This window comes from Lagopus muta, chromosome 30, assembly GCF_023343835.1.
Source record: "Lagopus muta isolate bLagMut1 chromosome 30, bLagMut1 primary, whole genome shotgun sequence".
NCBI classification, from domain to species: domain Eukaryota; kingdom Metazoa; phylum Chordata; class Aves; order Galliformes; family Phasianidae; genus Lagopus; species Lagopus muta.
In genome coordinates this window covers 52,200-312,976 of record NC_064462.1, presented here as the reverse complement: position 1 = coordinate 312,976, position 260,777 = coordinate 52,200, and the positions used below count along the sequence as shown (strand labels likewise).

Here is a 260,777-nt window from a genome sequence, read left to right as displayed (position 1 = left end):
CAGAAGCAATGGACGCACCAATCCTGGCCCTGCCCACACTGTCTGAGCAGTTAGAGAGCAGCTCCATAGAGCCGTCTGACTTTCTCGGGGCAGCACTGAGCAAAGTGAGCGTGTGCCCCTCAGCCTGCAGGCGTCTCTGCTGGGGGAAGAGAGGCTCCGCTGGCCGCCTGATCCCGGAAGGCAGAGGTGTTCTCCTGACTTCTCTGCAGTGCTGCCTTCCTTCATCGTCCCCCCTTCCTTCAGATATTTTGATGCTGCTTTTCACCCTTTTGGGCAGAGCTTGAGTGACTCTCATCATTGCATAGCTTTGTACTGAGCGGTGTGGAATTTTCTGGCTTTGTTTCTAAAAGCCTAGGCTGAAAACCGCAGCGTGCGTGCTAAATGGGAGTCCTAGCACTCTGGAAGTGGATAACTTTTGGGATGGAGCTGCTTTTGGTTTTCTAATGAGTGTATAACGAGCAAAGTTTGCCAACAGGATCGTGTTTTCTCAACTAATGACTAGGAGCGATATGCAGAGGAAGATGGCAGTTGGCAGATGGTGCCTGGCAAGAGCTGTTGTTTGTGTCCTGCAGCCGGGAATGCTCCACGCCGAGGGGTGCGGGCTGTGAGAGGAACATGTCTGTGGAAGCATGGCCGTTCCTCCCGTCTGATGGGGCAGAAGGCAGGGACAGGAGAGGAAAGCTGAACAGATGTGCATTTTCGTCACGGCTCTTACTGTGTGGGAAATGAGCTGTGCCACTGTGCTTCTTTGTGCTGGCTAGTTCTGGAGCTGTGCCTTCAACTTGATGCTCAGCTGTTCCTGTGTGCAATGCTCCACACTCGGACCCTGCAGAGCCCAGAGGCCTCCTTGGCTGCTGTCACTCACCTGGAGCTTGCAGGGTGCTGTGCGTGCTGTATGGAGCTGCTTCCAGCTGTCATTTGCAAGACCCTGTAAGTGCACTGGGTTCAAACAGCAGTCAGATAACACAGATGAGGAAGAAGCACAAAAACTTTTATTATTTTTTTTACATCACAGGCTTTGATCTCCAACCAAGCCTGTTGTGCTGTGGAGAGCAGTGGAAGCTGTTGAGTTGCATGACCAAGGGGTGCAGCCTGGTTCCCCCCTCCCTAAGGGGGAGGCTCATTGAAGGGCTGGCTGCCTGCAGGGAAGGAGCTCTGCTTTTTTGTGTGCCCTGTTCCTCAGAATGGGGTAAGCAGTTCTGTGGAGATTTACTAGGTTGAGTCCTTTGTGTTTCTCAGGTAACTTCAAGCTGTGTCTGCTCTTGCCTCTGTTTGCAGTTGCCACGCCTCTGGCCTTGGCCCCCACAGAAGCCCCTCCTGGTTGTCAGTGGCAGCTGTTACCTGTGCAGTGCCAGCAGTGTGTAGGAATGGCAGCACTTGGGAGGATGACACAGTTTGCCTGATGTTATGCTTTATGGATGCGGTCAGGTGAGAAAGCGCTGTGCTTCGTGGCACAAATTCCTTGGCCAAAGGACGCTTTGGAGCAGAGGTTTGCTGTCAGGAGGCCTGAAAGCATCGAAGGAAATGCTGCTGTGCACTGGGCCCAGAGACATCAGCTCCCAGCACGTCAGTGAGTGCGGACGCCTGCAGCCTCTGTGTCTGTCGGGGATTGCTCCAAGGGCTCTGTAGGCAGCTGTCCGTGGCTGTTTTGCTTTGTTAGGGCATGGGCACAGATGACAACACACTGATGGTGTCCTGCTCGGAAATGGATGCGCTGGATGGCAGAGGAGGATTCTGAGCCAAGTATGGGATCATCTTTGTTCCTTCGTGAAGGTGAGTTTTGAAAAGTGAAACACTTGAAGCTGGATTTGCAGGGTGCCTGGAAGGAGGTGACTCTCGCTTGGTATCAGTTGGGTATTTCAGAGCAGCTGAGATTAAGGGGACGTCACAAATAACGTTCTGAGAATGTTCCTGACCGTTCTTAGTTGTTAAATTGTCTAAAAGAATGCAAGCAATGCAAAAAAACAAAAGCCGAACAACCACGGCATGTCCTGCAAAGAATCCAGCTTTAATAGAGACTGACAGTTACTAAGGTTCCTTTTTCTTCTTCTGTCAGTGACTGAATTTGCTCTCACCTCTTCTCTCTGCACGTGACTTCCCACTTCTATCTTTAGTTCTTCTTCGGTTGAACTTCTCTCTTGTCTATTTCTCCTCCTTTCTACCTTTGCAATCCCTTCCCTGAAACCCCTTCCCTCCCTTCTCTTTTCTGTCTTTTCTAACTTCTCCTCTCTGCTGCCTTCCTCTCTATTTTTTTTCCTGTACTTTTCTTTCTTTTCTCTGCACCGTTATTTCTCCTCTTCCTCCTTCTGCACTTCCTGCTCCTCTGTTCCCTCCTCTCAGTTCTCCCCTGCCTGTTCCTGCTCTTTTCCTATTCTCCTCCTCACTCCTCTGCCCTGTTTCTGCATTATTTCATCCTCCTGCAGCAGCGGCTCATCTGCTCTGCAGTTCTCTCTTTGTGCTGTCCTCTGCTCTTTGAGTAATTCTTCCCTCTGTCCTTGCTCCTCTTCAGCTGGCTATGAATTCTCCACATCATGGCTCCTATTGGGCTATTTTTTCTTCTCCATATTCTCACTCTTCCTTCATCTGCACTCCTCTTCTGCCGTTCTTTTTTTCGCTCTATCCTCTCTCCTCTTTCTTCTGCATTCTTCCTCTGCTTCTCCAGTTCTTCATTCCCTGCCTCCTCACTCCTCTTTCCTCTGCATCAACACTGCTCTTCTGTTGGACTTTTTTCCTTTTTCCCTACTTCTCGTTCTTCTGTATCTGCACTCCTCTTCAGCTGTTCTTTTTTTCATTCTGTCCTCACTCCATTCTTCTGCATCTCCCCACGTCTTCTGATCTTCTTTACAGTCTCCTCACTTGTTTTTCATCTGCATCTGCACTCTTCTCCCATTCATTTTTCTGTGCTTCCTCCCTGTTCTTTCTTCTGCATCTGAACTCCTCTTCTGCTATTCTTTCTTCCTGCTCATCTTGCTTCCCTGTAGAATCATTCCTTTTTCTTCTGCATCTGTCTCTGCACTCTTCTCCTGTTTTCTTCTCTTTTCTCTCTTTCTCCATTTGCACTCTTCTGCTGCTTTTTTTTCCCCTGCCTTTTCTCTCTGTCATTTGCATCTGCACTACTCTTCTGCTGTACTTTCTTCCCTCTATCCTCACTTGTGCATCTGCACTCTCCTAAGGCTGATTCTTCTGCCTTGTATTCTCACTGCTCTTTCCTCTGCATTCTCACTCTCCTGTTTGTTTTTTTTTCCCTTGCATCCTCCCTCCTCTTCTGCTGTTCTTTCTTCCTTGTTTCCTCACTCCTCTTCTGCATATGCACTCCACATGTGCTGTTCATTCTTCTCTGTATCCTCACTGCTTTGTATTCTGCATCTGCTCTCCTCTTCTGCTGTTCTTTCCTTCCCTGTATCCTCACACATCTTCCTTCTCTGTTTGCTCTCCACTTTGCTGGAGGCTGTTCTTTCCTCCTTTAATCCTCACTCTTTCATTTGCTGCTCTACTCCTGTTCTGTCTTCTATTTATCCTCACTCATTTTGTTCTTCTGCATTCACGCTCCCTTTCTGCAGTTCTTCCTTCCCCGAATCCTCAGTCCTCTTTCTTTTGCTGCTTTGTTTTCCAGTTTCTCACTGCTCTTTACTCTGCATCTGCAGTCATCATTTTCTCATACTTCTTCCCTGTCTTCTCTCCTGTCTTCTCCATCTGCACTCTTTTTCTGCTTTCCTTTCTTCCCCCCTTCCTCTTTCTTCTGCATCTGAACCCCATTTCTGCTCTTCCTTCCTTCTCTCTCTCCACTCTCCTCTTTCTTCTGCGTCTGTTCTCTTCTGCTGTCCTTTCTCCCCTGGAACCTCACTTCTCATTTTTCTGCATCACTCTCATCATCTTTCATCCCTGACTTCTCACTTCTCATTCACCTGCAGCTGCAGTCCTCTTCTGCTCTCCTTTCCTCCTTGTATCCTCACTTGCCTTTTTTTCTGCATCTGCACTCCCCTTCGGCTTTGCTTTCTTTATCCTATCCTCTCTCCCGTTTTGTCTGCATCTGCCCACTACTTCTGATCTTTCTTACTGCTTCTCCTCACTGCTCTTTCACCTGCATCTTCACTCCTCTTCTGCTGTTTATTGTTGTGCCCTCGCTCCTCTTTCTTCTCCACCCGCACTTCTCTTCTACTGTTTTTCCCCTGCATCCTCACTCCTTTGTTGTCTACACCATTTGCTTGTCTCCAAAAGGGAGACGGATACTTGCCCAGGAGCTGGCGGGACTTGTAGAGAGGGCTTTAAACTAGATAGCAAGGGGGAGGGGGATAAAGCCAGGCCTGCTAGAGAGCAGCCTGGCGAAGTGGTAATGGGATTAGGTGAGAGGTGAGGGGCTCAGCTGAGGTGCGTCTACACTAATGCACGCAGCATGGGCAACAAACAAGAAGAGTTGGAAGCCATTGTGCAGCAGGCAAAGTATGACCTAGTTGCCATAACGGAAACGTGGTGGGATTGCTCCCACGATTGGAGTGCTGCAATGGATGGCTATAAACTCTTCAGGAAAGATAGGCAAGGAAGGCGGGGTGGCGGTGTAGCTCTCTACGTTAGGGAATGCTTTTACGCTACTGAGATTATGACTGGGGACGATAACGTTGAATCCCTATGGGTAAAGATCAGAGGAAGGGCTGACAAGACAGGCACCCTGGTGGGCGTCTGTTATAGACCCCCAAATCAATATGAAGAAACAGACGAGGTATTCTATAAGGAGCTGGCACAAGCTGTACAGTCGCCTGCCCTTGTCCTCATGGGGGACTTTAACTTCCCTGACGTATGCTGGGAGTACAGCACAGCACAGAGGAAGCAGTCTAGGAGGTTTCTGGAATGCGTAGAGGACAACTTCCTGATACAGCTGGTCAGAGAGCCCACGAGAGGAACTGCCCCACTAGACCTGCTGTTCACAAACAGGGAAGGTTTGGTGGGAGATGTGGAGGTTGGAGGCTGTCTTGGACAGAGTGATCATGAAATGATAGACTTCGTGATTCATGGTGGAGCCTGGAGGGGGAATAGTAATACTGCTACCTTGGACTTCAGGAGGGCGGACTTTGAATTGTTCAGGGGACTAATAGGGGCAGTCCCCTGGCATTCAGTCTTAGCGAGCAAAGGGGTCCAAGAGAGCTGGTTGCTCTTCAAGAAGGAAGTCTTAAGGGCGCAGGAGCAGGCAGTCCCCCTGAGCTGCAAAATGAGCCGGCGGGGAAGAAGACCGGCGTGGATGAATAGGGAGCTATTCCTGAGGCTCCGGGAGAAAAAGAGAATCTACCGCCTGTGGAAAGAGGGACAGGCCACTCAAAATGAATACAGGGAAGTTGTTAGGATGTGTAGAGGTGAAATCAGAAAGGCAAAAGCCCAGCTTGAATTTAACCTAGCCGCTGGTGTGAAAAGGAATAAGAAACTCTTTTATAAATACATTAACAGTAAGAGGAGGACAAAGGAGAATATCCACTCTTTGCTGGATGAGGCTGGGAATGTGACCACTGAGGATAAGGAAAAGGCAGAGGTTCTGAATGCCTTCTTTACGTCTGTCTTTAAAAGTCAGACCAGTTATCCTCAGGATACCCCTCTCTCTGACCTGGTAATCTCGGCTGGGGAGCACACTAACCCCCCTGTGATTCTGAAAGAAACAGTCAGAGACCTACTGCTCCAACTGGCCTGCCACAAGTCGATGGGGCCAGATGAGATCCACCCGAGAGTGCTGAGGGAACTGGCGGAGGTGACAGCCAAGCCGCTTTCCATCATCTGTCAGCACTCCTTGTGCACTGGTGAGGTCCCAGAAGACTGGAGGCTTGCCAATGTGACTCCATTTACAAGAAAGGTCGTAAGGAGGATCCGGGGAACTACAGGCCTGTTAGCCTGACCTCGGTGCCAGGGAAGGTTATGGAGCAGATCACACGGCATGTGCGGGATGAGCGGGGGATCAGGCCTAGCCAGCATGGGTTCGTGAAGGGCAGGTCCTGTTTGACCAACCTGATCTCCTTCTATGATCTAGTGACCCATCTGGTGGATGAGGGAAAGGCTGTTGATGTGGTCTACCTACACTTCAGCAAAGCCTTTGACACTGTCTCCCACAGCATTCTCCTGCAGAAGCTGGCAGCCCGAGGCTTGGATGGGTGCACTCTCGGCTGGGTGAGGAGCTGGCTGGAGGGCCGAGCTCAGAGAGTGGTGGTGAATGGAGTGAAATCCAGCTGGCGACCGGTCGTGAGTGGTGTTCCCCAGGGGTCGGTGCTGGGGCCTGTCCTCTTCAATATCTTGATTGATGACCTGGATGAGGGCATCGAGTGCACCCGCAGTAAATTTGCAGATGACACCAAATTGGCTGGAAGTGTGGATCTGCCTGGGGGTAGCGAGGCCTTGCAGAGGGATCTGGACAGGCTGGAGAGCTGGGCTGGAGCCAATGGGATGAGTTTCAACAAGGCCAAATGCCGGGTCCTACACTTCGGCTACAACAACCCCAGGCGACGCTGCAGGCTTGGGGCGGTGTGGCTGGAGGACTGCATAGAGGAAATGGACCTGGGGGTATTGATGGATGCTCGGCTGAACAGGAGCCAGCAGTGTGCCCAGGTGGCCAAGAAGGCCAATGGCATCCTGGCTTGCATGAGAAACAGTGTTGCAAGCAGGAGCAGAGAGGTGATTGTGCCCTGTGCTCAGCACTGGTGAGGCCGCACCTCGAGTACTGTGTCCAGTTTTGGGCCCCTCACTGCAAGAAAGACATCGAGGCCCTGGAACGTGTTCAAAGGAGGGCAATGAAGCTGGTGAGGGGTCTGGAACACAGGGCTGCTGAGGAGAGGCTGAAGGAGCAGGGAATGTTCAGCCTGGAGAAGAGGAGCTCAGGGGAGACCTCACTGCTCTCTGTGACTGCCTGAAGGGAGGTTGTAGTGAGCTGGGGGTCGGCCTCTGCTCTCGTGTCATTAGTGATAGGACCAGGGGGAATGGTTTCAAGCTGCGGCAGGGGAGATTCAGGCTGGGACATGAGGAAGTATTACTTTTCAGAAAGGGTGGTCAGGCACTGGAATGGATGCCCAGGGAGGTGGTGGAATCACCGAGCCTGGGGGTGTTCAAGGAAAGGCTGGATGTTGTGTTGAGGGACATGGTTTAGTAGGAGCTGTTGGGAATAGGTGAACGGTTGGACTGGGTGATCTTTTAGGTCTTTTCTAACCTTAGTGATTCTATGATTCTATGATTCTATGATCAGCTTTACACTCCTGCTTTTCTTTCTCCCCTATATCCTCGCTGCTCTTTTACCTGCGTCCCTCCTCTTCTGCTGTTCTTTCTTCCCTGTATCCTCACTCCTCTTTCTGCTTCTGCTGTTCTGTTCCTTGCTTCCTCGCTCTTTGCATGTGCACTCCCCATCTGCTGTTCGTTCTTCTGTATCCACAATGTTCTTCCTTGTACACTTGCACTCCTACCATTTTTCTTCCCCATCTCCTTACTGCTCACTGCTGTGTCAGCTTTACTGTTCTGCTCTTTCTTTCCTCTCTCTTCTTTTCTTTTGCATATGTACTCCAGTTCTTCTATTCTTTCTTCCCCATGTCCTCTCTGCTCTTTCACTTGTATCTGAACACCTATTCAGCTATTCTTTCTTCTCTGTTTAGTCATTCCTTTTTCTGCTGCATCTCTTCTGCTGTTCAGTCTTCTATCTATCCTCATTGCTCTTTTGTTTGTATCCACACTCTTCTTCTGTTCTTTCTTCCTTGTGTCCTTTCTTCCTTTTCCCCTGCATTTTCTCTCCTTTTCTGCTGTTCTTTCTTCCCTGTATCCTCACTCCTCTTCCTTCTGCATAATTAAACTCCTCTCTTGGTCGTCTTTCTTTGTCTCCTCACTGCTTTGTTCTGTATCTGCACTCCTGTTCTGCTCTCATTTCTTCCCTGTCACCTCACTCCTCTTTCTTCTGCACCTGAACTCCTGTTCTGCTGTCCTTTCTTCTCTTTATCCTCACTGTTTTTTTAACCTGCACTCCTGCTGTTCTTTCTTCCCTTTCTCGTACCTCCTCTTTCTTCTGCATCTGCACTCTTCTGCTGTCTTCTTGCGTGTGAATTCACTTTCCCCTTGCATCTGCGTTCCCCTTCTGCAGCTCTTCCTTCCCTGTCTACTCTCTCCTTTTTCTTCCGTAGCTGCACTCCTCCTTTTCTGTCTTCTATCAGTTCTCACTCCACTTTGTTCTGCATCTGCCCTCCACTGTTGTTGGTTTTCCCCTGTCCTTGTTGCACTTTCTTCCATCTGCACTCCCTTCCTGTAGCTTGTCTTTCCTGTCTACTCACTGCCCTTTCTTCTGAGCTGCACTCCTCTACTGCTGTTCTGTCCTCACTACTCTTGCTTCTGCAGCTGCAGTCCTCCTCTTCTCTTCCTCCTCCTGTGTCCTCGCTCCTATTTCTCCATCTGCACTCCTCTTCTGCTGTATTTTCCCTGCATCCTCACTCGTCTTCATCAGCTTTACTCTTCTGCTGTTCCTTCTTTCCTCTGTCCTCACTTCCTTCTGCGTATGCTCTCCACATCTGCTGTTCTTTCTTCTTTGTATGCGTGCTGCTCTTTCTTGTGCACTTGCACGCCTCTTCTTCTGTTCTTACTTTCTTTGATTTTCACTGTTTTTTCTTCATCTGCTCTCCTCCTCTGTTGTTTTTTCTTCCCTATCTCCTTGCTTCTTCCTTCTATATCTGCTTTCCTCTTCTACTTTTTCTTCCCTCTCTCCTCTTGGTTCTGTCTGCATTCCTTTCTTCCCTGTGTTCACACACGTCTTCTTTCTGTGTCCGCTCTCCACTTTGGCTGCTCTTTCTTCCATTTATCCTCACTCTTTCATTTGCATCTGCAGTTCTGCTGTTTTCCTTGCATCCTCACTCCTCTTTTTTCTGCATTACTGCTCCTCTTCTGCTGTTCTTTATTCCTTTTCTCTCCAAACCTGTGCGACCTGGTGTGGGGAACCTGCTTTGGCAGGGGGTTGGTCTCAATGATCTCCAGAGGTCCCTTCCAACGCCTACAGTTCTGTGATTCATTTCTTCTGCATCTAAACTCTTCTCCTGTTTTCTTTGCCGTGAATTCACTTCTTTCATCTGCATCTGCATTCCTGTTACGATGCTGCTTTGTTTCCTCACTGCTCTTTATTCTGCATCTACACTTCTGCTTTTGTGTCTGTTCTCACTACTCTTCCTTCTCTATCTGCACTCCACTTCTGTTCTTCTTTCTTCTGTCTCCTCACTGCTCCTCATTCCTGCATCTAAAGTCCATTTCTGCTCTGCCTTCTTGCCAGTGTCCTCTCTGCACTTTAGTCTGAAGGATGGGAGGAGGGCCCCACAGTAGGAAGTGAAAGGTGAGAAAAGGATTTCACAGGGGCTGAGGATAGGGGTAGTTAGAGAGAGCTTACAGAAGCAAGGATGTGGAGGTTGTTAGCAAAGTAAGGGATGGCAGACACTGGGTCTGGGATAGCGAGAGGGACGAAGGCCATGCCGATAAGGGTTTGAGAACAGCCTGAGGATGTGTGGCAGGGAGGTGAGAGATGTGCACAGGGCCTGGGGGCTGCTCCTCCTGCAGGGTCAGAAGTTTGCAGCCAGGAAAAGCAGGAGCCTTCGTGATGGAAACCACAAATCTTCCCCCCACGGTGCAGGCGCGATGGGGGGAGGGTCTGCATGCTAATGAACTCTCAGGAACGTAATGAATATGGCTGTGAATGCCTGGAAAATGACGGGTCATGAGTTAGTTCAGCCTGTATCTGAGTCACGCTTCTTGCTGATGGCGTGCAGCTCTGGGGGAGCTGTGCCCATGGCACCAGGGCGGTTGTGCATGGCTGGTGGAACACACCTGCTCTGTGCTGTTCCAGCCTGCAGGGTTTCACGTCCACGTGTCTGTCTGCACTGAATCTCCTGGTGGCTCAGAAGCAGTAGTCCAGCAGGCTGCCCAGTCAGTGCTGAGCTGGGAGAAACAGCGAGACGGACACACAGACACAGCCTGGCCTTCTGCCTCGCTTCCTCCTCCTGTCTGCTAGTTCCCAGAATCCTCCCGTTGCCTTTGTTTTTTTCTTCTATGCTTTGCTGTGCTTTGCTGTAGTTTCCTTTGCTATGCCATGGTTTTCTTTCCTATTTGCTTTTTCTTTCCCTGTTGTTTTCTGTGTTTTCTTTCTTTTCTCCTCGTCTTTGCTTTGGTTTGCTTTTTTCTTTATGCTTCTTTGCTTTGCGTTGCTTTTTTTTCTTTGCTTTGCTTTGCTTTGCTTGTCTGTTTTTGTTTTTTTCTCAGCTTTGCTTTTGTCTGCTTTGCTTTGTGATGCTCTCTCACTTCTTCTTTTCTTTCTTTAATTTGTTTTTCTTGTCTTTTATTTGCTTTGAATTCCCTTGATTTGATTTCTGTGTTTTCTTTGCACAGCTTTTAAGAATTACTTTTCCAGCTCTTCCAAGAATTTCCCCCCTTTTCCCACACTTCCCTATTTCTCTTCTTTTCCCTTGCTTTCCCATCATTTCCCATCTTTTTTCTCCACCTCGTCCCATGCTTTCCCAGTTTTTCTGACCCTTTGCACGCCAGCATCACTTCCCCCGTCGCGTCACCACCCACCCCATCCCTGCCCCACAGCTGCTCTGCACCATACAGGCTCGTCTCGTCCTCTCCTTGATCCCCTGAGACGAGCACTGAGTCAGCCTCGGGAGCGCAGGTGAAGGCAACTCAGCTGTGTGAGCAGAAGGGACACAGCGATCAGTAACAGCAGCCTTACCAAAAGGTGCAGGGCCCTAAAATTCCTTTCTTTCCAGCCAGAGATAACATAGCAATTAACAACCAGCATTAGCACAGTGGAGCGCTTGTGTACGCTCTGTGAACTGAGCTCATCAGTGACACCCAGGTGTGCTGTCAGACAGCTGGGCTCCTCACTGCCCTTCACAGCAGCCCTGCAGAGGCAAAGCGTTCTTTCTGTTGGTGATAGAGGCCTCTGTGGACGAAATAGGGATTCCTGTGCTCTGTCACAGCATCACAGGTTTATTGGCTCCTTCCTGTCCAAGGTATGCACGACATCTAATAGAAATGTTATCAATTCATCATCTTTTTTTTTCTTTTTCTTTTTCTCTGGCTATCCAGAGGTTAGCAACAATTACGTGTGAATTAACCACATGAAGGGAGCTTGTGAAATATATTTCACATTTATGGAAAGCCATTTTAGCATCATTCCACCCATATTAACCATATGGGTGAGTCATAACAAGGAAGATTTGTAGAAGCCTCAAAAAGACAAATGGAAGAATGGCAGTTGTTTATCCTGAAGACAAGCAGAAATAAAAGATCGTTGCAAAAAGGAATACCTTGTTTTCCAAGACTGTGGTGATGAGGACAAAATGCAGTGGGCATAAACTGTCCCAAAGTACTTAAATGATGTCTCAGATCTTGAGACATGTAAGGCTTCAGTACGATCACACCATCAGATTCGTGCCAGGCCGTTAGATGCCCACCCCCTCTTCCCTTTCCTTCCCCCCATCATAGCTTTTCCCACTTTTAATACCTTCTTTAAGACAGATGGCAGCCGATGTTCATGCTTTCCTTGAAGGGGTCTCATTATACCCAAGGCTCTGCAATTACATCTTCAAGCAGTTTGAACCACTCTTTCCCTTTTTCTGGCACTGGCAAGAAGTTTCCACATGGATCATTGCTTCTCTATAAATACTTTAGTTTCCTGGACAATACAGCATACAATAGCCTGCAGTAGATACAGTGCTGTTTATTTCTTTAAAGGAAGCTACGTTATGATGCTGGCATCCCATAATGCTAATATGCACTGTCGTCATACACGAGTGGTGTGTGAGTAGCAAATTCTGAGCTCGTCTTCTTTGCCTGGTGCAAACTTCCCTTTCCTTTCCAAATCCACATCTGCCCATGTTGCTCTGCTATTTTCATTTAGAGAAGTCGAGCAGAAAGCCACAGAGAGGAGAATTGAAATGAATAAGCTCCTAATGCAGTCTAGCTACGACATGACTACAACTAGGTTCAGTGTGTTAGTTCTCCACATATTGCACTGGAGGTCACACAACACCCAGTTTATTTCCTTGACTTTCACATTTCATACTGCCATGAATGTAATTCCTTTCAGCTTTCTCTGCTGTCGGTCGTTGGTGTGCCACACATCTCTTCTCCAGCAGGCTCAGCCTGATTATAGCGGTGCTGCATTCTGTGTGTCTACCAACAACTGGGGATCAAACTTTCCCCCAGGCCTGGTTTCCATTTCTCTCTGTCATACGTGTTCATTTGTTAAGGGCAAGAAATGCTCATGTATTCCACATTTTAAAAGGTTGGTACTTCCTTAAGAAGAGGAAGGAAACATCCCATGAACTCGTCGAAGGCCGAGGCCGTCTTTCAGACCCCGTTTTGTATTTAGGTTTTACTTTCCCTTGTGATGTGTCGCAGTGTTTTCAGAAATGTCCCTTTTAACTCTGACAGAGACTTGGTTGGTGCTTGCAAATTCTGTAAATAATAGTGAGAATGAAAGGTGAAGTTCAGATGACTTTGTAAATAACTGTAGGAAAATTGAATGTGGAAGACAAGAGCTCAGTCTTGTTTCCGGGTATCAAAGCTTTTGCCGCATTTGGTATCTTCAGGAATAGTTTCTCAGAGCCCACTTCCACCCGCAGCACCGATTTGATGCCTGTGAAAGCCTGCTGAGTTCCAGTGAGCAGGTATTTCTTACACCTAGCTTAAAGCATAGCAGAGAATCCAATTGTAATTTCTTGCACAGAACGCATACATGTCCTCACTGCAGAGCTCCTATCGTTGTTCCCCAGCTCTGGGTGGCTTAATGTCCAATGAGATATTTCTTTTGTGTATCTCTTACACACTCCCTCATATTAATCGTGTAACAGAAACGACCAGGACCTCTTTGCACTTGACCTCTCTCTGTCAATTTAACTACTTTGCAGTGTCTCTTCCATTTCTAGAAGTTGTATTTTGTTGCTCATTCGGCATCTGAGTGAAGTAATTATCATCTTGTTTTCACATTGACAACTACGAGCTACGTGAAAAAGGCCTGCAAGTCAGTACGTGGATAGGTTATAATGAGGAGAAGGGACTCCATGGGGACATCTTTTCCAGCATCCCTTCTCTCGACAAAGCCTCCCTTACCCATCCCTGCTACTTGGTGGGAGCAATTTTCTTTGAACCTCATTTTGTGGACTTCTGAAGTTCTGAGTTAGTTAATGACTTAATTTCCAGCCTATGAGCAATATGCAATCTGTCACGTCACATCAGGCCTACAGAAATTAGTCCAGCACGAATGTTCTGATACCGTGATCTCTATAAGAGGAATATTTTTAAAGGATAACAGACATTCGGTAATACAAAACCTTACAGTTCTTTGTGCATCAGCCTGAGGAGAATTTAGCACTGCTGGGAAATGCATCAAACACCTTCTCAGTTCAGAGCTATTTGTAGCATTTTTTGATTCAACGATACTTCAGTTTCTCCACTGAATGTTTTCCTGCTGAAACATGAGAAGAGTGATTTGCTGTTGTTTTTCCATCTGCACAGATCCCAAAAATCCACCTCTGCTTTCCCTCCCCTCCCCATCTCCTCCCTCCCCTTCTTCTCTCAATAATTATTTCATTTCTTTCTGAATCGGCCTTCAGGCATCATTCTGTGATAACACAAACTCCATTTCTAAAGAAATAGACACACCTGAGTTTCCGGTGGCTTTGCAATATGATCAGATGCTTCATCTCAGCATCTCCTTCAGTCACAGAGATCTCTGGAATGGCATAACAGATAAGGAAGCAGATGTAAGTATAAGAACAGTTGCTAATTACTCACAAGTAACTCCTGTTGTAAACGTGGAACTGTTGAAAATGGAATAAAAACATGTGAATAAATTCTGAAATGCGACAACTGCATTTTTCCTTCTCTCTCCCTTCTCCATAACTCCAAACAGGGAGTTGTACGTTCAGAAGAAGTCCTAACCGGGCTGCGAAAAAAGCCCCTTCCCTCGAAGGAAAGCAGGAGGGTGATGTCTCACGTTCCCAGCTACGGAAAAGCACTGTGCACTCACGGGTCGAAAGCGGCACTCGCGGTGAACCGCTCCGGAGCTCTGAGATCAGCAGCTGAGTGCAGAGTTCTCACTCAGTACAGACAGACACGGACCTGCTGGAGTGCGTCCATAAAAGGGCCACAGAAATACGCCCAGAGATGGAACACTGCTCTTACTAGGAGCTGGGGAATGGAGAAGAGAAGGCTCTGGGGACACCTGAGAGCATCTCAGGGGGGCTATAAGAAAGGAGGGGACAGACTCTTTAGTAGGTTCTGCTGTGACAGGATTGGTCACAGGGAAATGGTTTCAAACCCAAGGAGGAGAGATTAAATTGGAAATGAGGAAGAAGTTGTTCACAATAAGGGTGGTGAGGCACTGGCACAGACCGCCCAGAGGTGCTGGATGCCCCATCCCTGGAGACATTCTAGATCAGGCTGGACAGGGCTCTGAGCACCTGGTGGAGCTGCAGGCGCCCCTGTTCACTGCAGAGGAGTTGGACCAGATGACCTTTGAGGGTCCCTTCCGTCTCAAACCATTCTGTGGTTCCATAGAGCCATGCAGGGTGTTTCAGCTGCTCACTGTGCACGATGCTCCCACGTGTGCTGCTCTCTGAGCAGCCCTTCTGCTGCAGGAGGCTGACACCGAGTGCTGCTGTCCCCACAGCTGGCCCACGCCTGCAGTGCTGGATGACACAGGGTGCAGCCATGAAAGGCATGAGTCCTGTCCCATGCTCTCAGCCAAACCGTTTGCTGCTGTACTTTGTGGGTCCTCCCACAGCCCAGCACTGAGCAGGAGCCCTCCTTCTCCTCTGGGGCTGCCAGCACGACCATCTCTGCCTGTTTGACAGTGCATGGAGTGGTGAGCAATGCCCTGGCCTAACAGCTGCTACGTCTGTTCCAAATGTACTCTGAAAACACCGTGGGAGATGCTTCGTACTCACACACGCAGAGCCCACTGCAGCACTTCCCCTCTGCTGCCTTGGTCCCACAGAGCTGGGTGCCTGTAGAGCCAGGGTTTGGACAGCAGGCTGTTTGTGCAAGGCAGTGCTCTCCCTCTCCACAGGCAGCATCCTGCCTGAGTGCTCACCAGCAAAACACTGGGGCAGGAGGGAGGGAAAGCCGTGTTTTGTCCCCCAACAGCTGCCTGACACAGAGGCAATTAGCCGGGCACTAATCGGGTTAGGGCTTAAGGGTGTTCTGTGGGCAGCAGGGAGCGAGGTGCCCGCCTGCCCCCGAGCTGAGAACAGCGTGGGCAGCAGGGAGCTCTGCCTCCCGCCACTCCTCTGTGCGAGTGCTGAAGTTTCCCCATCCCTTCTTTGCCCCCACCTGCTGCTCCTCTGGGGAATAGAGAACCTGGCTGCCTTAGGCGGACCTCAGGGACGTGTATTGAAATGCGTTGCCCCATTAGCGCTTCGTTTTTATTAATTCGTCCTGGAAAGCGTTTACGGCCTCTTCCTAATTCTTCCTCTCAGGGAAAATACGGAAAAAATAGAACTCCACGAACAATTTGTAAAAGCGACAGCAGTGCCGTTAGGGGGATGTATTTGGGGGCGGGGGGGAGAGATGTTCCAGGCAGGAACGTGCGAGGCTGGGGACGGCAAAGTCCCTCAAAGCGCAGGAGCGGTGCTCGACACGCACCCACAGAAGCGGCGCGGAGGCGGGGATCCGCCCGGCACCGCTGCCCTCCCGGCCCCGCAGCGCTCCGCTCCCAGCGGGACGCGCCGCGCGGGCCCTCCCTCCGCGCCGGGCTCTCAATGCGCCGCAGCCCCGCGGCGCTCCGCCGCTTTCCGCCCTGACTTCGGGGCCTCGCACCGCGCGAAGCGACGGCGGGGCCTTTGCGCTGCCCCCACCCACCACCTCCGCCCTCTGCTGCGTTCGGGAGGCGCCCCTCCAGCACTCGGAGGCGTCCGTGCGGGGACATTTGACTCTCAGCGCGCGGCCATGCTCACCCCACACGCCCGCCCCCGACAGCCGCTTTCCGCGAGCACGGCGGACGCACGGCAGTCCCACGCGCGCACCTCCCCGCGGACTTCCCAAAGCCGGGGCGGCCCTCTCTGCTGTGCTTTTTCCCTCCCCCTCTCAGCAGATGTGGACCGGCACGGGCCGGGACGGTGGGCCCGCCTCCCGCCGCGCCTCCGGCGGTGCCGACGCCGCTGGAGCTCGGCGCTCCGGTCCGCTCCCTGCGGCCGCCCCGAGGGCTGCCGTGGCGCGGGCAGGTGGGTGCGCGGCCGGGCGGGCGGGGAAGTTGGAGCGGGAGCCCCGGTGGCGCCAGGGGAGGCCGGCTCCGGAGCCGCGAGGAAGTTGCGGGGTGCCGCGGTGCGGAGATCTGGAGGCTCCGCCGGGCGCCTCTCGGGGCTTTACGTAACGGCGGCGGGGCCGGGAGCGGCGGAGCGGCTCAGCCCGTCCCGCGCTGCGCGCCGCACTTCGCCGCCCATCAGCGCTTCCCATCCCCGGCAGCGGCGGGCGAAGAGCCGCTCCGCTCCGCGCTCCCCCCGGGTTCCCTTCCGGTTCCCCCCGGTTGCTCGGCGCACTGCGGGGATGAGGGGCTGCAGCTCCGCGGAGCCGGGCGGTGTCGCTGCACACCGGGCACACGCCGAGCTCCCGAAGCCTCGGAGCAGCCGCTGCTCTGCACAAACCCGGCTTTGAATTGGCCGGCCGGGAAAACTTGTCCTGCTGCAGGAACGGGGTGCAGAGCTGGGGCAGCTGTGTGCTCGTGGGCGCGTAGGGATGGAATGCTGCTTCTGCGTTAGATGTGAGAAAGGGGGAATTGATCTGAAGAAGCAGAGCACAATGCTTTTGTATTTTGTAACTTGTCCTTAGAAATAGTTGCTGTGAAAAGGTAGAAATAATGTATTGTTAGTAACGTGCTTTAGAAATATAGCTGCTGAATTGTGTGATTAATTAAGCTTGCAAAACTGCAATAGTTTTTAAATGATGCAAATAGTATAGGTATGGTATTATGGGCTAGAAAGCATACTGAGGGCTGTTCTGTTTGGATAAGAGACCCTCAGCAAAAGAGAAACAGACTTAACAAACATCAAAGGAGCCAGGGCCTCTACACAAGGCTGGCTTGCCTGGCTCTGTGGGTAGGCTGGGATGCAACAGGCAGGCATCAAGGCATCCCCCTTGTCCTCCTTCCAAGCTCATCTCTACGCAGGGACGAGCAGAAGTCCAGAAACTACGACCGAGTGTTGAGTGAGCAAGTGTGAGAAGTCACTAATAAGCGATGTGTGCTCAGCTGCAACAGCTGATGTTCATCCAGTATCCGTAGGTTCAGTTGAGTGTCGGGAAGATTGTGAACCTGAAGCACTCAGCCAATGAGGAACCAGGGGAGAAAGAGATCTGCGTGGAATAATAGGGCATAAAGGATGTAAGGCTGTTTTCAGGGCGCTCTCCTGCCTGCAGGAGGCCCGGCCTTGCAATTGCAAATAAAATCTGCTTTATCAGAAATACCGTCCTGATAAATTATTTGGGTATTTCCAACAAGGGCAAAGACAGGGATAGCCTTGGGGTGGTTGGAGGCAGAAGGATGTGCAAAGGGTCGAGTTAACTGAAAAGCTGGCTCGATAGGGTTGTCCTGATGTGACAACAGAGGTGTCACAGAGGTGAGCATGTTTAATCCTGGAGTCTCTTCTCGTGGGTGCTGGAGCACACAGAGGTGGAGGTCAGCATGCAAGGCATTCTGAGGGCTGCAGACTGAGGGGCGGCTGAAGATGCGTTCTGGTGCCACAGATGGTGGTGACTGTACAGCTCTGGGGTTAGGAGAGGAAGAGTGGCTGCAATGCAGTATTCTGGGAGGCTGCACTGTCAGGACAGTCAGTTCTCAGCTCCAGTGACCCCAGGAAGCTGAAAGCATTGATGTAGGTGACAACTGCTGAGCTGCAGTCTGAGCTCAGTCTGTCAGCAACTAAAGAGCCAAATCAGTGACTGAAGGCATACCGTAGATATCCCAGAAGAAAGTTCTCCCCTTTGTCAGCCCTCAAGTCCATGGAAAGGGAACAAAATGCCTGCTCCAGGTAATTCACTGAAAGAGAGTAGAAAACAAGCAATACAGTTTCCACAATCACAGTTCAGTTCAGAAATATGTGAATATTTATCCTCAGAAGTACTTAAATACATACTAATTAAAAAAAAAAAAAAGCCAAATGGCTGAAGTGATGATTTCTAACCTTACAGACATTATCTGCCTCATTTTCTTCCTTAAAAAACAATTGGGAGGGGACAAAAAGGCCAGCTACAACTTATACACCAAAGAAAACACAAAACGTTTCCAGTATCTTCCTTAAGAAAGAAGTTGGAAACTGGATGTAGGCTTCAACATCTGGGAAGCCTCTATTGAAGGAGCAAAGGGCTCGTTCATCTAATAAGAGCCATGATTTCAGGACGGCAGCTACTGCCATTCCTTTCCATCCAAAGCTGTCGTTTCACTTTCACTGCACCTGTTTCATGCAGCCACCCATTCGTTCTGCAGTGCACTGAACGATGCAAAGAATTCAGATCAAGGGAAACAATCCAATCTTCTTAATTTCCTGATGTGAAACCTTTCCCAGTATCTTGGAATAGCACTGATCACCGATTGTGCACCAATTTTCTGGAGTTCAGAAAGTTAAAGTACAAAGGCAAAAATTTCTCTGGTGGCAGAAGTTTAATTGCAGGGCCATCTGCTGAGACTGACATCTCGAGGGAAGCAGCATCAATGCTTTCTCAGATGTACCCATGAACACCACACAGCTATGTGATCTACCTGTCCACGGATCTCTAACGGCAGAAGTAGAACATTTATAGCTAACTACACCAGAAAAGAAATGCTTGGCACTGCAGCTGAGCAGCCTTTCAAGGGACAGCTGAAAAGTCTACCAGCTTTAGAGGACAGTGATGCTCTAGAACCAGTTGAAACGTGCCACTTATTTCACTTGACAGAAGAGGAAATGCTGTATCCTTATGTGCAATAAAGATCTTAGCTACAGCTGTAGCACCAGATTGAAACAATTACTGTCACCTCTGTTCTCCTTTATCACACTGGCCATCTCTCTGATTAAAATACATTGTATTAAAATGGCCACTTAAATGGCCACATGAAATGAACAACAGCAAGGTTCCTATTTGTTTCAGTGCATTTGGCTGTACAAGGAGGTATCATCCAGGTGAAACTCCCTTCACTAGGAAAGCATCACGGACACAATGGTATCATGGAACTGCTGGGCTTTGTCCAGGTACACGCCTGGAAAAAATAACAATGAAAGAAAACTAGAAGGAAAACGAAAAGGCCAAAAGTAATCGTAGAATCATAATAGAAAGATTCAGTAAAACCCAGAGCTTACCTCATGTCTCTATTGTAAGCACACCCACCGTTGACAGAATCCTCACAGGCATGAAGGGACTTGTAAAGAAGAGCGCTGGTTTGGATTCGCTCTGCACAGCGGCTGGAAGAACTGTGCACATCTCCATTACTTCTCATGCCTGTGAAAGTCATTGTCTCGACATCGTTGCTGCCACTGCTGGTTCTGTATTGAACATGAGAACACGTGAAACTCCCATTTACTCGGTTCCCCTAAGGATTAAATGTGAAATGGCAAATGGTTCAATCGTGTATCACAATACAATCTGTAGAGAGGATACTACACCCTAGCCCACAACCCTAATTTTAACCCAAACCCTAACCCAAACCCTGCCCTAAACATAACCCTAACCCTAACTCTAAACCTTACTCTAAGCCTAGCCACAACATTAATCTTAAACCTAATTCCAAACCCTAACCCTAAGCTTAACCCTAAATCTTACCATAAGTTTAACCCTCAACCAAACCCAATCCCTAACCCTAACACTACCCAAAATTAACCCCAAACTCTAACCCTAACCCTAACTCTAACGCAAACCTGAAACCTTGCTCTAAACCTTTTTGCAAATACTAACCCTCACACTAATATTAACCCAACCTGAACATCAACCCTAACCCTGACCCAGTCCCTAACCCAAAACAAACACTAACCCTAATCCTAACCTTAATCCTAACCCCAGCTGTATCCTAACCCTAAATGTAAACCTAGCACTGAACCTAACCCTAACCCTTACCCTCAAACTTAACCGAACCCTAACCCTACCCTAGCCCAAACCCTAACCCCAAGCATAACTCTAAAACTCAACACTAACACCAAACTCTAACACTAACCCTAACCTAAGCTTTCCCTACCCCAAACCAAAAACTAACTCTAACCAAGTCAAGCAAGCCCCCTTTCTTCTAGTTCACATCCGAGCATCAGACACAGCACAGCATAGCACAGTGTACACTATCAAGAACTTGAACAAACGGCACGAAACATGATGTGTGAAGGGCCCAGGACTGCCACAGAGCCCAGGGAGGCTGATGGTTGCACCCTGCCAGCGAGGGGTGGACGGAACCTCGCGAGGCAGAGCTGTGCAGCCTCAAGTTAGGGATTGTTCCCAGCTCTCTGAGCAGCAAGGCTGGGCCTGTGGGCAGCGGCACGTGGAAAAGCAAAACTAATCAAGACAAAACAAACACACTTGAACTGAATTACAGTTTCAAGGAATCGCTGTTGACTACGAGCAACTGAACCCATGGCACAGCCCAAAATCCCAACAGTGTTACAAAAGAAGGCAGGCTGCCTGGGTGCTTTTCCACCCCGCTCAAGCCTTCACATAACGGAGGGGATACAGGTTTTAAGAACGGAGCCTTTATTCATGACACTGGAAAGATGTTTGAAAGCATCTGGTTTTCCATAAGGAGGAAAGGAAATCTGGCTTGCTACGATGCATTGATATAAAAATTGTGCCTCTAATACAAAAAAAAGGTTTGCATACTTGAGAGCACAGTACCATCAAGAATTCCTAACTAACAGTATTTTTGACAGAATAGGGAGAACAAGCTCTCATGGACAGAACTTAATAGTACAAAACAATCACAAGCATCCTACAGTGAATTCTGACCATTTGTGAGCGCAGTTCTTGAAGACAGCTGAAGAAACAGATCCCAGTAGGATCAAACCACATATATTTACACTCACACTGTAGAAGTAACATTGCCCGTTAACTGGAATACGCATCTTCACTGCTGTTCCAGAAGTCAGGGAAGCCTAGAAGCTAAACTTCAAGCTCAGGCGTTCACACTTGAAACAAAATTCCTCTTGCATCCTGCATAATTAAGGCAAATTTTGTTATCTTTTGAAAATACCTCGTACATAGTTTCTGCACAAAAATAAGAAAAATAAAACCACATATATTGTATATATAATGGAACACTTACATATGGTCAGTCCAGCAGAATAAGGCACAAACAGTAAATAAAATGCAAATGCTTATATGAAGTTAATGGGTTATTCTGAATGGAATACAGCAAAATTCAACTGGATCTGAGTCTATTTGTTTCTTCCAGTGGGAATTCGACTCCACACAGATATTCCATGCTGTGTGATTTACAAAGATGCAGCGTGTAAGAACAAACTATCAGAAGTAGGCCATTTGTACAGTGACTGTATTTACAAGTGTGGTCCTTGTCAAACCACCTCTAACGAGGCTCCTCAATGGGGCTCTCCAACCTGAAGTCTAAGTGTTATTTTTTCCAGGAAATGAGGTACGTTTGGCTTCTTGCCCAGGCCACGGGAAATTTTGTATGCGTGCTGAATTTGCATATTGATATTGTCACTAATAACAATGACGCTACCTGCCCATATCGTTGGGGCACTTTGCAAAGAGTGCTCTGGCAGGTGCTCACAAGCATACTTTCTCAGTCTGCAATTCCTCAGAGATCACCGTGCGCAATGGCCCGCCTGCATCGGTGCGTTGTCAGGGTCAGAAACCTTTCAGGTGAGTTGACAGCAGTTGTCTGTTATCGACAAATCTGCACACGTGTGCTCAGAGAGAGAAGGGAGCGTTTCAAGATGAAAGGCACGCATCGTCATCTGCTGTCTGATTACAGCCTCAGAGTCCCTCCCACATAACAGACAGGTGCCTGTGACAGACAGGCGAATATCTCCAGCACCCAAACTGAAACAGTGGAAGCGAGGCACTTGAAAAAAATAATCCCTCACAAAGCCCACCTGAACTGCTCGGTTTCTAAACATTTTGACAGTCGTGATCACTAAGTCCATTCGGGGAGATGCCCATGTGCTCATCCTCTCAGCTGTACGTGTCCCTTTTTAAAGCCGCTGGGGGCAGGAAGCCTCCTCTGCATCCCAGCATCCCTGGCCTTTGGTTATTGCTAAAAGGTTTCCAGCTGACCACAGTTCTCTTTAGCTCCTGTTTGATCTTCCATCATCACAAAACAGCTGCTGTAAGGTCTTCTTCCCATTTGGCCTCTGACTAATCACATCTATCCTGATTTCTGATAGAGAGAATGCCTCTTTGTGGTCTAATGGGAGCAGTGAGGGATTCAACAAAGGAGCTTCCTTCCACTTTCAGAAAGAACTTTCATCAAAACGTAACTGAGCTAAGAAAACAGCTAGAGAACTGCTTACCATCTCCATCAATCACACGACTGCAGTGGAAACATACATCACCACACAGCTGAAGAGGAAGGAGAAACAACTAACTTTTAATTGATTTTATTGACAGTAATTTCTCAAATGTATCTCAATAGCTTTCCTGTTTTCTGTCAGTTTAAACAAAGGAGAATGATGGCAAATCTGATTTGGGTTCCCAATTCAATCTTGCGTCATCTAATCACAAAATGTCTTTATAGTATTAAAGATGAAAGCATTTCTTTACATCTACTCTACAAATACAGTTTTGTTTTGCTGCTTCCCTAATCCTGAGCATTTGAAATCCAGCAATGAAGAGTCACATACACATGTTTAGTAAGCATCCAGCTGAACATCTGTACATCCAATCAACACACAACTCTTGCCTGCTGCATGTTCTTGCTCTATCACGACTGCAATACTATTGCTAATCATGTATTAGTACTACTGATAAACATGGCATTTATTGTCTGCAGGGATGCCAGCAATATTTCAATCACCTGCCCCTCATCGCTGACAAAATTAGGATCCACCTGTGATTTGCAGATGCCTTACAACTCCCACATGTAATCCTCCTTTATTTATCCAAGCAAAGATGCGTACGTGACCCTTGCACCTGGCTTCCAAAGCAGAAAGCTCTATCCTTATGGTCCTGGACCGCACAGTCAAGGGAGGCTGGAGGGAAACGGTGCAACTACGTACAGCTCTTCTTTCAATGCTAGGTGCTGTCCTCTGCCAAGTTCAGTCTTTGTTGGTCTTCAGCAACCGGATGGAAGAGCTGCTTGATGCAGCGCATCTTAACGCACGGTCGTCTGAGAACTGCAGCTGTAAGGAAGTCCACGCCACCCAAAGGCTTTGTGTGAAACCACAGCTCCTGAGCGGCAGATCGTCCTGATGTGCTTGGGGAAAACTGGGTGTCACAAGCTGCTCCCATCTTAGACATCCGTAAAAGCTTGAAACAGCTCAAGATAAGCAACACTAAGCTTGAAGAGCAATTAGATTCTGATTAGCCCAGCTATCCTTTGTGAATTACCTGCAGTTTTCTTTCTGCAATGCAAAACTTACCTACAGAGAAACCCGCACAAACCGACTGCAGCAGAACACCTACTGATTAGGCTTTACACTCACAGGTGATCCTAAGAAAACAGACTCTCCCTGATTTTCCTGCTCCCATTAATAACATCTGTTTGTGAGTTTAAAAATCACAATTTTCAAAAACATGCAGCCTTACCTGATGGCTGCAGTGGGTTTCACAATACGCCAAGCCTTTTCTCTCTTGATGACCACGACCCAGGAATGGCTTTTCACATTTTGCACAAACAAAATGCTACGAAGAAAAGTACAGATTTTAAACAAGCTTGATTGATCCCGAGAAAAGCCTGCTAAGTAGGATGCATCAAATCTCTCTGAAAATAGCTACTGAACTCGTCACAAACAGGTCAGAAAGCTGTACTCATTGCCTGGCTTACATCCTGGCTCTCTTAGCACCGGTTTCATTAGATTTACATAAACGTAACCCAAAGCAAAATGCATGCCTCTGCATTTTCCCCATGATGTCAAACATCAGAGAAAGAAAAATGTAAGCTGACAATAGCACTGACACAGTACTACAGGTTGTTTTTCAAACCAGCCTCTGCCATGACACCGAAATGAGAGCTTCCCCTGTACTAAGAACCAAACAACTAACAACGTGTGCTACATCCTGCACTGCCCCTGATCCATGCATCGCTGGGGGACGCAGAAACACGCAGCTCCGTATTCTGCAGCTGCAGAAGCCGGCAAGACGAGGTGAGGGGAAGCTGACAAGAAAAGCATGCTCAGGCAACTCAACTGAAAACAAAGAATGTAGGCAAGACAACGACTGAGGCAGCTGAAGAAGACCAATGTTCTGCCCTCTGTATCAGAAAAATAATGTCAATCATTTTGCTGCCATAAGCAAGTTGGCACCCAGATTTCCTATTTCCTAAGGAAGCACCCTGTGCTGCAAACTGCAGTCTTCCATCCCGCCCCACTCCCATGCTTTACCCTCAGACTCTTCAGAGATTTAGATCGGAAGCTGGATGGCAAAACAGGCCCTAATTCTCTACATAACTGTGTGTATCACATTAGAGATATGAAAGCAACAGCTACACGTCTATTCAAAAAAAATCCCTGAAGGATCCCACTGAAATGAGAGCATTTAGTAGTGAAAACGGTGATAAACTGGACTCATACTGGGAACCCACGTCAGGAAAATAAAAATCTGTTTAAAAATTACAAAACTTCTGCATCTGATTCTTTTCTAAGGGTCTGTGGCACTGTATCATCCTACTGATCCTGAAATATCACCAGCACAAAACACACACTTGACAGGAAATCTGGTGTCAAAGTGGATAAGTAGTTAATATTTCACGTGCACATTCTAAGATACCACTCTCAGTTTTGTGATGCATTCTAAGACCTTTTCCTCATAAAAGACACTTCGCTTACTCCATCTCAGCAGGAAAGCTTTAGGAACCAAACCCTGCACATCCCTCCCAACTTTCATTCCATTTTCATCATTACCAGTGACAGAAGGAAGGGTGAAGACCCACCTGCCAGCATTCTTGACAAATCCAATACCTGCCAATACCTGTTGGCAGATATCACAGCAGAAGCACTCTGGATACCAGCGGTTGTTTATAGCAGTCACACAACCAAGAATGAACTCACCTGTAGGAAACACAGTAACAGGATGTAAAATGCCCTGCTACACAAAGTTAAAAGAAGCCTGCAACTGAATCGCTAGAATTACGTCCTCGCTTTTGCCTTGCTCTTCTTCTAGAAAAGGACACTCTTGAATTGTCGTTCACACAGCGTTGGCTTCTACTCTGCTAGGTCTATAATCAAGCCTTGAAAGGGCTCCATACTCAAAGCACAACAGAACTGAGTTTGGGTGGCCTTGACCCTACTGTGAGAAAACTCCTGCAGTCAAAGTACAGTAGGATACGGAGATGCACAGAGATGCAGCAGGAGAATGCACCTGCTAAACAGCAAATCCAACACGCACACCAATTTCTGATCTACCACAGAGTCCTGTCCTGGGAGGCAGTGAAAAATGAGAAAACTACCATTTCCATTCTCTGCTGCACAGCCATGCCAAACACACACGCTGTTCTCTGCACGCACGCTGCAGCCAAGGCCCCTGAGCAGAGCAAACGCTGCCTACAACACGTCGGGAGCTCCGCTTCCTGCTGCTGCCAAAGGCTGAAAGCTGGCTCTCAAGAGCCCACAAATCAAACAGCTGTCAAAGAGGAGCCATCAGGCAGATAACAGCATGAACAAAATGAAGTCTCACATGCAGGCTGTGGCGTTCCCATGAAGTCACAGCTGTCCAAGAATAAAACGTGATCGTCTCTAGAAGTGTCGGGAAAGCTTGAGGCATCGCTGCTGACAGCAGCCCTGCTGATTTTGGCTACTCTCACTACAGTCAAAAACCGGAAAAGCCCACTTTCAGGCAGGATCCATGCGCTGCTGCAGCCCAGGTGGGTTTTTTCTCTCTGTGAAAAGCCTTCACATTAAGCTTACCTGACATAGGAAGTCACTAACTATCCTGTGAAACGTGGTACTCTTGAATCCACGAGCCTTTCTCCCCGGTGCACAGGGCCCTGAACTTTTCAGCCGTTCGAGGGACAATGTGTGAAAGCAGCTCCGTGGCTGTGTGTCCTGAAGGTTCATCGCTGGCAGAAACGTCAAAATACACAACAACAGGGCTGGTGTCCTTTGACAGCTCCGCTGCCAGAGAGAGCTGGCCCTTCTGCAGCTCTGACAAGCTTTGCTGGCATTCTTCAATCTCCTCTCGAAAGAATCAGCCAGTTCTTGAACTTCTCATCTGACCGCAACTCGCTCTACTTCCACTTCACCGTCTGAAAACAAACCCAAGAAGAGATTTCCTTAGCTCTACTCACTGCAGCCAGAGATCAGCAGCTTTTGTTCTGTAGGATCTCCAGGGTAAAACAAAGCCAAACAAACTGCAGGAGAGACCGAAAAGAACTGTAAAAACCACCCAACCGACTCACCAGCATCACCTGTAGCTGTCCAAATTCAAACAGTTTGATGTTTCAGAGGGCAAGGAGTTCATTTCTGTGGCGATGACATGCTTTGCACGCACCTCAACAACTTGGTCCCTTCTCATGAGGGTCCTGGAATACTTCTGCTGTGTCCGGAAGAGGACCTTCAGCTCTCCAAGAGCGCGCTCCTTCCGCTGAGCAGCACCTCTGGCCCAGCTGTAAAGTTCTGCCCTCTCTTTGAAGACAATTCCTTCACATTCTTCTCCACACTTTACCTCCACCTAAAACACAGCACAGTAATGCGTGATTTCCCCAGAAGCTGTTGTCACCTACAGCACTGTTACAATTCTGACATCAGATAATGCAAAATTATTCAGTGTTTTCCTCTCTTCAGTGGCTTTGTACCCTCAGCTCGACACTCATCATGCACTGAAGTGAATGAAAAGCCCTGCCTTCTCAAAATGGAAGAGCCCAACAAGTTCCAGTGTTTGAAATTCATTTTAGCAATGCAACACGGCCTGCACCACGTTGCATAGGAAGTTGTTTGATTTTTAAGCTATCCAGTGTGCTGGCCACAATTTCCCTGTCTGCAGCAGCTGTACTACCGATGAGCTCTGAGCATGTGAAATTCCAGAAGATATGACACAGCGACTGAACAGAACTTATTTCACATCTCTTCTGGGAAGTACAAGAAAAGCCAGGACAATGCAAGGCTGAAGCTAAAGATGTAAAGCTACCGGAAAGGAATGGAGGCAGAGCAGCAGGATGTCTCCGAGTTGAAGGGATGACTCGAGTTGAAGCTGAAGCACACGTGCTGCTCTCGTAGCTGGCCAGTCAGAGCGAGGCCTGCGCACATCCACTGCCAGTTCAGCTCAAAAAAGGCACTCAGCACTTCACCCTGACATCTTAAACAGCGCCTCGCACAGATGCCAAAATCCTACCCGCAACTCCCTGTCTCACTGCAGAGTAACGCTGCATCCTGCATAAGGCACGTTTCTGTTCTCACGTGCAAATAGCTACAACTCAGTACCACTCAAGTTGAAAGTCTAGGACTTGAAGATCACAGACCTGCACTGGAACTGAAAGAATCGACATACTATTAAGACAGAAGAACTCAGACAGTGACTAGCACTAATGAACGACTGACTAATGAGCAGCACAGTTGAATAAATTACTAGTTCAATTAACGCTCACCTTCTTCCAGAATTTTGAACGAGAAGTTGGAGGGCCCATCTTGTGCTGGAGGAGCCAGCTTGGATGCCTCGCTCTCCCAAGGTTTCTGAGCTGCACTGCAGCTTTTGGGTGCTTCAGCCACTCCCGGTTTTTCCTGCCCTGCTTTCTGAGATGTTGAAGTTCCATCAGCGCTCTTTCCTGGAGGATTAAAGCCGAATCCAAAGGGGGAACCGATGGCCGAGGTATTGCCAGATGGGAATGTCTTTTCGTTACTGAAAACGCTCTTGACAGACTCAGACCTAAATACAAACTTTGGAGCAGAAACCACGGTTTTTCTTGGTGTTTCAGAGGTGCTTAAAGCCTCTGAGGCCTCTACAGCGGCCTCAGAACCATCACCACCATGGCTGAGGTCACTTTGTTCCCTGGTAGCTTCCTCCAGCACAGCTACAGAGTTCGCACCACAAGGAGATGCTTTGGCTGCGTTCGTACCAGAAACATGAGGTGTTATCCACGTGCCTTTCTCACAGGTGTGCTCACTCTTGTCCCTGTTTGCTGTTTCTTGAGATTGGAGTGTAACTCCACCACCTGAGGGCAGTTCATTTTTGTCTTTTCCATCCATGTTTGTCAAGTCTGCTGTACGCTCCTTGGGTGGATCATCTTTCTTAGCGCAATTTGTATTGCACTCCTCTATGCCAAATTTAAATCCGCCTGGAGGCATCCACACTGAGAAGTTACATCTTCCCTCTGCAGGCTTCGCTTCAGCATCTGCCAGATTCTGAGAGGTACACGCTGGGGTTTTCCCATCGAGTTTAAAGGAAACTTCTTGAAGAGATACTGCTGAACGAGTTTTGTTTGCGTTCTGCAGGGCAACACATTTTGGGGCAGTGGGTTCATTTCTCACTGAAGAGATGTTACAGTCCCACTGCCCTTCCTTTTTCGCAAAGGCGGATCCTAATTTGTCCTGTGCGGCACCGACACAGGACTCTGCAGGTTTTAAAGCTGTGGGTGCAAACGCAGGTTTTGTAAAACAGCCTGGTTCAGGCAGAGGTGGATTTGCGCTCGCCTGGGGCAGGCCGTAGTTGTAGCGATCATCACCTCCACGAGGAGAAAGGATTCCAGCAGACGGAGCATCAAAACACACAGGTGCACCACAGGTGCCTTGAGGAAACACACCAGCACAAGTGCTGTGCAGGGGCGGCGCGTGGATCGCTTGTTGCTGAGCACGTCTACGTGCTGAGGTGCAGCTCCGTTCATGCCACAGACAGGTGCCTAAAGAAAAACACACCGTTACTTCCTCGTGCAAAAGGAGAAAAAGGGATCAGGGGGCTGAAGCCCATGCAACGTGCACTCTTCATAGCAAGGTGCACCTTAAAATTAGATCTCAACTCTCACCAGTTTAAACTGAAATCATACGTTCAAAACTTGGATGGTATCTGAACACACAGACTGGAGAGAAGCGTAAGTGAACTGACTCATTTCCTTCAGTATCAAAAAAGTCAAAACCAGCAAGTCCCCATACTACTGTGGGGAAAAGAACATCGCAGACAACGAGCAGAGGACATGTGCCAGCACGTTAAAAACATCTCTTGCTGGCTGTTTCTCCCAAATCCCACATCCCAAAGATCAGCTGATAATGGAACTTTCTGCCTGTCTCCAGCAGACCTCAAGTGCAGTAAATGCTCTCTAGGGAACCGCAGTTATACCCAGCTGCACACAGAATCACAACCAGCTGTTTTCAACAAAGCAGTAGAAATGGCTTGAGCAGATTCGTTTGTCCTCACCTCTGTTGGTGGTACATTGGTTGCAGCAGTTCTTCAAAGACACTGCGAGTCACAGCAGGTGACTGGCTACTGCAAACAGACGGGCCACAGGTAGCAACTGAAAAGGAACACCAAGAAAAGGGTTTACATCCAGTTCTCATTTCTGACTTGAATGAACTTTCCCCAGGGACCAGTTTTACTCATTCATCTCAGAACACTGCAGAAAGGTTTTAAGAAGTCTCACTCTGTTTAGCTACGTGGTCAATTAAAAATTCAGCATCAACTTACCCTTCCAAGGAGCTTCACAAACATGTTGTGCTCTCCCATAACCATCTGACACAGGATCTGCTCCACAGCTTTCAGCAGGCCAGCGATGAGATGGCACGCTTACACTGCAACTGTTACGTTTCATTTCCCGTGTTTCATTCTGTTAAAGACAGGGTTTCAATTAAGAGAATGGAAACGTATGAAACACAGGTATGTGGGGAAAACCCAAGGAATGATCCCTACGCTCCTTTGCTATTTAAAAGCACGTTCAAGATCTGAGACAAAAAAAAAGAAGAGTTAACTGCTGCAATAATCCACGATCTGCCCATGCTTTACAAAACCGAGACTGTTCCTTGAAGCTAGAAATAAACCCAGAGCCAAGATGACAACAGCTAAGCTGAAGAAAGCACAACTTTCTGCACACACAATCCTCAGGATTACTTCCTATATCTGAGTACCAAATTACAGTTTGTAGGCAACAAAGTTTCACTCTTGCCCTGAATTTAAGCGGATGTTTATAGCAGTTCTCTTCACTGAGTTAAGAGGCAGCCTGGCAAGTGAAGCTTAGTTCAGTGCTTGGGTCACAAAGTACTCACCAGAACAAAAAGATCAACTGTTCTGCATCCAATATAGTGACAAAAGCTGTTTACATTTAAAGCTTCCACTTGCTGACACAGCTTTTGAAGTAAGGACTTGTGATCTTCTGCCCACTGAAGGAGAGTCTGAGCAAAGGCTTACTGAACTTGGATTTTCTTACACAAAAGGAACACTTCCCTAAAAGAGTAACCGGCTAATATACCTGGTAGGTGTTAGTTGGTGAGAAGAGAACTTCTTGGGTGATGGAATTGCATCTTTCACTTCCATGTGCGCAGCTTGTGAGATGTTTCTGGAGGCAAGACTTCCCTCCTCACCGTTCTCCCCAAGCTCCCGGATCACTGCGCTCAGCATTTCCGTCACAGCTCTAACAGATAGCGGCAGCTAGAAATTGATTGGAAACGCAAGTCGTGAGGGCAATTCTTCCTCAGAGCAAGAGACTGCGTCCTGATCTACGGCTGAACAGTGCACACGGCTTTCTGCAGAAACTCTGGGTGTTTTTGTTGTTGTTTTCCCCCAGGAAAGCCCTCCATCTGTTAACATTAACTAAGAGGACCATTCACACAAGCATTAATTCCTTTACTTACTTGGGCAGCTACTGACGGGTCAGAGGAGCTTTCCTCAATCACCTTCATCAGGCAGTGCTGCCTTTCAACAAGACAGGCTTTGCGTTCTTCTTGTTCCTCTGGTAGCACACCATCACTCTCAACCTCCTCTGCCTTTCTTTGACACAGCTAAGTAACAGCATATCCATCAGGAAGAATTGGTCAGAACGCAAGTGACAGAAAAGCATTCTGAGGGAATGCAATTCACAAACTTACAGTGCATAGGTTCCAGTACGAAACCGCATTGTTAACAGCTTCAAAGGCTAATAAAGCATCATCAGTTTTGCCTTCAGCTGCACCCAGCATTGCAAAAGCCACACGTGCCTCTTCTTCACAGGCTGCAACCTGGAGGACCTACAACCAAAGCCACAGACAAGTCACACACAACACAGTGTGGACACCTGGAACAGTCGGTGTAAGACTGTAAGCATCTAGTAAGTAGGCAGATAGGAGGAGGTTAAGACTATGCCTGGTTTCCCTGTATGACAGGAAAGCAGCTTTTCAGAAAGCTGGTACTAAGGCAGTTCAGTGTCCTCCAATCACAGAGTTTTAAAACTCCGAGGAGTTCAACAGAAAGATACTACCAAATCTCAGCATTAGCAGTACAGTGACAAAAAAATAAGACAACCACCACCCATCAACACACAAAGCCAACCAAAACAAAACACCAACCAAACAACCATTCACATGCAAGCCCGCGACGTACAACCCCTCTTACTCTCCTCTTTGAATATCCATCAGTACCTGGATGTCCACACCATGGAAATGCTTGAAGAGAGGATCAGCAGGTTCAGGAATACTTCTGTGCTTTTTGATAGTTTTCAAGCTAAGCAGAATTTCCTTCCAGTAGCAGACGCTTCTTCCAATAGATTCCTTCTGGTCGCACGAGTTCAGGCTAACGCCCTGTTGAGGAAGAGAAATTCAAACTGTCACAGAAAATCCCAATAAAATGTCATTCTTACTTTTTCTTCTCTGATGCAGTTGTTTTCTCGAGAAGTTTCAAGAACTTTTCTCTGACACTTGGGACGTATTTCAGAAGGTCTCTCTATAGTCACAGAAAGCAACACGGGGAGAAAACAACGTTGCTTTTACCTGTGCTGTTCAGAGTCGTGAGGTAGAGAGTACTTGTCAGGCAAGGTGGTTGCTCCAGTCATGCCACCAAAATCAGCAGCACTTCTCAATACTACATTCTCATCTGATTTTATTTAGCCTGTTACCTTTGCACATCAGAGAAAAACAGACGGTACTTATTTACAGACAATCTTAACTTACTGTTGCTTGCAGGCTTCTTGCCCAGTGTATAATTAAGGCAGGTGAAGGCCGTGTCTCTCCAGGGCTCACACAGTACTCAATCCACGCTGTACAAGAAGCTTCACCGTGGCTGCCGAGCCTGGCCTGAATGTCAACAGAAACATTCCTCAGTTAGCATTCCCTCTTTTCCATCTGCTCACACGTCATTTGTTTGATGAACACAACAAGCAGCTTTAGTCCTAAGCCAGTACTTCTTTACAAATGCAGTATCAGAAACCATAAAGCCCGTTTTTACAAAGCTCTTCACCATCTCACACCCCTGCAGCAAAAAGCCTTGAACGTTCAAACAAAAGGAACTGGTTTTATGCAGCCCATGGCAATCTATTCAGAAGCCCTCTAGAAGGTTGCTTCCCATATTTCCAAACTGAAGAATTCCTACGTTGTTTTTTTCTGCATGAGAGTACACACAGCATCCCACCAGGACCTTTGCTTCTCAGTACAGTTCTGTTTGCACAGCAGCAACGGTAAGCAAGGAGGTCGATGTGTGCCACGCTGAGTGCTGAACTTCTCTTGCAGTTCTAAGTTGCTAGTGAACACCATCCCGAGGAAAAAATCCTGCTTTGGTAAAAACAAACAAACAGAAGGAATTAGGGACCAAAAACCCGGCATTTAAATGCATTTAAGAACTTGGGAAGCTTGCTTACTTCAGGGACCAACAGGCAAACGCATTCAGGAGCACCTGTTTCCAGTCTCGATGTCTCGTGGGCGAGTGAAAAAGTTGTTGTAATGATCTGCGCAGTGGGAATAACACTGACACAGAATTCCACTGCAAGCCAAGCCACGCGAGGTGCTGGAGACTACAGCTGTGCATCCGAACAGCACCTGTGCAACAACAAGGGTTGTGAGAAGCTAGGGTCTGCGTCCGAGTTAGGAAGACCTGCATCTGATCAGAGCTGGGTTTCACTGCTAGAGGAGCGAGCTCTGAACGTTTCTCCCATCAAAGCACTTCCCCACCAACCTCCTCCCACCTGCTCGCCTCTGTCTAACAAGCTGCAACTAAGAAGTTCCAAGTAAGATGCTGCTTTCTTCAAGTAACTTCTGCACCTGTTCACATTACACAAATAACTCCTGCAGAAGCAACAGCTACTTCACAGAAGGGCGCAACCAAAGTACATTGGCACTTGTCAGTGGTTTTGACAAAGCACAGAATGGAGATAACATCACACTTCTCTAACAAGGAAAATCTTTGGCCTACGAGCAAGAAGCACAAACCGTTTTTTAAATGGTGCGTTATGTATTTCAAAACATGATGAACAAACTTCTTCAGAGAGGCCGCAGTAGCAGAAACTTCTATTTTATATATAAAACAGATGCACAAATATAACACACATACAAAGAGAAAGGGCCATAAGCCTCACTGCTTTGCACCCTGAATAGTCTACATGTTTCCGACCACTAACAGCCAAGTAGGAGGCAACCAGCATTCTACTCTTGTTACGCTCAAATTCAAAGCCAGACTTCATCATCAGGTTAAGCTTAAAAAATGGGAAGACCTCATTAGTTCACAACTCATGCTGGAATTATTTCACTTTCATGCCTCTAACCTGTGTTCATAGATGACACATAAATAAGTACGGGCCTTCCTGTCAGCGCTTACCAGCGTACAAGCACACAAAGCTCAACAGGCAGCTTCAACTGGAAATGAATCAGAACAGACCAGAAGACAACAGTGTGGAAGCAGGAAGTATGTGAGAAATTCTTCAGAACCTGGCATGATGACGCTGCCTCTCCGCTGCAGCTGAAGGTGAAACTTCTTGCAAAGCACCCTCTCATTAGGGGAACGATGAACAGCTATGACAGACACTGGTCTGTTGCTGCAAATGAAGCACTTGGAGAAGAACCTCTGATACAGAGTCACGTGTATGCGGAGTTTAAGCAGCACCTCTCACCAATATCGTGTTCAGTAACTTCTCCTTGCTCTGGTGCCTGGGGACTGACATCTCCCACATCATCTGTGCCGAGAAAAGATCTCTCTTTAGAAGCTCCACTCCCAACAAGGCTTTCAAACAATGTAAATAAACCACTTTTGTTTGCAAAAGATTCCACAATCTCTTTCAAGAAGTCTTCCTTGCCGTGGCTTCAGTTCAGCAGCACATGACCTAGAAAAACATGGTGTCACATAAGAACACTCAAACAAGGACAACAATGTTTGATGCAGTGGGTTGTTCCTGCTGCTTCAGGCTGGGAAGCAAGATTTCCCCTTATGATATTTGCAAATTTCTAACTTACACTCTCCCTGTAATTAAGTCACTCTTTTAGCATATGGGCTGACAGCAGTCCCAAGGCATTTTCAAATCCAGTTCTCCAGAGTTACTGTGAATTTTTATTATAAGGGCACTGCAATTGTCTTCAAAATAAGTAGCTGTCAGTCTCATCTATTCAGGAACAATTCAGCCCGATGCCCATCGTTTTCTTTGTTTTCATCTACAGCCCATAGGATAGTGAAGACTGAAAATGTCTGCCTCAGCTTTACCATAAAAAAAAAAAAAAAGAAAGAAAAAAAGAAAGAAAAAAAAGCAGCAAACCTGTTGGAACAAAGAAGGGAACAGAAGTGACAGGAAAAGAGCAGTATTTTCTTTTACACTTGGGACTAGCAGTGCGTACAAATAGTGTATTAGTAGGCAGAAACCAGCAGACTAGGAGACACTGAAAGTCAAATTCTATCTTAACGCCCTGGAGACAAAAAGAAAAAGCACAAAAAGAGCACTCAACTGCAACCACTGCAGGCACAAACTGAACAGGGACTTACATGGAAACTGTTCAGGTAACACCAGGCTGCGAGTTCACACGCATCTCTCCATCGTGCCGCGCTGCTCTGGGCTGTTTCCAGCAGGAAAGTTCCAGCACGCACGTAGAAGTGTCCCGCTCCGCACAGCGCCGGCCTCGGGCCGGCATCGCGACCGCCGCCTGGAGCGCGACGTCAAGGCGCCCGCGGAGCCGCTCGTCTCCAGCGAGTTCCCCAGCGCCATCGCCGGGCCGCGCCGCCCGCCGGACGCCCCGCTCCCCCACCTGCCGGCGGCCGCCAGCCCGTGCTCGCCGCTCTCCAGGAAGTCCCGCACGGAGCGGAGCGGAGCGGGGCCGGGGCGGCGCGGGCTCGGCTTCGCTGAGGTCCCCCACGTCCCCGCAGCCGCAGCCGGGGCCCCGGAAGCGGAGCGATGGGGCCGGCGGGATGGCGGAGCCGCGAGGCTCCGCGCGGAGAAAGCGGCGCTCCGCCGCCCCGTGCCTCGGGGACGCCGGGCGGTCAGGGGAAGGCACCGCCGCCGGCCCCGTCCGTCCCCCGTCGGAATCCAGCTGTCCTCGGTAGGCGGAACCGAGCCGTCCTCCGTCGTTGCGGCGAGGCGCCGTCCCCGCTGAGTGACGTCATCAGCCCCGCGACCCGAGCAGGAGGCGGCCGTGCGGAGCAGCCGGGCCTCCGAGAGCCGCCTCGGCTTCTGCAGGTGGCTGTTCGGGGGGCATCGGGGCGGGGGCCGGGGTTCAGGTGCTGCAGGGGCCGCGTGCCGCTCTGCGTTGGCCTCGTGCCGTCACTGTGGTGCTCGGGGTTCCGCTCGGCGGGGGCGGCTGCCCTGCGTCTCCCCGCCTCCCCCACCCCGTGCGTTTCACTGCCCTCCTCCCCTCCCCCTGCCACGGATCGCCCACAACCCCCCCCGTCCCTCTGTGTGACCCCCGGGGTTGCGCCTCCCTCCCCCTTTTTCCCCCTTCCGTTTCCCCCGTTCTGATCCCTGTAGTCCTCTTCCAGCCCTCCCCTCTGCGCCTCCCCCATTCTGACCCCCAGGGTCCACCTATCTGTCCCCCCGCCCTCCCGATCCCTCCCCTGTCCCCCGTTCTGATCTCTAATGTCCCTCCACCCCGTCACGAGTCTCCCCATTCTGTGCTCTAGAGTCCCCCCACTTTCCCAGTCCCCTCTATCTGACCCCCAGAATCCCCTCTCCTCCTCCCGGGTACCCCCACTCCATTTCCCCCATTCTGATCCTTAGAGTCTCCCATCACCCCCCATTACCTTCTCTTTGACCCCCAGGGTCCCGTGTCCTCCTTGCTCCCCCCACCTTCTGACCCCTTTTTCTGACCTCTGGAGTCCCCTGTACCCCCCGTGTGCTCCTCCCTGACCCCTGGAGTCAGTTCCCCCATTTTGACCTCCATTCCCCCCCAGCCAGACTCCTTTTCTGCCCAATAGAAGCCCCCCGCAACCCCTGGCTCTCTCCTCCCACCCCTTCCTCCCTCCAGCCCCAGATGCGCTTTCTGCCTTGCAGAGGCTCTGTTCACCCCTTTCCCTTCCACAACCCACTAAATTCCCCTCCAACTCTTTTTCAACCCCATAGGCACCCCACTCCTCTCTTCTCCCCCCCAATACTCCCCTGAGGTCTACCCCAGACTCCCACCCCATAGAAGCCCCCCACAACCTCCTCACCACTCCTGGACCCCCTTTCGTCCCTGTAGAGACCCCACTCCTTTTTTTTTTCTCCTCACAATCCTCCATCCACTCCCAGACCTGCCCTTTCTGCCCTACAAAAACCCCTTTTCCCCCTTTCAACTCCTCAAGTTGCCCTCCACAATATTCCCCTCCACAATGTACCCCTCCACCCCCAGACCCTCCTTTCCACTCACAGAAGCCTCTTTCTCCTCTTTTCCCCCTCACAATCCCCTCTCCACCCCCAGGTCCCCTTTCCACATCACAGGGCTTCTAGCCCACCACAATCCCCCAGTTTCCCTCTTCCACCCTTTCTCCACCTCCAGACCCTCTTTCCACCTCACAGAAGCCCCACTCACACCTTTCCCCCCGTAGATTCCCCACAACCCCCTATCCACCCCCAGACTTTCTTTCCACCTCTAGAAGCCTTGCTAGCCCCTTTTCTCCCTCCCGCAACCTCCCCTATCCACCCCTGGAGTCATGCAGAAGAATCTGCAGATGTCCTCGAGGGGTTTGGGGCATGTGGGGGTGTTCCCAGGTGGGTCCAGGGGGATCCTTGGGTTCATCCTGAAGGGTCTGGAGATGTCCCAGTGGGGTCTTGATGTCCAGGGGGTCTCCAGGATGCTCCCAGGGATCCCTTGAAGGATCTGGAAACTCCGAGGATGGGCCCAGGAGCTCTGAGGAGTCTCTAGGATGATCTGGAGATGTCCCACCAGTAGCCCCTATGGCCCCATAACCACTACAGCCTCATCTCATAGCCATCCCATATCCTTATCCCACACCTTTATCCCATCCCATATCCATCGCATCCACCCCATAGCCATCTCAAACCCATCTCGTATCCCTCCCTCCACACCTCGTCCCCATCCCCCACCCCATTCCCATCCCCAATCCACGTCCCCACAGATCCTCATTGCAAACAGGGCTCCCCAGTGGCTGCGGGTCTGGCTGATGGCAAAGTGCTGGGGCAGGTGGTGATGCACCTTTCTCCATTGCTGAGCTCACATGGCCATGAGTAGGCCCACTGCCTCGCTTATTGCCTTGTCTGTTAAGCTTCTCTCCTGGCTACAGAGGCTGCCAGTAAATACTATTGCTCGTGTTACGTTGTCATAGGCAATAAAATAAGCCTGTCCCAAAGACATTGGTGTCTTTGTTCTCCCTGTTGAGCCCATGGATTGGCACAACAGCGTCAGCACGCGATGGGCACAAAACTTGGACATCAGCAACGGGACTTGAAAGGCCAGCATCAGGAACGTCTCTTTTGGAGAGAGACTGAGAGACTGGGGCTCGTTGAGCCTGGAGAGCAGAAGGCTCTGGGGAGACCACGTGGCTGCCTTTCAGCACACGGGGCCTCACAGATCACCCAGTTCCAACCCCCTGCTGCGGCCAACAGCGAGATCAGGCTCCAGGTCAGGTTGTGCAGGGTGCCATCCAGCCTGGACCTGAACACCCCTCAGGATGGGGTGCGCACAGCGTCTCTGGGCAGCTGTGCCAGCAGCTCACCAGCCTCAGCCTGTGTGACACATGGCAGGTTCTCGTGCCGTTTGCCGAGTAAAGCACAGCGATGGTCGATATTTCAACCTCACCTGGTGTGCGTGTGCCTGTGAACACACAGGTTTCTGTTTATTAGGCAGACAGCTGCTCTTACCGAGCCATTAAAGTTAGGCTTGCGTTCCTGCGTACCGTAATTCAGTAAGCTGAGCGGAACTGCTCCTGGAAGAGGAGCTGCCCTCTCCGTGCCGGTGACCTAACAGAGCTCCAGGTGACACGGGCTGATGTCACAATGCCTAACAGAGCTCCAGGTGACACGGGCTGATGTCACAATGCCTAACAGAGCTCCAGGTGACACGGGCTGATGTCACAATGCCTAACAGAGCTCCAGGTGACACAGGCTGATGTCACAATGCCTAACAGAGCTCCAGGTGACACGGGCTGATGTCACAATGCCATGCGCTGCATCACAAGCAGATCTTCCCCGGGGCAGCGGCAGGGCCGGCACTTCCCTGCAGGGCCTGGGCGCTGCTGCAGCACTGCTCAGGGGCTCTGTCCTTCTGCGACCAGGAGTCGATTCCGGGGCAGCCAGGCTGCTCTGGGTGACCCTCACTGACGTGTGGAGGAGCAGGGGCGCTTTGCAGAGAATTGTTGGTTGGTTGAGGAGCCTTGTTGGCGGAGGGCATCCTTAGTTCTGAACTGAGGCTGTCGGCAAGCCGCATGGAAGGCTGCTGGACTGTGAGCGTCAGCTCAGAGCTGGCCTACGCGTTCCCAACGCTGCTGGAACTCTCTGCTGAAGGTAAGGCTGTCCGGACCCCTTCCCAAGGCATCGCGCGGGGCTGCTGGCTGTCCAAAGCCGCAGCTCCTGCTCTCTGCGCTTGGCTGGATGTGGCTGGGGGCTGCTGCGAGAGCCCTGCCCAAGGGTCCCTCTGGGCTCTGGGGACCACGTGGCAGCCAGGTCCCGAGAGCAGAGCTGCCCAGAGCCCCCGCTTCCTTTAGGCATGCTCGGTCCCCTGTGATAGGGCAGTCCGAGGCCAGGTTTCCCTGGCAGACGGTGTTTCCGTAGGTTGCAGATCTGGGAGGAAAGGCATCCCATGTCCCAGAGGCTTCCTATGTCCCTGTTTCCCCCTGGGGCTCCGAATAAGGCTGAAATCGGAGCAAAGCCCAGCTCTGGTAGCCATGGTGGTGCTTTTTTGGGGTGTGTGCGCGTGCCTGCACCGATCGCTGTCTGTGTGAGGAGCTTGCCAAGCAGCTGTGAAGAGGCTGGCCTGGAGCCTGACTTGTCTTTTCTTTCCTTTGCAGAGATTGTGGCAGTCTGGGACGCTGTGTCTGATTACATCCTGGAACAGATGAAGCTGGACAAGGTGGGCTGGTGTGCTGGTGACCCTCGCCCTGGAGAGGGGTTCAGTCCTGCCCAGAGTGTGGGCCCCGCAGAGCAATCCCTCCCTGAGCACCACACTGAGCAGCACGCTGAGCCCAAGCCGGGTGCCCAGAGCGGCTTGTTGGCCAACTGGGAGGGAAAGCCAAGGCCAGAGCTGCTCTGAGCAAACGTTTGGCACACGCAGGGGCTTCGCTCTGCCCTGGTCAGAACGGGGAGAGCAAAGGGAGAAATGGGTGGGGGGTTTTCTGGCCCTGTGCCGAGGATAATCCTTGGGATCGGTCCCAGGCTTCAGCCCTGTGCTGTCCATGCCCGGGCTCTTCTCTAGCCGAGGGATGTTGGGAAATACTGTGCGGAGGTGACTGTCTTGCAGGGAGCACAGACTTTTCCAATGCTTTCCAGAGAGCCCCATCTCACTCCGCTGTCCATCAGGAGTGGGGAGGGTGGAGAGCAGTGACCCCACGCTCCTGATGTTCGTGGCTTTTGCCGCCCCTGAAGTAACACGCTCGTCAGCCTTTCTGTCTTTTCCCTGTGCAGGGAGTCCTGATTCCGGGACTTGGGGTCTTTGCTGTGGTCCGAGAGCAATTCCACAGCAAAGAAGAGGCGCTTTCGGTTCTAAGGCCTGTCTTCCAGCTGGACATCGGGGTGCTGTGGCTGCAGGAACTCCAGTCTCCCAACGACATCATCCCTGGTGAGAAGGCAGCAGCCACCTTCCCCTTCCCGCCCCACGTCCGGCCGGCTGTGTTCTCCCTGCTCTTTGGAAACGGCCGGGAGCAGCAGAGAAGTGTCTGCAAAGCTCGGGGTGCAGCGCGAGTTCCTCCAGGAGGAACCGCAGCCCAAGAGCTGTTTCTCCAAAGCACCTTTTCTGTGGGATTTGGTTATGAATGCTGCATGGGCTGGCTGTGGCAGTGAGGATGTGCCTTCTCCTTGCAGACGACGTCAAGATTGAGCCGCTCAACTACCGGCAGCTCTCGCGAGCCTCCGGCGTCCCGCTGCACTTGGTGCCACGCTGCGTGCGGGAGAGCGTGCTCCTGTACTGTCACCTCCTGAGGAGCAGGGAGCCCGTCTCGTTCGTGTTCAAGAACCTCGGCGTTATGACCTGCCAAGACGGCTTCCTCCTCATGAGGTTCTTCTGCAGCTGCGTTGAAACGCTGGAGAGCGATGCCCCCGTCCTCGCACTGATCCACACCGTAAGTTGAGGAGGTTGTGAGGTGCGCCGTCGGATCACCGCTGGCCAGCCTGGACGTGGCAGGCCAGTCCAATGCCTTTCCCCACGCTTGCCCCCACGGCTTTCTCCACTGGCAAAGAGATTTCCCGGATCTCTGCCCATGCAGAAAGCCTGGCAGTGCTCTTGCACGGCCTCGCTATTTTGCCATCCTGCTCCTTCAGAGCAGAACAAAGCTCTGATGTTCACGGAGGAGGCTTTGGTGGAGAGCAGCTTTCTCTTGGCATGGGAGCCAGGCTTGCTTCCTGTCAACAAGAGCCATGAAAAAATGTCCTTGGCAAGCCTCCAGCAGGTCTGTGTCCCTTTGCAGAGATTCTGGACGGACGATTCTGCTGACTTCGGGCCAGAGACCGCTGCCCATGGCATCCACGTGTTCCCGAGGTGAGTGCATTTCCTCTGCAGCACTTAGCTGGCCAGTAGACAGGCTTCCTTCCACCTCCTCCTTTGGGTCGTGCCCTGCTGGGTCTCCGTGCTCAGCCTCCAGTCGGGGAGAAATGCTGGGAAGTCTGGCTCCTGGTTCTCCACTGCTGCCTTTTGGCTTTTTGGGGAATCAGGGTTGTGTTTCTGGTGCCCAAGCTGTCCTGATTCCCCTCAGAGAGAACAGACTGCACGTGCAGAGGAATTTGGGCTACGTGTGCTGGTTTGGCATGGCCAGGAAGGAAAAGGGTGCCACGCTCTGCAGAGCACAGGGATAAATACCACCAACCAGCTGCGTGGGGTAGGAGGTCATCCTTCTTCAAGGGTTGTCACTCTCTGTTTCCAGGTTTCAGCTCACCGTGGAAAAGAGCAGAGCAGAGGCCGCCGCAGAAAAAAAAGCTGCCATACAGCGGAAGATGAGTAAAGGTGAGGAGCGGGTCCCAGCTGTAGGGAGGGGGGTCCTGTCCCGTGCCGGGTGACCGGATCCAGGTTCACGTGCCGTGCCCGTGGGGCTGCTCTGAAGAACTTCTTTCTCTCTTGGTTCCAGGGGTCTCTGCCGGCAGGCTGCTGCAGAGGCGGAAGACACTTCCCCCCTCCATGCTGCTGCAGCGCAAGCCGAGCTCAAGGCAGCAAGATGTGGCGAAGGAGCCTTCTGGCAGGTGAGGGCCTTGGGCAAAAAGAAGGAGATGCGTGCGCTCGTGTAGGAGCGGCCTCCCCTTTGGAGCTGCCAGCTCTCGGCACCCACAAAGGCTCCTGACACACGTGTGTCCTGGGGGGGCCGTTCTTTCCAGGGCGGCAAGCGCGCAGCACGATCGCCTGAGGCAGACACACCAGCTTTGTTCTACTCTGGTCCCCGGTCCCTGGGGGAGCTGAGTGCCGATCCCTACCGATAGCAGAAGCTCTTCTCCCTTCAGGGGTCTCTCTGCTCTGCACCGGAGCCCATCTTGATGGCTGTGGGAGCACGGGGGAAATTGAGGTGCCCCGGGCTCCTGCAGACTCCTCTTATGTCTGTTTGCAGTGCGCTCCCGCCGTGTGCAGGCAGCTCCCGTGGGACAAAGAAAGCGGGACAGAAGGAAACATCTGCTGCCCAGACCAGCGCTGCACTCCCTGCCACCGAGGAGTCTAAGAGAGCACTGCAGGTATCGGCTCTGCCTTGCTGCAGGGACTGTGCTGCTTGAGACTGCACCAATGATAGGATGGTAGAATCCTAGGAAAGTTTGGGTAGGGAGGGGCCATTCAGACCGCCTGGTTCCAATCCCCTGCTGCAGGCAGGGACACCTGTCTCTAGACCGGGTTGCTCTAAGCCCGACCAGCCTGGCCTTGAGTGCTTCTGCAGGGAGGGAAGCAAAAGCCTCTGTGTGTGCAGTGATCTGGAGCACAGCCCTTCGGGTGCCACCGTTTCACATTTCTGTCCGCTCCTTCAGCTCCTCTTTGGTAGATGGAGGGTGCTGCACACTTTCCCCGTCTCTTCTCGCCTCCTGGCCTGCCACCTGCCACAGCACTGATTTTGAGCAGGGGCCGTGAGAGAGGAATACGGCCTCTGAGCCACGTTGGCCATGAGTTGTAGATCCCGGCCTGCCTTTGGGGCCCCTGGTCCTTCAGGGGCAAAGCAGTGCCGACAGGCCGGCAGAGGCGAGGAGCAGGAGTGGGGAGCTGAAGGAAGGCCCCAGGGGCAGAGGCTGATCCTGTATGCTGCTGTGTCTCTGCAGGAGCTCCGCAAAGAGTCTGCCCTGTGGAAAGAAGCAGACCACACGTGGCCCATGCACCAACAGCAAATAGAGCGAGCACAGGCAGAAATGGCGGCATGGGAAGGCTGGAGCGCAGGGGAGGACCAGCATCCGCCCCAGGTACCGTCAAGGATCGACCCTGCTGGCAACAGCCGCTGAGCCAGGGTGCGAGCTCAGCAGGGCGCAGGGGGTGGGAGTGGGACGGGCGCCGTGCAGCATGGCAGGGGCTGGCCCGCTCCTCCCGGGAGGAGAGCTTGGCACGGCCCTGCAGGGAGAAGGGAAGGGCGGCGGGAGCCATGGGCCGGCAGGACCGAGTCTCCTGCTTGCCGGGGCCTGCTGCAGGGCCCTTGGCAGAGGGCCTCTGGGGAACAGCCCCGTGCTCCCAGCCGCTTTGCTGACAGCGTCTCCTCTTTGGCAGCTGCTGGCCAGGGAGAGAGTGCGTGTTCCGCATCCTCCAGCCCAGCCCAGGAGACAGCAAGTGGGAAGGAGATGGAGGAAGGACGAGGGTCTGCTGCCGGGAAGTATAATGGGGACGACGACCAAGCTGACACTGCATGCTGAGTGAGTGTGTGTGGGCTCTGCCGGCTGCCTGAGGCTCTCGGGCAGCTGTGACTGCAGCTCAGGGACAGGCACGGCCCGGGCCAAAAACTGCTGGCGGGGCGCAAGGCTGGGGACACGTGGGGGGCAGCAGGGGGTGCGGGGCCGGGTGAGGGCAGAGGCAGGGGCGGCTCAGCGGAGCCCGAGGGATGACTTTCTCCTCCTGTTGCAGCCTCCTTTCCCCGCGAGCGGCTCAGGTGCTCCGAAGGTTGGAGCCGCACCTCCGTCAGCAAGAGGTTTTTGCCGGCACAGCGGAAAGAAACCGGCAGAAGCTGGAGCAGAAGCGGCACCTCCTCCGGTGAGCTCCGTAGGCAGCAGATCCTGAGAGCCGGGCTGCAGCCCGGCCTGCACCACTTGCCTGCGCTCAGCCCTAACGCTCCGTGCTCTTCTCGCCTCCCTAGGGCTGAATGCTCGCACGGCTCCAGAGGGGAAGGTGCAGCCATCGGTGGTGACCGCGGTGGAGCTCTCGGCACGGGGGCTGGGAAGCCGTCCAGATTTCCACCTGTGAATGGAAGATCGTAGAAAACCAAAGACTCGTAGAACGGCCTGGGTTGAAAAGGGTCTCGAAGATCACCGCCACCGGGCTGCCCAGAGCCACATCCAGCCTGCCCTCGGATGCCCGCAGGGATGGGGCGTCCCCCAGCTCTCGGCAAGCTGTTCCAGCACGTCACCACCCTCCGTGTGAAGAACGCCTGCTGACATCTAACCAAATTCTGCCCCCCTTTCACAGTTTAAAACCCTTCCCCCTTGTCCTGTCACCATCCGGCCTCGTCAACGGCCGGTCCCCCTCTACTCTACAGCCTCCCTTCAAGAACTGGAAGGCCGCAGTGAGGTCTCCCCGGAGCCTTCTCCTCACCAAGCTAAACAAGCCTGGTTCCCTCCACCTTTCTCGACAGGAGAGGTGCTCCAGGCCTCTGATCACCTTAGGGGCCCTCCTCTGCACTTCATCCAAGAGCTCTGCGTCTTTCTTGTACCGGAGACCTCAGTTTTGGATGCAGTATTCCCAATAAAAATGAATTGGCTTTATTTCCACTCAGTCTGCTGATGTCGTGTCTGTCGCCATCAACTGACGTGAGGAAGCTGGAGCCGTTTGGGTGGTTTGAGAGAGCAGTTTGGGTGGCAAGGAGAGCCGCTGCCAAGGCCCGGCAGGACCATGCTCTGCAAGAGCGGGTGCCCAGGACGGCAGCCATCTCTGCCGGCCGTGCACGTTTCCTGTGCACAAGTCATGCATCCCCTCGTATCCCCATCGCTCCCTTCCCGCAACAGAAACAGAAACGCTGTGGCAGAATTCTCTTGTGCCCAGCACCCAGACTCTGCTGAGCTGAATTCAGCCCGTGTGACACGAGAAAGGTTCTCGTGCCAGGGAAGGGAAGGGGACGGGGGGGAGATGGTGTAATGGAAGAGAAGGGAAAGGGGGGAGGACAGCACGAGGGAACGAAAGGGGACCGGGGGGAAACACCGCAAGGGAGGGGAAGGGAAGGAAAGCGGGGGGAGACGCTGCAAGGTAACGGAAGGGGACGGGGAGCTGAAGGGAAGGGGAGCGAGAAGAGACAGAGCCGGCGGCTTCGGCACTGACCAATGAGAGGGAGGCCGGGGGCGGGGCGGCGCCGGCGCTGACCAATGAGAGGCCGGGACGGGCCGCCGCTGTCGCCCCGGGCCGATGGCAGCCGGCACAGCCTGCGCGCCGCCGCTCCCCGCGGCTGAAGCGGCCGGTTCCGAAGCCGGGGCGCCGCGGGAGCCCGGAACGGACTCGGAGGGGCGGGATGCGCACAGCGTCTCTGGGCAGCCCGTGTCAGCAGCTCACCAGCTTCTAAGGGAGAACTTGGAGCTGTGACCGCGCCGGGTGTTTATCGCAGCTCGCACCCGTCCTCCTCCCACCACCCGACTCCCGGGAGCCCGGACCCCATGGCTCGGCCGGACGGTGGCGAGACGTGAGGGTCGGCGGCGCCCCACCGCCCGGATCCGCCCCGCCGATCGGCCTCGGTTCCTTTGTCTTTCCCGCCCTGTTTTTTTTTTCTCGGCTCAACTATTCTCTTTGGACACCTGAACTCTTACCCATCATGAGCAGAGGGTGAGAAATCTTACTCAAAATCCACAACGACAAACGATGCTTCCGTGCTGATTGCATTCCGTGCCACAGAACGGCCACAAACTCCGTCAGCCAAGTACTGGCAGAAAAGAAGAGTACCGGTCTATCTGAGCCAAAGCCTTGCCTGCACCCTCAGAGCCAGCTGACTGATGCAAAGCTATGGGCAGCTCCCTGCTACAGGAACGGTCTGGTGAAATTCAGTAGACAAAGACCATTTGCAGCCCTGGATCACAGCAAGTGCCTGAGCCCCTGGACTACTGCCCCTCTCTGAAACCCACGTCTGGCAGAAGGCTCTAGAAGTGAACTGAAACGTTGCGGTGCAGTAATGCTGTGCTCAAAACTGCTCGTGATTAAAGAGAGGCAGGAAATCCTGGTGTCAGTTTGGTACGTCAGCATTTGAAGTCCTGCTGTCTGTCATCTCAGAGTTCTGGAACAGAGCTCAGAAACGCAGCTCACAGATCTTACTGCCTTTCAGGGTACCTGGGGCATCTGTGGCAAGGTGTGATCTCTGGGAATTCTGTGGAGCATTTCAGATGTGCATGTCTCTTTATTAACAGCAGCCAGTTAATGTAATTTGTGTTACATTTAGCTTCGTCATTTTTGTACTTATTTGATGGACAGAAGACCAATGCTCCTGTTTTTTTTTCTTGCAGTCTATCAGACAGCTCTCAAGCTGCTACTGCAAATTTTAATCCTTCCTGTTCTCCATTCCTTTGCCGTTTCTTTGACCTGTTTTTCCGTTTAGAAAGTTCTCCTTGCCCTGGATGCTGTGCAGTGCTATCAGTTTTCTCAGGAGATGTGCAGAATCATTGCTGCAGGTCCCAGAACAATCCTGCAGTGCATCTGCAGTGCATCTGACGGCTCAGTGGAAATGCCAACCTCACACTGGTGTTCCATGGGATTCCTTCAATTCTGTGTGCCTGACAGCTCCTGTTCCCAGTGCTACATGTGCACATGTAGGAAAGTTAAAAAGCAGAAGCGAAATGAAAAATTGCCATTCAGAAAACACCTCTCACCAAGAGCCAAGCCTCAGCTCAGTGGAATAGCTCCTCGGTTTCCCTGACATCCAGTGATTGAAATGGGTAGGTGTGAACAAAGGCATTTGTGGAAATGTGTTTGGGTTTCTTCTGTTCTTCTGTTCTTTTGTTTTGTATTGACTTTGTTCCTAAAAAGTTGCATCTTAGTCTATTAAGACCTGGCAGGCAAATCTGCACTTGGAGAAGCCTGCAGCTATTTGGGAAAGTTTGCCATAAGGTGAGGAAAGAGTAGGGGGGGGAGGGGAGGAAAAAATGGGAGGTAGGGGTGAGGAGAGGAGAGAGGGGGTGGGGAGGGTTGAAGGGAAAATAATGAAACAAAAAGAGAATAAAAAGTGAAAAGCAATGGATGGTAACATATACAGGAAAGCAAGTAGGAAAGCTACCCATAGCACAGCAAAGTAGGCGTGAAAAAAAGCAACCTTGCAGGAAGGGAGGAATGTGGGAAGAGCTGAGGCCCTGCCTGCCGCAGGAGCTGCACTGAAGAAGAAGCTGGGCCCAAAGGTGAGAGGGGTTTGGTGCTTTGGTCCCTTGTTCTCCATCCCTTCGCTTCTGTCCATCTCTCCTTCCACGTTTTCCACCCATCCTCTTCTCCACCCATCCTCTCCCCTGTTCTCCATCCATCTCTTTCCACGTCCTCCATTCTGCTCTCCTCCCCCACACCCCCCACTCCATCCCTTCCAGCTCCCCATCGCCCACCCCTCACCCCATTCCCTCCCCACCATCTCCCCCTCCTCTGGCTTTAACACAACCTGGGAAAAACAAGGTCGTCCCCCCAGAAGTTACAGAAATCTTACACCACGTGCACTTAGGAGTGTGGCTACCAGGGATGCCTGGCAGAGCCAAAAATGCAGCCCCAATAGCAGTGAAGGTAAAAGCAGGAGCCAGCCCAGTCAGGGTAAAGCAGCGCCCTTTGAGGAAACGAGACTGCAGAAGGAGAGAAGAAATCATAAATAACTGTTTGGAGTTTGGATTGCTAATTGAATGTGAATCCAATGTGCTGAATGCCCAGAACACTTTTCTGCCACACGTAAGTGGAGGTGCATGGAAAAGGTAGCTTTTATTGCGGAGCTGACTGACTGGAGTGTGTGTGCTGACTGAAGACTTGATTCTTCCTTTTCTTTGCTCAGGAGCTGGGTAACTAGGTGGGCCTTCCACAGACAAGGGTTTGGACTCCTGGTTTTCAGACTCTTTTAGCTGCATATCTAGAGCTCATGATAATCCTACAAGAGTAAAAATAAAATGCATTAGTTACTAAATCGGAAAGCATTCTAGGCAGAAATCTGTTCTCACAATTGCTCCCTGTTCCACTGCAGTTACTGGCAGCGCTCTGCAGATGCTGAACTGTTTTGCTGGAGAACAAATGCCTATTCAGCAATGTTGAAACCACGTTGTCAGTTGGCTGCCAAAATCCACGAGCACGCCGTGGTTTCAAGGATTGCAGCAGGCACTTTGTCAGTGTACTGCTGTTACAACGAACCAATGGGCTCCAGGCAATGGCAGGTGGGTTCCATACCCTCAGGGCCACCCCCACAGGTGCCCATGGAGGCACACTGCTCTCTGGGGCAGGAATCCTATTTTCCTGGCCATCCCTCCATCCACTTGTATTTGCATCCATCCTCTCATCCAACAAGCGTTCCATCCATCCCACGGCCCTTCCGTCCCTTTGTCCATCCCTCCCTCCCTCCCTCCAACACTTCTCTCCTCCGTCGATCCCTCTGTCCATCCGTTCCTCTCTCCCAGCAGCCTCCCCCCGTTACCCACCAGAACCTCCTCTGGAGCTCTGGGGGATCTCCCCATCGTGGTGCCTCCAGGCATTTCCTTGCCACCCTGCAGTGCCGATGTTCTGCTCCCTCTCCCTCGCATCACCCCATCCTGTTGCTCAGCAGCCCTCCCCACTCTTCGTTCAAAGCCTCCCTTGTGAAGCTGCCGTCCTCCTGACGAAAACATCCTCGCCTCCCTTAGAGAGATGGGTGCCATCCCTCCCACGCAGACACCGACCCGCAAATCGGTGCTGCAGGCACAGAACCCGAGCCCCTGCCACCAGCACCAGTCCTGCAGCCGAGGACGGGCAGCACCACCAGTGCCCTCCTGTCACGCCTGTCCCGCAGCACCACCTGGGCCCCCGCACCCTGGACCACCGGCCCCACAGCTCTGCACTCACTTCTGATGCAGCCTTACCCGTGCCCACCTTTCTTCCTGCTGGCCTCGCACGGTGAGCCACACGAGCTGTCGGGTGGACCGCATCCATCGCGTGGAGGCACCGCAGCCTCCTTCCAGCACTGAGGGCGCTGGAGCTGCGAGTCCTTCTGTGGGGCAGGAGCGTCCTCCGCTGCCAGGGTTTTCCAGCTGCAGTCCGTCACCAGACGTGAGGCTGCGCTGTGGGGCTGCAGCGCTGGGCCTGCAGCTCAGCAAAGCCCCTGAGCACAGCGGAGACGAGCAGGCGGCCTGCGATGCCTTCACAGCATTATGCACTGTGGGAATGAAATGTTGTTCCTGCGCTGGATGTTGAGATGGACAACTGACCTAAAGAAACAGAACACGACGTGTTTGCATTCCGTAACTTGTCTGTAGGAGTAGCTGATGTGACAAGGAGAGATATCATCTGCATATCAGGAACACACTTTAGACACACAGTTACTGCGCTGTGCGACACATTCTTCCTCACACAGTTGCAATAGACCTTAAATGTTTTAAACAATGTAGGTACAGTATTCTGAACTAGAAAACGTGCTGTAAGACTGGTGAGCCAGTGAACGTGAAATGCGTTTAACAAGCTTTCAAGGAGCCAGGGCTTTTACACAAAGCACAGCTGTCCCGCTCTGTGGCAATGTCAGGATGCTGTAGGCAGATCCAGGATGCTCCCCTCTATCCTCCCTCCAAGCTTATCTCGATCCAAGGACAGACGGATGACCAGAACGGTGACCCAGTGTAAAGGGCGCAAATGCCAAGGGGGTAATTAAACAATGAAGAGGTCAGGTTTACGTTTATGCTGTAAAGCAGGCATCCGAAAGTGATGACCAGATGTTTGTTAAGAAAGCAATGGTCAGAAGGCCATTAACCAACGGAGATGTTTGTGTCTGCATGGCAAGGATCTGTGTGCACTTGCTATTTGTGGGATCAGCGAAGTGTCGCAACAGAGTGCGAACCTGCAGCACTCAGCAGTGAGGAGCCAGGGCAGAAAGGGATCAGCGTCGGGCAGCAGGGCATAGAAGGTGCAGCACTGCTTTCTGTGCGCGCTCCTGCTTGCAGGAGGCCCAACACTGCCATTGCAAATAAAACCTGCTTTATCAGAGACACCGTCCTGGAAAATTATTGGGCATTTCCAACATCACCACCACTTACAAACACCTGCAAAAGCCAACAAGAGCCACGTTCTGTAGTGCTAAGAACCACAGCTTAGCAGGCAGGAGCGTGGGGCTTAGGAGAAAGGTGTAACCCAGAGGTTGGTAGAGAATTGCACATCACAAAGGCACCACGAGCAGGGTTCTAAGGGCAGTGTGTCCAGGAGTCCCAGCAGGAGGTGCTGGCACCTTTGGCACGCAACCCCAGGACAAGGCAGCTCGGTAGGAGGCATCAGGCAGTGCTGATGAGACGCGCTTTACGGACAGTCCTTCTTTAATAGCTACCATTCCAGTGACAGCAATGGGCTGAGAGCAAAGGCTCCACACACAAACCTGGTGGCTTACGCTCCCACCAGTCAAGGCAAACAGAGCAAGACGATGAGGCTGACCTGTAAGCAGGCACAGTGCAGCCCAAGTCCCTTCTGCAGTCACTGGGGCAGCTTCCCCACCTCCAGCCCCACAGGCAACACACACACAGAGCGCAGCATGGCTGGTCCTGCTCCACGCTCAGAGAGCAAGGTGACAAGTTGGAGCTCCACAAGGACGTGGAGATCACTTTGTGATCTCTGCTTTCCATGCTGGAGCTGCAGCCAGTTGTACTGAGGTTTCTGAAGCCCCTTTCAGTCTCAGGAGGGAATGAAACAGCCCGAACGGAATGGATGCACTGGGGCTCTCTCCAGGACACCTGCTGCCTCAGAGGAGTTCACATCCACTGAACAGCTACGGAGCTCCTGCAAGGGCACCACGCACAAACAAGGAAGGGAAGGAAAACCCAGCACACTGTGCAGGGGTGCTGCCTCTCAGCAGGTGATCCCTGTTCCGTGTACAGAGGACGGACATCAGCTGCACCTCCTCTGTTCCCCATTTCTTCTCCCCCGCTTCGTACAGGCACTGACAGACATTGTGGATGACAAAGTAAGGCTGATGGAGAAGGCTGGGCATACAGGAGATCTTTAATTCCTGCAGCTAGAGCACTGCTGGCCTGTGCTTGTCTAGACCATGGATATTTTCCAGCAAGCACCAACCAGGCACGGCAACCCACAGCCAAAATGTCACTGCCCCTGCCAAGCAGCCAGCCAGTCTACAGACTCTCATTAGAGGCTTGCAAACGAGACTAGAACCATTATTCCCATTTCACAGGCTGGCTTCTCTTCACCACGCATCACACGCACAAGAATAGATTGGGAAGCACATTGCTACACACCTGAGCATCTGCTGAGCAAGGCCATCATCCACATGCATTCCTTCACCTCTGTTCCCTGCAAGGACCCAAGGAGAGAAGACTCGGTTCACCAGAGCATCTACTGGAAGCAACTCCTGAGAACTCCCCATTCAGGAACGGGTGCTGGAGATGGATAATGGAGTCCTTCAAAGGGAACACAGCTCACAAAGACAGCGAAACGCAGCTCAGGTGTGCTTTGGGCTCCTTCTGAAACGAGCAGCAACCCACTTTACTGGCATGTTTAAAGAAGAGCCCACAGCACTCACACACACCCAGAGTCAGAGCCCCCTCCCTGCACAAGCTGGGCTTGAGGAGCAGCCATGGGACGCACAGGGTGAGAAAAAGCCAGCCTGGAGCTCCTCACCACCGAGTGCAGAGCTGTGCCCACAGCTCTGAACATTCAGCCCCTTCTCCCTCAGCGTGGCTCAGCGCCGCGAGGGACACGAGGACCCTTGGGAACACGGCAGATGTGTCAGATACGACGCCATCCTCAAGGGAGCAGCCAGCTTCCAGCAGGAACACACACAGCACCCGTGAGGAGCAGGGCCACTGCCTGGGTGCTGCCCATAACATTTGCCAGCCATCACCTGCTGGGTGCAGAGCTGGGCCCAGGGCTCTCAGCATCACTGCAGCGCTCCAGCCATCATCATCAGTGCTGCAGCCTCCAATTAAGAAGCGCAGACAGCAAGAAACTGGCAAGAGAGCCACACGTCCTGCTGACAGACAGAATGCTCCTCCCCATTTCAGTTACACCAGCTCAGCTGCTGCTGAAATTCCAGTCTAGCTTCTCTCTGCACAAACAGCAACACCCAGGTTGGCCAGTTTGTCACACCTGAAAGCTCCCCAGACTCCTTCCTATCACGCCTGCCTGCACACACACACACTGATGGCAGGCAGCAGGACAAGGCCTGGCCTTTTGCTCTGCTTACGAAGCTCGCAGTTCTCATCAATGCGACCAATCTCTTCACTGGTGCGAGAAGCCAGAATTTCAATCAGGCAGCCTTCACCTGTTCCTGCTCCCTAGGGAATCGCCAAGCAAGATTTCAGATACCAGCACCTGCTTGTGACGTGCAGCCAGGTTTCTTTAAGAGTTAATAAATAAGAAGGCATACATAACAAAGCAGCAAGTCCTTGGCCAGAACTTGAGCCATTCGAAAGGAAGACTTCCAAACCTTCACAGCCCTCCTTAGTTCTGCACGTCACACACGGTGCTGGCAGTCATCATCCCAATCATCACCCTCTCAGAATTCCCACTCAGCTTCAAGTCACTTCCAGTCATCGATCAAACCCTAGAAGGCCAAGAGAGGAGAAAGGAGCTGGCAGAAGGTGCGGCCTTCGAGGACAGAAGGAACTGAGCTGCTCACCACTTCTCTTCAGGCTCCAACCCTCCTTGCATCAACAACTGCTCTGAACTGAACAGGAACAAAACAACCTTGGCCAGGTAAAGTCTCTGCTGACCTTTCTCTTATGGAGGCTGGGTCGTTTTTCGCTTTTCACCCAGTGACCCAACCACGTTCACACATCTCTGCAGAGCACCTACCTGCAGGAGTGCTCTTGTAGGTGATCAGAACTCGCTGACGTTGGGAAGCATTGAGTTTGGTCAAGCCGTCAGTGATGGCATCTTCATCTGTGCCTGCAAGCAACAAATGGAAGCTGGTCAGGCTGCTTGCGCAAGAATCACAAGTGCCCTCTGCTCTTGTGCCACCTCCAGGCCCCTACACAGCCAGCTCTCAACAGCCCCAGGACTACAGCTATGCACACAAAGCTCCACAAAGACCCACACCTCCAGAGCAGCTGCATTTCAGGACATGAAGGGCAGCTCCATTTCCACTTTCCAACAATTTTTAGGGCAGTTGTGTTCCAACGAAGATCATCAGCAAAACAATGCTCACCTTCATGGAGCCTGGGCTTTGGAAGACGGGCACAGGAATAACCTCTGCATGGGTGGAACCTTTGGGTTCAACCAGGAGAGAACAGCATGCCCAGAGAGTTTATCTGGAAAAATACTTCCTCTGTTAGCTGGCATTCAGTTGGATTTTCTCAAGCAGGAAAAGCAGACGTGCATTGTCCTCTATAGGAAGAAACAGAAGTTACACATTTACCACTCATAACAAGACAGACAGACAGTGCTCTTCCTGCTTACCTACACTCCCTACGCTGACTTGATTGCAGCAAATGCCTGGCACAGCGTGGCACAGCAAACAAGCACACTCACCATCATTCGAGTTTTGGGTCAATCTCTTCTCATTCAGGTCCACCAGCAGCTGGCAGCTGCAATAAAAACCAGCGAGAGCATTAGTTTTCCAGCAAACAGCTGCTGGTGAAGTGATTGTGACTGTACAGCACGGCGATAAGCAGGAAGCAGGGCTATTAAACAGGCAGATCGCAGCACAAAAGCAAGGTCAGTGCAACAGAGGAGGGAGGCAGAAGTGCTGTGAGTGCACAAGAGCCGGCAGAAAGAAAACCCAACGCAGCGCCATCTGTCTGTGCTGCGGCCGGACTGACTGCGGCCGCCTCACGGCGCCTTTGTGCTGCTCCAGTCCCTGCCCTCAGTCAGCGCCATCCCCTCCATCTCTGGTACAGCAGGAGACACGCACACCTCCACGCAGCCGCAGACACGTGGAGATGTTTCCTGGGACCGCCGGAGGAGCCCACGGCCGCACACTGCCCTCACCACCCCCATCTTCCCAGTCCCCAGTCCTGCCCTGTGCTGCTGCTCTGCAACGAACAGCAATCCAGCACACAGCATCCCGCAGAATCACAGAATCACTCACGTTGGAAAGGACCTTCAAGAGCACCGAGTTCAACCGCAGCCTGACCATACTGCCCTAACTCTAACAACCCTCACAGAATCTCAGAATGGCCAGGGCTGGAAGGGACCTCAGGGATCACGAATCTCCAACCCCCTGCCTCACGCAGGGCCACCAACCTCCACATTCAATACCACACCAGGCCACCCAGGGCCCCATCCAGCCTGGCCTTGAACACCTCCAGGGATGGACGGGGCATCCGCAGCCTCTCTGGGCAGCTGTTGCAGCACCTCACCACTCTCTCTGTAAAGAACTTCCCCCTGACATCCAACCTCAGGCTCCCCTCCCTCAACTTCAAACCATTCCTCTCGTCCTGCAGGTATCTCCCCTTTCAAAGAGTTGATTCCCCTCCTGTTTGTAGGCTCCCTGTAGGTACTGAAAGGCTGCAATGAGGTCACCCCGCAGCCTTCTTCTCCCCCCGCTGAACAAGCCCAGCTCCCTCAGCCTGTCCTCACAGGGGAGGTGCTCCAGTCCCCGGATCATCTTTGTGGCTCTCCTCTGGATCCTCTCCAACAGCTCCCTGTCTTTCTGGTACTGGGGGCTGCAGACCTGGACGCAGTGCTGCAGATGGGGCCTCACAAGAGCGGAGCAGAGGGGGACGATCACCTCCCTGTCCCTGCTGCCACCCCTCTGCTGATGGAGCCCAGGATCCCACTTGCTTTCCCAGCTGCAGGAGCACTGCTGCCTCATGTCCAGCTTTTCATCCCTCAGGACCCCCAGGTCCTTCTCCGCAGGGCTGCTCTCAAGGACCGCTCCTTCCAGGCTGCTCCCTCCGCTAAATCACGGCCCTGAGCACCGCACCCGGACGATTTTTAAACACATCGGGGATGGTGACTCAACCCCCTCCCTGGGCAGCCCACTGCAGTGCTTACCAACCCTTTCCGTACAGCAGTTGGTCCTGATATCCAACCTCAACTCACCCCACGTCTGCGCGTTCCGTGGAACCCCACAGATGTGACAGCGGGCTCCGGCTTCTGGGCGCTTCTCAAAGTGCGCCAGCGCGCGGCGTCAGGAGCGGAGGAGGCAGCAGCCGAGCCCGCCGCTGACGCTGCCATCGCGCGTCCCTCCCCGGGACTCCCACGGCTTCCTCTTCCCGGCCCCGCTCGGCTCCTCGCGGGCTGCACACACCGCTGAGGCACTCGCACCGCACGGCCTCCATCTTCCCGTGCCGCCGGACCGCTCTCTGCAGGCTGCGCTGAGTTCCCGCAACGCAACAACCGCAGGCATCGCCGCGGGCAGCCGGGCCGGGGCCCTGCGGGACGCGCGGTGATGACGCAATGACGGCGCGACAGCGGGCGGAAAGGACCCCGCGCGCAGCGCCCGGCCCCTTCTGCAGTGGCGGCGGAGCCGCAGGGCTCCGTGCGGGGAAAGCGGCGCTGCGCCGCCGCCCGCCCCGTGCCTCGGGGACGCCGGGCGGTCGGAGGAAGGCGGCGCGGGGCCTGTCCATCCCCCGCCGGCACCGAGCCGTCCTCCAGAGTCGCCGTTTGTACGGGAGCCGGTTGGCAACGCGGTCGTTTCTCTGTTTGTCGCTGTGTGCGTTCGTGGATTAAACGTTTCCCGTTCGTTTCTCGGCGCTTCTGCCCGCGGTCGTTTCTGCAGCTCCAATAAGCCGCCCCGTCCCCGTACCCACCGCCGGGTAAGGACGGGGCGGCGCAAACGGCCGTGTCGTAGCACTGCGAGCGCCGGCCCCGTCGCTCCCCCCGCGTCCCCTCCCCTCCTCGGCACCGCGTGGGAAATGGCTGGGGTGGGATTCCGGGAGAGCTGGGGCGGCTCAGCCTGCAGAAGAGGAGGCTCGGGGCGATCCCGGGCGCGGCCATCGGTCCGCGCAGGGAGCTGCGCAGAGGACGGAGCCGGGCTGCGCCCGGCGGTGCCCAGCAGCGGGACCGGAGGCTCACGCTGCAGCACAGCAGGTTTCCCTGTATGTCACCGCTGAGCCCCCAGCTCCGGTCAGCGCCGTTGGATACTTTTGCCACTGATCACAATGCAGGAGATGGGAGCATCCTTGTGAAATCCACCGGGCATCCTAAGGCACGAGGTGCTGCTGGCACTCCTGAGGCTTTGAAGGGGCAGCAGGGAAAACTGGAAAACTGCTCAGGGCAGTACTGGGGGCTCTTGAAGGGGCTTTGAGGTGCTGTGGGTTCAGAATGGCGTTTTTTCCTCGTTTCACACACAAGGTGGCTGAGTAGCTACCAGTTGGTGGCAGCTGAGCCCATCAATATTGTGGCTTAGAGGTATGACACCAGCACCCGGCACAGCAGAACTCTGTAAGCTAAGTGCCAAGGGAAGAAGGGAAACTTTAAATTCATTACCTCCTGTAAACTGGTAGTCATTGGTTTCTTGTCACACCCTACTCCTGTAAAGCAGGATAACAAGGATTTATCGACGTTTGCAAATGTGGTAGAGATTGCTGCATACAACCAAGCGCACACGGCTGAGCTCTCCTGTCTGTGTCCCAATTCTAGAAACACCCAGAAGAGCTCAGCATTCTCCTGCTTTCATTTACTTACATGAACTGTTTTAAAGTGCATGCTGTTATAGGCTGGCACAAGCTTTAGTGCATAAAGCCACAGCTTGAGAGGCCAGCACCAGCGCTGGGCCTAAAAACAGCCAGAGAGACCGGCACCGGCCCCAGGGCCTGAAGGCACAGCCTCAGCCGTGAGGCCAGCACAGGTGGAAAGACACAGCCACAGCCTGAGAGGCTGGAAGGGTCCTGCAGCCTAAAGCCACAGAGAGGCCGGCACCAGCTGTGGGGCCTGAAACCACAGACAGAGAGCCCAGGGCCTGAAGGCACAGCCAGGGATGCTGACAGCGGCCCCGGGGCCCAAAGCCACAGGCAGAGGCCAGCACCGGCCCTGGGCACACAGATGTGCACCATTGCTTCTACTGGTTCCCCTGGGGCTCTGTTGACCACGACGAGGCCATATTGGTTTTCACTGGTTTTTATTGGGCTGCACGCACAAGAGTCATCCCCACTCCTCTGTTATCTCACATCACAGAGCCCCACTGGGTGACCTGGTGTTGGTTTCCTGCCATTTGGATCTGGGAGGCATCCGTCTCCTTCCCTTATGATGAAGGCACAGAAGCCATGCGGGCCGTCGCTGAGGTCACAGTGGTTCCCGGTCTGGGAGCGTTTGTGGCACAGCTGGGAGCAGAGCTGGGGCTGTGGCAAGCGTGCTGCATGCAGACTGAGCTGTGAGCCCTTCTTGAGAGAGATCAGCTGTGAGAGCCCACTGGAAGCAGCGCTGCGGCGTGTGCGTGAGCTGGGCACGGCTCAGGGTGAGCAGTGAGCAGGTGAGCTGGGTTGGTGCTGGGTGGGTGCCGGGAGGTGTCTCAGCAGAAAGCGGGGCTGGGCAGGAGTTCCCAGCTCCAGCGGTGCCCCTCAGCACGGCTGTGTCAAGGGGAGATGGGTTCTGGTTGAGATTCCCTCCCACGATTCGATGAGGACGACGAAATGTCATTACTCCCTTGGAAATCCACTGCTGGGCCCCTGCCTTCATGTCAGACATCAAAAAGGAAGGAGAGTGCAGGCTGCACGGTGCAACTTGTGCCTCGTGCCCCACGGATGGCTGGGTGCAGAGCTACTGAGGAGATGGAGAAGAGCACCTGCTGGCACCAGCCGTGGCAGTCAGGCACGAGCTGGAGCTGGCACTAGGCAGCTCTTGCAGCCAGCTGATTTCCAGACATTGTCCTCCTCAAGGGACTAAATCGCATGGCAGAAGCTGGGAAAATGCTTCTTCCTCATGATGTTTCACTTGATAATTTCTGCAGGGCTCCTGTCCAAACGGAGTTTCAGAGATCGAGGCAGTGTCAGGAAGAGTGGAGCCAGGTCTTTCCAGGAGCGAGGGAAGTTCCTGCGGAGAGAGAAAGCTCTCTCTTCAGCTTCCTCTGAGACAGCAGTCATGTCTCAGCGAGGAGACATGGAGTGTGTGACAAGAAAGGTACGGCCGGGTTTCTTTTGCTTGGCTCTTCTTCCTTTTTCTCATTTTTAAGGGAAGGGGCCGAGCAGGGGGAGCCCTGCAGGTCCTTTGTGACCTCAGTAACCAGTTGGGTTCTGTGCTCCCTGCTGACAGCCTGGGCTGATGGCGTGGACACGGCTCAGGCCCTATTTTCCCTTAGCGATAAATAACGTCCCAGCACTCTGCTATCCCATCTCCGGCACAGCCTGGAACCTCTCTGCAAACCTTGGCTGCCCGTTCCCTCCAACGTTTCTTCCTTTCCCTCCTCAGAAGCAGCGCGGCGCGGTTCCCCGCGTTTGGGAGCAGCAGCCAGCAGGCTGCCAGAGATCCGGCAGCGCCTGGCAGCGCACAGAGGGACGCGATGGGGACGGGCCGTCCTCACTGCCATGCAAAAGTGAGTTTCTGCAGTCCTCTGCCATGACGGATGGAAGAATGCATTTTAAGTCTTACTGCTGAGCGGGTGCAGTGCTGTAGGGATGTCAAGGAACCATGGTGGAAGCGTTAAAGATGCCAACAGTGGCAGTGGATGGCAGCAGTCAGAGAGATGTCTGTGTGTACATGATGGTGCTGGGAACTGAGTGAATTCCTTCTAGGGCCAAAAAATGCCTTCCTCAGCTTTTGCCCCTGACAGCATTTTGTTTGCTGGTGCACCTTTGCTCTGCAGAATGCAGAGCTGTCAGGCAGACCGGGGTTGCTCTGCTGCCATCTGAGCAGGAATGAGAGCAGTAATGCTTTGTGTAAGCATCAGTTTCTGTTTTGGTTTGTCTTTTGGTTTTCGGGGGTGGACGTGGGCTAACGGCACAGTGCTGCTCCTGGTGTCTGTGAAATCACGCTCCATCTGTTGTTGCAGGGACGGAGCCTGCGCGTCCGTGGGATGGTGCTGGGCCTGGGGGGAAACGGAAAGCCTCCGCAGGTAAGGAGCTGCTGTGAGCTGTGGTGTGGGTACTGCCTCTAAGCAGGGCTGCATGCAGGGCTGTGTGTGATGGAGGAGAGAAGAAAGGCACTGCAGTTCTGTGCTGACGGCAGAAGTGGCACTGCGCTGAAGCAGCGGAAAAGCCAATTGAAGAAGCTACGCTTGAGGACCAGAAGTTTGTGTCTGACTGTGCTGAGTTCTTCCTCAAAGGAGATGCTCTTCATGTATTTCTTGTTTTCTGTCAGAAGCCGATGCCAGCGGCCTTCCTCTGAAGCGCAGCCATGCGGAAAGGCAGAGGAGGAGCAGCGAGTGTGACAGGGCACCCAAGAGAGGTACAGCACACAACAGGCATCGGGGTTTGGGGCGCTCCAGATGAGATGTCCCAGCATTGCGGCCCATTCTGCAGACTGAAAGTAGCGTTGGGCTCTTGTTAACTCTTGCTGCTTCTCCTTCCTTAACAGAGATCGGTGCTGAGCCCAATGGCGATATCTATGTGAAAGTGGTGCAGCAGGTGCATTCGGAGAGAGCTTGTCAACAGGCAGCAGCTCAAGCTCCTCTCCAGGCTGGAGGGCTTCCTCACAGAGCAGGTCCCAGCACAGGGGGAAGAGCTTCCCCTGCCGCGTGCCCCCACTCCGTCTCCAAGGCCCAGGCTGGATGCAAACGCAAGGCCTTGGAGGAAGGGACACCAGCAGCAGCGCAGCTGCCTGCCAACAAGAGAGTGAGGGCCGAGAGCGCAGACGGCGTGCCGGCTCCAGCAGCACGGCCTGGGCCTGCCGCAGCACGGAGCTCCAGGTGCAGAGGTGAGCAGGGCTGTGCTACCGCCGCGCTGAGCTGCTGCCCTCTGCAAGCACGCGGAGTCTGCTTGGGGTTTGCTTTGCTTTTTCCTTCTCTGAAGAGGGGAAAGGGGTTGAAGGCTGCCGAGTCCAAAGGCAGCGAGGTGCCGGAACATGCAAGCCCGTCTCTTTACCTGCATGGTGGTCTTCTGCACGTCCCACTGGAAATGTCATTCACTGGGGGGCTTCCTAGTCCAATTTCCTTTGTCTTTTTTCTGCCATTGGTTGCTGCAGTTTTGCTGCTGACAAAACAAATTCATCTTTTTTCTCGCCTTATAGCAAGAAGACAGCGACGAAAGGAGAGGAGAGCAGAGCTGAAGAAGGCTTCTCTGAGAGCAGCTGCTGCACGTGCAGAGGTGAGTCCTGGAGAGCGCAGACACGGCTCTCGTTGCTCTCAGGGCCTCCGTCTGTCAGACATGAAAGATTTCCCGAGGGAAGCACTGTCCTGTTTCTACACTCGCTCTGTTTCTTTCCAGTCCTCCGCAATGAACAGCCTTGTGGAGATGATGCAGAGGCTGCAGCTGCACGACTGAGAGGAGGAGCGACAGAAGGCAGCGCTGCAGCGCGCGGCGTTACAGGGCAGCGCTGCGAGTGCCGCCCAACTCGGCACTCCAACTTTGGGTGCAGTCAATTAAAAACAGCTGCAATTAGAGACTGACAAGGAGCACACGGCCCGCTTTGTCCAGCGGCACTCAGTGCCTGCTGCACCACCTCCTCGCTCTTGGTCAGAACTCCCACAGCTCCATCAGCGAATGCTGCCGTCTGTTGGTGCAGCGGAGGCAGCAGTCCTTTGCACTGCCCACAAACAGACCGCCTGCAGAGCACGTGCAGAGAGCTGCGAGTAACAAGGCCTGGCCACCAGCGTGCTGACTTAGAGAACGCTGCCACAGAGATTGCTGAGTTTCCCAGGGCAGCGCTGAGTGTTTTTTGCTTTATGATGAGTGTACAATGAGCAAAGTTCCCCAAAAGGACGGCGTTTGCTCAAAAAATGACAGGCTGCAGGTCCAGAGCAGCGTCTCTGCAGCTTAGGACCACCAAGCTGCCATCCCGGCACTGCTCTGCCCACAGACAGCGCTGCAGGTCGTGGCACTCAGAAGGTGCCCCTCTGTCGTGCAGCCCTCCACAGCGCCTGCCTGCCTGTCCCTGTGTGGGCTGGGATGGAGCTTTTCCTTTGCAGCGCCTGGTGTGACGCCGTGTCCTGGTTCCATCGGTGCCATCCTGCAGGCTGCTGTGCACAGCGCAGTGCTGCGGAGCTGTGCTTCCCGGCCCTGTGCTCTCCAGCACTCTCGTGTGAGTTCTGCCTCTCCCAGGAATCTCCTGTTCCCAGGAACCTCCGCCGCTCCCTTGCACGCAGATCTGTGTGCACAGCCCTGTGCAGAACCGCACGCCCACGTGCAAGGACTTCCCTGCACACACACCTGTGCAACCACACGCACATGTAAGCACATCCTTGCACAGCCCTGTGTGCACGCTCCATCCACGTGCACGCAAACGTGTGCAAAACCACACAGCCTTGTGCAAAGACCTTGATGCACACAGCCGTGTTCATGCACACACACGTGCAAAACTAACATTCACGTGGAAACACCCTGCTCACACCCACGTGCAATGCACACTGATGTTCAACACCGCCTCTAAGATGATCGGAGGGCTGGAGCAGCTCTGCTGTGAGGAAAGGTTGAGGGAACTGGGCTTGTTTAGCTTGGAGAAGACAAGGCCCTGGGAAGACCTCATTGTGGCCTTCCAGTCTTTGAAGGGAGCGTATAAACAGGAGGGGAACGGCTGTGTGTGAGGGTGGGTGGTAATGGGACAAGAGGCTTTAAACTGAGACAGGGGAGGTTTAGGTTGGATATTAGGAAGAGGTTTTTCCCCCAGAGGGTGGTGAGGCACTGGAACAGGTTGCCCAAGGAGGCTGTGGATGCCCCATCCCTGCAGGCATTCAAGGCCAGGCTGGATGTGGCTCTGGGCAGCCTGGCTGCTGGTTGGCGACCTGCACAGGGATTAGCACTGTGCTCCTTTTCAACCCAGGCCGTTCTATGATTCAATGATGTCTGCACACCCTGCATGCACACACACCTGCACTCACAGCTCTGTGACAAATGCCGCTCCCATGGCACAGCCAATGCAGACGGGGGAAATGTCAGGAGCAAATATGCCCCGCTGCGCTCCTTCATTCTCCTCTCTGTAATGAAGGCACTGGGGCGCAGCTGCAGCCCATCCTGAGATGTGGGTTGCTGCAGGGTGCCTCGTTTGGACGCTGTGGGGTCAACCCGGAGCCGCAGCCTGAGGGACACTGCTCGTGTGCTCTGGAGATGGAAGATGTGCCAGGAGCCAAGGCAAGACTTTCACAGGCAGCGCAGGGTGGCGTTCCTGTGCCGGGTGGTGACACGCAGAGCTGTGCCCACTGCCCTGGGATCTGCGTGTGTCCCGTCCTGCAGCGCTGCAGAAGGGCTCAGGGTGCAGCACTGCGGCACGGCTCACTGAGGACGCCGGGTTGAGCAGCAGAGCCCCAGGTGGGATATGGGGGTCCTGGGACGGTGAGGGGGGTCCTGTCAGGGACTGTGAGATCCCAAGGGTGACCCGAGGGGTAAGGGAGGTCAGAAGGAGGAAACGGGAGTTCTGGGGGAGCCCAGGGAAGGGATAAGGGGTGCTGATGGGGACTGTGGGTTTCTGTGAGGCCCTGGACTGGCTGTAGGGGAGGTGTACAGTGTCTGAGGAGGTTCTTGATCCGGTCGCTCAGAGCCCCGTCCAGCCCGACCTCGAATGTCTCCAGGAATGGGGTTTTGTCAACAGTTTATGGGCTGGTTTGGCCTGGTTCCGTGACTGGCAGGGTGGAGGGACCCCGGAAAGGGATCAGGGATAAAGGATAGAGAGATGGGCCCCAAAACAAAACAGCAGCAACGTTCTGAGGAGAAACAAACTAATTTACTAAACAAGAGATCAGAATGCAAGATAACACACTGTAACACAATATAATACAATATACCAGGGCTCAGCACTGGGGCCGCTTCTATTGAACATCTCTACTACCGATATTGATGAGGGGACTGAGCGTGCCCTCAGTAGGTTAGCAGAGGACACCAAGCTGGGAGGAGTGTTGATCTGCCTGAGGGGAGAAAGGCACTGCAGAGGGACCTGGATAGACTGGATCCGTGGGACAAGGCTGACTGCAGGAGTCTCAGTAGGGCCAAGTGTCTGGTCCTGCATTTCGGTCACAACAACCCCAGGCAACCCTGAAGGCTTAGGGAGGAGTGGCTGGAAAGCTGCCTGGCAGAAAGGGACCTTGTTGTGCTGACGGACAGCCGGCTGAATACGAGCCAGCAGTGTGTCCAGGTGGCCAAGGCGGCCAACGGCACCCAGGCTTGGATCAGGCACGGAGTGGTGAGCAGGACTAGGGAACTCATCCTGCCCTGTACTCGGCACTGCTGAGGCCTCACCTGGAGTTCGGTGCTCAGATTTGGGCACCTCAGCACAGAAAGGACACGGAGGTGCTGGAGCAGCTCCAAAGCAGGGCAGCAAGGCTGGGGAAGGGCTTGGAGGATATGGCCTCCGAGGAGAGGGAACACGAGAGAGCAGGGCTCTCCTGCAGCTGCAGCCTGCAGCCGGGCGCCTCGCTGAGGCCCCCCCGAGCACCTTCACTGCGGGAGGGCGGCACACGGCACGGCAGCCCGGCCGGGCCGGCGGCTCTGACGGCAGCGCTGCGCCTCCGACACACGGCACGCCACCGCAGGGAGCGGGGCCGGGAGATGCGTGACGTCAGCGCCCGTTATTGGCTGCCCGCGCGTGCCCGCCCCCCGTCTCCGCAGAGCCGATTGGCCGCCGCGGCCGTCACTCGACTCCAGGGCGGGCTTCCTCTCCACGCCGTGCGCGTGCGCGTTTCGTCCGGCGGTGCCCGGCCCGCCATGCCGAGTGAGGGCATGCCCGGGCTACGGCCGTGCGGCGGCGTGACGTCATCGTTAGGCGACGCGCGGAGCACGGGCTGCGTGTCACGTGAGCGGGGGGGGGGGCCTGCGGTTTGGGGCCGGGAGCGGCTCAGGGGCTCGGAATGCGGAATGGGGCTCCTTGCGGGGCTGGGCTGTGGATCGTGGGGACTTGCGGGGTCCCGCGGGCATTTGGGGCGTCCCTCTGGAGCCCTGAAGGCCTGGGCGCGTTTTGGGGGCCGCTTGTGGCTGGGGGAAGCGGGGGTCTCGCGGGGCTGAGGGCGGCACGGGGCTGTTTGTTGGGGTGCTCCTGTTGGACTCGGGGCGAGGGTCTGGCAGTGGCACGCGGCCGGGGGTCTGCATGCCTGATGGAGTCCGTTCCCGACCTCGAGTCCTCTTGCAGGACTGTTTCTTTCTCAGAACCCTATCCTGAACCGAAATCCTTGATGTACCCAAGTCTAACGCCAACCCCTGCTCTGGTTAATGTGAAAAGGGCTCAAAAGGGAATCTTGGTGACTAATTGTTGCTGTTAGCAATGCTTTGGTGTTCGTTGTTGTTGTTTTTGCGAAATAAAGCCATATATTGTATGTATATAAACAAAACCCACAAATACCTTATTAACTACGTTAACTGACGTGAAAAAGTATTTTGGTATGATATTAAAGCTTATTAACCAGTATTTATAGAGCTTTTCTTTGATTGCCAAATGTTTTGTTTTGGTTTTCAAAACGAAATTGAATCTGTCATTAAAAAAATCAATTCTTAATCAAGTGCCTTATGTCAAGGCTCATTTGTTACATTCCCATCCCTCTCGCTCACCGATAAAGAAGTAAAATTCTTCTTTTTGATAAATTGGGAAAAAGGGAATCTGAATGGTTTTAGTGTAAATGCAAATGAACTTTTTGGAGTGGGATGAATATGGGAACCTATATGTCATAAATTACAGTGACCGACCGGAAGAAAGGTGTATATTTCACATATTATTTTATCCAGATTATGTTATACTCTGCTCAGCTTGTAAAGAGATACAGCAAGGGGATTGGTGTTACTCGTGTCTGGAGTGTGGACAACAGTGGTGGAACAAGTTTTGGGGATTGTTTTGGGGAAACTTCAGGGTAAAAGGAGTAATTAGTGGAAACGTTAATAAACTAATAAAACAACAAAATAGCGCTATGGGAGGATCGCAAGGGAAAGAAATACCAACAGAACAAACAAACAAACACCTCTCAGGTGTATGTTGGCACATTGGAAGGATGCTGCAGGAGGGCCGGAGGTTCCTTATCAAATAAGGAACTAGGAACATAAATGGAATAACGGGACCAGTTTTATAATGGAGTACCCTAATCATGAGAGACCAAGTGCTGGGTGTTTGTGGAAGCTGAAGAACTGTACGGTTTGATTTGTGGATTGTGAAAGGAATGGGACAAACTGTTTTGATGGCATAAGAAAGGCAATAGTTACTGGTATACAGAAGTAGAATGGAGGGTATGTGGAAGTGTAACTGAGGGTACGACAAAGGAAAAAGGGTTAAAGAGAAAGTGAGTTCATCTGTGCTGGGGTGAGAGCAACCCCCCACACCGTTCCCTGCGAGCAGAACTTGGTGTGAGAGAGTGAGCTGCAGATGGAGACTGCTGCTGTAAACAGCATGACTTGCACAGGGGGAGGTGGAGAGGACAGGGCACTGGAAGTGAGGCTAGCCTCTGCAGAGAGAATCGCAGTGTTGGTACTGGGAGCCTCTGGAGAGGAGGAGGTCAACTGGGAATAAAAGCAGCTGTTAGTGTGGCGGCACTTTTCCTCAGCAATCAGACTGTAGTTATTTCATATGCACTATTAGAATATGATCAGATAAAGAAAACAAAAGGAAGTGTCGTGTATTATGAGAGTTTCTGCTTACATGTCAGTTGAGCTTGAAGCTCAGAGATGCTTTTTAAAACTGCAGCACAGGGAAAATGGAACAAGATGGGATTTATGTTATGGAAAACAGGAATGCATTCTGAAGATGAGTGACTTCTAGTTTTAATTTTTATTTTCTGCTTTCAGTGTTTCCCAGGGAATACAAGAGGTTTTAGGAGAATTTTAACCAAGAGAAAGGAAATACAGCTTGCTGTTGTGAACAATGCTTCCTAGGCTGTTCACTGATTGAGGTAGCACTGCTCTAAACCAAGAACGTATACAGATAACTGCACACTTACCTCCTCTCAGGAAGAACCTCAGCTGCTGTCAGTTCATACGTATTTGCTGGTGTTTTGGGCTTCTTAACTGCGATGACTGTCGTGCACTGGCTCTCTGAAAGAAAGTATCCAAACCAAAGCAGGTATGTTTCTGCAGTAGAGGATTGACTTCTCTTCAGTCAGGATTTCTCACGATTAGCAATTACTTTTTTAAAGCCAGCCTCCTATCTATCTCTAGTCTGCATCTTCAGCGTGATAAAATAGGTTTTAACTAGAACAACAAGACTAAACACAAAACTGAGACTGATCCCCCCTGAGCTCTGTATTCAAGTCTTTGAGGGGCCGGCGCAGTGCAGTACTGCAGGTTTGGAAGGGATGAGGACCAGAACTGGCTTCTTGTTCTGCCACTGGTCTCAGGACAAACACTGAGGAATTTACTATGTCAAAAGGTTGCATTGCACATCAAGCATTTTCCTTTATGTGAAAGGTGCGAGTTGCATCACCACAGTTAATACTACATGTTGAATAACGGCCTAAAAAGTTCTATTGCCCATGTGTTGGAAAAGAGCTCTGTGGAGCAGCTTTGCATTTGTGGAGACAACTCAATACAGCTCGAAGATTCAGCTTTCCATAGCAGCAGTTGGCCCCAGACAGCCATGTTCTCAACACTTCCAAGAGATACTCCCACCATTTATTGTTATATCTCTAAGCACTGCTTTAACTATCCTGAATGCAAGAACTTCCAATAGAACAACAACAGTATTTTAATTGCTTAACTCTCAGGAATATCTAACAGAAATGAGCTGAAATCACACTTCTGCACTTCTCACGTAAGAAATACCTACTTTCACTTTTTAAGCTTGCCATAAGACCAACATCAGAAGTTACCACATGCAGTCTTAAGACAAAAATAAAACCTGTGTGAACAACCAGCCTTCGTAATGCGCTTCGTTGAACACTTAGCAAAGGAAAGTGGTATGTTCAGTGACTCTTAGTAACATATTAGCCTGCAGAGATGGAGCATTTCTCAACAATATTCCCTAGCACTTGGAACAGAAGAATCTTCAACTGTAAGAAGCGCTTAATACTTTAAAGGGCAGAGTGAACACGTGCAGTATCAACACAAAGGATGAGGACAAACATCTCTGTAACCCAGAGGAGCTGATACAGCATGGACACGTTTCTGGTCCATCACGTAAATGCAGCTGATAACATTGCTAGCCTCAGTATTTTCAATGCCACACCAAGCAGATATGTGAAAGTACAGGTTACATTTCATTTAGAAGCAAGATGCAATAAGAGCACAGTTAAATAAAAGCATTTACCCTTTTCTTTCACAGCAGCCCAGAAGAAAACAAAAAACCATAATGAACGTTGAAGAAATTTTCTCCTAGATCTCCACGAGAAGTGGAACCACGTGCCAGTTTTAGGAACAGCAATTGTCTCATTATCTGGATGCATCTAAAGGCACCTCCTTGTGAAACCGTGAGAACCTCTGTAATGAACAGACGAGTAACCTGCCCTGACATATGGCTAAACCTCTTGCTGTGCAGTCAGATGTACAGGCTGGTGAATACATGCGCTGTGACCAAAAAAACCCCAAACCTACATCTTCCAGAAACAGAAGGTTAGGATCTACAAGTATTGTGTTCACGTTTGAATTTAAAAAATCCCTAAGCTGCACATGTTCTAGGTTCTCATCTGTTAGACACAACATACCTGTGGAAGGAGGTGCCTGGAGGGGTTTGCCTTGCACTTGCTTCTGTGTCTCACTCTTTGGAAAGGAGGCCTTTGGAGCAGGAAGTGCAAAGGGCAGCGCATTTCTTCATGCTGACTCTGCATCCACATTTCTTTGCATGCTTCATAGATGCCACTTTTCCTGTCACTGGAGCTGACAGTGTGAATTCCATATCGCCCAGCTGAGTATCACACCTTGAATGCTGCCAGGTACTGCAATCACATCCAGAGAAGTCACTGTCAAGGAAATTCTAACATCTAAGCAGGTCAGACACAATGCTCATAAAAACATCATACACTACTTGTCTATTGAGCAAAATAGTTAAAAACTCTTCAGTATGTATGGGAACTGCTGAGTCATGGCCTGAACCTCTGATTGATCACCTGAGGTGAGCCTTGAGTCAGCCAGAGGAGCACAGGTGAAGGCAATTCACCTGTGCTGCTGGAAGGGGTGGAGCCAGGCTGCACCCCTCCTGGACCTATTTAAGAGCTGGCTACCAGAGGGGAAGGATCTCTTGTGGAGATCCCCTCTTTTGGTGTCTTCTGGTGAGCTCAGCCCAAGGGTAAGCTCTTCCACTTATTCTCTTTTTGTTATCGTTGTCTGCTTTGCCTTACTCTCTTGATTATATTGCGATTATAACATTTTGATATCTATTGATTATACACAATTATATTGTGATTATAACATCTTGGTTATACACAGTACCTCTGATTCTCCCCTAAAATGAGTTTGCTTCTTATAGATTGTCAAGTGCCATTTTTCTATCTGTTCATCTAAATTCTACATTTAGGATTACTCCTCACCAGCTTATCTAAACATAGCTATGAATTATCACTTTTTTAGCTGCGAAATTTGAATTGCTTCACTGTGGGTTTTCTTGTCCAATACAGAGAGATTGAATTTCTGTTGGTACATTTAAAGCTCTGTCCACCTCTTGCCTAACTCCAAAATCTTATTAACTGTGCCTTATCACTTCCCATTTTGTTTTAAAATCCTCACTGACTCCTTCGCTTGTTTCCTTACTCGCTGTTTCAGTGCAAACCGAACACTGAAGTTAAGGTTCTCATCAAATGAACCATGGCTTTCAGGTAGAAGGCATCACAATTTATGCTCAACATACTTCTTTGCTCAATCTGTATCTCCCTTTGGTCAAGGTCCTCTAGATACTTAAATATGTAATAAGCATTGTACACACTGAGAAGCAGATTTCTGGATTAAGAATTGTATTTTTTCTGTCAGAAACTAGCACTGGATCTTCAGACACCTGCTTTGTTCTGTGAGCATTTAGAACAAACTCTTCTAGTGGAGATTCTTCAAACAATGAAGTTCCATCAGCAAATTCCATGGATCCAAATGCATGTGGCACATGGCTGCAACCTGGCACATCTTCAGATGTCACAGCCTTTTCAGACTGAAAAGAAGTGTTCAGTTGAGATTCTTCTGCAGGATTAAAAGGAAGATTTCATCAGAAAAAAATAATACCAGTAAAATCTAAATATGATTGCTTTGCAAGTTCCTAACTATGGCTAACAGCTAATGGAAGTCCACATGCCAACAGCCCCAATTTTATATCATGCTCTTAATATTGTAATTGTGGATTTGATATTCATATCAATAGCAGAAGGGAAATTATTCTTAAAGCTCCAGTCATCTTTTACAACCTGTGTCAACAAGAGCAGCATCTCAGAGCCTTCCATTTGGAGACTTGGACCACAAGCTCTTTTCAACAAAAGTCAAATAACAGCCTGGAAAGAACTGAAGAACAGAATGCCGTGAGGTCTGAAAGTGGCTCATAGAAAGGTAAACAAGTCATATCCAAAACATATGACTGTGCAATCTGCAGCACTGCTTGAAGCAGTGTTTGGAAGCCTATGAGGAAGCCCAGGCAAAAGTTCTTTACTGAATCATGGAATTCAGTATTTCAGTCAAGATTGCTAACCTTCACATCTCACACCACACATGACTGTGGTCTCAAAACATCTTTTGTTTCTAACAGCTCATTATGATTTCAGGAACATCCTTCCCATGGACTTATTTCATACCACTTTGCCAATACTGCATACAGCTACCTTATCAGTCCTGAGATAGAAAGGAGGCATTTTTGGAAGCTCCGTTCTACTGACAGATAAGTGTCTCCTGACCTGTGTTCATAGATGTCACAACGATCACGTGTCTCATTGCTAGTGAAAGCAGAAACAGCAGATCTAGGGAAGCTCTATGATGACTTACTAAAAAGCCCTTTCCAGAGGGCTGCTAGCTATGGGCAATCTCTATTCTGTAACTGAAATCACGTTCCATTACAATATGAATGCCTGAGCAGGATATCGTGACTATTGTGTTTCAGAAGAAATGTAGGCCATAATGATTTTTTTGGAATTTCCTTACACATAAAACTGTTTCCAATAAGGTGGTGTTACGCATACTCTTGTGCCATCAAATTCACAGAATCACACACTGGGTTGGCAGGGACTTCGCAGCTCACCTGGTCCTACGTTCTTGCCCAAGCAGGGTCACCTAAAGCAGGCTGCCCCAAACTATTTCTGTCAGCTTTTGAAAATCTCCAAGGAGGGAAACTCCACAACATTTCTGGCCAACGTGTGACAGTGCTTGGTCACCCACACACAGAATTTTTTCCTGATGTTTAGACAGAATCTCTTGCAGTCCAGTTTCTGCCCATGTCCTGCCACTGGGCACCAATGAAAAGAGCCTGGCTGCACCTTCTTTGCATCCTCAGCCCAGGTATTCACTCACAATAAGATCTTCCTGAGCCATCTCTTCCCCAGGCTGAACAATGCCAGGTTATGTGAAAGGTTACATTCTCTCACTTTCTTGTCTTCACATGAGACCAGTTCTAATTAGAGGCATTTGCTGTTCAGGTATTTTGGCAGGTTGAGCATGTATTCAGATGCCTTATCTTCAGGCAGGCAGGTGAAGTTTGTTCTGACTACTGTGGAAGGACTGGTAGGCTGCTGTGTTACGTGATTTTCATCATCGTATGTGAGGGCATAATGCATTTTTTCAATAGCAGCACTAACCAGACCTACCTGGCACCCATGTCACAAGTGCCAGCTAGATAGATAGAGCAACTTCACTGTTGCTGAACCCAGAAAGACTAATGATCTGGGTGTGAAAGACTAACTCACTGTGATCACAGAAATCACATTATTATTAGCTACGAGATATGGTTTAGTAGCTTGTGGCACTAATAGGAATGGGAGGGTGGTTGCACTAGATGATCTTGCAGGTCGTTTCCAACCTTGCAATTCTGTGATTCTGTGACCAGCAGTTCAAGGGAGGTGATGCTGCCCCTCTGCTCTGCTCTCACTGACACACCATCTGCAGTACTGCGTCCAGTTCTGCAGCCCTCAGCACAAGGACACGGAGTTGTTAAGCAGGTCCAGAGGAGGGCCACAAAGATGATCAGAGGGCTGAAACACCTCACCTGTAGGGAAAGGCTGAGAGAGCTGGAGCTCATCGATGTGGAGAAGAGAAGGCTCCAAGGAGACCTTGTAGTGGCCTCCCAGTACCAGAAGGGCCCTACAGGAAAACTGGGGAGGGACTTTTTATGAGGCCAGGTAGTGACAGGACAAGGGGAAATGGCTTAAACTGGAAAAGGGTAGATTTAGACTACATATTAGGAAGAAACTTTTTACAGTGGGGATGGTGAGACACTGCAACAGGTTGTCCAGCAAGGTTGTGAATGCCTCCTCCTTCCAAGCATTCAAAGCCAGGCTGGATAGGACTTTTGAGCAGCCTGATCTAGGGGGAGGTATTCCCTGCCTATAGATACTAGATAATCTTAAAGGTCCCTTCCAATCCATACCATTCTATGATTCTATATTCATAAGGCTATTCTTGTTCTCTAATTTGTTGTGCTACTTGAATAGAATAATCTTGCACAGAACTTGCTTAGAAGATGCAATTAAATCTGCTGAAGCCTGAGGAAACAGACTGCTGGACTTTCACCCAGCTGCAAGTAAAGAAAGCCACAGAGCTTACTCTAACTGCAAGATAAGGAAGTAAGAAAGACTAAATTGAGACTCTGCAAGCATTGGCAGATCTCACAGTCCTGAAGATTGGAGAAAACAATCCACCAAGAGACAATGAAAGGAACCAATCCAGAGCAGGAAGATCTCCAACCTCAATAGTACTATCGGTCTTCATGGCCGACGGGGAACATGCAGCAAAAGGGCATTTCTCTGTGCAAGGTCCTTCTTCAAGAGCAATCACCTCGAGTTGTTTGCCTAACTTCAACTCTGTATGGCTTTGATTTTTTTTGGTGGGGAATCAACCACCAGCCTAAGAAGCCTGTATCAGCAGCTGACCACACTAACAGTAAATAAATGTTTCCTATTGTCTGGTCTGAACTTCCCCTGATGCAGCTCTGGGCCATTCCTGATCGTCCTGTCATTGGTTCCCAGGTAAACACAGCACCTTCCTCTGTTCTCCCCTCTTCAGGGAGATGCAGAGAGCAAAGAGGTCATCTCCTGGCCTTTTCTTCTCTGGACTAGGCAATGCAAGTGCCCTCAGCCTCTCCCCAGAGCACACACCTTCCAGTCCTGTTAGCAGCTTTGTTCCCCTCCTCCTGGCTGCCAGGGCACACCACTGGCTCATGTTAAACTTGCTGTCCCCACCACCTCTAGACCCTGTCCTAGTACTGCTCTCCAGACACTTGTCTCCTCATCTGTATGTTTGTTCCTATTCCACTGCTGGTACTATGTCTGGCATTTTCCTCTGCTGATTGCCTAACGCTCTGATCTATCTAGATTCTTCTGCAAGGTCTCCCATCCCTCCAGGATGCCTCCAGCACTTCCCAGTTAAATATCATCAGCTGTTTAAGAAAACCTGCAGAGGATGCACGCCTCTCCTGCGTCCAAGTCAATGGGAGCCCCATTCACTGTGACTCTTTGAGCTCTGCCACTGAGCCACTCAGTATAGCCTGTACCTGTCCATCTCACATTTGGATGACTTGTCTGGAATGTTGCCACGAGGGACAGGATCAAAGGCCTCCCTGAAATCTAGAAGGATTACATCCTCTGCCTTCATACACAAAGTGGGGGGCCTTATCATAGAACAAGATCTGACGACCAAGACTGGCTGCACACATCTCTCTTACAGATGTTGAGGCCACCAGGCTGTTTACCCAGGCTGAGCTTTAGCACACAGCAGTGTTTTTACCAGAATGTTGTGCTGAACTCTAACACTTACCCCTGGCTTGCTGGCTGTGTTGTACTGCACGTCGTTTGTGATGGAATCCTTAAGTGGATGCGCTTGCCACGAACCTTCCTGGATTGAAGCAAGAGATAGGCTGTGACATCTGGTCACGATTCCACCTGAAAACAAGAGTATTTAGATCTCTTCAGAGAAGTTGTCAGTACAAAGAAAGCTTAGTGTTCTGAACGTTTCTGCATGTCTGGAATATTTTCCCCTTGACGTGCAACCTTCACGTCTGATCACATCAGGCTAGTTTCAGACCTTAGCTGCTCACACAACAAGTTTAAGATAGAGAAGCAGACTGCTCTTGTTTTTGCTTGAGAGCAGTACAATTGCTGAAAGTGAAAAGTAAAGCTGGTGCCAGAATGGCTCTACTGGAGTGAATGGCAAAGCTCCTATTAATGCACTTTGCACAGTATTTCAGCTGGACTCCCATTTTTGGGGGTCATGTTTCAGCCCAGCTCCAAGGAGCATCAACATTCAACTTGGTTTTCAGCAGCTTTTTGACTGCTACGAGAACCATGGGTAAATTGCTTGATAGACTCACAGTGCAGCACAATCAGCTTGAATTACTTATAAGGCATTAGAAGTCCTCTGATAAAGGACTGTGAAAATATCACAGACTAACATGGAAGAACTTCTTCCCCTTGTAGCTAGATTGTTCTCATTATTTTCTGCACCTGAAAAAAGTAGAAATGTCTCCCCTAGGTAAAACTTACATTTTATATCTATTCCTACTAAAGTTATCTGGAAATCTTAACAATCCTTCCAAGTTCTACCACTTTCTATTTAATAGAAAGACAATTCAATTTCAAGAAACAGTTTTCAGATTCAGGTTAAAGCCAGAGTACACATCGTGTTTTAAATCTCTTCTGCAGCTTGGAATGTCATTAGTAACACTGATACAATATTTCTACAAGCACTCAGTTTAGCTTTTCTCATTCATTTTCAAAAGCTACTGGGATGGATTCATTTCTTTAAGAGTTTGTGAGCTGTAATTCCCAAAACTTGTTTCGTTGTCTGAGCGAGGAGTTGATATTTTCCACTTATTAATGAAACATTTCAGAGCAGTGAGTTCAGCCAGCACCTGACACCTGCTGTGCATCCATAAGTTCCTGTTTTGAGTCTATCTGGACTTCCAGAGATTCATCAGGATTTTAACATGGTACAAAATAACAGAAAGGCTTAGGAAACAAAATTAAAGCAGACAAATAGTGTGAACTTCAGAAATGTAGTTATTAGCTACAGATAGACTATGGAGTTCAGCAGGGGTACCTTAGCTCTGAAAGGTATGAAAGATTTCATGTTTGAGAAGAAGCAAGCATTAGAGTCTGTTAATACAGAAAGGTTATTTACTGCAGTAGTGAGCTTAAATACAATGAGTTACATACATTCATTACCTCTGATATTAATGCCAATATACTCTCTCTGCTCTGGTTGTGAAACACAGCAAGTTCTGTTGCACAGTCTTCATCAAGGTGCCCCAGCTGCAAGAACAAGACCTGTACTGAAGAAACAGCTTCCAAGTCATCTCACAGAGCCACTATCACCACGATAGTCTTCTGATATGCACCAATCAAGCCAATAGTTAGCCACCATTTCAGATTTTCTATTTTAAATAGTTAGCATCAGGGCTAAATACTGCAAGGAGTAAACAGAAAGAGTCACCACGCTTCAGCAACTGGTCCCTCTGTGGCAACAGGTTCTGCATTCAAGTACAAAAGCCTGTCAGCAGATGAGATTTTCACTAGAGCACAAGTTACACCTCTGTCCCCTCTTAATTATTCAGTTGCACGGCATGCACAGCACAGTGGTGTACCATCAGCACAGCTGTTCTTCAGAGAAACAGTGGCACCCAGAGGCCAGCAGCAGCCATTGGCTGCAAATACACAGCAACTTCTCAGTATCTGCAGCAAGAATCTCCCTCGCACCCCCAGTTCCCACCCCAACCCCGCTACCCCAACCTCTCGCACAGGTCAGACAATTGAGAGATAAGGAGCACAAGCACAGTTCCAGAGAATCATAGAACGGCTTGAGTTGGAAGGGACCTTAAAGACCATCAAGCTCCAAGTTGCAGAGCTGCAACTCACCAGATCAAACTGTCCGGGGCCTCATCCAACCCGGCCCTGAATGCCACCAGGATGAGACATCCCTACCTCCTGTTTGATCCACCGCACCTCTCAGCACGGGGCTGCCTGCAAGCTTTCTGAAGGTGCTCTCTAGGTCCATTCTCTCTGTCACTGACAAAGGTGTTGAAGGTGCCAAAATGGACCCTGGAGAGTCACCACTTGTCAGCAGCCTCTGAAGAAATGTGTTATCACTCCCATTCTGAGAGGATGCCAGTGGTCCAGGAAAGACTCCAGAACATACTTAGGCTTCTTCGAGTGCGTGTACTTACTGGGTATTTACTTTGCCACTGAACAGCACCAGAATAACCTTGCATGAGCCAAGGGTGATTTCACAGGAGTTTAACTGTCATCTGCTTCTTTGGGTCTGCCTAGTGGGCAGCAACATTCAAGCTGTTACTTACATCACCGAGAAGAACTGCAGACAGTTATTCTTTTCCTAACAACTTCAAGGTGCCTGGAAGCACAAATAGAGACCAGCAGTATTTATTCCCTTCACCAGAAGGAAGGTCAAACACCTGAGCTGTGAAGAACAGTTACAGCACCTATGGTTACAGTAAATGTTCCACGAGCATTTTGTATGTGAGACTGCATAGATACAGCCCAAAGGCACACTCAGTACGTTCAGCTTCCTTTGAGAAACAGCTTTTGTGTACAGATCACTTTTAATTACACAGCACAATTAAGAACATCCAAATGCAAGCTGCTTGAAGACTGTGTAGTTATTAAAACTGCAATCATTTCTATAACCATTAACTAGTACTACGTGACTATTGGAGAATTTTCAGCACAAGGCAATGCTAACCTTTTCTTCAAGGACATCAGGTGTGGAGCAGTTTAACTTGTTTAAACACCGCATATTTTCTAAGCACTCCATCAATGCTTTGAGCTGATGCAACAACATTTTGTACATCAATCTGAATAGAAGCAGCCCTTTCACCTGCAGCAGTTGGTCAAGTAGCAGCGTGCTGCTAGGGGAAAGCCATTTTGGAACAGTGTCTTTTCCTCTCTGCAATAAAAAAGTTATTTTCTTCACTAAAATAAGAGAGGATTGAGAATGAACCTTCAACAACTAGCTCAAAAGGAACTATTAAATTATTTGGATGATATTGACATCTCTTTCCTTTCAAAGCGTAGGAACAGAGATTACAAACTCTGCTTTAAGAACAGCTTGAATAAATGTAATGGTAAAAATTCACACGTGATTGGCTGAGGGCAATGCTGGAAGGGAAACTGCTCACAAGAGCTACAAAATGCCCAACAGCACACCAGAAATACTTTGTTCTAACAGCAGTTATGGCACATAGTCAATTTCCTTAAGTATTTCCCAAATGAAGTGATGTGGAGCAGGGAAAAGAACACTGAACACAGATGCTGTGATTGGATTCAAGCAGTAGACTTAAACCAGTTCTGAGTTTTAGATTCCAGGATATCTCAGGATCTGTAACGTGTGACAGTCAATGACACAACAATGCCTTGGTGTCTGCATTCCAAGCACTTTTCAGATCACAGCCACATAAAATCAAAACAAATTCAGTGCAGAAATAGCAAGGCAGTATCTTAATGCTTGTGAGAGTATCCATTTTTTACTGCATTCTGACTCAGTTCTGAAACTTGCTCATCCCAGTTCACTTAAACAAGTTCCACCAGTTCAAGCACTGCAGCCCTCAGCTCCTGTGTGCATCAGACAGATAGAACTAAATGGTGCAGAAACAACCTTGGACAGCTTTAAGAGCTCCATTCTGCTTACAGACTCGCAGTCCAAAACTATCCACAATTTTAAGGAAATGTGCACCTGAAGCAGTTGGATCATTTTCCATTTGCCACGTTCTGCAAATTGGGGTAGTGATTAGCACAAAGGATTTTCTGCAGTCCTGCAGACATGGACAACGTCCTAATTACAAAGGGACAAAGGCTCAGTGCACAACACAGTTCACACCAGCCTGAAAAGCCGTGTCACTTGATTCACACGCTCAGGTTGTTGTGCGCTCTGAAAGGAAACAGAACGAACTGCTGAATTCAAAGGCAATCAGTGGGGTCCTACATTTCCTCCTGGTTCTGGAAGAGGAAATTCTGATAGCAGCTGCAGAACTGTGCTCTTCCTAGACAGGAGAAGAGCTGGCATTCCATAACATTCATTTCTGGTAAATCAAACGATGTATTTCTATTTTTACTACAGGTAGTACAGGGAGCAGCCAGTTGAAGAACCAGATACAGAAATTAGCCCATTGGCAAGCAAACACTTCTCCTCAAACTCTGCATGCTACCATGTTATATAATCAGGCTACAGCGCCGCATAGGCCAACCAAGTGCAGAACCAAACCCACAAAATACTGGTAGACAAAGCAGCAAAAAAGGGGACAATATTCAGCAGACAGGCCTTTCCACACACAGCACAGCTCAGCATGTTTGCCATCAGAGAAGCAAGGCCTCTCGTCATGCTCAGCTATTTCCCTTCTCAGTGTATTCTAGCACCATCGATACCTCCTGTTATCCTCCTGTAGAGTGCCATCACACTGCCATCGTCAAAAGGAAGAAACCCACACAGCAGAGCGTACCGCAGTGCACCCATGCTCCAAAAATCTGCCTGAAAAATAAAAGGACAAGTTTACAAACCTGAAGCACCTAAAATGCCTTACTGACAGACTGCATTGTCTGCCCTTGCCAAAGGCCACATGCAGCCTATGAAAAGCTGGCTCTTTCCCCCAGGAAAAAAACCTTATGGCTCCAGACAAAGCATATGACCCTAATTCAATTGCTCTTCCGCTCAACTTAAAGCACCACGAAAACCAGTATCTCCATCTTAGCTCATCACCCTTCTGCAGTACCTTATACCTACAAGGATTTCACTGGCAAAAATGAAATCAAACCCATCACAAAGGATTTGGCACAGTTATGTGCTACTGGCTACAACGAGAGCTGCCAGCAGTCAGCTGTGAGGCTCTGCTGCTGTTCTCTTTATGTACAGGCACAACAAGGCTCTACGCCTCACAGTGCAATTCTCACTTTGACTGTAAAGAAAAAGGAGGCTTGAAAAGCAGTCTGTGGAAAACAAAGAAAGCAAGAATTAGAAGCCATCAACAGCGGTGCAATGGTACCCGAAAGAATTGCTCCATCTTTAACAGCAGAGCAATTCAACAAGCACCAGGGCATTTCAAACCAGACCAGTTGAACAACTGCAAGTAGTGGGTTCCAAAGTTCTAGACATGAAATCAAGGCTGGAAAAACTCTTCACGTTTTCATCTCTCAATTTTTAGTACATTGAGCATCACAGTGGAAGCAAGTCTTCAACACAACTTGGAAGCTAAAGACAAGTCTAACAAAACATGTAAGATCCTGAGACCGCACAAGAGTTTGACCAATGATGGACAATAAGCAGAGCAAATTGCTCTTTCAAAAACTTACTAATAGTAGGAGATCTCTGAAGTTGCTGTTTTACAGAGCCCCAAAGTAGGGAACAATTGGTGGAGACAGATGAGGATCAGCCAGAGACAAACCAGCCAGCTGTGTGAACTGCGGCCCATTGCACTTTTCAGTCTGTGGCCATTGACAGCTTCTGAGAGCTACTGAGCAACGCAACCCAGCAGAATTCAGGAGGGGAACCAAGTGAGCGTATCTGAGCTGCACTGCCTTTAAATGCTCTCTGGGGAGGGAAAGAGGGGAGAGGTGCAAAACAAACTCTGGTCTGCATACCTCTGAGCCAATATAGGCTTTGCCCTGGATTAGCTCTGGTGCTGCACATGCTGGGCTTCCACAGCACGTGTTCAGGCGGTCATCAAGGCCTCCCTGGAATAACACAGAAAACAGAAGAGTTTGCTTTAACAGAGTCCATGCTTTCTGCAGTGACACTTCAGAAGCCTCAGAGGCTTCTTCTCCTGGGCATACTTTCATTCACTACATATTTGGCTTTCATTCAATAGGTGACCTCACTAAGCAAATATTGTCTAAGACCATGAGCACTGTACAAATACACAGATCCCAAGCTGCTCACTTATCTGATGTATCCTTGGCATGATGCATTATTTTTCTCAGCTGATCACCTACTAAGATGAACTGTCTGTGCAAACACCAAACTGAGAAAGAAGTCATGCAAGAGCTGTTGTGTTTGAGGCTCGCTGGTCATTTAGAGCAATTTCATGCAATCACTTTACAAACTTGACAAAGAACAACTGGTAGAATACTTCCTTATTCAGAGTATCCTATTACTCTACTTGGGTTTTGTGCTAAACAGGTCAGAGCAAGATGACATTATACCACTGGGACAACAGCCTGTTGGTCTTGATTACCTGCGAGAGGCTCTAAATTTGGCCAGGAAAAGCGATTTGAGGATAAGTAATTCTCTTTGAATCAGGAAGGCACTCTTCCCATTGAATTCTTTCTCACCAGCACCCATCTGGCATGTTAAGTAAAGGCTCCTAGCAAGCCGTTTTAAGATCAAGAAACAATTCAGTTCAAGCATATGCAACCACAGGATCTGTTTGTCACCTGCAAAACTCTTAGGTTTTATCCATAATCTCAATCTACACACAGTTCCTTTGAAGAGATAATGGCATGCCAGCCCAGTGCTCCTATGGCAGGCCCTTGCATAAGACAGGTGATACACGTACAAGATTATCTACAGTTAGACTGTGAAAATAGGAAGTCTGGGTAGAGAAAAGAATCTGAGTGTGCTTCTGAGCAATCTGTTCACTCTCACACAGCTAAGGCCCTTCCAAGCAAGATGCAACTGCATGTCAACCACAGAGACAGCTTGAATGTAGGGTGTTTGGGCACTCCCTGTTGCATACTGTAGAAAAACATGCATTACTTGGGGGCACATTATATTTGATTTCAGATACTCTTACCTTTGGCTTTGTACAGAGTCCAAAGTCTGTCAGCTTCAAATTATGAGAAACATGTTTCTCATCAATCAGCGGATCTTCCTGGTGAATGAAAAAGCAGTCAGGAATTATTTTCACCTGAATGCTCAAGGAAACATATTTTCTCTTCTGTTATTTCTTCATGTAGTCAGTGGTTAGCTCTCTCTCTCTGTCTCTCTCTCTGTCTCTCAGAGATTTTCACTGACTGCTAACAAGTTCCCATACCCTAGGTGGGTTAGAAAGGGCCCGGGGACTAGGAGGACAAGTGGTGAAAGACCACAAGATGAATGCAAGCCAGCAGTGTGTGTTGACAGGAAAAAAAGCACAACAGGATAATGGGCTGCATTCAAAAGCAGCACAACCAGACCAGGACAAGTCACCCCTGCTGCACACTCATTGGACCACATTTACAATACTGTAGTTAGTTTTTGGCTGGGAAAGATAACAACCTGAAGCAAGCTTTGTGGATGGCCTCCAGTCAGTGCAGGGAGCTGAAGCTCCCACTCAGAGAAGAGAAACTGGGGAGAAAGAGGTTTGTTCAGAGTGCAGAGGAACCTCATGGCAACTTCTAAACGCCCACTAGGGAGGCATGAAGAAAGGAAGACAGATTCCTGAGAATCCGTACAGCAGGTCATGGTGGGACAGTGACCGAAAACAGTCATTCATGGAAACAGCAGACTGGACAGAAGGAAACAAAACTGCTCAAGCATTGAACAGATTGCCCACAGAGAGCATGCAGCCTCATCCTTGGGAGAGGTTGAGCATGAAAACGAAAAAGCTCTGAGAAACTTGGTGTCAGGATTCTCGGAGCAGCAGGTTCAGGCACAAATCTCTAGAAGTCACCTCCATTCCAAGTTACTGTCTGAGCCTGTGAATCCACCAGCTTTTCAGCTGGAAGCCAGTTCCTTGCAAAAAGTATAGGCAATGCTTTATTTTTCAGAGGGGAAAGATTCTTTAGATACGAGGATTTCATAAGATGCCTAGGAAAATGCTTGTGCTGTAATGATTTGCTTTACTCGGCGATATCAGCAACTTAAGAAATGCAAAGTTCTAACCTACTTGTGTAGAAAGACTCAAACCTTCCAGTATCTAACCCGTGCTTAAAGCTTTCAGTGACAGAAAACCCACTGGATGGAGCCAAGGCATGCACCCCATCCCATACTCTGCATAGCCACTGTTTGTTTGAAGGATCACTCTCCCTTGAGGCACAAAACTGGAGCACACTGCACGCTGACACCTGTAGTTACTGCTAGGCAGTGTTGCAAAGAGCCAAAGTCATTCTCAGCTGAGAGCCCAAGGAAGTGAGAGGGAACAGAATTAGGACAGCTGACTTAAACTGGCCAAAGGGATATCCCACACCATATGACATGGTGTGGAAGGAGTTCTGAAGGGCGTAGAAGTTCATGTAAATCTCTTCTACTACGAGGAGCCTAACTGGACATTGATTGGTAGGTGGTGAGCAATTGCTTTTGCATTCATCAGAACTGTTATCCTTTTCCCTTCCTCTACCTCAGTAAATAATTTTATCTCAACCCATGAGTTCTACTTTGTGTGGTTTTCTTCCCCCTTCCATTACCTTCTGCAATTCACTGGAAAGGAGTGGATTGAGTGAAGCACTGCGTGATGCTCAGGCACCTGCCAGGTTAAATAAACCACAACCACAAAGGGACAACTTTCTCTCCCAATGGAAAAATAAAAACACGCTCATTGTTATTTATGAAAGACTGAATACAGTTCAGACTTACTGGTTTGAGGTCTCTGTGGGCATGACCCTGACTGGGAACATAAGCAAGTGCTGAAACAGTCTGTCGAAAAAAGACTCGAGCTTCCTCTTCTGAAAGGTGGTCCTTAGAAACAATATAATCAAACAGCTTCCCTCCAGGACAATGCTTTAATGAGAAAGGTAAAGTTATCTGACAACGTATTTAGAACGCATCCGAGAAAAATAAGCAGCAGTGAGAGCACAGCAAGCACAGGACACCATTCCCCGTGCTCAGTCAGAGCAGTACAGGGTGCTCCAGTTATGCCATGGGCCAGCACTGTGGCACACCACACAAGCTACACAATCTGACCCTTGCCTCCAATCTGGTAACTGAGGCACTGCACTCAATGTCGTGGGTGGCATAAATCACTCAGGAGATGGCAACAACGTGGGGGCTCTGGTGTCCTGCAGACCTTGCAGATGCTACTTTAAAAACTGAAGTGTGAGTTAGGAATTAAAACCAGTTCCCTTACTGTGAATGCTGATTAGTGCCTTTTACAGAAAGACAGAATATAGAACATTGCATTCTTCATTTTAAAACCAATGAATCTTGAACCCATTCACCACTGAGATATTTAAGAATCATTTCATTTCAGCTTCATTTCTATATTATTGTCTGCTGCTAAAGATAAAAACAGTAGCCTTAAGCGTGGCACAAGCACTATTTCTTACCTCCAAGACCATGAATATTTTCTTTGATGTCTCTGTTACATGATACAATTGGCAAACATCTTGCTGACTTCAGTTCTTCATGGCACCAACTCCTGTTCCAACACGAGGCAAGTCATCCTTAAGAGACCATAAAAGCAAGCTATGAAATTGCTAATGAATTTGGCACACCAGGTACCACATCTGACTACTGTGTAACATAAGATGTCAAAGCCTGTATGTGACAGTACACAATTCAGCAACTCAGCAATGGCTGACATTGCTCCCATAGGAATTGTAAAACACAGATCAGAGAAAGCTGAAAGGTAAAATATCCAGTAATTTTACTAGCATTTTGTTAAAGTTGCTGTAGTACTGTTGAACTTCCTCCAGCCAGAGAACATTGCCCTCTGAACAACAAGGAACAAGATTTGTGGTGTTCTGCTGAACTTTTTCCACTCCTACAGCATCCTTCAAAAGTAGGCTACATTTCTATGTACCACCTCTCTGTGTTCTCGAGAACTCCACAACTCCAACAGAAGGTGTCATCATACTTAAATACCTTTTGGCTTACCCCTAAAGCAACTTGGTCCATGATTTTTGCTCCAACTTTTTCCACCAGTAAAAAGATGCCATCTGAGTTTCACCTCTGCAAAACCACCTAAAATTCAAAACAAAAATGCTAAAAGTTGACTGTGAATCACACTGCAAGGCTCAGACTTCCCTTACGCTAACAGTACAGAGCACTGCTCAGAGCTTCGTGCCACAGAGCAGCAGCAGGGCTGGACTACAGCTTTAGAATCATAGAATCACAAGGTTGAAAACCACCTGCAAGATCATCTAGTCCCAACCGCCCTCCCATCACCACTGCTCCCACAAGCACTGAACCAGATCTCGCAGCTCCTCATCCAGACGCCTCTTGGACGCTGCCAGGGACGGCAACCCCGCCACCTCTCTGCGCAGCCAGTAGCCTATCCTAATTCTCTTTCCCTCTCTGAGAGAAAAAGCTCTTCCTTATGTCTAACCTAAACCTCTTCTGGTACAACCTGGGGCCGTTTCCTCCAGTCCTGTTTGTTGCCTGGGAGAAGAGGCCAAACCCCTCCTCATCACAAGGAGCTTCAGGAAGTTGTAGTGTGCAATGAGGTCTCCCCTGAGCCTCCTCTTCTGCACACTGAACAATCCCAGCTCCCTCAGCCGCTGTTCATAAGACTTGTGCTCCAGACCCCTCACCAGTTTCATTGCCCTTCTCTGGACACACTCCAGGCCTCAATGTCTCTCTTGCAGTGAGGGGCCGAAAACCAAACACAATACTCGAGGTGCGGCCTCACCACAGCTGAGTACAGCTCCTGCTGGCCACACTATTTCTAATGCAGGCCAGGAGGCCGCGGGCCCTCTTGGCCACCTAGGCACGCTGCTGGCTCGTGTTCAGACAAGCACCCCCAGGTCCCTTTCCTCTTAACAGTCACCCAGCCACTCAGCCCCAAGCCTGTAACGCTGCATGGGGGTTATTGTGGCCAACGTGCAGGACCCGGCACTCGGCCTTGCTGAACCTCGTTAGGAAGCAGCTAGAGCCACTCCCTATACGCCTAAGCGGCCCAGCAGTGCTCTGTCCCTTAGCAGGACCGCCTCAGCTTCGATCCCACCCCGCGCTCCGCTCCGGCACAGCGCAGCCCGGCCTTTCTGCAGGCCGCTCCGCCCGAGGAGCGCCGCCGCCTCAGCGCAGACACACGGAGCGCTACTCCCAGCCCCCCAACCTCCTTTCCGGGGCGACCCAGGCCTCCGCCGCAGACCGGAACCGCGCTACGACGGGCCGAATGCGAGCGGGGCAGCCGGCAGCTGCACAGAGCGCGGCCCGGCCGGCAGCACGCCGGGTTCGAACGTGGCTGTCGGAACGCTCACTTCCGGCCGGGGGAGAGGATGGACCAATCACCGCAGCGCCGAAACCAAAACGGCTGTTGTGGCGCAGTGCATGACGGGAGGAAGGTAGGAACGGGATGCGGTGCGGTGCCACAGCGGCACCATGTTGAGTGGGTCTCCGGCTCCACTGCCGCGCTGAAGAGAGATGGAACGCGGTGGTGAAACAGAATTCATGCAGGCCAAGGAGGCCTGGATTGCCGGATAACGCACGTTAATGACGAATCGGTCAGAGCCGTTTTATCACTGCCCCCCAAACGCACTTTGAGTGCTTTAGGAGCATCAGTGGAATTTTGAATCAAATCGGCCCCTGGCTGGCTGGAGTCCTTGCTCCTGCCTGCCTGCCTTGGCTGGCTGGCTGGAGTCGGGGTCCCTGCCTGCCTGCCTTGTTTGGCTGACTGGAGTCGTGGCCCCTGCCTGCCTGCCTTGGAGGGCTAGCTGGAGTCGTGGTCCTTCCCTGCCTACCTTGGCTGGCTGGCTGCAGTCGTGGGCCCTGTCTACCTGCCTTGGAGGGCTGGCTGGAGACCTTGCTCTTGTATGCCTGCCTTGGAGGCCTGGCTGGAGTTGCGGCCCCTGCCTGCCTGCCATGGCTGGCTGGATGGAACCGTGGGCCCTGCCTCCCTGCCTTGGCTGGCTGGCTGGAGTCCTGGCCCATGCCTCCCTGCCTTGGCTGGCTGGCTGTAGTTGTGGCCCCTGCCTGCCTGCCTTGGCTGGCTTGCTGGAACCGTGGCCCCTGCCTGCCTACCTTGGCTGGCTGGCTGGAGTCGTGGCCCCTGCCTGCCTACCTTGGTTGGCTGGCTGGAGTCCTGGGCCATGCCTGCCTGCCTTGGCAGGCTGGCTGTTGTCCTGGCCCCTGCCTGCCTGCCTGCCTACCTTGGCAGGCTGGCTGGAGTCCTGGCCCCTGCCTGCCTGCCTTGGCTGCATGGCCGTAATCCTGGACCCTGCCTCCCTGCCTTGGCTGGCTGGCTGGAGTCCTGGTTCCTGCTTGCCTGCCTTGGATGGCTGGCTGGAACAGTGGCCCAGCCGGCCTGCCTTGGCTGGCTGGCTGAAGTCCTGGCCCCTGCCTGCCGGCCTTGGATGGCTGGCTGTAGTCCTGGCTCCTGCCTGCCTGCCTTGACAGGCTGGCTGTAGTTGTGGCCCCTGCCCGCCTGTCCTGGCTGAATGGCTGGAGTCGTGGCCCGTGCCTCCCTGCCTTGGCTGGCTGGCTGGAGTCATGGCCCCTGCCTGCTTACCTTGGCTGTCTGGCAGGAGTCCTGGCTGCTGCCTGCCTGCTTTGGCTAGCTGAGTGGAGTCCTAGACCCTGCCTGCCTGCCTTGGCTGGCTGGCTGGCTGGAGTCGTGGTCCTTGCCTGCCTTGGCTGGCAGGTTGGCTGGAGTCGTGGTCCTTGCTTGCCTGCCTTGGCTATCTGGCTGGAGTCCTGGCCCCTGCCTGCTTACCTTGGCTGGCTGGTTGGAGTCCGGGGCCCTGCCTGCCTGCTTTAGATAGCTGAGTGGAGTCATGTCCCCTGCCCGCTTGCCCTGGCTGGTTGACTACATTCCTGGCCCCGGCCTGACTGCCTTGGTTGGCTGGCTGGAGTCCTGGCCCCTGCCTGCCTCCTTTGGCTAGCTGACTGGTGTCCTGGCCCCTGCCTCCCTGACTTGGCTGGCTGGCTGCCTGGAGTCAAGTCCCCTGCCCGCCTGCCCTGGCTGGCTGGCTGAAGTTGTGGCCCCAGCCTGCGTGCCTTGGCTCGCTGGCTGGAGTTGTGGCTCCTACCAGCCTGCCCTGGATGGCTGGCTGGAGTCCTGGCCCCTGCCTGCCTCCCTTGGCTGGCTGGCTGGAGTCATGGTCCTTGCATGCCTGCCTTGCCTGACTGGATGGAGTCATGGCCTCTGCCTGCCTGCTTTGGCTGACTGAATGGAGTACCGGTTCCTGCTTGCCTGCCTTGGCTGGCTGGCTGGCTGGAACAATGGACCTTGTCTGCCTACATTGGCTGGCTGGCTGGAGTCCTGGCCCCTGCCTGCCTGCCAGCCTTAGCTGGATGGCTGGAGTCGTGGTCCTTGCCTGCCTGTCTTGGTTGGCTGGCTGGAGTCCTGGCCCCTGTCTACCTGCCTTGTCTGGCTTGCCGGAACCGTGGCACTGCCTGCCTGCCATGGCTGGCTGGCTGGAGTCCTGGCCCCATCTTGCCTGCCCTGACTGGCTGGCTGGAATCGTGGCCCCTGCCACCCTGCCTTGGCTGTCTGTCTGTAATCCTAGCCCCAGCCTGCCTGCCTTGGATAACTGCCTGGACTTCTGGCCCCTGCCTGCCTGCCTTGGCTGGCTGGCTTGCAGGAGTCATGGCCCCATCCTGCCTGCCTTGGCTGGCTGGCTTTAGTCCTGGCTCCTGCCTGCCTGCCTTGGCTGGCTGGATGTAGTCGTGGCCCCTGCCACCCTGCCTTGGCTGGCTGGCTGTAGTCCTGGCCCCGGCCTGCCTGCCTTGGCTGGCTGGCTGGAACAATGGAACTTGCCTGCCTGCCTGCCTGCCTTTTGGCTGGCTGGAGTCGTGGTCCATGCCTGCCTGCCTTCTTTGGCTGACTGGAGTTTTGGCACCTGTCTAACTGCCTTGGCTGGCTGGTAGGAGTCCTGGCTCACACCTGCCTACCTTGGCTAGCAGGCTGGATTCCTGGACCCTGCCTGCCTGTCTTGGCTGGCTGGCTACTCTTATGGCCCCTGCCTGCCTGCCATTGCTGGCTGGCTGGAGTCCTGGCTCCTGCCTGCCTGCCTTGGTTGGCTGGTTGGAGTCCGGTACCCTGCCTGCCTGCTTTACTAGCTCACTGGAGTCCTGGCCCCTGCCTGCCTGATTTGGCTAGCTGGCTGGAGTCCTGGCCCATGCCTGCCTAGCTTGGCTGGCTGGCTGGAGTTCTGGCCCCTGCCTGCATGCCTTGGATGGCTGGCTGGATTCCTGGCTCCTGTCTGCTTGCCTACCTTGGCTGGCTGGCTGGAGTCGTCGCCCCTGCCTGCCTGCCTTGGCTGGCTGGCTGGAGTTCTGGCCGCTGACTGCATGCCTTGGCTGGCTGGCTGGAATTGAGGTCCAAGCCTGCCTGCCTTGTTTGGCTGACTGGAGTTTTGGCACCTGTCTAACTGCCTTGGCTGGCTGGTTGGAGTCCTGGCTCCTACCTTCCTACCTTGGCTAGCAGGCTGGAGTCCTGGCCCCTGCCTACCTGCCTTGGCTGGCTGGCTGCTGTTATGGCCCCTGCCTGCCTTCCTTGGCAGGCTGGCTGGCGTTCTGGCCCCTGCCTGCATGCCTTGGATGGCTGGCTGGAGTCCTGGTCTTTGAGTGCCTGCCTTGATTTGCTGGCAGGAGTTCTTGTCCCTGCCTGCCTGCCTTTGCTGGCTGGCTGGAGACCTGGCTCTTCTCTGCCTGTCTTGGCTGGCTGGCTGGAGACCTTGTTCTTGTCTGCCTGCCTTGGGTGGCTGGCTGGAGTCCTGTCCCCTGCCTGCCCTGGCAGGCTGGCTGGAGTTCTGGCCCCTGCCTGCATGCCTTTGATGGATGGCTGGAGACCTGGCTCCTGTCTGCCTGCCTACCTTGGCTGGCTGGCTGGAATTGAGGTCCTGGCCTGCCTGCCTTGGGTGGCTGGCTGGAGTTTTGGCACCTGTCTAACAACCTTGGCTGGCTGGTTGGAGTACTGGCTCCTGTCTACCTGCCTGCCTTGACTGGATGACTGCAGTCCTGGCTCCTGCCTGCCTGCCTTGGCTAGCTGGCTGGAGTCCTGGCTCCTGCCTGCCTGCCTTGGCTAGCTGGCTGGAGTCCTGGCTCCTGTCTACCTGCCTGCCTTGGCTGGCTGGCTGGAGTCCTGGCTCCTGCGTGCCTGCATTGGCTTTCTGACTGGAGTCCTGGCTCCTGCCTGCCTGCCATGGCTGGCTGGCTGGAGTCCTGGCTTCTGCCTACCTGCCTGCCTTGACTGGATGGCTGGAGTCCTGGCTCCTGCCTTCCTGACTTGGCTGGCTTGCTGAAACTGTGGCCCTCATTGCCTGCCATGTCTGGCTGGCTGGAGTCCTGGCCACTGCCTGCCTGCCTTGTCTGCCAGCCTGTAGTCGTGGTCCTTTCTTGCCTGCCTTGGCTGGCTGGCTGGAGTCCTGGTTCCTGCCTGCCTGCCTTGGCTAGCTGGCTGGAGTCCTGGCTCCTGCCTGCCTGCATTGTCTTGCTGACTGGAGTCCTGACTCCTGCCTGCCTGCCTTGGCTGCTCGCTGCAACTGTGGACCCTGCCTGCTTCTTTTGGGTGGCTGGCTGTGGTTGTGGCCCCTGCCTTCCTGCCCTGGCTGGCTTGCTGGAACCGTGGCCCTCCTTGCCTGCCATGTCTTGCTGGCTGGAGTCCTGGCCACTGCCTGCCTGCCTTGTCTGGTTGGCTGTAGTCGTGGTTCCTGCTTGCCTGCCTTGGCTGGCTGGCTGGCTGGAGTCCTGGCTCCTGCCTGTCTGCCTTGACTGGATGGCTGGAGTCCTGGCTCCTACCTGTCTGCCTTGGCTGGCTAGCTGGAACTGTGGACCCTGCCTGCCTCTTTTGGCTGGCTGGCTGTGGTTGTGGCCCCTTCCTGCCTGCCTTGGCTGGCTTGCTGGAACCGTGGCCCTCCTTGCCTGCCATGTCTGGCTGGCTGGAGTCCTGGCCACTGCCTGCCTGCCATGTCTGCTTGGCTGGAGTCCTGGCCACTGCCTGCCTGCCTTGTCTGGCAGCCTGTAGTCATGGTCCATGCCTGCCTGCATTGTCTTGCTGACTGGAGTCCTGGCTCCTGCCTGCCTGCCTTGGCTGGCTGGCCGGAGTCCTGGCCCCTGCCTGCTCATAGTCCCTGCCTGCATGCTTTGGCTGGCTTGCTGGAACCGTGGCCCTGCTTGCCTGCCATGGCTGGATGGCTTGAACCATGGACCTTGCCTACCTGCCTTCGCTGGATAGCTGTATCCTGGCCCCTGCCTGCCTGCCTTGGCTTGCTGGCTGGATTCATGGCCCCTGCCTGCCTTCCTTGTCTGGCTGGCTGGCTGGAGTCATGGCTCCTGTTTGCCTGCCTTGGCTCGCTGGCTGGAGTCCTGGCCCCTGCCTTCCTACCTTGGCTAGCTGGCTGGAGTCATGGCTCTTGCTTACCTGCCCTGTCTGGATGTTTGTAGTCCTGGTCCTGCCTGCCTGCATTGGCTGGCTAGCTGTCGTTGTGGCCCCTGCGTGCCTGCCTTGTTTGGCTGGGCGAAGTCCTGGCCCCTGCCAGCCTGCCTTGGTAGGTTGGCTGGAGTCGTGGTCCTTGCCTGGCTGCCGTGGCTGGGTGGCTGGAGTTGTGGCCGCTGCCTGCCTGCCTTGTCTGGCTGACTGGAGTCCTGGCTCCTGCCTGCCTGCCTTTGCTAGCTGGCTGGAGTCATGGTCCAAGCATGCATGCCTTGGCTGGCTTGCTGGAACCGTGGCCCTGCTTGCCTGCCATGGTTGGATTGCTCGAGCTATGGACCTTGCCTGCCTGCCTTGGCTCGATGGCTGGAGTCCGGGCCACTGCCTGCCCGGTTTGGCTAGGTGGTTGTAGTCCTGGCCCCTGCCTCCCTGCCTTGGCTGGCTTGCTAAATTCCTGGCTCCTGCCTGCATGCCACGGCTGGCTAGTTGGAACCATGTACCCTGCCTGCCTTCCATGTCTGGCTGGCTGGAGTCATGGCCCCTACTTGCCTGCCTTGGCTGGCTGGCTGGAGTCCTGGCTGCTGCCGTCCTGCCTTGGCTGGCTAGCTGTAATTGTGGCCCCTGCCTGCCTGCCTTGGCTGTCTGGCTGGAGTCCTGGCTCCTGCCTGCCTGCCTTGGCAGGCTGACTGGAGTCCTGGCTCCTGCCTGCCTGCCTTGGCTAGCTGACTGGAGTCCTGGCTCCTGCCTGGCTGCCTTGGCTGGCTTGCTAGATTCTGGGCCCCTGCCTGCCTGCCTTGGCTGGCTGACTGGAGTCCTGGCTCCTGCCTGCCTGCCTTGGCTAGCTGACTGGAGTCCTGGCTCCTGCCTGCCTGCCTTGGCTGGCTGGCAGTCTGGAATTGTGGCCCCTGCCTGCCTACCTTCGCTAGCTGGCTGGAGTCATGGCTCCTGCATACCTGCCTGCCTTTGCTGGATTGTTGGAGTGCTGGCTCCTGCCTGCCTGCCTTGGCTCGCTGGCTGGAACTGTGGACCCTGCCTGCCTGCCTTGGCTGGCTGGCTGTGGTTGTGGCCTCATGCTGCCTGCCTTGGCTGGCTTGCTGGTACTGTGGCCCTCCTTGCTTGCCTTGGCTGGCTGGCTGGAGTCCGGGCCCCTGCCTGCCTGCCTTGGCTGGCTGACTGGAGTCCTGGCTCCTGCCTGCCTGCCTTGGTTGGCTGGCTGTAGTCTTGGCCCCTGCCTGCCTTCCATGTCTGGCTGGCTGGAGTCATGGCCCCTGCTTTCCTGCCTTGGCTGGCTGACTGGAGTCCTGGCCCCTGCCTGCCTGCCTTGGCTGGCTGGCTGGCTGGCTGGCTGGCTGGAGTTCTGGCCCCTGCCTGCCTGCCTTGGCTGGCTGGCTGCCTTGCATCACAGCTGGTGTTCTGTTGCCTGGTTTCCCAGATCTAGAGCTTTTGTCAGGGAGGTGGCTCATGGCATCATAAAGCCTTGGCTATGCATGCCTTAGAATGTCCCTTGACAACTAAAACATGGCTGCACTGGAGGATTCGGTGACTTTGTCCTGACAGTTGCCCTGTGTGTCTGATGAACCTGTTGAATTCTGCTGGGCTCCATTTTAAGGCCATTTCTCTATCTTGTTTTTACTGTTGGTTCCACTAAAGATCTGTTGGTTGTATCAATCAGTTTGTGGATGATGCTAAGCTGGGAGGAGTTTAGACCTCCTTGAGGATAAAGAGGCCTTGCCTTGAGATCTGGACAAAATGGGGGTGGTTCCCATGTGCACGAAGAAGGGCAAGCGCTGGGTTCTGCACCTGGGATGGGGTGCCCTGGCTCTGTGTGCAGACATGAGGGGGGAAGTTCTGGAGCGCAGCCTGGCAAAAATGGATCTGGTTTGGTGGCCAATGGAATCTGAGCCGGCAGTGCGCCTGGCAGTCACAAGGGTCAACCGTACCCTGGGCTGCGTCAGGCCCAGCACTGCCAGGCCAGGGAAGCGGCTGTCCGGCTCTGCTCTGTGCTGTGCGGCCTCGTCTCCAGCGCTGGGGGCAGCTTGGGCTGCCACTCCATGAGATGCTAGGAGAGAGTGTCCAAAGGAGGGCTCCAGAGGTGGATAAGTTTACATCACTGATCCTCTGGACGAACCTTCCCAGGCACGCACACTCTGTATAGAGGTGTATAGATGTATATTTTGTCATACACACTGCAAGAATATCCTGAACGAGAGCAAACCAGAGAACAGTGATGGCAGCCCGAGGAAGCGCCTCGAGAGACATCGGAAGGCCTGGCATCATCCCCAGCGCTCTTTGTTCAACGAAGACTTTAAGGAATATCATATCAACAGGACCAGGAGAGCACCAAGATAGCTTGGAAACAACAGGATGGCTGTTGACTGACACCAGGTAACAAATAAATTAACAAGTAAATAGCAAATGTCAACCTTCTGATAAGGTTGTGAACCTGGAGTACCCAGCCAGTGGGGAAACAGGGGAGAGGGGAGGCAAGGGGGAGAAAGCAGGGTCTAAAGGCTGTCATGTCGTGTCCATAGGCGCTGCTGCTTGCGGGACACCGCCATTGCAATCGTGAATAAGATCTGCTTTTATCAGAGATACCGTCCTGACAAACATGACTTGGATATTTCCAACAAGACCATTCCCCTTTGTCCTAGCACTGCGACCCTCATAATCAGCCATTCCCCTCCTCTTTATACGCTCCCCTCAAGGACTGGAAGGACCTGGAGCCTTCTCCAGGCTAAACAAGCCCAGTTCCTTCAACCTTTCTGCATAGGAGAGGTGCTCCAGCCCTCTCATCATCTTATTGGCCCTCATCTGGACCCACTCCAAGAAAGTGACTTGATTTAGACAGTGCCTTAACATATACCAAAACAAAACAAAAACACACAAACAAACAAACAAAAAGAAGACAAAAAACACCCAACTAGTTGTGTCTCTGAAAAGTTGTTATGGGGAGAATCTGCCGTATTGAGAATCGTATTGAGTATTGAGAAACCAGGCATGAACAAGGATTGTTTAATTCTTTTTTTTGTTTGTTTGTTTATTTCATTATTTTGCATTCTGGCTGGCATCACAGCCACTTCCGGACCACATCCTGCCTGCCGTGGCTAGCTGGCTAGAGTCCTGGCTCCTGCATGACTGCCTTGGCTGGATGGCTGGAGTCCCGGCCCCTGCCTGCCTGCCTTGGCTAGCTGACTGGAGTCCTGGCTCCTGCCTGCCTGCCTTGGCTGGCTGGCTGGAGTCCCGGCCCCTGCCTGCCTTCCTTGGCTACCTGGCTGGAGTCCTGGCTCCTGCCTGCCTGCCTTGGCTGGCTGACTGGAGTCATGGTCATTGCCTGCCAGCCTTGGCAGGCTGGCTGGAGTCGTGGCCCCTCTCTGCCTGCCTTGGCTGGCTGACTGGAGTCCTAGCTCCTTCCTGCCTGCCTTGGCTGGCTGGCTGGAACTGTGGACTCTGCCTGCCTGCCTTGGCTGGCTGGCTGGAGTCCTGGCTCCTGCCTGCCTGCCTTGGCTAGCTGCCTGGAGTCCTGGCTCCTGCCTGCCTGCCTTGGCTGGCTAGCTGGAACTGTGGACCCTGCATGACTCTTTTGGCTGGCTGGCTGTGGTTGTGGCCCCTGCCTGCCTGCCTTGGCTGGCTTGCTGGAACCCTTGCCCTCCTTGCCTGCCATGTCTGTCTGGCTGCAGTCCTGGCCAATGCCTGCCTGCCTTGTCTGGCAGCCTATATTCGTGGTCCTTGCTTGCCTGCCTTGGCTGGCAGGCTGGAGTCCTGGCTCCTGCCTGCCTGCCTTGGCTACCTGGCTGGAGTCCTGGCTCCTGCCTGCCTGCCTTGGCTGGTTGACTGCAGTCATGCTACTTGCCTGTCTGCCTTGGCAGGCTGGCTGGAGTACTGGCCCCTGCCTGCCTGCCTTGGCTGGCTGGCTGGAGTCCTGGCTCCTGCCTGCCTGCCTTGGATGCCTGGCTGGAACTGTGGACTCTGCCGGCTTGCGTTGGCTGGCTGGCTGGAGTCCTGGCTGCTGCCTGCCTGCATTGGCTTGCTGACTGGAGTCCTGGCTCCTTCCTGCCTGCATTGGCTGGCTGGCTGGAGTCCTGGATCCTGCCTGCCTGCCTTGGCTGGCTGGCTGGAGTCCTGGCTCATGCCTGCCTGCATTGGCTGGCTGACTGGAGTCCTGGCTCCTTCCTGCCTGCATTGGCTGGCTGACTGGAGTCCTGGATCCTGCCTGCCTGCATTGGCTGGCTGACTGGAGTCCTGGATCCTGCCTGCCTGCATTGGCTGGCTGACTGGAGTCCTGGATCCTGCCTGCCTCCCTTGGCTGGCTGGCTGGAGTCCTGGCTCCTGCCTGCCTGCCTTGGCTGGCTGGCCGGAGTCCTGGCCCCTGCCTGCTCATAGTCCCTGCCTGCATGCTTTGGCTGGCTTGCTGGAACCGTGGCCCTGCTTGCCTGCCATGGCTGGATGGCTTGAACCATGGACCTTGCCTACCTGCCTTCGCTGGATAACTGTATCCTGGTCCCTGCCTGCCTGCCTTGGCTTGCTGGCTGGATTCATGGCCCCTGCCTGCCTTCCTTGTCTGGCTGGCTGGCTGGAGTCCTGGCCCCTGCCTGCCTGCCTAGGCTGGCTGGCAGTCTGGAACCGTGGCCCCTGCCTTCCTACCTTGGCTAGCTGGCTGGAGTCATGGCTCTTGCTTACCTGCCCTGTCTGGATGTTTGTAGTCCTGGTCCTGCCTGCCTGCATTGGCTGGCTGGCTGGAGTCCTGGCTCCTGCCTGCCTGCCTTGGCTGGCTAGCTGTCGTTGTGGCCCCTGCGTGCCTGCCTTGTTTGGCTGGGCGAAGTCCTGGCCCCTGCCAGCCTGCCTTGGTAGGTTGGCTGGAGTCGTGGTCCTTGCCTGGCTGCCGTGGCTGGGTGGCTGGAGTTGTGGCCGCTGCCTGCCTGCCTTGTCTGGCTGACTGGAGTCCTGGCTCCTGCCTGCCTGCCTTTGCTAGCTGGCTGGAGTCATGGTCCAAGCATGCATGCCTTGGCTGGCTTGCTGGAACCGTGGCCCTGCTTGCCTGCCATGGTTGGATTGCTCGAGCTATGGACCTTGCCTGCCTGCCTTGGCTCGATGGCTGGAGTCCGGGCCACTGCCTGCCCGGTTTGGCTAGGTGGTTGTAGTCCTGGCCCCTCCCTCCCTGCCTTGGCTGGCTTGCTAAATTCCTGGCTCCTGCCTGCATGCCACGGCTGGCTAGTTGGAACCATGTACCCTGCCTGCCTTCCATGTCTGGCTGGCTGGAGTCATGGCCCCTACTTGCCTGCCTTGGCTGGCTGGCTGGAGTCCTGGCTGCTGCCGTCCTGCCTTGGCTGGCTAGCTGTAATTGTGGCCCCTGCCTGCCTGCCTTGGCTGTCTGGCTGGAGTCCTGGCTCCTGCCTGCCTGCCTTGGCAGGCTGACTGGAGTCCTGGCTCCTGCCTGCCTGCCTTGGCTAGCTGACTGGAGTCCTGGCCCCTGCCTGCCTGCCTTGGCTGGCTTGCTAGATTCTGGGCCCCTGCCTGCCTGCCTTGGCTGGCTGACTGGAGTCCTGGCTCCTGCCTGCCTGCCTTGGCTAGCTGACTGGAGTCCTGGCTCCTGCCTGCCTGCCTTGGCTGGCTGGCAGTCTGGAATTGTGGCCCCTGCCTGCCTACCTTCGCTAGCTGGCTGGAGTCATGGCTCCTGCATACCTGCCTGCCTTTGCTGGATTGTTGGAGTGCTGGCTCCTGCCTGCCTGCCTTGGCTCGCTGGCTGGAACTGTGGACCCTGCCTGCCTGCCTTGGCTGGCTGGCTGTGGTTGTGGCCTCATGCTGCCTGCCTTGGCTGGCTTGCTGGTACTGTGGCCCTCCTTGCTTGCCTTGGCTGGCTGGCTGGAGTCCGGGCCCCTGCCTGCCTGCCTTGGCTGGCTGACTGGAGTCCTGGCTCCTGCCTGCCTGCCTTGGTTGGCTGGCTGTAGTCTTGGCCCCTGCCTGCCTTCCATGTCTGGCTGGCTGGAGTCATGGCCCCTGCTTTCCTGCCTTGGCTGGCTGACTGGAGTCCTGGCCCCTGCCTGCCTGCCTTGGCTGGCTGGCTGGCTGGCTGGCTGGCTGGAGTTCTGGCCCCTGCCTGCCTGCCTTGGCTGGCTGGCTGCCTTGCATCACAGCTGGTGTTCTGTTGCCTGGTTTCCCAGATCTAGAGCTTTTGTCAGGGAGGTGGCTCATGGCATCATAAAGCCTTGGCTATGCATGCCTTAGAATGTCCCTTGACAACTAAAACATGGCTGCACTGGAGGATTCGGTGACTTTGTCCTGACAGTTGCCCTGTGTGTCTGATGAACCTGTTGAATTCTGCTGGGCTCCATTTTAAGGCCATTTCTCTATCTTGTTTTTACTGTTGGTTCCACTAAAGATCTGTTGGTTGTATCAATCAGTTTGTGGATGATGCTAAGCTGGGAGGAGTTTAGACCTCCTTGAGGATAAAGAGGCCTTGCCTTGAGATCTGGACAAAATGGGGGTGGTTCCCATGTGCACGAAGAAGGGCAAGCGCTGGGTTCTGCACCTGGGACGGGGTGCCCTGGCTCTGTGTGCAGACATGAGGGGGGAAGTTCTGGAGCGCAGCCTGGCAAAAATGGATCTGGTTTGGTGGCCAATGGAATCTGAGCCGGCAGTGCGCCTGGCAGTCACAAGGGTCAACCGTACCCTGGGCTGCGTCAGGCCCAGCACTGCCAGGCCAGGGAAGCGGCTGTCCGGCTCTGCTCTGTGCTGTGCGGCCTCGTCTCCAGCGCTGGGGGCAGCTTGGGCTGCCACTCCATGAGATGCTAGGAGAGAGTGTCCAAAGGAGGGCTCCAGAGGTGGATAAGTTTACATCACTGATCCTCTGGACGAACCTTCCCAGGCACGCACACTCTGTATAGAGGTGTATAGATGTATATTTTGTCATACACACTGCAAGAATATCCTGAACGAGAGCAAACCAGAGAACAGTGATGGCAGCCCGAGGAAGCGCCTCGAGAGACATCGGAAGGCCTGGCATCATCCCCAGCGCTCTTTGTTCAACGAAGACTTTAAGGAATATCATATCAACAGGACCAGGAGAGCACCAAGATAGCTTGGAAACAACAGGATGGCTGTTGACTGACACCAGGTAACAAATAAATTAACAAGTAAATAGCAAATGTCAACCTTCTGATAAGGTTGTGAACCTGGAGTACCCAGCCAGTGGGGAAACAGGGGAGAGGGGAGGCAAGGGGGAGAAAGCAGGGTCTAAAGGCTGTCATGTCGTGTCCATAGGCGCTGCTGCTTGCGGGACACCGCCATTGCAATCGTGAATAAGATCTGCTTTTATCAGAGATACCGTCCTGACAAACATGACTTGGATATTTCCAACAAGACCATTCCCCTTTGTCCTAGCACTGCGACCCTCATAATCAGCCATTCCCCTCCTCTTTATACGCTCCCCTCAAGGACTGGAAGGACCTGGAGCCTTCTCCAGGCTAAACAAGCCCAGTTCCTTCAACCTTTCTGCATAGGAGAGGTGCTCCAGCCCTCTCATCATCTTATTGGCCCTCATCTGGACCCACTCCAAGAAAGTGACTTGATTTAGACAGTGCCTTAACATATACCAAAACAAAACAAAAACACACAAACAAACAAACAAAAAGAAGACAAAAAACACCCAACTAGTTGTGTCTCTGAAAAGTTGTTATGGGGAGAATCTGCCGTATTGAGAATCGTATTGAGTATTGAGAAACCAGGCATGAACAAGGATTGTTTAATTCTTTTTTTTGTTTGTTTGTTTATTTCATTATTTTGCATTCTGGCTGGCATCACAGCCACTTCCGGACCACATCCTGCCTGCCGTGGCTAGCTGGCTAGAGTCCTGGCTCCTGCATGACTGCCTTGGCTGGATGGCTGGAGTCCCGGCCCCTGCCTGCCTGCCTTGGCTAGCTGACTGGAGTCCTGGCTCCTGCCTGCCTGCCTTGGCTGGCTGGCTGGAGTCCCGGCCCCTGCCTGCCTTCCTTGGCTACCTGGCTGGAGTCCTGGCTCCTGCCTGCCTGCCTTGGCTGGCTGACTGGAGTCATGGTCATTGCCTGCCAGCCTTGGCAGGCTGGCTGGAGTCGTGGCCCCTCTCTGCCTGCCTTGGCTGGCTGACTGGAGTCCTAGCTCCTTCCTGCCTGCCTTGGCTGGCTAGCTGGAACTGTGGACCCTGCCTGCCTCTTTTGGCTGGCTGGCTGTGGCTGTGGCCCCTGCCTGCCTGCCTTGGCTGGCTGACTGGAGTCATGGTCCTTGCCTGTCTGCCTTGGCAGGCTGGCTGGAGTCCTGGCCAGTGCCTGCCTGCCTTGGTTGGCTGACTGGAGTCCTAGCTCCTGCCTGCCTGCCTGCCTTGACTGGATGGCTGGAGTCCTGACTCCTGCCTGCCTGCCTTGTCTGGCAGCCTATATTCATGGTCCTTGCCTGCCTGCCTTGGCAGGCTGGCTGGAGTCCTGGCCACTGCCTGCCTGCCTTGTCTGGCAGTCTGTAGTCGTGGTTCTTGCTTGCCTGCGTTGGCTGGCTGACTGTAGTCCTGACTCCTGCCTGCCTGCCTTGGCTAGCTGGCTGGAGTCCTGGCTCCTGCATGCCTGCCTTGGCTGGCTGAGTGGAGTCCTGGCTCCTGCCTGCCTGCCATGGCTGGCTAACTGGAGTCCTGGCTCCTGCCTGCCTGCCTTGACTGGATGGCTGGAGTCTTTGCTCCTGCCTGCCTGCGTTGGCTGGCTAGCTGGAACTGTGGACCCTGCCTGCCTCTTTTGGCTGGCTGGCTGTGGTTGTGGCCCCTGCATGTCTGCCTTGGCTGGCTGACTGGGGTCATGGTCCTTGCCGGTCTGCCATGGCTGGCTGGCTGGAGTCCTGGCCACTGCCTGCCTGCCTTGTCTGGCAGTCTGTAGTCGTGGTTCTTGCTTGCCTGCGTTGGCTGGCTGACTGGAGTCCTGACTCCTGCCTGCCTGCGTTGGCTAGCTGGCTGGAGTCCTGGCTCCTGCCTGCCTGCCTTGGCTGGCTGACTGGAGTCATGGCTATTGCCTGCCTGCCTGCCTTGACTGGATGGCAGGAGTCCTGGCTCCTGCCTTCCTGCCTTGGCTGGGTGGCTGGAGTCCTGGCTCCTGCCTGCTTGCCTTGGCTGGCTAGCTGGAACTGTGGACCCTGCCTGCCTCTTTTGGCTGGCTGGCTGTGGTTGTGGCCCCTTCCTGCCTGCCTTGGCTGGCTTGCTGGAACCTTGGCCCTCCTTGCCTGCCATGTCTGTCTGGCTGGAGTCCTGGCCACTGCCTGCCTGCCTTGTCTGGCAGCCTGTATTCGTGGTCCTTGCTTGCCTGCCTTGGCTAGCTGTATGGAGTCCTGGCTCCTCCCTGCCTGCCTTGGAAGGCTGGCTGGAGTCCCGGGCCCTGCCTGCCTCCATTGCCTTGCTGACTGGAGTCCTGGCTCCTGCCTGCCTGCCTTGGCAGGCTGACTGGAGTCCTGCCTCCTGCCTGCCTGCCTTGGCTGGCTGGCTGGAGTCCTGGCTCCTGCCTGCCTGCCTTGGCTGGGTGCCTGGAGTCCTGGCTCCTGCCTACCTGCCTGCCTTGACTGGATGGCTGGAGTCCTGGCTCCTGCCTGCCTGCCATGTCTGGCAGCCTGTAGTCATGGTCCTTGCTTGCCTGCCTTGGCTGGGTGGCTCGAGTCCTGGCTCCTGCCTGCCTGCCTTGGCTAGCTTGCTGGAGTCCTGGCTCTTGCCTGCCTGCATTGGCTTGCTGACTGGAGTCCTGGCTCCTGCCTGCCTGCATTGGCTTGCTGACTGGAGTCCTGGCTCCTGCCTGCCTGCCTTGGCTAGCTGGCTGGAGTCCTGGCTCCTGCCTTTGGCTGGCTAGTTGGAGCTGTGGACCCTGCCTGCCTCTTTTGGCTGGCTGGCTGTGGTTGTGGCCCCTGCCTGCCTGCCTTGGCTGGCTTGCTGGAACCGTGGCCCTCCTTACCTGCCATGTCTGGCTGGCTGGAGTCCTGGCTCCTGCCTGCCTGCCTTGGCTGGCTGACTGCAGTCATGGTACTTGCCTGTCTGCCTTGGCAGGCTGGCTGGAGTCCTGGCTCCTGCCTGCCTGCCTGCCTTGGCTGGCTAGCTGGAACTGTGGACCCTGCCTGCCTCTTTTGGCTTGCTGGCTGTGGTTGTGGCCCCGGCCTGCCTGCCTTGGCTGGCTGACTGGAGTCATGGTCCTTGCCTGCCTGCCATGGCAGGCTGGCTGGAGTCCTGGCCCCTGCCTGCCTGCCTTGGCTGGCTGACTGGAGTCCTGGCTCCTGCCTGCCTGCCATGGCTGGCTGGCTGGAGTCCTGGCTCCTGCCTTCCTGCCTTGGCTGGCTGGCTGGAGTCCTGGCTCCTGCCTGCCTGCATTGGCTTGCTGACTGGAGTCCTGGCTCCTGCCTGCCTGACTTGGCTTGCTGGCTGGAGTCCTGGCTCCTGTCTGCCTGCCATGGCTGGCTGGCTGGAGTCCTGGCTCCTGCCTGCCTGCCTTGGCTTGCTGACTGGAGTCCTGGCTCCTGTCTGCCTGCCTTGGCAGGCTGGCTGGAGTCCTGGCTCCTGCCTGCCTGCCTTGGCTAGCTGGCTAGAGTCCTGGCTCCAGCCTGCCTGCCTTGGCTGGCTGACTGCAGTCATGGTCCTTGCCTGTCTGCCTTGGCTGGCTGGCTGGAGTACTGGCACCTGCCTGCCTGCCTTGGCTGGATGACTGACTGGAGTCCTGGCTCCTGCCTGCCTGCCTTGGCTGGATGGCTGGAGTCCTGGCTCCTGCCTGCCTGCCTTGGCTGGCTGGCTGGAGTCCTGGCTCCTGCATGCCTGCATTGGCTTGCTGACTGGAGTCCTGGCTCCTGCCTGCCTGACATGGCTTGCTGGCTGGAGTCCTGGCTCCTGCCTGGCTTCCTTGGCTACCTGGCTGGAGTCCTGGCTCCTGCCTGCCTGCCTTGCCTACCTGGCTGGAGTCCTGGCTCCTGCCTGCCTGCCATGGCTGGCTGGCTGGAGTCCTGGCTCCTGCCTGCCTGCCTTGGCTGGCTGGCTGGAGTCCGGGCCCCTGCCTGCCTGCCTTGGCTGGCTGGCTGGAGTCCTGGCTCCTGCCTGCCTGCCATGTCTGGCTGGCTGGAGTCCTGGCTCCTGCCTGCCTGCCTTGACTGGACGGCTGGAGTCCTGGCTCCTGCCTGCCTGCCTTGGCTGGCTAGCTGGAACTGTGGACCCTGCCTGCCTCTTTTGGCTGGCTGTCTGTGGTTGTGGCCCCTGCCTGCGTGCCTTGGGTGGCTTGCTGGAACCGTGGCCCTCCTTGCCTGCCATGTCTGGCTGGCTGGAGTCCTGGCCACTGCCTGCCTGCCTGGTCTGGCAGCCTGTAGTCGTGGTCCTTGCTTGCCTGCCTTGGCTGGCTGGCTGGAGTCCTGGCTCCTGTCTGCCTGCCATGGCTGGCTGGCTGGAGTCCTGGCTCCTGCCTGCCTGCCTTGGCTTGCTGACTGGAGTCCTGGCTCCTGCCTGCCTGCATTGGATTGCTCTCTGGAGTCCTGGCTCCTGCCTGTTTGCCTTGGCTGGCTGACTGGAGTCCTGGCCCCTGCCTGCCTGCCTTGGCTGGCTGACTGGAGTCCTGGCACCTGCCTGCCTACCTTGGCTGGCTGGCTGGAGTCCGGCTCCCTGCCTGCCTGCCTTGGCTGGCTGGCTGGAGTCCTGGCTCCTGCCTGCCTGCCTTGGCTGGCTAGCTGGAACCGTGGACCCTGCCTGCCTCTTTTGGCTGGCTGGCTGTGGTGGTGGCACTTGCCTGCCTGCCTTGCCTGGCTTGCTGGAACCGTGGCCCTCCTTGCCTGCCATGTCTGGCTGGCTGGAGTCCTGGCCACTGCCTGCCTGCCTGGTCTGGCAGCCTGTAGTCGTGGTCCTTGCTTGCCTGCCTTGGCTGGCTGGCTGGAGTCCTGGCTACTGCCTGCCTGCCTTGGCTACCCGGCTGGAGTCCTGGCTCCTGTCTGCCTGCCATGGCTGGCTGGCTGGAGTCCTGGCTCCTGCCTGCCTGCCTTGGCTTGCTGACTGGAGTCCTGGCTCCTGTCTGCCTGCCTTTGCAGGCTGGCTGGAGTCCTGGCTCCAGCCTGCCTGCCTTGGCTGGCTGACTGCAGTCATGGTCCTTGCCTGTCTGCCTTGGCTGGCTGGCTGGAGTACTGGCACCTGCCTGCCTGCCTTGGCTGGCTGACTGACTGGAGTCCTGGCTCCTGCCTGCCTGCCTTGGCTGGATGGCTGGAGTCCTGGCTCCTGCCTGCCTGCCTTGGCTGGCTGGCTGGAGTCCTGGCTCCTGCCTGCCTGCATTGGCTTGCTGACTGGAGTCCTGGCTCCTGCCTGCCTGACTTGGCTTGCTGGCTGGAGTCCTGGCTCCTGCCTGGCTTACTTGGCTACCTGGCTGGAGTCCTGGCTCCTGCCTGCCTGCCTTGCCTACCTGGCTGGAGTCCTGGCTCCTGCCTGCCTGCCATGGCTGGCTGGCTGGAGTCCTGGCTCCTGCCTGCCTGCCTTGGCTGGCTGGCTGGAGTCCTGGCTCCTGCCTGCCTGCCATGTCTGGCTGGCTGGAGTCCTGGCTCCTGCCTGCCTGCCTTGGATACCTGGCTGACTGGAGTCCTGGCTCCTGCCTACCTGCCTTGGTTGGCTAGCTGGAACTGTGGACCCTGCCTGCCACTTTTGGCTGGCTGTCTGTGGTTGTGGCCCCTGCCTGCGTGCCTTGGGTGGCTTGCTGGAACCGTGGCCCTCCTTGCCTGCCATGTCTTGCTGGCTGGAGTCCTGGCCACTGCCTGCCTGCCTTGTCTGGCAGCCTGTATTCGTGGTCCATGCTTGCCTGCCTTGTCTGGCTGGCTGGAGTCCTGCCTCCTGCCTGCCTGCATTGGCTGGCTGGCTGGAGTCCTGGCTCCTGCCTGCCTGCCCTGGCTGGCTGGCTGGAGTCTTGGCTCCTGCCTGCCTGCACTGGCTGGCTGACTGGAGTCCTGGCTCCTGCCTGCCTGCCTTGGCTGGCTGGCTGGAGTCCTGGCTCCTGCATGCCTGCATTGGCTTGCTGACTGGAGTCCTGGCTCCTGCCTGCCTGACATGGCTTGCTGGCTGGAGTCCTGGCTCCTGCCTGGCTTCCTTGGCTACCTGGCTGGAGTCCTGGCTCCTGCCTGCCTGCCTTGCCTACCTGGCTGGAGTCCTGGCTCCTGCCTGCCTGCCATGGCTGGCTGGCTGGAGTCCTGGCTCCTGCCTGCCTGCCTTGGCTGGCTGGCTGGAGTCCGGGCCCCTGCCTGCCTGCCTTGGCTGGCTGGCTGGAGTCCTGGCTCCTGCCTGCCTGCCATGTCTGGCTGGCTGGAGTCCTGGCTCCTGCCTGCCTGCCTTGACTGGACGGCTGGAGTCCTGGCTCCTGCCTGCCTGCCTTGGCTGGCTAGCTGGAACTGTGGACCCTGCCTGCCTCTTTTGGCTGGCTGTCTGTGGTTGTGGCCCCTGCCTGCGTGCCTTGGGTGGCTTGCTGGAACCGTGGCCCTCCTTGCCTGCCATGTCTGGCTGGCTGGAGTCCTGGCCACTGCCTGCCTGCCTGGTCTGGCAGCCTGTAGTCGTGGTCCTTGCTTGCCTGCCTTGGCTGGCTGGCTGGAGTCCTGGCTCCTGTCTGCCTGCCATGGCTGGCTGGCTGGAGTCCTGGCTCCTGCCTGCCTGCCTTGGCTTGCTGACTGGAGTCCTGGCTCCTGCCTGCCTGCATTGGATTGCTCTCTGGAGTCCTGGCTCCTGCCTGTTTGCCTTGGCTGGCTGACTGGAGTCCTGGCCCCTGCCTGCCTGCCTTGGCTGGCTGACTGGAGTCCTGGCACCTGCCTGCCTACCTTGGCTGGCTGGCTGGAGTCCGGCTCCCTGCCTGCCTGCCTTGGCTGGCTGGCTGGAGTCCTGGCTCCTGCCTGCCTGCCTTGGCTGGCTAGCTGGAACCGTGGACCCTGCCTGCCTCTTTTGGCTGGCTGGCTGTGGTGGTGGCACTTGCCTGCCTGCCTTGCCTGGCTTGCTGGAACCGTGGCCCTCCTTGCCTGCCATGTCTGGCTGGCTGGAGTCCTGGCCACTGCCTGCCTGCCTGGTCTGGCAGCCTGTAGTCGTGGTCCTTGCTTGCCTGCCTTGGCTGGCTGGCTGGAGTCCTGGCTACTGCCTGCCTGCCTTGGCTACCCGGCTGGAGTCCTGGCTCCTGTCTGCCTGCCATGGCTGGCTGGCTGGAGTCCTGGCTCCTGCCTGCCTGCCTTGGCTTGCTGACTGGAGTCCTGGCTCCTGTCTGCCTGCCTTTGCAGGCTGGCTGGAGTCCTGGCTCCAGCCTGCCTGCCTTGGCTGGCTGACTGCAGTCATGGTCCTTGCCTGTCTGCCTTGGCTGGCTGGCTGGAGTACTGGCACCTGCCTGCCTGCCTTGGCTGGCTGACTGACTGGAGTCCTGGCTCCTGCCTGCCTGCCTTGGCTGGATGGCTGGAGTCCTGGCTCCTGCCTGCCTGCCTTGGCTGGCTGGCTGGAGTCCTGGCTCCTGCCTGCCTGCATTGGCTTGCTGACTGGAGTCCTGGCTCCTGCCTGCCTGACTTGGCTTGCTGGCTGGAGTCCTGGCTCCTGCCTGGCTTACTTGGCTACCTGGCTGGAGTCCTGGCTCCTGCCTGCCTGCCTTGCCTACCTGGCTGGAGTCCTGGCTCCTGCCTGCCTGCCATGGCTGGCTGGCTGGAGTCCTGGCTCCTGCCTGCCTGCCTTGGCTGGCTGGCTGGAGTCCTGGCTCCTGCCTGCCTGCCATGTCTGGCTGGCTGGAGTCCTGGCTCCTGCCTGCCTGCCTTGGATACCTGGCTGACTGGAGTCCTGGCTCCTGCCTACCTGCCTTGGTTGGCTAGCTGGAACTGTGGACCCTGCCTGCCACTTTTGGCTGGCTGTCTGTGGTTGTGGCCCCTGCCTGCGTGCCTTGGGTGGCTTGCTGGAACCGTGGCCCTCCTTGCCTGCCATGTCTTGCTGGCTGGAGTCCTGGCCACTGCCTGCCTGCCTTGTCTGGCAGCCTGTATTCGTGGTCCATGCTTGCCTGCCTTGTCTGGCTGGCTGGAGTCCTGCCTCCTGCCTGCCTGCATTGGCTGGCTGGCTGGAGTCCTGGCTCCTGCCTGCCTGCCCTGGCTGGCTGGCTGGAGTCTTGGCTCCTGCCTGCCTGCACTGGCTGGCTGACTGGAGTCCTGGCTCCTGCCTGCCTGCCTTGGCTAGCTGGCTGGAGTCCTGGCCCCTGCCTGCCTGCCTTGGCTCGCTGACTGGAGTCCTGGCCCCTGCCTGCCTGCCTTGGCTGGCTGACTGGAGTCCTGGCACCTGCCTGCCTACCTTGGCTGGCTGGCTGGAGTCCGGCCCCCTGCCTGCCTGCCTTGGCTAGCTGGCTGGAGTCCTGGCTCCTGCCTGCCTGCCTTGGCTGGCTAGCTGGAACTGTGGACCCTGCGTGCCCCTTTTGTCTTGCTGGCTGTGGTTGTGGCCCCTGCCTGCCTGCCTTGTCTGGCTTGTTGGAACCGTGGCCCTCATTGCCTGCCATGTCTGGCTGGCTGGAGTCCTGGCCAATGCCTGCCTGCCTTGTCAGGCAGCCTGTAGTCGTGGTCCTTGCTTGCCTGCCTTGGCTGGCTGGCTGGAGTCCTGGCTACTGCCTGCCTGCCTTGGCTACCCGGCTGGAGTCCTGGCTCCTGCCTGCCTGCATTGGTTTGCTCTCTGGAGTCCTGGCTCCTGCCTGCCTGCCTTGGCTGGCTGACTGGAGTCCTGGCCCCTGCCTGCCTGCCTTGGCTGGCTGACTGGAGTCCTGGCACCTGCCTGCCTACCTTGGCTGGCTGGCTGGAGTCCGGCTCCCTGCCTGCCTGCCTTGGCTGGCTGGCTGGAGTCCTGGCTCCTGCCTTCCTGCCTTGGCTGGCTGGCTGGAGTCCGGCTCCCTGCCTGCCTGCCTTGGCTGGCTGGCTGGAGTCCTGGCTCCTGCCTTCCTGCCTTGGCTGGATGGCTAGAGTCCTGGCTCCTGCCTGCCTGCCTTGGCTGGCTGGCTGGAGTCCTGGCTCCTGCCTTCCTGCCTTGGCTGGATGGCTAGAGTCCTGGCTCCTGCCTGCCTGCCTTGGCTGGCTGGCTGGAGTCCTGGCTCTTGCCTGCCTGCCTTGACTGGATGGCTGGAGTGCTGGATCTTGCCTGCCTGCCATGTCCTGCTATCTGGAGTCCTGGCCCCTGCCTGCCTGCCTTGTCTGGCAGCCTGTATTCGTGGTCCATGCTTGCCTGCCTTGGCTGGCTGGCTGGAGTCCTGGCTCCTACCTACCTGCCATGGCTGGCTGGCTGGAGTCCTGGCTCCTGCCTACCTGCCTGCCTTGACTGGATGGCTGGAGTCCTGGCTCCTGCCTGCCTGCCTTGGCTGGCTAGCTGGAACTGTGGACCCTGCCTGCCCCTTTTGTCTTGCTGGCTGTGGTTGTGGCCCCGGCCTGCCTGCCTTGGCTGGCTTGTTGCAACTGTGGCCCTCCTTGCCTGCCATGTCTGGCTGGCTGGAGTCCTGGCCACTGCCTGCCTGCCTTGTCTGGCAGCCTGTAGTCGTGGTCCTTGCTTGCCTGCCTTGGCTTGCTGGCTGGAGTCCTGGCCCCTGCCTGCCTGCCTTGGCTGGCTGGCTGGAGTCCCGGCCCCTGCCTGCCTGCCTTGGCTGGCTGGCTGGAGTCCTGGCTCATGTCTGCCTGCATGGGCATGCTGACTGGAGTCCTGGCTCCTGCCTGCCTGGCTTGGCTAGCTGGCTGGAGTCCTGGCTCTTGCCTGCCTGCCTTGGCTGGCTAGCTGAAACTGTGGACCCTGCCTGCCTCTTTTGGCTGGCTGGCTGTGGTTGTGGCCCCTGCCTGCCTGCCTTGGATGGATGACTGGAGTCATGGCTCCTGCCTGCCTGCCTTAGCTGGCTGGCTGGAGTCCTGGCTCCTGCCTGCCGGCCTTGGTTACCTGGCTGGAGTCCTGGCTCCTGCCTGCCGGCCTTGGTTACCTGGCTGGACTCATGGCTCCTGCCTACCTGCCTGCCTTGACTGGACGGCTGGAGTCCTGGCTCCTGCCTGCCTGCCTTGGCTGGCTAGCTGGAACTGTGGACCCTGCCTGCCTCTTTTGTCTTGCTGGCTGTGCTTGTGGCCCCTGCCTGCCTGCCTTGGCTGGCTTGTTGGAACCGTGGCCCTCCTTGCCTGCCATGTCTGGCCGGCTGGAGTCCTGGCCACTGCCTGCCTGCCTTGTCTGGCAGCCTGTAGTCATGGTCCTTGCTTGCCGGCCTTGGCTGGCTGGCTGGAGTCCTGGCTCCTGCCTGCCTGCCTTGGCTTGCTGACTGGAGTCCTGGCTCCTGCCTGCCTGCCTTGGCTGGCTGGCTGGAGTCCTGGCTCCTGCCTGCCTGCCTTGGCTAGCTGGCTGGAGTCCTGGCCCCTGCCTGCCTGCCTTGGCTGGCTGACAGGAGTCCTGGCCCCTGCCTGCCTACCTTGGCTGTCTGGCTGCAGTCCTGGCTCCTGCCTGGCTGCCTTGGCTGGATGGCTGGAGTCCTGGCTCCTGCCTGGCTGCCTTGGCTGGGTGGCTGGAACTGCGGACCATGCCTGCCTCTTTTGTCTTGCTGGCTGTGCTTGTGGCCCCTGCCTGCCTGCCTTGGCTGGATGACTGGAGTCCTGTCACCTGCCTGCCTGCCTTGACTGGATGGCTGGAGTCCTGGCTCCTGCCTGCCTGCCACGTCTGGCTGGCTGGAGTCCTGGCCACTGCCTGCCTGCCTTGGCTGGCTGACTGGAGTCCTGGCTCCTGCCTGCCTGCCTTGGCTGGCTGACTGGAGTCCTGGCTCCTGCCTGCCTGCCTTGGCTAGCTGGCTGGAGTCCTGGCCCCTGCCTGCCTGCCTTGCCTGGCTGACAGGAGTCCTGGCCCCTGCCGGCCTACCTTGGCTGGCTGGCTGGAGTCCGGGCCCCTGCCTGCCTGCCTTGGCTGGCTGGCTGCAGTCCTGGCTCCTGCCTTCCTGCCTTGGCTGGATGGCTGGAGTCCTGGCTCCTGCCTGCCTGCCTTGGCTGGCTGACTGGAGTCCTGGCCCCTGCCTGCCTACCTTGGCTGGCTGGCTGGAGTCCGGGCCCCTGCCTGCCTGCATTGGATTGCTGTCTGGAGTCCTGGTTCCGGCTTTCCTGCCTTGGCTGGCTGGCTGGAGTCATGGCTCCTGCCTGCCTGCCTTGGCTGGCTGGCTGGAGTCCTGGCTCCTGCCTGCCGGCCTTGGTTACCTGGCTGGAGTCCTGGCTCCTGCCTGCCTGCCTTGGCTGGCTAGCTGGAACTATGGACCCTGCCTGCATCTTTTGTCTTGCTGGCTGTGGTTGTGGCCCCTGCCTGCCTGCCTTGGCTGGCTTGTTGGAACCGTGGCCCTCCTTGCCTGCCATGTCTGGCTGGCTGGAGTCCTGGCCACTGCCTGCCTGCCTTGTCTGGCAGCCTGTAGTCGTGGTCCTTGCTTGCCTGCCTTGGCTGGCTGGCTGGAGTCCTGGCTCCTGCCTTCCTGCCTTTGATACCCGGCTGGAGTCCTGGCTCCTGACTGCCTGCATTGGATTGCTGTCTGGAGTCCTGGCTCCTGCCTGCCTGCCTTGGCTACCCGGCTGGAGTCCTGGCTCCTGCCTGACTGCATTGGATTGCTGTCTGGAGTCCTGGCTCCTGCCTGCCTGCCTTGACTGGCTGACTGGAGTCCTGGCATCTGCCTGCCTACCTTGGCTGGCTGGCTGGAGTCCGGGCCCCTGCCTGCCTACCTTGGCTGGCTGGCTGGAGTCCGGGCCCCTGCCTGCCTACCTTGGCTAGCTGGCTGGAGTCCTGGCTCCTGCCTTCCTGCCTTGGCTGGCTGGCTGGAGTCCTGGCTCCTGCCTGGCTGCCTTGGCTGGCTGGCTGGAGTCCTGGCCCCTGCCTGCCTGCCTTGGCTTGCTGGCTGGATACCGGGCCCCTGCCTGCCTGCCTTGGCTGGTTGGCTGGAGTCCTGGCTCCTGCCTACCTGCCATGTCTGGCAGCCTGTAGTCGTGGTCCTAGCTTGCCTGCCTTGGCTGGATGGCTGGAGTCCTGGCTCCTGCCTGCCTGCCTTGGGTTGCTTACTGGAGTCCTGGCTCCTGCCTGCCTGGCTTGACTGGATGGCTGGAGTCCTGGCTCCTGCCTGCCTGCCTCGGCTGGCTAGCTGGAACTGTGGACCCTGCCTGCCTCTTTTGTCTTGCTGGCTGTGGTTGTGGCCCCTGCCTGCCTGCCTTGGCTGGCTTGTTGGAACCGTGGCCCTCCTTGCCAGCCATGTCTGGCTGGCTGGAGTCCTGGCCACTGCCTGCTTGCCTTGTCTGGCAGCCTGTAGTCGTGGTCGTTGCTTGCCTGCCTTGGCTGGCTGGCTGGAGTCCTGGCTCCTGCCTGCCTGCCTTGGCTACCTGGCTAGAGTCCTAGCTCCTGCCTGCCTGCATGGGCATGCTGACTGGAGTCCTGGCTCCTGCCTGCCTGGCTTGGCTAGCTGGCTGGAGTGCTGGTTCCTGCCTGCGTGCCTTGACTGGATGGCTGGAGTCCTGGCTCTTGCCTACCTGCCTTGTCTGGCAGCCTGTAGTCGTGGTCCTTGATTGCCTGCCTTGGCTTGCTGGCTGGAGTCCTGGCTCCTGCCTGCCTGCCTTGGCTTGCTGACTGGAGTCCTGGCTCCTGCCTGCCTGCCTTGCCTAGCTGGCTGGAGTCCTGGCTCCTGCCTGCCTGCCATGTCTGGCTGGCTGGAATCCTGGCCAGTGCCTGCCTGCCTTGTCTGGCAGCCTGTAATCGTGGTCCTTGCTTGCCTGCCTTGGCTGGCTGGCTGGAGTCCGGGCCCCTTCCTGCCTGCCTTGGCTGGCTGGCTGGATTCCTGGCCCCTGCTTGCCTGCCTTGGCTGGCTGGCTGGAGTCCTGGCTCGTGCCTGCCTGCATTGGCTTGCTGACTGGAGTCCTGGCTCCTGCCTGACTGCCTTGCCTAGCTGGCTGGAGTCCTGGCTCCTGCCTGCCTGCCATGTCTGGCTGGCTGGAGTCCTGGCCACTGCCTGCCTGCCTTGTCTGGCAGCCTGTAGTCGTGGTCCTTGCTTGCCTGCCTTGGCTGGCTGGCTGGAGTCCTGGCTCCTGCCTGCCTGCCTTGGCTGGCTGACAGGAGTCCTGGCGCGTGCCTGCCTACCTTGGCTGGCTGGCTGGAGTCCGGGCCCCTGCCTACCTGCCATGTCTGGCAGCCTGTAGTCGTGGTCCTAGCTTGCCTGCCTTGGCTGGATGGCTGGAGTCCTGGCTCCTGCCTGCCTGCCTTGGGTTGCTTACTGGAGTCCTGGCTCCTGCCTGCCTGCCTTGACTGGATGGCTGGAGTCCTGGCTCCTGCCTGCCTGACTCGGCTGGCTAGCTGGAACTGTGGACCCTGCCTGCTTCTTTTGTCTTGCTGGCTGTGGTTGTGGCCCCTGCCTGCCTGCCTTGGCTGGCTTGTTGGAACCGTGGCCCTCCTTGCCTGCCATGTCTGGCTGGCTGGAGTCCTGGCCACTGCCTGCTTGCCTTGTCTGGCAGCCTGTAGTCGTGGTCCTTGATTGCCTGCCTTGGCTGGCTGGCTGGAGTCCTGGCTCGTGCCTGCCTGCATTGGCTTGCTGACTGGAGTCCTGGCTCCTGCCTGACTGCCTTGCCTAGCTGGCTGGAGTCCTGGCTCCTGCCTGCCTGCCATGTCTGGCTGGCTGGAGTCCTGGCCACTGCCTGCCTGCCTTGTCTGGCAGCCTGTAGTCGTGGTCCTTGCTTGCCTGCCTTGGCTGGCTGGCTGGAGTCCTGGCTCCTGCCTGCTTGCCTTGGCTGGCTGACAGGAGTCCTGGCCCGTGCCTGCCTACCTTGGCTGGCTGGCTGGAGTCCGGGCCCCTGCCTGCCTGCCTTGGCTGGCTGGCTGCAGTCCTGGCTCCTGCCTTCCTGCCTTGGCTGGATGGCTGGAGTCCTGGCTCCTGCCTGGCTGCCTTGGCTGGCTAGCTGGAACTGTGGACCCTGCCTGCCTCTTTTGTCTTGCTAGCTGTGCTTGTGGCCCCTGCCTGCCTGCCTTGGCTTGCTTGTTGGAACCGTGGCCCTCATTGTCTGCCATGTCTGGCTGGCTCGAGTCCTGGCCACTGCCTGCCTGCCTTGTCTGGCACCCTGTAGTCGTGGTCCTTGCTTGCCTGCCTTGTCTGGCTGGCTGGAGTCCTGGCTCCTGTCTGCCTGCCTTGGCTACCCTGCTGGAGTCCTGGCTCCTGCCTGCCTGCATTGGATTGCTGTCTGGAGTCCTGGCTCCTGCCTGCCTGCCTTGGCTACCCGGCTGGAGTCCTGGCCACTGCCTGCCTGCCTTGTCTGGCAGCCTGTAATCATGGCCCCTGCCTGCCTGCCTTGGCTGGCTGACTGGAGTCCTGGCCCCTGCCTGCCTACCTTGGCTTGCTGACTGGAGTCCTGGCCCCTGCCTGCCTGCCTTGGCTGGCTGTCTGGAGTCCTGGCTCCTGCCTGGCTGCCTTGGCTGGCTGGCTGGAGTCCTGGCCCCTGCCTGCCTGCCTTGGCTGGCTGGCTGGAGTCCTGGCTCCTGCCTGCCTGCATTGGATTGATGTCTGGAGTCCTGGCTCCTGCCTGCCTGCCTCGGCTAGCTGGCTGGAGTCCTGGCCCCTGCCTGCCTGCCTTGGCTGGATGACTGGAGTCGTGGCACCTGCCTGCCTGCCTTGGCTGTCTGGCTGGAGTCCTGGCTCCTGCCTTCCTGCCTTGGCTGGCTGGCTGGAGTCCTGGCCCCTGCCTGCCTGCCTTGGCTGGCTGGCTGGAGTCCTGGCCCCTGCCTGCCTGCCTTGGCTGGCTGGCTGGAGTCCTGGCTCCTGCCTGCCTTCCTTGGCTGGCTGGCTGGAGTCCTGGCTCCTGCCTTCCTGCCTTGGCTGGCTGGCTGGAGTCCTGGCCCCTGCCTGCCTGCCTTGGCTGGCTGGCTGGAGTTCTGGCTCCTGCCTGCCTGCCATGTCTGGCTGGCTGGAGTCCTGGCCCCTGCCTGCCTGCCTTGGCTGGCTGATAGGAGTCCTGGACCCTGCCTGCCTACCTTGGCTGGCTGGCTGGAGTCCGGGCCCCTGCCTGCCTGCCTTGGCTGGCTGGCTGCAGTCCTGGCTCCTGCCTTCCTGCCTTGGCTGGATGGCTGGAGTCCTGGCTCCTGCCTGGCTGACTTGGCTGGGTGGCTAGATTCCTGGCTCCTGCCTACCTGCCTGCCTTGACTGGATGGCTGGAGTCCTGGCTCCTGCCTGCCTGCCTTGGCTGGCTGGCTGGAGTCCGGGCACCTGCCTGCCTGCCTTGGCTGGCTGGCTGGAGTCCTGGCTCCTGCCTGCCTGCCTTGGCTACCTGGCTGGAGTCCTGGCTCCTGCCTGCCTGCCTTGGCTGGCTGGCTGGAGTCCTGGCTCCTGCCTGCCTGCATTGGATTGATGTCTGGAGTCCTGGCCCCTGCCTGCCTGCCTTGGCTGGATGACTGGAGTTCTGGCTCCTGCCTGCCTGCCATGTCTGGCTGGCTGGAGTCCTGGCCCCTGCCTGCCTGCCTTGGCTGGCTGACAGGAGTCCTGGACCCTGCCTGCCTACATTGGCTGGCTGGCTGGAGTCCGGGCCCCTGCCTGCCTGCCTTGGTTGGCTGGCTGCAGTCCTGGCTCCTGCCTTCCTGCCTTGGCTGGATGGCTGGAGTCCTGGCTCCTGCCTGGCTGCCTTGGCTGGGTGGCTAGATTCCTGGCTCCTCCCTACCTGCCTGCCTTGACTGGATGGCTGGAGTCCTGGCTCCTGCCTGCCTGCCTTGGCTGGCTGGCTGGAGTCCGGGCACCTGCCTACCTGCCTTGGCTACCTGGCTGGAGTCCTGGCTCCTGCCTGGATGCCTTGGCTACCTGGCTGGAGTCCTGGCTCCTGCCTGCCTGCCTTGGCTGGCTAGCTGAAACTGTGGACCCTGCCTGCCTCTTTTGGCTGGCTGGCTGTGGTTGTGGCCCCTGCCTGCCTGCCTTGGCCGGATGACTGGAGTCATGGCTCCTGCCTGCCTGCCTTGGCTGGCTGGCTGGAGTCTTGGCTCCTTCCTGCCGGCCTTGGTTACCTGGATGAAGTCCTGGCTCCTGCCTGCCTGCCTTGGCTGGGTGGCTAGAGTCCTGGCTCCTGCCTACCTGCCTGCCTTGACTGGATGGCTGGAGTCCTGGCTCCTGCCTGCCTGCCTTGGCTGGCTGACTGGAGTCCTAGCCCCTGCCTGGCTGCCTTGGCGGGCTGACTGGAGTCCTGGCCCCTGCCTGCCTACCTTGGCTGGCCGGCTACAGTCCGGGCCCCTGCCTGCCTGCTTTGTCTTGCTGGCTGGAGTCCTGGCTCCTGCCTTCCTGCCTTGGCTGGATGGCTGGAGTCCTGGCTCCTGCCTGCCTGCCATGTCTGGCTGGCTGGAGTCCTGGACACTGCCTGCCTGCCTTGTCTGGCAGCCTGTATTCGTGGTCCTTGCTTGCCTGCCTTGGCTGGCTGGCTGGAGTCCTGGCTCCTGCCTGGCTGCCTTGGCTACCTGGCTGGAGTCGTGGTTCCTGCCTGCCTGCATTGGCTTGCTGACTGGAGTCCTGGCTCCTGCCTGCCTGCCTTGGTTAGCTGGCTGGAGTCCTGGCCCCTGCCTGCCTACCTTGGCTGGCTGGCTGGAGTCCGGGCCCCTGCCTGCTTGCGTTTGCTGGCTGGCTGGAGTCCTGGCTCCTGCTTGCCTGCCTTGGCTACCTGGCTGGAGTCCTGGCTCCTGCCTGGCTGCCTTGGCTGGATGACTGGAGTCCTTGCTCCTGCCTGCCTGCCTTGGATACCTGGCTGGAGTCATGGCTCCTGCCTGCCTGCCTTGGTTGGATGACTGGAGTCCTGGACACTGCCTGCCTGCCTTGGCTAGCTGGCTGGAGTCCTGGCTCCTGCCTGCCTGCCTTGGCTGGGTGGCTAGAGTCCTGGCTCCTGCCTACCTGCCTGCCTTGACTGGCTGGCTAGAATCCTGGCTCCTGCCTGCCTGCCTTGGCTACCCGGCTGGAGTCTTGGCTCCTGCCTGCCTGCCTTGGATACCTGGCTGGAGTCCTGGCTCCTGCCTGCCTGCATTGTCTTGCTGACTGGAGTCCTGGCTCCTGCCTGCCTGCCTTGGATACCTGGCTGGAGTCCTGGCTCCTGCCTGCCTGCATTGTCTTGCTGACTGGAGTCCTGGCTCCTGCCTGCCTGCATTGGCTTGCTGACTGGAGTCCAGGCTCCTGCCTTCCTGGCTTGGTTAGCTGGCTGGAGTCCTGGCTCTTGCCTGCCTGCCATGTCCGGCTGGCTGGAGTCCTGGCCACTGCCTGCCTGCCTTGTCTGGGAGCCTGTAGTCGAGGTCCTTGCTTGCCTGCCTTGGATTGCTGGCTGGAGTCCTGGCTCCTGCCTGCCTGCCTTGGCTACCTGGCTGGAGTCCTGGCCCCTGCCTGCCTGCCTTGGCTGGCTGACTGGAGTCCTGGCACCTGCCTGCCTACCTTGGCTGGCTGCCTGGAGTCCGGGCCCCTGCCTGCCTGCCTTGGCTAGCTGGCTGGAGTCCTGGCTCCTGCCTTCCTGCCTTGGCTGGATGGCTGGAGTCCTGGCTCCTGCCTGGCTGCCTTGGATGGCTGGCTGGAGTCCTGGCTCCTGCCTGGCTGCCTTGGCTGGCTGGCTGGAGTCCGGGCCCCTGCCTGCCTGCCTTGGCTGGCTGGCTGGAGTCCTGGCCACTGCCTGCCTGCCTTGGCTGGCTGGCTGGAGTCCTGGCCCCTGCCTGCCTGCCTTGGCTGGCTGGCTGGATTCCTGGCTCCTGCCTGCCTGCCTTGGCTACCTGGCTGGAGTCCTGGCTCCTGCCTTCCTGCCTTGGCCGGATGGCTGGAGTCCTGGCTCCTGCCTGGCTGCCTTGGCTGGCTGGCTGGAGTCCGGGCCCCTGCCTGCCTGCATTGGCTTGCTGACTGGAGTCCTGGCTACTGCCTGCCTGCCTTGACAGGATGGCTGGAGTCCTGGCCACTGCCTGCCTGCCTTGTCTGGCAGCCTGTAGTCGTGGTCCTTGCTTGCCTGCCTTGGCTTGCTGGATGGAGTCCTAGCTCCTGCCTGCCTGCCTTGGCTACCTGGCTGGAGTCCTGGCTCCTGCCTGCCTGCATTGGCTTGCTGACTGGAGTCCTGGCTCCTGCCTGCCTGCCATGTCCGGCTGGCTGGAGTCCTCGCCACTGCCTGCCTACCTTGGCTGGCTGCCTGGAGTCCGGGCCCCTGCCTGCCTGCCTTGGCTAGCTGGCTGGAGTCCTGGCTCTTGCCTTCCTGCCTTGGCTGGCTGGCTGGAGTCCTGGCCACTGCCTGCCTGCCTTGGCTGGCTGGCTGGATTCCTGGCACCTGCCTGCCTGCCTTGGCTGGCTGGCTGGAGTCCGGGCCCCTGCCTGCCTGCCTTGGCTAGCTGACTGGAGTCCTGACTCCTGCCTTCCTTGGCTGGATGGCTGGAGTCCTGGCTCCTGCCTGGCTGCCTTGGCTGGCTAGCTGAAACTATGGACCCTGCCTGCCTCTTTTGGCTGGCTGGCTGTGGTTGTGGCCCTTGCCTGCCTGCCTTGGATACCTGGCTGGAGTCCTGGCTCCTGCCTGCCTGCCTTGGATACCTGGCTGGAGTCCTGGTTCCTGCCTGCCTGCCGTGGCTGGGTGGCTAGAGTCCTGGCTCCTGCCTACCTGCCTGCCTTGACTGGCTGGCTAGAATCCTGGCTCCTGCCTGCCTGCCTTGGCTACCCGGCTGGAGTCTTGGCTCCTGCCTGCTTAAATTGGATTGCTGTCTGGAGTCCGGGTTCCTGCCTGCCTGCCTTGGCTGGCTGACTGGAGTCCTGGCCCCTGCCTGCCTGTCTTGGCTGGCTGACTGGAGTCCTGGCCCCTGCCTGCCTACCTTGGCTGGCTTGCTGGAGTCCTGGCTCCTGCCTGGCTGCCTTGGCTGGCTGGCTGGAGTCCTGGCCCCTGCCAGCCTACCTTGGCTGGCTTGCTGGAGTCCTGGCTCCTGCCTGGCTGCCTTGGCTGGCTGGCTGGAGTCCTGGCCCCTGCCAGCCTGCCTTGGCTGGCTGGCTGGAGTCCGGGCCCCTGCCTGCCTGCCTTGGCTACCTGGCTGGAGTTCTGGCTCCTGCCTGCCTGCCTTGGCTGGCTGACTGGAGTTCTGGCTCCTGCCTGCCTGCCTTGGCTTGCTGACTGGAGTCCTGGCTCCTGCCTGCCTGCCATGTCCGGCTGGCTGGAGTCCTGGCCCCTGCCTGCCTGCCTTGGCTGGCTGACTGGAGTCGTGGCCCCTGTCTGCCTACCTTGGCGGGCTGGCTGGAGTCCTGGCTCCTGCCTGGCTGCCTTGGCTGGGTGGCTAGAGTCCTGGCTCCTGCCTGCCTGCCTTGGCTAGCTAGCTGGAACTGTGGACCCTGCCTGCCTCTTTTGGCAGGCTGGCTGTGGTTGTGGCCCCTGCCTGCCTGCCTTGGTTGGATGACTGGAGTCCTGGCTCCTGCCTGCCTGCCTTGGCTGGATGACTGCAGTCCTGGCTCCTGCCTGCCTGCCTTGGCTACCTGGCTGGAGTCCTGGCTCCTGCCTGCCTGCCTTGGCTGGGTGGCTAGAGTCCTGGCTCCTGCCTGCCTGCCCTGACTGGCTGGCTAGAATCCTGGCTCCTGCCTGCCTGCCTTGGCTACCCGGCTGGAGTCTTGGCTCCTGCCTGCTTGCATTGGATTGCTGTCTGGAGTCCTGGCTCCTGCCTGCCTGCCTTGGCTGGCTGACTGGAGTCCTGGTCCCTGCCTGCCTGCCTTGGCTACCTGGCTGGAGTCCTGGCTCCTGCCTGCCTGCCTTGGCTGGCTTGCTGGAGTCCTGGCTCCTGCCTGGCTGCCTTGGCAGGCTGGCTGGAGTCCTGGCCCCTGCCTGCCTGCCTTGGCTGGCTGGCTGGAGTCCGGGCCCCTGCCTGCCTGCCTTGGCTGGCTGACTGGAGTCCTGGCTCCTGCCTCCCTGCCATGTCTGGCTGGCTGTAGTCCTGGCAACTGCCTGCCTGCGTTGTCTGGCAGCCTGTAGTCGTGGTCCTGGCTTGCCTGCCTTGGCTTGCTGGCTGGAGTCCTGGCTCCTGCCTGCCTGCCTTGGCTACGTGGCTGGAGTCCTGGCTCCTGCCTGCCTGCATTGGCTTGCTGACTGGAGTCCTGGCCCCTGCCTGCCTGCCTTGGCTGGCTGACTGGAGTCCTGTCCCCTGCCTGCCTACCTTGGCTGGCTGGCTGGAGTCCGGGCTCCTACCTTCCTGCCTTGGCTGGATGGCTGTAGTCCTGGCTCCTGCCTGCCTGCCATGTCTGGCTGGCTGGAGTCCTGGCTCCTGCCTGCCTGCCTTGGCTGGATGACTGGAGTCCTGGCTCCTGCCTGCCTGCATTGGCTGGATGACTGGAGTCCTGGCTCCTGCCTGCCTGCCGTGGTAGGCTGGCTGGAGTCCTGGCTCTTGCCTTCCTGCCTTGGCTGCCTGGCTGGAGTCCTGGCTCCTGCCTGCCTGCCTTGGCTGGCTGACTGGAGTCCTGGCCCCTGCTTGCCTGCCTTGGCTGGTTGGCTGGAGTCCGGGCTCCTGCCTGCCTGGCTTGGCTAGCTGGCTGGAGTCCTGGCTCCTGCCTGCCTGCCTTGACTGGATGGCTGGAGTCCTGGCTCCTGCCTGCCTGCCTTGGCTGGCTGGCTGGAGTCCGTGCCCCTGCCTTCCTGCCTTGGCTGGCTGGCTGGAGTCCTGGCTCCTGCCTGCCTGCCATGTCTGGCTGGCTGGAGTCCTGGCTCCTGCCTGCCTGCCTTGACTGGATGGCTGGAGTCCTGGCTCTTGCCTGCCTGCCATGTCCGGCTGGCTGGATTCCTGGCCACTGCCTGCCTGCCATGGCTGGCTGGCTGCCTGTAGTCATGGTCCTTGCTTGCCTGCCTTGGCTTGCTGGCTGGAGTCCTGGCTCCTGCCTGCCTGCATTGGCTTGCTGGCTGGAGTCCTGGCTCCTGCCTGGCTGCCTTGGCTGGCTGGCTGGAGTCTTGGCTCCTGCCTGCCTGCCCTGGCTGGCTGGCTGGATTCCTGGCTCCTGCCTGCCTGCATTGGCTTGCTGACTGGAGTCCTGGCTCCTGCCTGGCTGCCTTGGCTAGCTGGCTGGAGTCCTGGCCCCTGCCAGCCTGCCTTGGCTTGCTGGCTGGAGTCCTGGCTCCTGCCTGCCTGCCTTGACTGGATGGCTGGAGTCCTGGCTCTTGCCTGCCTGCCATGTCCGGCTGGCTGGAGTCCTGGCCCCTGCCTGCCTGCCTTGGCGGGCTGGCTGGAGTCCTGGCTCCTGCCTGCCTGCCTTGGCTAGCTAGCTGGAACTGTGGACCCTGCCTGCCTCTTTTGGCTGGCTGGCTGTGGTTGTGGCCCCTGCCTGCCTGCCTTGGTTGGATGACTGGAGTCCTGGCTCCTGCCTGCCTGCCTTGGCTGGATGACTGCAGTCCTGGCTCCTGCCTGCCTGCCTTGGCTACCTGGCTGGAGTCCTGGCTCCTGCCTGCCTGCCTTGGCTGGGTGGCTAGAGTCCTGGCTCCTGCCTGCCTGCCTTGACTGGCTGGCTAGAATCCTGGCTCCTGCCTGCCTGCCTTGGCTACCCGGCTGGAGTCTTGGATCCTGCCTGCTTGCATTGGATTGCTGTCTGGAGTCCTGGCTCCTGCCTGCCTGCCTTGGCTGGCTGACTGGAGTCCTGGTCCCTGCCTGCCTGCCTTGGCTACCTGGCTGGAGTCCTGGCTCCTGCCTGCCTGACTTGGTTGGATGGCTGGAGTCCTGGCTCCTGCCTGGCTGCCTTGGCTGGCTGGCTGGAGTCCTGGCCCCTGCCTCCCTGCCATGTCTGGCTGGCTGTAGTCCTGGCAACTGCCTGCCTGCGTTGTCTGGCAGCCTGTAGTCGTGGTCCTTGCTTGCCTGCCTTGGCTTGCTGGCTGGAGTCCTGGCTCCTGCCTGCCTGCCTTGGCTACGTGGCTGGAGTCCTGGCTCCTGCCTGCCTGCATTGGCTTGCTGACTGGAGTCCTGGCCCCTGCCTGCCTGCCTTGGCTGGCTGACTGGAGTCCTGTCCCCTGCCTGCCTACCTTGGCTGGCCGGCTGGAGTCCGGGCCCCTGCCTGCCTGCCTTCGCTGGCTGGCTGGAGTCCGGGCTCCTGCCTTCCTGCCTTGGCTGGATGCCTGTAGTCCTGGCTCCTGCCTGCCTGCCATTTCTGGCTGGCTGGAGTCCTGGCTCCTGCCTGCCTGCCTTGGCTGGATGACTGGAGTCCTGGCTGCTGCCTGCCTGCATTGGCTGGATGACTGGAGTCCTGGCTCCTGCCTGCCTGCCGTGGTAGGCAGGCTGGAGTCCTGTCTCTTGCCTGCCTGCCTTGGCTGGCTGGCTGGAGTCCTGGCTCCTGCCTGCCTGCCTTGGCTGGCTGACTGGAGTCCTGGCCCCTGCTTGCCTGCCTTGGCTGGCTGGCTGGAATCCGGGCCCCTGCCTGCCTGCCTTGGCTGGCTGGCTGGAGTCCTGGCTCCTGCCTGCCTGCCTTGGCTACCTGGCTGGAGTTCTGGCTCCTGCCTGCCTGCCTTGGCTACCTGGCTGGAGTTCTGGCTCCTGCCTGCCTGCATTGGCTTGCTGACTGGAGTCCTGGCTCCTGCCTGCCTGGCTTGGCTAGCTGGCTGGAGTCCTAGCTCCTGCCTGCCTGCCTTGACTGGATGGCTGGAGTCCTGGCTCCTGCCTGCCTGCCTTGGCTGGCTGGCTGGAGTCCGTGCCCCTGCCTTCCTGCCTTGGCTGGCTGGCTGGAGTCCTGGCTCCTGCCTGCCTGCCTTGGCTGGCTGGCTAGAGTCCTGGCTCCTGCCTGCCTGCCTTGATTGCATGGCTGGAGTCCTGGCTCTTGCCTGCCTGCCATGTCCGGCTGGCTGGATTCCTGGCCACAGCCTGCCTGCCTTGGCTGGCAGCCTGTAGTCATGGTCCTTGCTTGCCTGCCTTGGCTACCTGGCTGGAGTCCTGGCTCCTGCCTGCCTGCATTGGCTGGCTGACTCGATTCCTGGCTCCTGCCTGCCTGCCTTGGCTACCTGGCTGGAGTCCTGGCTCCTGCCTGCCTGCCTTGGCTGGCTGGCTGGAGTCTTGGCTCCTGCCTGCCTGCCTTGGCTGGCTGACAGGAGTCCGGGCCCCTGCCTGCCTGCCTTGGCTGGCTGGCTGGAGTCCTGGCCCCTGCCTGCCTGCCATGGCTGGCTGGCTGGAGTCCGGGCCCCTGCCTGCCTGCCTTGGCTGGATGGCTGGAGTCCTGGCCCCTGCCTCCCTGCCATGTCTGGCTGGCTGTAGTCCTGGCAACTGCCTGCCTGCGTTGTCTGGCAGCTTGTAGTCGTGGTCCTTGCTTGCCTGCCTTGGCTTGCTGGCTGGAGTCCTGGCTCCTGCCTGCCTGCCTTGGCTACGTGGCTGGAGTCCTGGATCCTGCCTGCCTGCATTGGCTTGCTGACTGGAGTCCTGGCCCCTGCCTGCCTGCCTTGGCTGGCTGACTGGAGTCCTGGCCCCTGCCTGCCTACGTTGGCTGGCCGGCTGGAGTCCGGGCCCCTGCCTTCCTGCCTTGGCTGGATGGCTGTAGTCCTGGCTCCTGCCTGCCTGCCATGTCTGGCTGGCTGGAGTCCTGGCTCCTGCCTGCCTGCCATGTCTGGCTGGCTGGAGTCCTGGCCCCTGCCTGCCTGCCTTGGCTGGCTGGCTGGAGTCCGGGCTCCTGCCTTCCTGCCTTGGCTGGATGGCTGTAGTCCTGGCTCCTGCCTGCCTGCCATGTCTGGCTGGCTGGAGTCCTGGCTCCTGCCTGCCTGCATTGGCTGGATGACTGGAGTCCTGGCTCCTGCCTGCCTGCATTGGCTGGATGACTGGAGTCCTGGCTCTTGCCTGCCTGCCTTGGCTGCCTGGCTGGAGTCCTGGCTCCTGCCTGCCTGCCTTGGCTGGCTGACTGGAGTCCTGGCCCCTGTTTGCCTGCCTTGGCTGGCTGGCTGGAATCCGGGCCCCTGCCTGCCTGCCTTGGTTGGCTGGCTGGAGTCCTGGCTCCTGCCTGCCTGCCTTGACTGGATGGCTGGAGTCCTGGCTCTTGTCTGCCTGCCATGTCCGGCTGGCTGGATTCCTGGCCACTGCCTGCCTGCCTTGGCTGGCAGCCTGTAGTCATGGTCCTTGCTTGCCTGCCTTGGCTTGCTGGCTGGAGTCCTGGCTCCTGCCTGCCTGCCTTGGCTACCTGGCTGGAGTCCTGGCTCCTGCCTGCCTGCATTGGCTGGCTGACTGGAGTCCTGGCTCCTGCCTGGCTGCCTTGGCTTGCTGGCTGGAGTCCTGGCTCCTGCCTGGCTGCCTTGGCTGGCTGGCTGGAGTCTTGGCTCCTGCCTGCCTGCCCTGGCTGGCTGGCTGGAGTCCTGGCTCCTGCCTGCCTGCATTGGCTTGCTGACTGGAGTCCTGGCTCTTGCCTGGCTGCCTTGGCTACCTGGCTGTAGTCCTGGCCACTGCCTGCCTGCCTTGGCTGCCTGGCTGGAGTCCTGGCTCCTGCCTGCCTGCATTGGCTTGCTGACTGGAGTCCTGGCTCCTGCCTGGCTGCCTTGGCTGGCTGGCTGGAGTCCTGGCCCCTGCCAGCCTGCCTTGGCTGGCTGGCTGGAGTCCGGGCCCCTGCCTGCCTGCCTTGGCTACCTGGCTGGAGTTCTGGCTCCTGCCTGCATGCATTGGCTTGCTGACTGGAGTCCTGGCTCCTGCCTGCCTGCCTTGACTGGATGGCTGGAGTCCTGGCTCTTGCCTGCCTGCCATGTCCGGCTGGCTGGAGTCCTGGCCCCTGCCTGCCTGCCTTGGCGGGCTGGCTGGAGTCCTGGCTCCTGCCTGGCTGCCTTGGCTGGGTGGCTAGAGTCCTGGCTCCTGCCTGCCTGCCTTGGCTAGCTAGCTGGAACTGTGGACCCTGCCTGCCTCTTTTGGCTGGCTGGCTGTGGTTGTGGCCCCTGCCTGCCTGCCTTGGTTGGATGACTGGAGTCCTGGCTCCTGCCTGCCTGCCTTGGCTGGATGACTGCAGTCCTGGCTCCTGCCTGCCTGCCATGTCTGGCTGGCTGGAGTCCTGGACACTGCCTGCCTGCCTTGTCTGGCAGCCTGTATTCGTGGTCCTTGCTTGCCTGCCTTGGCTGGCTGGCTGGAGTCCTGGCTCCTGCCTGGCTGCCTTGGCTACCTGGCTGGAGTCGTGGTTCCTGCCTGCCTGCATTGGCTTGCTGACTGGAGTCCTGGCTCCTGCCTGCCTGCCTTGGTTAGCTGGCTGGAGTCCTGGCCCCTGCCTGCCTACCTTGGCTGGCTGGCTGGAGTCCGGGCCCCTGCCTGCTTGCGTTTGCTGGCTGGCTGGAGTCCTGGCTCCTGCTTGCCTGCCTTGGCTACCTGGCTGGAGTCCTGGCTCCTGCCTGGCTGCCTTGGCTGGATGACTGGAGTCCTTGCTCCTGCCTGCCTGCCTTGGATACCTGGCTGGAGTCATGGCTCCTGCCTGCCTGCCTTGGTTGGATGACTGGAGTCCTGGACACTGCCTGCCTGCCTTGGCTAGCTGGCTGGAGTCCTGGCTCCTGCCTGCCTGCCTTGGCTGGGTGGCTAGAGTCCTGGCTCCTGCCTACCTGCCTGCCTTGACTGGCTGGCTAGAATCCTGGCTCCTGCCTGCCTGCCTTGGCTACCCGGCTGGAGTCTTGGCTCCTGACTGCCTGCCTTGGCTGGCTGACTGGAGTCCTGGCCCCTGCCTGCCTGCCTTGGATACCTGGCTGGAGTCCTGGCTCCTGCCTGCCTGCATTGTCTTGCTGACTGGAGTCCTGGCTCCTGCCTGCCTGCATTGGCTTGCTGACTGGAGTCCTGGCTTCTGCCTTCCTGGCTTGGTTAGCTGGCTGGAGTCCTGGCTCTTGCCTGCCTGCCATGTCCGGCTGGCTGTAGTCCTGGCCACTGCCTGCCTGCCTTGGCTACCTGGCTGGAGTTCTGGCTCCTGCCTGCCTGCCTTGGCTGGCTGACTGGAGTTCTGGCTCCTGCCTGCCTGCCTTGGCTTGCTGACTGGAGTCCTGGCTCCTGCCTGCCTGCCATGTCCGGCTGGCTGGAGTCCTGGCCCCTGCCTGCCTGCCTTGGCTGGCTGACTGGAGTCGTGGCCCCTGTCTGCCTACCTTGGCGGGCTGGCTGGAGTCCTGGCTCCTGCCTGGCTGCCTTGGCTGGGTGGCTAGAGTCCTGGCTCCTGCCTGCCTGCCTTGGCTAGCTAGCTGGAACTGTGGACCCTGCCTGCCTCTTTTGGCAGGCTGGCTGTGGTTGTGGCCCCTGCCTGCCTGCCTTGGTTGGATGACTGGAGTCCTGGCTCCTGCCTGCCTGCCTTGGCTGGATGACTGCAGTCCTGGCTCCTGCCTGCCTGCCTTGGCTACCTGGCTGGAGTCCTGGCTCCTGCCTGCCTGCCTTGGCTGGGTGGCTAGAGTCCTGGCTCCTGCCTGCCTGCCCTGACTGGCTGGCTAGAATCCTGGCTCCTGCCTGCCTGCCTTGGCTACCCGGCTGGAGTCTTGGCTCCTGCCTGCTTGCATTGGATTGCTGTCTGGAGTCCTGGCTCCTGCCTGGCTGCCTTGGCAGGCTGGCTGGAGTCCTGGCCCCTGCCTGCCTGCCTTGGCTGGCTGGCTGGAGTCCGGGCCCCTGCCTGCCTGCCTTGGCTGGCTGACTGGAGTCCTGGCTCCTGCCTCCCTGCCATGTCTGGCTGGCTGTAGTCCTGGCAACTGCCTGCCTGCGTTGTCTGGCAGCCTGTAGTCGTGGTCCTTGCTTGCCTGCCTTGGCTTGCTGGCTGGAGTCCTGGCTCCTGCCTGCCTGCCTTGGCTACGTGGCTGGAGTCCTGGCTCCTGCCTGCCTGCATTGGCTTGCTGACTGGAGTCCTGGCCCCTGCCTGCCTGCCTTGGCTGGCTGACTGGAGTCCTGTCCCCTGCCTGCCTACCTTGGCTGGCTGGCTGGAGTCCGGGCTCCTACCTTCCTGCCTTGGCTGGATGGCTGTAGTCCTGGCTCCTGCCTGCCTGCCATGTCTGGCTGGCTGGAGTCCGGGCTCCTACCTTCCTGCCTTGGCTGGATGACTGGAGTCCTGGCTCCTGCCTGCCTGCATTGGCTGGATGACTGGAGTCCTGGCTCCTGCCTGCCTGCCGTGGTAGGCTGGCTGGAGTCCTGGCTCTTGCCTTCCTGCCTTGGCTGCCTGGCTGGAGTCCTGGCTCCTGCCTGCCTGCCTTGGCTGGCTGACTGGAGTCCTGGCCCCTGCTTGCCTGCCTTGGCTGGTTGGCTGGAGTCCGGGCTCCTGCCTGCCTGGCTTGGCTAGCTGGCTGGAGTCCTGGCTCCTGCCTGCCTGCCTTGACTGGATGGCTGGAGTCCTGGCTCCTGCCTGCCTGCCTTGGCTGGCTGGCTGGAGTCCGTGCCCCTGCCTTCCTGCCTTGGCTGGCTGGCTGGAGTCCTGGCTCCTGCCTGCCTGCCTTGGCTGGCTGGCTGGAGTCCTGGCTCCTGCCTGCCTGCCTTGACTGGATGGCTGGAGTCCTGGCTCTTGCCTGCCTGCCATGTCCGGCTGGCTGGATTCCTGGCCACTGCCTGCCTGCCATGGCTGGCTGGCTGCCTGTAGTCATGGTCCTTGCTTGCCTGCCTTGGCTTGCTGGCTGGAGTCCTGGCTCCTGCCTGCCTGCATTGGCTTGCTGGCTGGAGTCCTGGCTCCTGCCTGGCTGCCTTGGCTGGCTGGCTGGAGTCTTGGCTCCTGCCTGCCTGCCCTGGCTGGCTGGCTGGAGTCCTGGCTCCTGCCTGCCTGCATTGGCTTGCTGACTGGAGTCCTGGCTCTTGCCTGGCTGCCTTGGCTTGCTGGCTGGAGTCCTGGCTCCTGCCTGGCTGCCTTGGCTACCTGGCTGTAGTCCTGGCCACTGCCTGCCTGCCTTGGCTGCCTGGCTGGAGTCCTGGCTCCTGCCTGCCTGCATTGGCTTGCTGACTGGAGTCCTGGCTCCTGCCTGGCTGCCTTGGCTGGCTGGCTGGAGTCCTGGCCCCTGCCAGCCTGCCTTGGCTGGCTGGCTGGAGTCCGGGCCCCTGCCTGCCTGCCTTGGCTTGCTGGCTGGAGTTCTGGCTCCTGCCTGCATGCATTGGCTTGCTGACTGGAGTCCTGGCTCCTGCCTGCCTGCCTTGACTGGATGGCTGGAGTCCTGGCTCTTGCCTGCCTGCCATGTCCGGCTGGCTGGAGTCCTGGCCCCTGCCTGCCTGCCTTGGCGGGCTGGCTGGAGTCCTGGCTCCTGCCTGCCTGCCTTGGCTAGCTAGCTGGAACTGTGGACCCTGCCTGCCTCTTTTGGCTGGCTGGCTGTGGTTGTGGCCCCTGCCTGCCTGCCTTGGTTGGATGACTGGAGTCCTGGCTCCTGCCTGCCTGCCTTGGCTGGATGACTGCAGTCCTGGCTCCTGCCTGCCTGCCTTGGCTACCTGGCTGTAGTCCTGGCCACTGCCTGCCTGCCTTGGCTGCCTGGCTGGAGTCCTGGCTCCTGCCTGCCTGCATTGGCTTGCTGACTGGAGTCCTGGCTCCTGCCTGGCTGCCTTGGCTGGCTGGCTGGAGTCCTGGCCCCTGCCAGCCTGCCTTGGCTGGCTGGCTGGAGTCCGGGACCCTGCCTGCCTGCCTTGGCTACCTGGCTGGAGTTCTGGCTCCTGCCTGCATGCATTGGCTTGCTGACTGGAGTCCTGGCTCCTGCCTGCCTGCCTTGACTGGATGGCTGGAGTCCTGGCTCTTGCCTGCCTGCCATGTCCGGCTGGCTGGAGTCCTGGCCCCTGCCTGCCTGCCTTGGCGGGCTGGCTGGAGTCCTGGCTCCTGCCTGGCTGCCTTGGCTGGGTGGCTAGAGTCCTGGCTCCTGCCTGCCTGCCTTGGCTAGCTAGCTGGAACTGTGGACCCTGCCTGCCTCTTTTGGCTGGCTGGCTGTGGTTGTGGCCCCTGCCTGCCTGCCTTGGTTGGATGACTGGAGTCCTGGCTCCTGCCTGCCTGCCTTGGCTGGATGACTGCAGTCCTGGCTCCTGCCTGCCTGCCTTGGCTACCTGGCTGGAGTCCTGGCTCCTGCCTGCCTGCCTTGGCTGGGTGGCTAGAGTCCTGGCTCCTGCCTGCCTGCCTTGACTGGCTGGCTAGAATCCTGGCTCCTGCCTGCCTGCGTTGGCTACCCGGCTGGAGTCTTGGCTCCTGCCTGCTTGCATTGGATTGCTGTCTGGAGTCCTGGCTCCTGCCTGCCTGCCTTGGCTGGCTGACTGGAGTCCTGGTCCCTGCCTGCCTGCCTTGGCTACCTGGCTGGAGTCCTGGCTCCTGCCTGCCTGCCTTGGCTGGCTTGCTGGAGTCCTGGCTCCTGCCTGGCTGCCTTGGCTGGCTGGCTGGAGTCCTGGCCCCTGCCTGCCTGCCTTGGCTGGCTGGCTGGAGTCCGGGCCCCTGCCTGCCTGCCTTGGCTGGCTGACTGGAGTCCTGGCTCCTGCCTCCCTGCCATGTCTGGCTGGCTGTAGTCCTGGCAACTGCCTGCCTGCGTTGTCTGGCAGCCTGTAGTCGTGGTCCTTGCTTGCCTGCCTTGGCTTGCTGGCTGGAGTCCTGGCTCCTGCCTGCCTGCCATGGCTACCTGGCTGGAGTCCTGGCTCCTGCCTGCCTGCATTGGCTGGCTGACTGGAGTCCTGGCTCCTGCCTGCCTGCCTTGGCTACCTGGCTGGAGTCCTGGCTCCTGCCTGCCTGCCTTGGCTGGCTGGCTGGAGTCTTGGCTCCTGCCTGCCTGCCTTGGCTGGCTGACAGGAGTCCGGGCCCCTGCCTGCCTGCCTTGGCTGGCTGACTGGAGTCCTGGCTCCTGCCTCCCTGCCATGTCTGGCTGGCTGTAGTCCTGGCAACTGCCTGCCTGCGTTGTCTGGCAGCCTGTAGTCGTGGTCCTTGCTTGCCTGCCTTGGCTTGCTGGCTGGAGTCCTGGCTCCTGCCTGCCTGCCTTGGCTACGTGGCTGGAGTCCTGGCTCCTGCCTGCCTGCATTGGCTTGCTGACTGGAGTCCTGGCCCCTGCCTGCCTACATTGGCTGGTCGGCTGGAGTCCGGGCCCCTGCCTGCCTGCCTTGGCTGGCTGGCTGGAGTCCGGGCTCCTGCCTTCCTGCCTTGGCTGGATGGCTGTAGTCCTGGCTCCTGCCTGCCTGCCATGTCTGGCTGGCTGGAGTCCTGGCTCCTGCCTGCCTGATTTGGCTGGATGACTGGAGTCCTGGCTCCTGCCTGCCTGCATTGGCTGGATGACTGGAGTCCTGGCTCCTGCCTGCCTGCCGTGGTAGGCTGGCTGGAGTCCTGGCTCTTGCCTGCCTGCCTTGGCTGGCTGGCTGGAGTCCTGGCTCCTGCCTGCCTGCCTTGACTGGCTGGCTAGAATCCTGGCTCCTGCCTGCCTGCGTTGGCTACCCGGCTGGAGTCTTGGCTCCTGCCTGCTTGCATTGGATTGCTGTCTGGAGTCCTGGCTCCTGCCTGCCTGCCTTGGCTGGCTGACTGGAGTCCTGGTCCCTGCCTGCCTGCCTTGGCTACCTGGCTGGAGTCCTGGCTCCTGCCTGCCTGCCTTGGCTGGCTTGCTGGAGTCCTGGCTCCTGCCTGGCTGCCTTGGCTGGCTGGCTGGAGTCCTGGCCCCTGCCTGCCTGCCTTGGCTGGCTGGCTGGAGTCCGGGCCCCTGCCTGCCTGCCTTGGCTGGCTGACTGGAGTCCTGGCTCCTGCCTCCCTGCCATGTCTGGCTGGCTGTAGTCCTGGCAACTGCCTGCCTGCGTTGTCTGGCAGCCTGTAGTCGTGGTCCTTGCTTGCCTGCCTTGGCTTGCTGGCTGGAGTCCTGGCTCCTGCCTGCCTGCCATGGCTACCTGGCTGGAGTCCTGGCTCCTGCCTGCCTGCATTGGCTGGCTGACTGGAGTCCTGGCTCCTGCCTGCCTGCCTTGGCTACCTGGCTGGAGTCCTGGCTCCTGCCTGCCTGCCTTGGCTGGCTGGCTGGAGTCTTGGCTCCTGCCTGCCTGCCTTGGCTGGCTGACAGGAGTCCGGGCCCCTGCCTGCCTGCCTTGGCTGGCTGACTGGAGTCCTGGCTCCTGCCTCCCTGCCATGTCTGGCTGGCTGTAGTCCTGGCAACTGCCTGCCTGCGTTGTCTGGCAGCCTGTAGTCGTGGTCCTTGCTTGCCTGCCTTGGCTTGCTGGCTGGAGTCCTGGCTCCTGCCTGCCTGCCTTGGCTACGTGGCTGGAGTCCTGGCTCCTGCCTGCCTGCATTGGCTTGCTGACTGGAGTCCTGGCCCCTGCCTGCCTACATTGGCTGGTCGGCTGGAGTCCGGGCCCCTGCCTGCCTGCCTTGGCTGGCTGGCTGGAGTCCGGGCTCCTGCCTTCCTGCCTTGGCTGGATGGCTGTAGTCCTGGCTCCTGCCTGCCTGCCATGTCTGGCTGGCTGGAGTCCTGGCTCCTGCCTGCCTGATTTGGCTGGATGACTGGAGTCCTGGCTCCTGCCTGCCTGCATTGGCTGGATGACTGGAGTCCTGGCTCCTGCCTGCCTGCCGTGGTAGGCTGGCTGGAGTCCTGGCTCTTGCCTGCCTGCCTTGGCTGGCTGGCTGGAGTCCTGGCTCCTGCCTGCCTGCCTTGGCTGGCTGACTGGAGTCCTGGCCCCTGCTTGCCTGCCTTGGCTGGCTGGCTGGAATCCGGGCCCCTGCCTGCCTGCCTTGGTTGGCTGGCTGGAGTCCTGGCTCCTGCCTGCCTGCCTTGGCTACCTGGCTGGAGTCCTGGCTCCTGCCTGCCTGCATTGGCTGGCTGACTGGAGTCCTGGCTCCTGCCTGCCTGCCTTGGCTACCTGGCTGGAGTCCTGGCTCCTGCCTGTCTGCCTTGGCTGGCTGGCTGGAGTCCTGGCTCCTGCCTGCCTGCCTTGGCTGGCTGGCTGGAGTCCTGGCTCCTGCCTGCCTGCCTTGGCTTGCTGGCTGGAGTCCTGGCTCCTGCCTGGCTGCCTTGGCTGGCTGGCTGGAGTCCTGGCTCCTGCCTGCCTGCCTTGGCTGGCTGACTGGAGTCCTGGCCCCTGCTTGCCTGCCTTGGCTGGCTGGATGGAGTCCTGGCTCCTGCCTGCCTGGCTTGGCTAGCTGGCTGGAGTCCTGGCTCCTGCCTGCCTGCCTTGGCTGGCTGGCTGGAGTCCTGGCTAATGCCTGCCTGGCTTGGATACCTGGCTGGAGTCCTGGCTGTTGCCTGCCTGCATTGGCTTGCTGACTGGAGTCCTGGCTTTTGCCTGCCTGCCTTGGCTGGCAGCCTGTAGTCGTGGTCCTTGCTTGCCTGCCTTGGCTTGCTGGCTGGAGTCCTGGCTCCTGCCTGCCTGGCTTGGCTAGCTGGCTGGAGTTCTGGCCCCTGCCTACCTGCCTTGGCTGGCTGGCTGGAGTCCGGGCCCCTGCCTGCCTTCCTTGGCTGGCTGGCTGGAGTCCTGGCTCCTGCCTGCTTGCATTGGATTGCTGTCTGGAGTCCTGGCTCCTGCCTGCCTGCCTTGGCTGGCTGACTGGAGTCCTGGTCCCTGCCTGCCTGCCTTGGCTACCTGGCTGGAGTCCTGGCTCCTGCCTGCCTGCCTTGGCTGGCTTGCTGGAGTCCTGGCTCCTGCCTGGCTGCCTTGGCTGGCTGGCTGGAGTCCTGGCCCCTGCCTGCCTGCCTTGGCTGGCTGGCTGGAGTCCGGGCCCCTGCCTGCCTGCCTTGGCTGGCTGACTGGAGTCCTGGCTCCTGCCTCCCTGCCATGTCTGGCTGGCTGTAGTCCTGGCAACTGCCTGCCTGCGTTGTCTGGCAGCCTGTAGTCGTGGTCCTTGCTTGCCTGCCTTGGCTTGCTGGCTGGAGTCCTGGCTCCTGCCTGCCTGCATTGGCTGGCTGACTGGAGTCCTGGCTCCTGCCTGCCTGCCTTGGCTACCTGGCTGGAGTCCTGGCTCCTGCCTGCCTGCCTTGGCTGGCTGGCTGGAGTCTTGGCTCCTGCCTGCCTGCCTTGGCTGGCTGACAGGAGTCCGGGCCCCTGCCTGCCTGCCTTGGCTGGCTGACTGGAGTCCTGGCTCCTGCCTCCCTGCCATGTCTGGCTGGCTGTAGTCCTGGCAACTGCCTGCCTGCGTTGTCTGGCAGCCTGTAGTCGTGGTCCTTGCTTGCCTGCCTTGGCTTGCTGGCTGGAGTCCTGGCTCCTGCCTGCCTGCCTTGGCTACGTGGCTGGAGTCCTGGCTCCTGCCTGCCTGCATTGGCTTGCTGACTGGAGTCCTGGCCCCTGCCTGCCTACGTTGGCTGGCCGGCTGGAGTCCGGGCCCCTGCCTGCCTGCCTTGGCTGGATGGCTGTAGTCCTGGCTCCTGCCTGCCTGCCATGTCTGGCTGGCTGGAGTCCTGGCTCCTGCCTGCCTGATTTGGCTGGATGACTGGAGTCCTGGCTCCTGCCTGCCTGCATTGGCTGGATGACTGGAGTCCTGGCTCCTGCCTGCCTGCCGTGGTAGGCTGGCTGGAGTCCTGGCTCTTGCCTGCCTGCCTTGGCTGGCTGGCTGGAGTCCTGGCTCCTGCCTGCCTGCCTTGGCTGGCTGACTGGAGTCCTGGCCCCTGCTTGCCTGCCTTGGCTGGCTGGCTGGAATCCGGGCCCCTGCCTGCCTGCCTTGGTTGGCTGGCTGGAGTCCTGGCTCCTGCCTGCCTGCCTTGGCTACCTGGCTGGAGTCCTGGCTCCTGCCTGCCTGCATTGGCTGGCTGACTGGAGTCCTGGCTCCTGCCTGCCTGCCTTGGCTACCTGGCTGGAGTCCTGGCTCCTGCCTGTCTGCCTTGGCTGGCTGGCTGGAGTCCTGGCTCCTGCCTGCCTGCCTTGGCTGGCTGGCTGGAGTCCTGGCTCCTGCCTGCCTGCCTTGGCTTGCTGGCTGGAGTCCTGGCTCCTGCCTGGCTGCCTTGGCTGGCTGGCTGGAGTCCTGGCTCCTGCCTGCCTGCCTTGGCTGGCTGACTGGAGTCCTGGCCCCTGCTTGCCTGCCTTGGCTGGCTGGATGGAGTCCTGGCTCCTGCCTGCCTGGCTTGGCTAGCTGGCTGGAGTCCTGGCTCCTGCCTGCCTGCCTTGGCTGGCTGGCTGGAGTCCTGGCTAATGCCTGCCTGGCTTGGATACCTGGCTGGAGTCCTGGCTGTTGCCTGCCTGCATTGGCTTGCTGACTGGAGTCCTGGCTTTTGCCTGCCTGCCTTGGCTGGCAGCCTGTAGTCGTGGTCCTTGCTTGCCTGCCTTGGCTTGCTGGCTGGAGTCCTGGCTCCTGCCTGCCTGGCTTGGCTAGCTGGCTGGAGTTCTGGCCCCTGCCTACCTGCCTTGGCTGGCTGGCTGGAGTCCGGGCCCCTGCCTGCCTTCCTTGGCTGGCTGGCTGGAGTCCTGGCTCCTGCCTGCCTGCCTTGGCTGGATGGCTGGAGTCCTGACCACTGCCTGCCTGCCTTGTCCGGCTGGCTGGAGTCCTGGCCACTGCCTGCCTGCCTTGTCTGGCAGCCTGTAGTCGAGGTCCTTGCTTGCCTGCCTTGGATTGCTGGCTGGAGTCCTGGCTCCTGCCTGCCTGCCTTGGCTACCCGGCTGGAGTCCTGGCTCCTGCCAGCCTGCATTGGATTTCTGTCTGGAGTCCTGGCTCCTGCCTGCCTGCCTTGGCTGGCTGGCTGGAGTCCTGGCTCCTGCCTGCCTGCCTTGGCTGGCTGACTCGAGTCCTGGCACCTGCCTGCCTACCTTGGCTGGCTGGCTGGAGTCCGGGCCCCTGCCTGCCTGCCTTGGCTAGCAGGCTGGAGTCATGGCTCCTGCATTCCTGCCTTGGCTGGATGGCTGCAGTCCTGGCTCCTGCCTGCCTGCCTTGGCTGGCTGGCTGTAGTCCTGGCTGCTGCCTGGCTGCCTTGGCTGGCTGGCTGGAGTCCTGGCTCCTGCCTTCCTGCCTTGGCTGGCTGGCTGGAGTCCTGGCTTCTGCCTGCCTGCCTTGGCTGGCTGGCTGGAGTCCTGGCTCCTGCCTGCCTGCCTTGGCTTGCTGACTGGAGTCCTGGCTCCCGCCTGGCTGCCTTGGCTGGCTGGCTGGAGTCCTGGCTCCCGCCTGCCTGCCTTGGCTGGCTGACTGGAGTCCTGGCCCCGGCTTGCCTGCCTTGGCTGGCTGGCTGGAGTCCTGGCTCCTGCCTGCCTGCCTTGGCTGGCTGGCTGGAATCCGGGCTCCTGCCTGCCTGCCTTGGCTGGCTGGCTGGAGTCCTGGCTCCTGCCTGCCTGCCTTGGCTACCTGGCTGGAGTCCTGTCTCCTGCCTGCCTGCGTTGGCTTGCTGACTGGAGTCCTGGCTAATGCCTGCCTGGCTTGGATACCTGGCTGGAGTCCTGGCTGTTGCCTGCCAGCATTGGCTAGCTGACTGGAGTGCTGGCTCCTGCCTGCCTGCCTTGGCTGGCTGGCTGGAGTCCTGGCTCCTGCCTGCCTGCCTTGGCTGGCTGGCTGGAGTCCTGGCTCTTGCCTGCCTGCCATGTCCGGCTGGCTGGATTCCTGGCCACTGCCTGCCTGCCTTGGCTGGCACCCTGTAGTCGTGGTCCTTGCTTGCCTGCCTTGGCTTGCTGGCTGGAGTCCTGGCTCCTGCCTGCCTGGCTTGGCTACCTGGCTGGAGTTCTGGCTCCTGCCTGCCTGCATTGGCTTGCTGACTGGAGTCCTGGCTCCTGCCTGCCTGCCTTGGCTACCTGGCTGGAGTCCTGGCTGTTGCCTGCCTGCATTGGGTTGCTGACTGGAGTCCTGGCTCCTGCCTGCCTGCCTTGGCTGGCTGGCTGGAGTCCTGGATCCTGCCTGCCTGCCTTGGCTTGCTGACTGGAGTCCTGGCTCCTGCCTGCCTGCCTTGGCTGGCAGCCTGTAGTCATGGTCCTTGCTTGCCTGCCTTGGCTTGCTGACTGGAGTCTTGGCTCCTGCCTGCCTGCCTTGGCTGGCTGGCTGGAGTCTTGGCTCCTGCCTGCCTGCCTTGGCTGGCTGACAGGAGTCCGGGCCCCTGCCTGCCTGCCTTGGCTGGCTGGCTGGAGTCCTGGCTCCTGCCTGCCTGCCTTGGCTAGCTGTCTAGAGTCCTGGCTCCTGCCTGCCTGCATTGGCTTGCTGACTGGAGTCCTGGCTCCTTCCTGCCTGGCTTGGCTAGCTGGCTGGAGTCCTGCCCACTGCCTGCCTGCCTTGGCTAGCTGGCTGGAGTCCTGGCTCCTCCATGGCTGCCTTGGCTGGCTGACTGGAGTCCTGGCCACTGCTTGCCTGCCTTGGCTGGCTGGCTGGATACCGGGCCCCTGCCTGCTAGCCTTGGCTGGCTTTCTGGAGTCCTGGCTCCTTCCTGCCTGCCTTGGCTACCTGGCTGGAGTTCTGGCTCCTGCCTGCCTGCATTGGCGTGCTGACTGGAGTCCTGGCTAATGCCTGCCTGGCTTGGATACCTGGCTGGAGTCCTGGCTGTTGCCTGCCTGCATTGGCTTGCTGACTGGAGTGCTGGCTCCTGCCTGCCTGCCTTGACTGGATGGCTGGAGTCCTGGCTCCTGCCTGCCTGCCTTGACTGGATGGCTGGAGTCCTGGCTCTTGCCTGCCTGCCATGTCCGGCTGGCTGGATTCCTGGCCACTGCCTGCCTGCCTTGGCTGGCAGCCTGTAGTCGTGGTCCTTGCTTGCCTGCCTTGGCTTGCTGGCTGGAGTCCTGGCTCCTGCCTGCCTGGCTTGGCTACCTGGCTGGAGTTCTGGCTCCTGCCTGCCTGCATTGGCTTGCTGACTGCAGTCCTGGCTCCTGCCTGCCTGGCTTGGATACCTGGCTGGAGTCCTGGCTGTTGCCTGCCTGCATTGGCTTGCTGACTGGAGTCCTGGCTCCTGCCTGCCTGCCTTGGCTAGCTGGCTGGAGTTCTGGCTCCTGCCTGCCTGCCTTGGCTAGCTGGCTGGAGTCCTGGCCACTGCCTGCCTGCCTTGGCTGGCTGGCTGGAGTCCTGGCCCCTGCCTGCCTGCCTTGGCTGGCTGAATGGAGTCCTGGCCCCTGCCTGCATACCTTGGCTGCCTGGCTGGAGTCCGGGCCCCTGCCTGCCTGCATTGGATTGCTGTCTGGAGTCCTGGCTCCTGCCTGCCTGCCTTGGCTACCTGGCTGGAGTCCTGGCTCCTTCCTTCCTGCCTTGGCTGGATGGCTGGAGTCCTGGCTCCTGCCTGCCTGCCTTGGCTGGCTGGCTGGAGTCCTGGCTCCTGCCTCGCTGCTTTGGCTGGCTGGCTGGAGTCCTGGCCCCAGCCTGCCTGCCTTGGCTGGCTGGCTGGATACCGGGCCCCTGCCTTCATGCCTTGGCTGGCTGGCTGGAGTCCTGGCTCCTGCCTGCCTGCCTTGGCTACCTGGCTGGAGTCCTGGCTCCTGCCTGCCTGCCTTGGCTACCTGGCTGGAGTCCTGGCCACTGCCTGCCTGCCTTGTCTGGCAGCCTGTAGTCGTGGTACTAGCTTGCCTGTCTTGGCTTGCTGGCTGGAGTCCTGGCTCCTGCCTGCCTGCCGGGGTAGGCTGGCTGTAGTTCTGGCTCCTGCCTGCCTGCATTGGCTTGCTGACTGGAGTCCTGGCTCCTGAATGCCTGGCTTGGCTAGCTGGCTGGAGTCCTGGCTCCTGCCTGCCTGCCTTGACTGGATGGCTGGAGTCCTGGCTCCTGCCTGCCTGCCTTGGCTGGCTGGCTGGAGTCCGGGCCCCTGCCTGCCTGCCTTGGCTGGCTGGCTGGAGTCCTGGCTCCTGCCTGCCTGCCTTGGCTGGATGGCTGGAGTCCTGGCTCTTGCCTGCCTGGCATGTCCGGCTGGCTGGATTCCTGGCCACTGCCTGCCTGCCTTGGCTGGCAGCCTGTAGTCATGGTCCTTGCTTGCCGGCCTTGGCTTGCTGGCTGGAGTCCTGGCTCCTGCCTGCCTGCCTTGGCTGGCTGGCTGGAGTCCTGGATCCTGCCTGCCTGCCTTGGCTTGCTGACTGGAGTCCTGGCTCCTGCCTGCCTGCATTGGCTTGGTGACTGGAGTCCTGGCTCCTGCCTGCCTGCCTTGACTGGCTGGCTGGTGTCCGGGCCCCTGCCTGCCTGCCTTGGCTGGCTGGCTGGAGTCCTGGCTCCTGCCGGCCTGCCTTGGCTAGCTGGCTAGAGTCCTGGCTCCTGCCTGCCTGCATTGGCTTGCTGACTGGAGTCCTGGCTCCTTCCTGCCTGGCTTGGCTAGCTGGCTGGAGTCCTGCCCACTGCCTGCCTGCCTTGGCTAGCTGGCTGGAGTCCTGGCTCCTCCATGGCTGCCTTGGCTGGCTGACTGGAGTCCTGGCCACTGCTTGCCTGCCTTGGCTGGCTGGCTGGATACCGGGCCCCTGCCTGCTAGCCTTGGCTGGCTTTCTGGAGTCCTGGCTCCTTCCTGCCTGCCTTGGCTACCTGGCTGGAGTCCTGGCTCCTGCCTGCCTGCCTTGACTGGATGGCTGGAGTCCTGGCTCCTGCCTGCCTGCATTGGCTTGCTGACTGGAGTCCTGGCTAATGCCTGCCTGGCTTGGATACCTGGCTGGAGTCCTGGCTGTTGCCTGCCTGCATTGGCTTGCTGACTGGAGTGCTGGCTCCTGCCTGCCTGCCTTGGCTAGGTGGCTGGAGTCCTGGCTCCTGCCTGCCTGCCTTGACTGGATGGCTGGAGTCCTGGCTCTTGCCTGCCTGCCATGTCCGGCTGGCTGGATTCCTGGCCACTGCCTGCCTGCCTTGGCTGGCAGCCTGTAGTCGTGGTCCTTGCTTGCCTGCCTTGGCTTGCTGGCTGGAGTCCTGGCTCCTGCCTGCCTGCCTTGGCTGGCTGACTGGAGTCCTGGCTCCTGCCTGCCTGCCTTGGCTGGCTGGCTGGAGTCCTGGCCCCTGCCTGCCTGCCTTGGCTGGTTGACTAGTGTCCTGGCCCCTGCCTGCCTACCTTGGCTGGCTGGCTGGAGTCCTGGCTCCTGCCTGGCTGCCTTGGCTGTGTGGCTAGAGTCCTGGCTCCTGCCTACCTGCCTGCCTTCACTGGATGGCTGGAGTCCTGGCTCCTGCCTGCCTGCCTTGGCTGGCTAGCTGGAACTGCGGACCATGCCTGCCTCTTTTGTCTGGCTGGCTGTGGTTGTGGCCCCTGCCTGCCGGCCTTGGCTGGCTTGATGGAACTGTGGACCTCCTTGCCTGCCATGTCTGGCTGGCAGGAGTCCTGGCCACTGCCTGCCTGCCTTGTCTGGCAGCCTGTAATCGTGGTCCTTGCTTGCCTGCCTTGGCTGGCTGGCTGGAGTCCGGGCCCCTGCCTGCCTGCCTTGTCTGGCAGCCTGTAATCGTGGTCCTTGCTTGCCTGCCTTGGCTGGCTGGCTGGAATCCTGGCTCCTGCCTGGCTGCCTTGGCTATCTGGCTGGAGTCCTGGCTCCTGCCTGCCTGCATTGGCTTGCTGACTGGAGTGCTGGCTCCTGCCTGCCTGCCTTGGCTAGCTGACTGGAGTCCTGGCTCCTGCCTGCCTGCCTTGGCTGGCTGACTGGAGTCCTGGCCCCTGCCCGCCTGCCTTGGCTACCCGGCTGGAGTCCTGGCTCCTGCCTGCCTGCATTGGATTTCTGTCTGGAGTCCTGGCTCCTGCCTGCCTGCCTTGGCTGGCTGACTGGAGTCCTGGCACCTGCCTGCCTACCTTGGCTGGCTGGCTGGAGTCCGGGCCCCTGCCTGCCTGCCTTGGCTAGCTGGCTGGAGTCCTGGCTCCTGCCTTCCTGCCTTGGCTGGATGGCTGGAGTCCTGGCTCCTGCCTGCCTGCCTTGGCTGGCTGGCTGGAGTCCTGGCTCCTGCCTGGCTGCCTTGGCTGGCTGGCTGGAGTCCTGGCCCCTGCCTGCCTGCCTTGGCTGGCTGGCTGGAGTCCGGGCCCCTGCCTGCCTGCCTTGGCTGGCTGGCTGGAGTCCTGGCTCCTGCCTGCCTGCCTTGGCTGGCTGACTGGAGTCCTGGCCCCTGCCTGCCTACCTTGGCTGGCTGGCTGCAGTCCTGGCCCCTGCCTGCCTACCTTGGCTGGCTGGCTGGAGTCCTGGCTCCTGCCTTCCTGCCTTGGCTGGATGGCTGGAGTCCTGGCTCCTGCCTACCTGCCTGCCTTCACTGGTTGGCTGGAGTCCTGGCTCCTGCCTGCCTGCCTTGGCTGGCTAGCTGGAACTGCGGACCATGCCTGCCTCTTTTGTCTGGCTGGCTGTGGTTGTGGCCCCTGACTGCCTGCCTTGGCTGGCTTGATGGAACCGTGGACCTCCGTGCCTGCCATGTCTGGCTGGCAGGAGTCCTGGCCACTGCCTGCCTGCCTTGTCTGGCAGCCTGTAATCGTGGTCCTTGCTTGCCTGCCTTGGCTGGCTGGCTGGAGTCTGGGCCCCTGCCTACCTGCCTTGGCTGGCTGGCTGGAATCCTGGCTCCTGCCTGGCTGCCTTGGCTACCTGGCTGGAGTCCTGGCTCCTGCCTGCCTGCATTGGCTTGCTGACTGGAGTGCTGGCTCCTGCCTGCCTGCCTTGGATACCTGGCTGGAGTCCTGGCTCCTGCCTGCCTGCCTTGGCTGGCTAGCTTAAACTGTGGACCCTGCCTGCCTCTTTTGGCTGGCTGGCTGTGGTTGTGGCCCTTGCCTGCCTGCCTTGGCTGGATGACTGGAGTCCTGGCTCCTGCCTGCCTGCATTGGCTTGGTGACTGGAGTCCTGGCTCCTGCCTGCCTGCCTTGACTGGCTGGCTGGTGTCCGGGCCCCTGCCTGCCTGCCTTGGCTGGCTGACTGGAGTCCTGGCTCCTGCCTGCCTGCCATGTCTGGCTGGCTGTAGTCCTGGCCACTGCCTGCCTGCCTTGTCTGGCAGCCTGTAGTCGTGGTCCTTGCTTGCCTGCCTTGGCTTGCTGGCTGGAGTCCTGGCTCCTGCCTGGCTGCCTTGCCTACCTGGCTGGAGACCTGGCTCCTGCCTGCCTGCATTGGCTTGCTGACTGGAGTCCTGGCTCCTGCCTGCCTGCCTTGGCTGGCTGACTGGAGTCCTGGCCCCTGCCTGCCTACCTTGGCTGGCCGGCTACAGTCCGGGCCCCTGTCTGCCTGCCTTGGCTGGCTGGCTGGAGTCCTGGCTCCTGCCTTCCTGCCTTGGCTGGATGGCTGGAGTCCTGGCTCCTGCCTTCCTGCCTTGGCTGGCTGGCTGGAGTCCTGGCTCCTGCCTACCTGCCTGCCTTGACTGGATGGCTGGAGTCCTGGCTCCTGCCTGGCTGCCTTGGCTACCTGACTGGAGTCCTGGCTCCTGCCTGCCTGCATTGGCTTGCTGAGTGGAGTCATGGCTCCTGCCTGCCTGCCTTGACTGGATGGCTCCAGTCCTGGCTCCTGCCTGCCTGCCATGCATGGCTGGCTGGAGTCCTGGCCACTGCCTGCCTGCCTTGGCTGGCTGACTGGAGTCCTGGCCCCTGCCTGCCTACCTTGGCTGTCTGGCTGGAGTCCGGGCCCCTGCCTGCCTGACTTGGCTGGCTGGCTGGAGTCCTGGCTCCTGCCTTCCTGCCTTGGCTGGATGGCTGGAGTCCTGGCTCCTGCCTGACTGCCTTGGCAGCCAGCTGAAACTATGGACCCTGCCTGCCTCTTTTGGCTGGCTGGCTGTGGTTGTGGCCCCTGCCTGCCTGCCTTGGCTGGATGACTGGAGTCCTGGCTCCTGCCTGCCTGCCTTGGCTGGGTGGCTAGAGTCCTGGCTCCTGCCTACCTGCCTGCCTTGACTGGCTGGCTAGAATCCTGGCTCCTGCCTGCCTGCCTTGGCTACCCGGCTTGAGTCTTGGCTCCTGCCTGCTTAAATTGGATTTCTGTCTGGAGTCCTGGCTCCTGCCTGCCTGCCTTGGCTGGCTGACTGGAGTCCTGGCACCTGCCTGCCTACCTTGGCTGGCTGGCTGGAGTCCGGGCCCCTGCCTGCCTGCCTTGGCTAGCTGGCTGGAGTCCTGGCTCCTGCCTGCCTGCCTTGGCTGTCTGGCTGGAGTCCTGGCTCCTGCCTGGCTGCCTTGGCTGGCTGGCTGGAGTCCTGGCCCCTGCCTGCCTGCCTTGGCTGGCTGGCTGGAGTCCGGGCCCCTGCCTGCCTGCCTTGGCTGGCTGGCTGGAGTCCTGGCTCCTGCCTGCCTGCCTTGGCTGGCTGGCTGGAGTCCTGGCCCCTGCCTGCCTGCCTTGGCTGGCTGACTGGAGTCCTGGCTCCTGCCTGCCTGCATTGGCTTGCTGACTGGAGTCCTGGCTCCTGCCTGCCTGCCTTGGCTGGCTGACTGGAGTCCTGGCCCCTGCCTGCCTACCTTGGCTGGCTGGCTGCAGTCCTGGCCTCTGCCTGCCTACCTTGGCTGGCTGGCTGGAGTCCTGGCTCCTGCCTTCCTGCCTTGGCTGGATGGCTGGAGTCCTGGCTCCTGCCTACCTGCCTGCCTTCACTGGATGGCTGGAGTCCTGGCTCCTGCCTGCCTGCCTTGGCTGGCTAGCTGGAACTGCGGACCATGCCTGCCTCTTTTGTCTGGCTGGCTGTGGTTGTGGCCCCTGACTGCCTGCCTTGGCTGGCTTGATGGAACCGTGGACCTCCGTGCCTGCCATGTCTGGCTGGCTGGAGTCCTGATCACTTCCTGCCTGCCCTGTCTGGCAGCCTGTTGTCGTGGGCCTTGCTTGCCTGTCTTGGCTTGCTGGCCGGAGTCCTGGCTCCTGCCTGGCTGCCGTGGTAGGCTGGCTGGAGTCCTGGCTCCTGCCTGCCTGCCTTGGCTACCCGGCTGGAGTCCTGGCTCCTGCCAGCCTGCATTGGATTTCTGTCTGGAGTCCTGGCTCCTGCCTGCCTGCCTTGGCTACCTGGCTGGAGTCCTGGCTCCTGCCTGCCTGCCTTGGCTGGCTGACTCGAGTCCTGGCACCTGCCTGCCTACCTTGGCTGGCTGGCTGGAGTCCGGGCCCCTGCCTGCCTGCCTTGGCTAGCTGGCTGGAGTCCTGGCTCCTGCATTCCTGCCTTGGCTGGATGGCTGGAGTCCTGGCTCCTGCCTGCCTGCCTTCGCTGGCTGGCTGTAGTCCTGGCTCCTGCCTGGCTGCCTTGGCTGGCTGGCTGGAGTCCGGGCCCCTGCCTGCCTGCCTTGGCTGGATGGCTGGAGTCCTGGCTCCTGCCTGCCTGCCTTGGCTACCTGGCTGGAGTCCTGGCTCCTGCCTGCCTGGCTTGGCTAGCTGGCTGGAGTCCTGGCTCCTGCCTGGCTGCCTTGGCTGGCTAGCTGAAACTATGGACCCTGCCTTCCTCTTTTGGCTGGCTGGCTGTGGTTGTGGCCCCTGCCTGCCTGCCTTGGCTGGATGACTGGAGTCCTGGCTCCTGCCTGCCTGCCTTGGATACCTGGCTGGAGTCCTGGCTCCTGCCTGCCTGCCTTGGCTGGGTGGCTAGAGTCCTGGCTCCTGCCTACCTGCCTGCCTTGACTGGCTGGCTAGAATCCTGGCTCCTGCCTGCCTGCCTTGGCTACCCGGCTGGAGTCTTGGCTCCTGCCTGCTTAAATTGGATTGCTGTCTGGAGTCCTGGCCCCTGCCTGCCTGTCTTGGCTGGCTGACTGGAGTCCTGGCCCCTGCCTGCCAACCTTGGCTTGCTGGCTGGAGTCCTGGCCACTGCCTGCCTGCCTTGTCTGGCAGCCTGTAGTCGTGGTCCTTGCTTGCCTGCCTTGGCTAGCTGGCTGGAGTCCTGGCTCCTGCCTGCCTGGCTTGGCTACCTGGCTGGAGTCCTGGCTCCTGCCTGCCTGCATTGGCTTGCTGACTGGAGTCCTGGCTCCTGCGTGCCTGCTGTGGTAGGCTAGCTGGAGTCCTGGCTCCTGCCTGCCTGCCTTGGCTGGCTGGCTAGAGTCCTGGCTCCTGCCTGCGTGCCTTGGCTTGCTGACTGGAGTCCTGGCTCCTGCCTGCCTGCCTTGGATACCAGGCTGGAGTCCTGGCTCCTGCCTGCCTGCATTGTCTTGCTGACTGGAGTCCTGGCTCCTGCCTGCCTGCCTTGGCTACCTGGCTGGAGTTCTGGCTCCTGCCTGCCTGCATTGGCTTGCTGACTGGAGTCCTGGCTCCTGCCTGCCTGCCTTGGCTACCTGGCTGGAGTCCTGGCTCCTGCCTGCCTGCCTTGGCTAGCTGGCTGGAGTCCTGGCCCCTGCCTGCCTGCCTTGGCTGGCTGGCTGGAGTCCTGGCCACTGCCTGCCTGCCTTGTCTGGCAGCCTGTAGTCGTGGTCCTTGCTTGCTTGCCTTGGCTACCTGGCTGGAGTCCTGGCTCCTGCCTGCCTGCCTTGGCTTGCTGACTGGAGTCCTGGTTCCTGCCTGCCTGCTTTGGCTGGCTGGCTGGAGTCTTGGCTCCTGCCTGCCTGCCTTGGCTGGCTGACTGGAGTCCTGGCTCCTGCCTGCCTGCCTTGGATACCTGGCTGGAGTCCTGGCTCCTGCCTGCCTGCCTTGGCTACCTGGCTGGAGTTCTGCCTCCTGCCTGCCTGCATTGGCTTGCTGACTGGAGTCCTGGCTCCTGCCTTCCTGGCTTGGCTAGCTGGCTGGAGTCCTGGCCCCTGCTTGGCTGCCTTGGCTGGCTGGCTGGAATCCGGGCTCCTGCCTGCCTGCCTTGGCTGGCTGGCTGGAGTCCTGGCTCCTGCCTGCCTGCCTTGGCTACCTGGCTGGAGTTCTGGCTCCTGCCTGCCTGCATTGGCTTGCTGACTGGAGTTCTGGCTCCTGCCTGCCTGCCTTGGCTAGCTGGCTGGAGTCCTGGCTCCTGCCTGCCTGCCTTGTCTGGCAGCCTGTAGTCGTGGTCCTTGCTTGCCTGCCTTGGCTTGCTGGCTGGAGTGCTGGCTTCTGCCTGGCTGCCGTGGTAGGCTGGCTGGAGTCCTGACTCCTGCCTGCCTGCCTTGGCTGGCTGGCTGGAGTCCTGGCTCCTGCCTGCCTGCCTTGGCTAGCTGGCTGTAGTCCTGTCCCCTGCCTGCCTGCCTTGGCTGGCTGACTGGAGTCCTGGCCCCTGCCTGCCTACCTTGGCTGGCTGGCTGGAGTCCTGGCCCCTGCCTGCCTACCTTGGCTGGCTGGCTGGAGTCCTGGCTCCTGCCTGCCTGCCTTGGCTAGCTGGCTGGAGTCCTGGCTCCTTCCTTCCTGCCTTGGCTGGATGGCTGGAGTCCTGGCTCCTGCCTGCCTGCCTTGGCTGGCTGGCTGGAGTCCTGGCTCCTGCCTGGCTGCCTTGGCTGGCTGGCTGGAGTCCTGGCCCCTGCCTGCCTGCCTTGGCTGGCTGGCTGGATACCGGGCCCCTGCCTGCATGCCTTGGCTGGCTGGCTGGAGTCCTGGCTCCTGCCTGCCTGCCTTGGCTACCTGGCTGGAGTCCTGGCCCCTGCCTGCTTGCCTTGGCTGGCTGGCTGGAGTCCTGGCCACTGCCTGCCTGCCTTGTCTGGCAGCCTGTAGTCGTGGTCCTTCCTTGCCTGCCTTGGCTACCTGGCTGGAGTCTTGGCTCCTGCCTGCCTGCCTTGGCTGGCTGACTGGAGTCCTGGCCCCTGCCTGCCTGCCTTGGATACCTGGCTGGAGTCCTGGCTCCTGCCTGCCTGCATTGTCTTGCTGACTGGAGTCCTGGCTCCTGCCTGCTTGCCTTGGCTACCTGGCTGGAGTTCTGGCTCCTGCCTGCCTGCCTTGGCTACCTGGCTGGAGTCCTGGCCCCTGCCTGCCTGCCTTGGCTGGCTGGCTGGAGTCCGGGCCCCTGCCTGCCTGCCTTGGCTGGCTGGCTGGAGTCCTGGCCACTGCCTGCCTGCCTTGGCTGGCTGGCTGGAGTCCGGGCCCCTGCCTGCCTGCCTTGGCTACCTGGCTGGAGTCCTGGCTCCTGCCTGCCTGCATTGGCTTGCTGACTGGAGTCCTGGCTCCTGCCTGCCTGCCATGTCTGGCTGGCTGGAGTCCTGATCACTGCCTGCCTGCCCTGTCTGGCAGCCTGTTGTCGTGGGCCTTGCTTGCCTGTCTTGGCTTGCTGGCTGGAGTCCTGGCTCCTGCCTGGCTGCCGTGGTAGGCTGGCTGGAGTCCTGGCTCCTGCCTGCCTGCCTTGGCTACCCGGCTGGAGTCCTGGCTCCTGCCAGCCTGCATTGGATTTCAGTCTGGAGTCCTGGCTCCTGCCTGCCTGCCTTGGCTGGCTGACTCGAGTCCTGGCTCCTGCATTCCTGCCTTGGCTGGATGGCTGGAGTCCTGGCTCCTGCCTGGCTGCCTTGGCTGGCTGGCTGGAGTCCTGGCTCCTGCCTTCCTGCCTTGGCTGGCTGACTGGAGTCCTGGCCCCTGCTTGCCTGCCTTGGCTGGCTGGCTGGAGTCCTGGCTCCTGCCTGCCTGGCTTGGCTAGCTGGCTGGAGTCCTGGCTCCTGCCTGCCTGCCTATGCTGGCTGACTGGAGTCCTGGCACCTGCTTGCCTGCCTTGGCTGGCTGGCTGGAATCCGGGCTCCTGCCTGCCTCCCTTGGCTGGCTGGCTGGAGTCCTGGCTCCTGCCTGCCTGCCTTGGCTTGCTGACTGGAGTCCTGGCTAATGCCTGCCTGCCTTGGCTAGGTGGCTGGAGTCCTGGCTCCTGCCTGCCTGCCTTGACTGGATGGCTGGAGTCCTGGCTCTTGCCTGCCTGCATTGGCTGGCAGCCTGTAGTCGTGGGCCTTGCTTGCCTGTCTGGGCTTGCTGGCTGGAGTCCTGGCCCCTGCCTGCCTGTCTTGGCTGGCTGACTGGAGTCCTGGCCCCTGCCTGCCTACCTTGGCTGGCTTGCTGGAGTCCTGGCTCCTGCCTGGCTGCCTTGGCTGGCTGGCTGGAGTCCTGGCCCCTGCCTGCCTGCCTTGGCTGGCTGGCTGGAGTCCGGGCCCCTGCCTGGCTGCCTTGGCTGGCTGGCTGGAGTCCTGGCCCCTGCCTGCCTGCCTTGGCTGGCTGGCTGGAGTCCGGGCCCCTGCCTGCATGCCTTGGCTGGCTGGCTGGAGTCCTGGCTCCTGCCTGCCTGCCTTGGCTAGCTGGCTGGAGTCCTGTCTCCTGCCTACCTGCTTTGGCTGGCTTGATGGAGTCTTGGCTCCTGCCTGCCTGCCTTGGTGGGCTGACTGGAGTCCTGGCTCCTGCCTGCTTGCCTTGGCTACCTGGCTGGAGTTCTGGCTCCTGCCTGCCTGCATTGGCTTGCTGATTGGAGTCCTGGCTCTTGCCTGCCTGCCATGTCCGGCTGGCTGGAGTCCTGGCCACTGCCTGCCTGCCTTGTCTGGGAGCCTGTAGTCGAGGTCCCTGATTGCCTGCCTTGGATTGCTGGCTGGAGTCCTGGCCCCTGCCTGCCTGCCTTGGCTACCTGGCTGGAGTCCTGGCTCCTGCCTGCCTGCCTGCCTTGACTGGATGGCTGGAGTCCGGGCCCCTGCCTGCCTGCCTTGGCTGGCTGGCTGGAGTCCTGGCCACTGCCTGCCTGCCTTGGCTGGCTGGCTGGATTCCTGGCCCCTGCCTGCCTGCCTTGGCTGGCTGGCTGGAGTCCGGGCCCCTGCCTGCCTGCCTTGGCTGGATGGCTGGAGTCCTGGCTCCTGCCTGGCTGCCTTGGCTGGCTAGCTGAAACTATGGACCCTGCCTTCCTCTTTTGGCTGGCTGGCTGTGGTTGTGGCCCCTGCCTGCCTGCCTTGGCTGGATGACTGGAGTCCTGGCTCCTGCCTGCCTGCCTAGGATACCTGGCTGGAGTCCTGGCTCCTGCCTGCCTGCCTTGGCTGGGTGGCTAGAGTCCTGGCTCCTGCCTACCTGCCTGCCTTGACTGGCTGGCTAGAATCCTGGCTCCTGCCTGCCTGCCTTGTCTACCCGGCTGGAGTCTTGGCTCCTGCCTGCTTAAATTGGATTGCTGTCTGGAGTCCTGGCTCCTGCCTGCCTGCCTTGGCTAGCTGTCTGGAGTCCTGGCCCCTGCCTGCCAACCTTGGCGTGCTGGCTGGAGTCCTGGCCACTGCCTGCCTGCCTTGTCTGGCAGCCTGTAGTCGTGGTCCTTGCTTGCCTGCCTTGGCTTGCTGGCTGGAGTCCTGGCTCCTGCCTGCCTGCCTTGGCTACCTGGCTGGAGTCCTGGCTCCTGCCTGCCTGCATTGGCTTGCTGACTGGAGTCCTGGCTCCTGCGTGCCTGCTGTGGTAGGCTAGCTGGAGTCCTGGCTCCTGCCTGCCTGCCTTGGCTGGCTGGCTAGAGTCCTGGCTCCTGCCTGCGTGCCTTGGCTTGCTGACAGGAATCCTGGCTCCTGCCTGCCTGCCTTGGATACCAGGCTGGAGTCCTGGCTCCTGCCTGCCTGCATTGTCTTGCTGACTGCAGTCCTGGCTCCTGCCTGCCTGCCTTGGCTACCTGGCTGGAGTCCTGGCTCCTGCCTGCCTGCCTTGGCTAGCTGGCTGGAGTCCTGGCCCCTGCCTGCCTGCCTTGGCTAGCTGGCTGGAGTCCTGGCCACTGCCTGCCTGCCTTGTCTGGCAGCCTGTAGTCGTGGTCCTTGCTTGCTTGCCTTGGCTACCTGGCTGGAGTCCTGGCTCCTGCCTGCCTGCCTTGGCTTGCTGACTGGAGTCCTGGCTCCTGCCTGCCTGCTTTGGCTGGCTGGCTGGAGTCTTGGCTCCTGCCTGCCTGCCTTGGCTGGCTGACTGGAGTCCTGGCTCCTGCCTGCCTGCCTTGGATACCTGGCTGGAGTCCTGGCTCCTGCCTGCCTGCATTGTCTTGCTGACTGGAGTCCTGGCTCCTGCCTGCCTGCCTTGGCTACCTGGCTGGAGTTCTGCCTCCTGCCTGCCTGCATTGGCTTGCTGACTGGAGTCCTGGCTCCTGCCTTCCTGGCTTGGCTAGCTGGCTGGAGTCCTGGCTCCTGCCTGCCTGCCTTGACTGGATGGCTGGAGTCCTGGCTCTTGCCTGCCTGCCATGTCCGGCTGGCTGGAGTCCTGGCCACTGCCTGCCTGCCTTGTCTGGGAGCCTGTAGTCGAGGTCCTTGCTTGCCTGCCTTGGATTGCTGGCTGGAGTCCTGGCTCCTGCCTGCCTGCCTTGGCTACCTGGCTGGAGTCCTGGCACCTGCCTGCCTACCTTGGCTGGCTGCCTGGAGTCCGGGCCCCTGCCTGCCTGCCTTGGCTGGCTGGCTGGAGTCCTGGCCCCTGCCTGCCTGCCTTGGCTGGCTGACTGGAGTCCTGGCTCCTGCCTGCCTGCCTTGACTGGATGGCTGGAGTGCTGGCTCCTGCCTGCCTGCCATGTCTGGCTGGCTGTAGTCCTGGCCAGTGCCTGCCTGCCTTGTCTGGCAGCCTGTAGTCGTGGTCCTTGCTTGCCTGCCTTGGCTTGCTGGCTGGAGTCCTGGCTCCTGCCTGCCTGCATTGGCTTGCTGACTGGAGTCCTGGCTCCTGCCTCCCTGCCTTGGCTGGCTGGCTGGAGTCCTGGCTCCTGCCTGCCGGCCTTGGCTGGCTGGCTGGAGTCCTGGCTCCTGCCTGCCGGCCTTGGTTACCTGGCTGGAGTCCTGGCTCCTGCCTGGCTGCCTTGGCTACCTGGCTGGAGTCCTGGCTCAGGCCTGCCTGCCTTGGCTAACTGCCTGGAGTCCTGGCCCCTGCCTGCCTGCCTTGGCTGGCTGACTGGAGTCCTGGCATCTGCCTGCCTACCTTGGCTGGCTGGCTGGAGTCCGGGACCCTGCCTGCCTGCCTTGGCTGGCTGGCTGGAATCCTGGCTCCTGCCTGGCTACCTTGGCTGGCTGGCTGGAGTCCAGGCCCCTGCCTGCCTGCCTTGGCTGGCTGGCTGGATACCGGGCCCCTGCCTGCATGCCTTGGCTGGCTGGCTGGAGTCCTGGCTCCTGCCTGCCTGCCTTGGCTACCTGGCTGGAGTCCTGGCTCCTGCCTGCCTGCCTTGGCTACCTGGCTGGAGTCCTGGCCACTGCCTGCCTGCCTTGTCTGGCAGCCTGTAGTCGTGGTCCTAGCTTGCCTGCCTTGGCTTGCTGGCTGGAGTCCGGGCCCCTGCCTGCCTGCATTGGATTGCTGTCTGGAGTCTTGGCTCCTGCCTGCCTGCCTTGGCTAGCTGACTGGAGTCCTGACTCCTGCCTTCCTGCCTTGGCTGGATGGCTGGAGTCCTGGCTCTTGCCTGCCTGCCTTGGCTACCTGGCTGGAGTCCTGGCTCCTGCCTGCCTACCTTGGCTGGCTGGCTGGACTCTTGGCTCCTGCCTGCCTGCCTTGGCTGGCTGACTGGAGTTCTGGCCCCTGCCTGCCTGCCTTGCCTGGCTGGCTGGAGTCCTGGCCACTGCCTGCCTGCGTTGGCTGGCTGGCTGGAGTCCGGGCCCCTGCCTGGCTGCCTTGGCTACCTGGCTGGAGTCCTGGCCCCTGCCTGCCTGCCTTGGCTGGCTGGCTGGATACCGGGCCCCTGCCTGCCTGCCTTGGCTGGCTGACTGGACTCCTGGCTCCTGCGTGCCTGCCTTGGCTAGCTGGCTGGAGTCCTGGCTCCTGCCTGCCTGCCATGTCTGGCTGGCTGGAGTCCTGGCCACTGCCTGCCTGCCTTGTCTGGCAGCCTGTAGTCGTGGTCCTTGCTTGCCTGCCTTGGCTACCTGGCTGGAGTCCTGGCTCCTGCCTGCCTGCCTTGGCTAGCTGGCTGGAGTCCTGTCTCCTGCCTGCCTGCTTTGGCTGGCTTGATGGAGTCTTGGCTCCTGCCTGCCTGCCTTGGTGGGCTGACTGGAGTCCTGGCCCCTGCCTGCATGCCTTGGATACCTGGCTGGAGTCCTGGCTCCTGCCTGCCTGCATTGTCTTGCTGACTGGAGTCCTGGCTCCTGCCTGCTTGCCTTGGATACCTGGCTGGAGTTCTGGCTCCTGCCTGCCTGCATTGGCTTGCTGATTGGAGTCCTGGCTCTTGCCTGCCTGCCATGTCCGGCTGGCTGGAGTCCTGGCCACTGCCTGCCTGCCTTGTCTGGGAGCCTGTAGTCGAGGTCCCTGATTGCCTGCCTTGGATTGCTGGCTGGAGTCCTGGCTCCTGCCTGCCTGCCTTGGCTACCTGGCTGGAGTCCTGGCTCCTGCCTGCCTGCCTTGGCTGGCTGACTGGAGTCTTGGCACCTGCCTGCCTACCTTGGCTGGCTGCCTGGAGTCCGGGCCCCTGCCTGCCTGCCTTGGCTGGCTGGCTGGAGTCCTGGCTCCTGCCTGGCTGCCTTGGCTGGGTGGCTAGAGTCCTGGCTCCTGCCTACCTGCCTGCCTTGACTGGATGGCTGGAGTCCGGGCCCCTGCCTGCCTGCCTTGGCTGGCTGGCTGGAGTCCTGGCCACTGCCTGCCTGCCTTGGCTGGCTGGCTGGATTCCTGGCCCCTGCCTGCCTGCCTTGGCTGGCTGGCTGGAGTCCGGGCCCCTGCCTGCCTGCCTTGGCTGGATGGCTGGAGTCCTGGCTCCTGCCTGCCTGCCTTGGCTACCTGGCTGGAGTCCTGGCTCCTGCCTTCCTGCCTTGGCTGGATGGCTGGAGTCCTGGCTCCTGCCTGGCTGCCTTGGCTGGCTAGCTGAAACTATGGACCCTGCCTTCCTCTTTTGGCTGGCTGGCTGTGGTTGTGGCCCCTGCCTGCCTGCCTTGGCTGGATGACTGGAGTCCTGGCTCCTGCCTGCCTGCCTTGGATACCTGGCTGGAGTCCTGGCTCCTGCCTGCCTGCCTTGGCTGGGTGGCTAGAGTCCTGGCTCCTGCCTACCTGCCTGCCTTGACTGGCTGGCTAGAATCCTGGCTCCTGCCTGCCTGCCTTGGCTACCCGGCTGGAGTCTTGGCTCCTGCCTGCTTAAATTGGATTGCTGTCTGGAGTCCTGGCTCCTGCCTGCCTGCCTTGGCTAGCTGGCTGGAGTCCTGGCCCCTGCCTGCCTGTCTTGGCTGGCTGACTGGAGTCCTGGACCCTGCCTGCCAACCTTGGCTTGCTGGCTGGAGTCCTGGCCACTGCCTGCCTGCCTTGTCTGGCAGCCTGTAGTCGTGGTCCTTGCTTGCCTGCCTTGGCTAGCTGGCTGGAGTCCTGGCTCCTGCCTGCCTGCCTTGGCTGGCTGGCTGGAGTCCTGGCCACTGCCTGCCTGCATTGGCTTGCTGACTGGAGTCCTGGCTCCTGCGTGCCTGCTGTGGTAGGCTAGCTGGAGTCCTGGCTCCTGCCTGCCTGCCATGGCTGGCAGGCTAGAGTCCTGGCTCCTGCCTGCCTGCCTTGGCTTGCTGACTGGAGTCCTGGCTCCTGCCTGCCTGCCTTGGATACCAGGCTGGAGTCCTGGCTCCTGCCTGCCTGCATTGTCTTGCTGACTGGAGTCCTGGCTCCTGCCTGCCTGCCTTGGCTACCTGGCTGGAGTTCTGGCTCCTGCCTGCCTGCATTGGCTTGCTGACTGGAGTCCTGGCTCCTGCCTGCCTGCCTTGGCTACCTGGCTGGAGTCCTGGCTCCTGCCTGCCTGCCTTGGCTAGCTGGCTGGAGTCCTGGCCCCTGCCTGCCTGCCTTGGCTGGCTGGCTGGAGTCCTGGCCACTGCCTGCCTGCCTTGTCTGGCAGCCTGTAGTCGTGGTCCTTGCTTGCTTGCCTTGGCTACCTGGCTGGAGTCCTGGCTCCTGCCTGCCTGCCTTGGCTTGCTGACTGGAGTCCTGGCTCCTGCCTGCCTGCTTTGGCTGGCTTGATGGAGTCTTGGCTCCTGCCTGCCTGCCTTGGTGGGCTGACTGGAGTCCTGGCCCCTGCCTGCATGCCTTGGCTGGCTGGCTGGAGTCCTGGCTCCTGCCTGCCTGCATTGTCTTGCTGACTGGAGTCCTGGCTCCTGCCTGCTTGCCTTGGCTACCTGGCTGGAGTTCTGGCTCCTGCCTGCCTGCATTGGCTTGCTGACTGGAGTCCTGGCTCTTGCCTGCCTGCCATGTCCGGCTGGCTGGAGTCCTGGCTCCTGCCTGCCTGCCTTGACTGGATGGCTGGAGTCCTGGCTCTTGCCTGCCTGCCTTGTCTGGCAGCCTGTAGTCGAGGTCCTTGCTTGCCTGCCTTGGATTGCTGGCTGGAGTCCTGGCCCCTGTCTGCCTGCCTTGGCTGGCTGGCAGGAGTCCTGGCACCTGCCTGCCTACCTTGGCTGGCTGCCTGGAGTCCGGGCCCCTGCCTGCCTGCCTTGGCTGGCTGGCTGGAGTCCTGGCCCCTGCCTGCCTGCCTTGGCTGGCTGACTGGAGTCCTGGCTCCTGCCTGCCTGCCTTGACTGGATGGCTGGAGTCCTGGCTCCTGCCTACCTGCCATGTCTGGCTGGCTGTATTCCTGGCCAGTGCCTGCCTGCCTTGTCTGGCAGCCTGTAGTCGTGGTCCTTGCTTGCCTGCCTTGGCTTGCTGGCTGGAGTCCTGGCTCCTGCCTGCCTGCATTGGCTTGCTGACTGGAGTCCTGGCTCCTGCCTCCCTGCCTTGGCTGGCTGGCTGGAGTCCTGGCTCCTGCCTGCCTGCCTTGGCTGGCTGGCTGGAGTCCTGGCTCCTGCCTGCCTGCCTTGGCTGGCTGACTGGAGTCCTGGCTCCTGCCTGCCTGCCTTGGCTGGCTGGCTGGAGTCCTGGCTCCTGCCTGCCGGCCTTGGTTACCTGGCTGGAGTCCTGGCTCCTGCCTGGCTGCCTTGGCTACCTGGCTGGAGTCCTGGCTCCAGCCTGCCTGCCTTGGGTAACTGCCTGGAGTCCTGGCCCCTGCCTGCCTGCCTTGGCTGGCTGACTGGAGTCCTGGCATCTGCCTGCCTACCTTGGCTGGCTGGCTGGAGTCCGGGACCCTGCCTGCCTGCCTTGGCTGGCTGGCTGGAATCCTGGCTCCTGCCTGCCTGCCTTGGCTACCTGGCTGGAGTCCTGGCTCCTGCCTGCCTGCCTTGGCTAGCTGGCTGGAGTCCGGGCTCCTGCCTGCCTGCATTGTCTTGCTGACTGGAGTCCAGGCTCCTGCCTGCCTGCCTTGGCTACCTGGCTGGAGTTCTGGCTCCTGCCTGCATGCATTGGCTTGCTGACTGGAGTCCTGGCTCCTGCCTTCCTGGCTTGGCTTGCTGGCTGGAGTCCTGGCTCCTGCCTGCCTGCCTTGACTGGATGGCTGGAGTCCTGGCTCTTGCCTGCCTGCCATGTCCGGCTGGCTGGAGTCCTGGCCACTGCCTGCCTGCCTTGTCTGGCAGCCTGTAGTCGAGGTCCTTGCTTGCCTGCCTTGGATTGCTGGCTGGAGTCCTGGCTCCTGCCTGCCTGCCTTGGCTGGCTGCCTGGAGTCCGGGCCCCTGCCTGCCTACCTTGGCTGGCTGCCTGGAGTCCGGGCCCCTGCCTGCCTGCCTTGGCTGGATGGCGGGAGTTCTGGCTCCTGCCTGGCTGCCTTGACTGGCTGGCTGGAGTCCTGGTTCCTGCCTGGCTGCCTTGGATGGCTGGCTGGAGTCCTGGCCGCTGCCTGCCTGCCTTGGCTGGCTGGCTGGATTCCTGGACCCTGCCTGCCTGCCTTGGCTGGCTGGCTGGAGTCCTGACTCCTGCCTTCCTGCCTTGGCTGGATGGCTGGAGTCCTGGCCCCTGACTGCCTGCCTTGGCTGGCTGGCTGGATTCCGGGCCCCTGCCTGCCTGCCTTGGCTGGCTGGCTGGAGTCCTGGCTCCTGCCTGCCTACCTTGGCTACCTGGCTGGAGTCCTGGCTCCTGCCTGCCTGTATTGGCTTGCTGACTGGAGTCCTGGCTCCTGCCTGCCTGGCTTGGATACCTGGCTGGAGTCCTGGCTGTTGCCTGCCTGCATTGGCTTGCTGACTGGAGTCCTGGCTCCTGCCTGCCTGCCTTGGCTAGCTGGCTGGAGTCCTGGCTGTTGCCTGCCTGCCTTGGCTACCTGGCTGGAGTCCTGGCTCTTGCCTGCCTGCCATGTCCGGCTGGCTGGATTCCTGGTCACTGCCTGCCTGCCTTGTCTGGCAGCCTGTAGTCGTGGTCCTTGCTTGCCTGCCTTGGTTTGCTAGTGGGAGTCCTGGCTCCTACCAGGCTGCCTTGTCTACCTGGCTGGAGTCCTGGCTGTTGCCTGCCTGCATTGGCTGGCTGGCTGGAGTCCGGGCCCCTGCCTGCCAGCCTTGCCTGGCTGGCTGGAGTCCTGGCTCCTGCCTGCCTGCCTTGGCTACCTGGCTGGAGTCCTGGCTCCTGCCTGCCTGCATTGTCTTGCTGACTGGAGTCCTGGCTCCTGCCTGCCTGGCTTGGCTAGCTGGCTGGAGTCCTGGCCACTGCCTGCCTGCCTTGGCTGGCTGGATGGAGTCCTGGCTCCTACCTGGCTGCCTTGTCTGGCTGACTGGAATCCTGGCTCCTGCCTGCCTGCCTTGGCTGGCTGGCTGGAATCCGGGCCCCTGCCTGCCTGCCTTGGCTGGCTTTCTGGAGTCCTGGCTCCTGCCTGCCTGCCTTGGCTACCTGGCTGGAGTCCTGGCTCCTGCCTGCCTGCATTGGCATGCTGACTGGAGTCCTGGCTCCTGCCTGCCTGCCTTGGCTAGCTGGCTGGAGTCCTGGCTCCTGCCAGCCTGCCTTGACTGGATGGCTACCTGGCTCCTGCCTGCCTGCCGTGGTAGGCTGGCTGCAGTCCTGGCCACTGCCTGCCTGCCTTGTCTGGCAGCCTGTAGTCGAGGTTCTTGCTTGCCTGCCTTGGATTGCTGGCTGGAGTCCTGGCTCCTGCCTGCCTGCCTTGGCTACCTGGCTGGAGTCCTGGCCACTGCCTGCCTGCCTTGGCTGGCTGACTGGAGTCCTGGCACCTGCCTCCCTCCCTTGGCTGGCTGCCTGGAGTCCGGGCCCCTGCCTGCCTGCCTTGGCTAGCTGGCTAGAGTCCTGGCTCCTGCCTTCCTGCCTTGGCTGGATGGCTGGAGTCCTGGCTCCTGCCTGGCTGCCTTGGCTGACTGGCTGGAGTCCTGGCTCCTGCCTGGCTGCCTTGGCTACCTGGCTGTAGTCCTGGCTCCTGCCTGCCTGCATTGGCTTGCTGACTGGAGACCTGGCACCTGCCTGCCTCCCTTGGCTGGCTGCCTGGAGTCCGGGCCCCTGCCTGCCTGCCTTGGCTTGCTGACTGGAGTCCTGGCTCCTGCCTGCCTGCATTGGCTTGCTGACTGGAGTCCTGGCTCCTGTGTGCCTGCCGTGGTAGGCTAGCTGGAGTCCTGGCTCCTGCCTGCCTGCCTTGGCTGGCTGGCTAGAGTCCTGGCTCCTGCCTGCCTGCCTTGGCTTGCTGACTGGAGTCCTGGCTCCTGCCTGCCTGCCTTGGATACCTGGCTGGAGTCCTGGCTCCTGCCTGCCTGCATTGTCTTGCTGACTGGAGTCCTGGCTCCTGCCTGCCTGCCTTGGCTACCTGGCTGGAGTTCTGGCTCCTGCCTGCCTGCATTGGCTTGCTGACTGGAGTCCTGGCTCCTGCCTGCCTGCCTTGGCTACCTGGCTGGAGTCCTGGCTCCTGCCTGCCTGCCTTGGCTAGCTGGCTGGAGTCCTGGCCCCTGCCTGCCTGCCTTGGCTGGCTGACTGGAGTCCTGGCCCCTGCCCGCCTGCCTTGGCTAGTTGGCTGGAGTCCTGGCTCCTGCCTGCCTGCCATGTCTGGCTGGCTGGAGTCCTGGCCACTGCCTGCCTGCCTTGGCTGGCAGCCTGTAGTCGTGGTCCTTGCTTGCTTGCCTTGGCTAGCTGGCTGGAGTCCTGGCTCCTGCATTCCTGCCTTGGCTTGCTGACTGGAGTCCTGGCTCCTGCCTGCCTGCTTTGGCTGGCTGGCTGGAGTCTTGGCTCCTGCCTGCCTGCCTTGGCTGGCTGACTGGAGTCCTGGCCCCTGCCTGCCTGCCTTGGATACCTGGCTGGAGTCCTGGCTCCTGCCTGCCTGCATTGTCTTGCTGACTGGAGTCCTGGCTCCTGCCTGCCTGCCTTGGCTACCTGGCTGGAGTTCTGGCTCCTGCCTGCCTGCATTGGCTTGCTGACTGGAGTCCTGGCTCCTGCCTTCCTGGCTTGGCTAGCTGGCTGGAGTCCTGGCTCCTGCCTGCCTGCCTTGGCTGGCTGACTGGAGTCCTGGCCCCTGCCTGCCAGCCTTGGCTGGCTGGCTGGAGTACGGGCCCCTGCCTGCCAGCCTTGCCTGGCTGGCTGGAGTCCTGGCTCCTGCCTGGATGCCTTGGCTGGCTGACTGGAATCCGGGCCCCTGCCTGCCTGCCTTGGCTGGCTGGCTGGAGTCCTGACTCCTGCCTTCCTGCCTTGGCTGGATGGCTGGAGTCCTGGCCCCTGACTGCCTGCCTTGGCTGGCTGGCTGGATTCCGGGCCCCTGCCTGCCTGCCTTGGCTGGCTGGCTGGAGTCCTGGCTCCTGCCTGCCTACCTTGGCTACCTGGCTGGAGTCCTGGCCCCTGCCTGCCTGCCTTGGCTGGCTGCCTGGAGTCCGGGCCCCTGCCTGCCTAACTTGGCTAGCTGGCTGGAGTCCTGGCTCCTGCCTTCCTGCCTTGGCTGGATGGCTGGAGTCCTGGCTCCTGTCTGGCTGCCATGGCTGGCTGGCTGGAGTCCTGGCTCCTGCCTGGCTGCCTTGGCTGGCTGGCTGGAGTCCTGGCCCCTGCCTGCCTGCCTTAGCTGGCTGGCTGGAGTCCGGGCCCCTGCCTGCCTGCCTTGGCTAGCTGACTGGAGTCCTGACTCCTGCCTTCCTGCCTTGGCTGGATGGCTGGAGTCCTGGCTCCTGCCTGCCTGCCTTGGCTACCTGGCTGGAGTCCTGGCTCCTGCCTGCCTACCTTGGCTGGCTGGCTGGACTCTTGGCTCCTGCCTGCCTACCTTGGCTGGCTGGCTGGACTCTTGGCTCCTGCCTGCCTGCCTTGCCTGGCTGGCTGGAGTTCTGGCCACTGCCTGCCTGCCTTGGCTGGCTGGCTGGAGTCCTGGCCACTGCCTGCCTGCCTTGGCTGGCTGGCTGGAGTCCTAGCACCTGCCTGCCTCCCTTGGCTGGTTGCCTGGAGTCCGGGCCCCTGCCTGCCTGCCTTGGCTAGCTGGCTAGAGTCCTGTCTCCTGCCTGCCTGCCATGTCTGGCTGGCTGTAGTCCTGGCCACTGCCTGCCTGCCTTGTCTGGCAGCCTGTAGTCGTGGTCCTTGCTTGCCTGCCTTGGCTTGCTGGCTGGAGTCCTGGCTCCTGCCTGCCTGCATTGGCTTGCTGACTGGAGTCCTGGCTCCTGCCTCCCTGCCTTGGCTGGCTGGCTGGAGTCCTGGCTCCTGCCTGCCTGCCTTGGCTGGCTGGCTGGAGTCCTGGCTCCTGCCTGCCTGCCTTGGCTTGCTGACTGGAGTCCTGGCTCCTGCCTGCCTGCCTTGGCTGGCTGGCTGGAGTCCTGGCTCCTGCCTGCCGGCCTTGGTTACCTGGCTGGAGTCCTGGCTCCTGCCTGGCTGCCTTGGCTACCTGGCTGGAGTCCTGGCTCCAGCCTGCCTGCCTTGGCTAACTGCCTGGAGTCCTGGCCCCTGCCTGCCTGCCTTGGCTGGCTGACTGGAGTCCTGGCATCTGCCTGCCTGCCTTGGCTGGCTGGCTGGAGTCCTGGCTCCTGCCTGGCTGCCTTGGCTGGCTGGCTGGAGTCCAGGCCCCTGCCTGCCTGCCTTGGCTGGCTGGCTGGATACCGGGCCCCTGCCTGCATGCCTTGGCTGGCTGGCTGGAGTCCTGGATCCTGCCTGCCTGCCTTGGCTACCTGGCTGGAGTCCTGGCTCCTGCCTGCCTGCCTTGGCTACCTGGCTGGAGTCCTGGCCACTGCCTGCCTGCCTTGTCTGGCAGCCTGTAGTCGTGGTCCTAGCTTGCCTGCCTTGGCTTGCTGGCTGGAGTCCGGGCCCCTGCCTGCCTGCATTGGATTGCTGTCTGGAGTCTTGGCTCCTGCCTGCCTGCCTTGGCTAGCTGACTGGAGTCCTGACTCCTGCCTTCCTGCCTTGGCTGGATGGCTGGAGTCCTGGCTCCTGCCTGCCTGCCTTGGCTACCTGGCTGGAGTCCTGGCTCCTGCCTGCCTACCTTGGCTGGCTGGCTGGACTCTTGGCTCCTGCCTGCCTGCCTTGGCTGGCTGACTGGAGTTCTGGCCCCTGCCTGCCTGCCTTGCCTGGCTGGCTGGAGTCCTGGCCACTGCCTGCCTGCCTTGGCTGGCTGGCTGGAGTCCTGGCTCCTGCCTGCCTGCCTTGGCTGGCTGACTGGTGTCCTGGCCCCTGCCTGCCAGCCTTGGCTGGCTGGCTCGAGTCCGGGCCCCTGCCTGCCTGCCTTGGCTGGCTTTCTGGAGTCCTGGCTCCTGGCTGCCTGCCTTGGCTACCTGGCTGGAGTCCTGGCTCCTGCCTGGCTGCCTTGGCTTGCTGGCTGGAGTCCTGGCTCCTGCCTGGCTGCCTTGCCTACCTGGCTGGAGTCCTGGCTACTGCCTGCCTGCCTTGGCTGGCTGGCTGGAGTCCGGGCTCCTGCCTGCCTGCATTGTCTTGCTGACTGGAGTCCAGGCTCCTGCCTGCCTGCCTTGGCTACCTGGCTGGAGTTCTGGCTCCTGCCTGCATGCATTGGCTTGCTGACTGGAGTCCTGGCTCCTGCCTTCCTGGCTTGTCTTGCTGGCTGGAGTCCTGGCTCCTGCCTGCCTGCCTTGACTGGATGGCTGGAGTCCTGGCTCTTGCCTGCCTGCCATGTCCGGCTGGCTGGAGTCCTGGCCACTGCCTGCCTGCCTTGTCTGGCAGCCTGTAGTCGAGGTCCTTGCTTGCCTGCCTTGGATTGCTGGCTGGAGTCCTGGCTCCTGCCTGCCTGCCTTGGCTGGCTGCCTGGAGTCCGGACCCCTGCCTGCCTACCTTGGCTGGCTGCCTGGAGTCCGGGCCCCTGCCTGCCTGCCTTGGCTGGATGGCTGGAGTTCTGGCTCCTGCCTGGCTGCCTTGGATGGCTGGCTGGAGTCCTGGTTCCTGCCTGGCTGCCTTGGCTGGCTGGCTGGAGTCCGGGCCCCTGCCTGCCTGCCTTGGCTGGCTGGCTGGAGTCCTGGCCGCTGCCTGCCTGCCTTGGCTGGCTGGCTGGATTCCTGGACCCTGCCTGCCTGCCTTGGCTGGCTGGCTGGAGTCCGGGCCCCTGCCTGCCTGCCTTGGCTAGCTGACTGGAGTCCTGACTCCTGCCTTCCTGCCTTGGCTGGATGGCTGGAGTCCTGGCTCCTGCCTGCCTGCCTTGGCTACCTGGTTGGAGTCCTGGCTCCTGCCTGCCTGCCTTGGCTACCTGGCTGGACTCTTGGCTCCTGCCTGCCTGCATTGGCTTGCTGACTGGAGTCCTGGCTCCTGCCTGCCTGCCTTGGCTAGCTGGCTGGAGTCCTGGCTCCTGCCTGCCTGCCTTGGCTACCTGGCTGGAGTCCTGGCTCTTGCCTGCCTGCCATGTCCGGCTGCCTGGATTCCTGGTCACTGCCTGCCTGCCTTGTCTGGCAGCCTGTAGTCGTGGTCCTTGCTTGCCTGCCTTGGTTTGCTAGTGGGAGTCCTGGCTCCTACCAGGCTGCCTTGTCTACCTGGCTGGAGTCCTGGCTGTTGCCTGCCTGCATTGGCTTGCTGACTGGAGTCCTGGCTCCTGCCTGCCTGCCTTGGCTGGCTGGCTGGAGTCTTGGCTCCTGCATTCCTGCCTTGGCTGGCTGGCTGGAGTCTTGGCTCCTGCCTGCCTGCCTTGGCTGGCTGACTGGAGTCCTGGCCCCTGCCTGCCTGCCTTGGCTGGCTGGCTGGAGTCCGGGCCCCTGCCTGCCAGCCTTGCCTGGCTGGCTGGAGTCCTGGCTCCTGCCTGCCTGCATTGGCTTGCTGACTGGAGTCCTGGCTCCTGCCTGCCTGGCTTGGCTAGCTGGCTGGAGTCCTGGCCACTGCCTGCCTGCCTTGGCTGGCTGGCTGGAGTCCTGGCTCCTGCCTGGCTGCCTTGGCTGGCTGACCGGAGTCCTGGCTCCTGCCTGCCTGCCTTGGCTGGCTGGCTGGAATCCGGGCCCCTGCCTGCCTGCCTTGGCTGGCTGCCTGGAGTCCGGGCCCCTGCCTGCCTAACTTGGCTAGCTGGCTGGAGTCCTGGCTCCTGCCTTCCTGCCTTGGCTGGATGGCTGGAGTCCTGGCTCCTGCCTGGCTGCCATGGCTGGCTGGCTGGAGTCCTGGCTCCTGCCTGGCTGCCTTGGCTGGCTGGCTGGAGTCCTGGCCCCTGCCTGCCTGCCTTGGCTGGCTGGCTGGAGTCCGGGCCCCTGCCTGCCTGCCTTGGCTAGCTGACTGGAGTCCTGACTCCTGCCTTCCTGCCTTGGCTGGATGGCTGGAGTCCTGGCTCCTGCCTGCCTGCCTTGGCTACCTGGCTGGAGTCCTGGCTCCTGCCTGCCTACCTTGGCTGGCTGGCTGGACTCTTGGCTCCTGCCTGCCTGCCTTGGCTGGCTGACTGGAGTTCTGGCCCCTGCCTGCCTGCCTTGCCTGGCTGGCTGGAGTCCTGGTCACTGCCTGCCTGCCTTGGCTGGCTGGCTGGAATCCGGGCCCTTGCCTGCCTGCCTTGGCTGGCTTTCTGGAGTCCTGGCTCCTGCCTACCTGCCTGCCTTGGCTACCTGGCTGGAGTCCTGGCTCCTGCCTGCCTGCATTGGCATGCTGACTGGAGTCCTGGCTCCTGCCTGCCTGCCTTGGCTAGCTGGCTGGAGTCCTGGCTCCTGCCTGCCTGCCTTGACTGGATGGCTGGAGTCCTGGCTCCTGCCTGCCTGCCGTGGTAGGCTGGCTGCAGTCCTGGCCACTGCCTGCCTGCCTTGTCTGGCAGCCTGTAGTCGAGGTTCTTGCTTGCCTGCCTTGGATTGCTGGCTGGAGTCCTGGCTCCTGCCTGCCTGCCTTGGCTACCTGGCTGGAGTCCTGGCCACTGCCTGCCTGCCTTGGCTGGCTGACTGGAGTCCTGGCAAATGCCTGCCTCCCTTGGCTGGCTGCCTGGAGTCCGGGCCCCTGCCTGCCTAACTTGGCTAGCTGGCTGGAGTCCTGGCTCCTGCCTTGCTGCATTGGCTGGATGGCTGGAGTCCTGGCTCCTGCCTGGCTGCATTGGCTGGCTGGCTGGAGTCCTGGCTCCTGCCTGGCTGCCTTGGCTACCTGGCTGTAGTCCTGGCTCCTGCCTGCCTGCATTGGCTTGCTGACTGGAGTCCTGGCACCTGCCTGCCTCCCTTGGCTGGCTCCCTGGAGTCCGGGCCCCTGCCTGCCTGCCTTGGCTTGCTGACTGGAGTCCTGGCCCCTGCCTGCCTGCCTTGGCTGGCTGACTGGAGTCCTGGCCCCTGCCTGCCTACCTTGGCTGACCGGCTGGAGTCCAGGCCCCTGCCTGCCTGCCTTGGCTGGCTGGCTGGAGTCCTGACTCCTGCCTTCCTGCCTTGGCTGGATGGCTGGAGTCCTGGCTCCTGCCTGCCTACCTTGGCTGGCTGGCTGGACTCTTGGCTCCTGCCTGCCTGCCTTGGCTGGCTGACTGGAGTTCTGGCCCCTGCCTGCCTGCCTTGCCTGGCTGGCTGGAGTCCTGGTCACTGCCTGCCTGCCTTGGCTGGCTGGCTGGAATCCGGGCCCTTGCCTGCCTGCCTTGGCTGGCTTTCTGGAGTCCTGGCTCCTGCCTACCTGCCTGCCTTGGCTACCTGGCTGGAGTCCTGGCTCCTGCCTGCCTGCATTGGCATGCTGACTGGAGTCCTGGCTCCTGCCTGCCTGCCTTGGCTAGCTGGCTGGAGTCCTGGCTCCTGCCTGCCTGCCTTGACTGGATGGCTGGAGTCCTGGCTCCTGCCTGCCTGCCGTGGTAGGCTGGCTGCAGTCCTGGCCACTGCCTGCCTGCCTTGTCTGGCAGCCTGTAGTCGAGGTTCTTGCTTGCCTGCCTTGGATTGCTGGCTGGAGTCCTGGCTCCTGCCTGCCTGCCTTGGCTACCTGGCTGGAGTCCTGGCCACTGCCTGCCTGCCTTGGCTGGCTGACTGGAGTCCTGGCAAATGCCTGCCTCCCTTGGCTGGCTGCCTGGAGTCCGGGCCCCTGCCTGCCTAACTTGGCTAGCTGGCTGGAGTCCTGGCTCCTGCCTTCCTGCATTGGCTGGATGGCTGGAGTCCTGGCTCCTGCCTGGCTGCATTGGCTGGCTGGCTGGAGTCCTGGCTCCTGCCTGGCTGCCTTGGCTACCTGGCTGTAGTCCTGGCTCCTGCCTGCCTGCATTGGCTTGCTGACTGGAGTCCTGGCACCTGCCTGCCTCCCTTGGCTGGCTCCCTGGAGTCCGGGCCCCTGCCTGCCTGCCTTGGCTTGCTGACTGGAGTCCTGGCCCCTGCCTGCCTGCCTTGGCTGGCTGACTGGAGTCCTGGCCCCTGCCTGCCTACCTTGGCTGACCGGCTGGAGTCCAGGCCCCTGCCTGCCTGCCTTGGCTGGCTGGCTGGAGTCCTGGCTCCTGCCTGGCTGCCTTGGCTACCTGGCTGTAGTCCTGGCTCCTGCCTGCCTGCATTGGCTTGCTGACTGGAGTCCTGGCTCCTGCCTGCCTACCGTGGTAGTCTGGCTGCAGTCCTGGCCACTGCCTGCCTGCCTTGTCTGGCAGCCTGTAGTCGAGGTCCTTGCTTGCCTGCCTTGGATTGCTGGCTGGAGTCCTGGCTCCTGCCTGCCTGCCTTGCCTGGATGGCTGAATTCCGGGCCCCTGCCTGCCTGCCTTGGCTGGCTGGCTGGTGTCCTGGCTCCTGCCTGGCTGCCTTGGCTACCTGGCTGTAGTCCTGGCTCCTGCCTGCCTGCATTGGCTTGCTGACTGGAGTCCTGGCTCCTGCCTGCCTGCCGTGGTAGGCTGGCTGCTGTCCTGGCCACTGCCTGCCTGCCTTGTCTGGCAGCCTGTAGTCGAGGTCCTTGCTTGCCTGCCTTGGATTGCTGGCTGGAGTCCTGGCTCCTGCCTGCCTGCCTTGGCTACCTGGCTGGAGTCCTGGCCACTGCCTGCCTGCCTTGGCTGGCTTTCTGGAGTCCTGGCTCCTGGCTGCCTGCCTTGGCTAGCTGGCTGGAGTCCTGGCTCCTGCCTTCCTGCCTTGGCTGGATGGCTGGAGTCCTGGCTCCTGCCTGGCTGCCTTGGCTGGCTGGCTGGAGTCCTGGCTCCTGCCTGGCTGCCTTGGCTGGCTGGCTGGAGTCCTGGCCCCTGCCTGCCTACCATGGCTGGCTGGCTGGAGTCCTGGCTCCTGCCTGGCTGCCTTGGCTACCTGGCTGTAGTCCTGGCTCCTGCCTGCCTACATTGGCTTGCTGACTGGAGTCCTGGCTCCTGCCTGCCTGCCGTGGTAGGCTGGCTGGAGTCCTGGCTCTTGCCTGCCTGCCTTGGCTGGCTGGCTGGATACCGGGCTCCTGCCTGCCTGCATTGGCTTGCTGACTGGAGTCCGGGCCCCTGCCTGCCTGCCTTGGCTGGCTGGATGGAGTCCTGGCTCCTGCCTGGCTGCCTTGGCTACCTGGCTGTAGTCCTGGCTCCTGCCTGCCTGCATTGGCTTGCTGACTGGAGTCCTGGCTCCTGCCTGCCTACCGTGATAGGCTGGCTGCAGTCCTGGCCACTGCCTGCCTGCCTTGTCTGGCAGCCTGTTGTCGAGGTCCTTGCTTGCCTGCCTTGGATTGCTGGCTGGAGTCCTGGCTCCTGCCTGCCTGCCTTGGCTACCTGGCTGGAGTCCTGGCCACTGCCTGCCTGCCTTGGCTGGCTGACTGGAGTCCTGGCACCTGCCTGCCTCCCTTGGCTACCTGGCTGGAGTCCTGGCTCCTGCCTTCCTGCCTTGGCTGGATGGCTGGAGTCCTGGCTCCTGCCTGCCTACCTTGGCTACCTGGCTGGAGTCCTGGCTCCTGCCTGCCTGTATTGGCTTGCTGACTGGAGTCCTGGCTCCTGCCTGCCTGGCTTGGATACCTGGCTGGAGTCCTGGCCCCTGCCTGCCTGCATTGGCTTGCTGACTGGAGTCCTGGCTCCTGCCTGCCTGCCTTGGCTAGCTGGCTGGAGTCCTGGCTCCTGCCTGCCTGCCTTGACTGGATGGCTGGAGTCCTGGCTCTTGCCTGCCTGCCATGTCCGGCTGCCTGGATTCCTGGTCACTGCCTGCCTGCCTTGTCTGGCAGCCTGTAGTCGTGGTCCTTGCTTGCCTGCCTTGGTTTGCTAGTGGGAGTCCTGGCTCCTACCAGGCTGCCTTGTCTACCTGGCTGGAGTCCTGGCTGTTGCCTGCCTGCATTGGCTTGCTGACTGGAGTCCTGGCTCCTGCCTGCCTGCCTTGGCTGGCTGGCTGGAGTCTTGGCTCCTGCCTGCCTGCCTTGGCTGGCTGGCTGGAGTCTTGGCTCCTGCCTGCCTGCCTTGGCTGGCTGACTGGAGTCCTGGCCCCTGCCTGCCTGCCTTGGCTGGCTGGCTGGAGTCCGGGCCCCTGCCTGCCAGCCTTGCCTGGCTGGCTGGAGTCCTGGCTCCTGCCTGCCTGCCTTGGCTACCTGGCTGGAGTCCTGGCTCCTGCCTGCCTGCATTGGCTTGCTGACTGGAGTCCTGGCTCCTGCCTACCAGGCTTGGCTAGCTGGCTGGAGTCCTGGCCACTGCCTGCCTGCCTTGGCTGGCTGGCTGGAGTCCTGGCTCCTGCCTGGCTGCCTTGGCTGGCTGACCGGAGTCCTGGCTCCTGCCTGCCTGCCTTGGCTGGCTGGCTGGAATCCGGGCCCCTGCCTGCCTGCCTTGGCTGGCTGCCTGGAGTCCGGGCCCCTGCCTGCCTAACTTGGCTAGCTGGCTGGAGTCCTGGCTCCTGCCTTCCTGCCTTGGCTGGATGGCTGGAGTCCTGGCTCCTGCCTGGCTGCCATGGCTGGCTGGCTGGAGTCCTGGCTCCTGCCTGGCTGCCTTGGCTAGCTGACTGGAGTCCTGACTCCTGCCTTCCTGCCTTGGCTGGATGGCTGGAGTCCTGGCTCCTGCCTGCCTGCCTTGGCTACCTGGCTGGAGTCCTGGCTCCTGCCTGCCTACCTTGGCTGGCTGGCTGGACTCTTGGCTCCTGCCTGCCTGCCTTGGCTGGCTGACTGGAGTTCTGGCCCCTGCCTGCCTGCCTTGCCTGGCTGGCTGGAGTCCTGGCCACTGCCTGCCTGCCTTGGCTGGCTGGCTGGAATCCGGGCCCTTGCCTGCCTGCCTTGGCTGGCTTTCTGGAGTCCTGGCTCCTGCCTACCTGCCTGCCTTGGCTACCTGGCTGGAGTCCTGGCTCCTGCCTGCCTGCATTGGCATGCTGACTGGAGTCCTGGCTCCTGCCTGCCTGCCTTGACTGGATGGCTGGAGTCCTGGCTCCTGCCTGCCTGCCGTGGTAGGCTGGCTGCAGTCCTGGCCACTGCCTGCCTGCCTTGTCTGGCAGCCTGTAGTCGAGGTTCTTGCTTGCCTGCCTTGGATTGCTGGCTGGAGTCCTGGCTCCTGCCTGCCTGCCTTGGCTACCTGGCTGGAGTCCTGGCCACTGCCTGCCTGCCTTGGCTGGCTGACTGGAGTCCTGGCAAATGCCTGCCTCCCTTGGCTGGCTGCCTGGAGTCCGGGCCCCTGCCTGCCTGCCTTGGCTAGCTGGCTAGAGTCCTGGCTCCTGCCTTCCTGCATTGGCTGGATGGCTGGAGTCCTGGCTCCTGCCTGGCTGCATTGGCTGGCTGGCTGGAGTCCTGGCTCCTGCCTGGCTGCCTTGGCTACCTGGCTGTAGTCCTGGCTCCTGCCTGCCTGCATTGGCTTGCTGACTGGAGTCCTGGCACATGCCTGCCTCCCTTGGCTGGCTCCCTGGAGTCCGGGCCCCTGCCTGCCTGCCTTGGCTTGCTGACTGGAGTCCTGGCCCCTGCCTGCCTGCCTTGGCTGGCTGACTGGAGTCCTGGCCCCTGCCTGCCTACCTTGGCTGACCGGCTGGAGTCCAGGCCCCTGCCTGCCTGCCTTGGCTGGCTGGCTGGAGTCCTGGCTCCTGCCTGGCTGCCTTGGCTACCTGGCTGTAGTCCTGGCTCCTGCCTGCCTGCATTGGCTTGCTGACTGGAGTCCTGGCTCCTGCCTGCCTACCGTGGTAGTCTGGCTGCAGTCCTGGCCACTGCCTGCCTGCCTTGTCTGGCAGCCTGTAGTCGAGGTCCTTGCTTGCCTGCCTTGGATTGCTGGCTGGAGTCCTGGCTCCTGCCTGCCTGCCTTGGCTACCTGGCTGGAGTCCTGGCCACTGCCTGCCTGCCTTGGCTGGCTTTCTGGAGTCCTGGCTCCTGGCTGCCTGCCTTGGCTAGCTGGCTGGAGTCCTGGCTCCTGCCTTCCTGCCTTGGCTGGATGGCTGGAGTCCTGGCTCCTGCCTGGCTGCCTTGGCTGGCTGGCTGGAGTCCTGGCTCCTGCCTGGCTGCCTTGGCTGGCTGGCTGGAGTCCTGGCCCCTGCCTGCCTACCATGGCTGGCTGGCTGGAGTCCTGGCTCCTGCCTGGCTGCCTTGGCTACCTGGCTGTAGTCCTGGCTCCTGCCTGCCTGCATTGGCTTGCTGACTGGAGTCCTGGCTCCTGCCTGCCTACCGTGGTAGGCTGGCTGCAGTCCTGGCCACTGCCTGCCTGCCTTGTCTGGCAGCCTGTTGTCGAGGTCCTTGCTTGCCTGCCTTGGATTGCTGGCTGGAGTCCTGGCTCCTGCCTGCCTGCCTTGGCTACCTGGCTGGAGTCCTGGCCACTGCCTGCCTGCCTTGGCTGGCTGACTGGAGTCCTGGCACCTGCCTGCCTCCCTTGGCTGGCTGCCTGGAGTCCGGGCCCCTGCCTGCCTGCCTTGGCTACCTGGCTGGAGTCCTGGCTCCTGCCTTCCTGCCTTGGCTGGATGGCTGGAGTCCTGGCTCCTGCCTGGCTGCCTTGGCTGGCTGGCTGGAGTCCTGGCTCCTGCCTGGCTGCCTTGGTAGCTGGCTGGAGTCCTGGCCTCTGCCTGCCTACCTTGGCTGGCTGGCTGGAGTCCGGGCCCCTGCCTGCCTGCCTTGGCTGGCTGGCTGGAGTCCTGGCCACTGCCTGCCTGCCTTGGCTGGCTGGCTGGAGTCCGGGCCCCTGCCTGCCTGCCTTGGCTAGCTGACTGGAGTCCTGACTCCTGCCTTCCTGCCTTGGCTGGATGGCTGGAGTCCTGGCTCCTGCCTGCCTGCCTTGGCTACCCTGCTGGAGTCCTGGCTCCTACCTGCCTGCCTTGGCTAGCTGGCTGGAGTCTTGGCTCCTGCCTGCCTGCCTTGGCTAGCTGGCTGGATTCCTGGCTCCTGCCTGCCTGCCTTGACTGGATGGCTGGAGTCCTGGCTCTTGCCTGCCTGCCATGTCCGGCTGGCTGGATTCCTGGCCACTGCCTGCCTGCCTTGTCTGGCAGCCAGTAGTCGTGGTCCTTGCTTGCCTGCCTTGGCTTGCTAGTGGGAGTCCTGGCTCCTACCTGGCTGCCTTGGCTACCTGGCTGGAGTCCTGGCTCCTGCCTGCCTGGCTTGGTCTGGTGACTGGAGTCCTGGCTCCTGCCTGCCTGCCTTGCCTGGCTGGCTGGAGTCCTGGCTCCTGCCTGCCTGCCTTGTCTACCTGGCTGGAGTCCTGGCTCCTGCCTGCCTGCATTGGCTTGCTGAGTGGAGTCCTGGCTCCTCCCTGCCTGGCTTGGCTAGCTGGCTGGAGTCCTGGCCACTGCCTGCCTGCCTTGGCTGGCTGGCTGGAGTCCTGGCTCCTGCCTGGATGCCTTGGCTACCTGGCTGGAGTCCTGGCTCCTGCCTTCGTGCCTTGGCTGGATGGCTGGAGTCCTGGCTCCTGCCTGGCTGCCTTGGCTGGCTGGCTGGAGTCCTGGCTCCTGCCTGGCTGCCTTGGCTGGCTGGCTGGAGTCCTGGCCCCTGCCTGCCTGCCTTGGCTGGCTTTCTGGAGTCCTGGCTCCTGCCTGCCTGCCTTGGCTACCTGGCTGGAGTCCTAGCTCCTGCCTGCCTGCATTGGCTTGCTGACTGGAGTCCTGGCTCCTGCCTGCCTGCCTTGGCTAGCTGGCTGGAGTCCTGGCTCCTGCCTGGCTGCCTTGGCTGGCTAGCTGGAACTGTGGACCCTGCCTGCCTCTTTTGGCTGGCTTACTGGAACCGTGGCCCTCCTTGCCTGCCATGTCTGGCTGGCTGGAGTCCTGGCTCCTGCCTGCCTGCCTTGTCTGGCAGCCTGTATTCGTGGTCCTTCCTTGCCTTCCTTGGCTTGCTGGCTAGAATCCTGGCTCCTGCCTGCCTGCCTTGGCTGGCTGACTGGAGTCCTGGCCCCTGTCTGCCTACCTTGGCTGGCTGGCTGGAGTCCTGGCTCCTGTCTGCCTGCCTTGGCTTGGTGACTGGAGTCCTGGCTCCTGCCTGCCTGCCTTGGCTAGCTGGTTGGAGTCCTGGCCCCTGCCTGCCTGCCTTGGCTGGCTGACTGGAGTCCTGGCCCCTGTCTGCCTACCTGCATTGGCTTGCTGGAATCCTGGCTCCTGCCTGGCTGCCTTGGCTGGGTGGCTAGAGTCCTGGCTCCTGCCTACCTGCCTGCCTTGGCTGGCTGGCTGGAGTCCTGGCTCCTGCCTGCCTGCCTTGGCTGGCTACCTGGAACTGTGGACCCTGCCTGCCTCTTTTGGCTGGCTGGCTGTGGTTGTGGCCCCTGCCTGCCTGCCTTGGTTGGATGACTGGAGTCCTGGCCCCTGCCTGCCTACCTTGGCTGACCGGCTGGAGTCCGGGCCCCTGCCTGCCTGCCTTGGCTACCTGGCTGTAGTCCTGGCTCCTGCCTGCCTGCATTGGCTTGCTGACTAAAGTCCTGGCTCCTGCCTGCCTGCCGTGGTAGGCTGACTGGAGTCCTGGCTCCTGCCTGCCTGCATTGGCTTGCTGACTGGAGTCCTGGCTCCTGCCTGCCTGCCTTGGCTGGCTGGCTGGAGTCCTGGCTCCTGCCTGCCTGCCTTGGCTGGATGGCTGGAGTCCTGGCTCCTGCCTTCCTGCCTTGGCTGGCTGGCTGGAGTCCTGGCTCCTGCCTGCCGGCCTCGGTTACCTGGCTGGAGTCCTGGCTCCTGCCTACCTGCCTGCCTTGACTGGATGGCTGGAGTCCTGGCTCCTGCCTGCCTGCCTTGGCTGGCTAGCTGGAACTGTGGACCCTGCCTGCCTCTTTTGGCTGGCTTGCTGGAACCGTGGCCCTCCTTGCCTGCCATGTCTGGCTGGCTGGAATCCTGGCCACTGCCTGCCTGCCTTGTCTGGCAGCCTGTATTCGTGGTCCTTCCTTGCCTGCCTTGGCTTGCTGGCTAGAATCCTGGCTCCTGCCTGCCTGCCTTGTCTGGCTGACTGGAATCCTGGCTCCTGCCTGCCTGCCTTGGATACCTGGCTGGAGTCCTGGCTCCTGCCTGCCTGCATTGTCTTGCTGACTGGAGTCCTGGCTCCTGCCTGCCTGCCATGGATGGCTGGTTGGAGTACTGGCCCCTGCCTGCCTGCATTGGCTTGCTGACTGGAGTCCTGGCTCCTGCCTGCCTGCCTTAGCTAGCTGGCTGGAGTCCTGGCTACTGCCTGCCTGCATTGGCTTGCTGAGTGGAGTCATGGCTCCTGCCTGCCTGCCTTGACTGGATGGCTCCAGTCCTGGCTCCTGCCTGCCTGCCATGCATGGCTGGCTGGAGTCCTGGCCACTGCCTGCCTGCCTTGTCTGGCAGCCTGTACTCGTGGTCCTTGCTTGCCTGCCTTGGCTTGCTGACTGGAGTCCTGGCCCCTGCCTGGCTACCTTGGCTGGCTGGCTGGAGTCCGGGCCCCTGCCTGCCTGCCTTGACTGGCTGGCTGGACTCTTGGCTCCTGCCTGCCTGCCTTGGCTGGCTGACTGGAGTTCTGGCCCCTGCCTGCCTGCCTTGGCTGGCTGGCTGGAGTCAGGGCCCCTGCCTTCCTGCCTTGGCTGGCTGGCTGGAGTCCTGGCTCCTGCCTGCCTGCCTTGGCTACCTGGCTGGAGTCCTGGCTCCTGCCTGCCTGCATTGGCTTGCTGACTGGAGTCCTGGCTCCTGCCTGCCTGGCTTGGATACCTGGCTGGAGTCCTGGCTCCTGCCTGCCTGCATTGGGTTGCTGACTGGAGTCCTGGCTCCTGCCTGCCTGCCTTGGCTAGCTGGCTGGAGTCCTGGCTCCTGCCTGCCTGCCTTGACTGGATGGCTGGAGTCCTGGCTCTTGCCTGCCTGCCATGTTTGGCTGGCTGGATTCCTGGCCACTACCTGCCTGCCTTGTGTGGCAGCCTGTAGTTTTGATCCTTGCTTGCCTGCCTTGCCTTGCTAGTGGGAGTCCTGGCTCCTGCCTGGCTGCATTGGCTACCTGGCTGGAGTCCTGGCTCCTGCCTGCCTGCCTTGGCTTGCTGACTGGAGTCCTGGCTCCTGCCTGCCTGCCTTGGCAGGCTGACTGGAGTCCTGGCCCCTGCATGCCCGCCTTGCCTGGCTGGCTGGAGTCCGGGCCCCTGCCTGCCTGCCTTGGCTTGCTGGCTGGAGTCCTGGCTCCTGCCTGCCTGCCTTGGCTACCTGGCTGGAGTCCTGGCTCCTCCCTGCCTGCATTGGCTTGCTGACTGGAGTCCTGGCTCCTGCCTGCCTGGCTTGGCTAGCTGGCTGGAGTCCTGGCCACTGCCTGCCTGCCTTGGCTGGCTGGCTGGAGTCCTGGCCCCTGCCTGCCTGCCTTGGCTGGCTGGCTGGAGTCCGGGCCCCTGCCTGCCTGCCTTGGCTGGCTTTCTGGAGTCCTGGCTCCTGCCTGCCTGCCTTGGCTACCTGGCTGGAGTCCTGGCTCCTGCCTGCCTGCCTTGGCTGGCTAGCTGGAACTGTGGACCCTGCCTGCCACTTTTTGCTGGCTGGTTGTGGCTGTGGCCCCTGCCTGCCTGCCTTGGCTGGCTGGCTGGAGTCCTGGCTCCTGCCTGCCTGCCTTGGCTGGTTGAGTGGAGTCATGGTCCTTGCCTGCCTGCCTTGGCAGGCTGGCTGGAGTCCTGGCCTCTGCCTGCCTGCCTTGGCTGGCTGACTGGAGTCCTGGCTCCTGTCTTCCTGCCATGGCTGGCTGACTGGAGTCCTGGCTCCTGTCTACATGCCTGCCTTGACTGGATGGCTGGAGTCCTGGCTCCTGCCTGCTTGCCTTGGCTGGCTAGCTGGAACTGTGGAGCCTGCCTGTCTCTTTTGGCTGGCTGGCTGTGGTTGTGGCCCCTGCCTGCCTGCCTTGGCTGACTTGATGGAACCGTGGCCCTCCTTGCCTGCCATGTCTGGCTGGCTGCAGTCCTGGCCACTGCCTGCCTGCCTTGTCTGGCAGCCTGTAGTCGTGGTCCTTGCTTGCCTGCCTTGGCTGGCTGGCTGCAGTCCTGGCTCCTGCCTGCCTGCCTTGGCTGGCTGACTGGAGTCATGGTCCTTGCCTGCCTGCCTTGGCAGGCTGGCTGGAGTCCTGGCCTCTGCCTGCCTGCCTTGGCTGGCTGACTGGAGTCCTGGCTCCTGTCTTCCTGCCATGGCTGGCTGGCTGGAGTCCTGGCTCCTGCCTGCCTGCATTGGCTGGGTGCCTAGAGTCCTGGCTCCTGTCTACCTGCCTGCCTTGGCTGGATGGCTGTAGACATGTTTCTTACCTACCTGCCTTGGCTGGCTGGCTGGAACCGTGGCTCTTGTATGTCTGCCTGCCTTGGCTGGATGGCTGGAGTCCTGGTTCCTGCTTGCCTGTCTTGGCTGGCTGGATGGAGTCATGGCCTCTGCCTGCCTGCTTTGGCTGACTGGATGGAGTCCTGGCCCCTGCCTGCATTCCTTGGCTGGCTGGCTGGCTGGCTGGCTGGCTGGAGTTCTGGCCCCTGAGTGCGTGCCTTTGTTGGCTGGCTGCCTTGCATCACAGCTGGTGTTCTGTTGCCAGGTTTCCCAGATCTAGAGCTTTTGTCAGGGAGGTGGCTCATGGCATCATAAAGCCTTGGCTATGCATGCCTTAGAATGTCCCTTGACAACTAAAACATGGCTGCACTGGTGGATTCGGTGACTTTGTCCTGACAGTTGCCCTGTGTGTCTGATGAACCTGTTGAATTCTGCTGGGATCCATTTTAAGGCCATTTCTCTATCTTGTTTTTACTGTTGGTTCCACTAAAGATCTGTTGGTTGTATCAATCAGTTTGTGGATGATGCTAAGCTGGGAGGAGTTTAGACCTCCTTGAGGATAAAGAGGCCTTGCCTTGAGATCTGGACAAAATGGCCTGGGCAATGGCCTCATCAGCACAGCCGCAGCCCTCGACCACCGCCTGCACACCGCATGCGCTTCTTCCTCCTCAGCCTCGCCCTCCTCGCCCTGGGCTGCATCTCCACCACTCTGCCCAAAGCCGTGGCAGGGTGCCCCGCTGTGCCAGAGCTGGCCTCCCTGGTGGAACTGTTGTAACGAAAGGGGAAATAGTGTCCGAGTAAGAGAGGGGAGATTTAGATTGCATTAAAGGAAAAAGTCTTTCATGACAAGAGCGGTGAGGCATTGGCACATGTTGCCCAGGGAGGTGGTGGAAGCTCAATCCTTGGAGGCATTCAGGGAGAGGCTGGAGCAGGCTCTGAGCGCCTGACCCAGCGTAGGGTCCCAGTTCACTGCAGGGAGGTTGGACCAGATGACCTGTAAGGTAAAGCATTCTATCATTCTGTCATTCTGTGACTCCTTGCATTGCTCAGTTGCCTGTCGAGCCTTTAGAGGCACCCCTGGGTCGTGCCCAGCACCGTCCTTGGCTGCTGATTTATCAGGGCAGATGGAGAGGGACTCAGCAGCAGAGATCCCCAGCCGGCTGAGTCTGCTTCTCCCTGGAGCAGCACAGCCAGGGAAGGTCATCCTGGGGTCCAGGACAGCACAGCCCCCGCCTCTGCAGAGCAGCCCTGCCAACTCGTGGCCCTGCAAGGAGCACAGGGAGAAAAGCAGGAGCAGCCAGCCAGGCCAGCACCAACACACTGCCCTGGGCAAGGCTCTCTGGGAACAGGGGTGGCCCTGGAGAAGGGCGTGGGAGCACTGGAGCCTGCAGGGAGGCTCACAGGAGAAAGGGAAAGTCATTTCTGCGGGCGGCTGCTGGGGGCAGGCTGCTCTGTTGCTGGCACAGCGAGGTGGGAGGCACGTAGGAGGTGCGCACACCACGGCTGGGTGCTGAGCTTCAGGGGCAATTTTGGATCCCAACCCTGGGGAAGCTCCCTGCAGCACGGGAGCTGCTGGGCACCGCCGGGCACAGCCCGGCTCCGTCCTCTCCGCGCCTCCCTGCGCGGACCGGTGGCCGCGCCCGGGATCGCCCCGAGCCTCCTCTTCTGCAGGCGGAGCCGCCCCAGCTCTCCCGGAATCCCACCCCAGCCATTTCCCACGCGGTGCCGAGGAGGGGAGGGGATGCGGGGGAGGAACGGGGCCGGCGCTCGCAGTGCTACGACACGGCCGTTTGCGCCGCCCCGTCCTTACCCGGCGGAGGGCACGGGGACGGGGCGGCTTATTGGAGCTGCAGAAACGACCGCGGGCAGAAGCGCCGAGAAACGAACGGGAAACGTTGAATCGACGAACGCACAGAGCGACAAACAAAAACGACCGCGTTCCCAGCCGGCTCCCGTCCGAACGGCGACTGCGGAGGACGGCTCGGTGCCGACCGGGGACAGACGGAGCCCCGCGCCGCCTTCCCCTGAGCGCCCGGCGTCCCCGAGGCACGGCGCGGGCGGCGGCGGGGAAGCGGGGCTGCGGAGCGCCGCTTTCCCCGCACGGAGTCCCGTGGCTCCGCCGCCGCGCCGGGCACCATCGCCGCGGCCACGACCGCCATCGTGAAATCAGGCACACCTGATACAGCCACACCACTGAGGCTCCTCTGCTAAATTGCACTGGTTCCCAATGCTCGCTTAAAAAATAAAGTCCACTGAGAGTATCAAACGCCAACACATTTCTCAGTATCTGGACATCCCTGCCTCGTCCATCTCTGGCCAGCAGGACTAAATTCAAAGCAGTGCAAGCCACCATTCCACACAAGTAGCTATGATTAATCCTGCAGATCAGAGCTCAATAAACACTGGCTCAGCACAAGTCACTCACAGAGAACAGGGGCTCTGCTACCACCAGCACCTGCTGTACATCAGGAAGGAAAACGAACCGAGGAAAACAAACACAGCAGCATACAACTAAGAGCTCCTCGTGATTGTCAGCACTGAAAGGAAAGCAGGCTGAAGAAAAACCTTAGGTAAATCCATACAGGACAGCAAAGCAGGGAGGACAAAGGACAGGGACTGATCCTGAACTGAACGCATTAGAGAACAAGAGCCTTGAGAGCAGTAATTGGCTATACAGGTAAGCGATACGCACGTCTGAAATGGTGATTTCTTCAGAAGACTGCAGGGTGTTCCTCATCAAGACAAAGGACAGTACATAAAAATATCAGGATGGATATAAGTTGAAAATTCTTGTCAGCTGGCCTGGCATCCTGGGGCAAGCTGAAGACTAGACAGGACACCAACACAGAAAGAGAACTAACAGCACAGGGGGTGCCACAGAGAAACTGGAAAGTGACCAAATCTCTGCTGTGTGAGGTAGAAAGCTGAGGGTGATACCTGCTGCCAATGAGGGGCACAGTGGAACGACAGGACGGATGCCACCTGCAGCACAGACATTCACACCAGGGGCACAGCGCAGAGCTACGATCCCAAAGCCATTATAAGGTTTGATTTAACAGTGCTGTGTGGGACGATTCAACTGCTTCAAGCTCAAACAAGCTGCAAGTGATTGATTAATCCGTACATCTCAGTGACCTCAAAACCTGACGTCTTGGAAAAAATAAACAGAACAGACCATCTCAAGGAGCAGATAATCAATCTACACAACTTAATCCAGCAGGCAGTCCTGTGGCCAAATTCTGTGCTGGCAGCAAAGACTTTTTATGACCATTAGGAACATTCCCAGTTACAGAGCTACCACAACTTGGGCACTAAATACACAGACCCACCTGGGAGAACAGCAAATAAAGAAGCAACTTACCCTCCCCTTATCCAACTCCACTCACATTTAGAAGTGAAACTACAAGTTCAAATGCCAGGAAAAAATGAGGGAAAAAAATCACCTGGTATTTTCCAGGCAAACCACCAAGATCATAGAATCACAGAACATCCCAAATTGTAAGGGATCCACAAGGATCACCAAGTCCAACCTGATGCTCCAGGAAGGACAACCCAAACGCAGATGGTCTTTAAGCTGCAGCAGCTCAGGACCAGGCCCACAGCCCTGGGGAGCCTGGCCACCACCACTGGTATCAGATGCAGCAAGCACAGGGAGCAGGCAGGCAGGCACAGCAAGCAGCAAGCAAAAACCAATCTGAGAGGGGGCCTGCTTACAGAAATAAATCCGGGGCCTGCCTACAGAAAGCTCACACCTTTCACTCCAGTAAAGCTCCACCATTTTGACAGCCAAAACACAAACTGCCATTTCACTTCTCATGGCTCTTCCCTGAACTCCCACACAAACAGTTACTTCACGTCCCCTATCGCACTGCAACTGCTCAATCAATAATCTAGATTATATCTTTCACGACATAAGAAGCTCACTTCTGCTTGGTGGCAATGACAGTCCATTCCCATTGCATCCTTTCATGTGAGGAAAATCACAGCTGGCTTTCTGACAGCCTCCTTCATGATTCCCCCAAAAGCACCCAGCACTTCTTCTGAAGAGTGAAAGAAAGGAAGGTTCATGGAAATGGGCACACAAGGCTTGCAAGAGATGCAGTGCTCCAGATCATAGACAGGACCATCACAGTGCCAAGACACAGCTTATCACTAAAGGAAACATTTGAGAGCATTTTCACAACTTCTGCATAAGCTGTAATGATTCAGCATATCCAGCTTTCTTATTGTTCAGTTGGAGAAGGCAGATGCTCTCACACATCAGTCAGCAAGCACTTGGATGAGCCAGCCCTCTGCTTTTCACAACGACAGAAATCGTTACTGCCAGCTCTGACACCTTACCAGGAGATGCTTCAGCTCATTACCGTGGACTTCATTCCTTCCATCAGCAGCTGCTCCTGAACTGACCTTCATTCACACAGTGACACCACCAACTTCCAACACGAGCTGCCCTGCAAAACAGAGAAAAGAGAGCAGGATGACAACCAACACGGAGATAACACGTTTTAATATTCACGAACAAAAAAAGCAGTAACAATACAGAAGGGCAGCTGCAGCAACACAGCAGTACATAAAGAAATGAAAACCTGGCCCGGCCCTGGAGCGGAGCGGCCCAGCCCCAGAGCCCCCACCTCCAGATGCCTCATTCAGCAGAGATCCATCATCTCAGCAACCACCCACTACCCAACCCGCCAGCGTTCCTGTGACCTGCCATCAGCTGACGAGACAGAAGTAAGATCACCATGATCTTCCAAGCCACGAGATGGGCCAGGACACCACAAGAGGATTCACAGTACTTTAGATGGAGCCTCATGAAGGCAGAGTAGAGGAGGACGATCGCCTCCCTCACCCTGCTGCCCACCGCTCTTTTGTTGCAGTCCAGAATACTGTTGGCTTTCTGGGCTGCCAGCACACACTGCTGACACAGGTAAAGCTTTTTGTCTCCCAGGGAAGCCCAAGACCTTCTTGGCAGGGCTGCTGTCGAGGAGTTCTCCCACCATTTGGCAGTTGTGCTCTGGAATCCTGCCTTCAGGCATGAAAGCCAGGGAAGCGTTGCTGGTGAAGACAGAGGCAAAGAAGCCGTGAGGTACATCAGCCCTCTCTGCTCCTGTGCTTATTAACACAACAGTAGGCCCGCACCACCCCTGTCTACTCCTTTACTTGTAAGGAAACTCTATCAGCTGGAGCCTTCACACTCCTCTGTGAGTATCAGGTCCATGTCAGGTGAAAGCAGCCAAAGCTGCCCTGACTGTCACAGCCCTGACCAGCTCCCTGTCGGCCAGTGTGAGACCCAGCTGAGCATCGCCTGTGTTTCCCCCCAGCAGCTGTGTGAAGAAGTTGGCTGAACTCAGTGGCCTGTTGTTCTGCTCGGCCAGAGAATGCCAGGGCAATTGCAGCTCCCATAGTCCAAGATAGTCCACTCTTCCAGTCCAAGAGGTTTCTAGAGTGTGTGGAAGATAGCTTCCTTACACAGCTGGTACGAGAGCCTACCAGGGGTGGTGCCCTGCTTGACCTGCTCTTTGCTAACAAAGAAGGTCTGGTAGGTGATGTGAAGGTTGGAGACTGTCTAGGGCAGAGCGACCATGAAATTGTAGAGTTCTCTATTCTTGGAGATGTCAGAAGGGTGACTACCAAAACTGCTATCTTGAACCTCAAGAGGGCGGACTTTGACCTGCTCAGGACGCTTGTAGCACGGGTCCCTTGGGAGTCGCTCCTTAAGGGTAAAGGGGTCCAGGAAGCCTGGACACTCCTCAAGATGGAAATCTTAAAGGCACAAAAACAGGCTGTCCCTGAATACTGTAAGGCGAGCCATAGGGGGAGAAGACCGGTGTGGATGAGCCGGGAATTACTGTCAAGACTCAGGAAGAAAAAGAGAGTCCATGTCCTATGGAAGAAGGGACAGGCTACTAGGGGAGATTACAAGGAAGTTGCTAAGGTATGCAGGGAGGAAGTCCGGAAGGCGAAAGCCCATCTTGAACTTACATTGGCCACTGCAATAAAGCAGAATAAGAAATCCTTTTACAAATATATCAGTGGCAAGAGAAAAACCAAGGATAATCTCTATCCTTTAATTGATGCGGCGGGGAATGTGACCACAGATGACAAGGAGAAGGCTGAGGTCCTCAACGCCTTCTTTACATCTGCCTTTAATAGTCAGACCAGCTATCTTCAGGGCACTTTGTGCCCTGATCTGGATATCTGGGCTGACACGCAGAATGTCTCCCCGGAGATCGAGGTGGAGACAGTTAGAGAGCTCCTCCTCCATCTGGACAGTCACAAGTCCATGGGACCGGATGGGCTTCATCCTAGGGTGCTGAGGGAGTTGGCGGGGGTGATTGCTAAGCCGCTCTCGGCTCTACCAGTGCTCCTGGTTGACTGGAGAGGTTCCAGAGGATTGGAGGCTTGCTGATGTGACGCCCATCTACAAGAAGGGCCGTAAGGAGGATCCGGGGAACTACAGGCCTGTCAGCCTGACATCAGTGCCAGGGAAGGTCATGGAACAAATCCTCCTGGGAGAGATCACACGGCTCGTGCGCGGCGTTCACGGGATCAGGCCTAGCCAGCATGGGTTCATGAAAGGCAGGTCGTGTTTGACCAACCTCATCTCCTTCTACGACTGGGTGACCAGACTGGTAGATGAGGGAAAGGCAGTTGATGTAGTCTACCTGGACTTCAGCAAAGCCTTTGACACGGTCTCTCACAGTATCCTTCTGCGGAGACTGGCTGCCCGTGGCTTGGACAGTTTTACCCTCCGTTGGATAAGGAACTGGCTGGAGGGCCATGCTCAACGGGTGGTGGTCAATGGAGTGAAGTCTAGCTGGAGACCTGTTACAAGTGGTGTCCCCCAAGGGTCGGTACTGGGGCCCATCCTGTGTAATATCTTCATTGACGACTTAGATGAAGGGATTGAGTGTACCCTGAGTAAGTTTGCAGATGACACCAAGTTGGGAGGTGGTGTCGATCTGCCTGAGGGCAGGGAGGCCCTGCAGAGGGATCTAGATAAGCTGGATCGCTGGGCTGAGGTGAATGGGGTGAGGTTTAACAAGGCCAAGTGTCGGGTTCTGCACTTTGGCCACAACAACCCCATGCAGCGTTACAGGCTTGGGGATGAGTGGTTGGATGATTGTGAAGAGGAAAGGGACCTGGGGGTGTTGGTTGATGCTTGGCTGAACAGGAGCCGACAGTGTGCCCAGGTGGCCAAGAGGGCCAACGGCATCCTGGCCTGCATTAGAAATAGTGTGGCCAGCAGGAGCAGGGAGGTGATCATCCCCCTCTACTCAGCACTGGTGAGGCTGCACCTCGAGTACTGTGTTCAGTTTTGGGCCCCTCACTACAAGAAAGACATTGAGGCCCTGGAACGTGTCCAGAGAAGGGCAACGAAACTGGTGAGGGGTCTGGAGCACAAGTCTTATGAGGAGCGGCTGAGGGAGCTGGGATTGTTCAGTCTGGAGAAGAGGAGGCTCAGGGGAGACCTCACTGCACTCTACAACTTCCTGAAGGGAGGTTGTGGTACAAAAAGGTCTGGCCTCTTCTACCAGGCAAATAGTAGGACCCGAGGAAACGGCCAGAAGTTGTACCAGAGGAGGTTTAGGTTGGATATTAGGAGAAACTTTTTCTCTCAAAGGGTGGTCAGGCACTGGAATGGCTGCCCAGGGAGGTGGTGGAGTTGCCGTCCCTGGTAGTGTTCAAGAAGTGCCTGGATGAGGAGCAACGAGAGATGGTTTGGTGCTTGTGGTACTAATAGGAATGGGAGGGTGGTTGGACTAGATGATCTTGCAGGTCATTTCCAACCTTGTGATTCTGTGTGTGTGTGTGAAATAGGCAGCTGCTCATTGATCTGCAGACACCTCAGATTGCTGACAAAAGGCTTCTGCCTGCTCTCCTTGATCAAGCAGTTGGGAAGCAGCCTGATCAAGACCACGCAACAGTTAATGATGTTATCCTATAATAGCTCAACTGACCAAAATGAGAGAATCTTTTTCATGGTGTACTGCACGTGAGTCATAGGCTCTTTCACATCTGGTCACTTAAGGATACAGTTTGCAAAAGAATCCCTCGTTTTATCTCCATCTATCACTAGCTGTATCCAATAAAGTCCTGCAAGAAGACACAAAAGCTGGGACAAGCTTGCTGATAACTGCTGAGGACACGCAGGAATGTCCATGACACAACAGCCACTGCAGTCAAGGAAGATCTAGAAAATACAGGTGATAAAGGAGAAGAGAAAGAAATAAGCTTAGTCATGCTCCAGTGGCACACGACTCCACTTGTTCGGCTAAATCCCTTTATAGGCTGCCCCCATTATGCACAGCAGGGACAGCTTCGGTTGTCCCAGATGTGGATATCTACTGACAGTGCAGGTGTTGTTGGACAAGGGAATGTCCTGCCACGCTCTGGGAGTAACAGCCTACATTTCAACAGATATTTGCATCTGCACAGCTCCTTCCTATCCTTAATCTCCACATGTGAGCATTAGTGGCTCACAAATTAGCAGTAGTGAGGTACCTCACAGGGAGGTGTCTATGTTGTGGACATCTGATCTGAGGCAAGAGGAACTGAGGGGAGTATTGGGAGGGGGGACAGAGGATCAGAATGGGGGAATAAGGAGGGGAGGGATGAGGTGAGGGTGGGGAAGGGACCCGGGAGTAAAAATGGAGAACTGGGTGGGAGGCGGGGGGGGGGGGGGGGGTTGAAAAGGAATGGGGGAACTGGAGTTGGGGGGGCTCTAAAGGTCAGTGTTGGGGGGGATTGGGGGGACAGTGTGACCCTGGGGGTCAGAAAGAGGGACTGGGGGAGTTTATGGCCGAACCGTGGAGGGGAACGAGGCAGCGATGTAGCCTGGATTGGGGGGGGACGGGGACACAGCGCACCTCCCCACACCGAGCAGAGGCCCCGAACACCACAGAGGCCCCACGGGGCCAACGCAGAGCGGCCCCCGCCCCGGTGCCCCCGCGAACACCCACTTGTAGAAGCTGAAGCGGCGCTCGGAGCCCGGAGCTGCCCTGCGGCGTTGGAGCATCGCGCTGCCCCGCACTACCTCCTCACGGCCGGCTCGGCCTCGCGGCGCAGGGTGATGACGTCACACGGCCCCAACGCGCCGCTCCAGTAACCGCCCTCAGCGCGGGCAGAAAGTAACCGAGCTTTTATTCTCATTATTGCTACTAAAAATCTCTGCTGTCTTTTGCGAATTGCCGTAAATTTCCACTCGGCACACGCAGGTGCGTTCTGCGTTTCCCCAGTTGCTCCGCGCCTCCAATCTGGCACGGCCGAAGGCTTTGCGGGGCTCCTCCTGCTGATACAAAGCGGGAAGCGCCGCGGCACATCCGCACGGCTCCCTTTGCCAGCCACAGAACCCCGGCTTGCTCTGCTCCGCTCCCTGGGCTGCCGTGGGACGCCAGAGCGGCGCTGCTGATGGGGGAAGGCAGCTGCACTCCTCCCTCCCGCCAGCAGTCGTCCCTCCACACCCGCAGGAGGACGGTTTCCCTCCCAGCAGCCCACCGCACGCACTGGCCGTACCTGCGCGTGGAAGGTGTGGGCGATCTCTCCGTCCACATCGTAAACAACCAACCCCAGGAGAGTTTCACCTTCATCCTCATCTGCTCCCTCAAAGACAAGAGATGACGGCAGTCACACTTAGGCAGGCCGTGCGAAAAAGAACATGCAGAGGCCAAAGGTGGGAGCCCCTCTCCCCCACATCAGCTCTGGCAGGATTGGAGCACAAAGGAGGGTGAGCCTGAGTCAGGGCACCTGGAGCAATTGCTCCCAGCTGCTCGGCCATGAAGAGGGGCTCAATGGGGTTTTATGGGGCTCTGTGGCAAAGCTTTTCCTCGGGGCTTTCCTCCTGAAGAAGCAGTGGGCAGAGACTTACTGAGACAGCAAACTCTTTGGGGGCACTGCTGACTTCCCCAGAGGGAGAAACTGCCTTGGAGATGTGCCAGGCGGTGAAAGCCATGGGCTGGAGATGCTGATTCTGAAGGTGCTTGTGCTGGAGCTTGAATTTCAGCCTGCAGATAGCTGGCTGTGGTGGTTGGTGATGCCCGCAGCACATGGCGTAGGGGGCTTGCATAGGAGCTGAGGAGGCATGAGAGGGTCGACACCCTCCAGTTCCTGGGAGGTCCCAAATGTCCTTGGGCAACGGAGGGGGTGACAGTGGATGTGGGTGGCTGGGACAGCAGACTTTGCCTGAGCTCAGGATTGGAGTAACTCAGTTCCCGATGAGAGCACATCACATCCAATCCTACTGTCCTGCTTTCTTTCTAAAGGAACTGACCAAGAAACTGAGCAGGATGCACTGCAGGAAGGCAGCCATCCCACCCTGCCGGTCTCGGACAGTGGAACGCAGGCAGCGTCAACAGCTGGCACGCCAGGTAATTTCTGTGCTGCGTAATTTCATCCAGCATCACTAACCAGGTCAGCAACCTTGCACACCAGGTCAGCAGCCAAACCTGAGCGTGTGGGCACAGAGCACGTGTCAAAGAAGCCAGGGACGGCCCTGTGAAAATGGCTGACCTCAGTGGGGTGTGGAGAGTTGTTCCAGCGGCGTGCCAGAGGGGGGACGTGCAGACCTCTGTGACGCTGCTCAGCTCCCACCACTCGCAGTTCCCAGAGAGTTGTGTAGCAGGTGAAGGGACTGTGGGACATTGTCTCGTTTCTTCCAGGCATGAATGCAGGAAAGCACAGAGGCTGCTGTTCACAAATCTGAGCAGAAGTGCCACGTCACAGCCATGGTAATGTTCTCAGCTGTGCTGCTGTCTGCATGCTGCTGGCCTGTGGTGCTGTGATGTGGATGTGCCAGAAATACCTGGGAGTTGGCTTTTCCCCAAAACACCCGATTGCTGCACTTGGCAATGAAGCATCTGTAGTGCCAGGATCCTGGACGGCCAGATCAGCTGCTGGCAGCGCACTGCCAGGACTAACAGCTCAGATTTATCTGAAGATGAAATTGCTAACCGGAGATACGGATTGTTGTACCAGGAAATGGAGGCTGATAAAGCAGAGGTACCTACCCCAGTGTGTAGCCTAGTCTAGACAAAGAGTTCCTTAGGTCAAGCATAACCTTGTCGTTTAAAACCAGTCCATCTGTGTGTTTCCTGCTACCCCTCCTAAGTCCTTGCAATTTTTTCTTGGAAAGTTGTCATGCAGCTGTTCATAGTGTGGTGCCCTTCAGTCATGTAATGAAGCAGGCTGGCAGAAATGCATTTCAGGAAGGTGAATGAAGCTTCACACTGTGAAGGCACACGGTGTCTCACAGCTTTTGTACTTTATATGTATAATTTAAAATGCATTTCCAGTCTTTTCTTCTTTCTTTTTATAAAAATACTGAAGTCACTGCGCTTTTTTTATTGGTTTTGGTGTTCTCTTTAAGCCTGTAAAATCTGTTATCGAATTGCACTGTCATCAAGTATCTTTCTGCCTTGCCCTTCCTTTTGTTATTTCTTTTGTTTTATGTCTGGCCTATTTTTATTTTGCAAATAGAAATGTTTTCCCCATGTTCTTGTTTACTAAACAAATGATGACTTGTTCTGATCTTCACTTCTACTTGGGCATCCAGCACGGCATTTAATGGATTTGCACAGGTTAGAAACAAGCAAATTTTGAGTGTTTTCTTCTGTTTTGTTGGGAGGAGATTAAGACTGGCTGTACAGTTTTGAAAACTCTGCTCTGCAGACCAGCTACACAGTAATGTCCTGCTGACACGAATCCTGAACTTGTCTGCCCTCAGAAAGTCTTCCTGGATGTTCCTAGAAGGCTGCTAATATTCTTGGCGCTCTTGGCCTAGCTGAATTTAATTGGAAAACTCCCACTAGCTTAGCAGGACTGTCTTCTTATTTTCCAAATGAAAGAACTGGATTCGTATTTTTCTTTCTCTCTTTTTTGGATTTTTCTAACAATCTCAAAATCCTGTTGTACAATCAATGGATATTAAGATGTTATAATCACAAAAGAACAAGAGAGTGAGGCAAAGTAGACTAAGATAACAAGAGAGAATAAACGGAAGGCTTACCCGCATGCTAGGCTCACTTACAAAACCCCCAGAAGAGGGGATCTCCAGAAGAGATCCTTCCCCACTGGCAGCCAGCTCTTCAATAGGTCTAGGAGGGGTGGAGCCAGGCAGCACAGGTGGATTGCCTTCACTGTGCTCCTCTGGCTGACTCGTGGCTCGTCTCCGGTGATCAATCAGAGGTTCAGGCTGTGACTCAGCAGTTCCCAAACACCTGTGAAGCATGGCTTCCTCACAGCTTTCACGCCTGTTCAGTGACTCTGTGTATTTATGCATTTATACATGAAATGACTTTATTTGTTTCTGCAATGTTGTTTTCACCTATCGTATGTTTTAGTCTGGGAGTTCAATCTGAGTTGTTTATTTAGTGCTGTGATAATGCTGAGGATCTGCTCGAGGCACTGCAGCAGTGCAGTGCACGCTTACGTCTCAAACCCCAGGGCCCCCATCCCAAGTGATAATGCAGATAATCTGGGGCCTTCTTAAATTCCAGCACCTTTCAGAGGCTGGCTTACCCACAGCATGCTCTGCACACCACTGTTTACATATGCACACAAAAAAGCTGGGCATCTGCAAGGCTGAAAACGAGTCTTTCAGTGCTTATTAATTTTGCTCCAGGCCTTTGACATTAGTAAAGTATTCAGAAGGAAGGGCTAAAATACAAAGCTGCCACCACTTTCTCTAGTTAATGCATGCGAAGCTTCACCTCTCTAATTCCTGAGCAGTGTGCGCTGTGCAAATAAAAGCCCAGAGTCCAGAGGATGTGTAAGGAGCTCCGAGCTCTGCACTCCCTGTGCAGTGCAGTCTGGCAAAATCAACTTCTGGCATTCGCTGTTCAGAAGTGCAGTGTGCCTGAAGCAAAGTCCTTGCAATTCGCTTCTATTCAGTGAAGGATTCTTCACCTGTTTGAACAACTTGAAACATTTTAGAGTCGTGGAACACTTTTGAAAAAGGAAGGTCTTTAATATTGACATTCATGCCTGTTTAGATTATCGATTTTCCATCCAAGCTCAGCTATTGGTGGTTATGCCTGAGTAAGCCATAAAAATCAGGTCTTTACTGGATACATCCCATGCCAAATATTGTTGCTGTGTTGTTTTTATTTTCTATAGGTAGGATGCCGCTGCATTTACAGTGCAATCAAATGAGAATGTGACAGAGACTCTGTAAGTGGTGGATTTGGCTTCTTTTCTAAATGGTGTGTAAAAAAAAGGGTACTGTTTTTTGCTTTGTACAAAAATATTTGCTCCTTTGTACAAAAACATGGGTGTTTTCCATCCTCTAAATCATTAAATCTTGACCTGAAAGAATAGGTGGGTATACCATTGCAGCTGTAAATCTGTACTTTCTGAAAGTCTTTCACTAGGATAGCACTGCAAAAAAGGAAAAACAGGATGCCTAGATACTTTTAGTTTATGAAGGTACAGCCAGTTTACTTATTTATTGCACTTCAGAAAATCAAGAATGAGTGCTTTGGTCCAGGGTACAGCAGGAAGTGCTCACATGTGCTGTTGGTACACATACCTCTAATATCACTGCAGCTTTATCTATCTTCCACATTTTAGTAGGTACCATCTTTTAAGGGGGGGAATACTGTTGAAAGCGATCATGCTTTGGTGGTTTCTGGGCTCCTCTTGCTGAATCCAGTTAGCCTGAATGAAGGATATGGAGTGGCAGCATTGCTGGGTGAACGCTGCCGTTACTGAGAGCAGAAGAGTGATTCTGTCTGTTGATGTGCCTTTGGTCACTGAGCACCGTGAGAGCATTCTGAGTATTTGTGTTTCTAGTTCAGATGGCAGGTAGCCTAAAGACTGCTTGTGCACAAGTGACTCAGAGCACATCGGTGCCATCTGCATTCTAACACATTACCTCTGATTTTAAGCCTGAAAGTTCCTTCCAGTATTAAGGCCCAGGAAACTCATTAGCCATCTGACCTGGGACAGATCTGCCTTTTGTTTCTCATTACAATTATCCCACAGGACAGACTTCTGCACAGTGTGGTGTAATATAATGAACATTTCTTTATTCTTTGCCAAATCCTGAAGGTGGTGCTTAGGCAGATTTCTCTATACCTCACTAAAAACAAGCCTGCTAAAGGAATAGATGAGGAAAGAATTGAAAGGACGTGTTTTGGTGTGGAGGTGGGTTTTTCTGTTTGGTTTTGTTTTGTTGTTGTTTTCTGACAAATGTCAGGGAGCAGATTTTCGTATTTTGAAGAATTTCAGAGATGTCTCTTCATTACAGAAGGCCTTCTGACCAGCTGCATCTTATCAACTGCAAAGCAGCTGCGTAGATTTGAGGTTCATGTTATGCTGAGCAATGTGTTCATGGCAAATTGATCTACTGGGGTTATTTAATCTGGCTGAGTCAGCCATCTTTATAGCTGGAATATGCTGAGCACAGCTTGCAGCTCTCTCCTTTAGCTGTGTGTGTTTGTGTATGGCAACTGCTGAGTCACGGCCTGAACCTCTGATTAATCACCTGAGGTGAGCCATGAGTCAGCCAGAGGAGCACAGGTGAAGGCAATTCACCTGTGCTGCCGGAAGGGGTGGAGCCAGGCTGCACCCCTCCTGGACCTATTTAAGAGCTGGCTACCAGAGGGGAAGGATCTCTTCTGGAGATCCTCCTCTTTGATATCTTCTAGTGAGCTCAACCCAAGGGTAAGCTCTTCTACTTATTCTCTTTTGTGATCCCTGTTTGCTTTGCCTTACTCTTTTGATTATATTGCAATTATAACATCTTGGTTATACACTTGGCGAGCCAGGCAGGCTGAATATACTAAAATTAACATGTCTTTCCTGTGGAATTTCTATAAATGGGTCAAGGGGGAGAACAATACTCCCCTGGAGAAAATGATTCCAGGGCAGATCCCAGGGTTTGAGGGATCGCCCTATTACGAGTTAGCTGCCATCATTGAAAAATGGGGTCCCTTACGTGTTATGGGCAATCTCTCCCCATATCGCATGGCAGACTATTTTCAAGGACTTGGCAAGGACATTCTCATTACCAAAGAAAGACAATTGGCTGCCTCCATGGTGGCATGGCCACTATTAACCGCTTTAAATCACGCGGACTCAAGAAATAATACTTTAGAAACTGAAAATCAGCTTTTGAAAGATCGCATTGAAAAGTTAGAGCACGAACTTGGCGTTTTAACGGGGAAGAAGCCAATTCTACATCTTCCTGTAAGCCAAATTCGTAATATTTCAATAAATGATGACCAGGCTCCTGAATCAACAGACTTCGTTGATCAGGACAACAAGAAATCCAAATCAGACCTTGAATGTCCAATTCAAACTGATCCATTGGAGGTCCGTCCTGTGATAACCCAAAAAACAAAAAAAGTACAGGACAGACCGGCAGGGGTGCCGCCTGATCAATGGCCCCCTGCCCAGACTCATTTACATGTGACAGCTCGGCCATACACAGCAACAGAATTAATGGACTTAGTACAACGATTTCGGCAGAAGCCCAGAGAAAGTGTGCCGGCTTGGTTATTGAGACTGTGGGATTCTGGGGCAGAAAGTGTCGTGGTGAATGGCCCAGAAATATTTAAGTTGGCCACCATGACTGTCCATCCTGCTCTTAGGCAAAGGTTATACGTGGGCAATCAATATCGTGATGAAAACCATTCCATACTAGAATGGTTAATGGCGGCCTGCCGTATGGTATGGCCGAATAAATCAGACATACCGTTACATACAGGTATGTGGTCCTCCATGGAGGACCTTCAGAACTATATCCGTGAACTGGGTGTAAGAGAGGCCATCTATGAAGATACATTTGATGGCCCTGATATGGTTAAATTTTCGGCAGGGATGAGAGATTTAATTCTACAGCAAGCTCCCTCCCATCTGTACGGCACCCTAGTTTCGATATTAAATCCCCTTGTAGCATCAGAAGCCGTAGTCCAGCAGGCTGCCCAGTTAGTTGCCGATTTGGGAGAAACAGAACGCCTGCGGACTAGGCGCAATATTCGGTTTTTGGAGGAAGCAGAGGTCCTGCCGGTAAATAAAACCAGAATGCCGGCTACTCGAGCTCCTCGATCGGGACCCATAAGGGTATCCCGAAAACAAATGTTTAATGATTTAATTCGGGCTGGGGTCCAATTTGCTAAGATCGACCGCCAGCCCAACCACGTCCTTCTCCAGCTCTGGAGACAACTAAAGGACAATCAAAAATTCCAGAGCTACCCTAAGAAATCAAGGGTAAGAGCTATAGAGAGGGTTCCAACAACAACATGGAACCTAGAAGATTTTATTATTCCTAACAGGAAAAAGAAGCCACCTCAGGTGTCTCGGGCCACAATGCCTGAGCCATCAGAAGCAAAAGAACTGGCCCTAGCACAATTCATGCAGTGACGAGGGGTGTTAGTCCCCGTAGGGCCTCCAGACGGGACCGGAGGCCCTATGTAGAATTAACAATTTATTGGTCCCGAAAAAATATTCAGAGAGTTATGGCATTAGTGGATACTGGAGCAGAAACATCAATTATCTATGGAGATCCAGGAAAATTTCATGGCGACAGAGTGATGATTGGTGGTTTTGGGGGACAGACTATTCCTGTCACCCAAACATGGTTAAAATTGGGGGTTGGGCGTCTCCCACCCCGGGAGTACAAGGTGTCTATTGCCCCAGTCCAAGAATACATCCTGGGCATAGACATTCTATGGGGTCTGGCTCTCCAAACAACTGTGGGAGAGTTCAGACTTCGACAAAGATGTATCAGTATCCGGGCGGTGCAGGCAATATTAAGAGGCCATGCGAAACATGAGCCTGTTTGCCTGCCGAAACCGCGCCAGATTACTAATGTTAGACAGTATAGACTCCCGGGTGGGCAAGATGAAATATCGAGAACGGTGCAGGAATTAGAAAAAGTGGGCATTATAAGACCTGCACACAGCCCGTATAACTCCCCCATATGGCCAGTGCGAAAGTCGGATGGCACATGGAGGATGACAGTAGATTACAGAGAATTAAATAAGGTCACGCCGCCTATTCATGCGGCCGTACCCAATATTGCTTCCCTAATGGACACATTGAGTAGGGAGATAAAAACCTATCATTGTGTCCTAGATCTAGCAAATGCATTCTTCAGTATCCCAATTGCTGAGGAATCGCAAGATCAGTTTGCGTTTACGTGGGGAGGCAGGCAGTGGACCTTTCAGGTCCTGCCACAGGGGTACGTGCATTCACCAACGTATTGTCATAATCTAGTGGCGCGTGACCTGGCTGACTGGAGAAAACCTGATGATGTTAACCTATATCATTATATTGATGATCTCCTGTTGACATCCGACTCACTGGAGGTAGTTGGACAGGCAGCTGATTCATTAACTGCCTATTTGCAACAAAGGGGATGGGCTATAAATCCCCAAAAGGTGCAAGGTCCAGGCCTGTCCGTAAAATTCCTGGGGGTGGTTTGGTCAGGAAAGACCAAAGTGCTACCCAGTGCTGTTATAGATAAGGTTCAGGCATTTCCAGTCCCTACAACATCAAAGCAGCTGCAAGAGTTTCTAGGTATATTGGGTTATTGGCGTTCCTTTATACCTCACCTAGCGCAGCTGCTAAGGCCATTATACAGACTCACAAAAAAGGGGCAGCTATGGGACTGGGGGAAAACCGAACAGGATGCTTTCCAACAAGCAAAACTGGCAGTTAAACAAGCTCAGGCATTGGGTATATTCGATCCTACCCTCCCAGCCGAGTTGGACGTTCATGTTACTCAAGACGGCTTCGGTTGGGGCCTGTGGCAGCGCCAGAGTTCTGTTCGGATCCCCATTGGTTTCTGGTCTCAGGTTTGGCACGGAGCAGAAGAAAGATACAGTATGATTGAAAAACAGTTATTGGCTGCCTATTCGGCATTACAGGCAGTAGAGCCAATAACTCAGACAGCTGCAGTTATAGTCAAGACCACTCTGCCAATTCAGGGGTGGGTGAAGGATCTGACCCACCTTCCTAAGACAGGGGTGGCCCAAGCACAAACAGTGGCACGATGGGTCGCCTATCTCAGCCAAAGGAGCAGTCTGTCTTCATCCCCCTTGAAAGAAGAACTTCAGAAGATCGTAGGCCCAGTTACATATCACAGTGATGCACCAAAAGAAATACTGGTCGCTCCACCAGAGAAGAGTCCCGTTCACGAGGGAAAATATCCTATCCCTGAAGATGCCTGGTACACAGATGGGTCCAGCAAGGGCAACCCGAGCAAGTGGAGAGCAATAGCATACCATCCTTCCACCGAGACAATCTGGTTCGATGAGGGGGATGGTCAGAGCAGCCAATGGGCAGAACTGCGAGCCGTGTGGATGGTTATAACCAAGGAACCCGGTGATGGTATCCTGAACATCTGCACAGATAGTTGGGCTGTGTACCGGGGGCTCACTCTCTGGATTGCACAGTGGGCCACCCAGGAATGGACTATCCACGCCCGACCGATCTGGGGCAAAGACATGTGGTTAGATATATGGAATACGGTCAAACACAGGACTGTACGTGTCTACCATGTTTCTGGTCATCAGCCCCTACAGTCACCGGGAAACGATGAAGCCGACACATTGGCCCGAGTTCGATGGATTGAGAATTCACCATCTGAGAACATCGCCCGCTGGCTACATCAGAAGCTACGGCATGCTGGACAAAAGACAATGTGGGCAGCTGCTAAAGCATGGGGACTGCCCATACAACTATCTGATATCGTCCAGGCATGCCAGGATTGCGACGCTTGCTCCAAGATGAGACCGAGATCGTTGCCCGAAACAACAGCCCATCTTGCTAGGGGACACAATCCTCTCCAGCGATGGCAGGTCGATTACATCGGGCCCCTTCCTCGTTCCGAAGGGGCAAGATATGCCCTGACCTGTGTCGACACTGCAAGTGGGCTACTGCAGGCCTATCCAGTACCGAAAGCAAACCAGGCATATACCATCAAGGCACTCACTAAACTGATGTCTGCCTACGGGACACCTCAAGTCATCGAGAGCGACCAAGGGACTCATTTTACTGGTGCAACGATACAGCGCTGGGCAGAAGAAAATAACATCGAATGGCGATTCCACCTGCCATATAATCCAACAGGGGCAGGCCTCATCGAACGTTATAATGGTATTCTTAAGGCTGCCCTGAAGACAGACTCCCAGTCCTTGCAGGAGTGGACAAAAAGACTGTATGAAACCCTGCGGGACCTGAATGAAAGACCTCGAGATGGCAGACCCAGTGCCCTGAGAATGTTGCAGACGACATGGGCCACCCCGCTTAGGATCCAAATTACGGGCACTGATCATCAGGTAAGACCCCAAATTGGTAATGAAAATAATCTTCTGCTCCCTGCCCCTGAAAACTTAGAGCCAGGTACCCATAAAATAAAATGGCCCTGGAAGGTGCAGGTAGGACCCAAGTGGTGTGGCCTACTTGCACCTTGGGGGAGACTATTGGAGGTGGGAGGCTCAGTAGTCCCTCCAGTAATAGGTACATGGCCTACTGATATTATGGTCAACACTCCGATCTTTATTGCTAAAGGGACCCCCATTATGTCCCTGTGGCAGATCAGGGCACCTCCTTTGGTGCCTGATATCGTTATGCAGCCGCAGATATCCGGCAAAAAGGTGTGGTACAGGCGGCCAGGACGTGCCCCAGTACAAGCGGAAGTGTTGACCCAAGACAGAAATACGGCCTGTATCTTGCCCTGGAGAGCAGACCTTCCCCTCCTGGTACCTGTAAAACATCTGTATTACTCCCCGTGAGTCTGTGAGCCTTCAGGACCACCGGAAGGAACAAAATGCCATCAAGCGTTCCAGTGTTGCTGTCAGATCACGTACAACACCCGGTGATGGTCTGCATGGGACTGATGGAACATAGAATGGACTTGCACCTCAGGACCTCATGCCTCCAGGCACATCATCGAGCACTGGCCCATAGAAGAGTATGGACATCCACTAATCATCACTTGTCTTGAACTGTACCAACATACGTCGCGATAAAATTGTATAAGCGTCGCGATATACCGGATCTCTGTATTAGGGAAAGCTTACCCTTTTGTTAACCTGATCATTGGTTCACGCCGTGAAGGGGTGGAGTGTATGGCAACTGCTGAGTCACGGCCTGAACCTCTGATTGATCACCTGAGGTGAGCCATGAGTCAGCCAGAGGAGCACAGGTGAAGGCAATTCACCTGTGCTACCGGAAGGGGTGGAGCCAGGCTCCACCCCTCCTGGACCTTTTAAGAGCTGGCTACCAGAGGGGAAGGATCTCTTCTGGAGATCCTCCTCTTTGATATCTTCTAGTGAGCTCAACCCAAGGGTAAGCTCTTCTACTTATTCTCTTTTGTGATCCCTGTTTGCTTTGCCTTACTCTTTTGATTATATTGCAATTATAACATCTTGGTTATACAGTTTGCAAGGCTTTGTCCCCAGCAGAAATAGCACTTCTGCTGTTTTGCTGCAGGACCAAACATCTTGCAGGACTGGTGATGTTTACCAGATACGCTTCCTAAAGAATAAGCATAGGCCAGAATTGTAGAGGGTAAGAATTGCAGAAGAAGCGTGGCCCATAAACGGAAGCTTTGTAGGTGACTGAGGTCTCAGGATGCAATAAGCATTAAAAGAAACTAGGGATGACTTTTTTCACTCAGAAGGTGGTGAGGTACTGGAACAGGCTGCCTGGAAAAGCTCTGGATGCCTCTGGTCCTGATCATCCTGATCTAATGGTGACCCATAGAAGGGGGATTGGAACTGAATGGTCTTTAGGTGCCTTGCAATTTGAGCCATTCTATGATTCTATGATGTTCAATGTCAGAATTCGTGCAGTTAGTACTTGCCTATGTGAAAACGGAGTCTGCAACGTGTTTCTTACTTTCAGCAGAGAAGGGATCTTTTTGTCTGAGAACTAGTGGAATTAGGGGGATAGGGGATAATTTCAAAAATCCTGTTTGAAATCATACTTTGGGACACTCCTCACTTTGCCCTCACTTTCTAGAGCATTTCTGAGCAAACTGAGTACTTCTCCCCCACTTCTGCTGCTGCTTTCAATAACTCAGGAAGCTAGCACTCTCTTTCCTTGCAAGGGAGGGATGTAGGGCTGACTCAGTTTCTGTGCAGGACACTGAGAATGAAGATGCTCTGTAGGTGATCATTGGTAATGTAAGGCTGTCCTCTTCCTGGCAAAGCCATTGGCACTGAGTCTGCTAGGAGTGAAGCAGCACTGTAATGCCAGGCAGAGCTCCCATTCCCTTCTTCCCTCCCCACCATCATGAGCTCCTCAACAAATTTTCCACTGTTTACTTAGAAATCTGTAAAACAAAAGACTGAGGCTGAAGAAGCTCCACCTGGGGAAGTCAAGGTGGAGGAAACCTCTGCTGCTGCTGTTGTGGGAAAGGAGGCCATCCCTGCTGAGCCAGATGAGCCAACAGAGCAGGCTGTGCTGAGTGATCTGTCCCCCATGTCCATCTCCCAGCCTCATCTGGGCCATCTCTCATCACAGTGAGTGTGCCTGCTGTATTCCAGCCATCCCCTCCGTTCCTCATCATGGCTGGTTTTGTCAGCGTCCAGCTGTGTCACAGCATGCCTCTCCAGCAACAGTTGCTCCTGTTGGTCCCAAAATGTCATTCCTTTTAAGACTGGCATTTTAGCTGGAAGTTCACCTGCATGGTCTTACAGGCAGTCAGAGGTCAGTGCAGAGCATCAACAAAAGGTTTTCAGATATGTAGATACTCTAGCCTTGCATGGATCTTGCTGTGGAGCTGATTGTGTTTCACATTCCTGCTAGGGGCAATGGCTCAGGCACTGCAAGCCTGATTGTGACATTTATTAACAGAGGGGAACAGCGTTAGGAAAGCGTACAAACAGAAGTGAAGAGTGGCTTGGAAATGGTCTGAAGCTCTACTCAACCAGTGTCAGGTTGGTTGTGTGCTGGTGGTGTTGGACCACTGCAGAAGCCACTCATGATACCACGCAAACTGTGTGCAGCAGAAGGCTCTGGAGTACAGCTGTAGTTTAAAGGACTTCTCAAGGACAGAGAGATGATTTTGCCTGGATAGTTGCAACTGTGTCACTGGATCAAAAACTGGTATCAAATGTGCATGAAATGAAAAGGCAGGCTGAGCTTTAGTTGCAGCACCTGCCTGGTTATCATTTCTCCCTTGCTCCTATCTTCCTAACAGGGTAAAAAGAATTTGCTGTAGATGGAAATAGGGACAGTTTTCTGCGTGCTGTTCTGGAGAACTTTGAGAGAGAGGGAGGATGATCCCTGTCCTTGTCAAATCCTTCCTATTTGCTCTGGATTCCTATCTGTGAGAGCAGCATCGTAACGGTAGAGGAAAGCAATGCCAGTGTGTTCCCTAGAATTATGAATTGGACTTGATTCTAATTAAATCATGAATATTGACTGTGTTTAATTTTAATTTACTCCTTGTTCATGTCTATAGCAAACCCTAGAGCGAGTGACCTCAGCATCATCTTCTTATAATAACAGACACAAAGAAAGGCCCCATGGTCTGCAGAGATCAGGCTTTTCCCCATGCGTGTTTTCTTTTGAGTTGATCTAAATCACTGTAATAACTTGTCCACTCTATAGCAAAGCAAACAATGAAACTGCCTATCTGAAGCACGTTGTTCCAACAGACTGTTGTCCAAAATCCTCCATGGCTAGGCAGAGTAAATGTGACGGTTTGGAATAAAGAAGAAAGAAAGGATGGCGAGTAGAGGAAGGATGGGACATCAGTCATTGGTCAGGAGGTCTCTTCTGGTACTCACTCTACTGAGTGGCAGTAAGTAAAGTGAAGATCAGGTATCAGAGAAGCTTATTTCTGTACGGTTTGAGTTTGTTTTTTCTGTAAGGATTTCAGGAAGGAAAGAAAAATTGTGACGGAAATATTTTTTTCTAAAAGGAAGCCAACTGCTTTTCTTGTACGAAGACAAAGCTCCAAAATCTTCATTGTCTGAGCTGCTAATTAGATGGCAGGCTGGGGTGCAGCACCACTCATCCGCTCACTGGCTCTGTCCTGTGACCTGTTTTGCTGCCTCACCATCACTGAGGCATTCTCAGTCCGTGTTCTTTCATGCTCCAAATGGCTGCAGAGCTTTTGGAGAGGAAGACAGTGAGAGATGGGCAAGAGAGTGGCAATCCAGGAGGAAGTCATAGGCATTAAATAGAAGTCAGACAGTTCCAACTGGGTTTATTTTCATTTTCTGTTACCTTTAGAATACAAAGTTGTCTTTACCAATTTGGAAGAGATGTCTAGGAAAACGAGCTCAGTACTGATTTCTTAAAAATCGAGAAGTAGAATTATTCTTCATTTGGCTCTGAGGGGCAATGATTCCAGGAATTGCTTTCCAGGACTGGCAAAGGAGAGTCTTGAACATCAGGATTAACAACAGCCGTGATCAAAGCTGAGGACATTTCACTGAGATGCAGAATATGAAAGCACGTCATTTGTCAGCAGCAGTTCAGCGTTCATTCACTTTATGAGTGATGAGTTACTTAAAAGTGGAGTGGTAAAATGTTAATAATAACTTTCTGATAGGAATCTTTTATTGATTTTAGTAATTGCAAGTTTGTGGTGACAGCCCCTATTCAGCACAATTTCTCTGTGATGAATTTAGTGTCAAGCCCCGTTAATTGGTAGAATGTGTGGCAGTCATTAGTTGTTGCAGGAGCTTTGAGTCAATTTTCTGGTAGGGCTCTCATTTAAACTAGGAGGGGTAGTGCAGAGAACAGGGTACAATTCCCTGCTCAGGAGTTTTGGGTTCTGTTACTTACAGTTTCGTAATCAGCCTGAAGTGCATTGCCAAACACTTCATTCCCAGAGCTCATCTTAATTGCTGCATAGAATCTTACTACATGTCCTTGTTGTGATCCATCGGTGCCACAGAACAAATAAATTTCTGTTAGGTGCTGGCAACCATTGATTCTTATTTTGGTTGCAGGGAACAAAATTCTTCACAGTGAAAGGGACAGAATCACCACGTGCTGCAGAAGAGCTGAAGCGAATGGTAAGAAGTCCTTCTTGCGTGGACTTTTGCCCACAGAAACTGTTTTGTTTTTTCTTCCCGTAGTATGCAAAATCCAAAGGATGCAGTCTAAAAGATATGGTTTATTAACCACTGATTGATTTCAGTTTCAAATAATAATATCCCTCTCACCACATCAATTTTTCAAAGTCAGGCAAAGATGACAAGTGTACAGAACAAAGAGAAATCGTAGCAAGTCTTGTTATTTTGTTGTCCTATCTGTGAAATGCTGCACCCAGAGTTCACAGCATTACTCAGAGATCAGCTGTTTTGACTTCCAGATGCTCCTTGGTTTGGAAAGAGCCTTTTTGTGCTTTGGGTCTGATGCTTGCCTGGACTTTAATATTCTCTCATTCCATCAGTCAGACACTCAGCTAAACGCAGTGATTTTCAAAGCTTTGTGTAGGCACATGTGAAACTGCCAGCTGGAAGCTCTCTCAGACACTGAACAGTGACAGAGGCCAAGAAAGAGCCTTCAGCTTAGAGATGTGTAATGATGGCTGAATCCCACCGTAGGTACAACTCATAGCACCCAAACTGCAGACTGTATGATCTGGGAGAGCAGTGCAAAGAAGAGTGGTCAGCTGTGTCCGAAAGCTGAGCATGGAGCCAAGTACAGGTACAGCACTGGAGTATGAGGCCTTTTAAAGGTAAAATATTTCTTTCAAAAATGGGGGAGAACTGACGTAGAACAGTGTTCTTCTGTTCTGAGTCAGCAGAGGCAGATTGCACTCTGTTCATGGAAGTGCAGCATTACTTAGGCATTGTTTCAGTAATCCTGTTAGTCCCAGGTATCCTACTGAAGAGCTGACTGCCAGCAGGGAAGGATCTCTTTCTGGAGATCCCTCCTTTGGAGTTTTCCAGTGAGCCCAGGATAAGGGTAAGCCCTTCATCTCTTCTTTGTGGTGTAATGACCTGCTTAGCCAAACTCTCTTGTATGCTTCTTAATTATAACACCTGCATCATCATTGATTTACAGAAGACTAAAGAGATTAAATGAGAACTTAAGACACAGAAAAGCATTCCAGCTCACTGCTCCATCACAACATTTTTTATTGGAAGAGTCACAGAATAACTTTTATTTACATATTCTGTAAATAATATAATATAATATAATTATTTATATTTAATTAAGGCATATGTAAATAAATAATATAATACGTTTATTTATATTTAATGAAGGCATATAACTTCAGAATTAACTTCAATCCTATGGAATTAAGACATATAACTTCAGAATTAACTTAAATCCTTATCATATAAAAGCTCTGCAGGTGGTGGTCTCAGGGACCTTTCCTAGCGTGAACTTGGCTCTGAACTGCTCCAGCTCTCCGGCCGTTCGTTCCCTCCTCGGTGTGCAGAGCTGCCTGCTCTGATGCCGTGTGGATGCAGAGGCGCGGACGCGGCGCTGTGTGCAGAGGCACCGGCAGTCGGTGCGGCCGAAGCACTGCTTGTGCCCGGGTGAGAAGGTTCTGTAGCTGCCTTGGGAGCAGCGACAGCAAGCGGAGCGGTGCTGGAAGGATTTGCTGCAGCAGGGCTCCCAGGGCCCGGAAGCCCAGAAGTCCACGGCCAGCGGCCGTTCCAGGAGCGTGAAGTGAGGCTGCGGATGGAGCTGCAGAATCCCCAGTCCCAACGGAATGGGGACAGCTGTGGGAGGACGTCACCCCAAGGGCAGGAGGACTGGAGGCAGCAGCAGAGCTCCCCACAGCTGGAGCGCTTCCAGATGAGACGCTGGGATTTGCAAGGACAAGCGGGCAGCACCGCTGCTGTTGGCTGGAGAGCCTGCAGTGAGGAAATGGATGGGAAGGCTCAGGATGGGTGCACCTGCCATACTGAAACACTGCTGCGTTTCAGTGCTGCAGAAGAACGCTTATCAGCGCCTGTTTAATCGCTGGTTCCTTATGCAGAAACTTACTTGGGAACCCAGGGCTTGGTGCTTGCTGTCCTCCCAGTCCAAGAGAAGGTAATGGTGGAGTGACCGCTTTCTCTCTCCAAAGTAGCTGAAAAAGTTCCAAATACATCCATGAAAACTACATTCCAACACAGGCAAGCATCTTTCAATCCACGCTTAAAGCAAAAACCCACGTGTGCCGACCAACTGAACGTAACTGAGAAACTGAACCAAACGCTGGCCACAAGCAATGGCAGCTTTAAACAAAATGCTCTCAGGCTGCTGTCTGCAAACACCCTAGAAGCAGGAATCTGTTGGCAAAAAGTAATTGCCATCACCAGAACCTCTGGAGCTCTCATTCTTCTCTCCCTTGCTCTAGTTTGTTCCGTGACTCTATCTGCATCGCTGCTTTGGCTCAGTCTGCTCTCTGAGCACGGAACAATCATCTGTGCTGAAGTCTGAACCCTGAGCTCTGCCTAAAATGGGAATCCTAAGAAAAACCTTCACTCCAAATTTAAGAGAAAAGCAACATCAGGAACAGAAGTATTTTACCTTTCCTTAACTCTTACCATCGATGCTGTTCTCCAGGCATTTAAAGCCTTCAGCTCCTGCAGCCTGGTTCTCCATTGTTGCACATACTGATGGACAGCGTGTATCTAAATGTGGGAAAACACAAACATGCTTTTGTTAAGCATGGCTTTTGGTTTTTTCTTATTTGGGTCTTTTTTTTTCTTCTTTCTTTTTTTTCCTTCTTTAAAAGGGGGAACAAGAGTGATCTGAGCTACTGCAAGGAAATTTCAGACTGGGCAATTCAGGTCTTGCCCCACTTCATGAGCAGAAACTCCTGCTTTGGATAATACATTTTGTACCTGCATCATTGGTGAGGCCTGTGCCACACAGTTATCAGGAAGAGGCAGGAAGAATCATAGACCTGTTTGAGTCAGGAGGGACCTTTAAAGCCATCTGACCCAACTCCCCTGCAGTGAACAGGGACACCTATGGCCACATCAGGTTGCTCAGTGATGGCAAAGCCTTCAGGCCAGCAGCTCCTGCTGTTTTCTACTCGCTGCACAGAACAGTGAAGGTATGAGGGCGTTCTTACGTTCCCCTCGAGTTGGGCATTCGCTGAGTCAAGAGCGGCCACCTGAAGCACAGGAACCACTGCTACCCTGAACGCGTCACAGAAAGCTCAGTTGTTCCAAATACTTACGTAGAGTCCTGTGCCCTCCTTGGCACTGCAGGTGTCATACCCCAGGTGCAGCTCCTCAGGGGAGATCTCTGGAAAGCCTGCAGGGAGGCAAACAATCAGCATGCTCCAAAGGGAATACAACACAAATACAAAATTGCCCTCTAGAGTTACAGAAGAAACTGCCCTTGCTACACTGCCTGGGACCAGTCAGCTCTACTTGGAGACACAGAAAGGACTCCTGGGGCAACTTCAGGGGTGCAAACACACCAAGGAAATACCGTAATCCAGTGCCCCTACCTGTTGCATCACAAGGCACGTCCTCACCTTGCAGTGCTTCCATTGAGGCACAGCAGTGTGGACAAGGATAGAAATGCAGCCTGAACAGTAGCAGCACTCCTAAAAACGGGACTGACCTGAAACATTAGGCTTGCCCTTCTCAGGACAGTAACACGAAAACATCCACTGTCCAGAAGATTCCCAGGTTGCCATGTCTTCTGCTACCCAGTCACTAGGAAACACAACATGACAGCAAAAGAAGAAATTACACAGTCAGAAGCCGAAGGGCAAAAAGCAAAGTCAAACTCAAATAGCCAAAGCTGTGCCAATGAATTCCATAGGACGCTGCTCAGAGGGAACAGCTGAAGAATGCTACAGCTATCTTGAAAGACACAGCAGTCGCTCTGCTGGACACACAGTTGTCCAACAAAGCGTTTTATCGCAAGTAAATCACAACAGGTCTGGAAGAGAAACAAAACCCCCGTGCTTCCTATGGTCCCCCCCACGTCCCACCTTCCATCCCCCGGAACGCATCCTCTCCATTATCCACAGGAAGCCAGTAAGCACTTAAGCAGCTCGTTGCGAGCACTTCCCAGGGGACAGGGTCGTCACTTACGCAAGTCTCTGCTGTCCATCTCTGTGCTCATCAGCCGGGTTTGCACTGCTTAACGCAGAGCTCGCTTTCTGCAAGGACGCTGCGCCTTTCTTGCCTGCTGCTCCAACCCCGGAGGCACCAGAGAGTCCTCCTCCATTGCAGCTGCCACCTGAGGAGCTCTTTGTGAGCACAGGAGGCTGCACAACAGCTGCGGGAGCACCCCGTCCTCCTGCAGATCCTCCTTTGCGCTGCAGCACGGCTGGCTGGAGAAGGTTTGTGTTTCTCTGGGCACGAACAACACGTCCTCCTCCATCACCTCCCATGTGCTGGGGCTGGCTAGGATTTGTGTCTATCTGGGTAGCCATCACTCAATCCTTTTTCAGCTCCTTCCGTGTGCTGGATCACAGATGGCTGGCTAAGGTTAATATTTGTCGGAGAAGTGCCCCCCCATCCGGCTCCAGTTCCTTTCGTGTTCTGGAGCACAGACAGCTGGCTAAGGTTTGTCGGAGTAGAATCTCCCAATCCTCCTACTGCTCCACCCTTGTGCAGAACCATGGGTGGCTGGCTAAAATTTGTGTCTGTCTGGTTAGAAGCTTTAGATCCCCCTACAGCCCCTCCCTTACACAGGGACACGGCTGGGCGGATAGGATTTCTCTTCCTTGGGGTACCAGCACCACATTCTTCTACAGCTCTTCCCATGTGCAGCATCACAGGTGGCTGGCTAAGCTTTGTATATGTCGGTGTAGAATCTCCCCATCCTCCTACAGCTCCTCCCGTGTGCTGGAGCACAGGTAGCTGGCTAGGATTTGTATGTGATGGAGTAGCATCTCCCCATCCTCCTACAGCTCTTCTCTTGTTCTCAAACACGGTTCCTGTCATGGTGTTATGATTTTGACTGTGCTTATCTGGTTTATGGTACGCCATCTTCCTCCACATCTTCTCAAGCGCTGGAGCACGGATGCCTGGACAGCATTTCTGCGTCTCCGGGAAGCGGCACGCCATCCTCCTCTGGCTCTTCCAATGGGACCTGATAATGAAGAAGAAAGGATGCAAAGCCATTCGCACAATGCCGACCAAGCCAGCAAGAAGTTGGAAGCAAAACCTGAGTGTCCTGGTGGACGACAGGTTGCCATGAGCCAGCAGTGTGCCCTTGTGGCCAAGAGGGCCAATGGCATCCTGGGGTACCTCCACATTTAATGCTAAACCAGGCTGCCCAGGGCCCCATCCAACCTGGCCTTGAACACCTCCAAGGATGGGGCATCCACAGCCTCTCTGTTCCAGCACCTCACCACTCTCTGGGTAAAGAATTTCCCCCTGATGTCCAACCTAAATCTCCCCTCCCTCAACTTAAAACCATTTCCCCTCGTCCTACACCTATCAACCCTATCAAAGAGTTGATTCCCCTCCTGTTTGTAGGCTCCCTGTAGGTACTGAAAGGCTGCAATGAGGTCACCCCGCAGCCTTCTCTTCTCCAGGCTGAACAAGCCCAGCTCCCTCAGCCTGTCCTCATAGGGGAGCTGCTCCAGTCCCCTGATCATCCTAGTGTCCCTCCTCTGGACCCTCTCCAACAGCTCCCTGTCCTTTTTGAACTGCGGGCTCCACACTTGGACGCAGTGCTACAGATGGGGCCTCACAAGAGCAGAGCAGAGGGGGACGATCACCTCCCTGTCCCTGCTGGCCACCCCTCTTTTGATGGAGCCCAGGATCCCATTTGCCCTCTGAGCCACAAGAGCACACTGCTGGCTCATATTCAGTTTTTCATCTATCAGGAAACACACACTTCCTCGACGGCACAGCCGGCTGCACGCCTCCTGGGTGTCCTCGCCTCTTTCCTCGAGACGGACTCGAGGCTTTTCCTCTGCTGGCTGCAGCGTCCATGCCCAGTAGCTGCCCTGAGCTCCTCCTCGGCACGACGACGAGCGCTTTCCCTTCCTCCAGAGAGATGTTTGTCCTCATTACGGCTGCAGACTCCTCCACGGGCGCCGGCTGACGAAGTGCATCTCTGCTGGAGGTGCAGCACACCCAGCAGCTGCCCTTTCCTCCTGCCAGCACGGATGCTGAGCTTTTGGCTGCACCGCAGTCTCTCGTCACCTTTGCTTTGCCATCAAACTGAATCCTATTTCTTTGCTGTTCTGCTGGTTGATTTCGGTTCTTTTTGTTTCTGTTTATTGTCTCTTTCTTCATTGGGTCACATTGGTTTGCTTTCCTTTGTTCACTTGGTTTCGTTTTCTTTATTGCTCTTTTGCTTTTCTCTCCAATGTTTGTTGCCCTTGTATATTGCTGCCTTTACTTCTTTTTCCTATTTCTCCTTTTTTGTGTTTGCTTTGGATTTTTTTGTTTGTTCTTTTTTTTGTATTTTTTGTATTTTATTATTGTTTTTCCTTTTAATCTTTATTTTTGTCTTATTGTGTCCTCTGTGGAGGATTGTAAACCCGTATGCAATGGTGTAGCGACCTTGTCAGGCCCAGTAACGCGGTGTGTTGCCCTGGTGTTGTATTTTTATGGTATCATAGGTTGGATTTCAAAGGGGTTTGTCTCAGGTGGAGCTTTGAGATCCAACCTTGAAGCTTTGTTTTCTGAATCACCCAGGTCCGTTGATTTAGGAGCCTGGGTATTTTCTAATGCAGTGTTCTGGACTTGTTTTATACGGGGAAGTCAAGCTTGATTTCTTTCCCGCTAATATGCCGAGTTGCTGCTTTTGTTCTCTAAGGTATTGTTTGAAAGCTCTGCTTGATTGAAGGCAATTAATAATGGCCACGGCACAGTGGACATGGCCAGCTGCCACTCTTTTGTGATCAAAATGTCTTTATCTAATCCATGGAAATAACCGGATGAGAGGGGGAATGAAGAGGGAGAGACACCAGGCACAGAAAACTGGATTGGTTAAAAAGGCCAATTTGAGTTGGGACTGTGTAAGGATGGGGTTGTGGCAACTCGTAAAAACTGTGGGATTGAGAGTAACAAGGTTCTTCTTCAGAGATGCTCACCTTGAGCTGTAAGTCTCAAGAACTGCAAATAAATGAGGGTGAAGGACAGACTGATCCACTGAAAGCAGAAGTCACAGCTTGAGCCGAGAATGTTGGAGGGGCAGCGGCACGATTCCTTCAGCACAAGGTGACAGGAGTGCCACTGCTGCAACGGTTTCTGGAGCCCCGGGTGGGAGCCTGCAGGTGCTGGCCATCAGAGCCCTGCCCCAAAGCGTCCGGCTGCCAGCAGTGGGTGAGTTCACTGGGACTGTGGGGATGGGAGGTGCTAACCAGCGAGCCTTCAGTTTCCACTCCTAAATTCAGGCTTGGAAGCACGCTAAAAATGGGAAATAGATCTGGTGTAGGAAGGGGATGTCCTTAGCCAAGGTCCTGGAAAACTGGAGGAAAACTGATGAAACTGCAGATCTACCAACAAAAAGGAGAGCACACGGCGCTTGACTTGGTGGGTTTGTGGGAAGGTCAGCCTCCCTGTGTTTATATTTCAGCCATCGTTCTCCATGCTGGAGAGGCTTTACCCATTGCACGTGCATGGACAACTTGTGCAATAGCATCCTTGATCCAGACCCCATTTCCGTACGGCATCTCTTTCTCAATGGCCCGCGGTGTCACGGGGGCACCGAACTGGAAATAACGCCCTCGTGGTGTCACTGTAAAAGTTTGCCGAGCGAAGCTCTGGTTGCTCCATCCCTGGAGCTGTTCAAGGCCAGGCTGGGCAGCATGCCCCAGTGGGTGGCATTCCTGCCCAGGGCATCGGGGTTGAGCTTCTAAGTTCTGTCCCTTGCAGCCCAACTCATTCCGCTGTTCTGCGTTCCTGTGATGTAAGCAGCGGCCCTGGTGCACCACAATCACAGTGCATCACAAGCGGAGCAGCCCGCGGGGAGCCTCTGCCATCCCAGAGCTGTGAGGTCGCGGTGCCCCTCTGCTGTGCTGAGCTCACAATGCCTGGCTGTGACGCTGTGCCACAGGCTTCGCTCTGTGCAACTCACTGTGGCTGTGGCGGTGGTGGTGGAAGCATGGTGCGAGTGTGGGGGGCCATGGCCCCTGCCCGCCTTGTCTTCCTCTTCCTCCTGATGGCCGTGTGCTTCATGGAGACCTGCGCTGCTCCGTGGCGAGCACCGGGAGCAGGTGGGTGGGCAGAGACGGGACCAAACCTGAGCAGCACTGGGGCGAGAAGTCGGGCTGTGTCCCCACGGCCCTGTGCCGCTCTTCCCTGGGCTGCCTTCCAGGGCAGGGGCTGGGGGCTTTGGGCAGGGGGTGACGGGCTGCACTGCAGGAGCCGGGCAGGAGCCCGTGGCAGCACTGCTCCCCAGGCCTGGCTCCAGCCGTGCCGCCAGGTCGGGCCGTGGCTCTGCTGCTTGCTGGCTGGAGCACAGCCTTCATCCTGGGAGGGAGGCATCCTGGGGAGAGCTCAGAAGATGTGTGCTGGAGACGCGTGAGCGTTTTCTGTCCCAGGCTTGTGGTACCCCCCATAGATGACTCCCAGTTTCCAACACAGAGCCCCGGCCCACAGCCCAGAGGAGGAGACAGATGTGCTTTCCTCCAGGGCTTCAGTGCAGCCTTCCTTTGTGTGCATCAGAGCCCTCCCAGTAAGAAAGCCCCGAGGGGCTGCATATTCTTCCGTGCGGTCCGTGAGGGATGCGGCACGTGGCCTGGAGGGAGTCTTGTGTGCCCTGCCAGGTGCCAGCCTGCAGCTCATCCTGGCTGCTCTGCAACTTTGGAAATTGGGACCCGAGTCCTTCTCCCAGCCCGTCCCACAGCCCACATCCAGTTACTGCTGGGGTAGGAGATCACGCCGTGCAGTGGGACCTTCTCTTGTCTGTTCTTGATTCTAGATGATGAGCTCGGTGCTCTCTTTCTGGATGACTTCCTGGATCCAGATTTCACGCCTGTGCCTGAGGGACAACCCAGAGGTAAGTTGTGTCTGTTTCCTTGAAGGCAGAAACACTCATGCCCTCGTAGTTTATTTGGGTGCAAGGTCTTCCAAGTCTGTCTGTGCCTTGAAGGGCTTGCACAGATGAGCCTTGAGTGTTTCTTTGCTGGGAGAGCTGCCACATTTCGGTGGGAAGGTCACCGCTGCCCCTCTTCAGCTGAGAGAGCCCAGAGCTTCGTATTTGGGCTGTGCCATTCCCTGACCCACGGCCAGACCTTACAGGTCTGCCAGGGTTACAAAGGAGGCCCCCACATGCAGTGGAAGCTCTCCTCACCTGTGTCTGATCACACTTGTGCCTGCAGGCCCTGCTGGCGAATCAGAATGGAATCCTGTCCATGAGCCTGAGGGGAATGCTGGAGGTAAGTCACCAGGCTTCGTTTCCTTGATATTTGTTCATGTGTGGCTGATAGTTCAGCAAGGGTTCTGCTTTTCACCGGCCAGTGGGTTCTTCTCCACAGGAAGCATGGGGTGTTGTTGTTTCCTGGGTGCTCTGTGCTCTCGGCGTCGTGTTGGCTTTGCCTCTGTATCTCAGAGGTCTCCCAGTGAGACAATTGGAAGGAGCTGAATGCTGTGCTGTGAGGTCTCTGAGAATTGTTTCCCGTGGCCTGGGGAAAGTGTTTTGAAAGCTGTGGAATACCAGCCGTCAGGTCACCGGGCCTCTCTGCAGCTTTGGAACTTTTGCCCCATGCCATTAATTGAGCCCCTTCCATCACCTCAGGTCAGTAAGGAAGAGAGGTGGGCACATGCCATGGGAACGTCTCTCAGCTGTCCTGGATTCCAGCCATGTCTCCAGGCAGTGGCTGACCAAAGCCCAGCTTCAATCTGGTCCCTGAGATGCGGGGTGATCCCACAGCTGAGTCCCTGAGAGCTGTTAGTTTTCACTCAGGCTTTAATTTTCTTTCCGTGTGACTTCCTGCTTCCTCTGTGGAAGAGGAGGGAAGGTTCGGGTCAGGCTGTGTGCAGAGTGCAGCGCGCTGCCTCGCAAAGCCGTCGTTGCTGGCCGCTCCAGCCCTGAGCTGCTCCCGGTGCCTTGTGCAGAGCCAGCGGGCACCACGCAGTCGAGCTGAGGGCTGAGCTCCAGGAGGGCGTTCCTCTGGGCAGCCCCACGCGGTGTAAGTTCTGTAGGATCGCGGTGCCCCTGCGCGTACCTGGGAACTGTTTCCGAGGTGCTCCTGTGTGGAAGGGAGAGAGCAGTGTCACGAAGGAATCCCCTGCTTTGATTGCATCCCACGTCGTTCCGATTGGGAGGATTAGTTAGAGTTGCTCTGTGCTGCGTTTGTTTGCAGGTGTGAGTGGAGGAGGTGATCCAGCTTCCCCTCTGAGTTCCAAGACCGAAACCCGGGCGGATGGCATGGGTAAGTCACGGCTCTGTAATTCCTTGGAGAGCTCTCACTGCCCGCTTCGGTGCCACTTCATGGCACTGCTTCCCCCGTACGCTCCGCTGTTCAGTGATGCTGTTGTGCATGACTGAATGGCTTTCATGGCTTGCAGAAGTGCCCCCAGGGAGGGCTTTGCTCAGTCGCTGGTTTGTTTCTGCGCTGGAGCCCAGGTGGATGCCCAGGGGTGGTGGTTTGTTTTACCGATGGCGCTGACTCAGCAATGGTCTTCAAAACCTCATGCTCATGGCATTTAACTTCATGTGTTCCGTGCAGGTCTGGAAAGGGGAAAGGATGAATCCAACAGAGGAAAGTCCTCCCAGGGGTCTTACCATCCGAGAGAGCTGCTGAAGGAAATGGAAGTGGCAGCTCCTGGTGGGTATACTTCAGTCTGTTCACTGAGACTCGGGAAGCTGAGGCCTGATGTCCGTGTGCAGCCTGCACAGCAGGAGGGCATTGCTCAGAGCCGTGCTGCAGTGCTGTTCCACGCGATGCCTTGCAGGCACTGGGGAGCACCAGAGATGGTCTGCTGCCACTTCTGCATCCAGCTGAGACCCAGGGGCAGCTGCTCCCCCAGCACGACCATTACTTGTCAGAGCTGCTTTGTGGAGACCCAGATGGCAGCAAATGTCAAGTGTGGCGATTCTGTTAATACAAAGCCCTGCCTGCAGCTGGGCTAGTTCAAGGCAGGATGAGCATCCCAAGCAGGGATGGCTGCCTTTGCTAATGCTGGAAACCGTGTGCAGATGTCGATTCTGGAGGTGTTCCTGTTGGAGCTTGAATTTCAGCCTGCAAGGTGCCTGGCTGTGATGGTGGAATGTGATGGTTGGTGATGCTCACAGCACAGCGTGTGAGGGCCTTGCTTAAGAGTTGATTCCTCAGGAGGCGTGAGAGGGTAGGCACCCTGCAATTCGTGGGAGTGCCCAAATGCCCGTGGCAGCAGAGGAGGTCGCAGGTAGATTTGGGGGGCGGAGGCCAGCAGACTTGGCCTGAGCTCGGGGTTGGGTCAGCTCAGATGTGCGATGTGAGAACACATCTCATCCGACTGTCCTATGTCTTTCTAAAGGGACAAACACAGGCAGCGCAAACCACTGGCATGCCAGGAGATTTCTGTCCAGTGTCACCAGAGTCACTGGGTGCCAGCAGGCGCTTCCTGCCTGCTCTCGCACATCAGGTCAGCAGCCGAACCCGAGCGTGTGAGCGCAGAGCACGTGTTGTAAAAGAGGCCAGGAGCGGCTCTCTGAAAATGGCTGAGCTCAGCGGGGTGTGCAGAGTTGTTCCAGCCGTGTGCCAGAGAAGGCCTGTGTGATGCTGCTCACCTCTCACCGCTCCCAGTTCCCAGAGGGCTGTGAGCTTTGTCCTTTTGGGAACGAAGCGGCCCGAGGGCAATGAGGTGAAGGTAAGGTGGGACGTTGTCGTTTCTTCCAGGGCTGAATGCAGGGAAAAGCACAAAGGCTGCTGTTGGCAGATCTGTGCGGCAGCGCCACGTGGCAGTGATGGTGCTGCTCTCAGCTGTGCTGCTGTCTGCGCTGGTGCTGGCCTGCGTTGCTGCGTCGCGGACGTGGAACACATGCCTGTGAGTTGTCTTTTTCCCCCAACCATTCCATTGCTGCACGTGGCAATGAAGCACTTGTGGTGCCGGGATCCTGGGCAGCTGAATCAGCTGCTGGCAGTACGCTATCACGATTTATTCGCAAGGTCTTCCAAGCTTGCCCTTATTTCTTGTCAGTGAGTAGTGCTTTCTGAAACTCATTTTCAGTGTGTGCAAGAGGGGAGAGAGAGCAGCAGAGCGAGCTCATCCTGACACCAGCTGGGAGGGAGTTCCAGCTGGAGATGAAGTGGAGAGTGGAGAGGCAACGAGAGAGATCCTTGCCCAAGCCAACAAGAACCTCAGCAATAGTTCCAGTCCGTTCCGTTCTGCCATCCCAGAGGCCAGAGGTGTTCAGACTCGTCTGGAAGACCTGGAGCGTGAACTCCAAGCCATGAAAGAGGTCCGTGGGAACAGTGGTGAGTGCTGCTTCCCGTCAGAGGACGGCCCTGGAAGTGAGAGCGGAGGATCAGCGGCAGAGCATTTGCCCTTCACCCTCCGTTCCCCAGGACGAGTATCACCAATAGTTCGAAGGTTCTTAGCTCGCCATAGCTACAATCCTTTTGAGGGTCCCAATGAGGACCCAGAAAGCGAGCTTCCTCTGACTGCCGGGCAGCACGTTTATGTCTTTGGAGATGTGGATGAGGACGGCTGGTTTCTGGGAGAGCTGACGGATGGCACGAGAGGGCTGGTCCCTTCCAGTCTGGTGACAGAGGTTTCAGATGATGAGCTGGACACAACGATGCCTCCCGAGCTCTGTGATCTGCTGGAAACGGATGATTAAGTCGATGCAAAGAGTCCATAATTCAGCAACATCCTGTCGCAATTCTTGCCTCACTCCATCTGCAAGACGACCCCCCGCTCCACTTGATGTTCAAGTGAAGTGTGAGCAGGATGTGGATGAGCTCCTCCTGGGACGATCTGAGATGACTGACAGTGCGACTGCGTGGTTTTATCGTATATTAAAAATAGTTTTAAAAACTAACAAGCAGCACTGTTCTTTTTCTTTTTTGTTGAGGTGACACTTTTTCTAGCTGAGATTTTGCAAGAGTCTTGAAGCAGACTTGAACTGGTAGAAGTTGGCCGTGTTTGCATTCTGTTTCTCCTTCTTTCCTTGCTGATCAGAGTCAAGGTGCCATGCATCCACTCCCTGCCTCTGGCTGCCCCCCTTCACTGTGAAAAGAACCGAGAGCTTCTGGCACAGAAGTTTGTCCGTGTGCAAGGCTTAAACTTCGTGCTTCTTCCTTCTCTGCTTGGTAAAACTCAGCGTTGGGCTCATTTGGAGTCTGAGTGCTGGTTTCTGGGGCAGTCCTTAGCTAAAGGCTGGAGTGCCTGTATCAGCTGTGGCGGTGCAACTCCCACGCCCCACGTTCTCCCCTTCAGCCAGGCCTCCCAGTGCTTGGTGCACTTGGACAAAAGGTGGAGGACCAGTACGTGAAGGTTCTCCTTCTGTACTTCGCCCCTGCCTGCGTCTGGGTAGCAAACGGCAGTGAATAAGGGCGTTAGGGGATGCCCTGATTGTCCCTGCCTTCTGCCTCGTGTCCCATTGCCCGGGGCCAATCCTGGAGTCAGTCATCTCCTGGCAGCCTGGTACATCTGGACACAAATCACGGCCCATGGGGGTAGTTTGGAATGTGTGAGTTCAGCAAGTGCTCAGGTTTGTGCAGCTGGGGTAAAGAACCAGGTTTGGCCATCCAAGGGGGCCAGTATGGAAAAGCACCCGGCAGATCTCCATCATCTCAGACCCCGCAATTAGAGATTCTTAGCGAGTGTGAACATTGACCAATACCTGAGGGCAGGTGGGAGGAACATGGATGAAGCCAGGCTCTTCTCGGTGGTGTGCAGCGGTGGGACAGCGAGCAGCGGCCTAGAACTTGAACTAGGGAAGTGCCATGCAGGCATGTGGAAGCCTTTGTTATGGTAAGGGTGGGGGAGCACCAGGACGGGTTGCCCAGAGAGGTGGCAGAGGTTGTGATGGGCATCTCCTCTGGGTAGGGATGCCTCCCAGGTACTGCCAAATCCTCGAGGCTGTCCGCCAATGGAGGCCAGGGCAAAGTCAGCCCACTGGAGTCAGCCTGGATTACGACCTGAGGAGGAATGGCGGCCTGTTGTATTTGCTGTAAACAGGAGGAGGCAAATTATAAGCAGAAGCCAGCATGCTCTTCTTCCATCCACCTCCTTCCTTCCTTATCTGTTTTAACAACACGCATTCATTTCACAGCAGTAGGTGCTGAGATAGTTCACTTGTCCACACTTGTTTTGCGTGTTTGTGTGTGTGTTCACACGTGAGAGTATCTGCACTCATGGTTTGATACGGGATGTCCCGTCAGTGAGCGAGTGTGAATCTTGTCATCTGCAAATCTGTCATCAGGTCCCTGCTTAATTTTTCACCTATTTCTTAAACTGCTGCTAAACAGAACTGAGCAAAATAGATTTGCCATTTCCTGCCATGCCAAACTAGCAGGGTGGCAGGATGATGAGCAAAGTCGCCCAATGCTTACAAAAACGTGATGTCCAAACAAAGCCTGTGTTCCCTGAGGTTTTAGCTTAGGACTACTGGCATAAGCAGGAAGAGGTAGAAAAGCAGGTGGCCGATGCTGGAGGTTCAACGGGATGGAAAAGATAGAGGTCTAATCCGCCAAATGTTGGATGGAAGTTTGTCTGAAACCTGCCTGCCAGGAGAGGGGAAAACCAAAGCATAAAATACAGGATTTATAGGAAAAGATCAATGGGTGTAATCCACTGAGCTGCTGTTATCGTTGAAAATGGAACAGCTGCAAAATCCGCTTAAAGAGTTCCAGTGACACCAAGTTGCCTGGAAGCGTGGATCTGCCCGGGGGCAGCGAGGCCCTGCAGAGGGATCTGGACAGACTGGATGGCTGGGCTGAGCCAACGGGATGAGGTTCAACAGGACCAAAGGCCGGGTTCTGCACTTGGGCCACAACAGCCATCAACAGCAAGTCCATCCCAGCTCCATTCCTGGTTCATTGCCCCACAGCACCACAGCAGCCAAGCTCCAGTCCCTTCCCCAGTCTCAGTGGGATTGGTTTGTTCTCTTCTCGTCTGCTTAGAGAAACAGAAGCTTCCTGCCCACCAAACCTTGTGACAGTTATTTCCCTACAGAAGCATTCATGTCCTTCTTGCCCCTTTGGCCAGCTCCCAGCTCTCCAAACTGAGACGTACGGCTGCAGCCCCCCCAACGGCTTCTTTGGGGCAGTCCCACCCCGAGGAGGAGATGCCTTTTCCACATCTCACACTGCAGGGGGAACTTTGCAGACAGATGTCACTACAGCATTCTGGCCCCATAGCCCCTATGGCCCTATAACCACTACAACCCCATCTCATAGCAATCCCATCCCATATCCATCATATCCACCCCATAACCATCTTGATTCCATCCCATATCTATACCCCCACATCCTATCCCCATCTTCTACCCCATATCCATCCTAAATCCATATCCCCACATCCATTCCATACATTATCATACAATCAATGAATATACAGATGACACAGTATACCCGAGAGCTCGGCTTATGCAGTTATACTAGAACAGAAAAGAAAGACACTCACCCTACCTTAGGCTCATGTGGTAAACTCCAGTGGAGCAGATCACCAGAACGGATCCTTCTCCCCTGGCAGTCAGCTCTTAAATGGGTCTCGGAGGGGTGCAGCCAGGCTCCACCACTCCTGGCAGCGCAGGTGAATTGCCTTCACCTGTGCTCCCATGGCTGACTCAGGACTGGCCTCAGGTGACCGGTCAGAGGTTCAGGCTGTGGTTCAGCAGTCCCCGTACACTTATCCATCCCATTATCACCCCGGCCCCATATTCTTCCCCAGTCCATCCCACACTCTTCCCCTGTTGATCCCACATCCATCCCAACCTAATCCCATACCCAGGGCCCATCCCATATATATTCCAATTACCGATCTCCTATTCCATAACCATCCCATATCCCACATCCCAATCCTAAATTTCACATCCTAATCCCACATCCCATCCCCATCTCCCACCTGTCAATCCCAATCCCATCTCCCACCCCCTATAGCAATAGGGCGCACCCTGAAGTCCCGCCCCCATCACCGCCCCGCCCCATGCCAGTGCTCCTCCTATCAACGGCCCCGCACCTCCCCGCCCCCGGGCTCTCATTGGTCCGGTGCAGCTCTGTCCTGCCTCCGGGCTCCCATTGGTCAGTGGCAGCGCCGCCGGCTCCCATTGGCTGAGGCGCGGCGCGCGGGAACGGCCGTTAGCAGCCGGGTCGGAGCCGCCCCGCTTTCCCCTCAGGCGCTGCTACTCCCGCAGCCCGGGTCGCCCCGCGCGGCACCGCTGCTGTGCGCCGGAGCTGTCCGGAAGCACCGAGATGGAACCGCGGCACGAGCGTCGCAGTGCTGAGGACAGAGGCGCCGGAGCTGGGGGAACGGTGAGCGGCACCGGGACAGGGGACACCTGGGCAGCCGTAACCTGGCTTCATGCGGGGTGAGGGGCTGGGAGTGGGACTGGGATGCGGATGCAGACAGGATGGGATGTGGGGAAGTGGGATAAATACGGGACGGGCTGTGACTATGGGGTGGATATGAGGCTATAGGGAGCTATGGGAGAGACATAGGGGGATAATGGGGAAATAGAGGGGGGAGAGGGAGCTGTGGAGAGCTGGGGAGGGATATGGGGGAGTGGGGGCTACAGAAAGCTGTGAGGTATAGGGAGGTGTATGGATATATCGTGGGCTGTGGTGGGGAATTGGGGTATATGGGGGATTTGGGGCAATAGAGGACTGTGAGGATGTTATGGGGAAACAGTGCTATGGGGAGCACGGGGGGGTTTGGGAGGGGCTATGGGGGGCTGAATGGGTGTATAAGGTGGGCTTTGGAGGGATGTGTGGCTAGAGGGTCCAGATATCATCCACTCTTTGCTGGATGAGGCTGGGAATGTGACCACTGAGGATAAGGAAAAGGCAGAGGTTCTGAATGCCTTCTTTACGTCTGTCTTTAAAAGTCAGACCAGTTATCCTCAGGATACTCCTCTCTCTGACCTGGTAATCTTGGCTGGGGACCACACTAATCCCCCTGTGATTCTGAAAGAAACAGTCAGAGACCTACTGCTCCAACTGGCCTGCCACAAGTCGATGGGGCCAGATGAGATCCACCCGAGAGTGCTGAGGGAACTGGCAGAGGTGACAGCCGAGCCGCTTTCCATCATCTGTCAGCACTCCTTGTGCACTGGTGAGGTCCCAGAAGACTGGAGGCTTGCCAATGTGACTCCATTTACAAGAAAGGTCGTAAGGAGGATCCGGGGAACTACAGGCCTGTTAGCCTGACCTCGGTGCCAGGGAAGGTTATGGAGCAGATCACACGGCATGTGCGGGATGAGCGGGGGATCAGGCCTAGCCAGCATGGGTTCGTGAAGGGCAGGTCCTGTTTGACCAACCTGATCTCCTTCTATGATCTAGTGACCCATCTGGTGGATGAGGGAAAGGCTGTGGATGTGGTCTACCTAGACTAGTTGTAGTCATGTCGTAGCTAGACTGCATTAGGAGCTTATTCATTTCAATTCTCCTCTCTGTGGCTTTCTGCTCAACTTCTCTAAATGAAAATAGCAGAGCAACATGTGCAGATGTGGATTTGGAAAGGAAAGGGAAGTTTGCACCAGGCAAAGAAGACGAGCTCAGAATTTGCTACTCACACACCACTCGTGTATGACGACAGTGCATATTAGCATTATGGGATGCCAGCATCATAACGTAGCTTCCTTTAAAGAAATAAACAGCACTGTATCTACTGCAGGCTATTGTATGCTGTATTGTCCAGGAAACTAAAGTATTTATAGAGAAGCAATGATCCATGTGGAAACTTCTTGCCAGTGCCAGAAAAAGGGAAAGAGTGGTTCAAACTGCTTGAAGATGTAATTGCAGAGCCTTGGGTATAATGAGACCCCTTCAAGGAAAGCATGAACATCGGCTGCCATCTGTCTTAAAGAAGGTATTAAAAGTGGGAAAAGCTATGATGGGGGGAAGGAAAGGGAAGAGGGGGTGGGCATCTAACGGCCTGGCACGAATCTGATGGTGTGATCGTACTGAAGCCTTACATGTCTCAAGATCTGAGACATCATTTAAGTACTTTGGGACAGTTTATGCCCACTGCATTTTGTCCTCATCACCACCGTCTTGGAAAACAATGTATTCCTTTTTGCAACGATCTTTTATTTCTGCTTGTCTTCAGGATAAACAACTGCCATTCTTCCATTTGTCTTTTTGTGGCTTCTACAAATCTTCCTTGTTATGACTCACCCATATGGTTAATATGGGTGGAATGATGCTAAAATGGCTTTCCATAAATGTGAAATATATTTCACAAGCTCCCTTCATGTGGTTAATTCACACGTAATTGTTGCTAACCTCTGGATAGCCAGAGAAAAAGAAAAAGAAAAAAAAAGATGATGAATTGATAACATTTCTATTAGATGTCGTGCATACCTTGGACAGGAAGGAGCCAATAAACCTGTGATGCTGTGACAGAGCACAGGAATCCCTATTTCGTCCACAGAGGCCTCTATCACCAACAGAAACAACGCTTTGCCTCTGCAGGGCTGCTGTGAAGGGCAGTGAGGAGCCCAGCTGTCTGACAGCACACCTGGGTGTCACTGATGAGCTCAGTTCACAGAGCGTACACAAGCGCTCCACTGTGCTAATGCTGGTTGTTAATTGCTATGTTATCTCTGGCTGGAAAGAAAGGAATTTTAGGGCCCTGCACCTTTTGGTAAGGCTGGTGTTACTGATCGCTGTGTCCCTTCTGCTCACACAGCTGAGTTGCCTTCACCTGCGCTCCCGAGGCTGACTCAGTGCTCGTCTCAGGGGATCAAGGAGAGGACGAGACGAGCCTGTATGGTGCAGAGCAGCTGTGGGGCAGGGATGGGGTGGGTGGTGACGCGACGGGGGAAGTGATGCTGGCGTGCAAAGTGTCAGAAAAACTGGGAAAGCATGGGACGAGGTGGAGAAAAAAGATGGGAAATGATGGGAAAGCAAGGGAAAAGAAGAGAAATAGGGAAGTGTGGGAAAAGGGGGGAAATTCTTGGAAGAGCTGGAAAAGTAATTCTTAAAAGCGGTGCAAAGAAAACACAGAAATCAAATCAAGGGAATTCAAAGCAAATAAAAGACAAGAAAAACAAATTAAAGAAAGAAAAGAAGAAGTGAGAGAGCATCACAAAGCAAAGCAGACAAAAGCAAAGCTGAGAAAAAAACAAAAAACAGACAAGCAAAGCAAAGCAGTGAAAAGAAAAAAAAGCAACGCAAAGCAAAGAAGCATAAAGAAAAAAGCAAACCAAAGCAAAGACGAGGAAAAAAGAAAGAAAACACAGAAAACAACAGGGAAAGAAAAAGCAAATAGGAAAGAAAACCATGGCATAGCAAAGGAAACTACAGCAAAGCACAGCAAAGCATAGAAGAAAAAAACAAAGGCAACGGGAGGATTCTGGGAACTAGCAGACAGGAGGAGGAAGCGAGGCAGAAGGCCAGGCTGTGTCTGCGTGTCCGTCTCGCTGTTTCTCCCAGCTCAGCACTGACTGGGCAGCCTGCTGGACTACTGCTTCTGAGCCACCAGGAGATTCAGTGCAGACAGACACGTGGACGTGAAACCCTGCAGGCTGGAACAGCACAGAGCAGGTGTGTTCCACCAGCCATGCACAACCGCCCTGGTGCCACGGGCACAGCTCCCCCAGAGCTGCACGCCATCAGCAAGAAGCGGGACTCAGATACAGGCTGAACTAACTCATGACCCGTCATTTTCCAGGCATTCACAGCCATATTCATTACGTTCCTGAGAGTTCATTAGCATGCAGACCCTCCCCCCATCGCGCCTGCATCGTGGGGGGAAGATTTGTGGTTTCCATCACAAAGGCTCCTGGTCTTCCTGGCTGCAAACTTCTGACCCTGCAGGAGGAGCAGCCCCCAGGCCCTGTGCACATCTCTCACCTCCCTGCCACACGTCCTCAGGCTGTTCTCAAACCCTGATCTGCATGGCCTTCATCCCTCTCGCTATCCCACACCCAGTGTCTGCCATCCCTTACTTTGCTAACAACCTCCACATCCTTGCCTCTGTAAGCTCTCTCTAACTACCCCTATCCTCAGCCCCTGTGAAGTCCTTTTCTCACCTTTCACTTCCTACTGTGGGGCCCTCCTCCCATCCTTCAGACTAAAGTGCAGTGAGGACACTGGCAAGAAGGCAGAGCAGAAATGGAGTTTAGATGCAGGAATGAGGAGCAGTGAGGAGACAGAAGAAAGAAGAACAGAAGTGGAGTGCAGATAGAGAAGGAAGAGTAGTGAGAACAGACACAAAAGCAGAAGTGTAGATGCAGAATAAAGAGCAGTGAGGAAACAAAAAAAGCAGCATCGTAACAGGAATGCAGATGCAGATGAAAGAAGCGAATTCACGGCAAAGAAAACAGCAGAAGAGTTTAGATGCAGAAGAAAGAAATGAATCACAGAACTGTAGGCGTTGGAAGGGACCTCTAGAGATCATTGAGACCAACCCCCTGCCAAAGCAGGTTCCCCACACCAGGTCGCACAGGTTTGAAGAGAAAAGGAATAAAGAACAGCAGAAGAGGAGCAGTAATGCAGAAAAAAGAGGAGTGAGGATGCAAGGAAAACAGCAGAACTGCAGATGCAAATGAAAGAGTGAGGATAAATGGAAGAAAGAGCAGCCAAAGTGGAGAGCGGACACAGAAAGAAGACGTGTGTGAACACAGGGAAGAAAGGAATGCAGACAGAACCAAGAGGAGAGAGGGAAGAAAAAGTAGAAGAGGAAAGCAGATATAGAAGGAAGAAGCAAGGAGATAGGGAAGAAAAAACAACAGAGGAGGAGAGCAGATGAAGAAAAAACAGTGAAAATCAAAGGAAGTAAGGACAGAAGAAGAGGAGTGCAAGTGCACAAGAAAGAGCAGCACGCATACAAAGAAGAAAGAACAGCAGATGTGGAGAGCATACGCAGAAGGAAGTGAGGACAGAGGAAAGAAGGAACAGCAGAAGAGTAAAGCTGATGAAGACGAGTGAGGATGCAGGGAAAATACAGCAGAAGAGGAGTGCAGATGGAGAAATAGGAGCGAGGACACAGGAGGAGGAAGAGAAGAGGAGGACTGCAGCTGCAGAAGCAAGAGTAGTGAGGACAGAACAGCAGTAGAGGAGTGCAGCTCAGAAGAAAGGGCAGTGAGTAGACAGGAAAGACAAGCTACAGGAAGGGAGTGCAGATGGAAGAAAGTGCAACAAGGACAGGGGAAAACCAACAACAGTGGAGGGCAGATGCAGAACAAAGTGGAGTGAGAACTGGTAGAAGACAGAAAAGGAGGAGTGCAGCTACGGAAGAAAAAGGAGAGAGTAGACAGGGAAGGAAGAGCTGCAGAAGGGGAACGCAGATGCAAGGGGAAAGTGAATTCACACGCAAGAAGACAGCAGAAGAGTGCAGATGCAGAAGAAAGAGGAGGTACGAGAAAGGGAAGAAAGAACAGCAGGAGTGCAGGTTAAAAAAAACAGTGAGGATAAAGAGAAGAAAGGACAGCAGAACAGGAGTTCAGGTGCAGAAGAAAGAGGAGTGAGGTGACAGGGAAGAAATGAGAGCAGAACAGGAGTGCAGATAGAGAACAAAGCAGTGAGGAGACAAAGAAAGACGACCAAGAGAGGAGTTTAATTATGCAGAAGGAAGAGGAGTGAGGATACAGGGAAGAAAGAACAGCAGAAGAGGAGAGAAAACGCAGGGGAAAAGGAAGAAAGGACACAAGGAAGAAAGAACAGAAGAAGAGTGTGGATACAAACAAAAGAGCAATGAGGATAGATAGAAGACTGAACAGCAGAAGAGATGCAGCAGAAAAAGGAACGACTAAACAGAGAAGAAAGAATAGCTGAATAGGTGTTCAGATACAAGTGAAAGAGCAGAGAGGACATGGGGAAGAAAGAATAGAAGAACTGGAGTACATATGCAAAAGAAATGAAGAGAGAGGAAAGAAAGAGCAGAACAGTAAAGCTGACACAGCAGTGAGCAGTAAGGAGATGGGGAAGAAAAACAGTAGGAGTGCAAGTGTACAAGGAAGAATATTGTGGATACAGAAGAACAAACAGCAGATGGGGAGTGCACATGCAAAGAGCGAGGAAGCAATGAACAGAACAGCAGAAGCAGAAAGAGGAGTGAGGATACAGGGGAAAAACAGCAGAAGAGGAGGGATGCAGGTAAAAGAGCAGCGAGGATATAGGGGAGAAAGAAAAGCAGGAGTGTAAAGCTGATGTAGACAACAAAGGAGTGAGGATGCAGGGGAAAAACAGTAGAAGAGAAATGCGGGTGGAGAAGAAAGAGGAGCGAGGGCACAACAATAAACAGCAGAAGAGGAGTGAAGATGCAGGTGAAAGAGCAGTGAGGAGAAGCAGTAAGAAAGATCAGAAGTGGTGGGCAGATGCAGACAAAACGGGAGAGAGGATAGGATAAAGAAAGCAAAGCCGAAGGGGAGTGCAGATGCAGAAAAAAAGGCAAGTGAGGATACAAGGAGGAAAGGAGAGCAGAAGAGGACTGCAGCTGCAGGTGAATGAGAAGTGAGAAGTCAGGGATGAAAGATGATGAGAGTGATGCAGAAAAATGAGAAGTGAGGTTACAGGGGAGAAAGGACAGCAGAAGAGAACAGACGCAGAAGAAAGAGGAGAGTGGAGAGAGAGAAGGAAGGAAGAGCAGAAATGGGGTTCAGATGCAGAAGAAAGAGGAAGGGGGGAAGAAAGGAAAGCAGAAAAAGAGTGCAGATGGAGAAGACAGGAGAGAAGACAGGGAAGAAGTATGAGAAAATGATGACTGCAGATGCAGAGTAAAGAGCAGTGAGAAACTGGAAAACAAAGCAGCAAAAGAAAGAGGACTGAGGATTCGGGGAAGGAAGAACTGCAGAAAGGGAGCGTGAATGCAGAAGAATAAAATGAGTGAGGATAAATAGAAGACAGAACAGGAGGAGTAGAGCAGCAAATGAAAGAGTGAGGATTAAAGGAGGAAAGAACAGCCTCCAGCAAAGTGGAGAGCAAACAGAGAAGGAAGATGTGTGAGGATACAGGGAAGGAAAGAACAGCAGAAGAGGAGAGCAGATGCAGAATACAAAGCAGTGAGGATACAGAGAAGAATGAACAGCACATGTGGAGTGCATATGCAGAAGAGGAGTGAGGAAACAAGGAAGGAAGAACAGCAGAAGAGGAGGGAGGATGCAAGGGAAAAAAAAACAAACAGGAGAGTGAGAATGCAGAGGAAAGAGCAGTGAGAATACAAGGCAGAAGGATCAGCCTTAGGAGAGTGCAGATGCACAAGTGAGGATAGAGGGAAGAAAATCCAGCAGAAGAGTAGTGCAGATGCAAATGACAGAGAGAAAAGGCAGGGGAAAAAAAAGCAGCAGAAGAGTGCAAATGGAGAAAGAGAGAAAAGAGAAGAAAACAGAAGAGTGCAGAGACAGATGCAGAAGAAAAAGGAATGATTCTACAGGGAAGCAAGATGAGCAGGAAGAAAGAATAGCAGAAGAGGAGTTCAGATGCAGAAGAAAGAACAGGGAGGAAGCACAGAAAAATGAATGGGAGAAGAGTGCAGATGCAGATGAAAAACAAGTGAGGAGACTGCAAAGAAGATCAGAAGACGTGGGGAGATGCAGAAGAATGGAGTGAGGACAGAATGAAAAAAGAACAGCTGAAGAGGAGTGCAGATACAGAAGAACGAGAAGTAGGGAAAAAGGAAAAAAGTCCAACAGAAGAGCAGTGTTGATGCAGAGGAAAGAGGAGTGAGGAGGCAGGGAATGAAGAACTGGAGAAGCAGAGGAAGAATGCAGAAGAAAGAGGAGAGAGGATAGAGCGAAAAAAAGAACGGCAGAAGAGGAGTGCAGATGAAGGAAGAGTGAGAATACGGAGAAGAAAAAATAGCCCAATAGGAGCCATGATGTGGAGAATTCATAGCCAGCTGAAGAGGAGCAAGGACAGAGGGAAGAATTACTCAAAGAGCAGAGGACAGCACAAAGAGAGAACTGCAGAGCAGATGAGCCGCTGCTGCAGGAGGATGAAATAATGCAGAAACAGGGCAGAGGAGTGAGGAGGAGAATAGGAAAAGAGCAGGAACAGGCAGGGGAGAACTGAGAGGAGGGAACAGAGGAGCAGGAAGTGCAGAAGGAGGAAGAGGAGAAATAACGGTGCAGAGAAAAGAAAGAAAAGTACAGGAAAAAAAATAGAGAGGAAGGCAGCAGAGAGGAGAAGTTAGAAAAGACAGAAAAGAGAAGGGAGGGAAGGGGTTTCAGGGAAGGGATTGCAAAGGTAGAAAGGAGGAGAAATAGACAAGAGAGAAGTTCAACCGAAGAAGAGCTAAAGATAGAAGAAGTGGGAAGTCACGTGCAGAGAGAAGAGGTGAGAGCAAATTCAGTCACTGACAGAAGAAGAAAAGGGAACGTTAGTAACTGTCAGTCTCTATTAAAGCTGGATTCTTTGCAGGACATGCCGTGGTTGTTCTGCTTTTGTTTTTGTGCACTGCTTGCATTCTTTTAGACAATTTAACAACTAAGAACGGTCAGGAACATTCTCAGAACATTATTTGTGACGTCCCCTTAATCTCAGCTGCTCTGAAATACCCAACTGATACCAAGCGAGAGTCACCTCCTTCCAGGCACCCTGCAAATCCAGCTTCAAGTGTTTCACTTTTCAAAACTCACCTTCACGAAGGAACAAAGATGATCCCATACTTGGCTCAGAATCCTCCTCTGCCATCCAGCGCATCCATTTCCGAGCAGGACACCATCAGTGTGTTGTCATCTGTGCCCATGCCCTAACAAAGCAAAACAGCCACGGACAGCTGCCTACAGAGCCCTTGGAGCAATCCCCGACAGACACAGAGGCTGCAGGCGTCCGCACTCACTGACGTGCTGGGAGCTGATGTCTCTGGGCCCAGTGCACAGCAGCATTTCCTTCGATGCTTTCAGGCCTCCTGACAGCAAACCTCTGCTCCAAAGCGTCCTTTGGCCAAGGAATTTGTGCCACGAAGCACAGCGCTTTCTCACCTGACCACATCCATAAAGCATAACATCAGGCAAACTGTGTCATCCTCCCAAGTGCTGCCATTTCTACAGACTGCTGGCACTGCACAGGTAACAGCTGCCACTGACAACCAGGAGGGGCTTCTGTGGGGGCCAAGGCCAGAGGCGTGGCAACTGCAAACAGAGGCAAGAGCAGACACAGCTTGAAGTTACCTGAGAAACACAAAGGACTCAACCTAGTAAATCTCCACAGAACTGCTTACCCCATTCTGAGGAACAGGGCACACAAAAAAGCAGAGCTCCTTCCCTGCAGGCAGCCAGCCCTTCAATGAGCCTCCCCCTTAGGGAGGGGGGAACCAGGCTGCACCCCTTGGTCATGCAACTCAACAGCTTCCACTGCTCTCCACAGCACAACAGGCTTGGTTGGAGATCAAAGCCTGTGATGTAAAAAAAAAAATAATACAAGTTTTTGTGCTTCTTTCTCATCTGTGTTATCTGACTGCTGTTTGAACCCAGTGCACTTACAGGGTCTTGCAAATGACAGCTGGAAGCAGCTCCATACAGCACGCACAGCACCCTGCAAGCTCCAGGTGAGTGACAGCAGCCAAGGAGGCCTCTGGGCTCTGCAGGGTCCGAGTGTGGAGCATTGCACACAGGAACAGCTGAGCATCAAGTTGAAGGCACAGCTCCAGAACTAGCCAGCACAAAGAAGCACAGTGGCACAGCTCATTTCCCACACAGTAAGAGCCGTGACGAAAATGCAGATCTGTTCAGCTTTCCTCTCCTGTCCCTGCCTTCTGCCCCATCAGACGGGAGGAACGGCCATGCTTCCACAGACATGTTCCTCTCACAGCCCGCACCCCTCGGCGTGGAGCATTCCCGGCTGCAGGACACAAACAACAGCTCTTGCCAGGCACCATCTGCCAACTGCCATCTTCCTCTGCATATCGCTCCTAGTCATTCGTTGAGAAAACACGATCCTGTTGGCAAACTTTGCTCGTTATACACTCATTAGAAAACCAAAAGCAGCTCCATCCCAACAGTTATCCACTTCCAGAGTGCTAGGACTCCCATTTAGCACGCACACTGTGGTTTTCAGCCTAGGCTTTTACAAACAAAGCCAGAAAATTCCACACCGCTCAATACAAAGCTATGCAATGATGAGAGTCACTCAAGCTCTGCCCAAAAGGGTGAAAAGCAGCATCAAAATATCTGAAGGAAGGGGGGACGATGAAGGAAGGCAGCACTGCAGAGAAGTCAGGAGAACACCTCTGCCTTCCGGGATCAGGCAGCCAGCGGAGCCTCTCTTCCCCCAGCAGAGACGCCTGCAGGCTGAGGGGCACACGCTCACTTTGCTCAGTGCTGCCCCGAGAAAGTCAGACGGCTCTATGGAGCTGCTCTCTAACTGCTCAGACAGTGTGGGCAGGGCCCAGGATTGGTGCGTCCATTGCTTCTGTACCCTGCAGCATTCCCTGATGGAGCTGTGGGAGTTCTGACCCAGCGCCGCCAGTGGAATAACGAGGAGGTGGTGGGATAACCAGGAGGTGGTGGGATAACCAGGAGGTGGAGCAGTGGCTCACTGGGTGCTGCTGGACAAATCAGGCCATGCGCTCCTTGTGAATGCAAAACTCCAATTGTTTATTGATGGATTGAAACCAGAGTGAAAGTTGGGCTGCTGCCACAAAGCCGCTGCCTGCTGATGCTCCTCCGCTCAGTCCTTCAGCTGCAGCTTCTCCATCATCTCCACAAGGCTGTTTATGGTGGAGAACTGGAAAGAAACAAGGCAAGTGTCAAAGCAGGACACCGCTTCCCCCAGTATTCCACAACCCCCTTCACATCTGACAGACAGAGAACAAGAGCCGTGTCTGTGCTCGCCAAGGACTCACCTCTGCATGTGCAGCAGCAGCTCTGAGAGCAGCCTTCTTCATTTCTGCTCTCCTTTCTTTCTGTCGTCGTCGTCTTTCTATAGAGCAAGAGAAGAGAAATTCAGTTTGTCAATAGCAAAACCACGGAAACACGGGTACCACGAAAACAGACTGGGAAATCTCTCAGGAACGGGTATTTGCAGTGGGACGAGCAGAAGGCCAGCATGGATTTCATGGGAAAAGATAGGATTACACATTCTGGCACATCCTTTGGACTTGGTAGCCTTCTACTCTTTTCCCCTCCCTGCAGAAGGGAAGAAAAAGCAAAGCAAACCCCAAGCAAACTCCACGTGCTTGACAAGGGAAGCACCTCACCAGGGCAGCTGCAGCACCTTCTTACCTCTTCGCTTTGAGGTCCGGAACCGCTCGGTCGGCACTGGGGCAGGCCCAGGCTGTGCTGATGGAGCTGGCACAGCACCTCTGCTCTGATGAGGGCTCTGAGCCTTCTCCCCATTGTGCTCCACTTTCACTTGTTTGTTGGCAGGACCCAGCTCTGCCTTCTGCTCCTCCTCTTCCACTGCCTTGCGCTTTCTTGCGACCATGATCTTGGAGAGGGAGCAGTTGGCAACTGCAGGAGCAGCTGTTCCCCCTCTGCTGGGACCTGCTGCTTCAGGATGCCCTCCAGCCTGGAGAGGAGTTTTCATGGAGATTTCGCCATTTGGCTCAGCACCTCTCCCTGTTAGAAACAAGAAAGGGGAAGCAGCAACATTTAAGGACTCCAGCACTACATTCAGTCTGCAAAATAGGCCACGATACTAGGAAATCTCATCTCCAGTGTTCACAGCAATGCACCTTAGGATCTTGGGTGAACTGTGGGCTTGCATTGTCAACTGGGACAGGAAAGGTAATTGTAATCCCCAGGGATTAAGACCTCAAGCAACATGCAATGACAACAGGCCCAGGAAAGGGCAGACAGAAAGCCTAACTAGAAAGACAGGGCACCAAACCCAGATGCCTGCTGCGTGTCGTACCTCTCTTGGGTGCTGTGCCATTCTCCTTGCTCCTCCCCTGCCTCCCTGCAAGCCTGTTGTCATCAGCTCCTGACAGAAAGGAAACAAGACAGACATGAAGAGCATCTCTTTGGAGGAACATTTTAGCACAGCCAACCACAAACTTCTGCTCCTCAAGCGTAGTTTTTTCAATTTGCCCTTCTGCTGCTACAATGGTCCGCCATTTCTGCAGTCAGCAGAGATCTGCAGTGCCCTTTCCCCTCTCCTCCATCACACGCCCCTTCACGCAGCCCTGTTTAGAGGCAGGTACCCACACCACAGCTCACAAGAGCTTCTTACCTGGGGAGGCTTTCCGTTTCCCCCCATGCCCAGCACCATTCCATGGACGCGCAGGCTCCATCCCTACAACAACAGATTGAATGTTGGTTTCCCAGGAGCAGCGCTGTCCTCTTAGCCCACATCCACCCCCCAAAACCAAAAGACACTGTTCTACAGCCAAAACAGAAACTGATGTTTAAACTGCAGGGCGCTTACACAGAGCATTACTGCTCTCATTCCTGCTCAGGTGGCAGCAGAGGAACCCAGCTCTGCCTGACAGCTCTACAAAACGCTGCACAAGTTGAGACATGGGTTTTTTGGTCTCTGAAGGGAATTCATTCAGCTCTGAGCGCCACCACTGACACACAGACTTCTGTCTCACAGCTGCCATCAGCTGTCACTGTCAGCCTCCCTAATGCTTCCACAATGGTTACTGGACATCCCTACAGCACTGCACCAACTCAGAAGTAATACTCATTCTTCCATCCTTCATGACAGAGGACTGAAGAGACTCACTTTTGCATGGTGCTAAGGATGCTCCATCCCCATCGCGTCCCTCTGCGCGCTGCAAGGCCCAGCTGGCACTGGGGCAGCCTGCTGGCTGCTGCTCCCTAGCATGGGGAACGGCACGGCGCTGCTTCTGAGGAGAGAAAAAAGGAGGGCCCATGGATACAGGCACCAACGTTTGCAAAGAGATGCAGTGTTCCAGATCGTGCCAGAGAGCGCTGAGTTATCACTAAAGGAAACACTGGGAGCGCATTCACAACATCTGCACAAGCTGCAATTTCTGGGCATATCCAGCTTTCTTATCGTTCAGGTGCAGAAGACAGGCGCTCTCAGACATCACTTCAGGGGGTTGCACCAACACACCTGCAAACCCCAGCATTATTCCAAGGGAAACAGTGTCTAGGGTTAGGGTTCAACACAGTTGCCACAGTTCAACCCATGCAAAATTACCGTGCGCAGCCTTAGCTCTTCACCATCATTTCTTCCCCACCCTGTACTGCTGCAGGCAGCTAGAACAAACTTCTCAGCAGAAACCCAGAGCAAACATGGCAAACCAGAACCAGGGACAGATGGCAGGAGGGCAGCGCCCGCTCTCGGCTCCCACCCTGCCCCAGCAGCTTAAGGAGCCTGGCAATGCTGTCCTTTTGCTGCACCGCACAAGCCAACTGGTTACTGAGCTCACTAAGGACCAGCAGGGCTCCCCCTGCTCCACCCCTGCCCCTCCAGAACCAGAGAAAGGAAGAAAACCCAAGTTAGAGAAACCCAGCCATACCTTTCCACGCGCAAAGCAGGAATGGCAACCGCGTCTGTGTCCCTGCTGGGACATGCTGGGGAATGTCTCAGAGGAAGCTCACGTTCCTGGGCTCCTCTCCACAGGGACTGACCCCCTGCTGTTGGAAAGAGCTGGCTTCACTCTTCAACTGCCTCAGTCCCCAAAATCTCCTTTGGTAAACCAACCCTGAAGAAAGAACCTGCAGGGGAAAAATAGGAAAAAGCATTTTCCCAGCTTTCTTCTGCTCTGCAGTTGAAGCTATCGGGCAGGGCAATACTCAAAACCAACTGCTAATGAGAACTGTCTCCAAAATACATCCAGCTCCCGTACAGCTGCCATGAGTTCTGACAGCAAGTGTTCTTCTCCATCTCCTCCATAGTTTTGCACCTTCAAGCACACGGCTGGTGTTGCTGTCGTGAAGAAAACTCCTTTTGTCTCACCGCCAGCCTGGACAAGGGCTGACGCAGCGTGCCCAGCCCAGCCCAGCTTTCCTGCTGAGACACCCAGCACCAACCCCAGCTCACCTGGCCACTGCTCAGCCGCAGCTGGGCCCAGCTCTCACACACGCCGCAGCGCTGCTTCCAGTGGGCTCTCACAGGAAGATCTCTCAATGAAAGCACAGAGCTCGGTCTCAGTGTGCACCACGCTCACTACAGCACCAGCTCTGCTCCCAGCTGGGGCACAAACGCTCCCAGCCCGGCAACCACTGTGACCTCAGCAAGTGCCTGCATCACCGCTGGGCTTTCATCATAGACAAAGGAGTGGTCACCTCCCACATTCAAAGTTTAGGGAACCTTGAAGTAAAATACTTCAAGGAAATTGCACACACAGATGGCATGTTTTGCTATTCTTTTACACAAAGCAGAAGGGCAAAATGGGAGATACGTGCAGCAGCATCAACATCCCACTTGCTAAAGGAATAGAAAGACAAATATCAAAAGTCAATACGTGATTCTAATACAAGGAGGGAAACTAATTTTCATATCGCTTTTTATCATTTAAAACAGGCACTCACAGTGGGAAAATCGTAGGCCTCAAATTCTGACATAAAATGAAGCCACAGCCCTGCCACCAAGGCTGGCTCATCAGCACCCATTACCACAGGAGCACCTGGCAACTCACGCAAAATGAGCCGTGCAGAGAAGACTGCTGCATTTCTTCTTCTCCTGCCCCAGAAATTTGTTTTCCTACCCTAAAAAGGAAAGGACAAAAAACCAGGCAGGGCGCAGGCAGGGCGCAGCGCGTGCTGAACCTGCAGAACATTTGACCCTTCCAAAGTTCCTCCGAGAGCAATCCAAGCCTTCATATCCACTCCTGCTTTCACCACTGTTCTTACCAAAGCCCTTTTATCAGCTGGGGCTCCTCCCTGTCCTTTTCCACCGCCCTCCAGCGCCCGGCCGTCCCTTACTCACCTCATCAGGCTGCTTGGAGAAGAGTGCCCCTGCCCTTCAATAGGGTGCAAGGTTCGGGGCAAGGACTCCCAGGGCTCTTCCTCGTTTTCTATGAGAGCTGATAGCCCTACAGCTTAGGAAATAGAATCATAGAATCACCAAGGTTGGAAAAGACATAAAAGATCATCCAGTCCAACCGTTCACCTCTTACCAACAGCTCCCACTAAACCATGTCCCTCAACACAACATCCAGCCTTTCCTTGAACACCCCCAGGCTTGGTGACTCCACCACCTCCCTGGGCATCCATTCCAGTGCCTGACCACCCTTTCTGAACACTAATACTTCCTCATGTCCAGCCTGAATCTTCCCTGCCGCAGCTTGAAACCATTCCCTCTGCTCCTATCACTAATGACACGAGAGAAGAGGCCGACCCCCAGCTCACTACAACCTCCCTTCAGGCAGCCATAGAGAGCAATGAGGTCCCCCCTGAGCTCCTCTTCTCCATGCTGAACATTCCCAGCTCCTTCAGCCTCTCCTCAGCAGCCCTGTGTTCCAGACCCCTCACCAGCTTTGTTGCCCTCCTTTGAACACGTTCCAGGGCCTCGATGTCTTTCTTGCAGTGAGGGGCCCAAAACTGGACACAGCACTGGAGGTGCGGCCTCACCAGTGCTGAGCACAGGGCACAAACACCTCTCTGCTCCTGCTGGCTGCACTGTTTCTGATGCAAGCCAGGATGCCATTGGCCTTCTTGGCCTCCTGGGCACACTGCTGGCTCCTGTTCAGCCGAGCATCCATCAATACCCCCAGGTCCATTTCCTCTACACAGTCCTCCAGCCACACCGCCTCAAGCCTGCAGCGTCGCCTGGGGTTGTTGTGGCCGAAGTGCAGGACCCGGCATTTGGCCTTGTTGAAACTCATCCCATTGGCTTCAGCCCAGCTCTCCAGCCTGTCCAGATCCCTCTGCAAGGCCTCGCTACCCCCAGGCAGATCCACACTTCCAGCCAATTTGGTGTCATCTGCAAATTTACTGCAGGTGCACTCGATGCCCTCATCCAGGTCACCAATCAAGATATTGAAGAGGACAGGCCCCAGCACCGACCCCTGGGGAACACCACTCACGACCGGTCGCCAGCTGGATTTCACTCCATTCACCACCACTCTCTGAGCCCGGCCCTCCAGCCAGCTCCTCACCCAGCCGAGAGTGCACCCATCCAAGCCTCGGGCTGCCAGCTTCTGCAGGAGAATGCTGTGGGAGACAGTGTCAAAGGTTTTGCTGAAGTCTAGGTAGACCACATCCACAGCCTTTCCCTCATCCACCAGATGGGTCACTAGATCATAGAAGGAGATCAGGTTGGTCAAACAGGACCTGCCCTTCACGAACCCATGCTGGCTAGGCCTGATCCCCCGCTCATCCCGCACATGCCGTGTGATCTGCTCCATAACCTTCCCTGGCACCGAGGTCAGGCTAACAGGCCTGTAGTTCCCCGGATCCTCCTTACGACCTTTCTTGTAAATGGAGTCACATTGGCAAGCCTCCAGTCTTCTGGGACCTCACCAGTGCACAAGGAGTGCTGACAGATGATGGAAAGCGGCTCGGCTGTCACCTCTGCCAGTTCCCTCAGCACTCTCGGGTGGATCTCATCTGGCCCCATCGACTTGTGGCAGGCCAGTTGGAGCAGTAGGTCTCTGACTGTTTCTTTCAGAATCACAGGGGGATTAGTGTGGTCCCCAGCCAAGATTACCAGGTCAGAGAGAGGAGTATCCTGAGGATAACTGGTCTGACTTTTAAAGACAGACGTAAAGAAGGCATTCAGAACCTCTGCCTTTTCCTTATCCTCAGTGGTCACATTCCCAGCCTCATCCAGCAAAGAGTGGATGGTATCTGGACCCTCTAGCCACACATCCCTCCAAAGCCCACCTTATACACCCATTCAGCCCCCCATAGCCCCTCCCAAACCCCCCCGTGCTCCCCATAGCACTGTTTCCCCATAACATCCTCACAGTCCTCTATTGCCCCAAATCCCCCATATACCCCAATTCCCCACCACAGCCCACGATATATCCATACACCTCCCTATACCTCACAGCTTTCTGTAGCCCCCACTCCCCCATATCCCTCCCCAGCTCTCCACAGCTCCCTCTCCCCCCTCTATTTCCCCATTATCCCCCTATATCTCTCCCATAGCTCCCTATAGCCTCATATCCACCCCATAGTCACAGCCCGTCCCGTATTTATCCCACTTCCCCACATCCCATCCTGTCTGCATCCGCATCCCAGTCCCACTCCCAGCCCCTCACCCCGCATGAAGCCAGGTTACGGCTGCCCAGGTGTCCCCTGTCCCGGTGCCGCTCACCGTTCCCCCAGCTCCGGCGCCTCTGTCCTCAGCACCGCGACGCTCGTGCCGCGGTTCCATCTCGGTGCTTCCGGACAGCTCCGGCGGACAGCAGCGGTGCCGCGCGCGGCGACCCGGGCTGCGGGAGTAGCAGCGCCTGAGGGGAAAGCGGGGCGGCTCCGACCCGGCTGCTAACGGCCGTTCCCGCGCGCCGCGCCTCAGCCAATGGGAGCCGGCGGCGCTGCCACTGACCAATGGGAGCCCGGAGGCAGGACAGAGCTGCACCGGACCAATGAGAGCCCGGGGGCGGGGAGGTGCGGGGCCGTTGATAGGAGGAGCACTGGCATGGGGCGGGGCGGTGATGGGGGCGGGACTTCAGGGTGCGCCCTATTGCTATAGGGGGTGGGAGATGGGATTGGGATTGACAGGTGGGAGATGGGGATGGGATGTGGGATTAGGATGTGAAATTTAGGATTGGGATGTGGGATATGGGATGGTTATGGAATGGGAGATCGGTAATTGGAATATATATGGGATGGGCCCTGGGTATGGGATTAGGTTGGGATGGATGTGGGATCAACAGGGGAAGAGTGTGGGATGGACTGGGGAAGAATATGGGGCCGGGGTGATAATGGGATGGATAAGTGTACGGGGACTGCTGAACCACAGCCTGAACCTCTGACCGGTCACCTGAGGCCAGCCCTGAGTCAGCCATGGGAGCATAGGTGAAGGCAATTCACCTGCGCTGCCGGGAGTGGTGGAGCCTGGCTGCACCCCTCCGAGACCCATTTAAGAGCTGACTGCCAGGGGAGAAGGATCCGTTCTGGTGATCCGCTCCACTGGAGTTTACCACATGAGCCTAAGGTAGGGTGAGTGTCTTTCTTTTCTGTTCTAGTATAACTGCATAAGCCGAGCTCTCGGGTATACTGTGTCATCTGTATATTCATTGATTGTATGATAATGTATGGAATGGATGTGGGGATATGGATTTAGGATGGATATGGGGTAGAAGATGGGGATAGGATGTGGGGGTATCTCTGCTTTTTTGTGTGCCCTGTTCCTCAGAATGGGGTAAGCAGTTCTGTGGAGATTTACTAGGTTGAGTCCTTGTGGGGGTAAGGAAAATTGAAATGAATAAGCTCCTAATGCAGTCTAGCTACGACATGACTACAACTAGGTTCAGTGTGTTAGTTCTCCACATATTGCACTGGAGGTCACACAACACCCAGTTTATTTCCTTGACTTTCACATTTCATACTGCCATGAATGTAATTCCTTTCAGTTTTCTCTGCTGTCGGTCGTTGGTGTGCCACACATCTCTTCTCCAGCAGGCTCAGCCTGATTATAGCGGTGCTGCATTCTGTGTGTCTACCAACAACTGGGGATCAAACTTTCCCCCAGGCCTGGTTTCCATTTCTCTCTGTCATACGTGTTCATTTGTTAAGGGCAAGAAATGCTCATGTATTCCACATTTTAAAAGGTTGGTACTTCCTTAAGAAGAGGAAGGAAACATCCCATGAACTCGTCGAAGGCCGAGGCCGTCTTTCAGACCCCGTTTTGTATTTAGGTTTTACTTTCCCTTGTGATGTGTCGCAGTGTTTTCAGAAATGTCCCTTTTAACTCTGACAGAGACTTGGTTGGTGCTTGCAAATTCTGTAAATAATAGTGAGAATGAAAGGTGAAGTTCAGATGACTTTGTAAATAACTGTAGGAAAATTGAATATGGAAGACAAGAGCTCAGTCTTGTTTCCGGGTATCAAAGCTTTTGCCGCATTTGGTATCTTCAGGAATAGTTTCTCAGAGCCCACTTCCACCCGCAGCACCGATTTTATGCCTGTGAAAGCCTGCTGAGTTCCAGTGAGCAGGTATTTCTTACACCTAGCTTAAAGCATAGCAGAGAATCCAATTGTAATTTCTTGCACAGAACGCATACATGTCCTCACTGCAGAGCTCCTATCGTTGTTCCCCAGCTCTGGGTGGCTTAATGTCCAATGAGATATTTCTTTTGTGTATCTCTTACACACTCCCTCATATTAATCGTGTAACAGAAACGACCAGGACCTCTTTGCACTTGACCTCTCTCTGTCAATTTAACTACTTTGCAGTGTCTCTTCCATTTCTAGAAGTTGTATTTTGTTGCTCATTCGGCATCTGAGTGAAGTAATTATCATCTTGTTTTCACATTGACAACTACGAGCTACGTGAAAAAGGCCTGCAAGTCAGTACGTGGATAGGTTATAATGAGGAGAAGGGACTCCATGGGGACATCTTTTCCAGCATCCCTTCTCTCGACAAAGCCTCCCTTACCCATCCCTGCTACTTGGTGGGAGCAATTTTCTTTGAACCTCATTTTGTGGACTTCTGAAGTTCTGAGTTAGTTAATGACTTAATTTCCAGCCTATGAGCAATATGCAATCTGTCACGTCACATCAGGCCTACAGAAATTAGTCCAGCACGAATGTTCTGATACCGTGATCTCTATAAGAGGAATATTTTTAAAGGATAACAGACATTCGGTAATACAAAACCTTACAGTTCTTTGTGCATCAGCCTGAGGAGAATTTAGCACTGCTGGGAAATGCATCAAACACCTTCTCAGTTCAGAGCTATTTGTAGCATTTTTTGATTCAACGATACTTCAGTTTCTCCACTGAATGTTTTCCTGCTGAAACATGAGAAGAGTGATTTGCTGTTGTTTTTCCATCTGCACAGATCCCAAAAATCCACCTCTGCTTTCCCTCCCCTCCCCATCTCCTCCCTCCCCTTCTTCTCTCAATAATTATTTCATTTCTTTCTGAATCGGCCTTCAGGCATCATTCCGTGATAACACAAACTCCATTTCTAAAGAAATAGACACACCTGAGTTTCCAGTGGCTTTGCAATATGATCAGATGCTCCATCTCAGCATCTCCTTCAGTCACAGAGATCTCTGGAATGGCATAACAGATAAGGAAGTAGATGTAAGTATAAGAACAGTTGCTAATTACTCACAAGTAACTCCTGTTGTAAACGTGGAACTGTTGAAAATAGAATAAAAACATGTGAATAAATTCTGAAATGCGACAACTGCATTTTTCCTTCTCTCTCCCTTCTCCATAACTCCAAACAGGGAGTTGTACGTTCAGAAGAAGTCCTAACCGGGCTGCGAAAAAAGCCCCTTCCCTCGAAGGAAAGCAGGAGGGTGATGTCTCACGTTCCCAGCTACGGAAAAGCACTGTGCACTCACGGGTCGAAAGCGGCACTCGCGGTGAACCGCTCCGGAGCTCTGAGATCAGCAGCTGAGTGCAGAGTTCTCACTCAGTACAGACAGACACGGACCTGCTGGAGTGCGTCCATAAAAGGGCCACAGAAATACGCCCAGAGATGGAACACTGCTCTTACTAGGACAGGCTGAGAGAGCTGGGGAATGGAGAAGAGAAGGCTCTGGGGACACCTGAGAGCATCTCAGGGGGGCTATAAGAAAGGAGGGGACAGACTCTTTAGTAGGTTCTGCTGTGACAGGATTGGTCACAGGGAAATGGTTTCAAACCCAAGGAGGAGAGATTAAATTGGAAATGAGGAAGAAGTTGTTCACAATAAGGGTGGTGAGGCACTGGCACAGACCGCCAAGAGGTGCTGGATGCCCCATCCCTGGAGACATTCTAGATCAGGCTGGACAGGGCTCTGAGCACCTGGTGGAGCTGCAGGCGCCCCTGTTCACTGCAGAGGAGTTGGACCAGATGACCTTTGAGGGTCCCTTCCGTCTCAAACCATTCTGTGGTTCCATAGAGCCATGCAGGGTGTTTCAGCTGCTCACTGTGCACGATGCTCCCATGTGTGCTGCTCTCTGAGCAGCCCTTCTGCTGCAGGAGGCTGACACCGAGTGCTGCTGTCCCCACAGCTGGCCCACGCCTGCGGTGCTGGATGACACAGGGTGCAGCCATGAAAGGCATGAGTCCTGTCCCATGCTCTCAGCCAAACCGTTTGCTGCTGTGCTTTGCGGGTCCTCCCACAGCCCAGCACTGAGCAGGAGCCCTCCTTCTCCTCTGGGGCTGCCAGCACGACCATCTCTGCCTGTTTGACAGTGCATGGAGTGGTGAGCAATGCCCTGGCCTAACAGCTGCTACATCTGTTCCAAATGTACTCTGAAAACACCTTGGGAGATGCTTCGTACTTGCACACGCAGAGCCCACTGCAGCACTTCCCCTCTGCTGCCTTGGTCCCACAGAGCTGGGTGCCTGTAGAGCCAGGGTTTGGACAGCAGGCTGTTTGTGCAAGGCAGTGCTCTCCCTCTCCACAGGCAGCATCCTGCCTGAGTGCTCACCAGCAAAACACTGGGGCAGGAGGGAGGGAAAGCCGTGTTTTGTCCCCCAACAGCTGTCTGACACAGAGGCAATTAGCCGGGCACTAATCGGGTTAGGGCTCAAGGGTGTTCTGTGGGCAGCAGGGAGCGAGGTGCCCGCCTGCCCCCGAGCTGAGAACAGCGTGGGCAGCAGGGAGCTCTGCCTCCCGCCACTCCTCTGTGCGAGTGCTGAAGTTTCCCCATCCCTTCTTTGCCCCCACCTGCTGCTCCTCTGGGGAATAGAGAACCTGGCTGCCTTAGGCGGACCTCAGGGACGTGTATTGAAATGCGTTGCCCCATTAGCGCTTCGTTTTTATTAATTCGTCCTGGAAAGCGTTTACGGCCTCTTCCTAATTCTTCCTCTCAGGGAAAATACGGAAAAAATAGAACTCCACGAACAATTTGTAAAAGCGACAGCAGTGCCGTTAGGGGGATGTATTTGGGGGCGGGGGGGAGAGATGTTCCAGGCAGGAACGTGCGAGGCTGGGGACGGCAAAGTCCCTCAAAGCGCAGGAGCGGTGCTCGACACGCACCCACAGAAGCGGCGCGGAGGCGGGGATCCTCCCGGCACCGCTGCCCTCCCGGCCCCGCAGCGCTCCGCTCCCAGCGGGACGCGCCGCGCGGGCCCTCCCTCCGCGCCGGGCTCTCAATGCGCCGCAGCCCCGCGGCGCTCCGCCGCTTTCCGCCCTGACTTCGGGGCCTCGCACCGCGCGAAGCGACGGCGGGGCCTTTGCGCTGCCCCCACCCACCACCTCCGCCCTCTGCTGCGTTCGGGAGGCGCCCCTCCAGCACTCGGAGGCGTCCGTGCGGGGACATTTGACTCTCAGCGCGCGGCCATGCTCACCCCACACGCCCGCCCCCGACAGCCGCTTTCCGCGAGCACGGCGGACGCACGGCAGTCCCACGCGCGCACCTCCCCGCGGACTTCCCAAAGCCGGTGCGGCCCTCTCTGCTGTGCTTTTTCCCTCCCCCTCTCAGCAGATGTGGACCGGCACGGGCCGGGACGGTGGGCCCGCCTCCCGCCGCGCCTCCGGCGGTGCCGACGCCGCTGGAGCTCGGCGCTCCGGTCCGCTCCCTGCGGCCGCCCCGAGGGCTGCCGTGGCGCGGGCAGGTGGGTGCGCGGCCGGGCGGGCGGGGAAGTTGGAGCGGGAGCCCCGGTGGCGCCAGGGGAGGCCGGCTCCGGAGCCGCGAGGAAGTTGCGGGGTGCCGCGGTGCGGAGATCTGGAGGCTCCGCCGGGCGCCTCTCGGGGCTTTACGTAACGGCGGCGGGGCCGGGAGCGGCGGAGCGGCTCAGCCCGTCCCGCGCTGCGCGCCGCACTTCGCCGCCCATCAGCGCTTCCCATCCCCGGCAGCGGCGGGCGAAGAGCCGCTCCGCTCCGCGCTCCCCCCCGGGTTCCCTTCCGGTTCCCCCCGGTTGCTCGGCGCACTGCGGGGATGAGGGGCTGCAGCTCCGCGGAGCCGGGCGGTGTCGCTGCACACCGGGCACACGCCGAGCTCCCGAAGCCTCGGAGCAGCCGCTGCTCTGCACAAACCCGGCTTTGAATTGGCCGGCCGGGAAAACTTGTCCTGCTGCAGGAACGGGGTGCAGAGCTGGGGCAGCTGTGTGCTCGTGGGCGCGTAGGGATGGAATGCTGCTTCTGCGTTAGATGTGAGAAAGGGGGAATTGATCTGAAGAAGCAGAGCACAATGCTTTTGTATTTTGTAACTTGTCCTTAGAAATAGTTGCTGTGAAAAGGTAGAAATAATGTATTGTTAGTAACGTGCTTTAGAAATATAGCTGCTGAATTGTGTGATTAATTAAGCTTGCAAAACTGCAATAGTTTTTAAATGATGCAAATAGTATAGGTATGGTATTATGGGCTAGAAAGCATACTGAGGGCTGTTCTGTTTGGATAAGAGACCCTCAGCAAAAGAGAAACAGACTTAACAAACATCAAAGGAGCCAGGGCCTCTACACAAGGCTGGCTTGCCTGGCTCTGTGGGTAGGCTGGGATGCAACAGGCAGGCATCAAGGCATCCCCCTTGTCCTCCTTCCAAGCTCATCTCTACGCAGGGACGAGCAGAAGTCCAGAAACTACGACCGAGTGTTGAGTGAGCAAGTGTGAGAAGTCACTAATAAGCGATGTGTGCTCAGCTGCAACAGCTGATGTTCATCCAGTATCCGTAGGTTCAGTTGAGTGTCGGGAAGATTGTGAACCTGAAGCACTCAGCCAATGAGGAACCAGGGGAGAAAGAGATCTGCGTGGAATAATAGGGCATAAAGGATGTAAGGCTGTTTTCAGGGCGCTCTCCTGCCTGCAGGAGGCCCGGCCTTGCAATTGCAAATAAAATCTGCTTTATCAGAAATACCGTCCTGATAAATTATTTGGGTATTTCCAACAAGGGCAAAGACAGGGATAGCCTTGGGGTGGTTGGAGGCAGAAGGATGTGCAAAGGGTCGAGTTAACTGAAAAGCTGGCTCGATAGGGTTGTCCTGATGTGACAACAGAGGTGTCACAGAGGTGAGCATGTTTAATCCTGGAGTCTCTTCTCGTGGGTGCTGGAGCACACAGAGGTGGAGGTCAGCATGCAAGGCATTCTGAGGGCTGCGGACTGAGGGGCGGCTGAAGATGCGTTCTGGTGCCACAGATGGTGGTGACTGTACAGCTCTGGGGTTAGGAGAGGAAGAGTGGCTGCAATGCAGTATTCTGGGAGGCTGCACTGTCAGGACAGTCAGTTCTCAGCTCCAGTGACCCCAGGAAGCTGAAAGCATTGATGTAGGTGACAACTGCTGAGCTGCAGTCTGAGCTCAGTCTGTCAGCACCTAAAGAGCCAAATCAGTGACTGAAGGCATACCGTAGATATCCCAGAAGAAAGTTCTCCCCTTTGTCAGCCCTCAAGTCCATGGAAAGGGAACAAAATGCCTGCTCCAGGTAATTCACTGAAAGAGAGTAGAAAACAAGCAATACAGTTTCCACAATCACAGTTCAGTTCAGAAATATGTGAATATTTATCCTCAGAAGTACTTAAATACATACTAATTAAAAAAAAAAAAAAGCCAAATGGCTGAAGTGATGATTTCTAACCTTACAGACATTATCTGCCTCATTTTCTTCCTTAAAAAACAATTGGGAGGGGACAAAAAGGCCAGCTACAACTTATACACCAAAGAAAACACAAAACGTTTCCAGTATCTTCCTTAAGAAAGAAGTTGGAAACTGGATGTAGGCTTCAACATCTGGGAAGCCTCTATTGAAGGAGCAAAGGGCTCGTTCATCTAATAAGAGCCATGATTTCAGGACGGCAGCTACTGCCATTCCTTTCCATCCAAAGCTGTCGTTTAACTTTCACTGCACCTGTTTCATGCAGCCACCCATTCGTTCTGCAGTGCACTGAACGATGCAAAGAATTCAGATCAAGGGAAACAATCCAATCTTCTTAATTTCCTGATGTGAAACCTTTCCCAGTATCTTGGAATAGCGCTGATCACCGATTGTGCACCAATTTTCTGGAGTTCAGAAAGTTAAAGTACAAAGGCAAAAATTTCTCTGGTGGCAGAAGTTTAATTGCAGGGCCATCTGCTGAGACTGACATCTCGAGGGAAGCAGCATCAATGCTTTCTCAATGTACCCATGAACACCACACAGCTATGTGATCTACCTGTCCACGGATCTCTAACGGCAGAAGTAGAACATTTATAGCTAACTACACCAGAAAAGAAATGCTTGGCACTGCAGCTGAGCAGCCTTTCAAGGGACAGCTGAAAAGTCTACCAGCTTTAGAGGACAGTGATGCTCTAGAACCAGTTGAAATGTGCCACTTATTTCACTTGACAGAAGAGGAAGTGCTGTATCCTTATGTGCAATAAAGATCTTGGCTACAGCTGTAGCACCAGATTGAAACAATTACTGTCACCTCTGTTCTCCTTTATCACACTGGCCATCTCTCTGATTAAAATACATTGTATTAAAATGGCCACTTAAATGACCACATGAAATGAACAACAGCAAGGTTCCTATTTGTTTCAGTGCATTTGGCTGTACAAGGAGGTATCATCCAGGTGAAACTCCCTTCACTAGGAAAGCATCACGGACACAATGGTATCATGGAACTGCTGGGCTTTGTCCAGGTACACGCCTGGAAAAAATAACAATGAAAGAAAACTAGAAGGAAAACGAAAAGGCCAAAAGTAATCGTAGAATCATAATAGAAAGATTCAGTAAAACCCAGAGCTTACCTCATGTCTCTATTGTAAGCACACCCACCGTTGACAGAATCCTCACAGGCACGAAGGGACTTGTAAAGAAGAGCGCTGGTTTGGATTCGCTCTGCACAGCGGCTGGAAGAACTGTGCACATCTCCATTACTTCTCATGCCTGTGAAAGTCATTGTCTCGACATCGTTGCTGCCACTGCTGGTTCTGTATTGAACATGAGAACACGTGAAACTCCCATTTACTCGGTTCCCCTAAGGATTAAATGTGAAATGGCAAATGGTTCAATCGTGTATCACAATACAATCTGTAGAGAGGATACTACACCCTACTACAACCCTAACTTTAACCCAAACCCTAACCCAAACCCTGCCCTAAACATAACCCTAACCCTAACTCTAAACCTTACTCTAAGCCTAGCCACAACATTAATCTTAAACCTAATTCCAAACCCTAACCCTAAGCTTAACCCTAAATCTTACCGTAAGTTTAACCCTCAACCAAACCCAATCCCTAACCCTAACACTACCCAAAATTAACCCCAAACTCTAACCCTAACCCTAACTCTAATGCAAACCTGGAACCTTGCTCTAAACCTTTTTGCAAATACTAACCCTCACACTAATATTAACCCAACCTGAACATCAACCCTAACCCTGACCCAGTCCCTAACCCAAAACAAACACTAACCCTAATCCTAACCTTAATCCTAACCCCAGCTGTATCCTATCCCTAAATGTAAACCTAGCACTGAACCTAACCCTAACCCTTACCCTCAAACTTAACCGAACCCTAACCCTACCCTAGCCCAAACCCTAACCCCAAGCATAACTCTAAAACTCAACACTAACACCAAACTCTAACACTAACCCTAACCTAAGCTTTCCCTACCCCAAACCAAAAACTAACTCTAACCAAGTCAAGCAAGCCCCCTTTCTTCTAGTTCACATCTGAGCATCAGACACAGCACAGCATAGCACAGCGTACACTATCAAGAACTTGAACAAACGGCACGAAACATGATGTGTGAAGGGCCCAGGACTGCCACAGAGCCCAGGGAGGCTGATGGTTGCACCCTGCCAGCGAGGGGTGGACGGAACCTCGCGAGGCAGAGCTGTGCAGCCTCAAGTTAGGGATTGTTCCCAGCTCTCTGAGCAGCAAGGCTGGGCCTGTGGGCAGCGGCACGTGGAAAAGCAAAACTAATCAAGACAAAACAAACACACTTGAACTGAATTACAGTTTCAAGGAATCGCTGTTGACTACGAGCAACTGAACCCATGGCACAGCCCAAAATCCCAACAGTGTTACAAAAGAAGGCAGGCTGCCTGGGTGCTTTTCCACCCCGCTCAAGCCTTCACATAACGGAGGGGATACAGGTTTTAAGAACGGAGCCTTTATTCATGACACTGGAAAGATGTTTGAAAGCATCTGGTTTTCCATAAGGAGGAAAGGAAATCTGGCTTGCTACGATGCATTGATATAAAAATTGTGCCTCTAATACGAAAAAAAGGTTTGCATACTTGAGAGCACAGTACCATCAAGAATTCCTAACTAACAGTATTTTTGACAGAATAGGGAGAACAAGCTCTCATGGACAGAACTTAATAGTACAAAACAATCACAAGCATCCTACAGTGAATTCTGACCATTTGTGAGCGCAGTTCTTGAAGACAGCTGAAGAAACAGATCCCAGTAGGATCAAACCACATATATTTACACTCACACTGTAGAAGTAACATTGCCCGTTAACTGGAATACGCATCTTCACTGCTGTTCCAGAAGTCAGGGAAGCCTAGAAGCTAAACTTCAAGCTCAGGCATTCACACTTGAAACAAAATTCCTCTTGCATCCTGCATAATTAAGGCAAATTTTGTTATCTTTTGAAAATACCTCGTACATAGTTTCTGCACAAAAATAAGAAAAATAAAACTACATATATTATATATATAATGGAACACTTACATATGGTCAGTCCAGCAGAATAAGGCACAAACAGTAAATAAAGTGCAAATGCTTATATGAAGTTAATGGGTTATTCTGAATGGAATACAGCAAAATTCAACTGGATCTGAGTCTATTTGTTTCTTCCAGTGGGAATTCGACTCCACACAGATATTCCATGCTGTGTGATTTACAAAGATGCAGCGTGTAAGAACAAACTATCAGAAGTAGGCCATTTGTACAGTGACTGTATTTACAAGTGTGGTCCCTGTCAAACCACCTCTAACGAGGCTCCTCAATGGGGCTCTCCAACCTGAAGTCTAAGTGTTATTTTTTCCAGGAAATGAGGTACGTTTGGCTTCTTGCCCAGGCCACGGGAAATTTTGTATGCGTGCTGAATTTGCATATTGATATTGTCACTAATAACAATGACGCTACCTGCCCATATCGTTGGGGCACTTTGCAAAGAGTGCTCTGGCAGGTGCTCACAAGCATACTTTCTCAGTCTGCAATTCCTCAGAGATCACCGTGCGCAATGGCCCGCCTGCATCGGTGCGTTGTCAGGGTCAGAAACCTTTCAGGTGAGTTGACAGCAGTTGTCTGTTATCGACAAATCTGCACACGTGTGCTCAGAGAGAGAAGGGAGCGTTTCAAGATGAAAGGCACGCATCGTCATCTGCTGTCTGATTACAGCCTCAGAGTCCCTCCCACATAACAGACAGGTGCCTGTGACAGACAGGCGAATATCTCCAGCACCCAAACTGAAACAGTGGAAGCGAGGCACTTGAAAAAAATAATCCCTCACAAAGCCCACCTGAACTGCTCGGTTTCTAAACATTTTGACAGTCGTGATCACTAAGTCCATTCGGGGAGATGCCCATGTGCTCATCCTCTCAGCTGTACGTGTCCCTTTTTAAAGCCGCTGGGGGCAGGAAGCCTCCTCTGCATCCCAGCATCCCTGGCCTTTGGTTATTGCTAAAAGGTTTCCAGCTGACCACAGTTCTCTTTAGCTCCTGTTTGATCTTCCATCATCACAAAACAGCTGCTGTAAGGTCTTCTTCCCATTTGGCCTCTGACTAATCACATCTATCCTGATTTCTGATAGAGAGAATGCCTCTTTGTGGTCTAATGGGAGCAGTGAGGGATTCAACAAAGGAGCTTCCTTCCACTTTCAGAAAGAACTTTCATCAAAACGTAACTGAGCTAAGAAAACAGCTAGAGAACTGCTTACCATCTCCATCAGTCACACGACTGCAGTGGAAACATACATCACCACACAGCTGAAGAGGAAGGAGAAACAACTAACTTTTAATTGATTTTATTGACAGTAATTTCTCAAATGTATCTCAATAGCTTTCCTGTTTTCTGTCAGTTTAAACAAAGGAGAATGATGGCAAATCTGATTTGGGTTCCCAATTCAATCTTGCGTCATCTAATCACAAAATGTCTTTATAGTATTAAAGATGAAAGCATTTCTTTACATCTACTCTACAAATACAGTTTTGTTTTGCTGCTTCCCTAATCCTGAGCATTTGAAATCCAGCAATGAAGAGTCACATACACATGTTTAGTAAGCATCCAGCTGAACATCTGTACATCCAATCAACACACAACTCTTGCCTGCTGCATGTTCTTGCTCTATCATGACTGCAATACTATTGCTAATCATGTATTAGTACTATTGATAAACATGGCATTTATTGTCTGCAGGGATGCCAGCAATATTTCAATCACCTGCCCCTCATCGCTGACAAAATTAGGATCCACCTGTGATTTGCAGATGCCTTACAACTCCCACATGTAATCCTCCTTTATTTATCCAAGCAAAGATGCGTACGTGACCCTTGCACCTGGCTTCCAAAGCAGAAAGCTCTATCCTTATGGTCCTGGACCGCACAGTCAAGGGAGGCTGGAGGGAAACGGTGCAACTACGTACAGCTCTTCTTTCAATGCTAGGTGCTGTCCTCTGCCAAGTTCAGTCTTTGTTGGTCTTCAGCAACCGGATGGAAGAGCTGCTTGATGCAGCGCATCTTAACGCACGGTCGTCTGAGAACTGCAGCTGTAAGGAAGTCCACGCCACCCAAAGGCTTTGTGTGAAACCACAGCTCCTGAGCGGCAGATCGTCCTGATGTGCTTGGGGAAAACTGGGTGTCACAAGCTGCTCCCATCTTAGACATCTGCAAAAGCTTGAAACAGCTCAAGATAAGCAACACTAAGCTTGAAGAGCAATTAGATTCTGATTAGCCCAGCTATCCTTTGTGAATTACCTGCAGTTTTCTTTCTGCAATGCAAAACTTACCTACAGAGAAACCCGCACAAACCGACTGCAGCAGAACACCTACTGATTAGGCTTTACACTCACAGGTGATCCTAAGGAAACAGACTCTCCCTGATTTTCCTGCTCCCATTAATAACATCTGTTTGTGAGTTTAAAAATCACCATTTTCAAAAACATGCAGCCTTACCTGATGGCTGCAGTGGGTTTCACAATACGCCAAGCCTTTTCTCTCTTGATGACCACGACCCAGGAATGGCTTTTCACATTTTGCACAAACAAAATGCTACGAAGAAAAGTACAGATTTTAAACAAGCTTGATTGATCCCGAGAAAAGCCTGCTAAGTAGGATGCATCAAATCTCTCTGAAAATAGCTACTGAACTCGTCACAAACAGGTCAGAAAGCTGTACTCATTGCCTGGCTTACATCCTGGCTCTCTTAGCACCGGTTTCATTAGATTTACATAAACGTAACCCAAAGCAAAATGCACGCCTCTGCATTTTCCCCATGATGTCAAACATCAGAGAAAGAAAAATGTAAGCTGACAATAGCACTGACACAGTACTACAGGTTGTTTTTCAAACCAGCCTCTGCCATGACACCGAAATGAGAGCTTCCCCTGTACTAAGAACCAAACAACTAACAACGTGTGCTACATCCTGCACTGCCCCTGATCCATGCATCGCTGGGGGACGCAGAAACACGCAGCTCCGTATTCTGCAGCTGCAGAAGCCGGCAAGACGAGGTGAGGGGAAGCTGACAAGAAAAGCATGCTCAGGCAACTCAACTGAAAACAAAGAATGTAGGCAAGACAACGACTGAGGCAGCTGAAGAAGACCAATGTTCTGCCCTCTGTATCAGAAAAATAATGTCAATCATTTTGCTGCCATAAGCAAGTTGGCACCCAGATTTCCTATTTCCTAAGGAAGCACCCTGTGCTGCAAACTGCAGTCTTCCATCCCGCCCCACTCCCATGCTTTACCCTCAGACTCTTCAGAGATTTAGATCGGAAGCTGGATGGCAAAACAGGCCCTAATTCTCTACATAACTGTGTGTATCACATTAGAGATATGAAAGCAACAGCTACACGTCTATTCAAAAAAAATCCCTGAAGGATCCCACTGAAATGAGAGCATTTAGTAGTGAAAACGGTGATAAACTGGACTCATACTGGGAACCCACGTCAGGAAAATAAAAATCTGTTTAAAAATTACAAAACTTCTGCATCTGATTCTTTTCTAAGGGTCTGTGGCACTGTATCATCCTACTGATCCTGAAATATCACCAGCACAAAACACACACTTGACAGGAAATCTGGTGTCAAAGTGGATAAGTAGTTAATATTTCACGTGCACATTCTAAGATACCACTCTCAGTTTTGTGATGCATTCTAAGACCTTTTCCTCATAAAAGACACTTCGCTTACTCCATCTCAGCAGGAAAGCTTTAGGAACCAAACCCTGCACATCCCTCCCAACTTTCATTCCATTTTCATCATTACCAGTGACAGAAGGAAGGGTGAAGACCCACCTGCCAGCATTCTTGACAAATCCAATACCTGCCAATACCTGTTGGCAGATATCACAGCAGAAGCACTCTGGATACCAGCGGTTGTTTATAGCAGTCACACAATCAAGAATGAACTCACCTGTAGGAAACACAGTAACAGGATGTAAAATGCCCTGCTACACAAAGTTAAAAGAAGCCTGCAACTGAATCGCTAGAATTACGTCCTCGCTTTTGCCTTGCTCTTCTTCTAGAAAAGGACACTCTTGAATTGTCGTTCACACAGCGTTGGCTTCTACTCTGCTAGGTCTATAATCAAGCCTTGAAAGGGCTCCATACTCAAAGCACAACAGAACTGAGTTTGGGTGGCCTTGACCCTACTGCGAGAAAACTCCTGCAGTCAAAGTACAGTAGGATACAGAGATACACAGAGATGCAGCAGGAGAATGCACCTGCTAAACAGCAAATCCAACACGCACACCAATTTCTGATCTACCACAGAGTCCTGTCCTGGGAGGCACTGAAAAATGAGAAAACTACCATTTCCATTCTCTGCTGCACAGCCATGCCAAACACACACGCTGTTCTCTGCACGCACGCTGCAGCCAAGGCCCCTGAGCAGAGCAAACGCTGCCTACAACACGTCGGGAGCTCCGCTTCCTGCTGCTGCCAAAGGCTGAAAGCTGGCTCTCAAGAGCCCACAAATCAAACAGCTGTCAAAGAGGAGCGATCAGGCAGATAACAGCATGAACAAAATGAAGTCTCACATGCAGGCTGTGGCGTTCCCATGAAGTCACAGCTGTCCAAGAATAAAACGTGATCGTCTCTAGAAGTGTCGGGAAAGCTTGAGGCATCGCTGCTGACAGCAGCCCTGCTGATTTTGGCTACTCTCACTACAGTCAAAAACCGGAAAAGCCCACTTTCAGGCAGGATCCATGCGCTGCTGCAGCCCAGGTGGGTTTTTTCTCTCCGTGAAAAGCCTTCACATTAAGCTTACCTGACATAGGAAGTCACTAACTATCCTGTGAAACGTGGTACTCTTGAATCCACGAGCCTTTCTCCCCGGTGCACAGGGCCCTGAACTTTTCAGCTGTTCGAGGGACAATGTGTGAAAGCAGCTCCGTGGCTGTGTGTCCTGAAGGTTCATCGCTGGCAGAAACGTCAAAATACACAACAGGGCTGGTGTCCTTTGACAGCTCCGCTGCCAGAGAGAGCTGGCCCTTCTGCAGCTCTGACAAGCTTTGCTGGCATTCTTCAATCTCCTCTCGAAAGAATCAGCCAGTTCTTGAACTTCTCATCTGACCGCAACTCGCTCTACTTCCACTTCACCGTCTGAAAACAAACCCAAGAAGAGATTTCCTTAGCTCTACTCACTGCAGCCAGAGATCAGCAGCTTTTGTTCTGTAGGATCTCCAGGGTAAAACAAAGCCAAACAAACTGCAGGAGAGACCGAAAAGAACTGTAAAAACCACCCAACCGACTCACCAGCATCACCTGTAGCTGTCCAAATTCAAACAGTTTGATGTTTCAGAGGGCAAGGAGTTCATTTCTGTGGCGATGACATGCTTTGCACGCACCTCAACAACTTGGTCCCTTCTCATGAGGGTCCTGGAATACTTCTGCTGTGTCCGGAAGAGGACCTTCAGCTCTCCAAGAGCGCGCTCCTTCCGCTGAGCAGCATCTCTGGCCCAGCTGTAAAGTTCTGCCCTCTCTTTGAAGACAATTCCTTCACATTCTTCTCCAGACTTTACCTCCACCTAAAACACAGCACAGTAATGCGTGATTTCCCCAGAAGCTGTTGTCACCTACAGCACTGTTACAATTCTGACATCAGATAATGCAGAATTATTCAGTGTTTTCCTTTCTTCAGTGGCTTTGTACCCTCAGCTCGACACTCATCATGCACTGAAGTGAATGAAAAGCCCTGCCTTCTCAAAATCACAGAATCACAGATCACAGAATCACAGAATCACCCAGGTTGGAAGGGACCCCAAGGATCATGTAGTTCCAACCCCCCTGCCTAGCAGGGCCACCAAACATACACATTCAGATCAGGTTGCCCAGGACCCCGTCCAACCTGGCCTTAAACACGTCCAAGGACGGGGCATCCACAACTTCCCTGGGCAGCCCGTTCCAGGGCCTAACCACTCTCCTAGTAAAGAACTTCCCTCTAACATCCAACCTAAATCTTCCCTCCTTCACTTAAAACCATTTCCCCTAGTCCTGCTGTTGTCAGCCCTTTTGAAGAGTTTACTCCCCTCCTGGGTGTGGGTTCCCTTCAGGTATTGATAGGCTGCAATGAGGTCACCCCGCAGCCTTCTCTTCTCCAGGCTGAACAAGCCCAACTCCCTCAGCCTGTCCTCATAGGGGAGGTGCTCCAGCCCCCTGATCATCTTAGTCGCCCTCCTCTGGACCCTTTCCAAAATCTCAATGTCTTTCTTGTACTGAGGGCTCCACACCTGGACACAGTACTCCAGATGGGGCCTCACAAGAGCCGAGTAGAGAGGGACAATCACCTCCCTGTCCCTGCTGGCCACCCCTCTCCTGATGGAGCCCAGGATCCCATTTGCCTTTCGAGCTGCCAGAGCGCACTGCTGGCTCATGTTCAGTCTCTCGTCCATCAGGACCCCCAGGTCCTTCTCTGCCGAGCTGCTTTCAAGGACTGCTCCTCCCAGCCTCTACAGGTGCCTGGGGTTCTTCCGGCCCAAATGCAAAACCCTGCACTTTGCCGTGTTGAACCTCATTAGGAAGAGCCCAACAGGTTCCAGCGTTTGAAATTCATTTTAGCAATGCAACACTGCCTGCACCACGCTGCACAGGAAGTTGTTTGATTTTTAAGCTATCCAGTGTGCTGGCCACAATTTCCCTGTCTGCAGCAGCTGTACTACCGATGAGCTCTGAGCATATGAAATTCCAGAAGATATGACACAGCGACTGAACAGAACTTATTTCACATCTCTTCTGGGCTCTTCTGAGCTGCACTGCAGCTTTTGGGTGCTTCAGCCACTCCCGGTTTTTCCTGCTCTGCTTTCTGAGATGTTGAAATTCCATCAGCGCTCTTTCCTGGAGGATTAAAGCCGAATCCAAAGAGGGAACCAATGGCAGAGGTATTGCCAGATGGGAATGTCTTTTCATTACTGAAAACGCTCTTGACACATTCAGACCTAAATACAAACTTTGGAGCAGAAACCATGGTTTTTCTTGGCGTTTCAGAGGTGCTTAAAGCCTCTGAGGCCTCTACAGCAGCATCAGAACCATCACCACCATGGCTGAGGTCACTTTGTTCCCTGGTAGCTTCCTCCAGCACAGCTACAGAGTTCGCACCACAAGGAGATGCTTTGGCTGCGTTCGTACCAGAAACATGAGGTGTTATCCACGTGCCTTTCTCACAGGTGTGTTCACTCTTGTCCCTGTTTGCTGTTTCTTGAGATTGGAGTGTAACTCCACCACCTGAGGGCAGTTCATTTTTGTCTTTTCCATCCATGTTTGTCAAGTCTGCTGTACGCTCCTTGGGTGGATCATCTTTCTTAGCGCAATTTGTATTGCACTCCTCTATGCCAAATTTAAATCCGCCTGGAGGCATCCACACTGAGAAGTTACATCTTCCCTCTGCAGGCTTCGCTTCAGCATCTGCCAGATTCTGAGAGGTACACGCTGGGGTTTTCCCATCGAGTTTAAAGGAAACTTCTTGAAGAGATACTGCTGAACGAGTTTTGTTTGCGTTCTGCAGGGCAACACATTTTGGGGCAGTGGGTTCATTTCTCACTGAAGAGATGTTACAGTCCCACTGCCCTTCCTTTTTCACAAAGGCGGATCCTAATTTGTCCTGTGCGGCACCGACACAGGACTCTGCAGGTTTTAAAGCTGTGGGTGCAAACGCAGGTTTTGTAAAACAGCCTGGTTCAGGCAGAGGTGGATTTGCGCTCGCCTGGGGCAGGCCGTAGTTGTAGCGATCATCACCTCCACGAGGAGAAAGGATTCCAGCAGATGGAGCATCAAAACACACAGGTGCACCACAGGTGCCTTGAGGAAACACACCAGCACAAGTGCTGTGCAGGGGCGGCGCGTGGATCGCTTGTTGCTGAGCACGTCTACGTGCTGAGGTGCAGCTCCGTTCATGCCACAGACAGGTGCCTAAAGAAAAACACACCGTTACTTCCTCGTGCAAAAGGAGAAAAAGGGATCAGGGGGCTGAAGCCCATGCAACGTGCACTCTTCATAGCAAGGTGCACCTTAAAATTAGATCTCAACTCTCACCAGTTTAAACTGAAATCATACGTTCAAAACTTGGATGGTATCTGAACACACAGACTGGAGAGAAGCGTAAGTGAACTGACTCATTTCCTTCAGTATCAAAAAAGTCAAAACCAGCAAGTCCCCATACTACTGTGGGGAAAAGAACATCGCAGACAACGAGCAGAGGACATGTGCCAGCACGTTAAAAACATCTCTTGCTGGCTGTTTCTCCCAAATCCCACATCCCAAAGATCAGCTGATAATGGAACTTTCTGCCTGTCTCCAGCAGACCTCAAGTGCAGTAAATGCTCTCTAGGGAACCGCAGTTATACCCAGCTGCACACAGAATCACAACCAGCTGTTTTCAACAAAGCAGTAGAAATGGCTTGAGCAGATTCGTTTGTCCTCACCTCTGTTGGTGGTACATTGGTTGCAGCAGTTCTTCAAAGACACTGCGAGTCACAGCAGGTGACTGGCTACTGCAAACAGACGGGCCAGAGGTAGCAACTGAAAAGGAACACCAAGAAAAGGGTTTACATCCAGTTTTCATTTCTGACTTGAATGTACTTTCCCCAGGGACCAGTTTTACTCATTCATCTCAGAACACTGCAGAAAGGTTTTAAGAAGTCTCACTCTGTTTAGCTACGCGGTCAATTAAAAATTCAGCATCAACTTACCCTTCCAAGGAGCTTCACAAACATGCTGTGCTCTCCCATAACCATCTGACACAGGATCTGCTCCACAGCTTTCAGCAGGCCAGCGATGAGATGGCACGCTTACACTGCAACTGTTACGTTTCATTTCCCGTGTTTCATTCTGTTAAAGACAGGGTTTCAATTAAGAGAATGGAAACGTATGAAACACAGGTATGTGGGGAAAACCCAAGGAATGATCCCTACGCTCCTTTGCTATTTAAAAGCACGTTCAAGATCTGAGACAAAAAAAAAGAAGAGTTAACTGCTGCAATAATCCACGATCTGCCCATGCTTTACAGAACCGAGACTGTTCCTTGAAGCTAGAAATAAACCCAGAGCCAAGATGACAACAGCTAAGCTGAAGAAAGCACAACTTTCTGCACACACAATCCTCAGGATTACTTCCTATATCTGAGTACCAAATTACAGTTTGTAGGCAACAAAGTTTCACTCTTGCCCTGAATTTAAGCGGATGTTTATAGCAGTTCTCTTCACTGAGTTAAGAGGCAGCCTGGCAAGTGAAGCTTAGTTCAGTGCTTGGGTCACAAAGTACTCACCAGAACAAAAAGATCAACTGTTCTGCATCCAGTATAGTGACAAAAGCTGTTTACATTTAAAGCTTCCACTTGCTGACACAGCTTTTGAAGTAAGGACTTGTGATCTTCTGCCCACTGAAGGAGAGTCTGAGCAAAGGCTTACTGAACTTGGATTTTCTTACACAAAAGGAACACTTCCCTAAAAGAGTAACCGGCTAATATACCTGGTAGGTGTTAGTTGGTGAGAAGAGAACTTCTTGGGTGATGGAATTGCATCTTTCACTTCCACGTGCGCAGCTCGTGAGATGTTTCTGGAGGCAAGACTTCCCTCCTCACCGTTCTCCCCAAGCTCCCGGATCACTGCGCTCAGCATTTCCGTCACAGCTCTAACAGATAGCGGCAGCTAGAAATTGATTGGAAACGCAAGTCGTGAGGGCAATTCTTCCTCAGAGCAAGAGACTGCGTCCTGATCTACGGCTGAACAGTGCACACGGCTTTCTGCAGAAACTCTGGGTGTTTTTGTTGTTGTTTTCCCCCAGGAAAGCCCTCCATCTGTTAACATTAACTAAGAGGACCATTCACACAAGCATTAATTCCTTTACTTACTTGGGCAGCTACTGACGGGTCAGAGGAGCTTTCCTCAATCACCTTCATCAGGCAGTGCTGCCTTTCAACAAGACAGGCTTTGCGTTCTTCTTGTTCCTCTGGTAGCACACCATCACTCTCAACCTCCTCTGCCTTTCTTTGACAAAGCTAAGTAACAGCATATCCATCAGGAAGAATTGGTCAGAACGCAAGTGACAGAAAAGCATTCTGAGGGAATGCAATTCACAAACTTACAGTGCATAGGTTCCAGTACGAAACCGCATTGTTAACAGCTTCAAAGGCTAATAAAGCATCATCAGTTTTGCCTTCAGCTGCACCCAGCATTGCAAAAGCCACACGTGCCTCTTCTTCACAGGCTGCAACCTGGAGGACCTACAACCAAAGCCACAGACAAGTCACACACAACACAGTGTGGACACCTGGAACAGTCGGTGTAAGACTGTAAGCATCTAGTAAGTAGGCAGACAGGAGGAGGTTAAGACTATGCCTGGTTTCCCTGTATGACAGGAAAGCAGCTTTTCAGAAAGCTGGTACTAAGGCAGTTCAGTGTCCTCCAATCACAGAGTTTTAAAACTCCGAGGAGTTCAACAGAAAGATACTACCAAATCTCAGCATTAGCAGTACAGTGACAAAAAAATAAGACAACCACCACCCATCAACACACAAAGCCAACCAAAACAAAACACCAACCAAACAACCATTCGCATGCAAGCCCGCGACGTACAACCCCTCTTACTCTCCTCTTTGAATATCCATCAGTACCTGGATGTCCACACCATGGAAATGCTTGAAGAGAGGATCAGCAGGTTCAGGAATACTTCTGTGCTTTTTGATAGTTTTCAACCTAAGCAGAATTTCCTTCCAGTAGCAGACGCTTCTTCCAATAGATTCCTTCTGGTCGCACGAGTTCAGGCTAACGCCCTGTTGAGGAAGAGAAATTCAAACTGTCACAGAAAATTCCAATAAAATGTCATTCTTACTTTTTCTTCTCTGATGCAGTTGTTTTCTCGAGAAGTTTCAAGAACTTTTCTCTGACACTTGGGACGTATTTCAGAAGGTCTCTCTATAGTCACAGAAAGCAACATGGGGAGAAAACAACGTTGCTTTTACCTGTGCTGTTCAGAGTCGTGAGGTAGAGAGTACTTGTCAGGCAAGGTGGTTGCTCCAGTCATGCCACCAAAATCAGCAGCACTTCTCAATACTACATTCTCATCTGATTTTATTTAGCCTGTTACCTTTGCACATCAGAGAAAAACAGACGGTACTTATTTACAGACAATCTTAACTTACTGTTGCTTGCAGGCTTCTTGCCCAGTGTATAATTAAGGCAGGTGAAGGCCGTGTCTCTCCAGGGCTCACACAGTACTCAATCCATGCTGTACAAGAAGCTTCACCGTGGCTGCCGAGTCCGGCCTGAATGTCAACAGAAACATTCCTCAGTTAGCATTCCCTCTTTTCCATCTGCTCACACGTCACTTGTTTGATGAACACAACAAGCAGCTTTAGTCCTAAGCCAGTACTTTACAAATGCAGTATCAGAAACCATAAAGCCCGTTTTTACAAAGCTCTTCACCATCTCACACCCCTGCAGCAAAAAGCCTTGAACGTTCAAACAAAAGGAACTGGTTTTATGCAGCCCATGGCAATCTATTCAGAAGCCCTCTAGAAGGTTGCTTCCAATATTTCCAAACTGAAGAATTCCTACGTTGTTTTTTTCTGCATGAGAGTACACACAGCATCCCACCAGGACCTTTGCTTCTCAGTACAGTTCTGTTTGCACAGCAGCAACGGTAAGCAAGGAGGTTGATGTGTGCCACGATGAGTGCTGAACTTCTCTTGCAGTTCTAAGTTGCTAGTGAACACCATCCCGAGGAAAAAATCCTGCTTTGGTAAAAACAAACAAACAGAAGGAATTAGGGACCAAAAACCCGGCATTTAAATGCATTTAAGAACTTGGGAAGCTTGCTTACTTCAGGGACCAGCAGGCAAACAGACTCAGGAGCACCTGTTTCCAGTCTCGATGTCTCGTGGGCGAGTGAAAAAGTTGTTGTAACGATCTGCGCAGTGGGAATAACACTGACACAGAATTCCACTGCAAGCCAAGCCACGCGAGGTGCTGGAGACTACAGCTGTGCATCCGAACAGCACCTGTGCAACAACAAGGGTTGTGAGAAGCTAGGGTCTGCGTCCGAGTTAGGAAGACCTGCATCTGATCAGAGCTGGGTTTCACTGCTAGAGGAGCGAGCTCTGAACGTTTCTCCCATCAAAGCACTTCCCCACCAACCTCCTCCCACCTGCTCGCCTCTGTCTAACAAGCTGCAACTAAGAAGTTCCAAGTAAGATGCTGCTTTCTTCAAGTAACTTCTGCACCTGTTCACATTACACAAATAACTCCTGCAGAAGCAACAGCTACTTCACAGAAGGGCGCAACCAAAGTACATTGGCACTTGTCAGTGGTTTTGACAAAGCACAGAATGGAGATAACATCACACTTCTCTAACAAGGAAAATCTTTGGCCTACGAGCAAGAAGCACAAACCGTTTTTTAAATGGTGCGTTATGTATTTCAAAACATGATGAACAAACTTCTTCAGAGAGGCCGCAGTAGCAGAAACTTCTATTTTATATATAAAACAGATGCACAAATATAACACACATACAAAGAGAAAGGGCCATAAGCCTCATTGCTTTGCACCCTGAATAGTCTACATGTTTCCGACCACTAACAGCCAAGTAGGAGGCCACCAGCATTCTACTCTTGTTACGCTCAAATTCAAAGCCAGACTTCATCATCAGGTTAAGCTTAAAAAATGGGAAGACCTCATTAGTTCACAACTCATGCTGGAATTATTTCACTTTCATGCCTCTAACCTGTGTTCATAGATGACACATAAATAAGTACGGGCCTTCCTGTCAGCCCTTACCAGCGTACAAGCACACAAAGCTCAACAGGCAGCTTCAACTGGAAATGAATCAGAACAGACCAGAAGACAACAGTGTGGAAGCAGGAAGTATGTGAGAAATTCTTCAGAACCTGGCATGATGACGCTGCCTCTCCGCTGCAGCTGAAGGTGAAACTTCTTGCAAAGCACCCTCTCATTAGGGGAACGATGAACAGCTATGACAGACACTGGTCTGTTGCTGCAAATGAAGCACTTGGAGAAGAACCTCTGATACAGAGTCACGTGTATGCGGAGTTTAAGCAGCACCTCTCACCAATATCGTGTTCAGTAACTTCTCCTTGCTCTGGTGCCTGGGGACTGACATCTCCCACATCATCTGTGCCGAGAAAAATCTCTCTTTAGAAGCTCCACTCCCAACGAGGCTTTCAAACAATGTAAATAAACCACTTTTGTTTGCAAAAGATTCCACAATCTCTTTCAAGAAGTCTTCCTTGCCGTGGCTTCAGTTCAGCAGCACATGACCTAGAGAAACATGGTGTCACATAAGAACACTCAAACAAGGACAACAATGTTTGATGCAGTGGGTTGTTCCTGCTGCTTCAGGCTGGGAAGCAAGATTTCCCCTTATGATATTTGCAAATTTCTAACTTACACTCTCCCTGTAATTAAGCCACTCTTTTAGCATATGGGCTGACAGCAGTCCCAAGGCATTTTCAAATCCAGTTCTCCAGAGTTACTGTGAATTTTTATTATAAGGGCACTGCAATTGTCTTCAAAATAAGTAGCTGTCAGTCTCATCTATTCAGGAACAATTCAGCCCGATGCCCATCGTTTTCTTTGTTTTCATCTACAGCCCATAGGATAGTGAAGACTGAAAATGTCTGCCTCAGCTTTACCATAAAAAAAAAAAAAAGAAAAAGAAAGAAAGAAAAAAAGAAAGAAAAAAAAGCAGCAAACCTGTTGGAACAAAGAAGGGAACAGAAGTGACAGGAAAAGAGCAGTATTTTCTTTTACACTTGGGACTAGCAGTGCGTACAAATAGTGTATTAGTAGGCAGAAACCAGCAGACTAGGAGACACTGAAAGTCAAATTCTATCTTAACGCCCTGGAGACAAAAAGAAAAAGCACAAAAAGAGCACTCAACTGCAACCACTGCAGGCACAAACTGAACAGGGACTTACATGGAAACTGTTCAGGTAACACCAGGCTGCGAGTTCACACGCATCTCTCCATCGTGCCGCGCTGCTCTGGGCTGTTTCCAGCAGGAAAGTTCCAGCACGCACGTAGAAGTGTCCCGCTCCGCACAGCGCCGGCCTCGGGCCGGCATCGCGACCGCCGCCTGGAGCGCGACATCAAGGCGCCCGCGGAGCCGCTCGTCTCCAGCGAGTTCCCCAGCGCCATCGCCGGGCCGCGCCGCCCGCCGGACGCCCCGCTCCCCCACCTGCCGGCGGCCGCCAGCCCGTGCTCGCCGCTCTCCAGGAAGCACGGAGCGGAGCGGAGCGGGGCCGGGGCGGCGCGGGCTCGGCTTCGCTGAGGTCCCCCACGTCCCCGCAGCCGCAGCCGGGGCCCCGGAAGCGGAGCGATGGGGCCGGGGGGATGGCGGAGCCGCGAGGCTCCGCGCGGAGAAAGCGGCGCTCCGCCGCCCCGTGCCTCGGGGACGCCGGGAGGTCAGGGGAAGGCACGGCCGCCGGCCCCGTCCGTCCCCCGTCGGAATCCAGCTGTCCTCGGTAGGCGGAACCGAGCCGTCCTCCGTCGTTGCGGCGAGGCGCCGTCCCCGCTGAGTGACGTCATCAGCCCCGCGACCCGAGCAGGAGGCGGCCGTGCGGAGCAGCCGGGCCTCCGAGAGCCGCCTCGGCTTCTGCAGGTGGCTGTTCGGGGGGCATCGGGGCGGGGGCCGGGGTTCAGGTGCTGCAGGGGCCGCGTGCCGCTCTGCGTTGGCCTCGTGCCGTCACTGTGGTGCTCGGGGTTCCGCTCGGCGGGGGCGGCTGCCCTGCGTCTCCCCGCCTCCCCCACCCCGTGCGTTTCACTGCCCTCCTCCCCTCCCCCTGCCACGGATCGCCCACAACCCCCCCCGTCCCTCTGTGTGACCCCCGGGGTTGCGCCTCCCTCCCTCTTTTTCCCCCTTCCGTTTCCCCCGTTCTGATCCCTGTAGTCCTCTTCCAGCCCTCCCCTCTGCGCCTCCCCCATTCTGACCCCCAGGGTCCACCTATCTGTCCCCCCGCCCTCCCGATCCCTCCCCTGTACCCCGTTCTGATCTCTAATGTCCCTCCACCCCGTCACGAGTCTCCCCATTCTGTGCTCTAGAGTCCCCCCACTTTCCCAGTCCCCTCTATCTGACCCCCAGAATCCCCTCTCCTCCTCCCGGGTACCCCCACTCCATTTCCCCCATTCTGATCCTTAGAGTCTCCCATCACCCCCCATTACCTTCTCTTTGGCCCCCAGGGTCCCGTGTCCTCCTTGCTCCCCCCACCTTCTGACCCCTTTTTCTGACCTCTGGAGTCCCCTGTACCCCCTGTGTGCTCCTCCCTGACCCCTGCAGTCAGTTCCCCCATTTTGACCTCCATTCCCCCCCAACCGGACTCCTTTTCTGCCCAATAGAAGCCCCCCGCAACCCCTGGCTCTCTCCTCCCACCCCTTCCTCCCTCCAGCCCCAGATGCGCTTTCTGCCTTGCAGAGGCTCTGTTCACCCCTTTCCCTTCCACAACCCACTAAATTCCCCTCCAACTCTTTTTCAACCCCATAGGCACCCCACTCCTCTCTTCTCCCCCCCAATACTCCCCTGAGGTCTACCCCAGACTCCCACCCCATAGAAGCCCCCCACAACCTCCTCACCACTCCTGGACCCCCTTTCCTCCCTGTAGAGACCCCACTCCTTTTTTTTTTCTCCTCACAATCCTCCATCCACTCCCAGACCTGCCCTTTCTGCCCTACAAAAACCCCTTTTCCCCCTTTCAACTCCTCAAGTTGCCCTCCACAATATTCCCCTCCACAATGTACCCCTCCACCCCCAGACCCTCCTTTCCACTCACAGAAGCCTCTTTCTCCTCTTTTCCCCCTCACAATCCCCTCTCCACCCCCAGGTCCCCTTTCCACATCACAGGGCTTCTAGCCCACCACAATCCCCCAGTTTCCCTCTTCCACCCTTTCTCCACCTCCAGACCCTCTTTCCACCTCTAGAAGCCTCGCTAGCCCCTTTTCTCCCTCCCGCAACCTCCCCTATCCACCCCTGGAGTCATGCAGAAGAATCTGCAGATGTCCTCGAGGGGTTTGGGGCATGCGGGGGTGTTCCCAGGTGGGTCCAGGGGGATCCATGGGTTCATCCTGAAGGGTCTGGAGATGTCCCAGTGGGGTCTTGATGTCCAGGGGGTCTCCAGGATGCTCCCAGGGATCCCTTGAAGGATCTGGAAACTCCGAGGATGGGCCCAGGAGCTCTGAGGAGTCTCTAGGATGATCTGGAGATGTCCCACCAGTAGCCCCTATGGCCCCATAACCACTACAGCCTCATCTCATAGCCATCCCATATCCTTATCCCACACCTTTATCCCATCCCATATCCATCGCATCCACCCCATAGCCATCTCAAACCCATCTCGTATCCCTCCCTCCATACCTCGTCCCCATCCCCCACCCCATTCCCATCCCCAATCCACGTCCCCACAGATCCTCATTGCAAACAGGGCTCCCCAGTGGCTGCGGGTCTGGCTGATGGCAAAGTGCTGGGGCAGGTGGTGATGCACCTTTCTCCATCGCTGAGCTCACATGGCCATGAGTAGGCCCACTGCCTTGCTTATTGCCTTGTCTGTTAAGCTTCTCTCCTGGCTACAGAGGCTGCCAGTAAATACTATTGCTCGTGTTACGTTGTCATAGGCAATAAAATAAGCCTGTCCCAAAGACATTGGTGTCTTTGTTCTCCCTGTTGAGCCCATGGATTGGCACAACAGCGTCAGCACGCGATGGGCACAAAACTTGGACATCAGCAACGGGACTTGAAAGGCCAGCATCAGGAACGTCTCTTTTGGAGAGAGGCTGAGAGACTGGGGCTCGTTGAGCCTGGAGAGCAGAAGGCTCTGGGGAGACCACGTGGCTGCCTTTCAGCACACGGGGCCTCACAGATCACCCAGTTCCAACCCCCTGCTGCGGCCAACAGTGAGATCAGGCTCCAGGTCAGGTTGCGCAGGGTGCCACCCAGCCTGGACCTGAACACCCCTCAGGACGGGGTGCGCACAGCGTCTCTGGGCAGCTGTGCCAGCAGCTCACCAGCCTCAGCCTGTGTGACACATGGCAGGTTCTCGTGCCGTTTGCCGAGTAAAGAACAGCGATGGTCGATATTTCAACCTCACCTGGTGTGCGTGTGCCTGTGAATGCACAGGTTTCTGTTTATTAGGCAGACAGCTGCTCTTACCGAGCCATTAAAGTTAGGCTTGCCTTCCTGCGTACCGTAATTCAGTAAGCTGAGCGGAACTGCTCCTGGAAGAGAAGCTGCCCTCTCCGTGCCGGTGACCTAACAGAGCTCCAGGTGACACGAGCTGATGTCACAATGCCTAACAGAGCTCCAGGTGACACAGGCTGATGTCACAATGCCTAACAGAGCTCCAGGTGACACGGGCTGATGTCACAATGCCATGCGCTGCATCACAAGCAGATCTTCCCCGGGGCAGCGGCAGGGCCGGCACTTCCCTGCAGGGCCTGGGCGCTGCTGCAGCACTGCTCAGGGGCTCTGTCCTTCTGCGACCAGGAGTCGATTCCGGGGCAGCCAGGCTGCTCTGGGTGACCCTCACTGACGCGTGGAGGAGCAGGGGCGCTTTGCAGAGAATTGTTGGTTGGTTGAGGAGCCTTGTTGGCGGAGGGCATCCTTAGTTCTGAACTGAGGCTGTCGGCAAGCCGCATGGAAGGCTGCTGGACTGTGAGCGTCAGCTCAGAGCTGGCCTACGCGTTCCCAACGCTGCTGGAACTCTCTGCTGAAGGTAAGGCTGTCCGGACCCCCTTCCCAAGGCATCGCGCGGGGCTGCTGGCTGTCCAAAGCCGCAGCTCCTGCTCTCTGTGCTTGGCTGGACGTGGCTGGGGGCTGTTGCGAGAGCCCTGCCCAAGGGTCCCGCTGGGCTCTGGGGACCACGTGGCAGCCAGGTCCCGAGAGCAGAGCTGCCCAGAGCCCCCGCTTCCTTTAGGCATGCTCGGTCCCCTGTGATAGGGCAGTCCGAGGCCAGGTTTCCCTGGCAGACGGTGTTTCCGTAGGTTGCAGCTCTGGGAGGAAAGGCATCCTGTGTCCCAGAGGCTTCCTATGTCCCCGTTTCCCCCTGGGGCTCCGAATAAGGCTGAAATCGGAGCAAAGCCCAGCTCTGGTAGCCATGGTGGTGCTTTTTTGGGGTGTGTGCGTGTGCCTGCACCGATCGCTGTCTGTGTGAGGAGCTTGCCAAGCAGCTGTGAAGAGGCTGGCCTGGAGCCTGACTTGTCTTTTCTTTCCTTTGCAGAGATTGTGGCAGTCTGGGACGCTGTGTCTGATTACATCCTGGAACAGATGAAGCTGGACAAGGTGGGCTGGTGTGCTGGTGACCCTCGCCCTGGAGAGGGGTTCAGTCCTGCCCAGAGTGTGGGCCCCGCAGAGCAATCCCTCCCTGAGCACCACACTGAGCAGCACGCTGAGCCCAAGCCGGGTGCCCAGAGCGGCTTGTTGGCCAACTGGGAGGGAAAGCCAAGGCCAGAGCTGCTCTGAGCAAACGTTTGGCACACGCAGGGGCTTCACTCTGCCCTGGTCAGAACGGGGAGAGCAAAGGGAGAAATGGGTGGGGGGTTTTTCTGGCCCTGTGCCGAGGATAATCCTTGGGATCGGTCCCAGGCTTCAGCCCTGTGCTGTCCATGCCCGGGCTCTTCTCTAGCCGAGGGATGTTGGGAAATACTGTGCGGAGGTGACTGTCTTGCAGGGAGCACAGACTTTTCCAATGCTTTCCAGAGAGCCCCATCTCACTCCGCTGTCCATCAGGAGTGGGGAGGGTGGAGAGCAGTGACCCCACGCTCCTGATGTTCGTGGCTTTTGCCGCCCCTAAAGTACACGCTCGTCAGCCTTTCTGTCTTTTCCTTGTGCAGGGAGTCCTGATTCCGGGACTCGGGGTCTTTGCTGGGGTCCGAGAGCAATTCCACAGCAAAGAAGAGGCGCTTTCGGTTCTAAGGCCTGTCTTCCAGCTGGACATCGGGGTGCTGTGGCTGCAGGAACTCCAGTCTCCCAACGACATCATCCCTGGTGAGAAGGCAGCAGCCACCTTCCCCTTCCCGCCCCACGTCCGGCCGGCTGTGTTCTCCCTGCTCTTTGGAAACGGCCGGGAGCAGCAGAGAAGTGTCTGCAAAGCTCGGGGTGCAGCGCGAGTTCCTCCAGGAGGAACCGCAGCCCAAGAGCTGTTTCTCCAAAGCACCTTTTCTGTGGGATTTGGTTATGAATGCTGCATGGGCTGGCTGTGGCAGTGAGGATGTGCCTTCTCCTTGCAGACGACGTCAAGATTGAGCCGCTCAACTACCGGCAGCTCTCGCGAGCCTCCGGCGTCCCGCTGCACTTGGTGCCACGCTGCGTGCGGGAGAGCGTGCTCCTGTACTGTCACCTCCTGAGGAGCAGGGAGCCCGTCTCATTCGTGTTCAAGAACCTCGGCGTTATGACCTGCCAAGACGGCTTCCTCCTCATGAGGTTCTTCTGCAGCTGCGTTGAAACGCTGGAGAGCAATGCCCCCGTCCTCGCACTGATCCACACCGTAAGTTGAGGAGGTTGTGAGGTGCGCCGTCGGATCACCGCTGGCCAGCCTGGACGTGGCAGGCCAGTCCAATGCCTTTCCCCACGCTTGCCCCCACGGCTTTCTCCACTGGCAAAGAGATTTCCCGGATCTCTGCCCATGCAGAAAGCCTGGCAGTGCTCTTGCACGGCCTCGCTACTTTGCCATCCTGCTCCTTCAGAGCAGAACAAAGCTCTGATGTTCACGGAGGAGGCTTTGGTGGAGAGCAGCTTTCTCTTGGCATGGGAGCCAGGCTTGCTTCCTGTCAACAAGAGCCATGAAAAAATGTCCTTGGCAAGCCTCCAGCAGGTCTGTGTCCCTTTGCAGAGATTCTGGACAGACGATTCTGCTGACTTCGGGCCAGAGACCGCTGCCCATGGCATCCACGTGTTCCCGAGGTGAGTGCATTTCCTCTGCAGCACTTAGCTGGCCAGTAGACAGGCTTCCTTCCACCTCCTCCTTTGGGTCGTGCCCTGCTGGGTCTCCGTGCTCAGCCTCTAGTCGGGGAGAAATGCTGGAAAGTCTGGCTCCTGGTTCTCCACTGCTGCCTTTTGGCTTTTTGGGGAATCAGGGTTGTGTTTCTGGTGCCCAAGCTGTCCCGATTCCCCTCAGAGAGAATGGACTGCACGTGCAGAGGAATTTGGGCTACGTGTGCTGGTTTGGCATGGCCAGGAAGGAAAAGGGCGCCACGCTCTGCAGAGCACAGGGATAAATACCACCAACCAGCTGCGTGGGGCAGGAGGTCATCCTTCTTCAAGGGTTGTCACTCTCTGTTTCCAGGTTTCAGCTCACCGTGGAAAAGAGCAGAGCAGAGGCCGCCGCAGAAAAAAAAGCTGCCATACAGCGGAAGATGAGTAAAGGTGAGGAGCGGGTCCCAGCTGTAAGGAGGGGGGTCCTGTCCCGTGCCGGGTGACCGGATCCAGGTTCACGTGCCGTGCCCGTGGGGCTGCTCTGAAGAACTTCTTTCTCTCTTGGTTCCAGGGGTCTCTGCCGGCAGGCTGCTGCAGAGGCGGAAGACACTTCCCCCCTCCATGCTGCTGCAGCGCAAGCCGAGCTCAAGGCAGCAAGATGTGGCGAAGGAGCCTTCTGGCAGGTGAGGGCCTTGGGCAAAAAGAAGGAGATGCGTGCGCTCGTGTAGGAGCGGCCTCCCCTTTGGAGCTGCCAGCTCTCGGCACCCACAAAGGCTCCTGACACACGTGTGTCCTGGGGGGGCCGTTCTTTCCAGGGCGGCAAGCGCGCAGCACGATCGCCTGAGGCAGACACACCAGCTTTGTTCTACTCTGGTCCCCGGTCCCTGGGGGAGCTGAGTGCCGATCCCTTCCGATAGCAGAAGCTCTTCTCCCTTCAGGGGTCTCTCTGCTCTGCACCGGAGCCCATCTTGATGGCTGTGGGAGCACGGGGGAAATTGAGGTGCCCCGGGCTCCTGCAGACTCCTCTTATGTCTGTTTGCAGTGCGCTCCCGCCGTGTGCAGGCAGCTCCCGTGGGACAAAGAAAGCGGGACAGAAGGAAACATCTGCTGCCCAGACCAGCGCTGCACTCCCTGCCACCGAGGAGTCTAAGAGAGCACTGCAGGTATCGGCTCTGCCTTGCTGCAGGGACTGTGCTGCTTGAGACTGCACCAATGATAGGACGGTAGAATCCTAGGAAAGTTTGGGTAGGGAGGGGCCATTCAGACCGCCTGGTTCCAATCCCCTGCTGCAGGCAGGGACACCTGTCTCTAGACCGGGTTGCTCTAAGCCCGACCAGCCTGGCCTTGAGTGCTTCTGCAGGGAGGGAAGCAAAAGCCTCTGTGTGTGCAGTGATCTGGAGCACAGCCCTTCGGGTGCCACCGTTTCACATTTCTGTCCGCTCCTTCAGCTCCTCTTTGGTAGATGGAGGGTGCTGCACACTTTCCCCGTCTCTTCTCGCCTCCTGGCCTGCCACCTGCCACAGCACTGATTTTGAGCAGGGGCCGTGAGAGAGGAATACGGCCTCTGAGCCACGTTGGCCAGGAGTTGTAGATCCCGGCCTGCCTTTGGGGCCCCTGGTCCTTCAGGGGCAAAGCAGTGCCGACAGGCCGGCAGAGGCGAGGAGCAGGAGTGGGGAGCTGAAGGAAGGCCCCAGGGGCAGAGGCTGATCCTGTATGCTGCTGTGTCTCTGCAGGAGCTCCGCAAAGAGTCTGCCCTGTGGAAAGAAGCAGACCACACGTGGCCCATGCACCAACAGCAAATAGAGCGAGCACAGGCAGAAATGGCGGCATGGGAAGGCTGGAGCGCAGGGGAGGACCAGCATCCGCCCCAGGTACCGTCAAGGATCGACCCTGCTGGCAACAGCCGCTGAGCCAGGGTGCGAGCTCAGCAGGGCGCAGGGGGTGGGAGCGGGATGGGCGCCGTGCAGCATGGCAGGGGCTGGCCTGCTCCTCCCGGGAGGAGAGCTTGGCACGGCCCTGCAGGGAGAAGGGAAGGGCGGCGGGAGCCATGGGCCGGCAGGGCCGAGTCTCCTGCTTGCCGGGGCCTGCTGCAGGGCCCTTGGCAGAGGGCCTCTGGGGAACAGCCCCGTGCTCCCAGCCGCTTTGCTGACAGCGTCTCCTCTTTGGCAGCTGCTGGCCAGGGAGAGAGTGCGTGTTCCACATCCTCCAGCCCAGCCCAGGAGACAGCAAGTGGGAAGGAGATGGAGGAAGGACGAGGGTCTGCTGCCGGGAAGTATAATGGGGACGACGACCAAGCTGACACTGCATGCTGAGTGAGTGTGTGTGGGCTCTGCCGGCTGCCTGAGGCTCTCGGGCAGCTGTGACTGCAGCTCAGGGACAGGCACGGCCCGGGCCAAAAACTGCTGGCGGGGCGCAAGGCTGGGGACACGTGGGGGGCAGCAGGGGGTGCGGGGCCGGGTGAGGGCAGAGGCAGGGGCGGCTCAGCGGAGCCCGAGGGATGACTTTCTCCTCCTGTTGCAGCCTCCTTTCCCCGCGAGCGGCTCAGGTGCTCCGAAGGTTGGAGCCGCACCTCCATCAGCAAGAGGTTTTTGCCGGCACAGCAGAAAGAAACCGGCAGAAGCTGGAGCAGAAGCGGCACCTCCTCCGGTGAGCTCCGTAGGCAGCAGATCCTGAGAGCCGGGCTGCAGCCCGGCCTGCACCACTTGCCTGCGCTCAGCCCTAACGCTCCGTGCTCTTCTCGCTTCCCTAGGGCTGAATGCTCGCACGGCTCCAGAGGGGAAGGTGCAGCCATCGGTGGTGACCGCGGTGGAGCTCTCGGCACGGGGGCTGGGAAGCCGTCCAGATTTCCACCTGTGAATGGAAGATCGTAGAAAACCAAAGACTCGTAGAACGGCCTGGGTTGAAAAGGGTCTCGAAGATCACCGCCACCGGGCTGCCCAGAGCCACATCCAGCCTGCCCTCGGATGCCCGCAGGGATGGGGCGTCCCCCAGCTCTCGGCAAGCTGTTCAGCACGTCACCACCCTCCGTGTGAAGAACGCCTGCTGACATCTAACCAAATTCTGCCCCCCTTTCACAGTTTAAAACCATTCCCCCTTGTCCTGTCACCATCCGGCCTCATCAACGGCCGTTCCCCCTCTACTCTACAGCCTCCCTTCAAGAACTGGAAGGCCGCAGTGAGGTCTCCCCGGAGCCTTCTCCTCACCAAGCTAAACAAGCCTGGTTCCCTCCACCTTTCTCGACAGGAGAGGTGCTCCAGGCCTCTGATCACCTTAGGGGCCCTCCTCTGCACTTCATCCAAGAGCTCTGCGTCTTTCTTGTACCGGGGACCTCAGTTTTGGATGCAGTATTCCCAATAAAAATGAATTGGCTTTATTTCCACTCAGTCTGCTGATGTCGTGTCTGTCGCCATCAACTGACGTGAGGAAGCTGGAGCCGTTTGGGTGGTTTGAGAGAGCAGTTTGGGTGGCAAGGAGAGCCGCTGCCAAGGCCCAGCAGGACCATGCTCTGCAAGAGCGGGTGCCCAGGACGGCAGCCATCTCTGCCGGCCGTGCACGTTTCCTGTGCACAAGTCATGCATCCCCTCGTATCCCCATCGCTCCCTTCCCGCAACAGAAATAGAAACGCTGTGGCAGAATTCTCTTGTGCCCAGCACCCAGACTCTGCTGAGCTGAATTCAGCCCGTGTGACACGAGAAAGGTTCTCGTGCCAGGGAAGGGAAGGGGACGGGGGGGAGATGGTGTAATGGAAGAGAAGGGAAAGGGGGGAGGACAGCACGAGGGAACGAAAGGGGACCGGGGGGAAACACCGCAAGGGAGGGGAAGGGAAGGAAAGCGGGGGGAGACGCTGCAAGGTAACGGAAGGGGACGGGGAGCTGAAGGGAAGGGGAGCGAGAAGAGACAGAGCCGGCGGCTTCGGCGCTGACCAATGAGAGGGAGGCCGGGGGCGGGGCGGCGCCGGCACTGACCAATGAGAGGCCGGGACGGGCCGCCGCTGTCGCCCCGGGCCGATGGCAGCCGGCGCGGCCTGCGCGCCGCCGCTCCCCGCGGCTGAAGCGGCCGCTTCCGAAGCCGGGGCGCCGCGGGAGCCCGGAACGGACTCGGAGGGGCGGGATGCGCACAGCGTCTCTGGGCAGCCCGTGCCAGCAGCTCACCAGCTTCTAAGGGAGAACTTGGAGCTGTGCGTGCGCCTGTGACCGCGCCGGGTGTTTATCGCAGCTCGCACCCGTCCTCCTCCCACCACCCGACTCCCGGGAGCCCGGACCCCATGGCTCGGCCGGACGGTGGCGAGACGTGAGGGTCGGCGGCGCCCCCATCGCCCGGATCCGCCCCGCCGATCGACCTCGGTTCCTTTGTCTTTCCCGCCCTGTTTTTTTTTTCTCGGCTCAACTATTCTCTTTGGACACCTGAACTCTTACCCATCATGAGCAGAGGGTGAGAAATCTTACTCAAAATCCACAACGACAAACGATGCTTCCGTGCTGATTGCATTCCGTGCCACAGAACGGCCACAAACTCCGTCAGCCAAGTACTGGCAGAAAAGAAGAGTACCGGTCTATCTGAGCCAAAGCCTTGCCTGCACCCTCAGAGCCAGCTGACTGATGCAAAGCTATGGGCAGCTCCCTGCTACAGGAACGGTCTGGTGAAATTCAGTAGACAAAGACCATTTGCAGCCCTGGATCACAGCAAGTGCCTGAGCCCCTGGACTACTGCCCCTCTCTGAAACCCACGTCTGGCAGAAGGCTCTAGAAGTGAACTGAAACGTTGCGGTGCAGTAATGCTGTGCTCAAAACTGCTCGTGATTAAAGAGAGGCAGGAAATCCTGGTGTCAGTTTGGTACGTCAGCATTTGAAGTCCTGCTGTCTGTCATCTCAGAGTTCTGGAACAGAGCTCAGAAACGCAGCTCACAGATCTTACTGCCTTTCAGGGTACCTGGGGCATCTGTGGCAAGGTGTGATCTCTGGGAATTCTGTGGAGCATTTCAGATGTGCATGTCTCTTTATTAACAGCAGCCAGTTAATGTAATTTGTGTTACATTTAGCTTTGTCATTTTTGTACTTATTTGATGGACAGAAGACCAATGCTTCTGTTTTTTTTCTTGCAGTCTATCAGACAGCTCTCAAGCTGCTACTGCAAATTTTAATCCTTCCTGTTCTCCATTCCTTTGCCGTTTCTTTGACCTGTTTTTCCGTTTAGAAAGTTCTCCTTGCCCTGGATGCTGTGCAGTGCTATCAGTTTTCTCAGGAGATGTGCAGAATCGTTGCTGCAGGTCCCAGAACAATCCTGCAGTGTGCATCTGACGGCTCAGTGGAAATGCCAACCTCACACTGGTGTTCCATG

General features: G+C 55.6%; 8 protein-coding genes, 2 long non-coding RNA genes and 2 pseudogenes across 52 annotated transcripts; 5 read left to right on the top strand and 7 right to left on the bottom strand.

Moving 5' to 3' along the window:
• Positions 1 to 25,997: 25,997 nt before the first annotated feature.
• Positions 25,998 to 35,173, bottom strand: LOC125685958 (E3 SUMO-protein ligase RanBP2-like; annotated as a pseudogene).
• Positions 35,174 to 35,213: 40 nt separating this feature from the next.
• On the top strand, positions 35,214 to 44,408 carry LOC125686040 (coiled-coil domain-containing protein 81-like). 2 transcript variants are annotated; one of them, XM_048929669.1, is made up of 13 exons: positions 38,135 to 38,411; positions 38,532 to 38,899; positions 39,403 to 39,464; positions 40,016 to 40,169; positions 40,412 to 40,668; positions 41,014 to 41,084; positions 41,467 to 41,546; positions 41,668 to 41,779; positions 42,139 to 42,259; positions 42,830 to 42,967; positions 43,266 to 43,408; positions 43,617 to 43,742; positions 43,846 to 44,408. In XM_048929669.1, exons 2-13 carry the CDS (start codon positions 38,821 to 38,823, stop codon positions 43,964 to 43,966), a joined length of 1,464 nt encoding a protein of 487 aa, XP_048785626.1. In that variant the 5' UTR covers positions 38,135 to 38,411; positions 38,532 to 38,820; the 3' UTR covers positions 43,967 to 44,408. The 2 variants fall into 2 exon arrangements, with proteins under 2 accessions (XP_048785627.1, XP_048785626.1); XM_048929670.1 differs by lacking the exons at positions 38,135 to 38,411; positions 38,532 to 38,899 and adding an exon at positions 35,214 to 35,641.
• A 3,194-nt stretch (positions 44,409 to 47,602) lies between these two features.
• LOC125686043 (translation initiation factor IF-2-like) lies at positions 47,603 to 55,990 on the bottom strand. Of its 21 annotated transcripts, none has more exons than XM_048929684.1 (9): positions 54,864 to 55,922; positions 53,349 to 53,404; positions 53,026 to 53,204; positions 52,674 to 52,766; positions 52,246 to 52,545; positions 52,063 to 52,153; positions 51,162 to 51,340; positions 48,749 to 49,093; positions 47,603 to 47,790 (listed from the first exon to the last, which is right to left on the bottom strand). In XM_048929684.1, exons 1-2 carry the CDS (start codon positions 55,758 to 55,760, stop codon positions 53,378 to 53,380), a joined length of 924 nt encoding a protein of 307 aa, XP_048785641.1. In that variant the 5' UTR covers positions 55,761 to 55,922; the 3' UTR covers positions 47,603 to 47,790; positions 48,749 to 49,093; positions 51,162 to 51,340; positions 52,063 to 52,153; positions 52,246 to 52,545; positions 52,674 to 52,766; positions 53,026 to 53,204; positions 53,349 to 53,377. The 21 variants fall into 21 exon arrangements, with proteins under 21 accessions (XP_048785641.1, XP_048785644.1, XP_048785648.1 ...); XM_048929687.1 differs by having other exon boundaries at positions 51,162 to 51,337; XM_048929691.1 differs by having other exon boundaries at positions 52,306 to 52,422.
• On the top strand, positions 55,442 to 60,371 carry LOC125686042 (zinc finger CCCH domain-containing protein 11A-like). 7 transcript variants are annotated; one of them, XM_048929679.1, is made up of 8 exons: positions 56,142 to 57,219; positions 57,712 to 57,881; positions 58,170 to 58,293; positions 58,750 to 58,812; positions 59,058 to 59,144; positions 59,274 to 59,612; positions 59,925 to 60,001; positions 60,122 to 60,371. In XM_048929679.1, the coding sequence occupies exons 1-8, from the start codon at positions 57,009 to 57,011 to the stop codon at positions 60,176 to 60,178; spliced, it is 1,128 nt and encodes a 375-aa protein (XP_048785636.1). In that variant the 5' UTR covers positions 56,142 to 57,008; the 3' UTR covers positions 60,179 to 60,371. The 7 variants fall into 7 exon arrangements, with proteins under 7 accessions (XP_048785631.1, XP_048785630.1, XP_048785636.1 ...); XM_048929674.1 differs by adding an exon at positions 55,442 to 55,476 and having other exon boundaries at positions 56,940 to 57,219; positions 59,274 to 60,371; XM_048929673.1 differs by adding an exon at positions 55,513 to 55,579 and having other exon boundaries at positions 56,940 to 57,219; positions 59,274 to 60,371.
• A 5,200-nt stretch (positions 60,372 to 65,571) lies between these two features.
• Positions 65,572 to 177,090, bottom strand: LOC125686009 (maternal embryonic leucine zipper kinase-like). Of its 14 annotated transcripts, XR_007373573.1 has the most exons (13): positions 83,838 to 83,982; positions 82,658 to 82,744; positions 82,108 to 82,224; positions 81,419 to 81,562; positions 79,659 to 79,736; positions 78,508 to 78,600; positions 77,299 to 77,401; positions 75,755 to 75,823; positions 75,219 to 75,271; positions 74,089 to 74,175; positions 72,683 to 72,807; positions 67,456 to 68,914; positions 65,572 to 65,851 (listed from the first exon to the last, which is right to left on the bottom strand). XR_007373573.1 is itself a non-coding variant. In XM_048929609.1 (10 exons), exons 3-8 carry the CDS (start codon positions 82,117 to 82,119, stop codon positions 75,786 to 75,788), a joined length of 468 nt encoding a protein of 155 aa, XP_048785566.1. In that variant the 5' UTR covers positions 82,120 to 82,224; positions 82,658 to 82,744; positions 83,838 to 83,982; the 3' UTR covers positions 73,266 to 73,368; positions 74,089 to 74,175; positions 75,087 to 75,785. The 14 variants fall into 14 exon arrangements, 4 of the variants coding, with proteins under 4 accessions (XP_048785566.1, XP_048785567.1, XP_048785565.1 ...); XR_007373567.1 differs by lacking the exon at positions 83,838 to 83,982 and adding exons at positions 172,368 to 172,477; positions 176,990 to 177,090 and having other exon boundaries at positions 74,089 to 75,823; XR_007373566.1 differs by having other exon boundaries at positions 67,456 to 67,686; positions 68,739 to 68,914; positions 74,089 to 75,823.
• Positions 177,091 to 177,122: 32 nt separating this feature from the next.
• On the top strand, positions 177,123 to 182,488 carry LOC125686011 (uncharacterized). Its single transcript, XR_007373576.1, has 3 exons — positions 177,123 to 177,753; positions 178,289 to 178,393; positions 178,685 to 182,488. It is a non-coding gene; the product is annotated as an uncharacterized LOC125686011 (long non-coding RNA).
• A 6,930-nt stretch (positions 182,489 to 189,418) lies between these two features.
• On the bottom strand, positions 189,419 to 197,353 carry LOC125685957 (nucleoporin NUP42-like). The gene is given in 10 exon segments (XM_048929497.1): positions 189,419 to 193,313; positions 193,315 to 193,396; positions 193,399 to 193,596; positions 193,599 to 193,772; positions 193,775 to 193,810; positions 193,944 to 194,028; positions 194,489 to 194,575; positions 195,130 to 195,206; positions 195,522 to 195,616; positions 196,001 to 197,353. Coding segments are annotated over 10 exon segments (1,224 nt in total). The 5' UTR covers positions 196,345 to 197,353; the 3' UTR covers positions 189,419 to 193,267.
• A 1,668-nt stretch (positions 197,354 to 199,021) lies between these two features.
• On the top strand, positions 199,022 to 204,917 carry LOC125686008 (uncharacterized). Its single transcript, XM_048929607.1, has 6 exons — positions 199,022 to 199,198; positions 201,199 to 201,255; positions 202,183 to 202,251; positions 202,549 to 202,647; positions 203,701 to 203,848; positions 204,032 to 204,917. Exons 3-6 carry the CDS (start codon positions 202,248 to 202,250, stop codon positions 204,642 to 204,644), a joined length of 864 nt encoding a protein of 287 aa, XP_048785564.1. The 5' UTR covers positions 199,022 to 199,198; positions 201,199 to 201,255; positions 202,183 to 202,247; the 3' UTR covers positions 204,645 to 204,917.
• Positions 204,918 to 214,076: 9,159 nt separating this feature from the next.
• Positions 214,077 to 220,674, bottom strand: LOC125686048 (zinc finger CCCH domain-containing protein 11A-like). The gene is made up of 7 exons (XM_048929707.1): positions 220,579 to 220,674; positions 220,084 to 220,146; positions 219,766 to 219,834; positions 219,135 to 219,470; positions 218,756 to 218,832; positions 217,395 to 218,637; positions 214,077 to 217,306 (listed from the first exon to the last, which is right to left on the bottom strand). Exons 2-6 carry the CDS (start codon positions 220,142 to 220,144, stop codon positions 218,581 to 218,583), a joined length of 600 nt encoding a protein of 199 aa, XP_048785664.1. The 5' UTR covers positions 220,145 to 220,146; positions 220,579 to 220,674; the 3' UTR covers positions 214,077 to 217,306; positions 217,395 to 218,580.
• A 6,205-nt stretch (positions 220,675 to 226,879) lies between these two features.
• On the bottom strand, positions 226,880 to 230,440 carry LOC125686039 (uncharacterized). The gene is made up of 3 exons (XR_007373604.1): positions 230,232 to 230,440; positions 227,926 to 227,995; positions 226,880 to 227,731 (listed from the first exon to the last, which is right to left on the bottom strand). It is a non-coding gene; the product is annotated as an uncharacterized LOC125686039 (long non-coding RNA).
• Positions 230,441 to 234,413: 3,973 nt separating this feature from the next.
• LOC125685955 (E3 SUMO-protein ligase RanBP2-like) lies at positions 234,414 to 249,679 on the bottom strand (annotated as a pseudogene).
• On the top strand, positions 249,461 to 258,819 carry LOC125686037 (coiled-coil domain-containing protein 81-like). 3 transcript variants are annotated; one of them, XM_048929668.1, is made up of 12 exons: positions 249,461 to 250,142; positions 253,747 to 253,808; positions 254,360 to 254,513; positions 254,756 to 255,012; positions 255,358 to 255,428; positions 255,811 to 255,890; positions 256,012 to 256,123; positions 256,483 to 256,603; positions 257,174 to 257,311; positions 257,610 to 257,752; positions 257,961 to 258,086; positions 258,190 to 258,819. In XM_048929668.1, the coding sequence occupies exons 2-12, from the start codon at positions 253,794 to 253,796 to the stop codon at positions 258,308 to 258,310; spliced, it is 1,338 nt and encodes a 445-aa protein (XP_048785625.1). In that variant the 5' UTR covers positions 249,461 to 250,142; positions 253,747 to 253,793; the 3' UTR covers positions 258,311 to 258,819. The 3 variants fall into 3 exon arrangements, with proteins under 3 accessions (XP_048785625.1, XP_048785624.1, XP_048785623.1); XM_048929667.1 differs by lacking the exon at positions 249,461 to 250,142 and adding an exon at positions 252,805 to 253,242; XM_048929666.1 differs by lacking the exon at positions 249,461 to 250,142 and having other exon boundaries at positions 252,805 to 253,808.
• Positions 258,820 to 260,777: the final 1,958 nt, after the last annotated feature.

What these genes read in the sequence shown, in the direction of transcription:
- LOC125686040 (XM_048929669.1), top strand. Translation starts at nt 38,821, where the DNA reads ATGGAAGGCTGCTGGACTGTGAGCGTCAGCTCAGAGCTGGCCTACGCG. An exon ending in TCCCAACGACATCATCCCTG is followed by an intron (nt 40,170 to 40,411) that starts GTGAGAAGGCAG and finishes TTCTCCTTGCAG; the next exon opens with ACGACGTCAAGATTGAGCCG. An exon ending in AAGCTGACACTGCATGCTGA is followed by an intron (nt 43,409 to 43,616) that starts GTGAGTGTGTGT and finishes CTCCTGTTGCAG; the next exon opens with CCTCCTTTCCCCGCGAGCGG.
- LOC125686043 (XM_048929683.1), bottom strand. Translation starts at nt 55,760, where the DNA reads ATGGCCGCGCCCGGGATCGCCCCGAGCCTCCTCTTCTGCAGGCTGAGC. An exon ending in ACGGAACGCGCAGACGTGGG is followed by an intron (nt 53,405 to 54,863) that starts GTGAGTTGAGGT and finishes TTTTTATTGCAG; the next exon opens with CTGCCAGCTGCTGGTGGACC.
- LOC125686042 (XM_048929674.1), top strand. Translation starts at nt 57,009, where the DNA reads ATGATGAAGGCACAGAAGCCATGCGGGCCGTCGCTGAGGTCACAGTGG. An exon ending in TGAGCTGGGCACGGCTCAGG is followed by an intron (nt 57,220 to 57,711) that starts GTGAGCAGTGAG and finishes TAATTTCTGCAG; the next exon opens with GGCTCCTGTCCAAACGGAGT. An exon ending in GAAACGGAAAGCCTCCGCAG is followed by an intron (nt 58,813 to 59,057) that starts GTAAGGAGCTGC and finishes GTTTTCTGTCAG; the next exon opens with AAGCCGATGCCAGCGGCCTT.
- LOC125686009 (XM_048929608.1), bottom strand. An exon ending in GACTCTGTACAAAGCCAAAG is followed by an intron (nt 78,601 to 79,658) that starts GTAAGAGTATCT and finishes GTGTTATTCCAG; the next exon opens with GGAGGCCTTGATGACCGCCT. An exon ending in AAGCCTATATTGGCTCAGAG is followed by an intron (nt 77,402 to 78,507) that starts GTATGCAGACCA and finishes TTTATTTTTCAG; the next exon opens with GCAGATTTTTGGAGCATGGG.
- LOC125686008 (XM_048929607.1), top strand. An exon ending in AATGGAAGTGGCAGCTCCTG is followed by an intron (nt 202,648 to 203,700) that starts GTGGGTATACTT and finishes CGTTTCTTCCAG; the next exon opens with GGCTGAATGCAGGGAAAAGC. An exon ending in CGGACGTGGAACACATGCCT is followed by an intron (nt 203,849 to 204,031) that starts GTGAGTTGTCTT and finishes ACTCATTTTCAG; the next exon opens with TGTGTGCAAGAGGGGAGAGA.
- LOC125686048 (XM_048929707.1), bottom strand. Translation starts at nt 220,144, where the DNA reads ATGGAGCCTGCGCGTCCATGGAATGGTGCTGGGCATGGGGGGAAACGG. An exon ending in CCGGACCTCAAAGCGAAGAG is followed by an intron (nt 218,833 to 219,134) that starts GTAAGAAGGTGC and finishes CTTGCTCTATAG; the next exon opens with AAAGACGACGACGACAGAAA. An exon ending in CTGCTGCTGCACATGCAGAG is followed by an intron (nt 218,638 to 218,755) that starts GTGAGTCCTTGG and finishes GTTTCTTTCCAG; the next exon opens with TTCTCCACCATAAACAGCCT.
- LOC125686037 (XM_048929666.1), top strand. Translation starts at nt 253,557, where the DNA reads ATGTCCCCGTTTCCCCCTGGGGCTCCGAATAAGGCTGAAATCGGAGCA. An exon ending in ACAGCGGAAGATGAGTAAAG is followed by an intron (nt 255,891 to 256,011) that starts GTGAGGAGCGGG and finishes TCTTGGTTCCAG; the next exon opens with GGGTCTCTGCCGGCAGGCTG. An exon ending in AGGACCAGCATCCGCCCCAG is followed by an intron (nt 257,312 to 257,609) that starts GTACCGTCAAGG and finishes CCTCTTTGGCAG; the next exon opens with CTGCTGGCCAGGGAGAGAGT.